Source organism: Schistocerca cancellata, chromosome 4 (assembly GCF_023864275.1).
Source record: "Schistocerca cancellata isolate TAMUIC-IGC-003103 chromosome 4, iqSchCanc2.1, whole genome shotgun sequence".
NCBI lineage: Eukaryota > Metazoa > Arthropoda > Insecta > Orthoptera > Acrididae > Schistocerca > Schistocerca cancellata.
In genome coordinates, this window is record NC_064629.1 from 710000407 (window position 1) to 710288764 (window position 288358).

A 288358-nucleotide genomic window follows, 5' to 3' on the forward strand; every position below is an offset into this window, starting at 1 on the left:
TCATCATGGGCACATCCAAACTTAGTAACATTTGTGTGCAGACTGCATATTTCATGATGTGACTTAGTACAACCTTCCTCTGAGGTGGACTGCACTGGGTGCACCCGACTGCAAATTGTTGCTCATGTCGGCACCAATGACTCCTGCCGTCTGGGTTCAGAGGTCATCCTCAGTTCGTACAGGCGGTTGGCGGAATTGGTGAAGGCGGAAAGCCTCGCTCGCGGGGTGGAATCAGAGCTAACTATTTGTAGTATCGTTCCCAGAACCGATCGCGGTCCTCTGGTTTGGAGCCGAGTGGAAGGCTTAAACCAGAGGCTCAGACGATTCTGCGGAGATCTGGGGTGCAAATTTCTCGACCTCCGCTATCGGGTGGAGAAATGTAGGGTCCCCCTGAATAGGTCAGGCGTGCACTACACGCCGGAAGCAGCTACAAGGGTAGCGGAGTACGTGTGGAGTGCACATGGGGGTTTTTTAGGTTAGAGAATCCCCTCCCTAGGTCCGACAAGACGCCTCCTGAGACGCGGCAAGATAGGAGTAGGCAAAATGCAACAGGGAATAACAATATTAATGTGCTAATAGTAAACTGCAGGAGCGTCTATAGAAAGGTCCCAGAACTGCTCTCATTAATAAACGATCACAACGCCCATATAGTACTAGGGACAGAAAGTTGGCTGAAACCAGACGTAAACAGTAACGAAATCCTAAACTCAGATTGGAATGTATACCGCAGAGACAGGCTGAACAGTGAAGGGGGAGGCGTGTTTATAGCGATAAGAAGTGCAATAGTATCGAAGGAAATTGACGGAGATCCGAAATGTGAAATGATTTGGGTGAAGGTCGCGGTTAAAGCAGGCTCAGACATGGTAATTGGATGTCTCTATAGGCCCCCTGGCTCAGCAGCTGTTGTGGCTGAGCACCTGAAGGATAATTTGGAAAATATTTCGAGTAGATTTCCCCACCATGTTATAGTTCTGGGTGGAGATTTTAATTTGCCCGATATAGACTGGGAGACTCAAACGTTCATAACGGGTGGCAGGGACAAAGAATCCAGTGAAATTTTTTTAAGTGCTTTATCTGAAAACTACCTTGAGCAGTTAAACAGAGAACCGACTCGTGGCGATAACATATTAGACCTTCTGGTGACAAACAAACCCGAACTATTTGAAAAAGTTAACGCAGAACAGGGAATCAGTGATCATAAAGCGGTTACGGCATCGATGATTTCAGCCATAAATAGGAATATTAAAAAGGGTAGGAAGATTTTTCTGTTTAGAAAAAGTGACAAAAAGCAGATTTCAGAGTACCTGTTGGCTCAACACAAAAGTTTTGTCTCAAGTACTGATAGTGTTGAGGATCAGTGGACAAAGTTCAAAACCATCGTACAATATGCGTTAGATGAGTATGTGCCAAGCAAGATCGTAAGAGATGGAAAAGAGCCACCGTGGTTCAACAACCGAGTTAGAAAACTGCTGCGGAAGCAAAGGGAACTTCACAGCAAACATAAACATAGCCAAAGCCTTGCAGACAAACAAAAATTACGCGAAGCGAAATGTAGTGTGAAGAGAGCTATGCGAGAGGCGTTCAATGAATTCAAAAGTAAAATTCTATGTACTGACTTGGCAGAAAATCCTAAGAAATTTTGGTCTTATGTCAAAGTGGTAGGTGGATCAAAACAAAATGTCCAGACACTCTGTGACCAAAATGGTACTGAAACAGAGGATGACAGACTAAAGGCCGAGATACTAAATGTCTTTTTCCAAAGTTGTTTCACAGAGGAAGATTGCACTGTAGTTCCTTCTCTAGATTGTCGCACAGATGACAAAATGGTAGATATCGAAATAGACGACAGAGGGATAGAGAAACAATTAAAATCGCTCAAAAGAGGAAAGGCCTCTGGACCTGATGGGATACCAGTTCAATTTTACACAGAGTACGCGAAGGAACTTGCCCCCCTTCTTGCAGCGGTGTACCGTAGGTCTCTAGAAGAGCGTAGCGTTCCAAAGGATTGGAAAAGGGCACAGGTCATCCCCGTTTTCAAGAAGGGACGTCGAACAGATGTGCAGAACTATAGACCTATATCTCTAACGTCGATCAGTTGTAGAATTTTGGAACACGTATTGTGTTCGAGTATAATGACTTTTCTGGAGACTAGAAATCTACTCTGTAGGAATCAGCATGGGTTTCGAAAAAGACGGTCATGTGAAACCCAGCTCGCGCTATTCGTCCACGAGACTCAGAGGGCCATAGACACGGGTTCACAGGTAGATGCCGTGTTTCTTGACTTCCGCAAGGCGTTCGATACAGTTCCCCACAGTCGTTTATTGAACAAAGTAAGAGCATATGGACTATCAGACCAATTGTGTGATTGGATTGAGGAGTTCCTAGATAACAGGACGCAGCATGTTATTCTCAATGGAGAGAAGTCTTCCGAAGTAAGAGTAATTTCAGGTGTGCCGCAGGGGAGTGTCATAGGACCGTTGCTGTTCGCAATATACATAAATGACCTGGTGGATGACATCGGAAGTTCACTAAGGCTTTTTGCAGATGATGCTGTGGTGTATCGAGAGGTTGTAACAATGGAAAATTGTACTGAAATGCAGGAGGATCTGCAGCGAATTGACGCATGGTGCAGGGAATGGCAACTGAATCTCAATGTAGACAAGTGTAATGTGCTGCGAATACACAGAAAGATAGATCCTTTATCATTTAGCTACAAAATAGCAGGTCAGCAACTGGAAGCAGTTAATACCATAAATTATCTGGGAGTACGCATTAGGAGTGATTTAAAATGGAATGATCATATAATGTTGATTGTCAGTAAAGCAGATGCCAGACTGAGATTCATTGGAAGAATCCTAAGGAAATGCAATCCGAAAACAAAGGAAGTAGGTTACAGTACGCTTGTTCGCCCACTGCTTGAATACTGCTCAGCAGTGTGGGATCCGTACCAGATAGGGTTGATACAAGACATAGAGAAGATCCAACGGAGAGCAGCGCGCTTCGTTACAGGATCATTTAGTAATCGCGAAAGCGTTACAGAGATGATAGATAAACTCCAGTGGAAGACTCTGCAGGAGAGACGCTCAGTAGCTCGGTACGGGCTTTTGTCAAAGTTTCGAGAACATACCTTCACCGAAGAGTCAAGCAGTATATTGCTCCCTCCTACGTATATCTCGCGAAGAGACCATGAGGATAAAATCAGAGAGATTAGAGCCCACACAGAGGCATACCGACAATCCTTCTTTCCACGAACAATACGAGACTGGAACAGAAGGGAGAACCGATAGAGGTACTGAATGTACCCTCCGCCACACACCGTCAGGTGGCTTGCGGAGTATGGATGTAGATGTAGATGTAGATGTAGAATCCAGATCCTAACGACATCTCTGCATTTATGTACCCAACCAGATGTCCAGGCACAGCTTTGATGTTACATTTTGAATGAAAATTCTTGTTCACTTGCCATGTAACATTCTGTTTCAAGTTGCCTACTTGTTATCCACACCACAGTTCATGAGGAAGTTTGTTTTCAATACAGGACTTCCCAGTGCAATTCAAAAGGCATGTAACAGTATTGAATGCTTCTGGCCACACTTCTTTTGGCAATTTACTAGGATTCCACACAGAATGAGCACACTCCACACTAGTGCAGTTTTCTCTTCCTGCAACACCATTTTGCTGTGGTATGCAGGGTGGGGTAATGTAAGGCTCTATGCCCCTGTTTACCAGCAATTCGGAGACTTTATTGTTATGAAACTCTGTTTCCTCTTTGACACCTGAACTGTTTGATAACACAACCATTTGTCTTAGCTTTATTCGAGAACTGTTATGGGATGGTGCCAACTTTACTGTCCTACTTCAGGAAGACAATTTTACAAAACTTGCTAAATCTGTCTTTAAAACATTATGGAACATGTTGTATGTTCAAGAATTATAATTTTTTGGAGAATGAAAATCTCCTCTCTAAAAATCAAGATGGTTTCCTCAAACAGAGATCTTGCGAAACTCAGTTTGCTCTATTCCTCCATGATATCTGTAGTGCTGTAGACAATGGTATCAATGTTGATGCCATGTTCCTTCACTCCAGGAAGGCATTTGACAACATCCCGCACTGCTATCGAAAATAAAAAAAGAGAGCTTACCAAGTGCCAAACCACATTTACGATTGGAGGTGGAGGCTTTGGCAGCTGACCTTGGACTTAATAACTGTAAGATATTATGCATACCTAGGAAAAGAAACCCATTGTTGTACAACTACACTATTGATGACAGATTTCTGGAAAAAGTATTTATAGTAAAATACCTACAAGTAACTATCCACAGCGACCTTAAGTGGTGGAGGGGGGAGGGGGGGAGGGGCGGAAGTAGTAGTAGTAGTAGTAGTAGTAGTAGTAGTAGTAGTGATAAAAGCAGGTGCCACACTGAAATTCATAGGAAGCTCATTTATGAAGGAAGTGACTTACAAGGTGCTTGTTCAACTGACTCTTGAGTACTGTTTATCGACATGGGATCCTTACCAGGTACAGCTGATAGAAGAGAGAGAGAGAGAGAGAGAGAGAGAGAGAGAGAGAGAGAGACAAGATCCAAGGAAAAGTGGGATGTTTCATCATGTGATCGTTTAGTCACCGCAAGAGCATTGCAGAGATTCTCAACGAACTCCAGTGGCAGATGTTACAAGAGAAGTGTTGTGCATCAACTATAGATTTACCATTGAAATTTCAAGAGAGCATTTTCCAGGAAGAGTTGGACAAAATATTACTTCTTCCCACATACATTTTGTGAAATGACCATGACCAGAAAATTCGAGACATTAGAGATAACACAGAGGATTGTCTACAATCATTCTTTCCATGGGCCATTCATGAGTGGAACATGGAAGAAGGGATCTGTTAGTGGTACCAGAAGTACCCTCCACCACACACTGTGAGGTGGCTTGTAGAGTAAGATGTAGATACGGATAAATGGTAGAGATCTTTTCCGAGAGACTCTATGGACATAGGTCCATTTACATCAACATGGATTTGTTCATCGGCAACCATCCATCATTCATTCATTCCCAAATGGCAGTCAATGCATTTTTACCACTGCACATCCATTTCAGAATTATTCTTTGTACCCATCCACACTGATGTTCATCTATTTCAAGAAACTTTCCATGTCTTGATGACCAAATGTCAAGAACATGAACTATGGCTGACATGATTGTTATCATTGTTTCCCCTGTCACTTTGTCTTCAATTTTGACACTTTCGTTATCAAGGCTCATGCAAAACCCTTTTCATGCAGCTGCTTTTATGGAGAACAAGTGAGCACTTGTTTCAGGAAAATAAAACACATCTATGAATTCAGCATTTTTTTTCTGGCAATACTCAACTGCATTTGAATTTTCAGTGTAATGACCGAATCATGAAGGTTTGCCAGAAAAATAAGAAAATTTCAAAATTAACAGTAACTTAGATGGAGATATACAGTGCTAGTTGCTTTCTCCAATTGGTATGAGGTCATACACATTAAGAAACCAATGATTTCACACTTGCTGATTGTGAATTGAATGCGAAAGGCAATGCAGTCACATACTGTCTACAAGCAAACAGCCTCAAATGCAGTCTATAGAGGCCTCCAAATGACAAGCAGAGTTCCAGCCAGCACCTACTTGTCCCTAGAAATCTAGGATAAATCCAATTGCTTGATGTAATTTTCAGAATAGATATTCAGAAGGGTCTCTCATGAATTACTGTCCCTCGCACCTGTTTTAATTGCATGACTAGCTGGCATCATATATCCCCTTTACTGTGGCTATCAGCAGTTATTTTGCAGCCCAAATAGCAAAAACCATCTTCTACTTTTAGTGCACCATTTACTAACCTCATTTCCTCAGCATCACATGATTTAATCTGAATATATTCCATTACTGTAGTTTTAGTTTTGTTAGTCTTTAGTTTTGTTGGTGTTCATCTAATAATCTGTTTTCCTGACACTATACTATTCAGCTGCTCTTCCAGGTCCTTTGCCATCTCTGACGAAATTACAATGTCATCAGCAAACCTCAAATTTTTAATTCATTCTCCTTGAATTTTAATTCCCTTTCCTAATTTCTCCTTGGTTTCCTTTACTGCTTGCTCAATGTACAGATTGAATAACATGAAAGATAGGCTATCATCCTGTCTCACTGCCTTCTCAAGGACTGTTTCCCTTTCATATCCTTCAACTCTTAAAACTGCAGCCTGGTTTCTGTTCAAGTTGTAAAGAACTTCTCTCTCCCTTTATTTTATCCCACCTACCTTCAGAATTGTGAAGTGTATATTCCAGTCAACACTGTCTAAAGCTACAAATCTCATAAATGGAAGCTTGTCTTTCTTTAACCTATCTCCTCAACACTGTGTACACAATTTACTAGAGCTGGAGGCAGTTCTAGTGTGGGCTGCTGAAACAGCCAGTGGTAGTGGCCTGCACATAGAATGTCTGTGACTGAGTAACAACAAGTGGGAAAGAAGAAAATGCAGCACGAGTACCAATTAAAATACTAAGAGGGAGGGAAACCTCATCTCACTTAAAACATCTTTATGGAAAACAGCTTCAGATTTAAACAAGATAATGCCAAATTGTCTGTCCAAAAGTTTCACATAAATCCTTCAGTGTATCTGCCCAATATCCTAATAATCTACAGAAATTGCTTGGATACTTATGTCATCTACTTATATTACCATGCCATGGACTTATAGAATCGATGCCATGACAAGTCGCAAATCTGTGACACGCCATAGTAGTACCAACACACTCCTAAGAAACTATTCATAATTTTGTGACCAATGTGTAGAGAAATGGTTACGGAAGTATTGGCCCCCCATACAGCTTGTATACTACAAATAAATACTTGCACTAACTAGCCTACACTTAACATAAAAACTGCCTGCACAGATACTAATACCTAAAATAACTGCACACTGGACATTTACGAAAATCACTAGAGAAGTACTATTACAGGTATGGACAACCATGCGCTAAACGAGAGTATCTATCATACTGCACTTTACGGGTGCCTATGCATGACTACATGGTTCACCATGTCAATAAAATGACTTCTTATGATTACAAATAATTATGTATTGATTTCAAAAATTTCTGAAGCAAGCAGAAGTCATGAAAACCCTAACAAGCAAAGATGTATGAATTAAGTATCAGTTTGAAGAAAACCATAACATGCAATGGATATTTACTAGTAGCAAGTGTACCCAGAGTCATTTTTGTGAAATTAATAAACTATTTCATCATTCACTGAGAAAATAACGTGAGTTAACCTTGCTCTCCCATAGCTCAGAGCCTGTGCGTGCTCTTGCATTTTAATTACTTATTTTATTTTATTGTTCTCCAATTAACCAGCAACAATTACTCAGATATAGTCATCACTAAAGCCTTTTCTACCAAACTTGACACTTATGCCACGAATACAGTATGTGATCTCGTGAACTGAAATATTATGTAGTAGTGTAGAAATGTAGTTAATTTTGTGCTATTTCATCATTGTATCTATGCCTATTCTTGGAAGTTTTTCTAACTGTAAGAACTGACTGAAAGGTCTGACACACATCTTTATACAACTGGAATTTTTTTCATGGCTCAATGGGATCTCAAAAGAACCACAGTGAATATTCCTTTTGAGGACATTGAACTCAAAAGCAGATGGTTCAGTACTTGTTCCAGTATTTTTCTTTGCAAGAGCAAGAGCTATAATTTTGTTGCGCTTATTAGCTCTCAAAATTACATTGTTGGTTGCTGTGCTGGTTATCCTTTCCATAATCAAAGTGACTGCTACAATTGCTGCTATGAATTTCTTGCAACTGGACAACATTACCTGGTGCAGTATGCCAATATTCCTGTAGAAAACAATAACAGTGCCGCTATCATTTTGTCATGTATTTCTTGATTAAAAGTGATATGATGGGGGGAAGGTGGATGGAAAAACATTCATTTCACAGTATTAATGTGAAAAATGAAGTACCATAATACATTCATACAGGAAATTATATGGCTAAAAAATAAAAGGTCAATGCAGTACTGTATGAATAAATATATTTAAACATTAGGATAACACAAAACATAACAGCAATAACTTCTTAACAATCACATTTCATAACAGAGTGCCAATTACTTTGAATTAATCCTTGCTGTGCTCATACATTTCATGTAAGTCATGCTTTTGTCATTTTGATTACAACACAATAAATTACACACATAGAAACACAAAGAGCAACACTTCATTTCCTAAACTATTTAACTTTTATATTATTGCACAATACACACTGTATTTTTTTTATAAAAGCTTTGTCTATTACTAAGTACTTGATTAGTAAAAAAGAAATGCACAAATATTTTTTTGTTTGAAGAAATACCTATAATTACACATAAAATGCTGCTTCTGCAAGTTTGTGTTTGCACAGCATAACTTGAAAAAACTTTAAAGACTCCATTTGAGAATTACAGATCCATTTTCTTTCACTTTTTCATGGCTTATGGCAGATTACACCTTCATTGACATAATTTTCCTAGAATCTGACAGTGGTTATCTCTGCGATATTAAGTGTTTAAGTGAAAGGCCATAGATGAAAAGGGAATTTATGCTTCCCTGGAAGTTTCTGGACACAAGTCAAGCCACATTGTCTTTGCCTCATTTAGATCCATATTCTTCAGATCCAGCACAACCTGTAACAGTTCATTTTTGTTTAATAATATGGACTGTGTACTGAAGAATACAAAATGTGAACATACAGTGCTTCTCCTTTTTCAAAAACTGCTTAGATAATATTGTACACAAATTTTAAATAATTCCTGCAATTGAAATAAATGATACTCTCAAGATGTATCTGGGAATTAACTCTGATATGAGTAGCATGTTGCCTGTCTAGCTTGTAACACAACTGTTGCTAAATTATGATGGCCACTAGAGGTAACCAGTAATAGTGCTTTTTACAGCTCATGTGGCCTGGTACATAGCCAATGTCTTCACAAAATTTTTAAAAGCTGTGTGAATTTTCTTAAGGTCTTATTCCTATTATTGTCACAAAGATATTCAGATATCTGGAAAGAAACCTACAAAATTTAAATAACACCAATGATATGTTACTGGGGATGACTCACACTGAAATATCTATACTGCTTGAGTGTCAGTACATAGCTATTGAGAAATAAACTGTGGGATGACAGCCAACCTCAAATCTTAACCTTTCCTGTAATTCTTTCCACAGTGTGGTCCAATATGCCTGGCACTAATAAGTTCTTGCAATTATAATGTAGTAGGTAGCAATCAAAATAAACACAAGCTGTTTCAGAATGAAGTGTTTTCCTACTGGTAAGTGCCAAGAAGTCTGCATTGGTTTTAGGATGCAATATTATTTTAATTACTCTGAGTTAGAGACACAATATACTGGCTTGTACTCTCAGATGCAAAACATGTTAACATTAAAGTTATGGGGAAAAAACCCAGAAAATTCAGCTTTAGATAAGCTATCAGCACTGAACCAAGATTATGGTGTGAGTGCACTAAAGAAATCCATAGCACACCACTGAATTTCTCAGTTTAAGGACAGATGAAAGATGCTGGGAGATGAACTGCATTTTGGGGATCTTTTGATATGTGAAAATGACTGAAGAAGTCCTAAATTTTAAAACGTGCATAACAGTCACCTTACGAGCAGCTAAAATGAGAAGGGAAAGGGGAGGGAGGTAGGGAGGGAGGGAGGGAGGGAGGGGGGAGGACTGGGCTCATCTTTCAAATGGGAGTTCTTATCCTTTACTAGACACTAATACTGTGTTTTATTTCAGGAAGTTTGGCACAGTGGCCAGTTTTTCCATGAGATAATTGCCACAGTCTGGCATTTCAACCATTCAGCTTTCAACATTATTATACACATATATGTTTGAATAGTCACAGTACTCTGTCATTTGATTATGTTGTAATGAGTTTGTAGGTTTTATACATTGCCTAATGCACCATTTGTTTGTTTTCACATATTAACATAATCTTTCAAAACTACTTCTCTTAACCTGCAATAATAACTGTAATTAAATACCAGAATTTCTGTGATGGTATTTCCTCCAAGTTTCCTGAAAGACCGTCAACATAAAGAGAAAATTTTCATGCTACTAGTGAGAGGTTTTATTTTAAAGTCAATACAATTTCTCCATAGTCTTTCAGCAAGTTCAATCCATCTCTGAAATGTAATTTTAAAAGGTCTGAAAAAATGTGTGTCTATGACTCCCATAACATTTCACTGAATTCAAAATATTTTCAAGTCACAACTTTCTATACATGTGGGAATATGTGAAAGTTATGAAGTTAAATCTTGTGAACAGAGTATAATTTATGCTTCAAATCCTTCAATTCCTCCATCATCAAAGTACCATTCTTGGCAGCTGCATTGTTTTGCATTCTAGGCCTTTCCTCACTTTCTTGTTTTCATCCAGGCCTTTTCTCACTTTCTTGTTTACCTCCAGTTGGTCCAAAAGACTTGCATTTTATTTCCCAGTTATTGTTTTATCCCTGTTCAAAGCACTAAATATGAACAACTTCATTTTCATTGTTGAAAACAATGGTCATACACCTTCTGGTAGGTGAGGTTAGTTTTTTTAAAGAAAGAAGTACCGTATGGACATGTTTGGGTGCAGCTAAAACTGGAAGAGCAGACAGCTTATAAATCTTCATCAAATTTGTATGAAAGAAGAGAAGACTGTGTCAAGTTAGTTTCATGTATCATTTCGAAGATAAATCATATGATGTGGAATGAGTGATTTTATATCCATACCACCTTTTACACATTAAAATAATACAAATTCTTCTACAGAACAGATGGAGTTGTCAAGGAGAAACTTTTTCAGTTTATTTTCAAATATTGCTTTGCTGTCTGTCTGATACTTTACATCACTGGTTGGCGATCAAAACTCTTGGTTGCAGCATTGTGTACCACTTTTTGTGCTAAAGACAGTCTTAATGTGCGTAATGAATGTTAGTTTTTTCTTCTGGTATTGTAGTAATGTACATCATTCTTCCTTAAAAACTGCAGATGATTAATTACAACAAACTTCATGAGGGAATAATTATATTGTTAAGAAGTAGTCAGGATGGCCAACTTCTTAAAAATATGTCTACAAGATGATTGTGGGTGAGCACCACATACCATTCTTACAGCACATTTTTGAGCGATGAAGACCGACTTTCCTTCTTAAAGGTGAGTTACCCCAGAACATTATTCTATTTGACATTACCGAATGAAACTATGCAAAATATGTCAGCTTACTGATTTGTCTGTCCCCAAGATTTGCAATGAATTTAAGTACGACTGCGGGTGAACTAAGTTGTTTCAGGATTATCAAAACATGCCTTTACCAGTTCAAATTCTCATCAATATGGAAACCTAACAATTTTCAAGTTTCCATCCCATTTATTACTTAATCACTATGCATTACACTTATCATTGGTGTAGTACCCCTACAGGTGCAGAACTGAATATGTTGTGTATTTTTAAAACTGAGGGTGAGATCATTTGAAAAAAAAAAAAACAGTCGTACTTTTAAGAACATTGTTTACCATTTCTTCTGAATGAGCCTTGTAGAAGTCCATATGTTATACCCCCCCCCCCCCCCCTCCCCCAAATCAGAATAGTGTCCCCGAACTACACACTTTCAAATACTAAGTAGAACTTTCTGCTTTCTGCCTTCTTTTGGTTACATTTGACACTATCCATTGTTGGATATACCATCCACTCCACAAAACTTCAATTTATCTAGGCGAACCCTGTGATTCGTGCAATCAAATGCCTTAGTTAGGTTGCAGAAAATACCAACTGTTGCTATTTTGTTACAGGAGAATACAGACTAGGTAATAAGAAAGAGACAGGTGAGAGAGAGTCTGTGCTCTGTAATAAATTTTGGATAGTTAATAGCAATATACTGTTCAAGAATTACAGGAGGAGGAAGTATACTTGGGGAAAGCATGGAGATATGGGAAGATACCAGCTGGATTACATCACAATGAGACAGAGATTTCAAAATCATACACAGGATTGTAATGTGTACCCGACAGCAGATATAGATTCAGATCACAATTTATTAAAGATAAAGAGTAGACTGGAATTGAAGAGAATCACCATGGAGAACAAAAGTCTAAAGAAGCAAGACACTGAATTATTGAGATTGAAAATGCATGTCTGAAGTTATCTGTGGTTGTAAATACTGTGATAATGAGTGCCGCAGCAGGCAGTTCAGTTGAAGAGGAGTGGACATCTCTATCAAGGGCAATCACATAAATTGGACAGACAAATGTAAGTACAAGGAAGTTAATTGTGAAGAAACCTTGCATAACAGAAGAAATACTTCAATTTTTGATAGAAGAAAGAAATTAAAAACTGTTCAGGAAAATATACGAAAGTAACAATGTAAGTTACTTGAGAATGAAATCAATAGGTAAGTGCAGCAAAAATGTGAGGAGATCAACACAGAAATGGTCAATGGAAAAGATAGATTCAGCATATACAAAAGTCAAAACGATCTTCGGTGAAATTAAAGGCAATAAGCATAAGATTCCAAAAAGAACTCCACTGTTAAATACAAAGGAGAATGCAGAGGGATGAAAAATAATATGCTGAAGGCCTCTACAAGTGGGACAAACTATCTGCTGACGATGTAGAAAAAGAAATGGGTGGCAGTTATTTGGGGATTCATTAGGAATACAGCATTAGAGTCAGAGTCTTGGAAAATGTGCAATCAAATAATGTGGAAGGGATGGGAAACATTTCTTTGGAATTTTTAAAATTGTTGGAGGGAAGTAGTAACCAAATGATTATTCAAGCTGCTGTGTATAATCTATGAGACTGGGGACATACCATCAGACAGTTGAAAAAGTAATAATTCTGTAAACAGCAAAGGCAGATAAACATGAGAACGTTCACAACAGTTCTGCCAAGAACAGTATACAAAATAATCAAAAAGAAAATTGAGCATATATTAGACAATGGTCAGTGTAGCTTTAGGAAAGGTAAAGATAGGCAATGCTGATACTAAACTTGATAATGATGGCAAGACTTAAGGAAAATCAAGAAATATTCCTAGGAGATGTGGATCTAGAAAAAGCAGTGAAAAAAGTAAAATTGTGCAATATGTTTGAAATCTCAGAAAGATTGCTATAATCTATAGGGAAGTTGGATTATATACAAAATGTACAACAACCAAGAGGGTGCAGTAAGCATGGACAACTATGAGCAAAGTTCTTGGATCACAAAAGGTGTAAGACAGGGACACATGCTTTTTATCCTGCTGTTCAATCTGTAGATTTAAGAAGTGATGACAGAAAGAAAAGTAAGTTTCAGGACTGGATACAGAGTGAAAGCATGTCAGTGATAAGAATGACACTACTACCCTCAGTGGAAATGATGAAGAATTACAAGACCAGTTGAATGGACTGAGCAGTCTAATGAGCACAGAATATGAACTGAGAGCAGACCAAAGCAAGATAAGTGTATGGAGGAGTAGCAGAAATGAGATTAGCAATAAACTTGATATAAAAATTGGGGACCACGGAATAGACAAAGTGAAGGAGTCTGCTACAGTGGAAGCAAAATTGTACACGATAGACAAAGCAAGCAGACTAGCTGAGGCAGAGAGGACATTCATTTCTTTACGTCTACTAGTGTCAAACACAGGTCTCAACTTTGGGAAGAAATTTCTGAGACTGTATGTTTGGTGCACAGCGTTATGTGGAAGTGACTCACTGCCATGGGAAATCTGGAAAAGAAGAGAACTGAAGCATTTGAGATGTGATGCTATAGAAGGCTGTGGGTGGACTGATAGTAAATAAGGTGGTGCTCTGCAAAATCATTGAGGAAAGGAATATGTGGACATTAACTCTATGCCGTCCGGCGACACCACAGTGGTGTCATGCGCGAAATAGTGGTCAACGTCTGGCGACACCGCAGTGGTGTCGTGTGCATAGATCACTCAGTATCTTTTGCATTCTGTTGGTGTTTTGTTTAGGTAACAATAAGTTACACACGTCAACATGTTGTTTTGTTTATATAAGTACTTGTGCCCCTTCATCGTAGCAGACAATACGATTATTTACGATGAATATGCGGACTTTTGTCTGACATTCTGGATGACTTGCTCAATTGAGAATAAGACACTGGATATACAAAAAAATTAAAGTGAAGCAGAATCATTGGAAGATAGTGAAACACACCCAAGAAGAATCGGTGAATGCTACGGTTGCCAATGATTCGGATGAATCAGACGAAGAAGACAGTGCACAGTGGTCAGACTTTGATTGACTGAGGACCAATAATAAATTTGAATGATCTCCGGATCCAAACATATTTCCCAAAGACACACAGAGTGTCGAGCATATTGTAGAATTATATATTGGGAATGATCTATTTGTATATATTAGCAATGAAACCAATGAGTACTACAGTCCAAATTGCAATAGAAGGAAACTGGATAAAAATAATGCCAAATTTGTCAATGTCACAGGACCCAAACTTAGAAAATGGTTTCAGATTGCTATCCTTATGGGAATTATAAAAAAGCAAGGATCGATGATTATTGGTCAAAGAATCCATTGATAGACACACCAATATTTCGCAAAATGGTGTCCCGCAACCAATTCAGACAAATATTATCATTTTCACATATTTCCAACAACAACAATAAACTGGATAATGCCGACTGGCTTTACAAAATGCAATTCATAATTGATTACTTTCCAAAAAGTTTAAAGAAACTTTTAATCTAAGTCAAAACATCTCAACTGATGAAGGAATGATACCGCGGCATGGACAGTTAAATTTTAAAGTTTGCAATCCATTGAAAATTACGAAATGTGGCATAATCTTTTGGATGCTATGTGATTTGAGTAAGGGATACATTTCCTCATTCAAGATATATTCCGGCGCTGGAGAGCCTTTAGCAAAAACAGTGATGGAACTATTGACACCTTCTTATGGAAAGTGGCATAACCTCTACATGGATAATTATTATTGCAGTGCAGAACTTGCACGAAGTTACTTGAAAATAAAATTCGAGTTTGTGAAACGATATGGCAAAACAGAGGATTTCCGGAAGAATTAAAGTGCGCAAGAGTCAATGTGTTTCAAGCTTGTCATTAACGGAAAGGTGACATATTCGCACAGATATGGAGAGCTTCGAAAATTCAAATGATATGAATGATCTCTACAATACATAATCCCACTTTGACTGGCACTCACGGAAAATGTAGAAAAACCAATTACACAATAAAAAAACCTGAAAGTGAATTAGACTACAACAAATACATGAATGGATTGGATTGGGCAGACCAATATTTGAGTTATTACCCTATATACAGAAAAACGATAAAATGGTCAAAAAAAAATTGCATATAACTTTGTTATTGCACATTATTTAATGCATTCCGTACATGTCAATATTTCAATACAGAACACAAGAGCCTCTAATTTCACGATTTTTTATTGAAAGTATCTGCTTCGTGGATAAAAGACCATGTACCTGCTTCTGAGAAAAACTTGGAGGTTGCCACTACATCACGTATGTCTCATCACGTTCTGGTTGACAGACTTCCCGGTCACATAAACCAACACCAACTAATACTTATTTCCGAAAAGAATAAACAAAAACGGAGAAACTGCCTTGTATGTTCCAAAAACAAAAAAGAACAACAACAAACTTAATGTGTAAGTCTTGTGGAGTTGTGTAACATCTTGGAGACTGTTTTTCTGCATATTATATGAAAGAGAAATACTAAGTACCAAAGACAATGCAAATAAACAAACATATGAAACAAACAAATTTTGTATTTATTTAAATATGTATATCTTTTACATTTCATGGAAGTAGGGGGAAGGGGGTTGAGAACTTAATCTCCTGATAATGTCAGGAACGGCCGACGACAAGCCAAGTAATCCGAATTAGTGCTGCCGGCGCCAAGCAAATACAAGACGTGCAGAGGGTAAAAACTATGGGGGGGGAAACAAATTGGAATATACCTACTAATACCTGGGGATGTAGGGCGCAAGTGCTACTACAAGAAGAAGAGGTTGGCACAGGAGAGGAAATCATGGTGGGCTATATCATCAATGAGGTGCAACACTGAAAAACACATACTAGCAATGGTACAGAAAAGTGTGTATCCCATACTGAAAAGATACAATAGATTCATCCAATGTTTTTCACATCTGTTTCTTGGCAGCTGTTGGTACGAAGTGAATCTGATCACAAAGATACTTCCCTTCACACTTATAAGTAATCTAATACCAAGGAACAAATAATAATGCCAACTGTAGGAGCACAACTGTGTTTTTGAAAAGTGTAAAAATACTGCAGAATGTATTTACCTGGCCCATGGTAGGACTCTGTTGCAAGAATCCTTTTCGAGTAACAACAGAAACCTCTAGTTGCCTATTTCGCATGTCAGCCTGAGAGATAAGGTATTCAAATGTTTCATCATAAACAGGGTTGCAGTTGTCCTTCAGCGTCTGAAATGCAAAAATTTTAAAGTAGAATAACCATTAAATATTACCATATATTAGCAACACTATAAATTTTTGTTACTAGTATTATAAAAGTTTGTAATCTAAATAATGCAATGACACACAATAATATGTTACAATTACAATGTTTATATAATTACTTGAGTAGTATACTTGGTGTAAGGCTTGATAGTTGATACCATTTATGCGGCGTGTGGGTAACGTAACTTAAATTTAAATATTTCATGCATGTGCTCGTGCCAAGTACTTGTCTTGTGTAGTGTAGTATGCTGTGCTGTACTGTACTGAACTGAAATGTAGTGTGTCATGTTTGTTGCTTCCAATGATGACGATGCGAAAATGGAGATGGTAAAATGTGGTGCCACCACATATCCTAATCATCTCAACAAGCACCCAGCAGACCATCCAGTTTACTGTCCCCAATGGATGGATGAATTACTGTCAACACTGTCACATGTTCACACTCTATGGGAAACTGCAGAGATGTAACAGGAATTTTACTATCACTTCTTCTCATTTTGCTGGCCAAGCTCTACAGGGCATTTTTTCATTGTCAGGATTTGAACCTGCTACCTCGATATCCAACACTTCTGCACAAACATGCATTAGCAATCTCTACTAAAGAGGCAGGTATCAAGGTGACAGTGCTAAGCTGTTTTTTTTCCACGAGACTGGATGATGTAACAGGAAAAAGTATGTAGAATTATATTTAAAAATCAACTGCCCCATTTCAAGAATCTGGGATGCAATTAAAGATTAAACAAGGCAAGAAAATTATTTTTACTGAAGCTGTATCTTGCAATTTATTGGCTAGTTTCCACCATATGGTAAATTACCATATTTTTTCTGCTATATATTTCATTGTTTACAGAAAATTATGGATATACGACAACTTAGCAAGAATTCTAAAGCGGTACACAGGTGTAAACAATATACAGCCATCATCATATTTCATGGAAATTAGTTACAGTACTTGATATTGACTGTCAGTGTTACACCCACAGACATGAATGTACAGCAAATTGAATGTAGTGCTCACATACATACTTGCACAGAGAATATATCACTTTCAATTTAGTAACACTTCATTAAATACAAAAAGTCTGTGATTATCCAATTAACTTGTCACAAAAATACTACATTAAGCCACTGACTGGCCTAGGCATTATAAAGCACTGATGAAGATAAAAAAAGAGAGGGATGCCCAACATCTTCACTGACTGTTTTGCGAATTCAGAATTTCTTTCCCAATAACATAATTTGAATCTTATTCATGTAGTACTCTATTCTACCTAGTGAATTGTTAAGGTGTCCCTAGGAAGATAGCTCCTGTGAATGATAGCATGAATGGTTTTACCAGTACTGCTTCAACATTAAGACTAATTTATCTCTAAAACTGATTTCAAGTAGGCATGGCTGTGTGGGACAATAGTTAATGCATTACTAATAATGGGTATGAGACTATACTTGATTACACTGGAGAGAATCAAACCATTCCATTCCAAAATTAATACAGAATTATTTAGTGACTGGTAACTGCTTGAGCTTCTAAGAAGTATCTTTTAGGCATTCAGCTGTATTAAGTTTATTCCATTCAGCAGTCTTCATTCGCGATATTTATATCTGCATTAGGTGTTTGATTTTTGAAATTATGTACTTCCATCCTCAGAAATCCTTATGGCCATCTGAAGATGGGGTTATATAACCCAAAAAATCAATGATATAGTGCGTAAGTGTGTCCATCATAAATAAAAGACCTGAAGTGAATATTTAAGACGTACTAAAAATACTGCTGCTTTAATATGAATCATATTTACAATTAACAGAATAGACTAAATAGTTCTGTTAGATGATTCTGAATCAAGCAAGTGCTGTGCAACTATGCAGCTCCAAATAATAAAGAGGATAAGAAGAAAATGATAGTATGGATGATCGTGTTATGGGACAACTAGGAGTACAAAGATGTAGCATAAATCTAGGAAACAGTGAACAATTAGTTACATATTAGGTGAATGGGTTGATTGTCTGGCAATGACTAAGATTAGTTTGGCGAGGTGTAAAACTTGAGTACTGATGCTACCTAAGTGCCCACGCTCTGACCTAATAGGTCAGAGAACAGGTATGCAGGGTATGTAAGAGGAGCTGACTGACAGAAAAGCAGGAAGGTGTGTGTGTGTGTGTGTGTGTGTGTGTGTGTGAGAGAGAGAGAGAGAGAGAGAGAGAGAGAGAGAGAGAGAATGGGGGATTACTTGTGTCCAAAGGACACTGTACTAAAGCTCTGTAAAGTTATCAACCTGATAATGTGCCTCTTTAGTCTCAGGGAAATTCACCCTCTAAAATCTTCATTAGCTAATTAACATGTCTGTTCAAAATAAATAATGATTTATTATCACAACACAGTCAAATACAATTGTTGCATTTATTGCTTTAAGCTGACTATGATCAGCTTATATTTAGTAATTTCAACACTTAATATACCACAGGTCATCACTTCACACAGTTAAAAAGTGGTTTAACACAGTTTTTCATGTGGCTACTCAGATAATTGACTTTGTATGTTTAAATTACGCTGGCTAAACACAGATTGAATGACACAATAACTGTACTGTTTGATTAGTGGACACGAACTAAGATCACAGTATTTGAACTGATTGAATGTTTGCCCACCACTGACTGACTAATAACATTGTGCCTTTATTGACAGAGTATCATCTGCAGACTTAATACTGACTACATGAAGTTTATGTAACTAATGCTAGCCTCCGATTGCTTGTAGCATTGAGTGCCACAACTATTTATAGACAAGAATATTACAGAAAATTACAAATTAGTAAAACGCGAAGTTATTCCAATTGAGATGTTAACATAAAATTCAAGAAAATTTAAACGAACAAACATACAATAGGTGATGAAGTAAGTTTGTTTAACTACTAGATGTATAATTACAAAATAGCAAAATTATCGGTACAGTTTTATGGGAGAGCAATTTAATGTGCACAGGGATTTTTAAAGGTCACTGAAAAGTTTACAGAACGTTAAATTTTCTAGTTGGAATAATTAACAGATTAACATGTTATTTAAGTGAAAGTATACATTTTCAGAAATGGAAAAATCTGTGCTACAAAACAGTATTACTGGATTTTGGAAAGAAGCACATTTTAAGATTTGAACATTCTGGAACATGAGCCTTTAGAATATAAATAACTTTATGATATAAATCTTTTGGAAAGAGTAAAACATATGTTGAAAAGTGGAGAAACAGGGCTTTCAGATGAAACAAACAAGTTTTAGCATCATTGAAATTTTACATTCACAAGGTTTGCAGGTATGGTAAATCATGAATATTTTTTTAAATGAAATGTTTTCATATGAACTATATGTACTACTGTCATTAGCAATCGTTAAATTATACAGTGAGTAACAAAGTTTAATAAAAGAATGTTTCAATAACGGTTTAGTAATTCTATGTACTTATCATGTATATACTGCTAATGAAAATATGTCAGAAAAATATAGCATCAGGAGTGGTATAAGAGCAAGTAGGATAATCCCACGTTGCTCTACTACAGTTCAGCTAGATTTTCAATCTAGAAGGCGAGACAGTACAAGATGGTTTTGAGTATCAGAGAAATGTTTAACACCCGAAGTTCCAAGAGCCCACATTCTAGTGAGAATCAAGAAACATATTACTTCCTCCAGAATATGTTTAGTGTTTAGTGTAAATACCAAGGGAAAAAATTATGGGTTTGTACAGAGGAATGCAGATTATTAATTTTTCCTGTATATCACCTACAAACAAAACAGGGTGAGGGGAAATGATTCCGTACACTTTGTACACAATGCCACAGATGTACAAAGGCCTGCAGCATACGGGTGTAGTACTATGTTGTTTATCTGTACATTTTACCTGTTCCACACATTAATTCTGTGATTTCAGAATAAAGAAAATCACTGACTGAATATGGGCATTCTTAGTGTTTTTTCTGAACTTTTCTAGTGGCACAAATTTTACTTCTGTGAACAACTGATGTGGATGTGAAAGGGTGTGTAGAACACTGTAACAAGATACTTTGGTTTTGTTATTACTTTGTTCAGTTTTCATAACAGATGTAACAAGTGACAGTTTCTGACACACATGAGCTGTATGGTCCCACCAGGTGAACTTGCTATGAATTAAAAAACCATGAAGTTTCACCGCACCCACATTATTAAAGAATTCACTGTCACCAGGAGAACATAATATTTGTTGCATACTGTTTTCATTTTGTTTATAGTGAAGCATCCCTAAGTTATAGTGAATAATACATCTGCTTCATAAACTGCCTGAGTAGGTTGTTACCACACTGGATAATAAGGTTGTCATCTGCCAACAGTAAAAACTGTAGCCCACGCCTGAGAACAATATCATAAGTAACACTAATTCGTATTTGTACCTTGAAAACACACACACACACACACACACACACACACACACACACACACACACACACACACACACACACTCTAGTTCACAGTCAGGGTAATGATGGTGAGAGCTATGGCAGCAGCTGAACAATAATTTGTGAGCAGTTCTACATAAGCAGATTAAGATTTACGGCAGAGAACCTTCCATTTTGCTTACGAAAACCTCAGCTTAAATTGAGTCATTAAACTTGAAAAAAATATGTATGATAAATGCTCACCAACTAGTAGGTGCAGAATCATCAGTTATAAAACCAAGAATTTCTATATGCCATTCCTGAATTATTGGTCTGTCTCATTGTTATACTGTTCTTAGTTTATTTTGCTGTTCATATGGATCAACTCATTAAAATATTGGGCAATATAACTTTCTTCTCTACACTTTCTTATATAAAAGAGTTTACATTGTCCAAATTACACATGTTAGTAATTTTAAATTATAACAGGAACTTACATCAGTTTTTCGTTTGGAATCCTTGGAACGTTCTGGAAGCAGATACAGCTTCACATATGGATCAGGGATACTGTTGGGATCCTTCAGTGGCAGATTACTGAAAGAAGTGAGGAATAAACTCTTGAATGTTGTCATGACAATGTGTCACAAAGTTAACAGTCTTTAACCATGTACAATAACCTAAAATTTATATGTATATAAAAATATACAGCAACATTTTCTTTCAATGTTGGATAAAACTGGAGATTTCATTAAAAATATTTTCATAACAAAGAAACAATTAATATAGTTCCTGTGATAAAAGTTAATCATGACCAAACCACTCTCTACAACAATGTACACACTGACATCATGGGAACTAATCACATTCTTTTCTGCTGGCATAATGTGCTCTTACTGAAACATCTGTTCTTAATTCAGGATCCATCTTATGCACTAGCGCAGATAAGCCAAAGCGAAGAAATAAAACGTTACAAGCTTAGAAAGTACTGCTAATCAGATTGAGGCATGCTACAAATGCTAGATGTTACAAGTTTTCAGTTTAATAGAATCTAGAAGTGTAAGTTGAAAACAAGTGCACCCGACACATATACCAGATGACAAATTCCAAATTGGTATCTAAATCACTTATGCAGTATTAGGTAAAGAGGGTTATATCAAGGCATCTTTACACTACATGTATCCTTCACTGCAGTTCACTATCTTATGTAACCTTCTACTGGGATTAGATGTACGAGAGCACAGTTATTTTATTGAAGATGGGAAACTCAGAGGCTTGTCAAATTTAGTGTTACATATAGCCAGTTCTTTAACATTTGATACGGAACATTTATTGCCAAATTCTTTTGTATTTGCTACTTATTTATTAGGTGATTCTCAGCAAAAAACAGAATTATATGTATGTAAAAAATAGTTCTCAGCATACATTACAGCCTCTTTACATACTGCTTGCCCCTCAAGAACCATATTAAATAATATAAAACTGAAGTATGAACTGGAAAATTGTGATAAATGTGCATAGCATGTGAGAACTTGTTACCCTAAAATGCTAATTTTCCACATTTCCAACAGAAAAATTCCATCTCAGGCTGCTGTTTACGTAATTTTCAACTTCATATGTCCAGTTGACTGCTGTGCACGACATAAGTCACATCATTCTATGGGGGATTATGTATCAGTGCATTAACTGTTTTTAAGCAATATCTTTGCTGCTGTTCTTGGACTGAAGACCACCACCACCACCACACCACCACCACCACCACCACCACCACCATTACTTACAGTTGCCAGTCATCTGTATTCAGAATTGAGTTCAATACTGTGAATGATACTTTTTCTTCCACTTTATCTCAACTGTACCATTTCAAACGAAGTACATGACAGGGCCAGGGCTTAAGGCTGATACAGATGTCAGCAATTTGCAGTTAATGGACATCATTCATCTGTCATTCTTTCAGCTAATGTCCCACAATGTATTCATATTTCATTACTACTTTGAGCACATTGTGTTATTAGGTTCATATGAAACTACTAATCTGACATCACATTGCTCTCTGATGTCTTGAAAACATACAATGTTCACTGTATACCTATCTATCTACGTGTGCATTACAGCAAATGAATAAAGCAAACTTTCTAGCAAAACACAGTAAATGGAATGGAGATCAGTTCTGCTACCCACTCATTATTATTGAACTTTGCTGTGATCACAAGTCTACCATTAAATTGATATAATTTACACAAAGAGGTTTACGATAAAGTGTCAAGAAAAATACTATGGAAATATTTGGCCAGTTATGAAACACAAGGAGTTGAGAAAGTAAGAACAGTTATCACTTTCACACTGTATGCTACACATTTACAAGCAGTACACAGTAAAATATATAGTAAGTACTAAAACTAGTTATAGTAGAACCACTAAATACTTACACAACCCTGTGGACAACAACAATTAATCTCTGACGCTGCTGGCTGTAGCGAAGTGTCAACTGTATTCGGCCCAAGTTATATTCTCCAGCAGATCTGCAAACATTTATATTTATTGATATACATTTGTTAAGTAATGCTGTTAATGGAACAGAGTTCAAAGGCTTAGTGCCCAAACATCATATCTAGAAAACTGCCAGTTTTTCAGCTGAGGTAACTTTCAATGTGCCAAAGATTGCATATCCAATTTCAATACTTATCAAAATAATGAAATCATAATTTTTTCTTAGGTTGCATAGCATATAAACACACACATTATGTGAATTGATGAAACTTTGTTTTGCTTGCATAGCAACAGCCAATGAGTGTCAAACAATTGTGGACTAGAATAAGATTCTTGTTTCTAAAGGAATACACTGGCTTATTGCTAGAAGACTGGCCTGTTATTTTTATTGCCAGTAGCAAATGATATTCACAGCTGACTGTTAAATTATTTAGAAAGTCTACCTCTATTTCTGAGTCAAAGTTCCCTGTTAATCTTGGAGATCATGTTATATAGCAGAATATTACATGTTACATGACCTATAAATCATGTATTATCTGCTTTTTTATCTTCCATGGAGAATTTTAGTGACAGGAAGATCAGGCTTAACATCTTGATAAAATTAGCTTGACTGACTCTTCAAACAGAATGCATATTGTGAGAAATAGAACGTAATACAAAAAATAAGCAGATCATTTAAGTTTTTGGAGTAATCATCTTAGATTGCCTGTTAGAAAGGACATAATTATTACCAAAATCTTGATGAATAAAATAATTTTGGGCATTAGGCCATGTCATTGCAAAGCAATGCAGCGGCTAAACTGTTGATGTTTCGATCGACTTGCTGCAATCCTCTTCAGAGCCAGAAGAAGACCACAGCAAGTTGGATGAAACGTTAATAATTTTGTTGCTTTAGTGCTTTTACAGTGACACAGCCCAATATCCAAAATTATTTTATTCAAACTGACAGTGGCCATGGAAGCCTACAAACTTATATGACCAAAATCATTAACATTTAGTATGAATAATTTTTTTTTTCATTCAAATTTGATCCAAGAGTAGCACACAACCTGTGACATACAGTATTTAAATGGCATTTAAGGTATATTGAAGTATGTTTAAATTTTTTTAGGTTCCTCCAGGAGCGAAGAGCGGAGGAGAATCTTGAAGTGCAGAAGTAATGACAAGACACACCATGCTCATCTGTCTTTCTACCGAAAAGTGAAGCCAACTGTGAACCAACAACAGCATTGCCATGGTTCTCTAGTTGTTCATCAATTAGGAGTGTGACTTAACAATCAAGTTACTGATAAAAAGAGTAAAAATATAGGAAAAAATCTATAGAAACTATAGCAAATAATAATGAGATGAAAAGAGTAATTACGGTTAATGACAGACAAAATGGTGCACAAGAATATCTACCTAAAATAATGGAGAGGAAGAAGTAACAGAGCAAGGAAGCTAAATCAGATGAGAAGAAAAAAATGAATGAAATCACCCTGGAAATGAACATGTACATAGAAATGCAAACATAATGACCCCAATAAATCTATTAAAAGCACAAGGCTACACAATGTGTTTCAGAAAATGTTGTCAAAATGTCACTGAGCAAGACAAAACAAACAAATGAAAACCACTAGGGCGTGCATGATGTAAGTGAACAAAGATGATTTGTTAAAGAACCTGGGAAAGAACTGAAAAGATCAAAGCTGATTTGTGTAGAAAACAGGGCTAGCGCTGTGTGGTTTGTCAGAAATTTTTCTTGACCCCATAATGAAGAAAGTGACAAAGAACCAAAATTAACACAGTGCAGTAGATGATGACAAAAGGTGTAAGCATACCCTTGCTATGAAGGTGCCAGAATGCCAGAAAGAATTCATAACTGAACACACAAATTCATTTCCTCGTGTAATATTTTGTGATACTCTTAAGGAGATACTGCAGAAAAGTACTTTGCAGCAGATTTTAATGCATCCAAAAATGTATTAACCCTTTTCAGATACATTAAGAGGCCAAAGCATTTCTCCAGAAAAATAGTTTATATGAATATCTTCTTAACAACTTCAATCTTCCATGATACATGAAATGAATAGCATGACAAATGGTATGTGTTTGAGAAAATGGATAACAAGGAAATGATGGAAAAGCAGGAGAAACATGTGAAACAGAAAGTGAAAAATTAGGGTATGTTCAACGAAAAGGCATATCTTGATAAGTCATGTTTATAAAAACTGACTTCAAAGCTGCAAATACTGTTGCTTTTTCTGACAAATCCCATGTTTAATAAAACAAGAATTTCCATTTACACTCTTACAATCACTGCAAGTACTATGAAAGTTAGGCGGGAGGTGAGAAAACTTGGATTTCATGGTCGAGCGGCTGTTCGTAAGCCATACATCATGCTGGTAAATGCCAAACGCCCCTCGCTTTGTGTAAGGAGCATAAACATTGGACAATTGACCAGTGGAAAAATGTTGCGTGGAGTGAGGAATCATGGCATACGATGTGGCGATCCGATGGCAGTGTGTAGGTATGGCGAATGCCTGGTGAACATCTGCCAGTGTGTGTAGTGCCAACAGTTAAATTTGGAGGCGGTTGTGTTATGTTGTGGTGGTGTTTTTCATGGAGGGGGCTTGCACCCCTTGTTGTTTTGTGGAGCATTATCACAGCACAGTGATGTTTTAAATGCCTTCTTGCTTCTCACTGTTGAAGAGCAATTCGGGGGTGACAATTGCATCTTTCAACACGATCAAGCACCTGTTCACAATGCACGGCCTGTGGTGGAGTAGTTACATGACCATAACATCCTTCTAAAGGACCAGCCTGCACAGTCCTGACCTGAATCCTACAGAACACCTTTCGGATGTTTTGCAATGCTGACTTCATGACAGGCCTCACCGACCGACAGTGATACCTCTCCTCAGTGTAGCACTCCATGAAGAATGGGCTGCCATTCACCAAGAAACCTTCCAGCACCTAACTGAAAGCATTCCTGAGAGAGTGGAAGCTGTCTTCAAGGCTAAGGGTGGGCCAACACCATACTGAATTCCAGCATTACCAATGGAGGGTGCCATGAACTTTTAAGTCATTTTCAGCCAGGTGTTCAGATACTTTTGATCACATAGTGTATGTGTAGTGAACAACATCAGAACTCATTTAAAAATGATTATAATGAGAACAGTTTATGGAAGAGACGGTAGTGAATATCTGCTTTAAGAGCCATGGGCTGGAACAGTGCTACAGTGGTTCCATGAGAAATAAATAAATACATACATGAAATTTAGCAGATTAGATTTCATAAAGCAATATTATTCCTGATTTTATAAAACTATAGAGTCATCTGAAATCATAGCTACAGGTAAATGACTACAGTAAAGAAGATACCCCTTATATGAAACAGCATGTGGAAGACAACTGAGAGTTACTGTACAAGGTTAATGAACCTTCATTATTGCAAAAATTAATAGAAATATTCAGAGTCTCAGCTGTAATCTGGTGGAGTGTGTAACCTCTTTAGACTCAAACAACCTAATATCACTAACTTTTTTTTCACAATTCTTTAATTTACTCAAGTGTTGCCAGGAACAAATGAAATAATTTCATGCAATAGTGTAAAGTCAGATGAAGTCGATAAAAAATAACTAACTATTAATTTGTTGACACAGTTAACTGCACTTCATTACTCCTCATCAAAATTACAGGTTTTGCAGATATAGTTTTCAAGTTGGAGCTTCACAGCTGCAATATGTTTAATGAAAGACATTTTTATACACCATCAGCTACTTATAAACTGTACTGAAATGTGCTACTAGTTTTGCTCTTTGAGTAACATCATCTGGCACTCAACAAAAAATAGTTCTGATGTATTACACAGTTGTCTTAATATAAATGTTGTGTACATAGTTCCGCGTAGTCAGCGCGTACACAACTTTCCCACTAAAGCGCGCCCCGCTAAGCACAACAGCGCAGGCGCAGCGCTCGTCCGTCTCCGCACTACGAGATGGCGCTGTCTTAGAGACAGACCAAATTCTGCTTCTGCCGATCCATGTATTAATATGTAACGCAGCCAATGAGATTGCTGCTAACGTAGAACCTTTTCTCCTCACGGATCACACTCGCGCAGTGATACCTGAACGCGCGAGGTATTATAACGAGTGTACAGACCTCCGATTAGTCAGTCTGCATTAGTCTGTAGTCAAGTTTCAGTCTGCGCCTAATAAGATTATCATATTCCTGTACATAGCCATGAAGAGAAATGTATAGACACTTTGTCAAGCATCAGAAATATGTGAGAATAAGATTAACGTACCAAGACCAAAGGAACTTCAGATTGTCAATTGTAAATAGCATCCAGAACCAAGTTAAGTAATTTTTAGGCTTGTTATTATTTTAATAAAAGTGTGTGAAAATTAATGAAGTTCTGTTTAAAGTTGGTCACCGTCAATCTGCTACTCTAAGCGTGCAAGTGGCATTTCTATCGTCTGACCTAACGGCAGAAGATAAACATGCCACGATAAGACCACGAGACATATTGCTGACACTCGCCTACTTCGTTAGAGCGACAAGTCAAATAATCTGATGGTGTGTGTACTGAAGGTCTTACAGTATGCACACCACAATAAACATAAATAAGACAAACAACAATATTTAGATTATATGTCACTAACACACTTTGGTAACTGGACACATCTGTACTCCACTGCAAAGGCAGCATATACATTTTTTGCAAGACCTATCCTAGAACTGCAGTTCTCACATTGCTGGTGGTCACTGAGCTCACTCCAATCAAAGAGACACAGAAAACCTGCAACACAATACCACACAGACAAGTAAAACCAAAAGTGTGTTACTGATGTGTAACATAAATACTGATGTCTGCCTATTTATGTCAATCTTATGGCAACTATGTTTAATATATCAGAAAGTGAGTGACTGTAACAACTTTTTGTCCAGTGCCAGAAGATAGCCCACAGATTGAAACTAGTAGCACATTTCAATAAAGTTTATACAGCAGGTATGGTCTCAACATGAAGCCCTGAAATGCCAACAAGAACAAATGTAACACAAAACTGTTTTATATTACAATAAAATAAGGACTGAGGAATATTCAACAAAAGTCTATTTGCAAAAACTGGATTACATTGAAGGTGTAAGAGATCAATACATGAAAGCAATATTTCAGACCTGACAGGTTATTCAGGAATTGGTAAGCCCAGAAAAAAAAATATTACCTGAATATCTTTTTAAAGAGGACCTGAGTGATACTTAGCAACATATCAGTCTGTAATATTATCTCATCATATAGGGCAATCCCAAAAGTAAGTTCTCCAGTGCATTGGGGATGCAGAGAGACTGTTTATGTGGTTGTTGGCCACATGGCCGTGATTGGTGCTTCTCCCACTCCCAAATAAGGATGTGCAAGCTTTGCTTTGATGCTCAGTCTTGGCTTGGCAGTCTCTCAAAATGGAGCTCACATTAAACACTACAATCATGTGCCAAGTTCATGCAGTTATTCGATTTCTCACTGCAAAAGGCATTAAACTAGTTGAAATTCATTGCCAATTGATGAAGGTGTATGCACAGTTATGCATGACTGTCAAAAACGTTTGCAAGTGGTGTAGAGAGTTTACAGCAGGTTGTACTGAAATTCATCACAAAGAAAGGAGTGGCAGGCCATTAGTTTCTGATGAGAAGTTGTGAAGGTTGAGGAAATCATGAGTTAAGATCGGAGGATCATTCTTGATGCTCTCTGCATTCTGGTTCTTGAGATTTCCCAAAGTACCATCCATAGGATTTTAACAGAAAATTTGTAATACTGGAAAGTGTGTGCAAGATGGGGACCACATATGCTGAGATATGATCACAAACAGCAACAAGTTGATTTTTCCTGTGAATTTCATCACCACTATGCAGACAAAAGGACAACTCTTTGGACCTGATTGTGACAGGTGACGAAACCTGGGCATTCCACTTCACACCTGAGAGAAAACAACAGTCACGCAAGTGGTAGCATCTCTCTTCACTTAAGCTGTGAAAATTCAAACATACAGTCTGCTGGTAAACTCATGGGAACTGTGTTTTGAGAATGGAAGGGGGTACTGTTGGTTGACATTCAGTCTGCTGAGACAACAATAATTCTGGCAGGTACTGTGAAACATGGAACAAATTCAGAAGGGCAACTCAGAACCAGAGACAAGGAATGATGATCAAGAGCATAAGCATTCTCCATGGCAATATTTGCCCACACATTGGCCATCAAACCGCCTATCTCCAACAAAACTTTGGGTGGAACTTCATCACCCTCCTGGAATACAAGGAGGTCTTGGCATCAAGCGACTATCACCTGTTTGCTAAGTTAATGGGGCATTCTGTATGGTGGTTCTGCTCTGATGATGACATGAAAGATGAGATTCAGTGCTTACTAAAGGATAAGTTGGCAAGCAAGTATGAAATGGATATTGTAAAACTGCCACAGCGTCTACAAAAGTGCATCAACCAAAATGGTATTTATGTAGAAAAATATAGGATTCTTCAAACATTAAAATGGTGTAACTGTTATAGAAAATAAACAAAACTACCAACAAACTGTCAGATCCCTGATACACAGAATCAGTGATGTATTTTGTTCCAAAGATGGACAAATGAGCTACGAAGCAGATGGTCATAATGTTTTGGCTCATCAATGTCATCTTTGGGTGTGCTACAAGGTCACCATGTGAAATTCCCACAATATTTCCTTAAAATAACAGCCTAAACTTTTTCAGGTGACCGTAGCAGTTGTCCACAGAAAATATCCAGCAGCTGTCTCAAGAAAATATTGCCAGAACTTCACCAAGATAATCTTGTAACAGACTAAAGAACTATATATTACATTCTTTTCACAACAGTACTATCTTATGAGCTGAAAAAAACATGATATATTGCAATAATGGATTTGATGAGTCAAGCAGCCGTATATAAATCATCATGAGGCTGAAGCAGCACAGGATTCAAACTGAAACGAACTATCATCACAATTACAATAATTTTAGTCAAACATGTCTGATGCATTAGCATTTTCTGTAGATTGTTCAAACTGGAATTTTTATTACAGGTAGTGACACACATTTTAGTTAATCTGGAAATACCTACACCTGAATGACATAGCAAAAACAGCTATGTTTTCCCTTTGGACAACATCAACATGACCATTATAACTACTAACTGTGATTTTATAATTGTTTGCAAAATTAAAAAAAAAGACACAGCTGGTACTGGACTCCAGTGCTTGAGGAAGTATACAGGACAATATTCTGTAACCTACTATCACACCATCAAACCTCACGATGTTCAAAAAATTATCTTCACTGAGTTTATAAATTAATGGCTGGCTGTGTGTTTCAATTGTACCTGTCCAGAATATGAACCTCATGCTTACCATTGCTAATGTAATAGCTGACAGAGACATTATTAACAGAAACATGAACACAATAAAGCTTATGATGTAGCACTGGGACTGCGTTGGTGCAAGTCTGGAGAACCCTGAACACCAATCTGTATTTAGTGTACCTACACCCACTGACTAACACATCAAATGGACTATATCAAGTTGCTGTTGACTAAGAATAAAGAAGAATTTTACTGGTGCACCTTCTTTAGAATACTGTAAGCACTATGTGACCCCAAAAAATTTTGTGCTTCAGAATCATGGCTTATTCATGGCATTACTTTTTGGGTGCACATACCGTATATTTGAGAACAATTGTAGTCAAAGACACACACAGTTGAACGGAAAGAAAATCTTTTGATGAACACTTGCTACTTTACAACACACACTAACACATCAATCTCACAAAAGCAATAGCACTTATCATACTGCTTTTATTTTATTTTTTCAATGAAGGTGCCTGATAGTGAATTTTTTACTTGTCAGTCACAAAAACAATATCAGCCATATTTTACAGAGTTTATTTGTGTGTTTATAATTTCATCTTTCTAACATAAGATATAAACACACAATAAGTCCATATGTTCTTTTTACTGACATTTATGCTGTATCTTCATGAAATCAGCATGTTAATTTGTGAATTCTGCAATGTTAGTGGTACATGATGGTTGGATGTCCTTCCTGTCACTAGCTGCCAGCCCCCAGTTGCCATCTCCCCCCCCCCCCCCCCCCCCACACACAGGGATGGAATTTGTATACCTCATTTGTCCAGGTGAAAGTGTGCCAATGCTTTCTAAATGTTTGCAAATCATCTAACTGAGGCAGGATGTGGGTAGAGGCCCAGTATCCATCTAGTCAGATGTCAGAAGCCACCTCAAAACCACATTTAGGCTGGCCTGCACACTGGTTCTAGTCATTTATCCACCACCAGATGGATTCGATCCAGGGCTGGTGTGTCTCTCTGAACCCCAGAAGCACTGAGCTAACATGCAAAACTCTCTGGGCAGGTCTATTATAAGCTCCATATTGATCAACAATCGCTCCCTGTCATGCGGTGGAGACCTGAAAAGCCCTAAATGATATCAGTTGTCAATAGAGACTCTTCTTGCATCATATAGAAAGAGGTATGGGAGGCAGAGGCAGAGGGAAGAATGTACTATATCCCTTGAAACTGTAAAATACTATAAATACTATGGGTGTGGGAAGGGGGGGGGGGGAGGGCCAGAGGGGAGAGGGAGGGGGAGGCAGGGGGGAAGAAGGGAGGTAGGGAGGAAGGAGGAAGGAGGGAGGGAGGAAGGTAGGTATTACATCCCTTGAAATTGTAAAATACTATTCCTATACTAAGACAGAGACATTACTAACAGAAAAACAAACACAATAAATCTTACGAGGTAGCACTGGGACTTCGCTGGCGCAAGTCTGGAGAAGCCTGCACACCAGGGGATGCTGCTGCTGGTATTATAATTTCTTCTGTAGCTGATTTCATTGACTCAGTACGATCAAGTTCAGTTTTCACAGCAGGCTCCTTTGCTGGACTTGCTTCCACTGTGAACAAATTGATAGTGTGTCTATACAGTGTTGTAAACTGCACAATATTGTTGGAATAAAAAGCAGTTTTTGCTCAAATGAAGAATGCAAGCACAGCTCCTATTCCCTTTCCTAAAACAATATAATGCTGATGCATGTTACACGCACAATGTGGGATTACTAATCATATCCCACCTAAATTCAGATGGCAATATATCAGGTGAATTTGGTGGCACATGCAACCAGGCATTTTCATGCTGAAATATAACGTGAGGAATTGCCTAAAGGAGAAGCAGTACCTTGGGTTCAAATGGCTCTGAGCACTATGTAACTTAACTTCTGAGGTCATCAGTCGCCTAGAACTTAGAACTAATTAAACTTAACTAACCTAAGGACATCACACACATCCATGCCCGAGGCAGGATTTGAACCTGTGACCGTAGCGGTAGCTTGGTTCCAGACTGTAGCACCTAGAACCACATGGCCACTCTGGCCGGCAGTACCTTGGGTCCAAATACTTCTTGATATAGTGGGAACTCATGTCATCAGTACATTTATCACTCCGCATGTAACAGACAATGCTTATGTGCCCATTTCAGTATGAGACTGTTGTTTTTGGATAGAGGAAGCTGACACAATGTAACACGTCCAGCCACAGTAGACTATGCCAAACTGTAAACACAGGCAGTTATAACAACCCAATGACAATATTATTCACTTGGCTTCCCGTAGCCATAATTGGAAACACATGGTGACATTACAGTAAACAAAAAAAACTGTATCAGTTTTTTGTGTCTGTATACACACTATCTCTCTCTCTCTCTCTCTCTCTCTCTCTCTCTAATATATGGAAATCCGAATAGTGTTACGAGCAAGTCATTTGGTCATTAGAACAATAGAGCACATTCTGATGGTCTTAAAGTGCATGGGTAAACACATGAGCCAATTGAAACGACCTCACTTCCAGGTGTAATAATACTGTGGACACAGTGGACAAAACTGTGCAATCAACACAGACAGAAAAAAAATCACAACACCAAAAATTATTAATGTAGAGCAACTGAATTTCAGGAACATACTTGTCCAGGTAACATATTTAAGTATTAACATAGCAAGATCACAGGTTAATTCAAGTGCAATATAAGCCACTCCAAATGTGAAATGCTGGGACTTTAATAACCAGTGTAGCCACCAGAATATTGAATGCAAGAAAACAAATGTGCACGCATTACTGTGTTTTACAGATATTAGACATTAGTTTGTGGGATGGAGATTCATGCCTGTTGCACTAGGTCGGTCAATGCAGGACTGTTAGTACAGGCTGTGGATGACGTTGGCATTGTTGTCTGACGATGGTTAATATGTGCTTGATGGGAGACTGATCTGCTACTTGAGCAGGCCATGGTAACACATCTGCACACTGTAGAGCATGCTGGGTTACAGCACCAGTATGTGGGTGAGTGTTATCTATTGGAAAACCCCCCTGGAATGCTGTTCATGAATGGCAGTAGAACAGGTGTAATCACCAGACTGACATGCAAATTTGCAGTCTGAGTGCATGGGATAACTACGAGTGCTCCTGCTGTCATATAAAATTGCACTCCAGACCATAACTCCCAGTGTAGGTCTAGTGTGTCTAGCACGGAAACAGGTTAGTTGCAGGTCCTCAACTGGCCTCTGCCGGACTAAAAGAGGTCTATCATTCACACAGAGTCAGAACCAGCATTCATCAGCAAACACACCAGCCCTCCATCCTCTCTCACTTGACACCACTGAAGTCACACAGTGGAATGCACACTACAGGGTGTCTGGCTAAAAGCTGTCCTTGAGGTAACCAACCAATTTGCAACAGTTGATTGTGTTACTGTGGTGCCAACTGCACCTGAAATTGCTGCTGCAGATGCAGTAAAATGTGCCAGAGCCATATGCTGAACACAAAGATCTTCCCTATCGGTAATGCCACAATGCCACGCTGAGCCCGGACATCTTGCGACCACTGCAACAGTTATCATGTACAATGGCTACATTCCTGTGAAGACTTCCTGCAATATCACAGAAGGAGCATCCAGCTCCTCATAGCTCTATTATACGATCTTGTTCAAACTCAATGAGGTGTTGATAGTGGTGTCTTTGTCACATTAAAGGCTTTCTTGACCAACATCATCTCACCACGTCTAATCATGAAAGAAACTAATGCTTATGACCATTATAATGTGTATTTAAAGTAAACCTGATTTGCACCCTCATAGTGGCACTAGTAGTGCCACTCTTACCTGACTGGTCCAAAACTTGAATAGACACCACCTTTCAGATGAAGGAACATGCGGACCCCTGAAAACGTACATGCTAATGTTGTAAACTTTGATACCGATGTTGTCTTCCAGCACTTCCCTTCATGTTACTAGCTTGTCTAATGGTACTACACAATCTGAACTCGGTGTAACACCTCGCTTTCACATCACACAACAGTGGGATATCCTGGTTCCATGTTTCCACCATCTCTCTACAATTGTAATTGCATGCAGCTGGTAGAATGTTCTAAACATTGTCTTAGTTCATGTATAAAAAAATATTATATACATAGATAGTCTAGAATCCACATAGACAGGTGCTTGTCGTCAACAATGCTATGTTTGTAATGGAAGTTACCAAACAAAATCTGCGTCAGGAAAAATAATGAATTTTCTGGCCAAAAAGTTGGCACCCCGACACTAACACAGACACTTTTGTATACAGTCACTTTTGAGAGTTTCTTTGCTTCAGTCATGTTCAAGCAGGTTCCTGGATTGTTCACAGCTTTCATGTGACAAACAAGAAACTGGACATCCCTTTGAGTGTGCCTAATAGCACATAGTAAATGTGTTTCAGTTCATAGGTGGTTCACTGTCCAATGTGTGTGAAGGACTGATTTAAAAGGAGATTTGGTTTTCAAAAATATGTATCAACTGTACAGCTAATATATTTGTGGATGATATATTTGTGTCAGCAAACAAGAACAGTTTACCACTGCATATCTTCTCTGATTTGATTCAAGTCTTTTAATTGAATGGATTACCGACTACTATTAGGGTTTAAGAGAAAGCCTAGCAGCGTGGCATCAGGGGGCCATTAGGTAACCTGCTGAAATCCTGTCTCACCACAGGAAGGATGAAGTAATTTTAGAAGCTGTGCATTGCAAATCAGGAGTAGCTGTTACAATGAATAAGGTGTTATTCATTACAGAGTCCAAAAGCATTCTGTACTGCGTCCTTTTAGTGTTTCTGATTTTTGCTAATGATCTGCCTGTAGATAGAAATGGTACTGAGTGGAAATTAACTATGTTTGCAGACAACACCAGAATTGTAACAGATAATCTGTCAACCACAAACACAACATTTTACCAAAAGTCTTTAAACTCCCTTTCTGTTAATCTGAGCAAGAAAAATTGTATGCATTTTCGATCAAGTCACAACAGCACAGAGGAATACACAGAGAGACTCAATAGGAAACAATTACAGACAGTAATAAAATTAATAGTTAACATATATGTGAGTCACCTGATGATTCAGATCCCTCAGATAATTGAGTGGGACTGCGTTTATCCAACAAAGGTGCTGTAGCAGTGTCAGTTTCAGTGTCTCCTCCTTCTGTGGGTTCCTCTTCATCTTCTTCATTTGTGTCTTTTTCCTCATATTTCAGTATCTAGGCAAGTAGTTGTAAGTTGGATACACAATTTAATTCTTATATATGGTAGTCAATGAGCCAGAGATAATTTTAAAACAAGTACAAACATTTCACAATACTATTGCTAGCATATTATACAACTGGTTATAACTCAAGCAGTGAGTAAAACAGTTTTACAGGTTAAGGATGCCTTTGCAAAGAACAGACATTTTACCCAGAAATCTATTTCATGTTTTCTGTTGGCACACACAATAATGTACAACCTCTTCAAATCTGTTATCCATATATAACCTAGTCATTATTTTTACTTTCAATATCAAAAGTCTGGATGAAATACATGAATATATTTTTCTTTTCACATTTACTGCAATTCATGCCAGAAATCTCAAACACAGGGCTATAATAGTGTCAACAAGCCCCAGAGCTGATACTACGTAATAAATTACAGGTTTTTTTTAAGGAAACCCTAATGTACATCAAATGTGGGCATTATATTGACGAGTCTTTATTATATTTTTAAGGACAAGAATTTGTCATTTTTCGAAAATTGTAGTGGCAGAAAGTGAGTGAGTGAGTGAGAGAGAGAGAGAGAGAGAGAGAGAGAGAGAGAATGGCAGTACACTACTAACCCGTAAATGCATAGCCAGGTAAATTGTGCTTTCAGGACCAGATTTACTGAGTGAAAATGGCTGTTTCTCCACTTCCATATCCATCTTCTGAAGAAGTGTAGACACATTGTACACAAACACTCCAAGTTCTTGTGTTGTTTTACTGTCGATAGCCTAAAACAAAATCATGCATAATACATAAGGAATTTACACTAAAACTTATATGTAATATTTTCAAGCTTTTGGATATTATTACCTAGTACTACTATCACGGATTAATGAGAGATTATAGAGAACAAATAGACATTTAATGAACAATTCCTATTACATAACAAACTCAGATGTTATGCACAATTTTTGTGAAAAAATTCAACTCTGAGTGGTTTTGTACACATTTCACTCAACCTTTAAAAAGATTTTCTGTGTCATTTGCTTACACAACTAATTTTTATTGTTGAGCTGAAATACAGCATAACTGGTTACATTTACTTGTACAGAAATTTTAGGCTATACACCATCTGAATGCGACACTGAAAATCATTGTAAAAGGTATGGAGTACATAGAACTTTTCACCGAGTGCTCTTCCAATTCCATTCACAAGTGGTGATGAGATTTGAATTGAATGAAAACATGGTTTGTGTGTAGAACAACTGTCACAGTTACACATCTGAGCCTGAGGGTAGTGGTAGGTATCCAGTTGGATGGTGAAAATGCCTGCAGATAAGCACAGAATCCTCTGATCAGTAGGCATGCTTTCCTAGAGAAGGCAGTTAATGTTGCGTGTGTCCATCATCTGTGCCCTGAACATTTGGATGAGTTGTTCAGCTGTGTTTCTAAACGATGTATGGGAAAGAGCTGAGGGAACGTGGAAAATGTGATTCAGACTACATAAAATCAATATCTGAACCAAGAAGATGTGCCCACTTGTCTCAGACTGATAATGAATGATAATTCATGATAATGAGTCTACCGTAAAAATAAGTGACTAGGTCCTCCCTGTGCTTCTGCTGACAGATGACACCATCACAAGGTAAGGGAAATGCTACAGGGCATCCATGACAATTAGAAATATGAAATATAGGCATGGATCAAAGAAATTTACACTGACAATCCCATACCTCTGAAAAGTTGTGTATGACATGAATTGTGAATGTGATACCAGCTGAAATCAAGTAGATATCTAGGACTGACTGATCATCATTTTTATTTCCTTTTTCATCTGTGTTTATTGTATGTAACTCCTTGCAAGTTGTTACAGATTGATTCTTACAGTAAGGCAAGAGAGAAAAAAAAAAAAAAAAAAAACTTTCTAGTACTTGGTGTATCATTGAGAAACTGTGGGATCAGACATCTTGTACAAAGGTATAAACATATTGCAGAGTATGGATCTCCACTGTTAGGTCTATGATTCACTGTTCACTTAATAGAAGAACTATGGAGGCCATGAGAAGCAGATCTTTTAGCTGACTACAGACTTCCATCAAAGTTTCCAAATTAATACTGGGCCATACAAAAAGGCAGGGAAAGGTATCTTCAGTGGCATAGTAAAGTGTCAGTTGAAAAGCAATGCTATAATTTTAATTGTTAAACAAACACATTTAATGTTGCAGCAGCTGTTCTAAGCACTGAGGAATATAGTGCTGACACCCAACAATTGCTAGAAATCATTAGTGATATGTAACTAGTTAGAATATGACTCTGTAGAGGTAATTATTGTATTTAAATGAATATGTCATAAGAACTGAAAATTTGGATGCAACCTGAAATCACAGACAGATCTCCTGTTTTTTGTCAGATGTGTCTTCACCAGTTTGGCTATCTGGGGATGTTTCAATTTGTGATCCATTCATTTAATTTCATACCAATGCATTTCATTTATTTCAAACATAAAATTTAAATGCAGAAACAATGTACTTGAGAAAAATTTAGGCTCAAACTGGGATGCTAGATCACAACTGGTCAATACTGGGAGTTTCCTACTCCAGTGTCAAACTTGCCTCCCCTGTCATGCACAAATCCACCTATGCTAAGCGTGTTGATGTAGCAATCAGTGAAGCAAGCAGACTGATTACCATCTGTCTGAAACCTACTCCTTGTGATAAGCTCTAGCAGCTGGCTGGAAATGATCACCAAAAATTTAATGGGAGGCAAGTGGTTACAAGGAGAGAACTAAGTCCTCCACAGCCATATAAAACATACTATATGAATCTGACCAGTTACCCAGAGGGTTAAATCAAGAAATAGCTTCCTCAGAGCAATTGTGGATTATGAACAACAAACACACCCTAAAAGGAATGGGTCAACTTTTAACTGTCTGAAACATGATGATGTGTTTAAAGAACACAAAAAGGTTAGTTTCATTGTAATCAAAACATGCAATAATCATTCATAAATAAGCTGTCCTGCACTGTGTTTCACTTGGCCAGCATCCTTCTCTTTAAAAATCACAGAAATAGAGTTATGAAATGAGGAAGGGGTAGCCCTATGAGTGAGATTATCAAAGAAAAAGAGTATAAGATTTACTATTTTTATTTTCTTTTTGAGAAGTCATATTTATGAGACATACCTTGATATAAAGTGTGTCATTTTCAGGATTGCTGACAAGGAAAGTAAAGCCCTGTTCCCAAACAGGGTGAACTGTACGGAACTGACTTGCAGTCTGCTCTGTAGTGTTTCCCACTGTCAATGTAACATACGGATCTGGCAGACTAGTAGTGCGTGCTTTCTGCAACAGTTTAAACAATCCAAATGTAAGTTGCCACATATATCATGTTAGCACTGTGATTCACAGTATAACAAACTAGACATGCTATTCACCAAAACTGAGAACGATAATACAAGCAACATAAAAATTATGATCACTCTTATTCTTATACAGCCATACCTCTTAATCCAGTTTATGTAATATATTTCCTTTGTATGTCTTCCAATATGTATTGTGATTTGAAAAAAAATCTGTTGAGGTATTATTTCAAGTAAGGAGAAAAGGGATAGAGTTAGATGCTTACCCTACCTTTTCTTCAGCATATGACAAACTCTATTTACAACACGATAAATGAGATATTGTGGATAAATCACTTAAAATATCAGGACAGAAATGAAAGTGTCTATTTTTGCACAGCCATTGGCAGCATGGCTAATTTATCATTGTGGTGCTGAATGCAATTTCTGGATTGATTACTAATTTGCTCTTTCCATTTCACAATCAGATTTGGCCACATTTCCAAATTAGTCTCTTTCCCTATGTATACTTTACTCGTTTGTTCTCCAAAGCACAAATGTCCCCATGTTATTTCAAGAAACATTAGATGCCAGTGCAGCCTTTTTATTGATTCATCAAAGTACAGAATCAGTGTCTATCAGTCTACTGATACTAGGACAATGCATAGGATTTTGAATTCACTTCTCACCCCACATAGGCAAGAGTAAATTTCTTATTCACATTGTTACACAAGTAGTAAACAAAGAAATAAATTGTGGCATCAACTTGGAACATACAATAAAAGTTTTTTTCCTGTCCTCCTCGTATTCAATTCAAAATTTGAAGATTTAATACTCACCTGCTGTTCAACTGTTTTAATGCTGTTCTTTGTTTTTCCCACTTGGATTAATCTTTTCATCTCTGCATGCTACATTTCCTCAATCTGTTTCACATATTTTGATATTTGTCTGCCCCTGGAAATTTTTCCCTCTATTGTTGCTTCTTGTACTAAGCACCACCATAATACATGTTCCTTAACCTCTCCCTCTCCTTTCCTTCTAACCTCCCTCCCCCTTTAGGGGTTTGTCACACACTCATTCCTCCTATGCTCTCCCTAGCAGTTCTTCATTTCATATTTTTTCTGTTCTCTTTTTTTACAGCATCCTTATGTAGCAACAAATTTCAAGTCCTCATATTCAAGTAATTGTTTACTACTCCACAAGGCTTTGTACTAAACATAGTGTTTCAGAATACTCTTCCTCAGTTTTGACATTGGCAAAGCTCTTTTGTTGGAGAGAGCTGCCTGCATATCCCTGTGTCACTTTGCTTCTAGCATCTTCCTTGCTTTAACCATCTTACGCAACAGAAAAATGAGGTAGTTAAGTTGCATATGGAGCAAATACATTGTTTTAAGAGTCTCAGAAATTTTGAGCATAGATACTATGTGCTACTGCAAAGTGTAATATACATTAACTATATAATTTCATTTTATGTGTGAAAATGTCTACCCAAATGCAGTTATTGCACAAAATACAACAAAGAATTATGAACAACAATATTACAAAAAGAACTATAGTGATGAAATTATTATGGAGATATTGGGACAGCAATATGCTGGAAAATATATATCTTACAAACTCAACCAGTAAATCAATCATTTTAAAAATAATAGTGAGTTGTAGCTATATGATACAGTTATTAATTACAAAGGTTCTGCAGGCTGCATTTGTAAACTGTGCAGTAAAACCAATAAAAGCAATGTTATGGGCACTGCATACCAAACAAAATTTGAGTTTTGATGGAAGGTGGGGCACTTGAAAATAAGAAATCTATGATGACATGCAAATGCGATAAAATGGTGAAGCTGAAACATTCTCTTAAACAGGTATTAACTGCTTAACAACGCCAGTGACAATACAGAGTCTTAATGAAAAAAAACAAAGGAAACACATGCTACTGCTGTTCCAAAATATACACAAACAGCAATAATATGTAAAAATTCTGATATTTGCAAATGCTTGAGATTTCTTTCAGGAGTTAAATAACTTTCAAGTATCACAAATCTATGTCAATGAAACATAGTGTTCTATATAAGATAATTAGCATTTTTTAACAAAAAGTAAAGACTTCCATCATCATCAACCTATCATTCCAGTGTTTTTCTCTTTGGTCTGGTTTGATTCAGCTCTTCACACTAGTCATTCCGTGAACACTCCCTATCTCTGAATAATTACAACAGCAACCTAGAGGCATTTAAATCTGCTAACTGTACTCAACCCTTGGTTTCCCTTTTACCCCCCCCCCCCCCAACCCCACCCCCTCACACACACACACACACACACACACACACACACACACACACACACACACACACACTTACTTACTTACTTATTTGCACTGACAGAGTCTCAGGATATGTCCTCCCAACCCATCCCTTCTTTTGGTCAAGTTGTGTCATAAATTTGTTTTTCCCTGAATTTGATACAGTACCTCTTCATTAGTTATTCAATCCATCTATCAATTTTCAGCATTATTCTGTAGCCTCACATTTCGAAAGCTACTATTCTCTACCCCTCTTAGCTGTTTATCATCTGTGCTTCAGTTCCATGCAAATGCTACACTCCATACAAATATCTTCACAAAAGGCTTCCTAATTCTTACATTTATATTCTATGTTAATAAATTTCCTTTCTTCAGAAACACTTTTCTTGCTACAACCAGTTTTTCTTTTAAATTCTCTCTATTTCAGTCATCACCACTTATTTTGCTGCCCAACTAGCAAAACTCATCTACTACTTTTAGTGTATTATTTCATAAACTAACTCTACCAGTATCAGCTGATTTAATTCAAATATATTACATTACCCTTGTTTTACTTTCAAGGATGTTGACCACATAATCTCTTTTTCAGTACACTATCCATTCTGTCCAACTGCCCTTCCAAGTCTTTTCCTGTCTCAGAAAAAATTACAATGTCACTGACAAAACCTCAAAGTTTTAATTTCTTTTCCATGAACTTTAATTCCCTTTCCAAATAACATCTTGGTTTCCTTTACCGTTTTTTTAATGTATATATGGAATAACTTCAAGGATAGAATACAACACAGTCTTACCTATCTCTCAACCATTCATACCCTTCCATGTCCTTAGACTTGTATAACTGCAGTCTGGTTTCAGTACATATTATAGATAATTTTTTGCTCTCTGTATTTTATCTTCACTACCTTCAGAATTTCAAAATGAGTGTTTCAGTTAACACTGTTGAAAGCTCTCTCTAAATCTACAAATGGTATAAACGTAGGTTTTCTTCAGGTTATCTCCTAAGACAAGTTGTAGGGTCAGTATTGCCCTGCACATTCATACATTTCTCTGGAATCCAAACTGATTTTCCTCGAGGTCATTTATACAAGTTTTTTCCATTCTTTTGCAAATAATTCTTAGCAGCATTTTGCAACAATGACATGGTTCAGTGATATTCACACTTGCCAGCAATGCCTTCTTTGGAATATGAATTACTCCACTTTTCTTGAATGTCTGAGGGTATTTAGTCTCTCTCTCATATTTTTTATACCTGGTGGAATAGTTCCAAGGATCTCCATAAGTTTGAGGGAATGTTCTCTGCTCCAGGACCTTGCTTCAATTTAGTGCTGTACCACCAGGATACTGCCTACGACAGGGCAAACAGCCAGACAGTCATACACCACAGGTTGAAACAACACTAGTCCACAAACACCACCTCCAGATGGCAGTCCGAAATGCTTGTTGTCAATTAGAAATATTGTAATAAGGTCCCATGATTGTATAACACTAGAATTAACAAAGCTAATTTAACATAAAACCTAGTATGCACCAAGTAATCACCACGGTAAAATTACACACACTGTATGTAACAAGAGAGTGTGCTGTAAAGTGTCATAGATGGTGGCCCATGATATGGGAATAATTCATTGGGATTTATTTATTTTGATGTAATGATGAAGTAATACACTGAGTAGACAAAAGTCATGGGATAGTGATATTCACATATACAGATGATGGTATTATCGTGGATCCAAAGCGCAGTGCATTGTTGGAGCTGTCATTTATAATCAGATGATTCATGTGGAAAGGTTTCTGATCTTATTATGGACACATGATGGGAATTAAGACTTTGATCAAGGAATGGTAATTGGAGCTAGATACATGGGACAATCCACTACGGAAATCACTGGGGAAGTCAATATTTCCAAGACTCACAGGTTCAAGAGTGTGCTGCAAGTATCAAATGTCAGACATTACCTCCCACCAACGGCATTCACTTAATGTCTGAGAGCAGTGGTGTTTGCATATGAGTTGTCAGAGCTAACAGATGAGCAACACAGTGTGAAATAACCACAGAAATCAATGTGGGACGTACAATGAACATATCTGTTATGGCAGTGTGGCAGAATTTGGTGTTAATGAGCTATGACAGCAGATGACACATGCGAGTACCTTTGCTAACGGCACGGCATTGCCTGCTGTGCCTCTCCTGTGCTCGTGACAATATCAGTTGGAAACTGGAAAACTGTGGCCTGGTCAGATGAATCCTGATTTCAGCTGGTAAGAGCTGATTGTACAGTTCAAGTGTGGTGCAGTCCACCTGAAGCAATGGAGCCAAGTTGCCAACAAGGCACCGTGCAAGCTGGTGGTGGCTTCATAATGATGTGGGCTGCTTTTACATGTTATGGAAAGGGTACACTCATCCAACTGAATCAATCATTGACTGAAAATGGCTATGTTCAGCTAATTAGAGACCATCTGCAGCCATTCGTGGACTCCATTTCCCAAACAACAATGGAATTTTTATGGATGACAATGTGCCATGTCACCTGGCCACAGGTATTCTGGGCAATTCGAGTGAATGATCTTGCCCTGAAGATCACCCAACAAGAATCCCATTGAACATTCATGGGATGTAATTGAGAGGTCAGTTCATGCACAAAATCCAACACCAGTAACACTTTAGTAATTATGGATGGCTATAGAGACAGCATGGCTCAACATTTCAACAGGGGACTTCCAACGACTTCTTGTGTTCATGCCATGTTGAGCTGCTATACTACACCAGGCAAAAGGAGGTCCAACACAATATTAGGAGGTATCCCATGACTTTTGTCACCTCAGTGTATAGTACATGCAAAATTAATAGGTTACTTCATACAAAATACACTCCTGGAAATTGAAATAAGAACACCGTGAATTCATTGTCCCAGGAAGGGGAAACTTTATTGACACATTCCTGGGGTCAGATACATCACATGATCACACTGACAGAACCACAGGCACATAGACACAGGCAACAGAGCATGCACAATGTCGGCACTAGTACAGTGTATATCCACCTTTCGCAGCAATGCAGGCTGCTTTTCTCCCATGGAGACGATCGTAGAGATGCTGGATGTAGTCCTGTGGAACGGCTTGCCATGCCATTTCCACCTGGCGCCTCAGTTGGACCAGCGTTCGTGCTGGACGTGCAGACCGCGTGAGACGACGCTTCATCCAGTCCCAAACATGCTCAATGGGGGACAGATCCGGAGATCTTGCTGGCCAGGGTAGTTGACTTACACCTTCTAGAGCATGTTGGGTGGCACGGGATACATGCGGACGTGCATTGTCCTGTTGGAACAGCAAGTTCCCTTGCCGGTCTAGGAATGGTAGAACGATGGGTTCGATGACGGTTTGGATGTACCGTGCACTATTCAGTGTCCCCTCGACGATCACCAGTGGTGTACGGCCAGTGTAGGAGATCGCTCCCCACACCATGATGCCGGGTGTTGGCCCTGTGTGCCTCGGTCGTATGCAGTCCTGATTGTGGCGCTCACCTGCACGGCGCCAAACACGCACACGACCATCATTGGCACCAAGGCAGAAGCGACTCTCATCGCTGAAGACAACACGTCTCCATTCGTCCCTCCATTCACGCCTGTCGCGACACCACTGGAGGCGGGCTGCACGATGTTGGGGCGTGAGCAGAAGACGGCCTAACGGTGTGCGGGACCATAGCCCAGCTTCATGGAGACGGTTGCGAATGGTCCTCGCCGATACCCCAGGAGCAACAGTGTCCCTAATTTGCTGGGAAGTGGCGGTGTGGTCCCCTACGGCACTGCGTAGGATCCTACGGTCTTGGCGTGCATCCGTGCGTCGCTGCGGTCCGGTCCCAGGTCGACGGGCACGTGCACCTTCCGCCGACCACTGGCGACAACATCGATGTACTGTGGAGACCTCACGCCCCACGTGTTGAGCAATTCGGCGGTACGTCCACCCGGCCTCCCGCATGCCCACTATACGCCCTCGCTCAAAGTCCGTCAACTACACATACGGTTCACGTCCACGCTGTCGCGGCATGCTACCAGTGTTAAAGACTGCGATGGAGCTCCATATGCCACGGCAAACTGGCTGACACTGACGGCGGCGGTGCACAAATGCTGCGCAGCTAGCGCCATTCGACGGCCAACACCGTGGTTCCTGGTGTGTCCGCTGTGCTGTGCGTGTGATCATTGCTTGTACAGCCCTCTCGCAGTGTCCGGAGCAAGTATGGTGGGTCTGACACACCGGTGTCAATGTGTTCTGTTTTCCATTTCCAGGAGTGTATATAATAGAACTGCCTTTTAGAGGATAACTACACAGTCGAGATTTGCAGAGAAAACAAGGAGGAATTGACCTTACTGGTCAGTTTTGTTGCAAGCAAAGGATGACAATAGTTAACAATTGTATGATAGGAAACTGCAAAACAAGCCACCACACAATGTAGGATAGCAATATGAAAAACACTTCACATATGAAAATGTTTAGGAAAACATGCCTCAGTCACAGGATATATATAATTTAACTGTCTCTATTAAATTTACATCTTTACATCAATGTGTCATCATTGTATGAGTAAAACTATAGTTCATTAACAACCATTAGAGAGAATTTCTGAAAATACATAGTGTGCTATATGAGGGAAGTTATCACAAGTTACACTTATTGGCTGACTGTGATGTGCAAATGAAGTGGTATTTTACTTTCACATCCTGAATAAGTAGGAATGAAAAGCAAAACATTATTTTATTTAGTAATCAAGGCATTATCTGCCATATACTATTACTGGGTTTGCTAGTAAGACATACCGGGTCCCTGTCCTTAGATTGTCAGGCACATTTTCTGTGGTGTTTCAAAAGATATTTGCAATTTTGTGTTTTCAAACTGTAGCAAGAATTGGCCCAAACAAATACTGCTCATGATGCTTCATACGATAACCAGCGTGAAAAGAAAGCATCAGTTTCTTCCCATCACAAACAAAAACATTTTTGAAGTGGAATTTGACACACCCATTCGATTGAGTGGTCCTAAATAGTGAGATATCTATTTTAGCGATATGTATTAACAGCAACAGTAAAACATAAAAAGTAACCAGAGCCCCATCAGTGACTCACGTGTCAAACTGGCCACTCTGACTGCTAACACCATAGAGCAGTGCTACTCAGTCACAACTGGAGTATTGGTTATTCTTTCTGTTTTACTGCCCCGTTAATACATATTGCTAAAAAGGTTATCACATTAGAATAATCTGAGACTGCTCTACTGAGGGGCATGTGAAATTCCACTTTGAAAATCAGTTTGTTTGTGATGGGAAACAGACACTTTTTGCTGACAGTGGTCATCACATGAAAATTGTGATGAGCAGTATTTGTTTGGACCAACTCCATCTACACATTACAAAAATGAAATAGCAAATATCTACTGAAACTCTAGAGAAAATGTGCCTGACAACTCTTAGGAGAGACAGCCTGTATTTCAGTACCATGTACGATAAGGATTGCATTAGTACTATTCTTATAAGACCTGTGACATATGCAAATTGAGAGTCTTTTAGTACTAAGGCACAAGCTACAATTTCATAAGAGTAACATCCTGTAGTATGCTAATGATTTGACAAAATCAGAGTGATGCTCTTCAGCTTGAGATCTAGGTCCTAAATCAAATCCCAAAATGTACAAATGGTAAAGGTGAAAATCCACAAAAAAATTGAGAACACAGATTTCATAGTTGAAGAAGCAATAGCATATTTTTACCATACATAAAATAGTGTACACTTAAGCTAAGTGACAAGGAAATAAATACCGAAGTACACAACACTCTGATTGCAGTCTATGGTACCATCAACTTGGCTTATAATCTACTGGTTAATGAAAATAAACTGTATTTGTTGTGATAAGAGTGGTAGTGGAAATTTGATTACACGAAACCTTGTCACAATGTACTGTTACAATTTACCTCAATGTCTAGGTCAAAACATTCAAGCTACGTGGACTGTTAACCATTAAGTGGCAATATAAGACCAAACACCTTCCACAAACATCAAAAAGGTAAGGCAAATAAAACCATATCAAGATAGGCTTCGTCAAGAAAAGTGCAGCAGTATGGGGTGCATAGTCCGAGATATAAGTAAGATCAACCCTAAGCCAAGGTCGAAAATTGAGTCCCAAAAGAGTACTAAGGGTGAAGCTGAAACATCTAGGAAGAAATGGAGAACATTGATTTCATACCTGAAGTAGCAACTGTATGTGACTACCATATGTACATAACATTTATAAACACAGCAGGCCAATAAATTAAATTCTGGCAACTTTCCTCATATAGCTAGCCACACCACCCATTTTCAGAAATGGTGTCCAATGGTTGTAAACCAACTACAGTTTTACTCAGTGATAGAATGTTGATGTACAGATGTAAATTTAATAAATAAAATTGTATTACATGTACATTATGAGACTGGTGCACACTTTAAAAAAATTTACACATGAAATGTTTTTTATACTGTTATCCTACATTGCATATTGGCTTGTTTTGCAGTTTTCTACTATATAATTTTTAAGTTCTGTCATCCTTCGCTTGCAAGGAAACTGACCAATAAGGTCAAATCCTACTTCGTTTATCTGTAAATGTTGACTGTGTAGTTTTCCTCTAAAGGCAATTCTGTTATATACCTTGTATGATGTAATCTGTTAATATTTCATCTACCGCATTCTGTCACCATTCCATCAAAAACATAACAACAATTAATTATTCCAATGTTGTAGATCACCATTTATGATACTTTACATCACACAGTGTCTCTTATGTATAATTTGTATAATTTTGTCATCACAGTTACTTGGCACATACTACCTTTGAAAAATGGTTCAAATGGCTCTGAGCACTATGGGACTTAACTTCTGAGGTCATCAGTCCCCTCGAACTTAGAACTACTTAAACCTAACTAACCTAAGGACATCACACACATCCATTCCCGAGGCAGGATTCGAACCTGCGACCGTAGCGGTCATGCAGTTACAGACTGTAGCGCTTAGAACCGCTCGGCCACCCCAGCCGGCACTACCTTTGAAGTTAAATTACCTACGTTAATTCTAATGTTATATACACGCGGGATTCTATGACATTATGTCTAACTGACGTCATGCACCGGAGATCACCATCTGGTGGTACCTCTCATGACTTAGCATTACCGTTTTACTCAAGGTCTAGTCGTTAGTTACCCTGTCATAGCCAACATGGCATTAAAACATGAAATGATATTATGCAGCACACATACTGCCACCACAACTTGTTTTAAATAAATTCTTGAATTTCTTTAGGTATGTGGGCAGTGTTAAATTAAGAGACTGTAACCTACAAAGGAGCAACTAATCACCACGTCCCCTTCTTTAGTGCCTCATTTGACTGTAGCCCTCACCACTTTCACATGCATTGGCCAAAAGTTGCACCTTTAATGGTACTGACAGTCAGCTTGTGACCTGTGTTTTATTATAATAAAAATCATCCAAATGTGAACTGCAGTGCAACATTTCTATGAAAAAAATGTTTGGAGTCATTAAATTGTTCAACTTGAATAGGTTTATTACACACAGTTTATTCACATTATACTAACAACATTGTTTTACTGTCAGGCAGATGCAATGTAAAGAAGTAATATTATGGAATTAATACAGTTTGAACTTATTACAAAGAGAACTAGTGAAAAACACACACACACACACACACACACACACACACACACACACACACACACACGAGAGAGAGAGAGAGAGAGAGAGAGAGAGAGAGAGAGAGAGAGAGAGAGAGAATTTTTTCACGTGGGTCACTCACAGGCAAGTTTTTAACTGAATCCACAAAAACAACCAGGACAGCAGTGCTCATGGAAGTAACTCTCAGCATTTGTGTTTCTTGCAATGCCTGTAACAAAGAAAATTACTGTTACAGAAACAATTGTCACAAACTGAAAAAGCAGTATCAAGTCAATAAGCATCCACAGTTCTGGTAACGCACAACAATGACAAAAAGTGCACCATTTTCCTGTTGGCAATTACAGCAAGTGAACAGCATACATGTGGTTGTCAACAGCCTTGGTGCCATAAAATCTTTTAGAGTTCTTTCAACTAAAGGGAATCACAAATGGTCCTTAACTGCTGTTTGAAACAATGTCTTGACACAGTTTAATGATGTCTTGTTCATAAATCTGAACTTCAAGAACGTTTCCTCTTGGCTGATACCAATAATGACATGAAGTGAACACATGTGCCAGAACCTTGTCATTTCAGGAGGTACATGATGAACTGCCAAATCACCCGTAACGTGGAAAGAGACAGATGTTTGCCATGATTCTTGAATCAAACAAGCACTTGCTTGGAAAGCTCTCTGTACGAGGCAGGGCTAGAAACAAGTACACCATCTCTATTAATACGGTTAATGTCTTTTGGGTTAGATAGCACTTCTCTGAAGGACTTTATGCAGAAACAAGTAAAAGAAAGAAAGCAGAATTTTATGAAACCTTTAAAAAACATTGTGGCTCTAACCAAAAGGGATGCTATGGACTCCTGTCCGCTGGCATTGGTTTTGAAAATCTGGTTGGCAGTACTGACATGAAGTCCCATATGGTCCTCATCTTATTTCATGGAGTACTACATGTTTCCCCAGTTACAAAAAGATTCCTAGGCAATAAGTACTTTCAAACAGAGGACAAAGTGGGAAAAACAGTTCAGAAACTGCTATAATCAGATTTGATGCAAAATTTTGTCAAAGTCTGTAGAAATTATCACACACTACACAAACATTTGAAAAGAAAGTACGAAGAGCTTAACACTCAAGGAAGAAAGAAACTGCTGAAGAATTCTCATCAATTCATTTTCTGGTTGCCTGACACAGCCAGCAGCAGAGCAATCTCCGGATCATAAAAATGTAATCTTTGTACCAGAGAAGTTTTGTTTGCCCAGACTGCAATAAATACACTATGTGATCAAAAGTATCCGGATACCTGGCTGAAAATGACTTACAAGTTTGTGGTGCCCTCCATTGGTAATGCTGAAATTCAATATGGTGTTGGCCCACCCTTAGCCTTTATGACACCTTTCACTCTCACAGGCATACATTTGATCAGGTGCTGAAAGATTTCTTGGGGAATAGCAGCCCATTCTTCATGGACTGCTGCATTGAGGAGAGGTATCAATGTTGGTTGGCGAGTCCTGGCATGAAGTTGGTGTTCCAAAACATTCCAAATGTGTTCTATAGGATTCAGATCAGGACTCTGTGCAGGCCAAGCCATTACAGGGATGTTATTGTTATGTAAACACTCTGCCACAGGCCGTGCACTCTGAACAGGTGCTCCATCGTGTTGAAAGATGTGATTGCCATCCCCAAATTGCTCTTCAACAGTGGGAAGCAAGAAGGTGCTTAAAACATCAATGTAGGCCTGTGCTGTGATAGTGTCATGCAAAACAACAACGAGTGCAAGCCCCCTCCATGGAAAACATGGCCACACCATAACACCAGTGCCTCCGTATTTTACTACACATGCTGGCAGATGACGTTCACCGGACATTCGCCATACCCACACCCTACCATTGGATCGCCACACTGTGTACTGTGATTCGTCACTCCACAAAACATTTTTCCACTGTTCAATTGTCCAATGTTTACACTCCTTACACCAAGCGAGGCGTCGTTTGGCATTTACTGGCGTGATTTGTGGCTCATAAGCCACACATCACACCAGTAAATGCTGCTCGACCACGAAATCCAAGTTTTCTCACCTCCCACCTAACTGTCATAGTACTTGCAGTGGCTCCTGATGCAGTTTGGAATTCCTGTGTGATGGTCTGGATAGATGTCTGCCTATTACACATTATGACCATCTTCAACTGCTGGCAGTCTCTGTCAGTCAACAGATGAAGTCGTCCCATATGCTTTTGTGCTGTACATGTCCCTTCACATTTCTACTTCACTATCACATCAGAAACAGTGGACCTAGGGATGGTTAGGAGTGTGAAAGTCTTGGTACAGACGTACGGCAAGTGGCACCCTATCAGCTGACCACATTCAGATCAGATTAGATTAGATTAGTACTTGTTCCATAGATCATGAATACGACACTTCGTAATGATGTGGAATGTGTCAGGTTAATAAAAGGTGTCTATACAAGATATTACATTACACAAAATATTACACGACACTTTTTTTGTGGAGGTTGGGAAATTACCCACTTACTATATCCAAAAATTCATCTAATGAGTAGGAGGCGTTGCCATTAAGAAATTCTTTTAATTTCCTTTCAAATGCTATATGGCTATCTGTCAGACTTTTGATGCTATTAGGTAAGTGACCAAAGACGTTTGTGGCAGCATAATTTTATTATTTATTTATTTATTTATTGTTCCGTGGGACCAAATTAAGGAGAAGTCTCCATGGTCATGGAACGAGTCAATACATGAAATTATAACACGCTATTAGAAACAGATAAAATGAAATATAAAAAAAAAAAAAAAAACATATTCCGGTGACAAGTCGTAAGTTTAAATGAAGACAATCAACAATGTAACACTGGAATTTGCTTAATTTTTTAGCTCTTCCAGGAGTTCCTCGACAGAATAGAAGGAGTGAGCCATGAGGAAACTCTTCAGTTTAGACTTAAAAGAGTTTGGGCTACTGCTAAGATTTTTGAGTTCTTGTGGTAGCTTATTGAAAATGGATGCAGCAGAATACTGCACTCCTTTCTGCACAAGAGTCAAGGAAGTGCATTCTACATGCAGATTTGATTTCTGCCTAGTATTAACTGAGTGAAAGCTGCTAACTCTTGGGAATAGGCTAATATTGCTAACAACAAACGACATTAAAGAAAATATATACTGTGAGGGCAATGTCAGAATTCCCAGATTTCGAATAGGGGTCGACAAGAGGTTCTTGAACTTACACCACATATAGCTCGAACAGCCCATTTTTGAGCCAAAAATACCCTTTCTGAATCAGAAGAATTACCCCAAAAAATAATACCATACGATGTAAGTGTATGAAAATATGCGAAGTAGACTACTTTTCGTGTTGAAGTGTCACTTATTTCAGATACTGTTCTAATGGTAAATAAAGCAGATTTAGCTTCTGAACAAGATCCTGGACATGGGCTTTCCACAACAGCTTACTATCTATCCGAACGCCTAGGAATTTGAACTGTACAAAATTGTTAAGGCTTTCGTGGCCACTTGTTGACAAACTGCCTATTGGCTTCTGTCTCGGGTTCTTCGGCCGACGTTCCTCTAATGATTTTTCTGACGTTTCGCCAGCACAAGTGGCTGGCATTGTCAAAGCTTCACCCTCCATTGCCGGTGGTGAACTGGAGGCGAGCTTGCGGCCGCAGGCTATATGTACCTGGCGCGCCGACGTCCGAGGGCTTCTCCGCGGTCATTTCCGGAGCGTTTCTCCTCTTGCTACCTGCGACGGTCGTTCGCTGCAGTACGGGAAGCCAGGATCCGTTTACCTTAAGGCTTTCCTCTTTCTTGTTGAAGCTGTTCGCGTGTTTTTGGATTTCTACAGCTTCTCTGAACAGGCGCGTGTGATAGTGCTTCTCTACAGACAGAACTTCTGTGTCGGCGAATTTTATTACGTGGTCGGTCTCATTCAGTGCGTGCTCTGCCACGGCCGATTTCTCCACCTGCCCCAACCTGCAATGTCGCTTATGCTCTTTGATCCTGGTGTTAATGGATCGTCCAGTCATTCCGACATAAACTTTTCCGCATGTGCAAGGTATACGGTATATTCCCGACATTGCAAGTGGGTCTCTTTTCTCCTTCGCCGATCTAAGACACTCTTTGATCTTCCTTGTCGGTTTGAAAATCGTTTTTACGCCGTGTTTGCGCAATATACGGCCGATTCTGTCCGTCACTCTGGGAATGTATGGCAGAAAGGCCGTACCCGACATTTCTTTTTCTGGTTCCTTACTTCGCCGAGTGTTTGGCTCTGTTACACTTCTAATGTAATTTGTGGAGTACCCATTGCTCCTCAGAACAGTTTCCAGGTGTTGCATTTCTCGTTTGAGGTGTTGAGGCTCACATATTCGTCCTGCTCTCGTTACGAGCGTACTAATCATGCCTCTTTTCTGGCTCGGGTGGTGGTTTGACAGTTTGTGCAGGTATCGGTCCGTGTGTGTCGGTTTTCGATACACGCTGTGTCCCAGGTTTTCGCCGTCCCTTGTGACCAGCACATCTAGAAATGGCAGTTTCTTGTTCTTTTCTACTTCCATGGTAAATGTTATGTTGGCATGGAGGCTGTTTAAGTGTCTCAGGAATTCACCAAGCTGTTCTTCACCATGGCTCCACACCACGAAAGTATCATCGACGTACCTGTACCACACCTTAGGTTTGCAAGTCGCCGAGTCCAGTGCCTGTGCTTCAAATTGTTCCATGAAGAAGTTGGCCACCACTGGACTGAGAGGACTACCCATGGCGACGCCTTCCAGCTGTTCGTAGAAATCGCCATTCCACGAGAAATAGCTCATGGTGAGACATGCATGGAAGAGCTTTTTGATGTCTTGCGGGAACATGGAACCGATGTGCTCCAGAGCGTCGCTGAGTGGCACTTTCGTAAATAACGAAACAACATCAAAACTGACCAGGATGTTGTTTGGCGCAAGTTTCAGTTTCTCCAGCTTCTCAATGAAATGTCCTGAGTCCTTAATGTATGTGTCGGTCTTTCCCACGTGTGGCTGGAGCAGAGAGGCCAAGTGTTTCGCCAGTTTATATGTTGGTGAGCCAGGAGCGCTAACGATCGGTCTCAGTGGAACGCTGTTCTTATGGATCTTGGGTAATCCATACAGCCGAGGTGGTAGGGCTTCTCTGTTGCGCAGGTTTCTCTGTATGTCCGCCGGCAGAGAAGATGCCTTGATTAATCGATTCGTATTCCGAGTGATACGCTGCGTCGGATCTGCGCTTAGTTTTCGGTACGTCGTCGGATCTAATAGGTCTCTGATCTTTTGCTCATAATCTTCAGTCTTCATTATGACGGTTGCATTCCCCTTATCGGCAGGCAGTACCAATATACTCTTGTCGGCGTTGAGATTCTTAACGGCTTGTACCTCTTCTTTCTTCAGGTTGCAAGCTGGTGGTTTTGCTCGGCGCAGTATCCTGGCTGTTTCAGTGCGTATTTCCTCTGCCCTTTCACAAGGAAGGGTCCGAATGGCTGCTTTGGTGTTGGCAATGATGTCCTCCATAAGTATAGTTCTCGGGATGATAGCGAAATTCCCTCCTTTTTGAAGAACAGACACTTCCTCTTCGGTCAATTGTCGTTCCGAGAGGTTGACCACTGTGTGTGACATGTCGGGAATCGCCTTGTCGGTCTGCTTCCGGCATCTTTCAAACTTTTTCTTTTGCCGCTCGGTGCAGCGCTCGAGTTCGTTCTGCATGCTCCCAACACCTCAAACGAGAAATGCAACACCTGGAAACTGTTCTGAGGAACAATGGGTACTCCACAAATTACATTAGAAGTGTAACAGAGCCAAACACTCGGCGAAGTAAGGAACCAGAAAAAGAAATGTCGGGTACGGCCTTTCTGCCATACATTCCCAGAGTGACGGACAGAATCGGCCGTATATTGCGCAAACATGGCGTAAAGACGATTTTCAAACCGAGAAGGAAGATCAAAAGAGTGTCTTAGATCAGCGAAGGAGAAAAGAGACCCACTTTCAATGTCAGGAATATACCGTATACCTTGCACATGCGGAAAAGTTTATGTCGGAATGACTGGACGATCCATTAACACCAGGATCAAAGAGCATAAGCGCTGAAACAGTTCCGCGAAATGCACATTCGTGTTGCCAGTCTGAATGGCTATCTTTTCCAGGTCACCATCTATGTTATACTCCCCATCCCTATCAATACTATTACCAGCCCCACCCACAATCACTACCTGATCCTCTTTAGTAAAATCCCTACATAACCCTCCTATGTTCACAGTCACCTGAGCCAACCCTGCATTAGGCTTCACAATGCTGGTGACCTGGTACTCACTCCCCAGCACTTCCTGCAACTGCTGGCCTACACCTCTGCCATGAGAACTACCTAACAGCAGAACCTCCTTCTTCCTCTTCGACTTTGCAACTGTTCTAGCCACCGTAACTACTGAGGTCTGCTGCATACTTCCTACATCTACAGCTACTACAGATACCTCTCCACTAAACTCTGACAGTTGGTCATATCTATTGTAAACACCAATAGTAAAACTATCTGAAAATCTTCTTCTCCTAGCAGATCTCTTGCCAACAGCCAGCTCCCATTCCCCAACCCCCTTCTCCCTCCTCATCCTATCTAGCTCCTCCTTCTAAGCCAAAGTTAGATTTAACCTTGGGTAGTGAAGATCATCCTTTCTCCTAGTGTTGTAGCCATGTACACTGCTATTACTTTTGAATTCGTTCGGATTGTTAATAACAAATTTCATAAGTGAATATATATATTGTGAGGCTACAGTGAAGATTTCTAGCTCTTTAAATAAATGTCTACAGGATGATCTTGGATGAGCTCCAGCAATTATTCTGATTACATGCTTTTGTGGAATGAACACTCTTTTACTCAATGATGAGTTACTCCAGAATATGATGCCATATGAAAGCAGAGAATGAAAACAGGTGTGGTAGGCTAATTTACTCAGATGTATATCGCCAAAATTTGCAATGACCCTAATAGCATAAGTAGCTGAACTCAAACGTTTCAGCAGATCCTCAGTGTGTTTTTTCCAGTTCAACCCCTCATCAATGCATACAGCTAGAAATTTTGAATATTCTATCTTAACTACCAATTTCTGATTGAAGTCTATATTTATTCATGGTGTCATTCCATTTACTGTGTGGAACTGTATATACTGTGTTTTGTCAAAGTTTAATGAGAGCCCATTTGCAGAGAACCACTTAATGATTTTCTGAAAAACATCGTTTACTATTTCACCAGTTAATTCTTGTCTGTTGGGTGTGATAGCTATACTTGTATCATAGGCAAAAAGTACCAGCTTTGCGTCTTCGTGAATATAGAATGGCAAGTCATTAACATATATTAAGAATAGCAGAGGACCCAAGACCGAACCTTGCGGCACCCCATTCTTGATTGTTCCCCAGTTTGAGAAATCACCAGTTTTTTGCATATTATGTGAACTGTTTATTTCAACTTTCTGCTCTCTTCCAGTTAGGTATGATTTAAACCATTTGAGCACTGTCCCATTCATACCACAGTACTTGAGCTTATCTAGAAGTATTCCATGATTTACACAATCAAAAGCCTTTGATAGATCACAAAAAATCCCAATGGGTGACTTCCGGTTACTCAGAGCATTTAATATTTCATTTGTTGTTGTTGTGGTCTTCAGTCCTGAGACTGGTTTGATGCAGCTCTCCATGCTACTCTATCCTGTGCAAGCTTCTTCATCTCCCAGTACCTACTGCAACCTACATCCTTCTGAATCTGCTTAGTGTATTCATCTCTAGGTCTCCCCCTACGATTTTTACCCTCCACGCTGCCCTCCAATACTTGATGCCTCAGAACATGTCCTACCAACCGATCCCTTCTTCTGGTCAAGTTGTGCCACAAACTTCTCTTTTCCCCAATCCTATTCAATACTTCCTCATTAGTTATGTGATCTACCCATCTAATCTTCAGCATTCTTCTGTAGCACCACATTTCGAAAGCTTCTATTCTCTTCTTGTCCAAACTATTTACTGTCCATGTTTCACTTCCATACATGGCTACACTCCATACAAATACTTTCAGAAATGACTTCCTGACGCTTAAATCTATACTCGATGTTAACAAATTTCTCTTCTTTAGAAACGCTTTCCTTGCCATTGCCAGTCTACATTTTATATCCTCTCTACTTCGACCATCATCAGTTATTTTGCTCCCCAAATAGCAAACCTCCTTTACTACTTTAAGTGTCTCATTTCCTAATCTAATACTCTCAACATCACCCGACTTAATTCGACTACATTCCATTATCCTCGTTTTGTTTTTGTTGATGTTCATCTTATATCCTCCCTTCAAGACACCATCCATTCCGTTCAACTGCTCTTCCAAGTCCATTGCTGTCTCCGACAGAATTACAATGTCATCGGCGAACCTCAACGTTTTTATTTCTTCTCCATGGATTTTAATACCTACTCCGAATTTTTCTTTTGTTTCCTTTACTGCTTGCTCAATATACAGATTGAATAACATCGGGGAGAGGCTACAACCCTGTCTTACTCCCTTCCCAACCACTGCTTCCCTATCATGTCCCTCGACTCTTATAACTGCCATCTGGTTTCTGTACAAATTGTAAATAGCCTTTCGCTCCCTGTATTTTACCCCTGCCACCTTCAGAATTTGAAAGAGAGTATTCCAGTCAACATTGTCAAAAGCTTTCTCTAAGTCTACAAATGCTAGAAACGTAGGTTTGTCTTTCCTTAATCTTTCTTCTAAGATAAGTCGTAAGGTCAGTATTGCCTCACGTGTTCCAGTATTTCTACGGAATACAAACTGATCTTCCCCAAGATCGACTTCTACTAGTTTTTCCATTTGTCTGTAAAGAATTTGTGTTAGTATTTTGCAACTGTGGCTTATTAAACTGATTGTTCGGTAATTTTCACATCTGTCAACACCTGCTTTCTTTGGGATTGGAATTATTATATTCTTCTTGAAGTCTGAGGGTATTTCGCCTGTTTCATACATCTTGCTCACCAGATGGTAGAGTTTTGTCAGGACTGGCTCTCCCAAGGCCGTCAGTAGTTCCAATGGAATGTTGTCTACTCCGGGGGCCTTGTTTCGACTCAGGTCTTTCAGTGCTCTGTCAAACTCTTAATGCAGTATGGTATCTCCCATTTCATCTTCATCTACTTCCTCTTCCATTTCCATAATATTGTCCTCAAGTGCATCGCCCTTGTATAGACCCTCTATATACTCCTTCCACCTTTCTGCTTTCCCTTCTTTGCTTAGAACTGGGTTTCCATCTGAGCCCTTGATGTTCATACAAGTGGTTCTCTTATCTCCAAAGGTCTCTTTAATTTTTCTGTAGGCAGTATCTATATTACCTCTCGTGAGATAAGCCTCTACATCCTTACATTTGTCCTCTAGCCATGTCTGCTTAGAAATTTTGCACTTCCTGTCAATCTCATTTTTGAGACGTTTGTATTCCTTTTTGCCTGCTTCATTTACTGCATTTTTATATTTTCTCCTTTCATCAATTAAATTCAGTATTTCTTCTGTTACCCAAGGATTTCTACTAGCCCTAGTCTTTTTACCTACATGATTCTCTGCTGCCTTCACTACTTCATCCCTCAAAGCTACCCATTCTTCTTCTACTGTATTTCTTTCCCCCATTCCTGTCAATTGTTCCCTTATGCTCTCCCTGAAACTCTGTACAACCTCTGGGTCTTTCAGTTTATCCAGGTCCCATCTCCTGAAATTCCCACCTTTTTGCAGTTTCTTCAGTTTTAATCTACAGGTCATCACCAATAGATTGTGGTCAGAGTCCACATCTGCCCCTGGAAATGTCTTACAATTTAAAACCTGGTTCCTAAATCTCTGTCTTACCATTATATAATCTATCTGATACCTTTTAGTATCTCCAGGGTTCTTCCATGTATACAACCTTCTATCATGATTCTTAAACCAAGTGTTAGCTATGATTAAGTTGTGCTCTGTGCAAAATTCTACCAGGCGGCTTCCTCTTTCATTTCTTAGCCCCAGTCCATATTCACCTACTACGTTTCCTTCTCTCCCTTTTCCTACACTCGAATTCCAGTCACCCATGACTATTAAATTTTCATCTCCCTTCACTATCTGAATAATTTCTTTTATTTCATCATACATTTCTTCAATTTCTTCGTCATCTGCAGAGCTAGTTGGCATATAAACTTGTACTACTGTAGTAGGTGTGGGCTTCGTATCTATCTTGGCCACAATAATACGTTCACTATGCTGTTTGTAGTAGCTTACCCGCATTCCTATTTTCCTATTCATTATTAAGCCTACTCCTGCATTACCCCTATTTGACTTTGTGTTTATAACCCTGTAGTCACCTGACCAAAAGTCTTGTTCCTCCTGCCACCGAACTTCACTAATTCACTAATTTCATTAGTGAAAGTATATATAGCATTTTCCATTGAAAAACCCTTCTGGAAACCAAACTGAAATTTTGTTAAAAGATTATTTTTACAAAGGTGTGAAGCTACTCTACAATACATTACTTTTTCAAGAATTTTGGATAAGGCAGTCAGAAGAGAGATTGGACGGTAGTTGTTGACATCAGACGTATCCCCTTTTTTATGCAGTAGTTTAACAATGGCATACTTCAGTCTATCTGGGAAAATACCCTGCTTCAGAGAGCTATTACATATGTGGCTAAGAATCCCACTTATTTCTTGGGAACAAGCTTTTATTATCCTGCTGGAAATGCCATCAATTCCATGTGAGCTTTTATTCTTGAGAGAGTGTATTATCTTCCTAATTTCAGAAGGAGAGGTGGGTGGAATTTCAATTGTATTAAATGGTGTGGGTAAGGCCTCTTAAAATTAACTGCCTTGCTTATTCTAATGAACATTTAAATCCTATTTTCTCTATAACTTTTAAAAAATGATTATTCAAAATGTTTTCGACTTCCAGCTTGTTGTTTATCAAGTTTCCATTCGCTTTGATGGTGATGCCGTGAGTTCCCCAGAGTGCCCCATTCTGCTCTCTCATGATGTCTAATGACTACTGAGGTCGCTGATATGGAGTATCTGGCAGTAAGTGGCAGCACAATGCACCTAATATGAAAAACGTATGTTTTTGGGGGTATCCGGATACTTTTGATCACATAGTGTACAGATGGAGACAACCTGTTTCAGCAATGTAAATTGCCCTCTTCAGATCATGTACATACAACGGCCACTGTGTTACTCGATGAATATATTTGGGAGCAACTTTTTGCTCAAGATGCACCAGTGTAACATCATGTATTGTATAAGAAAACCATACTTGTGGTAAACACTCACAAAAATTTCAGATAAAATGCATTTGGTACACAAGGTATTGCTTGCTGTGTTTGTATTAACAGCTGGTGTGCTGTCAGCTGTCAATAAGACACAGCAAACAATTCCCAGTAAAGCAAATGTATTTTATCAGAAACTTTTGTGCACGATACCATAAATATGGTTTTATTATATGATATATTATGTTACACTTGTGTGCCTTCTTCAGCGAGATGCTTCCAAAATGTTTCTGAGTAGATGACAGTGCATTACATTGAGTAGCATAGTGGTTGATGTATGTAGATGATCTGAAGATGGCAATTTAAATTGCTGAAACTCAATGTCTTTGTAAATATTTATTGCGATTTGGGCAAATAAAACTTGTCTAGTATTAAGACGATTAAATTTTTCAAACTCATTTTCTGTTGAAATCTGTTATCATTTAAAAAAAAATTATCTTTTAAACTGAAAGAATGGTTAGGCCAGTGTAGCAATATTCTGAATGGACACAGAGCTACACATTTTCCCTCCATTGCTATGACACTGACATCAATTGAGATATGAGAGAGAGAGAGAGAGAGAGAGAGAGAGAGAGAGAGAGAGAGAGAGAGAGAGAGAGAGAGAAGGGGAGGGGGGTAGAGGTTGGGAGGGGGATAGACAGGTTACTACAACTGTGTGGGTGCCATTATTATGTGGACATAGCCAATTTTCACCAGAGGCATTTAAAAGGACCTTTCTGAGAAATTAAGAAGGTGTCATATATTAGCCTAGAAATCAATAAAGGTGAATAGATGGCAGCAATATCAAAATTTATGACAACAGAAAATAATTTCCTCCAATTATCATCGGAAGTGCAATGTACAGTATACTCTAAAATTATGACATACATATGACCCATCAGACACTAATGATAAGTAGAATATTGCTTCGTGGTGGTTAGCATGAGGATGATAAATGTCAGACTGATAAAAAGCTTGGTTTCCTTTAGTATACTCTACAATTAGTTGATTTGACGATGGTTATCGTCACTGCAACTAATTGTTAAATTTCAGGCTACACAATCTGCAGCTGCCTTTGAGCAACTAAGTTCAAAACTTGCATGTAACAGAATGAGAAATGTCAAAGTTCATACCTACTCTTCTTGTAAAAACCACAGGATGACAAATTAATTTTAACATTTTACTCAAAATATTTATCTGCCACTAAATTTCAAAGCTTTTTTCATGCCAGAGCTAGACTCTCCAGTATTTAGTCTCAAATTGTACACACATTAAGTTATCAAACAAAAGGAGAATTTTTCAGTGTTCAAATTTATTCTAGAGATTTTCCAAATTCACCTCACCGTTATTATGAATAAAACTAAGAAACAGTTCCATCAATCTGGTGTTACAAAATTTTAATTACTATACAATACAAACATACTTACTGCTGCAAGGTCATTCTTGTCCTTACTCAGAGTTAACCAGGTCATACGAACATGTACCATACCACGCTTTGCTCCTTCTAAAGTCAGCCACTGAAAATATTTTGAATACTTTAATAACAAAGGAAACTCATAGCTAATCTGCTACTAATTTTGCTGCATCAATCGTAACAGTTATTTTATGCCATACAATGTAAACAAATGTAACAACTAGTCTGCATTTTGATAATCTGCAATGATTAGTCAATGTATTATGAAGGTACAGAAGTGCCATATTGTCAAGAAGCAGTTAGGCAGTATAGGTATTCTGAAATAAGAGACACAGCAATAATACATGGTAAAAAATTACTATTGACATCTACATTGATACTCCACAATGCACTTTATGGCACATGGCAGAGAGTACTCTGTACCACTGCTAGTCATTCCCTTTACTCTTCCACTCACAAATAGAAAAGGGAAAAAATATTATCTATATGTCTCCCTATTACCCCTAATTTCTTGTATCTCATCATCATTATCCTTACACGCAGTGTATGTTGGAGTCAACAGAATCGTTCTGAGGTCAGCTTTAAACGACAATTCTCTAAATTTTCTCAAAAGTGTTCCTCGAAAAGAATGTAGCCTTTCCTCCAGGGATTCCCATTTAAATTCCTGAAACATCTCTATTAACACCTGTGTGTTGTTGGAATCTACCAGTATTAAATCTAGCAGGCCTGTCTCTGAATTGCTTCAATGTCTTCCCTTAATCCGACCTTGTACAGATCTCAAACACTATCAATTCTCAAGAATAGTTCACACTAGCATCGTACAAGTGGTCTCCTGTACAGGTGAATTACACTTTCCTAGAATTCTCCCAATAAACGAAGTCAACCATTCACCTTTATTACTACAATCCTCACATGATCATTCCATTTCATATCGCTTTGCTATGTTATGCCCAGATATATTTCTCAAACTACAAGTTTCTGTTAAGATGTAACATGAGATCTTTCTCATTTAATTAGCTTACAGTCAGTTCAGCAATGAAAGTCCAGTGTTACAACATAAAAACAACCACCAGCACCTACTAACCACCAGCAATGCCACCAGTTCGGCAGCTGCCACCCATTCATTACCAAGAAGCCACTTCCCCTAGTCTGGCCACCCATGGCTGCTGTATCTGTAGTGATGAGCAGTCCCTTTTGAAATACACCAAGGGTCTCACCGAGGCCTTCATACCCCGTAATTACACTCCCAACCTTGTACAAAAACAGATCTGCGCCTCCTCTCTCCAGTCACCTTCCTACCAACATCAGCTTTTCTGAATTGTGCGGATGGGAAGTCTCCCTTCAATATATCATATGTTCCTGTAACCCTCTTGTCCTCAACTTTCGTTAGTCATTGTCCTTACCCACCTATCCTCTTTCCTGTTCCCATTCCAGCAGTACACAGCTCTATTGCACAAATGAAATGCATCCCAGTCATTTTACTTTTCTCCTTTTCCACCCCCCCCCCCCCCTCTCCATCTAAGAACCTGACAGCACCTAGCTGCCGTACCCTCTCCCCATCACATCCCTGTGTGCTTCCACAAGCAGCACTTTACTGTCCCCCATCCCTATGCTGCTTTCCCTCCCTCTCCCCTCCCCAGCCTCCTCCTTATCTCCACCACCCAGTTGCTCCTTCCCATCTTGCACTGCTGCTCGCAGTCTGGCCTCAGTCACCAGAGGCTGTGTTCGTGTGTGTGTGTGTGTGTGTGTGTGTGTGTGTGTGTGTGTGTGTGTGTTTTACCTACTCTGATGAAGGCCGGTTTTGGTGAAAGCTTTGTTTGACAGTCTTTTTGTTTGTGCCCATCTGTGACTCAGCATCCCCGCTATATGGTGAGCAGCAGCTATCCTTTTCATAGTATTATCATTATCCCATGCTGGATTTTTCATTGTTTGGTTTTGCCTGACGGCTTTTCTTCCATCCCATAACCTACTTCTGTTTTCCTTTGTTACTATTTTCTAACGCATTACTATACTCAGTGTCCGTCCGTCCTCCTCTTCTTCTTCCCTGTGTTTCATTTGTCACCTTCCAAACCACTATGCATGCTCTACTTACCAGCCACACTGTATCAACTGTCTCTGCCATGCACTACAGACGGCTACAGGAACTATGCCGATTGTTGAAGCAGCATCTCATGTCCCACATTACTCCTGCCGATGTCATTAATCTTAGACCTTCAAACTGATCGCTCTTCCTGCGTCATCCTCGCAGATTTTCACGTGTTATTTTCCGTATCTTCCTGGGCGACATAAACTTGTATATCACCCTACCAACCCTTCCCCACTCCTCGTCCTCTTATTCTAGCTCGCAAGTACTAACTTCACCTAATCTTGTCTTATTCAGCCCCCTTCTTCACAGATCTAAAACCCACATTACAATCTTTTTATTTATTTTCTCTTTGATCTTTCAGGGTTTTCATGTTGATTTCAGTTGGTTTTTGCCTTTCACCATTGGCCAACTCCCTGAGATTTTATCTTGTTTCCACATACTTCATCTGTTTCATCCTTTTCACAAATTTTCCCATGTTTGGTGTATTTTTTTCAGATGTATTTCTACATTATTTAAGTTTTTTTGCACATTTTTATCCTCCACTATGAATCCTTGGCTCCATCCATCTGCTCCACACAGAGAAGTTTCCTTATACCTAACCAGGACCCAGTCCCACATACCCAAATGACGTTACCATCACATTATCCATCTCCGGATGCAACCTCCCCTTCCACAATGACCTCCATCTGTTCAGATTTTGCCAGTCTTTAACTGTCCGTCAACACAGTCCTCCAAAACCATGTCAATCAGGTCCAAACCACCCTGCAATACCTCCTCTCCACCTGTAAAATTCTCTTGGTATGCAATCCCAGATTCCTGGATTCCATATCACATGATGAAACTCTTGCCCTCCAGGAACTAGAGCAGCATGCAAACTGCCAACTCAAAACTCTCCACTTTGTTCACTTCCTACTCCTGCTTTGGACTACCTCTCTATAACAGCATCCAAACCTCCTCCAAATCCCCTCACAGCTGGCAAACCCTGCCTTGCAGACCTATTACATTTACCCCACCCTCAAAAACTCCCTTCCACCACCATACAGAATCAAGAACCCGAAGAGACCCAAAACACAGTCACGAACAATTCCTCCAAAAGCCTAAGGTCCACAAAAGTATCAGTCCTTCCCAAAGGCCTCACCTTTTGTCCCACTCCTAAATTCAATCATGCAGGATTTGTTAGACCTTCTCTCCTTCCCCCAGTCCCTACAGTGGAAACATAATATATCCTACGTTCCTGTAACCCTCTTGCCCTCAACCTTCATTAGTAATTTTCCTTACCCACCTATACCCTTCCCTGATCCCATTCCAGCACTACACAGCCCTCTATTCCACCAACCCACCCACAGTCCTTTTACTTCTCTCCTTTTCCGCGGCTGCCCCACCCGCCCATCCCTCCTGCTCCCTCCATCTAACATCTCATCTGCATCTAGCTGCCCTAATTTCTTCCCACTTTATCCCTATATGCTCCCCCAAGCGGCACTTTACCGTCCCCTACCCCTACCCTACTATACCTTCCCCTGCCTGCCACAGCCTACTCCTTATCCACACCACTCAGTTGCTTCTCCCATCATGCGCTGCTGGTCACAGTCTGGCCTTGGCAGCCAGTGTGTGTGTGTGTGTGTGTGTGTGTGTGTGTGTGTGTGTGTGTGTGTCATTTATTCTGATGAAGGCCTGTTTGGCCAAAAGCTTTGTTTTGTTGTGCCTATCTGAGACTCAGCTCTCTGCTATAGGGTGAGTAGCAACTATTCTTTTCATTATATTATCAAATACAAATACAGTATACGACACAAAAATTAAATAACATTATTTAACACCCCAATGCACACATATTAGCACAAAAAGGCACTAACAATGGGAACTTCTACTATAAGGAAATTTGGGATTTGGGGGCGGGGATAGGGACTCAAAAGCACAATTCAGTCATCATGAAGTTCTGTAGAGGCTGCACACCACTAAATAGCTCTCTGTATACAGTTATGAAGCAAATCATTTTAAACTTTATTCTGACACCCCAACTAATATAATAATAACTGATACTTTTATCTCCTATTTACACATTAGAAAATCCTAATTTTCCTTAAATGCACTTGTTACTACCATAGTAAATAACATAATGGATAAGATAACATAGCAGTCATTCAAGCTGAGATCAAGGTTCTTTTAGAGAGGTATATTATTATTTGAAATTTATGCTATACGTACCATTCCAACTTTTCCTTTTTTGGTCACCTGACTTAGTTCAACAGTGGCTCTGGAAAACATGTAAATTGCTCCATTAATTATATGTGAACACAGATCATAAATTATTCTTAATATTGATGAAAACTTCAAATTTAGCTAAAAATAACACCTAAATTGCAGAATGCATGATTACCACAAATAATGTGTAAATGTGAGTACGATCATTGCTTTGGATTTATCTGGCAACCTGCTACCAATCTCATGCACAGTCTGCATGCAAGGATGCATGAAAACTACGACATTAAAATCTACAACTAGTAGTTCCCACTACTTTTAATCACCTAAATGTAAAAACAGCTTACACATGAATACTATGCATACAGCAGTGCATAACAAATATAAGAAACTTGCTATGAACTTAATTTCTTGTAACAGTAAACTCATTAAGTACAAATAAAATTACATATAAAGTACATGTATAACCTTCAAATTATCAGCGATACGTATTTCTTCCTGATTAGTTACAGGGTTAGGCCCAGAAAATTACTGGTGACAGATCCATAAACTGAAATATCTTAATATTACAATTACTTTGACAAGTTACATACTTGTAAACTATGTCTTCTTTATTATGGACTACACCCTTTTTTTCCTTCTACACTAGAAGATATAACCCTCTGATAACCCACATTTGTTTTCAATACAGTGTGTTTCTTATAATGACACTAAATTAAAAAAAATAAAATACGCAGAGAAAATCTAACTAAACAGTAAAATACAATTCGATGAAAAAAATGAAGTTGAAAAATTAGCTATGACATTGGATCACACCAATAAAAACTGATATTTCTACACTATCCGAATCAAAATTTCTTCTTCTTCCCATTAACAAAATCATTTATGGTACATGAAAGTTACTTGATCAGTAGGAACTAATAACTAAACTAAAGGATATAAAAATGGTAGTTATTCGAATAACAGTACTCATATATTTAAAGAAAGAAAATAAAGGTAATTTGTGCACTGAGAGCAATGTGTCTGAAGAATGTTTAACAAATTACACTGAGTGACAATCAAAGCATTCTTATTTGTTGTCACTGTTTCAACATAAAACATGCAGAAAGCACATAGTGAGAAACATTACACACACAAAAAAAGCTGCTAATAATATGATTAAGTAAAACACACAAAAATATGTAGTGTATTTACAAAATTTCCATAAATATACAATAATGTAATTACTGGGAAATAAATAAAGACTAAATTCCATTACTTTTGCATTTTAAAGCTCAAGAAATTTTCCTTGATTAGCTTATAAAATGCAGAACATTCCTTATTTGTTACAAGCTAAAGTATGCTTAGTCATTATGTCCATGGCTTCCTCAACAAATAATTTAACAGAACAAATTAACACTACAAATATCACATAAAAAAGAAAAGCCATCAACAGCAAAAAGTGATTATGGTGGTGTATGATCTGCCAAGAATATAATTAGAATATATGAGAAATATCCCAAAGACCTACATAATTTGGAACATAAAGAAATAGTTCATTTTATTCTACACAGCTTTTCAATCTCTGGGTACAAAGACATAATGTGTTATTTCAAGGAACAACTGAGTTGATCTAATGCAAACTAGCAGAAAAGGAAGAAACGGTACACATGGAAAGGTGACTTCAAATATGATCTAATGAAAAATCTGATGATGGCATATGCCACCTGAAGGCGAGTTGATGTACTGAAAATGTTTTAAATGTCATCCACCACAGACAGTGTAGTGGCACAGCTACTAGAGTGCCATCTGCGTATATCCTCTAACAGGAAATTCTCACAGCCAGAAGGCTCAATTTGGTGAAAACATGAGAAGCACACAGGTAACCATACCACTGAGACACTCTCGTGCTTTCTACAGGCAACTGAGTGAGTTTGAAAGGGGTCAAACTGTAGCCTACTGAGTGGCCGGATGGTTCTTTTGGAGAATTGCCACTGACATTGAACATGCTGCATCAGATGTGCAACAATACTGGTCAGTGGTCACATGAACATTGTCTCACATGCAGACGTGGTTCTGGATGTCCACACAGCACAGATGCCCAGAAGAATCATCGTACTGTAAGGACAGCAGTGGCAGATAGCTATCACAGAAGACATAAGAGGGTTTGTGAGCCGAGACATGTCAACATGAACTTTTGTGAACTGGTTATTAGAAGTAGGAATATGGGAATGCACATCTCTAACCCGTCTCCCCTCCCACCACAGCATCAACGTGCATGACTCGACTGGTGCCTTCAGAGGATCAGTTGGAAGAGGGAATGGCAGGCCCTGGTCTTCAGCGACGAAAGCAGATTCTGCCTGCATGCAGGTGATGGTCGTTTGTGCATATGACGTAGACTTGGTGAACGCTGTCTCACAGAGTGCATTCATCCAAGACACACTGGCCCCACCCCAGCAGTCTTAATGTCTGGGGTGTGATAAGCTACAACTCTTGTTCACCTTTGGTGTTTCTGGAGGGGATGCTAACCAGTGCTTGGCACATGCAGAATCTTGTTAGACCTATTGTTTTCCTGTTCTTGCAGCAGGAAGGTGATGTGTTGTTCCAACAGGATAATGCTAGCCCATACTGCCTGTGAAACTCAATGTGCTCTGCAAAATGTGTCCAACTATTTCCTACGATATAAAGTCCATATTTCTCTCAAAACATTTTCTATTACCAGTTATGCTGCTAGTGTTTGTAAACTAATTTTCAGAGAGTTGTTTTTATTTACACTGTACAAAGAAAATGAAATTTTCTTCTTTAAATACTGTTCATTCCTTAAATTCTAAACTTCAGAAAGAATTATGTAATTATATGAAGAACACATATGGCTGAACGTTTGTTCACTGTTAAATTTCTGAAACTATGATACCTAAGTCCTGTATCTTGTACACTATCTACCTAGTGGTTTAAATTCCATTCCAACACGCTTAGTATCATATTACTGACTTTTGTCTTCCAGTTGAATTTTGGTGCTGGTGTTCACTCACATGCTGGTCTGTCATTGTATCTACTCAAACCATTTATTTGTCAGGTAATATTCTGCTTTTGAACAGAATACTATTTCAGTTGCAACAAGATTCTCAATTCCTGTATCATTATCTCTTTCTAAACGTAAATCCATTGCACTACAAGTAATTCATGTATCTGTTCTATTATGATACAATTGTCTGCGTTTAGATGACTGTATTAAACATTTAACTGTTTGTTGACTCACCAAGCACAGTTAGATTTGAAATAATCTCCCAGTTCAAATGTTGCTACATATTGCCAACAGGATCATACTAATTGTGATGTTTATGTCACTACCAGCGATGTGGGACAACCTCACAAACAACTGCATGTGAGGCTATGAAGTATTACTTCTAGAGATCTCTGAAGAGGTTACAAGGTGACTGGGGTAGCTTTAGTTTGCTCCAATCGATTGGAAATAACTCATACTGTATGCTCATATGAGGTTTATCATGTTGTATCTATGTAATGGCTAATGGTGAGGAATAATGCACATCTGGTTAGTCACATGTACATTGATGGGAACTGTATGATTACACAAGTCCATGATTTGAAAACAAAGACGATTGTCTGAAACTAGCCACGACAAAGAAATGACTGTTATCATAACTGTGACGGATAATGACTGAAGAAATGGACTATTATCAAAGAAAAAGCATACAACAATCCCACATGGCCAGCATACTTCGAAGACATTCTGGCAGTGAGCTTAAAGCAAAGAAAAAGAGAAAACAAATGCTATTTTAATTTTTGCAACCATTTCCCATAAGTACTGCTTATACTGAAGCCTCAAAAGAAAATATCTACAAGTAATAGATTCTATTTTCATGTTTATTCTACCAGGACATGATCTACTTCTATTATTTGAAAGTTTCATTAACTGTGTACCAATTATTGCAACAAATTTGCAATGAATTTCAATCATTAGCCTAATTACAAAATTAGTTTGACTGCACATGCAATACACATCTATTCTCATTACACAGTTACAGTTTTTCACTGTCTTCCAACACAAAAATCAAGATCACATTCCCCATTATAAGGAAATGGAAAAAATAAAACATGTTTCAGTATGACACAGGTTGAATTGGTTTTCATGATTACGTTAGAAAATATTTTGGCTAACATAACACACTGCTCTTTTCTTGCTCTGTCAGTATCAACAACAGCAAAATATAAGGGGTGATCATCAAAACATTTCTGTTTGAGGACGCTGTTGCAGCGTATATGCAACATAGCATAACTCTGATGTGGGTATATAAGCACTGACGTGTAGGCATGAGATTAGTGTGGCATTCGTATCTTTCTGATGTGCATGCAGTAAATGTGGAAACATGAACTATGGCAATGGTATTAGCAAATATGCTGTTATTCTTTCCTTGGCTCAGAGTCCACCCTGATAGCTGAGTGGTCAGTGGACTGTCATACCAAGGGGCCCAGGTTAGATTCCCGGCTGGGTCGGAGATTTTCTCCTTTAGGGACTGGGTGTTGTATTTTCCTCTTCATCTTCATCTCATTCCCATCAACACACAAGTCACCAAAGTGGCATCAACTCAAAAGACTTGGACCAGGGACTGGTCTACCCGTTGGGAGGCCCTAGTCACATGACATTTCATTTCATTTTCTTGGCTCTGAATGACAAACACCAGTAGAAATCCATCAGAGCCTAAAGAATGTGTATGGGGCAGCATGTCTATCAAAAACCACCACTGTGAATGGTGCACAGAGGTGCTGCCAATTCATAACAACGCACATCCCCATATCAAAAAAGTCGTAATGCAGAAGTTATGCTCATTCAAATGCAAGACACTCAGCCACTTGCCATATAGTCCTGATCTTTTCCCATGTGATTATCATGCCTTCGGTCCCTTAAAAAAAGCCTTGAAGGGTTGATGATTTCTGCCAGATGAATGATATGCAGCAGGCAGTTACAGACTTCTTCACACAGCAGGACAGGGTGTTTTACAAACAGGTATCTTCAATCCAGTGCATTGGTGGGATGATTGGCTAAATGGTCACAGTGATTTTGCCTGATTAGCATACTGTATCTGAACTGTGCACCCTATGAACAGAAACTTCTTGATCACCTCGATATTAAGGAAAATTTGAAGACCCTCCATATCTCTCTCTCTCTCTCGTAAAGTGTTTATAGAAAAACAAAAATCTGAGTACAGAAAATAAATTTTACCAAACTGCACTGGAAAGAAGGCCAATGTACTGTACTGGAAAGTTGCTAAGAAAAGATTATCAGTTTCAATTATCTGGCATTTACTTTACATAAAAATTCTGCAGTAGTTACACAGAGATGAAGAGAGACAGAATAGACTAGCATGAAGAGCTGCATCAAATCAATCTTCAGTTTGAAGACAACAGCACAAGTTATTACACCAATAATTAACAGCTTTTCCGAACAGCACTTTCATCTTGCATGCACCTAGCAGGACACATTACCTTAAAGATCACCTTGAGTGTGTCAAAGGGGCAAGTGAAATCAATGTTGATGTTAGAGCTATTCAACATTAGCTATCAGAGCACAAACATATACACCACAGATGAGGAGTCTGCTTAAAAAAGGACACAAGATACAGACTTATAACAAAACAGATTACTCTTCATAATAGTAAGAAAATTCATGCCAAGCTGACTAAAGCAAGCATGAATTTTCCATGCCAATATAAAGGTCAATAACAATAATCAGATGCAATAATGTCACCATAACACTGGGCAACAGTACCCTGAAAGCATCTAAAAAATGATGTTCAAAAGTATGGCTATGTAGCTGTCTATATTTCCAACAGAAGAGAAGTGTTTACATATTAGTTGCTGCAATGGCTGAAGCTGATGTAACAGCCACAAAGATTTTGAAACACAGCTGAATCTTCAGCTTTCCAGATTAAAAAAAAAAAAAAGCAATTGTTTTACTTAGGAGGAAAAAAATACATAAAAACACACTCAATCAAAGATACAGATGTGCAGACACTGAATGGAAGACTAAGTCATTCTAGCCACTATATAAAGAATCAATGGACTAAAGTTCAGACTTAGCTCAGGGTAATACCAAAAATGAGCTACTGGCAACTGACAGGTGCAATTGGAATGAACATGCACATAACCCCCCCCCCCAACATAGAGATGGCAGAGGGGGAGGAGGGGAGGGGGGAGAGGGAAGGGGTGAGATGGGGGGGAGGGAGGAGGGGGGAGAGAGAGGGGGAAGGGGGAGAGGGAGAGAGAGAGAGAGAGAGAGAGAGAGAGAGAGAGAGAGAGAGGGGGGGGGGGAGAGGGAGAGAGGGGGAGAGAGAGGGAGAGAGGGGGGGGAGAGAGGGAGAGAGGGGGGGGAGAGAGAGAGAGAGAGAGAGAGAGAGAGAGAGAGAGAGAGAGAGAGAGAGCGCAGGGAGGAGATATTAAGGGTATTGGAGAACCTGTATTCATTGCTGAAATTTGAAAGCACCAGTGTGAAGAAAGGGAAAACAAAATTATCTGAACATTGGAACCAGTATCAGTTCTCCAATTAAGAACCACTGGAATGTCAGAAAAATGATTTCCTTAACTAATATGAAAAGTTCCTGTGATGGGTCGAAAAGCTGTTTTCACAAGTGATGAACACACACAGTTTTTCAACTGAAATAATGAACACATACAGTTTCTCAACTGAAATAATAAGAAAATGGAATTTGGGGTACTATGTACACATTCATGAGTAATTTGCAAGAAAGTGTATAAAGATGTAGTTCATAGCCCAATTTTGTGAGGGATGACTTTCTACCTAACTTTTGCAACACTATATATAATTTTTTTTAAAAATGTCATGCAATGGGATTGGGCAATTCGAAGCCCTCACACTGTAAATAGGTTTCAAAATTTTAAAGATCATTATCAAATTTTATCTGGCTCCTATTTGAAACTAACTAGCATACTGCTGAAACAATCTGCAATCAATTTGCGGATTATGGATTTGAAATTAACAACAAAGATGTTTCAAAATGTGGATTTTCTGGCACTGGCAGGTGGTTCTCTACTTAAGAACCTCAAAGCTTAAATATTTATGATGAGAAAAGAATGCAAATAATCACAACTTGAGAGAAAGAATGACTTTTTCCGTCATCGCTTGTTTTTGTCACAAGACAATCTTCAGGTAGTGAGATATATTTCTTATGCAAATTAGATGTCATTTTTCATGGAGACTGCATTATATTCCTAAAATAATACAGATTATATAATGTTTCCAGTGCTCCATGTTGACTTGCAGGAAAAATACTTTCCCTGCATGACAACAATATGCAATTTGCACAAGATAAATTCTTTCCAGTGAAAATGGAACATAGTGGGTATTTTATATCTGCCCTGTTTTAGAAAATGAGGGCTTTCTCTACATGAGGGACAACATGTAATTTGTATATGAAATGCTTGATGTCTTCTAAATATGAGGTTAGGCCCAAAAATAGTTAGTTCAATAAACCTATTTTGCTGTCAAAATTCTACAAATTTGTGGAGTTCTCCCATCATTACGGATAAAGTAATGCAGATAATTACATTTCAGTCCACTACCGCAATGGAAAACTTATTCAGTCTGAAAAGAGACACTAGAGATGAGGAAAAACTACTAATTAAAAATACACTTATATCCATAACTTACAAGAACTTCAAAATTCATGAAATAACATGGGAGAAAGGTAATAACAGTATGAGCACTGTTGCCAGGGCTGCTTTGCTATTCACCAGGTCAGCTACAGGGGAAGGGGGAGGGGGGTGGGTGGGCGGTGGCTCTAGTCTCTTTCACGCTGCCAGCAGATAGGCTATAACTTGGCAAATATCCAGTGACATGTAACGTCCTATGTATGTGTGTACTATGTCATTTTCATTCCACCAAATGCAATAACATGCAGTCAGAATCACTACATTTACTACTACTGATATGCCATGCATGACATTTCTTTGCTGTCCTCCAAAGGTCATTCCATATACGGCCACCATGACACAATGTTTTTCATAACTCTCAAAGATCCCGCCACTGCTCGAGATGCGTGTAAATGAGTTTTAGGGCTTAGTATTATCACCCTTAATATAAAATATCCTTAATGTAAATGGAATACATACTGCCAAAGGACTGCAGCCATGCCACAACATATTATATCTGTGTGCAATATAGTGCTTGTTCGTCTATGGAAGGCATTACTACAAGCCATGTCAGACAGCCTGATACACAACGCCGGGAACCTTTGTGCTATGGCAGAAGGCACTAAGCTGGTAGTCCACAGATTACCATCAAGGAAAGACCACACACAGGAAGTATTCTAATTCTTGATTAAAAAAAGAAATAAAATAAAAAACAGTTACTCAAACACATATATTATCAAATATGAAGACCACCACAATATCATGATGCAAAATCTAAGTCCTCAAGTTATCACACTATGAGGCCCCAGATGGAACAATAAATACTGATCCTGCCACAACTCTTGGGCAACATCTCCAGCTATGATTTGCAAATACAGAGCTCAGCTCTACCACCTATATACAGCCAGTACAGCATTTGTCATGAATACAATAATTACACTATGTGATCCAAAGTATCCGGACACCCCCAAAAACATACGTTTTTCATATTAGGTGCATTGTGCTCCCATCTACTGCAAGGTACTCCATATCAGCAACCACAGTAGTCATTAGACATCTTGAGAGAGCGGAATCGGGCATTCTGCGGAACTCATGGACTTCGAATGTGGTCAGTTGATATGGTGTCATACGTCTGTACTGAGATTTTCACACTCCTAAACATCCCTAGGTCAACTGTTTCTGACGTGATAGTGAAGTGGAAACGTGAAGGGACATGTACAGCACAAAAGCATATGGGCCGACCTCATCTGCTGACTGACAAGAGACTGCCAACAGTTGAAGATGGTCATAATGTGTAATAGGCAGACATCTATCCAGACCATCACATAGGAATTCCAAACTACATCAGGAGCCACTGCAAGTACTATGACAGTTAGGCGGGAGGTGAGAAAACTTGGATTTCATGGTCAAACAGCTGCTCATAAGCCACATATCACGCTGCTTAATGCCAAGTGACACCTTGCTTGGAGTAAGGGGCGTAAACCTTGGATGATTGAAAAGTGGAAAAACGCTGTGTGGAGTGACGAATCATGGTACACAGTGTGTACCACAGGTACAAGGATACCACAGGTATCACTTGTTTCATTCTTAAATCCTTTGCACATTTGTATATTTAAAAGGAGTAGTCCTGCATTTTAATCAATTGTGTAGGGTAGATTCATGCACTCTCTAGAGCAGTTGTCATTTGTTTTCGGCAACTTGTGACTGTTGCAAACAGCCCTGTTAGGCTCCAGTGGCTGCTTGTGACACATTGGGAGAGCAGCAAGTTATATATTTAGCTTTTTCTGTGGGCTTTTCCAGTTTAATTCTCAAATTAGTAGTAGCAGAATGGACAGGGTGTGCATGTGCTGTGTACAGACAAAGGAGGAGCTGGCAGCAGTTTGTGAACAGATGAATACGGTGCAGGCCAGGGTCAACCATCTGCAGGCTGCTGCCTCAGGGTGTAGCAGTGGCAGAGAGACTGCTGCATCACATGGGACACCCCAGGTATCACTTGTTTCACTCAGAGGTTCTGTTACCATTGCACCTTACAGTGTGCGTGAAGTTGAGGATCTGCCTTCACTGCAGGATGAGCGACAGGTTGTAACAAGTTCAAATTGTTTGAAGGTCAAAGTCAATGTGGGGTCTGGAAGTCTGGTTTTATCCATTCACAGTGTGGGTGGGCAGCGTCAGCTCCTCCATCAGGGCGCAAACAGGCACACGGGGTGAGGGGTTTACTGGTTATCAAAAGCTCCAATGTTAGGTGCATAGGAAAATAGTGTCCAGGGGCTGGAAAGAAACTGAATATGTGCTTGGTACATCTGTTGGGGAATCTCATCTAAGATGTGGAGGAGGCCCTGCCTACGGCTATTGGGGGTGCAAGGTATAGTCATCTGCAGGTTGTGGCCCGTGTCACCCTAGCCTTGTTGATGGATGCAAGCAGGGTGGTATTATACCCAGAGCTGATCAGGGTCCTTTGGTTTGGAAGTGAGTGGATGGCCTCAACAAGAGGATCCTTCAATTCTATGATGGTACTGGCTGCAGATTTCTGGATCTGTGTTGTGAGGTTGAGAACTGTAGGATTCTCCTTGGCTATACACAGGAAGCATTTACTCAGATAGCAGAGGGTTTGTGGAGTGCAGAAATGTTTTTTTTAAGGCTAAGTGATAGTTTGAGTTTCTCTGATAAACACTCATTAGTTGACATGAAGAGAGCAAAATCATCCTGCAACCAAAGTAATGGGACTGCAGCTGTCAAATTTTTAACTGTAAATTGCTGAACCATTCGTAACAGAGTTCCTGAATTTACTACCATCCGGGGAAGTTGTCACACTAAAATTACTCTCGGAATTAAGAGCTGGATGAAAGCCGAAGTAGAGGGCTCCGACATATTTAATGAAGCATGGAATGTACATCTGAGACAGGTTAGACATCATAGGAGGGGAAATGTTAACTGCAGTCAACAAGAAAAAATGTCTCTATTGATTTGAAATTGAGGCCAACTGTGAAATTATTTGGACACGAGTAATCGGCCTAGGTGAACTCAAGTTAATCACTGGATGTTTATACTGGTCATCCGATTCCACCATAACCGTTGTAGAATCATCAAAGAAAGTGCTCAATAGTGCAGAAACGCTTTGATTATGTAATACTAGTTGGAGGCAATTTTACTCTGTTGAGTATAGACTGGGACATCTATTGATTCATTGCAGGTGGTAGAGACAGTCAGTTTTGTGAACACATTTTCCGAAAAGTGTCTTGAGCAGCTGGTTCAACAACCAACATTAAATGTGGGCTGCAAATAGGCCTGACTTGATGACAAGTGTCAGTATCAAGACAGCAATTAGTGATCATGATGTCATTATAGTGACAATGGTTACTAAAGCCAATAAATAAATCATTCAAGAAGGGTAGGAGAGCACTTATGCTGGAAATAGCAGATAAGCAGTTGTTAGCATCCAATTTAGACAGTGAATGGACATCATTTGGCTTCACTATGATGGCTGTAAAGGAATTATGAACAAAGTTTACAATCTGATGGTAAATCACTTTCTGGAGAAATATGTAACAGGACTAAGGATGCTTAAGATTCACAGTGTAACATGCTGAGGAAGCAGAGACTGTTGACTTTCAGGTCAAAAAAGAACACAGAAATGTTGACAGACAGAAGTTGTGGAAATTTGTGAATGTATAAAAAGATCAATGTGTGAAACATAAAACAACTTCCGCTGTCATTTGTGTTGTTTGTTTGTTGTCCAAAAGCTAGCAACGATTTCAATCTTGTTTATGTGCCTAATCACCCACTCAGTGCCTAAACTACGTGGAGAATAGTTTCATTTACTACTTCCATCGCTTGTATCCCTCCAGTGTTTTCCGAATTTCATTAATAATTAATTAGCCAGACACATGTTATTTGCATAATATTGACACAAATTTATGAATGGCTTTGAACATATTATTTGTATAATGGTGACGCAAACTTATGAGAAGTATGTTTTAACATATCAATAACATGATTTTTTTTTCAATTGAATATTCAATTATATGCATTGCTCAAGATTAATAAATTTCTAACTTGTTTAAATGTGGCAGAGCAACAGAAAAAAGGAATTATGACCTTTTTTACAATACAAAATTAAATGAAGTGATTTTTTTAAGTTTGTGGACATCAATTAATTGATGAATTTGAAACTGACAGAGCAAAACTGAGTACTGGGCTGAGATTCAATCTGAAACCTTGCCCTTCACAGTGCTCATATTTTATTTCCCTGTGGCAACCTCAATGTTGCCTCTGTCTTCGATGAACACTCACCATCTAAGACAATGTATTAAGCTATACTACTCAAAAAGTCTTTGACTCTCCATCGTACTCTATTAACAAAGATCCAAGTATAAGGAATAGTTTATCAAATATGACTGGCTCAAACACTTTTTCAGAAGTATAGGAATGTAGAATCCACCTATTTTCCTGCATCCATTGTTAGCATGATTTTTTGTTTGAAAAGGGCAATCTGTGTTTCATGTGAACAATGCTTTCTAAGTCTGTGCTGCTTTATGGACAGATACAAGACAAAATTAAGTTAAAATTATACATGTAACAGTGGCTCAGTTTCTTTAGGGAGTGATAGTGATGGCTGTAAAATCTGTGCAAAAAAGGTTAAAAAGAGGGTTTACTATATGTCAACTTCAAATGCTGGCACCATGACAAATGTGTAAGAGTAAATCTGAAATACGTAAAAGATGAACATGAGAGGACATGCCATCAGTGCTTAGTAAGTGCATTGAAAAATGAAATAATGAACATGCCAAAGCAAAGGAAAAATAGCAGGTGTGCTAACAGAGTATATAGTGACAATTCAAAATATCAAGAGCTTGTGAGGGAATACAAAGAGTTCAAAATTAAATATAAAGCATTTGATTGGAAACATCACCTAGCCAAAGACAACATTGTTGTTAACAGTCATTCCATGCAGAAGATACAACATGTACTCAACAAAAGACGTAAACATGCACTACATATGAGTACAGCCTCAGTGATACCACGATCAAACAAATTGTCAGCACTAGACACCAACTGTGGCAATACAACAAACACACATGAAGGAAAAAGCAAAAGCAATGACAAAACTTCTAATAAAGAATAAAAAAGACCCCTGAACACAAAGATGCAGCAAGGAATTCCTGCTGTAAGCTAACAGTCAAGGGAAAGATGTCCTCACTCTCATTCCTAAAAATATACATTCCAAGCATTCCATTTTCATAAAAGTTAAGCCTGGTGTCACATTAAATGCAGTGGCAAAGAATATTACAGCAGAGACAAGTCAACTACAAAAGACAAACATGTTGTGATTATAGGTGGCAGCAATGAAGTGTATAAAAGTGAAAGCAAGACATCCCTCCAATGTTTTTGAAACTTATTGCCTGAACTATTCAATATGAACACTGTTATCACAAATGTTTGAGTGCGACATGATCTGCCACAATGGTCATTTGTAAATAAAGAGGGGCTACAGATCTGACAAGGAGATCACACGGCAACCCATATTATAGATGCACAACTTGAGACACCATGTCACCTCAGTGTACCAAGTTTGAATTTATGGAAGTGAATAAGCAGGAAGTATGGAAGATAATATGCATGGCAATGAAAAATTTTTCAATGGAGTGGAATGGTATAACCAGTGCAATTACTAAGGTATGCTTAAAAGGACTCTCAAAAACCTCTCACCCATCTAATTGATTACAACATTATAGAAAACATCTATCCGACTGTTCTAAAAATGAGTGTCATAAAATTATTTTATAAAAATGGAAGTATGGATGATATCTTCGACTATAGACCAATATTATTAATTTCTTCTTTTAGTAAGATATTTGAAAGTATTATCCTTTGTCAGTTTAGTGCCTTTTTCACAACACGAAAACTGGTAGCAGATTATTGGCATGACTTTAGAAAAGAGCTAAGCACAACCACAGCAGTTACAAAGTTCTTCTCTGAATTGTACTGCCTGTTGGACCAGAGGATGCAGACTTTAGCTATATTTTTTGACATGGCAACAGCTTTTGACACTGTAAACTGTAGGTTACTTCTAAAACACCTGAGGTCATACTGTATTGTGGGGATCCATCTTTGAATCTACTAGCCACATACCTGCTGAATCAAAAGCAATGCACTAAACCGACAGATAAATTACACAATAAAATTATAAACTGTCAAGTCACTGATGAGACAGGAATACAAGGTGTATCTCGGCACTCAATCCTTGGCCCCTTTCCCCTTCCTCATACATGTTAATGACACTGCTAAATCCACTAACTCCTATATAATAAGCTATGCAGAAGACACCTGAATCTCAGCCTATGTTAGAGAATACAAGGAACTAGAAACTTTTGCTACTAGTGGTGCAATAGAATTAACGAACTTCTTCAATGATCGTGGCATCAAGGTAAATGTCAATGGATATCAATTACTGGCATTTAAAATGGGCAGTTTGTGAGAACAGCAATGTAAATTATGTATGTAACATCTCGGCAACAGAAAGTGGCAGCTGTAGATTATTAGGTGCTTATGCTGATGACAATTATAGTGAACAAATCACATTAATTTTATATTTGGAAAGGTCAGTAGTGGCAGGTACCTCCTTAGCCAGTTCACAAAGATGGTTTCTCACCATCAATTAAAGCAGTACACTGTGGAATGATTTACTGCTTCCTTAACTACGGGATTGAATTATGGGGCTGTGAAGCTGATGTCCACTTACAAAGAATATTGCTGTTACAGAAAAGAGCAATAAAACTTATACACAGGTTAGGGCCCGAGAGAATAATGTTGTATATTCTTTACACATATTCAAATTAGTTGCATTTTTTATGAATCAACCAATGGAAGTTATCAAAGTGAAGTGATATACATGACCACAACACCAGAACAAAATTCAACTATTTCCACAAGAGAACAAAATTAAAAATGGCAGTTCGAAGTCTATACATCAATGTTTTGACTTTGCCTCAACAAACTACCGAACTTTCTTAGAACATGCAAGGTGAATGATTTCAACAGAAAATTAATTGATCTGTCTTTTCTGATAGCAAAATGTTTATATTCATTCAATGAATTTCATGACACTTCTTATGACATGAACCAGTGTATCAGCTGTAAAAAAAAAACTATCGTGTAACATGTAAAAAATTTTGTAAGAGGAATTATTGTCGCACAGTTATTTATGATGTGTGCAAAAGCCATCATTTGGATGGCACCATGCAAAGAAAATGTAAATAAATGAATAAAAAGAAGGATTTTAGTGAGAGCATAGAACATGCTCCAGGATTCTGCAGATCACCATTAAGGAAATCAGTCAATAATTTTGCTCACCCGTTCTTTTACTTTCCTTATACATGGGAGCAATCAGTACTTTTTCCCAGTTGGTTGGGAGTGTTTATTATATAAGAGCTTTGTGGTAAATGCAAGCTGAGAAAGGAACCAATGTCAGAAAGTACTTTCTGTAGAACTGAATAGTAATTAAATCAGAAACTGACGCATTACTTGTTTTCAACTGTTTTTGTTGCTTGTGAAGAACAGCATGACCACAGCCAAGAAGTTGTTTCCAAAATGATTTTTTTTTTTTTTTTTTACTAGAGTGAGTGTTGACTCAAAATTCCCTGACATATGTAGACAGTCTACAAAAGACAAGGGTACAGGTTTGAGTTCACCCCTGGCTCACAATTTTCGTCTGTCACGAACATATAAAACAAAAGATTTTTCACATATATCAAAACCACCTGAGGACTTTATGAAGTAATACCCTTTGTCATTTCTTCCCATGCAGAATTTATGGCTAATTCCTTTGAATAAGTAACTACGTGGCATCACTTTCAATAAGGTATCTTGGTCACAGAAAAACTCAACTGGTCATACTTTATTGTTTATAGTTTTCACTGTGTGTCAAGTTAAAGCAAAAAAGCTATGTTTATAAAGCTACAACCAAAGCGATGACTGTTTTTGAATTCTATTGTTCCACATATGAGCAGCAATCTTTGAGCCATTACAATACCCAAATATTTGAAATCAATATAATCCGAGAAAGTTTTAGGCAGCTGTTGACAAATTTATATTGCCCTTCTTACATGGTGGCCTGACAATGCATATTTCAGTCTTTAGCTCAAACTGTTTTCAAATACATATGTATTCATAGCCTCATTCAGGCACTATCTACAAAATGGTCAAGACTTCTACCAAATTATTTATACCTGTTCTAGAGTTCTGGTTGTTTTATTAAACACCTTATATTTACAAGCTTTAAAGAGGATGAATGTCTTCATTTTTATGTAGAGCTACATGATCATATTTACTTATATTATAGGTCTCATAAAGTTCTATCAACTCACTAAGAATTTCAAGTGTATACACTGGACAGTATCATAGTATTCAGACTCTAACTACTGGAAGTGTACAAAAGAAACTAAGTGATCTATGAATGTAGACACAAAAATCTGAGCTGCAAAGATATGTATTGTGCGGCAAACAAAACATTTAATATTAGGTGAATTCCAAATAATAAACTAAGTGTGCAAAAGTTCTGAGATACCGGTAGTTGAATAAATGGAAGATAGAATTTTTGCACTTCACTGAAGGACAATGCATAAATTTCTTAATACTAGGGTCCAACTTTTTATATAAAATCTGAACTGCACTGTCAGTGAGTGAAATATTAAACCACGTCAGCTGTTAGTGAAGGCTCAGAAGCATTTTTCCCACAACAATATCATCCAGACAGATTTCTATGAGGACACATGTTCTGTTATAGTTGAAACAAGCAAGAGTATCAGAAAGAAAGAAAGAAAAAAATGAGAAATCAATTTGTAAAGCTATGAGGGATATTTCTGAAGGTGCTAACATTATTTACATCAATTTGGTGGAAATATCTATTCATCTGAGATGTTCTACAAAACAAATGGTGACTTACGAGTGTTGTAAATGACTCTTTAGCAGTAAGTTGTTATCCTAGTGATTGGCAGTGTGATGAAGAATGGTGAAGATAGTACATTTCATACCGAAAGAGAAAGACCTTGGCAGTTTTACAAATTTCTTGCTTCAGAAGACATAGCAAGCAGGTACTAAATTGATGAAGTTCTGTCATTACTGTTTAAGGTTCTACAACTGAAACAGTCCAGTAAAATATGAGAAGCAAACTTACTGAGTGAGGGATCAGTCATGGTTATTTTCTGTAGGAAAACAAGGAAACTTAAAACTTCTCCAAAGGCTACTTTTTGTGCTGGTGAGTGATAAAATAGCAGCTTAGTTATTAGGTTAATCAAACATTCTAGCCCTCTCCAAGTATACTTTGTGGAACCTTCAGCTCAATTTATTTGCAAGTCTGTTCCCTCTCAACATGCAGTTGTTCAGATGATATTGGACTCTCATTCAGGAGTGGAATTCAGATTCCTCTTCCTTCAACAAAAGCCACAATCAATATGGAAGGTTCTGAGTTTAACTTATTTCCAAAATATTCTAATCTGCTAGAATGCTTTATGTACCTGCATGTATAAATAGGAGCTCATTCAGATGAAGGAGGCAGCTCAGCTCCAGTCACACTTTATTGTGTGATCAATAAGCATTCCTTGCAGTTGAGTGACCTGTTCTTTGAACTAGTACTTGATTCCAATTCTATGCAGTTGTGTATGTTGTTGATAAGTTTTGAGATGAAAAATTTTGGGATTATATGAAATTCGTACAAAGAATCACTAAAATGGACAAAATTTGTTAGAAAATGTAATGTTACATTGGTACTGCTAGCCAGATTGGTGAAAAGATATTTTCTGAGGTTGGGAAGTAAGCTGCGCAAAGGGATGGACTCTCATAAGACATGCTAGGTAAGCAGTGTAAAGAAAGCAAATGCCTGTTGCCATAATATGAAACTGCTCTTAAAATACTACACAGTAAGGGAGAATCAAGATCTCAAAGATGAAAGTTTTTCAATCACATAACCAACTCTTTGTGCTAGCACAGCTTCAAGGATAATGCAATAAATACTTGTTCTAGCAATGACATTGCTTGCAGTCATTCATTTTTAACACTCATGCTTTCAGTATAAAATACATATTTAAAAAAAAAAACTGTTCCATAGGAAATATTTAATACCTTCCAAGAAAATCATCTTGAGTTCTATCTTTGTCAAAGAGCTTGTATAGCACGTACTGGCTATTCACCTCCTCTACCACACACTGGGAAGTGTAAGAAGCAAAAGCACATTAAGAGCCAGTCACAGAACTTAATTATAGTTAACACAATGTTACTTGCAAATTATGCAGAATAAAATAGTATAGGAAAATTAAGTTAACTGTAAACACATAAACCAAATTATATTGAATGAGGAAGTGAAGGCAAACATGCTAGCTACGAAATCTGTAAAGAGGGGTAAGAAACAAACAGACTGCAGTTCATGAGTTAACACTGATACCAGCAGAAAAAGATAAGTGAAGGCCCTTGGAAACTATTTTTAAAATTTTGCAAATGGCTGGTAACGGAGAGCAAGAGGTGCTTGTATTGCTCAAGAGCTGCAATCTATTATGAAGTATTTTTTTTCAGTATTAGAAGACATAAGCAGAGCCACACATATATTCTAGTTAATAGTTTGAAATTAAATAACCTAACTGGAAAACATACAAATAAGAAAAAATCAGTAGGTGGATATCCAAAGAGGAATTAAAAACAGCAAGCTCATTATTTTATAATCAAACATAAAATTTAAGTGGCACTAAACCACACTCATGTTCAGAAAAGACAGAACACCTTGAATGGCCAGAGATAGGACGTTCATATTCACAGGACATGTACATTAGTACGTTCTGAAGAAGTAGCATTTGAACCATGTCGGCCCGTGTGTTCAGGGTCAATACTGATATTGTGGCACAATACAACCTACCTGTAAAATGTGCCTGTGGCTCTCATTGTTGCTATAAACTGAAGGTAATGGATCAGTGTGACTTGAGCAGACATGCAAGACGCCTCACAGATGTATGCACAAATTGTACTGTCAAATCAGTGAGTCTGGAAGAGGGTGCATTAATGGCATGAGAGAATGTGATGCATCCATCTGGAAAATTGCTGCTCATGTGGAACGAAGTGTTTTGGCAGTGCAATGGGTGTGTGCAGAATGGTTGATGGAAGCCTGTAGAACATGACGAGGTGGGTCAGGTCGCACCACCCAGACTGTCCCCTGAGAAAAGCCACACCTCATATGAATGGCATTGCAGGACAGATCTGCATACTCTTCGCCTCTGGCACAAAAGTGGAACACTTTAACACATCGTATACTACCTGGGATGACAGTCCGTAGCCGTTTATTATGTCAGGGGTTACGAGCACATCGTCCACTTCTCTGCCCACCTCTGAAGAATGTGCAGGAACATCCTAGACAGCAATGATGTATGGAATGATGTCACTGGGGACAGGAATGGCATCAGATAGATTTTTCAGATGAATCCAGGTTCTGTTTGTTTGAAAATGATGGCTGCATTTTGGATTACCACAGACAGGGGGAGTAGCATCACAGTGACTGCATTTTCACATGACAAAGCACCAGCTCAAGGCTTTATGGTGTGGGGTACCATAGGATACAATCAAAAATCACAGTTGGTGTGTGTCTGGGGCACTGTGACCAGTGTGACGTATGTGAGAAACATCTAGGAACCTGTAACTGTACCCTTTTTGCACAACACCCCAGATGCCATTTTGCAGCAAGGAAATGCATGACCACATGTTGCTGCATGAACATGTGTTTTCTTGGTATCACAGGATGTTAACCTTTTGACCTGGCCCACCAGATTACCTGATTTGTTACCTATCGAAAATGTGTGGGATATGGTGAAACAATAGGTGCAGCACTGTGACCCAATGCCAACCACCACAGATGAACTTCGGAACCAAGTGAATGCAACATGGATGGCTATACCACAGAACTCCATTTGTGCCTTATCTACGTTGATACCATCATGCGTGGAACAAGTTATCAGGGCCCATGGTGGTCCCTGTGCCTACTAGGCAATAGGACACATGCTGAACAGAGGTGACTGAAATGCTAATAAATACATAACATACTGATGTATATGTCCTGTGAATATGAACATCCTCTAGTCATTCAAGGTGTTCTCTTTTCTTATTTTTTAAACACAAGTGTGTTTTTCAAGCAATGATAAATGTCAGACTTAGCAAAGTGGCAAATTAGAAACCCACACCCTACATCATACAAACCAACGGATGTGAAGGCCAAGCAGGAAAATTAATCTAACAAAACAATCACAGCACACTGCATGTAAAGATGAAATTGCTTTTATAAAACATTGAGTAAATAACATAACTTGATTCAATAACTTATAACAAATGAGATTTGAAAATATGTACATCAGAGATTTGAAAATATGTACACACCTGAAACAGAAAGTCAACTATTAACAAAGAGACACACAATAAACAGCACAATATTAGCAAAAAAGCTGACACAGGAAAAATTTTGAAGACATAAAGCTGATATGTTAGCAGCAAACATTTTGATTAAAAGCAATTATAAAATAGACTTGCAACTACAGAGTACTTTTAAAATGGACGTAACTACTTAGGCAGCACTATTAAGCAGCCAAGTTTATCTTCACATGGCCATACAATGTAACTACTTACCATAATGTGTAATTCTCTAAAAGACCACAATGAAAAAACTGACTGCTGTTTATAGATCATGGGCTTACATTAAGTATGTACTCTCTGAGTATATTCTAGTTTCTGATATAAAAAATGTGAGACACTTCTACTAGAGGCCACCTTCAAACGAAGTCAGAAAAAGGCAACCCTAGCATTTGTTGGAGGAGGAAGAGAAACAAGAATTTAACAAAATTGTTGAGTCTCTGCTCAACTGAGGGACAACAAAGTTAAATGTGCAACAAATAATTCAGTGAGATGAGAACAAAATTTAAACAGCAAAAACATATATAAACAGAAATATTAGTTGTAGGGTCTGCAGGATGCTCATATTTTCTGGTTATGAAATAATGAATAAAAATCAACTCAATTAGTTGTGAATGATCACAATTCATAATCTAAAAATAACTGACTAATTAAAAGCATGAATATGCAAGAGATTAACAATAACCACGAATTTTTATTTTATGGAAGCTAAAAAAAAAAATAATAAAAAATAAAATAAAAATAAAAAATAAATCTATAAATGTCTGTACCAGTTGCAAAGGAATGGAGCAAGACATTAAGCAATTTTTTTGTATTATTGGAGACAAATAAATAGTACATACAATAGCAATACATGTAAGCTTTGTTTACAAAACCTTTTTCCTATCTTAAAATGAGCTCCTTGCCATGCCATGAAAGCCCAAGGGGATATATACTTGGGGATAAGTATGCTTATCTGCATTAATGCTTCAAAACTATGCTCATGACGACACATATGCCACATTCTAGTCTCCTGCTGTCAGTGATGTGATGGAACACGAACGCGCGCACACACACACACACACACACACACACACACACACTGAGAAACAATAATATTGAAGGCTAAATAGAATAACATTTAAAAAAATAACACACAAAAACAGAAGCAAACTAAAGATAACTCTACATAAAATCAAACAGATGAAACTTGAAGCAATTGATGTTACATCACATGGCTTTGACAGTTGCACACCAAACCATGCTGCAATATGCAAACTGGGTCTAGCATATGTAAAAGTAAGTGACAATCAAAAAGTTTCCATCTGAGGGTGTTGCAGCAGACTCCAATGTGAACATATAGGCAAGGGGTTAGTAGGGCATTTGTGTCTTCCTTAGGTGTGCATGCTAAATATGCACTATATGAACCATGGTAATATTATTACCAAATGCATCCAAACTGGACCAATGTGCTGTTATTCTCTTCTTGGCTCCCAAAGGGCAAACACCAGTAGATACCAATAGGAAAATGAAGGATGTATAGGAAAATGAAGGATGTATATGGTGCAGCATGTCTGTTGAAATCCACCATTGCAGAACAGTGCAACAAGGGGTGCTGCTGCTTCATCCTCCCTGCCCTGTAGTCCTGACCTCTCCCCATGTGATTATTATGCCTTCGGTCCCTTAAAAAAATACCTCAAAAGGTCGATATTTCTTGCTGGATGATGATCCGATGCAGGCAGTTACAGACTTCTTCACACAGAAGGATATGGTGTTTTACAAAATGGGCATTTTCAACATGATGTGTTGGTGGATGATTGCCTCACTGCTCAAGGTGTTTTTGCCTGATTGGCATACTAATGCAGAATGTATGGCCTTTGAATGGAAACTTTTTGTTCACCCCTTACATACATTTTTCAACATGAAAACCAAAGCATACCTCCCATAAAAAAAGTCACAAAACATAATTGGCGGAAAATGGAAAGGGAATTTCTGGTATATACATCAACTCATGACTGGCAGGATCACACATATTAGGATATTAAAAATTCCAAATGAAATTAATCAATTCCCAGGAGCATTAGCAAGCAGTTGTAATGGGATATAATATATGGTGTTAAATCTGGGAGATGGATAAACAAAAACAGAAAATCACCAAGGGTTTAAACACCACAATACCTTTACTATGACCAAAGCTTCCATACAAACTTACTAAATAAAATACACCTTTAAAGTCTGAACTTTTATGACTGAAAAAACTGATTTATTTCTTACAGATTTGTCAGGCACAATCTTACAGAACACTAACTCAGCAGGTTTCACACTTCAAAGCTTTGTCTGCTCCACCACCAAACTGTCCTGTGTAAGTATATGAACACACAGTTTCAAACACCAACTCATAAAGACTACCTGTATTTATTTGCACCAAAAATTAAAAATATTCATTTTGGATCTACAGGCCGCAGCATACAATACATGAGGGAAATTCAAGAAGCATTCAGACATTGGGAAGCACAAACATTAGGGAATTAAATTTGTAAGTTCCTATTCAGATTATATTCGCTGTAGCTTCACTTCCTTAGTTAAGCAGTTCCTCCACCAGATGAAACTGTTGCAGAAGTTACCTACGAGAATTCCTGGACAACAGTCATGTTATTTGTTCATACTGCTAATACATAATCAGTAGCATTTTCATTTCTGGAAATGATTAGAAATCAAGTGGATCAGAGGTGGAAATAATGGAACTTACAAATGAATGCAGTGACTTACGAAACAACTTACAGTCATACTGAGCTGACAGTTGGATGATTTAACAATCTGAGTCCCTTGCCTGAAGTTACACCAGCAACAGGAGTAGAGTCATGTAAGTGCACAGTGTGCACTTTAGGGTATTAAAACAAGGTATTAAAAAAGTAAAAAAAAATCATACTGATTTTTCATCACACTTGTTAAATTTTCTCCAGGTCTTGGAGATGTCCAATGTGGTAACTGCACCTCAGTTTCTTGGCCACAGGTATAGATTCTTTTTCTTGGTATCTTGTTACAGTCATGGAGAGATCCAATACCCTAAAACAGTACATGCAGGCCCCTCACAAGTAGCTTCTCGGTCAAAACAACAATGTTGCACCTCACTATTTATGCAACTTTTTAACTTGCCTTGTAAAGTTCTTGTTATGTATAGTTGAAATGCAGTAATATTTACCACATTTCAACAATTATTCAATTTACATGACCTTCACAACATTCTCTAGTTCTTTGGCCTGTCCCCAAGATTGGGTATCTGATTCAGCAATGCACTTTTGATATTTGATCAGGAAAGAAAATGTTACATGCCTATAGGATACCAATTCATTAGCAAGTTTCCAAAAAATTCCTGCTGTATGCAGAAATTCTGTCAGTATTCGAATATCACTGGTGTGTCATTAATATCATTTCACTCTTCATATAAAATAGTTATAGAAAGAGTCCTGTACTGCAGAAATATGAAAGTTTCTTATTTTTTTATTTGTTTATTTATTTTTACTAAGTATGTGTATTGAAAGATAATGGGGAAATCTTCAATTCTTTTTCAGAGGCCACCACATTACTTTTCAATAGTATATCACAACACTAAATTTAGAGATCTTAAACTGCCAAATACTACTTTACACACTATGTGGTGTGTGTGGCCATACACTACAATGAAATATGGGCTAGAAACTAACTTTTATAAAGAGAATATATAGTTACGGAAACCTATACCACGTAAGAAACTTGCATGAGCAACTGATATTACTGTACAGAAAGTTTGTAAGTTTGTATGGAAGCAGGCATTCTGGTACATTTCTGAAACAAAAATAAGCACACAAAAAAATTCTAACCTCAAGTAGTAGAAATCATTTTAAACTACCTGCCAAGAAAATCGTCATTTTCAATGCCTGGGAAACCGGGGTCCCAATCCCACAGCTCGAATGACAACATCTGTGCTTTTTGGGATGTAATCTTCGCCTTCGACATAAACATAAACATCATTTAAATGAAATGCTTCTTTGTGAGAATATTACAACTGCTTGCTACGCAACTTTGCTGAAATAATGAGCAAATAAAGACAAATAAAGACTGCATTACCAGTCGCAGAATAACATACATCAAAGAACTATGGCATGAAAAAGTATATCTACTTATGTGGAATTACTTAAGAATGTTACAGACTTCTGATCCATTTTTTCTTTTGTGAAACATAAACATACAAAGCATTGTCATGTAACTAATACATTTTCTTTACCATGGAGGACTATGCATAGGTACAGAATACGATGTTCTAATGGACTGTTCTTACTATACTACAGTCTTAACATGCATGTGCAAGATCCAGTTTCTTGGTTTTCAAGTACTGTAACAACATTATTGTGTGCGCCTGATGCTATAAACATGCCGAGTGTTATTAGCCTGCATACACAAGTGCTGCTAAATGTACAGTCATGTCAATGATGGTAATGATTATGAAGAAATTTACCAGTATCTGTAAAGAAGGGTGACTCATTTATAAAATGACAGGCCACACAGGGCTGTTAGTTACAAGTCATTGAGAAATGAGGCATCAAAGTGAATGGCAGATGGATGGGACGTAACATATTTTATGTTGTACATAGATTCCACAAGCCTCAATCCATGCAACAGTCATGTATTGAGAAAACTGCTTGGGAGACATTACAGATGCTGCTGTCTTCTTCCCTGCTTACATCACTGCCAATGGGAACAAATAGCTAGAATTATTCAAAACAATCAGCATGACAAAGCAAACCTTAATCACACTATGACAGAGGTATATAACAGAAGACAGAAAAGTATTTATCAGCTTCTATGAGATTGGCACATCAACTTAACAATTTCAGTCAATCACTGGAAAGTGGAGGACTGAAGATATGTTTGTTTGTCAAACTAATCACTGTACATGCTTGTTTGAGCTGATAGATTTGTATATTTTGCAGAATACTTTAGGCCATCAATTGTACTGCTTTCCTGAGGACTGGACAAATTGTGTCAATCGACTTTTTAGCTTTGATAAGCTGATGAAGACAATACAGAAAGATAGTGTAGAGTCTATCAACAACAGCCTGTGCAGTTCATATACACTCAAACTATAAAACATTCTAAAAGGACAACACATATGCTTACATGGTAAGTAACATTAAAACTAGGTTTGATGATTATTTTGGGGAGCTTCAAACAACAGCCTGCTCATTGTATGTAACAAATGTGAGTCCCACCAAGCACAACTGGTATGTAGTTTAGAAACCATGTTTAAGAACTTAAAAGTAACAATCATTAGGGATGCATGTAAGGTGATAAAATTGAAAGATTCTAAATTTTGCAAAGGTCACCTGTCACTTGTTGAGTGAGTGTCATATCGGGTTGCCACACCTTGTGAAGTTGTATAGGAGGGACCTACCTGGTATCAAGTACTTGTATCACAAATATCATTCTGCCATTGTCTAGCACTGAATATGACATAGCAGCCCTGTTAATAATACAGACACTTATACTAACTCATCAATAACTGAACTTGTTAGAATGAATAATAAATGTAAGTTCTGCATATTTTGTTGAAATTACACAACTTATGGGTATTAACAGAAGAAAACACAACGTACTTTACTTCTGGTGTTCAATGCAACTTTTCACTTAAGCATTAGAGATTACGTCTTTCTCTGGAAACAGATTTTCAATGCAGAATGAAATATGGTTATTTCCTACTGAAAATATGCACAATACTAAATGAACTTCTTTAAAGTGGCAACCATTATATTTGTAATATTACAAAAGAAAGTACCAGAATTTGAAACTGTATCTTGCTAACTTGTATTGTATGTGCATATAACATTCGACTCACTCCATAAACGAAAAATATACCACACTACAGTCAAATAATATCTTGGCAAGTCTGAACATGTTACCTATATGCTTACATAAAAATTTTCAGTTTTTGTAATAAAAGGGTATATAGTTTTCAAAGCAATCAACGCTCATTTTCTCCTGTTAGGTATCAATTTTACTTTGACAGTGCAATAATGGCAGCATTTTTACAAAGAATTAGAAACTATGACTAGTGAATTTTTGGGTTCTAAGAGCTAAAATAAAATCACTGTGTCCAGAAAAATCAAGATTTATAAAATTTAAGAAACTGTGAGTATGTACACCTAACTCTCTTTTATCATGAATAAATTTTTGGAAAGGATGCAAGCCTTAAACAGTACAGTTTTCTTACGATGTGGAAAATTCACTTTAAAATTCCATGCCAGAAACTGCACAAATTACATTTTCACAAATTCTCTTATTACTGAAAACTATATATCTCAACAGCAGAGGATTGTTACTTGTGGAAGGGACTTAACTCCAGATAAATATAATAAATAACTGAAAAATTCAACTCTGGATGATACTTTATGTGAAATACAATAAAACAGGTGATGTGATGCTTTTGTTAGGGCTACCGTTATTCTATTAGGCAGAATCTTTCACCTTAGATTCACCAGTTGTCTCTGAAGAGATTGACCACAACGATTTAAATGCACTTTTCAATCACAGTAAATTACAAACAAGTCTCCAAGACCATTCTGTGTTCATAAGATAGTACTTTTTGAAATCTGGCAACACCATACACCTTCTACACTAAGACAGCGAGCAGCTTTGCTCATAATAATTCCTGTCTCTGAATAGAGACAAAACTGCTTTGACACCAGTTACTGCATTTACATCTTATGATATTTCATACTATCTTCAGCAAGAAACTTTAATTTTCTTGTTTCAACAGAGCAAAACATTTTAATAGTTGAGATCACAAATGTGTGTAAATCCAAGATAACCTGCTATACATGGTTTAATAAAGGAATGGTTCCAAACCAAATGTCTGCAAGGAGGTTCTATTGTTTATCTATTTGTTTGTTTCTCTTCTCAGGCATTCATAACCTTTTATTACTCTTTTCTAAGTTTTATTGTTCGTCATATTGCTCCTCACCGACTTGCCTCTGGTAAGTTAGTTTGGTTAGCATCAGGCCTTGTTTCAGTTGCTCTTCATGTTAACAATGTTGCCTACTTCCCTACTTATTACTTCTGGTGTGTTTAGATCAGTCAAGAAGCTGCTAATATGGATGGAGTTGTGACGAATGACATTCTGTGCAGATGGATGGTCAAACTTAATCCTCACTACAGTCTGTCTGTGGCAGTTTATATTTGTTGGCTGGTGATTGATGGCCATTCCCACAAAAAATTAATAATAATGTGCAGTAGTTGAGCCAAATTTGGTATGTGAAACATCTGCTTCCACAAATGGCTTTAATATACAGAATCATTTTTCATCAGCTTCGAAAACACACACAAGCGCGTGACACCCCCCCCCCCCCTCTCTCTCTCTCTCTCTCTCTCTCTCTCTCTCTCTCTCTCTCTCTCCCCCCCCTCACTCTCTCGTCATGTCTACCCAGAAACATAATCTCTAGCAGTCTTTTTCACTGTGCCTGTCTGCCACTCTACATCTCCTCAGTTATCTTTTTTGTATTGTTCTTATTCCATCCTGGATTTTCCACAGCTTCAAACATATTTTGCTGCAACATCAATATTTCCAAAAACCTTTAGATGTGAGCAAACTCCAGAGGAACACCATCTGAATTCAAAGCAATATTTTACAAGGTGAGGAATAAATGCAATGGGGGTGGGGGTATGTCTCTAACTCTGTTGGAGGGAACCTAAACTAAATGATGGAAGCAAGCCCAACCTTTTTGGGACTCGCAAAAATCTCCAAAAACTGTCCAAGGTGATTACAAATGCAGAGAATGTTTTAACTCACTGTTCTACAATTTAGTAGAATCTTTTTCTGACTTCAAGAACACAAAATTCAGTTTTCAGTTTTGATTAAACTAACATTAATTTAAAAGTACATACAGCGTCAGTCACACGAAAATGAAACAGATGTAAAAAAAGTAAGTAAATTGTTTATTATTTCAAAAATAATCACTGTAATTATCAATAAAGTTATCCCACTGTGAGGCAAGACGGTCAACAGCACCATGCAAAAATTTTTGTGGTTGTCTACAGAACAATGATTGAACCCAGACAGGCACCTCTCCAGATGAAGGAAATTGACAACCACGAATGTCTTCATTCAGCATACCAAAAATATGAAAATGACACTGGAAGAGGTTGACATTTTAGGGAGGATGTATAAGGGCTTCCCAGCAAAACTTCTGCTGCATAGTCAGAATAATGATTTTGGCAACATGTGCGTGGTCTTCCCATACAATTTTCATTTTGGTGCCCTGAAGAAAAATATTCATGGCCATGTATTTGCTTTGGCTGAAGAAGTGCACAACTGGGTACAATGATGGTTCCATAGCAACTGTAAACATTTTCCCATGAAGGCATTCACCATCTTGTTTCACAGTGGGATAAATGTATTAACAGTTATGGTGATTACTTCTGAAATAATACACAGTTTACTTTACTCCATCTGCCTTGTTTTCCATTTGACTGCTCCTTATAAAAGACACATTTTCCCCCTTCCCTTTAACGACATGATTCCATAGAGGTAATCACATACACTCCCCTCTCAGTTACAAAATAGTCTTTTCACCCACATATTCCTCACAACCTCTTGCACCATGGGTCATACCTCTTGAAAGACGCAGGTACATACCTATCTCATGCATGTATACCATAACTACTTATTTTAGTACTGTCACCAGTATATTCTGTCTTGAGTACATAGGAAATATATATCCAAATTGTCCATTAGTTATAGGTGGAGACTTTAATCCGGCACCCATTGACTGGGAAAATTACACGTTTATCATAGGGGGCAGAAGCAAAGGCTCGTGTGAAGTTATTCTAGGAGCGCTCTCAACATACAACTTTGAGCAATTGGTTAGAAAACCAACTCGAGATGGGAACGTATTAGATATCTTGGAGACAAACAGACCTGATCTTTTTGAGGAAGTTAATCTAGAAGAAGGTATTAGCGACCATAATGTCGTTGTGGCTTCTATGTCAGTGGAATTTTTTAAAAAAAACAGCACAGAGTTTTCTTGTTTGGGAAAGCAAATAAAAGTGTCATGAATGAATATCTTCATAGTCAGCTCCAAGCATTCACCGTGGGACACAAAGATATTGAGTATCTCTGGTCGGAATTTATAGGTATTGTCCACCATGTGCTAGAGAAGTATGTGCCCAGCAAAAATAGAGGGGAGGGAAAGGATCCACCTTGGTACAACAAACATATTAGGAAGTTGCTGAGAAAGCAGAGAATTTTGCACAGTCGTTTTTAACATAGTCACTGCCCCGCTGACAAACAGAAATTATGCGAAATGAAAGCAGCTGTCAAAAGGTCAATGAGAGATTCTATTAACAAATCTGAAAGCAATATGTCATCTACAGATTCTAAAAATAACCCACCAAAAAATTTTGGTCGTATGTAAAATCTATGAACGCTACACATAATTCAATACCTTCTCTTGCTGACAGTACAGGTAATGTGACTGATGATGATAAACAGAGGGCCGAAATTCTAAACCCAGCTTTCGAAAACTTGTTTACGGTAGAGGACTGCAGCACCATTCCCACTTTCAATTATCGAACAAATGCAAGGATGGCTGACATAGTGTTGAGTGTATCTGGGATTGTAAAACAGTTAAGATCCTTAGATGCCAGGAAGGCATCTGGCCCAGGCAGTATCCCTGCAAGATTTTATGTTGACTGTGATACAAATATAGCACCATTCTTATCCATCACCTATCAGACATAATTGGAACAGCGGAAAATTCCATGGGACTGGAAGAAGGCCCAGGTCATAGCAATCTATAAAAAGGGTAGGAAATTGGATACACATAATTATCGCCCAATTTCACCTTCATCAATTTGTTGTAGAAACATGGAACATATTTTGTGTTCAGACATAATGACCTTCTAGACTCTGAGAAGCTCATCTGCAGAACCCAGCACAGTTTTAGGAAACAACGGTCAAGCGAGACACAACTGGCCCTTTTTGTGTGTGATATACAACAGGCTCTAGAAACCGGCTCCCAGGTTGATGCCATATTTCTCGACTTTCGAAAGGTGCTCGACTCAGTTCTGCACAGTCGCTTGCTCAAAAAAGTGCACACTTATGGCCTTTCCGATGACATATGCCGTTGGATACATAGTTTTCTAACAGACAGGGAGCAGTATGTCGCCCTGAACGGGGTGGCTTCAACAGAAACAAGCGTAACTTCAGGTGTGCCCCTGGGCAGTGTAATAGGTCCGCTGCTTTTTATGATTTACATAAATGATCTGGTTGATGGTACTGACAGTGGCATTAGACTTTTTGCCGATGATGCTGTAATCTACAGGAAAGTAGTATCACATGAAAGTTGTGAACAAATCAATGAGGATTTGCAGAAAATAAATGTGTGATGTAATGACTGGCAGTTATCTCTCAATATTAGTAAGTGTAATCTACTGCGTATAACAAGGCGAAAATCCCCATTAATGTATGAGTACAAAATAAATACCCAGTCTTTGGAAGCCGTAATGTCCGTCAAGTATCTAGGTGTGACTATTCAAAATGATCTCGAATGGAATGATCAGATTACACAAGTAAAGGGCAAGGCAAACTCTAGATTGCGATTTACTGGTAGAATCCTGAAGTGATGCAGAGGGAGGAGGGGGGGGGGGGGGGGGGGGTGCGCGCAATGATAGTTTAGACAAATGTGGGTGATAATGGCTGTGTCCCTTATGCCTCTGGAACATAACTGTTGCTATAGTAGAGCTACTTATTTCTTACTACACATTTTGAGAAGTCTGATTCATATATATTGAAAAAGTGATACCTTACAGTTAAAACAACAGCAAATTCAATTACATACTAGGGGAGGTCGAAAAATTTCTAGCCTAACAAATAAAGAATGACAGAAATTTCGTAAGACAAATTTATTTTTCAATGTAATACCTGTGTGCACTAATACACTTGCGGGCATGCTCTGATAATTCCTGCAGGTCTTTGATTTCAAGTCCAACCAAGTGTTCACAGCATCAATCACTGCATCATCATTGTCAAATCGTCATCCTTTGAGATCTTTTTTTCTTTTAGGTTTGGGAAAAGAAAAAAGTCGGATGGAGCCAAATCTGGAGAATACAGCAGATCATGTAGCAATTCAAACCTGCAGTCATGTGGTTTCCAGTATTGCGAGGGCTTTGTGCAGCAGTGCACTGTCCTGATGCGAAAGAACTCCATGTGCCAATTTTCTGCACCTTTCTTCTATCTCTCTTCTCTCAAACGGTGCAAGAGGGTGCAATAGTATGATGCACTGATAGTTACCATTTCTGCATCCCAGAAGACCAATGCCATCACCTTACAAGATGATGTTTGCACCTGGAAATTTTTTTGGGGGTAGGGGATGAAAGATATTTCCATTGTTGTGATGTTGTTTTGTCTCAGGATCGAAGTGGTGAACCCACATTTTGTCCAGTCTCACATAACTTTCAAGAAAACCATCTTCATCCACTTCAAATTGACGGACAATTTCTTCACAACACTGTACACAATCTTGTCTCTGATCTTCATTCAAGTCTTTTGGGACCCACCGAGATGAAACTTTCCACATTCCCAAAATATCCACAACAATGTCAAGAGGACACCCATGGGAGATTCCAAATGTGCTTTCAATGTGCTGCAACATTGTTTGATGATCCTGCACACTCGTACTGTGGATTACAGTCACTGTTTCATCAGTGGCAACAATGACAGGCCTTCCACTCCTTAGCACATCTTCCACACTCGTTCGTCCACGTTTGAAGTCAGACACCCAGTTTTTCCCTGTTGCACGAGATGGAGCACTGTCCTTAAGTGCATTCCGCATGTTCTCTGCAATTTCCTTCAACATCATACCCTTCAAATGAAGGCATTCAATCGCAGCACGGTTCTCGATTCCCTTGATATTCGGCATTTTGCTTACACTATGGTGTACAACACATCCTAGCAGTAAAACTAACAAAGCTGGAGCCATGAAATTTGACTCGCATACCCACAAAGGGGCACCATAAAAGTAGGTGGTGCTGTTTGTAAGAGACATTATGGTAACTGAAACCCTGGCAGATTAAAACTGTGTGCCCGACCGAGACTTGAACTCGGGACCTTCGCCTTTTGTGGGCAAGTGCTCTACCATCTGAGCTACTGAAGCACGACTCACACCCGGTCCTCACAGCTTTACTTCTGCCAGTATTTCGTCTCCTACCTTCCAAACTTTACAGAAGCTCTCCTGCGAACTTTGCAGAACTAGCACTCCAGAAAGAAAGGATACTGCGGAGACATGACTTAGCCACAGCTTCGGTAGCTCAGATGGTAGAGCACTTGCCCGCGAAAGGCAAAGGTCCCGAGTTTGAGTCTCGGTCGGGCACACAGTTTTAATCTGCCAGGAAGTTTCATATCAGCGCACACTCCGCTGCAGAGTGAAAATCTCATTATGGTAACTATCTTAGGCTAGAAACTTTTTGACCACCCCTCGTATAATGTTCCCTCCCTCCCTTTCTTTCTTTCAGGAATAATGACAAAAGATTATCTGTGCTTGTTTTCCTAACAGTTAGTATCCCACTAAAACAAAAATTGTATTCTTCACTCACCTGATACTTAACATAGCCTCAACATAGAAAAAGAGAAAATTTTGACTATTGTTCCAGATCTTATAGTGAAGGAAAACTTCTCTTAATTTTCTTCTACATTTAGATCAAGTTACTAATCCTAGCACCACACTGAATGTTTGTCACGATATTACTGTATGTTCGTACAGTTAGGTTTAGGTTAACCTTTTGTAAAATACATAATATGTGATTATATGTTACAAGTTAAAACTGGTTTAACTTGTCATTCGTAATGTATGCTGTATATACACTACACAGATTTAAGAGAAGTTGTTCTCAAATATATATGCCTCCCAGTTCAAACATGGTTGTAACAAATCATTGTAAAGTTAAGATATTACACCTGCAATATTCTTCTCGTGCAGTTTACTACTTCACCTGCACCAAGCAAATTCAAACGAATAAAGCCCATGTTATAAAAAAATATAGGTGCCATGGGCAACATGATATTTTGCATAATGATGCCATATAACAATTAAAATCCAAGCAGTGTTTTGGAAGCAGCAGAAAATTTGGAGTTTGGATACTGATTTTACTGACCCAATACAGATATGACATTATTAACAACTGCAAGTATAATTTTGGAAATATTAATTTGCATATAAAGTAGTGACGGTGATGGGATGATTACATTTTTCGTCTTCTTGATTATAATAACCCTTATTTCTTTACAAAACAAAATAAAAAAAAGGTATCAAATATGATAATACCAAGTTGGCTAAATACTAAAACTACAGGTCTGGTTATTTCTATGAGTTAACAGAGCAACACAAGTGCATGAAAAATATGGTATAAATCCTTTAAATAGTTTTGGTTGCATCAATTTATTTTGGAGGCTATGCATAGCATTGGGTGATATCTCAAACATAGTGAGAGTGTCCTAATCAAAATTTTTGAAGTCCGAGTCAAACATTTTTCGGCCTATTAAACTGATTTTCAAGTCGCATGTTCAAAAGCAAAGTTGTTTGTACTTCACATTAAACTGTCTGTCATATCCCCTCACAACTGACACAGTAAGTTGTCTTTTAGTTCAGAGGAATGCAAGGACATATTTCCACCTGAAAGAGGACCTTTCCTAGTGGAGCTATGTTTCACTTTTTTTTTTTTTAAACATCACACAGTATCAATAGTAAATTTAGCATCTTTTAGTAATTATGAATGAGCCTAGTACACTCTAGTCATATTAACAACACATGCATATGCGTGTGTGCGCTCCCCCCCCCCCCCCCCCCCCCCCCTTTCCCCCAACGCACACCCACGCCCACGCCCACACAGGGAGAGGGAGAGGAAGATTTAAGTTCACCTTGCATGCTTTAGCGTACAGTAAACAGAAAAAGCCCTTTTTGAATGTTACTACATATTTACTAAAGGAGAGATGACAGTACAATATATGCAAAATATACTTTTATAAATCTGAAAATGGTTGAAGTGTTAAATAGATAACACCCAACACATTTCAAAAGTCAGTGGACTATATCTATTGTCAACTGAAATGGCAACAATTATAAAAATATGAATAAAAATTAAAGAATAAATATATGAAGCAACTGTAATAATGCATAAAATCAATAATTATTGTGCAGTCAAATAATTTATGATTTCATTTTTTCCTTATTAACAATAGCTTTTTACATAATCAATACAAATCACAGCTATATGCAGTAACGCAATCTAACTTTTACAGATCTGCATAAATATCACTCACTATCTACAATGCATATACCATAACATTCCATTCAGTAACACCATTACAAAAAGAACAAAGTCCAAGAATTCAAAACTTACACTTCTAAAATTGGACAAGAATTACATTTATTTAATGGTTATTTTTATACGTCATAATGAAAGACATTCATGTAAAGACAACATCAATTTTAAGCTGTTACATCTTCTGAGAGCAGCTTTATGCAACACAGTCATATGTGTGTCCCCAACTATGTTAGTGAATAGAACAAAGATATTAGTAGAATTTGCTGGAAAGTGCCAAAGATATAAAAGGCACTACAGTTAAAACAAAAGAAAATTCCACTGCAGACTGTGAAAAGAACTGGACCACCTGAACAACAAGAAGCACCATTCTCTGGTTGAAATAGCACACAAAGTAGAAAAACAGACTGTTGTAAGATACACAATCACATGCAATAATGGAGAGAAAGTAGTTAGAAAGATGAATGACAAAAGAAAATTAGTGGGAAATAAAAACCACTGAAGCTGATCATGCTCTAATGCTAACTTGTAACAAACCAGTTTGCACATCGTATATCACAGAAGTTAATTTCTTAGCAATACTGTCACACAGCACCTTTTTCATTTATAGAGCTACTTCATGGAAAATTTAGCTTTTAATTTCTTTTTATGCTTTAAAATCACACTGAAGTTGCCAATTAAACCCATTTCATTATCTTCTTCTACTATAGTATTTTACTCTTAAAATTTCCTTTGCTTTCTCTTGCTTTCCACTACACTCAAGACACTATCTATCCCATTTCTAACCAATATAACTTTATGAGCATATAAGAAATATTACGCTGCAGGAAAAGAACACACACAGCGCCCAGTTTATTTAGTGCATGCTGCTTCTGTAAACAGTTGTCAGACGCTACAAGAGTACAAGATAAATAAATACTGAAGGCATTCTTTAGTTTTGCTGCACCACAGTTGTAATAATAGTTTAATTCTATATGGTACCCTCCCCATTTACAATAATTTAATTTCAGAACTTACCTGTAATTTTTACATGTGTTCAAATAGCTGATATTGATATTAGGTTTCTATACCATGTTGTTTTACAATGTTTTAATCAATATAAATTTACAAAATTTCCACATTTTGTATAAGCTGCAAAAATAACATTTTGAGGTGTACACATCATCTACAAATGAAACTGGAACTAACAATATATAAGGTATATGTTAGAAGTATTGACCCTGGCTATTGAGACACTTGTCCCACTGTGACACAAGGCTGTCAAAGGTTGTCTCATAAAATTCTCGGGGCTGCGATGTTAACCAGTTCCACAAGTAGAGCTGGACATTGTCATCCGAGGTGAATCATTTGCTGCTCAGAGCCTTTTTAAGGGGTCCAATAATGACGTAATCACAGGGAGAGAGGTCCGGACTGAATGGAGGGTGGCTGAGAACCTCCCATTTGAATTTCTGCAGGAGTGCTGCCACTGTGTTGGCTGTATGAGGCTTTGCATTGTTGTGGAGCAGAATGACCCCACGAGTGAGATTGCCTGGTAGTTTCAATTAGTTCACTTGGCGAAGGGTGGTCAAGGTTAGCAAGTAATGCTGGGCATTCACTGTTGACCTGTGCTGCAGGAAGTGAATCAGAAGGGGGCCATCTTGGTCCACTTAAAAAGGCTCTGAGGGGCAAACGATTCACGTCAGATGATGCGTTTCACGTCGGACGACGATGTCCAGCTGTACATGCGGAACTGGTTAACATTGCACCCCCAGGAATTTTATGAGACAGCCATTCAAATGGCTCTGAGCACTATGAGACTTAACTTCTGAGGTCATCAGTCGCCTAGAACTTAGAACTAATTAAACCTAACTAACCTAAGGACATCACGCACATCCATGCCGGAGGCAGGATTCGAACCCGCGACCGTAGCGGTTGCTCGGTTCCAGACTGTAGCGCCTAGAACCGCACAGCCACTCCGGCCGGCAGACAGCCATTCACTGCCTTGTGTCACAGTGGGACAAGTGTCTCGACAGCCAGGGTCAATAGTACTAACATACAGGTACCGGTTTCTGTAATTATGCCTCTGGCTCATTTCTTTTTGAATACACCTTATAAAACTAGGTAATAACTGTCAATCTGTTATCAAAGGGTATGTATGATGTCACATAGAAGAACTGCAGCTGTAGGCTTCTTAGGTGTTATCTGTGAAACTGTACTTACTAAATATCTGATAGGTTACCACCTGTGATAACAGTGTTGTGGTAATCAAATTTAACAAAAAGAAAGGAATGTAGTTTAGGGTGTAATGTCCCACTGCTGTTGAGGTCATTAGAAACAGGGCACAAGCTCACATTGGACAAGGATGGAGCAGGAAATTGACCATGACTTCACAGAAGGAACCATCCCCTTAAAATTTAACACTTGAACCAAAGGCTCATATGTGCAATTTAGTGTGGACTGTACGATTCTGTAGAGACAAGATGCAGTGAAAGATAAGCTCCTGAGTCTATGAATTTTCACCTGTCACTTCACTTCAGGTTTCTTAACATAGAGCACATTACAACAATCCGACAAATTCTAGACATAGAAATAATTGAGATATGAAAAATTGGATGTTGTACAACTAGATTACCACAAATACAAAACTAGCCACAAGCACTGACATTCACAAAGTGCTAAGAAAAATCATCAGATGCACCAGTTAGACATGTGAAAACCTGGATCCACCTCACTAAAAAGGAGGAGATCTATGGTTACTACACATAGTCACTTCCACTTACTAGCTACTATCAGATGTGCAGACACTAATCTATATGTGGTAACATCGTTGTTTTCTTTTTTAGTTAAATACTTCGTTTTATGATTTAATAAACTGAAGCTATATATGGCAAAAACATCTTAATGAACAACACCTACAAACATGCACTAAGCATTATTTAACACTGTCTGTTAGAAGTTAGGAATGTTACAGACTGCTGCCAGCATTGAAGGCAAGAGAAAAAATACTAGCTCGTTTAGACAAAGATGGAAGAGCAAATCATCCATAGCCTTTTTGAAGGAACATCTTGCCATTTAAATCATGGTACTCAAATGACAATATGGAACTGTTTCTGCTGAATATGTATCCAGTGTTGTGATCACTGTACTTTACTCAGTTCATATTGTTTGATATGTCACTGTGTGCATTTAAAACTAAATAGCAGCAGGAGAAAGTAGTGGTTCTCCAACTGAAAGCGAGTGCGATAATTCGCTTTGTTGGCGATGTAGTAGGCACCCCAACAATGAACTGTGAAATAAATACAGAACGAACTTGCAGTTCCTTATAAGGATGTTATCCAGAACATCCGACATTCACAGCCAAAGAACTATATGAACACATTTAATATGCAGTACAGCTCTGACTTCACCAGTAACTGATTTTTGAAGGGTATAACATTGCTGTGTGCCTCTGAAACCCAGCAAATTAATTTTTTTCTGAATAGATGTTCAGATGAGTACATTTCATGATCCTAATTTATACATTTCAAAAGGCTCATTTCCATGAATAACAATGTACAAAATACTGTCTGATAGACAATCTGAAATGCACTTTTAGTTATCTTCATAAATATAACTTCATAAGCAGGCTTATTTATGTGCAGCTTTCACTCATTAAATGATAGTACTTGTATTATGACCAATAAACATTGCTATGTCTAAAGCCTTTCTGAAGCGCTACTTTGAGTGGAAATGTATGAAAATAACAACTGGAGGATCTTTTTAAAGACAAACTTTTCCTCAGATACCACATTTCTCAATAAATAAGTCATAATTAGTACAACTGCATTATCACACTTAACTTATAATAATGTGACCTATTGTGATAATTAGATGGTTAAAAAGTATGGAATGCTAATTCTACATTATTTCTAGTAATCTTATTAAAACATACTGTGTTGTGGAACTGGGGAGAGAAAGAGAGAGAGAGAGAGAGAGAGAGAGAGAGAGAGAGAGAGAGAGAGAGAGAGAGAGACCCCTACAGCTGCAGCAAACAACTTACCATAAAGGAGCATTGAAGAAGTGTATACATAATTGGGAGCAAGGGACACAAGGGTCTCAGACGACAAAAAGAAAAGAAAAAAAAAATGAGGACCATTATTCTTTTTAATTTAGTAACAGCTATTGTGAGCAGAAAATTTTTACTTTAGTGGGACTGGAAGCCCGTCCTATGATCATGAGATGGTACACAGGACAACCTGTTACTGTAAGTAATAAAAGGCGGCAGAATAGCTGTTCCCGAGACAATATCTAATGTGCAGCAGATAGATTGTCTGGGAACATACAGATCAATTGTAATCAAAGTGACCTTGTTATCTGTGGCAAATTCTTTGGGAACTATAAGTAGTAACAGCCCACAATGAGGATGATGGAGGAATTTCTGGTTATATTAACTTCAATTGATATGTTGTCAACAACTATTATCTCAATGTTTGCAAAATATGTGAGTAATAATAATTCACATAATAGTAGCCAAACAGAGTGGTACTGTACACAATCACAGTGATCTGATTGCTGAAACTTGCGTATCCAGTAGCCATTTATTAGTTTGGACCATGTTGGGAGCAAAATTTGTTTTGTAAACCGGAATACGCATTACATTTCTTTGTCAGTTTTATGGACTATGTGGAACTGGATGCTGATTAATTTCTCTGAGCAAAACCATAGTTACAGTACATAAGTTTATGGCACTTGAGTATTTGAGATTTTGCATCTGCCACTGTCCATTTAATAAGCGAAAAACCACAATTTATTAATGACTTCAGCAACCTGCTACCAATTTGAAGGTAACAAATGAGTCATGAATGTGACTAAGGAGGATATACTGAGTGAAATGTTGATTTACATGGGCTCTTGGAGGAAATTACAGATGCCACGAGCATGTACCTGCGTTACGGGGCCACATGGGAACAGCCATTGGTTGCAAGATTGGTCTTGGAAAAGTAAGTAAGAGATGAGGTACTGTTGCAGGGTCTGAACAAAAGAAATAAGAAAAATAATATCACATTTACATGATTAAAAATAGTACACTGAAATAATCTCAGTGCATATTGTTAGTAACACACAAAACTGGGTGTCAGTGGGAACCTCACGCAGCTACATGGAAGTGTTCTGAAATAATGTAGGAAGAACTTCAGTTAAAAAGATATGAATTTGTCTAGCCATCTCCAATGAAATCACACACAAAAGAACTAATTTTGTTTTATTTTCAGGAATGGTTAAAATTCTGACTTAGCAAACACATGCAGGTAGTACGATCCTATAGCAATGTATCTGGATCCTAGTGGTAAACATTTTAATGACAATTACTGCCAGCATCTGCAACCTGTGAATTTAGTTATGTGCCCATTTAAGCATGTTCAGCACATTACTTGAGATTCAAAAGTCCATTTCATTTCCTTAGTCTCAAGTGATGGCTCACAAATACATCTGATTCACAACTGCAACTTATCTGGGAACTTTTCATAAGCAAATATACAGTCACCATTAGTAACAGATTGCGCTACAAGTGTGTACTTTATAAAAGAAATCAATCTGCAATATGTTACATTACAGGATCTTGCACTTTTTATATTTTCACCCATGAATGATGGTGCTGAGATATCATTATTATTTTAAGGTATCATTAAGCTTTTTTTAAAAAATAATCAACAGCAGCTTAATTTGAAACGGAAACTTTTTCACATAATATTCTTAATATACTGACTAACTTTTCATTCAGATTGTTCAGTGTGCTTACAGTCAACTGTGATGGGCACAAAATATTCTTTCTATCTTCCATACATTCATCATTTTAGAATGTTGCACATGTGTTATCAAGAACAGATTACAATCAGACTGTACATTATCCTCTAATTGCAAATAAAATTTTATTTTGGGCTTATTTAATGTACAAATAAGATAATATAGTTAACACACACATTTCTGAAACAATGAATGCCTGTCATCAAAATTCATTAGCTACTGACAGATCCTAATCTCCATCATGAAAAAAATGAGCATAATAAGCACCAACCTGGTTAACTATTCAGATAAAAATTGTATACAGGAATCTCACGTGTCACAATGCTGATCCTGCATCCTGGACAAGTTCTACATTCAATTCTTTAATTCCATGTGTGGAATGAGGCCTTTCTCTAAAAACATTAAGTTCATTCATCTTTCATGTATGACCATGGAGATGCTCCTGTCTTTACTTTGTTACTATAACCCAGTCCCAAATTTACAGCAAATATGAGAACGAAGATTTGGTTAACACAGATCAACGTGTTTGAAAACACCCAGTTTTATGTCATACATTACATATTTATTTGCCTCATTAAAGATCATGCTGAAATGTGGGTAGGTGAAATATGCTGGATTCTCACCTGCCAAGACTTTCATCCGCTGAAGAGTCATCATAATCCATCAGATGCAACAGAAGCTCTTGGCTGCGTGAGTCAAACACGATGCTCTGGGGGTGCAAGCAGGCTCACAAACATCAAAGCAGTAATGCCACACACAGTAAATACGCAGTATACTCATAAAGCAAAAATAAAAAGTATTCATTAACCTCATATGCTAAAAACCACCTAATCTTTGGGATGACGACATACTTTAAATACAATGAAGAGTTTTAGAACAGTTCATGCATGTTTCAGGAAATTAAATGTGAAATTGCAGTTTCGGGGACATGACAGCTGTGTTTATACAAAATTTGGGATATTAGAGGATTATTTGTAACAACTATTTAAACTGAATCTAAGGGCAGTTAAAATAGATTTAGATGCCTCTTCAAAACATCTATAAAGAATATAGACTGTGTCACCTTGTACTCTTAATCATAGTATAGTGAGCACATGAATAGTAATATTATCTGCTGTGATTTACAACCAAGTTAATCCCATTCTAACTGACAAATCTTAGTGCATTAAACTCTTACTTCAGACAATAAAGCATTCCTAATCTACTAAATTGCATAATTTGCACAATAAAGGGCAGCTATCAAACAAAATGGAGTAAAATATATGCATATAAAATCTAAACTATGAAAATTTACATCAGCTCTGAAAATGTGGTTTTTTAGTTTCAGTATTAATGGCAGTCTTCACTGAGGGGAGCATGTACTACAAAATATGAATCACTTACTACAAAAAAAATCTTCAATTTGACTGTAAAATCACTGTAGGTCCTTATACAATTAACTTTGCCACACTTCAAAGCACTTAACAAGGACCACCAACATTAAACCTATTTTTAAATTAATTTGATAACAACAAAGCTAAAATAGCTCACTGTAGGTTATTAACTGCATGACACCCATTACAGATAAAGACTGAAGTAGTTTGGTCTGCATGCAATTATATCTAGTTTTCAAACAAGCAAAGTGAGTAACACACAAAAAGATATCAAATTAAATTTTGGCTTCAAACTACAACTGGAAATAAATGTGTGTGGCTGTCTTCCCTTCAGTGAATTGTTTTGGGAAAGTATTGCTGAGTTTACTTCAGAGATTATGAAATAAATTACTATTTCAATTTTGAAAGTCCTTACTCTTAAGAGAGTACCCAAGAAACTGCTGCCCACAACACCCTAGCCATAAATCATAAAATAATTTAATTATCTAACAAATGGGGTCCTGGGGAACTGAGAGAGAGTGAGAGAGAGAGAGAGAGAGAGAGAGAGAGAGAGAGAGCGGGTGGGGGGGGGGGGAGGGGGAGGGATAGGGGATGCTGACAGACAGTCAAGGGCAGCAGGGCAAGCAGGGAATGAGAGTGAAGATACTGTATGTGAGAAAATGAAGGGGGTGAAAGTTTCTTAAGGTAACCCCGAACTATCTGTTAGCAATTCAACTCAAACAACTCAATCCATTGCTTTGTTACATATTTCTATTTGTCTTACCTTTCTTTTAGCTCCTGACAAAGAAATCACCGAATACAAAAGCTTGAAATTATAATCATCAACTACTGTACATTTAAGCTTGGCCGATACCAACAGTTCCTGTTTACCTGATTCACAAGTACCTGGTATATTTCTCCCTATTTATGTTTTCTAACACAGTGATAGTCAAAATGATGGCCAATACTTGCAGCATGCAGTGAGTATTTTTCTTTTTTTTAGTACATGCAGCATTCTGTTTCGTTTAGTTTTATACTTGCATATTTTTAACTAAAAGCAGAAGTACGAAACAAATATCTTGGTGGTATTTGTGGAAAGCACATGAAGAATCAAGATTTACTACAGATCAATCATAACAGTACTGAATAATTTTAATGTATTAGGCTTTTCATTTAATTATCCCTCTTCTTCATGAAGATCAAACTTGGACCATAAATGCCTAGATATACAGAATTCCAGGTTTAGAAATGGACTCTAGCACTGAATTTGAGTTATGTTCTCTAGAGGTATAATAAGCCCATGAAACAGACTCTCAGTGGGCTACTGTTTGAATTTCTCAGGACTGTTGTTGATTGGTTTGGTCTCTATCGAAACTGACAGGATCATTGTGCCCATAACTTGGTGGACAAAGAATCATAGTTACAGAGCAAATGAAAATGTGAGAAAGTAGCAAAATGAAGGCAGGCAAGGGTTTAATGTCCTTTAGATCACTAGGTCACCAGAGACAGGAACAACTAGTATGTTATAAGCACAAATAAAACAGTAATGCTTTCCCAATTTCAAGCTTAGGCTTAACAATTCCATTTAACATTTAATATTAAGGTACCAGAAAGTAACTTATCTCCTGCTATTAGTAGTAAGTGCACTTAGCTAACACCATGAAAGAGTTGCAAATCTTGTAATCATCGTTTAGCTAAAACCAATTTTGTTGAAAGCACTTGTCTTTAAGCTTAATATTTAGGCTTTTCCTTCACATCATTAGTGCTAAATACAGTAATGAATTACAACCTCTTGTCCATTTTTCAAAGCAATGTAGATTAAAACAGATATTGTATCACTAAGGACAATTTATTTGTTTTATTTTATGGCCAAAACAGTTTCTCAGTGTCTATATTCGAAAATGGGAGGTAAACTACCTTCAACACAACAGCAGGTCTTTGACAATGTAAATATTTTTCAGTTGGCAAGGAAAGTAGTACTTCTATTACATTCTGAAGGGATTGTACCCCTTCAGAGTATCTACACTACAGAGAACTGCCACTATGTATACATAACAGACTCTCTGCCATGTCTCATTAACAGAGATCATCATTATCACCCTAGGGTTGAAACAAGAACCAAGGGTTGTGGACACAGACTTGCATTGATCTGTGACCATGAGAGTTGGCAGCCTAGTCTGATGCTGTAGCCTAGAGTGCACACAGTGAGAATCTAGTAAGGGCAGTTGACCCCCACCCTCTAGGAAAAAAAATTCACAAACTGAACTTGGATCCAGTAAAGCCAGACAGACAAGACACAATAATTCAGTAGCAGTCTGAAGAAAGCAGAACATGTAATGGACATTGACTAATAGCAAGTGTTCTCAGAGAGCTATTTGTGGTGAAATTTCCTCCTCCACTTGTAGGCCAGACCTCCGGTATGGGTACGCTGTTAAGAGCAGCTCAGTTAATTTACAGCCCAGTACATTCCAATGTTTCCCTAATCTCTGTCTGAAGCTTTTTTTATGTTTTTCCAAAGCTTCACAGTTTCATCACCAAAAATTACTTTTCTCACAATAATAAATCCATCGCTGAATTATTTCAACTTGCAACAGAGGTACAAGTTTTATCCACCAATGTTACAATTCCCAACCTTTTAGCACACCAAATCATACAAAAAACAATACATTTTGGAGATATTTATGATGCAGTGCAGATCAATAATTTTAGCTACCTGGGATCTACTTTAGAGAAAAAAAAGAGATACAATTAAATGTTGAATTTAATAAAGGAATTATTAATCATCTGAACAACATGGCAGAAACACCTGTCCCCATCAGAGCAAAATCCTTTCTGTCCCAGTCCACTCAGTTCTTCTCAGTAGCAGGAACCAAATTTTGGAACAACCTCCCACATTATATTACAGAACTAAGTAACACCTCCAGTTTCAGAAGACAGGTTATGACATATCTACTAAAACAACAATAATATTACCATTGTCCCTGTACGCACTCATTACCCTTGTACATGCCTCTTCCCAACCTGATCTCCTCATTTTCCGATCTTCTTAGCTGATGTAGTCGCCTTGAATTTCCTTTTTCCAGAACTTGCTATACAAGAAACATCTATTCTGTACACCTATAAATTCTTCTTATATCTGCCACTATCATCATCATCATTATCATTATTATTATTATTTCTTTACTTTCTCAGATGTTAAGTCTGGTTAAAAATGGAAAATGACGCGGACCTTGATCAAGCGTCACTTCCTTTTAACTGTACAGTATATGTTATACTGCATTTAGGAACTTTCGGGTAATTGAACATGTATCAATAATTACAGATTTCTGTAATTGTATATATAAGTTTGGATGTAGCTGTATTGCATTGATGTACTGGTGGATATTGTGTGGTATGACTCCTGTAGTTGATAGTATAATTGGTATAATGTCAACTTTATCCTGATGCCACATGTCCTTGACTTCCTCAGCCAGTTGGATGTATTTTTCAATTTTTTCTCCTGTTTTCTTTTATATATTTGTTGTATTGGGTATGGATATTTCGATTAGTTGTGTTACTTTCTTCTTTTTATTGGTGAGTATGATGTCAGGTTTGTTATGTGGTGTTGTTTTATCTGTTATAATGGTTATGTTCCAGTATATTTGTATTCATCATTTTCCAGTACATTTTGTGGTGCATACTTGTATGTGGGAACGTGTTGTTTTATAAGTTTATGTTGTAAGGCAAGCTGTTGATGTATTATTTTTGCTACATTGTCATGTCTTCTGGGGTATTCTGTATTTGCTAGTATTGTACATCCACTTGTGATGTGATCTACTGTTTCTATTTGTTGTTTGCAAAGTCTGCATTTATCTGTTGTGGTGTTGGGATCTTTAATAATATGCTTGCTGTAATATCTGGTGTTTATTGTTTGATCCTGTATTGCAATCATGAATCCTTCCGTCTCACTGTATATATTGCCTTTTCTTAGCCATGTGTTGGATGTGTCTTGATCGATGTGTGGCTGCGTTAGATGATACGGGCGCTTGCCATGTACTGTTTTCTTTTTCCAATTTACTTTCTTCGTATCTGTTGATGTTATGTGATCTAAAGGGTTGTAGAAGTGGTTATGAAATTGCAGTGGTGTAGCCGATGTATTTATATGAGTGATTGCTTGTTTCTGCTCATGCTAGAAAGAATTTTCTTAAATTGTCTACCTGTCCATAATGTAGACACACAAAATTCAAGCTTTCGCAACAAACTGTTGCCTCATCAGGAAAGAGGGAAGGAGAGGGAAAGACGAAAGGATGTGGGTTTTAAGGGAGAGGGTAAGGGGTCATTCCAGACCCGGGAGCGGAAAGACTTACCTTAGGGGGAAAAAAGGACGGGTATACACTCGCACACACACACATATCCATCCACACATATACCAGTGGATGGATATGTGTGTGTGTGTGTGTGTGCGCGCGAGTGTATACCCGTCCTTTTTCCCCCCTAAGGTAAGTCTTTTCGCTTCCGGGACTGGAATGACTCCTTACCCTCTCCCTTAAAACCCACATTCTTTCGTCTTTCCCTCTCCTTCCCTCTTTCCTGATGAGGCAACAGTTTGTTGCGAAAGCTTGAATTTTGTGTGTATGTTTGTGTTCGTTTGTGTGTCTGTCGACCTGCCAGCACTTTCATTTGGTAAGTCACATCATCTTTGTTTTTGGGTATATTTTTCCTTTGTGGAATGTTTCCTTCTATTATGTCCATAATGTAGGTTTTTTTATGTCGATGAATCGCCTTCCTCCTTCCTTTCTGCTTAATGTGAATCTTTCTGTTGGTGAATGTATGTGATGTATTCTATATTTGTGGCATTGTGAACGTGTAAGTGTATTGAGTGCTTCTAGGTCTGTGTTACTGCATTTCACTACTCCAAATGAGTAGGTCAATATTGGTATAGCATAAGTATTTATAGCTTTTGTCTTGTTTCTTGCTGTCAATTCTGTTTTCAGTATTTTTGTTAGTCTTTGTCTATATTTTTCTTTTAGTTCTTCTTTAATATTTGTATTATCTATTCCTATTTTTTGTCTGTATCCTAGATATTTATAGGCATCTGTTTTTTCCATTGCTTCTATGGAGTCACTGTGGTTATTCAATATGTAATCTTCTTGTTTAGTGTGTTTTCCCTTGACTATGCTATTTTTCTTACATTTGTCTGTTCCAAAAGCCATATTTATATCATTGCTGAATACTTCTGTTATCTTTAGTAATTGGTTGAGTTGTTGATTGGTTGCTGCCAGTAGTTTTAGATCATCCATGTATAGCAAATGTGTGATTTTGTGTGGGTATGTTCCAGTAATATTATATCCGTAATTTGTATTATTTAGCATGTTGAATAGTGGGTTCAGAGCAAGACAGAACCAGAAAGGACTTAATGAGTCTCCTTGGTATATTCCACGCTTAATCTGTATTGGTTGTGATGTGATATTATTAGAGTTTGTTTGGATATTAAGTGTGGTTTTCCAGTTTTTCATAACTATGTTTAGGAACTGTATCAATTTAGGATCTACTTTGTATATTTCCAATATCTGTAGTAACCATGAGTGGGGTACACTATCAAAAGCTTTTTGGTAATCAATGTATGCGTAGTATAGTGACCTTTGTTTAGTTTTAGCTTGATATGTCACCTCTGTATCTATTATCAGTTGCTCTTTACATCCTCATGCTCCTTTGCAGCAGCCTTTTTGTTCTTCATTTATAATTTTGTTCTGTGTTGTATGTGTCATTAATTTCTGTGTAATGACTGAAGTTAATATTTTGTAGATTGTTGGTAGGCATGTTATGGGGCGATATTTAGCTGGGTTTGCTGTGTCTGCTTGATCTTTAGGTTTCAGATAGGTTATTCCATGTGTAAGTGTATCAGGGAATGTGTATGGGTCTGCAATGTAACTGTTAAATAATTTAGTTAGATGTGAATGTGTTGAGGTGAACTTCTTTAGCCAGAAATTTGCTATTTTATCATTTCCAGGGGCTTTCCAATTGTGCGTAGAATTAATTGCTTGTGTGACTTCATGTTGCAAAATCATCACTTCAGGCATTTGTGGTATCATCTTGTATGAGTCTGTTTCTACTTGTATCCACCGTGCATGCCTGTTATGTTGTACTGGGTTTGACCATATGTTGCTCCAGAAGTGATCCATGTCTGTTATGTTTGGTGGATTGTCTATTTTAATGTGTGTGTTATCTATTGTTTGGTAAAATCTCTTTTGGTTTATGTTGAATGTTTGGTTTTGTTTCCTTCTATTTTCACTTTTTTTGTATCTTCTAAGTCGTTTGGCCAATGCTTGTAATTTCTGCTCCTTTTCATATAATTGCTCTATTGCTTCTTGTTGTGAGATTTTACCTAACCTTTTTCGTTTTTTGTCTGATATCTCATTTCTTATAAATTGTGTTAGCTGTCCGATGTCTTTTCTCAGTTTTTCTATTCTGATCTGTAGCCTGTGTTGCCATGCTGGTTTTGTGGGTTTCTTCTGTGTGTTGGTTGGTTCTGATCTCTGCCTAGTGTGTATATTTAGTGTAGTGAGTGCTCCTACATAAACCAGTAGTTGTAACTCTTCCATAGTTGTGTTTTCATTTATTTTGTTGTGTATGATTGTGTTGATAGTTGTCATTGTTGTTTCGACTTGTGGGTTATTTGGTGGTCTATGCAAGAATGGTCTTATGTCTGTATTTGTGTCTTTGTATTCTATATATGTCAGCTGAAATTTTTCTTCTATATCTAACATTATTATTATTATCTAACATTATTATTATTATTATTATTATTATTATTATTATTACTGTTGTTATTAGTCGCTGCAGTGTAGTAGTACTAGTGTGGTCAGTATTAACTTTGTTAGTTCATAGACAGTATAATTTACTCACACCACCATTTCAGACACTCAGATCATTTTAATACTAGTTGTCATATTGAAATTTATTTTCTTACATAACTGTGATGTAATAGACACTGTATACGTGAAACCGTGGTCTGATGTGAGAGAGGGCCTGATGGTCCTAATCAGATGAGTTTAAATAAATAAACGTAGCTCTTAGCACATTGGGCCGATGCAACCTACAATTTGAAAATGTACACATTAACTGTTGGAACTTTACCATCATCTGAAGGACAAACTTATTCTCTAACCACCATCTGTCACTGCAGTCTGTGAGCATCTCTGCTAAAATATAATAATGTATTTCTATATTATTAAAGACAAATTTTATTACATATGGTGTAGTGAACACACCCTCTGGCAGCTGCAGGATGTGACATCATACGATGGGTGCAGTAAGGGGATGCAAGAGAGAGGAGTGATTATTTTGTGTTTGGTGGCAATGAGGGCCACATCTGTTGGATAAGATCATACCTATGAGTTGAATAAATGTGTTCAGTGTGCATTGCACTTTTATTTCAACCAATTACAACTATTCTACAATTATTTAACAGTTCTATATTTTTTAAAACTGTGCCGTTAGCACTAGTAACAAAGAGGGTGGGGGGTGGGGCGGCTAGAGGGCAGGAGATGAAGAGTTATAAAGTCTATTTTATGAGTCGCAAGTCAGTGTGTATCTCTGGATGAACTTTACTCTTACAGAGCATTAGGTTGTTATGTTCCATGGTTAGCACAACATTGTTCATGGTCTCATGAGTGTCTTATTAACATTGAAAAATAAATTATTTATTCTAAAACATTACACAATATTCACTCCAGATCTGTTTTATATTTTGCAAAATGAAGTTTGTGGTGGTGACCTGATCAGTAGCGTAGCCCAAGGTAGGACTGGATGAAAGAAACAAACCAGGTAGATGCCATACTGATTTACGTGTTTGTCAGTACTAAACATTGATACATTGCATAGAATACCTCTCCAAAGTACGTCATTTTTTTACAATTTTTTAATGTAAGAGTTTGGGAAACATGAAGTCCACAGATTTTACTACAAAGAAGTTAACAGGAAATAGGGTATTTTGGTTTGACATAACATCTAGGGCATCAGTTCCTTGAGAGGTAAACGGCCATTCTAAATTTATACATAAACATCAGACTTATGAAAGAAGTCAATATTCAATTTAAACATTAGATAACTGTTAGGTACTAATATTAGCAAACTACTGTTTTACGAATCTTGCATTACCTGTCACATTATCATTTACGCAATATTTCCTCATACCTAACCATCTCATTTATCAATAAAATTACTGGTAATGTAACATTTTCCTTTTGAGCCTCATTATGTTTTTATACTGAATTTCATTTGATTAATCTTTTGGGGAGCCATGTTAACTAAATCATGAGATTAAACCTTGTCTAGTCAAAAAACTCAAGTAGGTGTTCAAGGATTAAAAAAATGATACTGCATTTTCAAGTTCTGCGCGCGTGTGTGTGTGTGTGTGTGTGTGTGTGTGTGTGTGTGAGACAGAGAGAAAGAGAGAGAGAGAGAGAGAGAGAGAGAGAGAGAGAGAGAGAGAGAGAATAAGAAGAAGACTCTCATTAGCACTGTGAACTACTTGTCTTTGAACTTCAGTTAAAAATATGGACTCTGTTTCTACTGACAAAGTACGACACATAGCTGAAGAGAAGTTTCTCAGGATTTTTGTGATGCACTCCCGTTAGTCATACAAACCTTTGACCACTCCTCACACATACCAAAATAATTGACAGCAAGACTCCTTTAGTTATAAACAGTAACATCTTTAATACGAATAATATATTAAAATGGTATACAGTATGCTGGATTTTGAATAAATGTCATTCTTAATTTTCCAGCCTGATTTAATCTTGTTTGTTAGTTTCTGTTGATGGAGATCTGATTTTTAAGTGGCACTGTGAAAAGAAGGGAGTCAATAAAGCCATTTGTGCCAAGTAGTCTACAAAAAAATTATGAAACATTACGATGTAGCCAAACCATTAATGCCAGTAAGACAGATGATTAAGATTTGCAGAATATCCAGATCAGAGATGGGTATGAGAGTTGCCCACCTGGTGGCTTATGGGCACTATAGGCAGATAGGATGCCATGAGAGCACAATGTACATGTAGCTTGTCAACAGGAGAAAATTTCCAGTGATTGCAGCTGTCCTGCTTGTTGCAGGTGAGAAACACTTACCCATTTAGGCAAGTAGTTTGAGTCTACTCAGTTTCAAAATGTTTTAACACATTTTTAATTTCATAGTCTCAAATATAATACATACACAACATAGTAAGCAAAGAACACAAGCTGTTTGCTAAATGTCTATTAACATATTTCTAATTTTATGCAGAAGTGTGAAGTTCACTGTAAGGCTAATACTTGTGACTTCTTCCTTTTTTTTCTCTTTTTTTTTTGTAACTTTTTGTAACATCTCTATGTTTGAAGTGAAACTACTGGTCACTGAAGGGACTGCTCCAATACGATGAACATCAGTCAGACCATTCCTAACTATTATTTAGTTATAGTAAGTATTGACTTAGTTAATTATTGAAAAAAAAAAGGTTTGAAGCAAATCAGTGATTCCAATCATACAGCAGACTTGAGATGCTATTTTAAACAATGGATGGAACTACTGATAAGGAAAATCTTTGTACAAGATTCACAAATTTTCTACAATGAGAAACTTCTCTCTCATATACAATCAGACTAAGTCTATGAGCTCAAAGAGAAATCAGGAGGCATCTTCTCAATTTTCATTGCAAAAGGAGTTGTAAGGATTTTAAAATCAAATTCAAAACAATTTAAATCAGTAGATGTATTGTCAATAAGCTCTCTCAGAACCTTAAGCAAACATTTTGAAGGATTTGTTACTGTGCTGATTTTCTCCTTGACCTGATGATAAAGATGATGATGGTAGGGGTAGGGGTGGTGACACACAAACTTTTTCAAAGTTGCTTTACTCGCATCAGTAATTTTCTCTAGAACCATGAAACAATTTCAAATACTTTGGTTAATTAGTTTATGTTTGACTGCTGTGCTCAAAACATTCAGATGCTTGGTCAGATAAATTGTAAAGGTAGGTAAGATCTAATAACTACTGTGAGTCATTGAACTATTGTACTAGCTTTCCATTTAATACCCTTGAATTCCTCTGCATCTTTACGTACATGGAAAAAAAACATGTGTACTTTATCCACACTATTTACAAAAATAAGGCACATTGCCATATTCATAGCGGAGCTCTGCCAGAAAAGATGTGAACTGTGGTTGCCCCAAATCATGCAGCGTGAGTATATCAACTGCATTTTTCAACTACGTCCATGATACCATTAATTTTGGACATTTTGCCAGCAGATTAATGCGATACAGAACACAGTGGATTGCTGGTATTTCCTGTTGGATACTAACTTGTTAAAAATTTTCAGCAAAGCGACGACAGCAGACTTGTGACCAATGACTGCAGGAGCTTGATCCATTGCAATTGATGAAAGTTTTTTAACAGGAGTCATGTTTGATGATCATGTTTTCTAATTATGAAAATCTGTCATCAGTTGTGATTATGCCATGCACTGGGACCAAATCAAAGAATTGTCCCATCTTGTTCAACTCAGTGTCATCACCAATCAGAAATAAGGCAAGTTGGCTTAGGACAAAAGAACTGAAGGAAAGATTTGTTTTCCTCACATTTTAGCTGTGCTTCCACATCGTTTGCCATTTCTTTACTGTATCTGCAAATCAATCTCCTTGAAAGAGGAAGTATTTTGAATTGTTGCGGCAGTCACAAAGCATTTTTTCATAGATTCTCCATCAATGAAAGGATATACTGCTTTTGCAATTTTAAGAGCTACATGATAAGTTCAGCTTCACTGCAACATCATTATGCATTGCACGATATTCTTCATATAAATACATGACAAGGTGAAACTAAAATTGAGGGCAAAAGCATAACACATTATCAACAACAGTAATAATTTCAAAACATGACATACCTACTTGGATAAAGAGTGTAAATTTCTATCTGCCATTTTCCAACTGAAAATGCCTCTTCACATTATATTTCTTTGACACTGAGAACATTGAAGGCTACTCTATGTTGCAGTTTTGTTTTTGCCACTGTGTGTTGAAGAGTAAAGGATTAATTAGATTTTTGCTTTGAGGAACTCAACTTCTTTTCGGCAATTTTTTCCTCAGTAGTTCTGTCTTATTATCACAAACTAGCCACGACCACACACAATACTAACAAGAAGATTAAAGTTAAAGCAATTACAGCACTTGTTCACATTTTTTTAAAGTCTTCTGACCAGGTTTCGACAATTCTACAAGTGCCTTAATCAGAAATTAAATATTCAAATTGGCATGTCACGTATACCATAAATATCAAGCGATAAAGGCTTCAGTCACAAGTTGGACGCCAAAGTGGTGTACCGTGTCCAGCACTCACAATGCTGAAGGTGATGCTGAGGCATATGTTTGACTCGTGCAATTGCTTTAAATTTAATTTGTAAATGGTGGCTGACTATGCAGCCATGTTTAAAACTAACAACAACAGGTCAAACGCCACATTTCTGAGGTATCTCTGAAAGGCAAATACTTCAGGGATACAGGGAGAGGGAAAAGGATTATTAGTCTCGGGGGACTGTTAATTTTACACCACTCAACAGTGCAGCTCTTGACATGTTAAAGATGATGTCCCTACAGGTGTTGCAAACTGTGTGGTCGTTTCACATTGTTTTCATTCTTAGTTCAATTATTGACATAGCACTGTCAAAGTACTGGTTTACACAGCTTTGGCCTTCAAAAAACACAGCACAAAATAGCTACAAATAATGATTTTCCCATATATCTCAGAGCTACTGCTTTGGCATATTACACTTTTCTTAACCCTCTCTCCGTATTTTGTAGTTTTCCATATCTGTGGTTTACTTGGCAAATCATAAGTAGAATTTTTGCCACTAGAAATCTCAAAATTAAATATGGCAGCTTGAACTAGATTTGTGACTTGAACTAGATTGCAGCTTGAACTTGATTTGTGTCAAATTGAAATAAATATAATAACTGCAACACTGGAGAGTTCGAACTATAATGATCATAAATAGAATATATTAGCTAGAATATGAAAAATGTGTTGGTACAAACTGCTTTGTTGTTGGGTTGGATTAATAGGGTTAAAGGGACCAAACTACCAATGTCATCAGTCCCTCCATTCAAGCCAGAAGGAGTCCTCAGAGAGTAAGGCCATACAAGATAAATCCTGATGAACCTGATTGTAACAGGGAATGAATAAAACCACGAGATAGATGTGAGTACAAGTGAGAGGTGGGTAAGAAAATAAAGATAGTTGAGTTCCTCCACTCAGAGAGCAGCTTGAGGCCCCTCGGACATGTCATGTAACGGAAGATGCACCCTCTTCCTCTTATGGGTGTTTCCTCACGCTCCATAACCACAAGAAAAGATAGCAATGCAGACAACTTGATAAAATCTCAGGTAAGATAGCAACAAAGAAGCAGTAGACTAATGACAGGTGAAAAAGAATAAAAAGGTGTGAGGGGCAAGAGCCAGGCTGGACCACCAAGCAAGGGCAGCCATGGGAACCCCTGGGATTGAGCAGGCACTTATGCACTCCTTCAGTCTCTCTAGTAGTTAATGAGGCTAATGTGCCCTGCCTCACAAAAAGGAGTAGAAATGAGTAGAAACTATCTTTAAGAGTAAAATGTAAAACCCGATCAGCTGCTCTGTCATTGTCATAGCACCAGAGGCAACATGTTAGCAAATTTAAGGTTTCATCATAACGTGGCCAAATTGGGGCAGTCCAGTGGACCTGTGGGCCACTGTCAGACAGGCACCACATGGACAGTAGGATGGTTCCTCACACCATAGTATGTGGTCACGGGTCAGCCAAGTGTGGCTAATGTAAAGTCGACAGAAGACGGTTGATTTCCAGAGAGAAACACAATAGGAAGACTGCCACTTGGTCATGGTCCCATTTACTGCTTGCATTTCGTTTGGAGAAACTATAGCACACCATGTTCCAAGCCTCTAACAACTGATGTAATAGAGCTGACCGAAGATCCAGTTTTGGTATTCCTATCTCCAAAGTCAGCATGGGCCAGCATGCTCATTCCCTGGGATCCCAACGTGACCTGGGGTTCAGAAAAAGATGACCACTTGATAGAGGCCAAAAAGAGATTCCAGATAGTCACAACTAGTGACCGTCAAGGGTAGCACTCATCGACAGCTTGAAGACTACTCAGGGCATGGCTCAAGCAGTGGTCACTGATTGACTGAATCCATTCGGTAGATATGTAGTTCACTGCACTTTGCATGTGGGTAGGCAAAACCACTTCATCCATCAACAGAGCCATCAGTGTATACAACTTCCGAAACTAGAATTGCATCAAGCAGGCCAGAAACAGGAAGTGAGAAACAACAGGGTCAACAGTCTTTTGGTCTGAAGGTTAGTGTACACACCATGGGAGTGTATGTGACTGCTCCCTGACATGAGGCAACTGTGGGAGAATTTGGAGTTCAGAGGAGACATGTTGCATGAGAAAACTGTAATCATGACTCCAGTCCTGGGCTGCTGTTGCGGAAGGTGTATCTCTCTACCATGAAAAGGACACAGTAGTTCAGATACTCAGGCGAGCAGCGAATGTGTGTTGAAAAGTTGAGCAGCAGTTGTTGGTGCCTTATTTGTAGTGGAGGGACCCCAGCCTCCACGGGTAGGGCCTTAACAGTGCTGGCCCAAAAGGTAACTGTCGCAAGTTGGACGCCACAATGGTGTACCATGTCCAGCAACTGCAATGCTGAAGGTGATGCTGAGGCATATGCTTGACTCATATAATCAAGGTGGGATAGGATCAGAGCTCTGTACAGCTGCAAAACTGTAGAGCGGTCTGCACCCAAGTTTGTGTTGCTGCGGCAGCAAAGGGTATTAAGGTGTAACCAGCATCTTTGCTTAAATTGGCAAAGATGGGGAAACCATATCAACTGGGCACTGAAGACCAGTCCCAGAAATCAACAAGACTTCAGCACATTGAGCAATTGGTCACTGAGGTAGAGTTCTGGTTATGGATGAACAGTACGATGGCAACAGAACTGCATAACATGTCTTGGCGGCTGACAATAGGAAACCATGGGTGAGGCCCTGGATTATGCCTTTCATACGGCACCCTGAGGTTGGTGTTCAGCAGCATGCACAGGGGAGGAGCAACAGTAAATGCAAAAATCATTGGGAGGGAGACACAATACACCACACACCTGCAACTAAAACCATTGACAGCCACTAGAAAAAGGAGTACACTCAATACATAGCTCTGCAGGACCCCATTATGTTGCATATGGGGTGTATTGTGGGAAGTACAAACTTAAATACGGAAAGTACAGTGGTACAGTGTGACAAGGAGTTCCAGAAAAAATTCAGGAGTGGGCCCTGGAGACTCCACTCATGTAGGCTAATCAGGATGTGAAGACAGCAGATGGTGTCATAAGCCTTTTGCAAGTCAAAGGAGACAGTAATAAGGTGTTGACATCAGGCCAAAGCTGTCCAGGTGCAGACTCCAGGAAGACCAAATTGTCAGCAGTAGGACAGCCTTGGTGAAAACTGCCTTGGGATGGAGCCAAAGGACACTGATATTAATGGTACCAGCACAACTGCCAGCTCACCATATGTTCGAGAAACTTGTAGAGAACATTAGTAAGACTAATTGGGTGATAGCTGTCCATCTCAAGGGGGCGTTTATCCAGTTCCAGTACCGGGACGATCATGCATTCTCGTCATTGGGATGGGAACTGACCCTTGCTACAGATACAGCTGAAAATGGCGAGGATGAGAAAATGGCAAGGATGTGAAACTGACAAGCAACTGATGTGTTCGAGCATTTGGCTGTGGATGTGGTCTGTCCCTGTAGCCATGTCAGGGCAAAAGGCTAGGGCACTGAGAATTTCCACTCGCCGAATGGAGCACTGTATGGCTCTAGGTGGCATGTAAAAGTAATTAAATTTGATCCACCTGCTGTTTGAGGACACAAAATGCACACTGATTATTCTCAGACAGTGAGGCTCGAGCAAAATGTTCGGTGGCAGCATCTGTGTCAGTGTAGACCAGGGGAGACCAGTTACATCTGTTGGAGAGTTTTGCCCACAGAGGCGTCTAACCTTTGCCCAAACCTTCATAGGAGGGGTAGGTGGTCCAACGATAGCAACATACCGTTCCCAGCATTCTTGTTTGTCATTTTACTGGGTAGCAGGCCTGAACACAGCGCTATTTAAACACGAGGTTCTCCACTGATGGACGTCAATTATAGCATTGGAGAGCCCATCTGTGATTTCTGGTGACCATAGAAATTTGAATTCCACCAAGGTACTGTCTTCCAACAGGGTTATCCCACGGAATAAGGGACTGCTAAGACTGCTGCTGATAAAATGGTTGTGGTTGTACTCTGGACAGACACATCAGTACCTCCATATGGCAGGGTGCTGAGGGCTGTGGCAGAGGCAAATGCATCCCAGTCAGCATTGCTGTGAGCCCATTTGGGTGGACACTCGGGTGAGCAATGTTGAGGGAAGGACAGGTAGATAGGAAAATGATCACTGTCACACAGGCCATCATGGACTCTTCAACAGATAGAGGGGATAAGACCACGGCTTCAAGTGGAAAGATCAACGGCACAGTAAGGTCGATACGCCACAGTAAGGTCGATATGTCACACTTAAGTGTGTGAGGGGACCAGTAATCAAGAGACAAATATTGAGCTCTGTGACGAGTGGTTGTAGTTTCACCCACAAAGGGCTGTGGACCCTAAGTCAACCAAAATTGAATGGGTTGGGGGGAGCCGAGAAATCAGAGCAGACAATGCAGTCAGACACTTCATTATCAAGAGTGAGATACATGTTACAGACGGCAAAATCCAGACATGTCCTCACACTAACAGTCACAGCCTCTTACGTTTTATCACCTGGCATGTGTTCACTGTAGACAGTGTGTGAAAATTTTGTCCAATGCTCTGACACAGTCAGCTTGATTCTTGAAATAGCCCCGAGAGCTGCTAAGGGTATGGGAAATATATGAGAGATGACATATGGCAGCCAGGTATTAGGGAAAACCACTACAGTTCTACTGGAGGATCATGCTATCAGTAACCTGTTGGGGCGGGAAGGGACCTAGGAGGTGCGTTACACTCTAGGGTTGCTTACTGCCACCAGTTGCAAGGATATACCATCAATACACAATGGCTATGAATCAGCTCTCATGAGGGCACCTGGTGATACAGATGCCGCCTCGAGTACAGAGGTGAAATATGGGGGTCCAGCAGCATGGAGATCATCTTTTTGTCCCTCTTCTACATGGATGATTTTGATGTCTGCGAGGGCTTGTCTGTCCAGTCATGGACAGAGGGGGAACACAAAGCTCTAAGACCACCAACCTGTGGTTCCTTCAGGCACTGGCTGGTACTTGCTTGCACATCAGCAGAATCCTAAGAGGGGAGAGCCCCAAGTTATTCCTTCCTGGTGAGAGATGCTGCAAATGGTGTTGCTTTCTGGGGTTGGGGATTGACATACCCAGTGGGTTCGGAGTCAGTGCTCCTGTAGTGTGGTGAAACTGTAGGAGGAGGGCCCCCAACCACTGGGAGAGTGGGTGTAGTCATGTGGCGCTGAGGACCCATTGTAGAAAGCAGAAAGGGTGAGGGTACTGCCACTAGAGGGGATGATAATGTCGTAGCCATAGCAAACATCACCAACATATATACAGAACGCTGACAATCATATTTCTTCTTGGCCTCTTTATACATTAGTTAAGAGTCTTGTATTCCCCCTGTTCAACAGCACAAGCTGACGTCGACGATTGCTACATACAGCGCTGGTGTTACAACCCACATTCGTGTGCACAAATCTCGTGCATTTGAAGCACTGCATGGGCGGGGGAACATACGGTTTCACACTGCATCCGTGCACCATCACCTTGACCTTTTCAGTCAATGCGTTGCTTCTAAGACCAAGATGAAGACCCCAGTATCAACCCTATTGTTCTTTAGCCCCCACTGAACATGGACAAAATGCACACCCTGTCACTCCAAATTGGCATGTAACTCATCATCGGTATGTAAAAGGAAGCTGTGGTGGAAGATGATACTTTGTACCTTACTGGAACTATTATGGGGGGTGGTAGTTACAGGAATGTCATACAGTTCGTAACAGGTGAGCAGTGCCCATGACTGAATGGGGGTTGCTGTTTTAATCAGACATGAACCACTTTTCATTTTCAAAATCACTGCTACTTCCCCAAACCTGCCCCATGGTGTTCAACAAAGAATACTGACTTAGTTGTCACAGTTGTCATAAGGAACACACTGTTGGTCCTAGAACAAGCTAAGTATTGTGGGGATTATTTCTCCCCTTGTCTCTTAGCCCTACATTCCTCCCACAGAGTAGCCAGGGAAGGAAATGTTGTGGGATCATATCTCTGAATTGTAGTAGTTCTTTCCTCCAGAACAGACTGATGTGGCCATGCATCCACCAATGGAAGAAAGTTCGATCTGCTCCATTTGCGAGTTATCTGCCTTGGTACTACCCACTCCAACTGGGGGTGGGGGCATGTGCATCAGCTAGCCGCAGCAACAGCAACCTGAGCATTAACCACTGACTGGAGCCCCTGTGCACATACTCCTTGGCATAAGCAGGGAGTTTCCAGCTCAGGCACCAATACTGTCAGGGGCTACCACCGTACAGGTACTTCACACATCTGTAAAGAAATGGCTACCATGTTGGGTTTCGGTTGTAGAGCTTTTGTTAGAAAGGAAGGGTGCAAACACAGAAAAGCACAAAAGGTAGAATGTACAACCGTGTGGGTAATATTCCCTGCATGATCCGCACTTCTGTAAAATTTAGAAGAGGAATGGTATGTCAAACCCAACAATGGGGACAATATAGTGAATGATGGGAAGTAGTAGAACATGGCAGGAGAGAGAAAAACTTGTGTCCAAGATCTTAAACCAAATCGAAATATGATCGGCACCATAAAGACCAGTCAATGAAAAGGTAGAGGGGGGAAAAAAGAATAGTTTAAGGAAAGACTTTCAGCATGGAAAGGGAAGTGGCAATGCGAGGGCTGGGCCCCATGGTGGCGAAGCATGTATGCACAAAATGGATGTGAGCCCCTCTGGGGAGGCTGCTTAGTTTTGTTACTTATGTTTTCACCCATAGTGTATAAGTACATTTAGCAATGCTTCTATGGGAAGCACATTACAGTTTATGCACGGTGCATGAGATTTCAGGTTGCACCTCACAAGTATGCCTTTTGAAACGTGCCGATTTAGCACACAAATTTAATAACTGTCGGGTAGTACAGGGAAATAAAATGAATATACTGATTACAAATGGCAATAAGTATTTGGCGCACAGTGGTACATCAATAAAAACTGAGGAGAATGTAAGAAAGTTAAAAATTTCAATTGTTGCACAAGGACAGTGCATCAGAAGCTGGAGCAAGCACAATGAGGCACAAGTGAAAAATACTGCATCTTAAAAGAAAATGGTGGATACCGTACAGAAGGCAGCCTATATATTAGCATTTAATAGTTTTCATTCTGTGCAGAGAAGATTTTATAAGCAATGCAATCAAGCAGCTCAAATATCAACAATATTTGCAGATGGCATCAGACCGTTTCAAGGATGAGGAAGGAAATCGGTCACGTCCTTTTAAAGAAACCATCCCAGTATTTTCCTAGAGCGATTGAGAGAAATTATGGAAAACTTAAATCTGGACGATTGTATGTGGATTTGAACAGTCATCTTCACGAATGCAGAATGCAGCTGGGACGTCGTCTGTATGACTAAGGGGTGTCATACAGAAAACCTATATGCAATAAAGCTTCATCTTTCTTTTAAATTCTCTGAAATTCTTGTTGATCTATCTCCAATCATTAAATAGTTACGACAGTTTGTAACTGCTATATTTGTTTTTAGTTCCCCCAAATTTCCGCAAACTAACATTAGGCATGTGAAGCAGTAGCTGTGTTCTGGTTAATGCTACATTACATGTTTTGATAATGAGCAATTTTAGCTGTTATCTTTATTTTTTGGGATACATCACAATATACACGTTTCAGAATGCTCCAGCCATGTAAGTGCAGTTAAATTTAGCACTTTTACAATAACTGACAGCTGATTGTGTCTTGCTGCAGTTTGAGAGTTATATTTAAGCAAAATATTTTCTTGGTAGCCATGCAACTTCTGCACTGAAAACCATGTATACTTACAGTTCATAACAAACCCAAGGCACACAAATGACAATGCTTCACTGTGCGCAACACTTTCAGATTTCAACATATGAAAATAAAGTTATGCAATGCTGTGTTAGACCCCATCTAAAAACAAAATTCTAATTTATTCTATTAAAAAGGGGAGAAGAGGAAAACCACTTGGATTGCATTTTGGTATCTTGGTAAAAAATTCAGTTGTGCTAAAATATCACACACGTATCAACCAATGTATACATTTCATTTTGTAGTACCTCTCAACAGTTATAACTTCCAGGCAAATAAAGCTGTATGCAAGACAGAAAACTGAACCTATAATCTACATCTACATCTACATCTACATCTACATCCATACTCCGCAAGCCACCTGACGGTGTGTGGCGGAGGGTACCTTCAGTACCTCTATCGGTTCTCCCTTCTATTCCAGTCTCGTATCGTTCGTGGAAAGAAGGATTGTCGGTATGCCTCTGTGTGGGCCCTAATCTCTCTGATTTTATCCTCATGGTCTCTTCGCGAGATATACGTAGGAGGGAGCAATATACTGCTTGACTCTTCGGTGAAGGTATGTTCTCGAAACTTTGACAAAAGCCCGTACCGAGCTACTGAGCGTCTCTCCTGCAGAGTCTTCCACTGGAGTTTATCTATCATCTCCGTAACGCTTTCGCGATTACTAAATGATCCTGTAACGAAGCGCGCTGCTCTCCGTTGGATCTTCTCTATGTCTTGTATCAACCCTATCTGGTACGGATCGCACACTGCTGAGCAGTATTCAAGCAGTGGGCGAACAAGCGTACTGTAACCTACTTCCTTTGTTTTCGGGTTGCATTTCCTTAGGATTCTTCCAATGAATCTCAGTCTGGCATCTGCTTTACCGACAATCAACATTATATGATCATTCCATTTTAAATCACTCCTAATGCGTACTCCCAGATAATTTATGGAATTAACTGCTTCCAGTTGCTGACCTGCTATTTTGTAGCTAAATGATAAAGGATCTATCTTTCTGTGTATTCGCAGCACATTACACTTGTCTACATTGAGATTCAGTTGCCATTCCCTGCACCATGCGTCAATTCGCTGCAGATCCTCCTGCATTTCAGTACAATTTTCCATTGTTACAACCTCTCGATACACCACAGCATCATCTGCAAAAAGCCTCAGTGAACTTCCGATGTCATCCACCAGGTCATTTATGTATATTGTGAATAGCAACGGTCCTATGACACTCCCCTGCGGCACACCTGAAATTACTCTTACTTCGGAAGACTTCTCTCCATTGAGAATAACATGCTGCGTCCTGTTATCTAGGAACTCCTCAATCCAATCACACAATTGGTCTGATAGTCCATCAAGTCAAGAAACACGGCATCTACCTGTGAACCCGTGTCTATGGCCCTCTGAGTCTCGTGGACGAATAGCGCGAGCTGGGTTTCACATGACCGTCTTTTTCGAAACCCATGCTGATTCCTACAGAGTAGATTTCTAGTCTCCAGAAAAGTCATTATATTCGAACACAATACGTGTTCCAAAATTCTACAACTGATCGACGTTAGAGATATAGGTCTATAGTTCTGCACATCTGTTCGACGTCCCTTCTTGAAAACGGGGATGACCTGTGCCCTTTTCCAATCCTTTGGAACGCTACGCTCTTCTAGAGACCTACGGTACACCGCTGCAAGAAGGGGGGCAAGTTCCTTCGCGTACTCTGTGTAAAATTGAACTGGTATCCCATCAGGTCCAGAGGCCTTTCCTCTTTTGAGCGATTTTAATTGTTTCTCTATCCCTCTGTCGTCTATTTCGATATCTACCATTTTGTCATCTGTGCGACAATCTAGAGAAGGAACTACAGTGCAATCTTCCTCTGTGAAACAACTTTGGAAAAAGACATTTAGTATTTCGGCCTTTAGTCTGTCATCCTCTGTTTCAGTACCATTTTGGTCACAGAGTGTCTGGACATTTTGTTTTGATCCACCTACCGCTTTGACATAAGACCAAAATTTCTTAGGATTTTCTGCCAAGTCAGTACATAGAACTTTACTTTCGAATTCATTGAACGCCTCTCGCATAGCTCTCTTCACACTACATTTCGCTTCGCGTAATTTTTATTTGTCTGCAAGGCTTTGGCTATGTTTATGTTTGCTGTGAAGTTCCCTTTGCTTCCGCAGCAGTTTTCTAACTCTGTTGTTGAACCACGGTGGCTCTTTTCCATCTCTTACGATCTTGCTTGGCACATACTCATCTAACGCATATTGTACGATGGTTTTGAACTTTGTCCACTGATCCTCAACACTATCAGTACTTGAGACGAAACTTTTGTGTTGAGCCAACAGGTACTCTGAAATCTGCTTTTTGTCACTTTTTCTAAACAGAAAAATCTTCCTACCCTTTTTAATATTCCTATTTACGGCTGAAATCATCGATGCCGTAACCGCTTTATGATCACTGATTCCCTGTTCTGCGTTAACTTTTTCAAATAGTTCGGGTCTGTTTGTCACCAGAAGGTCTAATATGTTATCGCCACGAGTCGGTTCTCTGTTTAACTGCTCAAGGTAGTTTTCAGATAAAGCACTTAAAAAAATTTCACTGGATTCTTTGTCCCTGCCACCCGTTATGAACGTCTGAGTCTCCCAGTCTATATCCGGCAAATTAAAATCTCCACCCAGAACTATAACATGGTGGGGAAATCTACTCGAAATATTTTCCAAATTATCCTTCAGGTGCTCAGCCACAACAGCTGCTGAGCCAGGGGGCCTATAGAGACATCCAATTACCATGTCTGAGCCTGCTTTAACCGCGACCTTCACCCAAATCATTTCACATTTCGGATCTCCGTCAATTTCCTTCGATACTATTGCACTTCTTACCGCTATAAACATGCCTCCCCCTTCACTGTTCAGCCTGTCTCTGCGGTATACATTCCAATCTGAGTTTAGGATTTCGTTACTGTTTACGTCTGGTTTCAGCCAACTTTCTGTCCCTAGTACTATATGGGCGTTGTGATCGTTTATTAATGAGAGCAGTTCTGGGACCTTTCTATAGACGCTCCTGCAGTTTACTATTAGCACATTAATATTGTTATTCCCTGTTGCATTTTGCCTACTCCTATCTTGCCGCGTCTCAGGAGGCGTCTTGTCGGGCCTAGGGAGGGGATTCTCTAACCTAAAAAACCCCCATGTGCACTCCACACGTACTCCGCTACCCTTGTAGCTGCTTCCGGCGTGTAGTGCACGCCTGACCTATTCAGTGGGACCCTACATTTCTCCACCCGATAGCGGAGGTCGAGAAATTTGCACCCCAGATCTCCGCAGAATCGTCTGAGCCTCTGGTTTAAGCCTTCCACTCGGCTCCAAACCAGAGGACCGCGATCGGTTCTGGGAACGATACTACAAATAGTTAGCTCTGATTCCACCCCGCGAGCGAGGCTTTCCGCCTTCACCAATTCCGCCAACCGCCTGTACGAACTGAGGATGACCTCTGAACCCAGACGGCAGGAGTCATTGGTGCCGACATGAGCAACAATTTGCAGTCGGGTGCACCCAGTGCTCTCTATCGCCGCCGGTAGGGCCTCCTCCACATCTCGGATGAGACCCCCTGGCAAGCAGACAGAGTGAACACTGGCCTTCTTCCACGACCTTCTCGCTATTTCCCTAAGGGGCTCCATCACCCGCCTAACGTTGGAGCTCCCAATAACTAATAAACCCCTCCCCCCGTGTGCCTGCTCGGACCTTGCTGAAGGAGCAGCCACATGTCCCCTCACAGGCAGAGCGGGCGATGCCACACGGCCAGCCTCCACATTGACCTTCCGCCTCGTGCGCCGCGAACGCCGCTGAACCCGCCACTCCCCTTGGGGAGAGGGTGGCCCAACCGCGCCCGGTACCCGCGAAGGTGTCTCGACAGCAGGGACAGTGGGTGAAGCATGTAACACCTGGGGTGTACCTTGCGACGCACCAGACTCCCCACTGCCGCTACACTCCGAGGCAGCAGCCTGAAGACGGCTGACCGCGGCCATCAACACGCTCAGCTGTTCGCGAACAGTGGCCAGCTGCTCCTGCGTCCGTACACAGCAGTCACACATCCTATCCATCCTAAGGAAACAATTTACTGAAGAGAGTTAATCAACCTTTAACTAGACTGCTAATTCACTAAAGGCGGCTGCTTATTCACTAAACTGTGGTTGCTAGCCACTTCTTGTAGAAAACAAGGAAAATAGCACTACCTGTCTCTGGACTGTATTGAAAACAAACTCTAGCACTACTGGCACTATGGTTGACTACAGGGACTCTCTCTGACTGTATTCAAAACAAACACGAAATCTATGGAACACTATTAAGAGCACTCGAAAATTAAAGCTTCCTTTGCTTGCCTTTTGCGTGCAAAGTTGTTGACAACTCAACTATTCAGACAAACCCCACAATTCACAGCTCCAGTTCTATTACAGACACTCTCCTACCATTCTTTGTTGGACTAGTATTCTTAGGACAAAGGGTACTGAGGAGAAATGGTTTAGCCTAGCCTACAAACGAATGAATCTATCACTCTGCAGCAGGAAAAAATCCTATAAAAAGTGCCTGAAAGATTCTATAAACTCAAAGAATGGCATCAGAAAACCATCAAAAGCTGCTGTAATGTGTATTTATTTAATGACAATCAGTTTCAGTAAAGTGATTACGTCATGAATATATCTACCAGGTAAAGAAAGGTTCCATGTTGTCAAGTACATCATTATCATCAGTTGGAGCATGTCACAATGGACACACATGTAAGTGACAGATGCTTTATATCACACCTTACAAAACTCCTTCCTCTGATCTTGCCCTGAACACCAGTTTTACTGGACGTGATTTCTTTTGAAGGTAAGCAAGCACACATCACATTCCTCTGTTTCTGTACGCCAGTGTGTCCCTTCCACACTGGCTTTCTACTGAATGCATGTGTTTAGTTACACTACACACACAATAAGAAACAGCTTAGCTAAGAAACTTCATTTTCTATTGTCTGCTGTAGGGACATTCGCATCAACCAATGCCAGTTAATTTACTATATTAACCTCACGAGAGACAGTAAAGTAAAATGATCGATTACAAGATCTCCAATGGGTTAAATCAATTACTATACAATACATATAAATTCATGGTGTTTATTTGGGTTATCATAAAATAGAGGTTAATGAAGTATCATGGTAAAGATTTAAGATCATATTCTGATGCACTAATTATATTTACATGACTTTTAAACAGGCAGAGAGCATTCTTACAGCAACCACAGAACAAGGAACTTAAATTAATTTACACTCAATTCTATGAGGCTGTTTTATTTTTACCTAAATTGTCACAACACTCTTTAATTAACTTGAAGATAGGAAAAAGAAATGTTCCTGTGGTAGGGAGGTAGAAACACGAAATATAGATGGTTGCGGACAGTCAAGGACTTCTACAGATATTTCCTCATGGTAAGTGTTAAAAGTGATTAATGAGTCACCAACTCCTATACAAAGCCTATTCTGTAAGTCACTCAAGCAAATAGAAGCCTGTAATAGTGGACAACTTCTAATACCATGCAATAACAATATTACATTGAGATACACAGATGAATGAGGATATGCAGTGTCCTCGTGTATTTTTTTTTTTAATTGTCATATTGATAGACTGGTGGTAAGAACTGTTGACAGCTTGGTGGTAAGTGACACTGTTTAAACTCTTCCATAATTATTAAAAATGAAGTGGCATCACAGCAGCATAATTCTGTAGTAAGAACATCAGAATGGCTGAACGAGGACTTGTTGCCTGTTCCTCTTGAACATGCATACAGGGCCTTAAACCATGGACACTCACACTTCATAATGTTGAGGATGTTTTACAGTATTCTTTCACACCTCTTCTTTTAGGTAACACTGACACGTCAGTTACACAAGTCACAGAGTATTAAATACAAATACAGAAAACTGCATCCAGTCACTTTTTTTGAAATAGTTATTTATTTAATGAACCAGTTTTTGAACCTTTTCAGGCTCATCTTTAGATGGTGTACAGGAGGTTACAGAGATATTTCAGAGCATTTGCTGGTTACAGATTCCTGTACTTATATTGAATAAACATCATGGCTTTTTAAATGTCAGTAATAGATAAGCTTAATCAAAGAGTATTTATTTCTGATGGTAAGTTTTACTCACCTTCCCTAACGATTTCCACGAGGTCTGTTCAAAAAATTCTGGAACTTTGTCCACGAAATTTTCCTATGCTTATCTTTTACTTCTTGTGTATCGTGTCCTTTGAAATATTCTCCTTCACAATTGATAAACTGCTTCAAACGCTCTTTACTCTTCTGTAAGCAGGCCTGGTATGCCTCTTGCTGGATAGCACGAAGTGACATCTGCGACTTTTCTTTTATTTCATCTGTCGTTGCAAATCTTTGTCCTTTCAATGGGGTATTGAACTTTGGATATAAAAAGAAGCCCGCAGGGATCAGGTTTGGAAAATACGGACAATGAGGCAGGACAGTGATTTCATGTTTTGTGCAATAGTAATGCACCAACAGTGATGAATATGCAGATGCATTATCATGGTTTAAGAGTCATGAATTGTTTTGCCACATTTAATGCTGTTTCCTTCTCACAGGCATCACAACACATCTCAATAGTACCATTGATTAACAGTTTGTCCCTGTGGCACAAATTCATGATGAACTAATCCTTCAAAGTCAAAGAAAACTATCAGCATGGCTTTGACATTTGACCTGACCTGACGAGCTTTTTGTGGTCTTGGAGAACATTTCCCGACCCATTGTGAAGATTGAACCTTCGTCTCAACAACATAACTGTAGAATTATATCTAATCACCAGTTACGGTTCTCTCAAAGAACATCTCATTCTCATTTATGCGATCCAAAAGCTCTTCACAGATTGTGAGGTGAAGGTCTTTCAGGTCTTGACTCTTGAACTGTGGGATGAACTTGATGGCAACATGGTGCATTTCAAGATGCTGTGTCAGGATTTCATGATATGATCCAACTGAAATGTAACATTCTTCTGAAATCTCTCTGAGAGTCAGTCTTTGAATGGCGTGCACACTTTCGTTGATATTCCTGACATGCATCGTCAGTAGATGTCTAAGGGTGTCCTGAATGAGAGTCATCTGTAACTTCCATCTGGTCATTTTTAAATTGAGTGAACCATTTGTAACACCAAGTATAGCTTAAGCACTAATAACCACAGGCCTCCTGCATCATTTGGTGTGTCTCAGTACAGGTTTTCTTGAATTTCATGCAAAATTTAATGCAGCCACATTGCTCCTCTAACTCTGCCATTTCAAAACGTTCTACTCAATACATCACTGAGCAATAACTAACAGACATACAACAATCAAACTTCTGGCAGTTACAAATTAAACACAGGTGCATGCAGAAATGCCAATTGCATTTTTGTCCAACATACCAGTGGTGCAATATTATGAATGTTCTGGAGTTTTTTTGGATAGACCTCGTATGGATAAATGTAAATAGTGATAGTCTACTCTGATTAATAATGACATGCATAATCAAACCAGAGTGGAAACACATTGCTAGCTCACATATATTAATGCTGTGTTTATTTTCAGACTAATGTTCCATAACTGTCGTGAAGAAATGATATGGAAACCATTCATTTCTCTTAACAAGGCACACCAACAGTAACTTTTATCAAGACAAAATCTGTTAATAACATCATAGCTGGAGACCTTCTTGAGCAATTTGCAAGAAAGCATCAATAATTGTATTATTATTGGTATTTGTTTAATGGGCCATGTACAACACACAATTCTCTGACTAATGTTTCATCTTCCAACGCTGGAGACATCACGCACACCTCTAATGACTGAGAAAGCAGTTACAAGCCCCAAACAAGCTCAGGAACCCAAACTGTTTATATGTATCCATGCAACAGCCTTAGACCATGGAGTCACGCTGACATAAGTTATGGAGCTTTCTGAGTCATTAAAGTCTCTGATGATGTATCAACCATTGGAAGAGGAAATGTTAGGCAAAGAATTATGCCTTGGACCATGGCCTAATGTCGATAAAACAAAAATCAGGAGTAACACAAATATAGGCCATGAAAGCCTGCATTCTATGATTAATAATAATTGTCTCATTTGCTACCACACTGAAGCATACTTTCTACAGTTATTAATTACATCCTCTTTCTTTATGTGCAGCATACACCTTATGTGAATGCAGGATGTGTTACATCTGTCTCAGTTGTGGTTCATAGTGAAAGGCTCTGAAGCAGAGCAACCCCAAAAGATACATTAAAATATATTTTTCCACTAATGTATTACAAAATTTTAATTACCAGGAAGTATTCTGAATATTTTCTACACTGATTTGGGTAATACGTCAAATTACTTATAACTGTTTATTTTAAGTGATCTTTTTCAAACAGACGGTAGCTACTCTTAAGGCTATGCCTTGAAATGATGGTCAGCTCGAAGGAATAGAGGACTGGGGGCTACTTTCTACACAGTGCAGCCCTGATGGTCTTCTCATAGGCTCAGTTAGCTGAGCCTAAGAGAGTTGCACCAATCTCCATGATTTTCACATTTCACTGATAACAATGAAAGGAATTAATAGAGTGGCTGAACTTTCACTTTCGAATCTCGGACTCTGTATTTCTCTATTATGAGTTGATGCATTATTAATCAATGTTTAATATTAAAGACACTTTTTCCATTAGCAATTTTCTCCACTGTGCTACAGGCATGCTAAGTTTGTAAATGTTTTATTACAGCATACTAGAATATGGTAACAAGTGTCACAACTTAGAGAGAATTTCATGATTGATCGAAATAAGGGCACAAAATGTTTTGTTACTTTCAGTTGCCACTAAGTTACATACAGTACAACCCTGCTTTTACGTTCCGGGAATTAACGTTTTCCCACCGTTTACTACGTTTTTTTATCAGTCCCGTCAAATTTCCTATGCCCACAATGCTAATTTGCACCTGATTTTGCGTCAACATATTTATAATTTTCCCATGATTCACGCATTACGAAAAAAAGTTTGTGGAGAAAATATGATGCTGGCATAATGTTGATCATCGAGTAGTGTTTAGAAATATTAAGTGGTTAAGTTTCTTGACACCAGGGAACTCTATTCAGCAGATTTGAATGGGTAAACGAGTAAAAGTTGTCACAATTTGTGCCTATCTCCCGCCACTGGCTAGCTCTACGTGGCCTAGTGGCTGATGGAAGTAAATAGGTTCATTAGAATGAAGATATCATGACCAATCACAACCATTTTCAAACTAATAGATAATGTATTTGTACAGAAAGAGGATGTAAAACAAAAACATGCTTTCCCTGTGGTAAATGGATTGTCAGACCATGATGCACAACTGATAAACTTACAAAACCTAACAGGGTGTACAGTTCGGAAACCATTAAGTAAAAGTGTACATCGCTCAACCCGGTATCATAAATGTTCTGTTGGAGTAGATGACATCTCCAATAAGATATGAAAACAATGTGGAGCAATTACAGCTGATGTTTTGAGTCACATATGTAATGCATCATTAACTCAAGGTATTTTCTCAGACAGGTTAAAATATGCCATTGTCAGGCCGCTCTACAAAAAGGGGGACACCACAGATGTCAATAATTATCGGCCAGTATCCTTGCTTACAGCATTTTCAAAAATCTTCGAGAAAGTAATGTACTCAAGAGTAGTTAGCCAACAGTAATGGGATACTTAGTAAATCACAGTTCGGATTTCAAAAATGCTGTTCCACTGAGACAGCAATATACAATTTCACTGTCCACATAATAGAGTCTTTAAATTATAAAATGTCACCAATAGGAATTCTCTGTGATTTGTCCAGAGCATTTGATTGTGTGAACCATGACATTATGTTACAGAAATTACAGTTCTATGGTATAAATGGAATAGCATATGAGTGGTTTAAGTCGTACCTACAGAACAGGAAGCAAAAAGTTTCCTTATACGGGTCAAGTGATTTAAATAAGTTTGCCACTTCAGCTAACCGGTGTGAAATTACATTAGGTGTTCCACAGGGTTCAATCATGGGTCCCCTTCTGTTCTTGATATATGTGAACAACCTCCCTTCCTATGTGAAACAGGAAGCTGAACTGACACTGTTTGCTGATGATACAAGCATCATTATTAATCTGGTAAAAGAAACTCCAATTGAAAATGATACAAATAAGGTCTTCGGAAAAGTTATTAATTGGTTTTCTGCAAATGGGCTTGCTCTAAACTTTGAAAAAACATAGTACATCCAATTTTCTGCTGCAAAAAGTACAGTTCCTTCAATAAATATAACACATCAACAGAAGTCAGTAGACAGGGTAGAGCATACTAAGTTTTTGGGTGTACACATAGATGAGAATCTTAATTGGAAAATTCATATTTTGGATCTTCTAAAGCAACTAGGTTCAACAACTTTTGCAATCAGAATAATTGCCAATTTTGAGGAGATAGAAATTGGTAAGCTAACATACTTTGCATACTTTCACTCTCTGAAGTCATACAGAATAATATTTTGGGGTAACTCAACATTTAGACAAAAAGTATTCCTGCTCAAAAGAAAGTGGTTAAAATAATGTGTGGGGGTTCATAGTCACACATCTTGTAGGCATCTTTTTAAAAGATTGGGAATTCTTACAACAGCCTCACAGTACATTTACTCACTAATGAAATTTGTTCTCAACAACATGACCAGTTTAAAAACAACAGTGACATTCAAGATTATAATACCAGAAAAAAGAAAGACTTACACTATCCTTTACTCGACCTATCTTTGGCACAGAAAGGGGTAAAATATGCTGCTATGAAAATTTACGACAAATTATCAGATGAAATAAAATGTCTGACAGACAGCAGTAATAGTTTCAAAAATAAACTGAAATCATATCTCCTTGACAACTCCTGCTATACCATAGATGAATTCTTGAATAGGAATAAATAAATCTATAAATACAGGATATGCATTTTGTGCCACTTAAGGTAATGGGGTACATAATAGAAATATTAATCCTTAACTCTGTATTGTAACAGATACATATTAAAAAATCTTGTTTCTTATGTGCATTTCTTGTGCACTTGACACATTCCACATCATAACGGCTACCATACCGTGCGATTGATCAATGGAACATGCAACCAACTAACTAACTGTCTCTACAGCGCAAACACAGTTTCGTGATTGTTGTGATCATCGTGACACCTTTGTCGAACCGAATTTAGCGTGTTTTGGCTTATGACCACATGGAACGCTAGTTGACACCGTCATTCACTTTGTGTTGCTCAAATGTTTTTACTGTAAACACAGTGCCGGTTACGTACTGTATTCATGCTGAGCAAAACATAGTTCGAGAATTTATTCTCGTTGTCAAGTGCAGTATTTACGTATGTATTTTTTGTGATGTTACATAAACAAACAATGTGAGTGATAAATTTTGTGTGTGTGTGTGTGTGTGTGTGTGTGTGTGTGTGTGTGTGTGTGTGTGGTTTTATAAGTAACTGATGAGGTGGAGTACCTGATAACCTCAAAAAGACGAGCACAGTGCAACAGATGCAGAATAACACATATTCAAACACTATACAAAATACTTAATTACATATTTGCACTTGACAATGAGAAAAAATTCTCTAAGCACGTCACGCTAAGCATGAAAAAATATGTAACTAATACAGTATTTCGTTATTTAAATAATAAATGACAGCTGCAGGCTTTCCAAAAACATCGATCATGACATCTGAAATTAAGTCAAATGTTTCCACTTCCCGCACAGTTATCAATTCCAGTTACACCAGCGGTTTTTATTAGATGATAAACCTTTATTAGATAATAAAAATGTCCCTGACAAGTTTTTTATGCCTGTTATGTACATACATCATACATAAAGTGCAAGGGGGTATCCTATACATAACTTTTACAGCTTGAAACATTATTTCCCACCTTTTACATTTTCCCGCATTTTACACCATTTTTTTTTGAAGTCTCTTGAAAAGTGTAAAAGTGGGGTTTCACTGTATTTACTTACTTGCTAATGTAATTTGCTTAATGAAGTCATTATTTTCACATTTCTTTTTGTTACTTGAGGACCATTTTGATGGATTTCACAATGTGTGCATTAGATAGAACTATTATAAACATGTATTTTGTGAAATAATTGAAGGGGGGAGGGGGAAGTCAGAAGAACTCTCGGGCATCAGAGAATTTGACCACATTGGAAACATATTCACATTCTCCCAAGTACAGAAACCATGTGAACCCCGGTATATACTACAAACCAAGAACACAGACTTAAAGGTGGCCTAGCCCAAGTCAACCTTATTTACTGTAAAAGGCCATGTAAAATACAGAGAATGCTATACATGCATCAGAATCTCAAAGAACATGCTGACAGATTTTTTTTGCTATTATATAGTTTCTTTTCCCAGCTAAGCTACTCCTATTACATGCTTTACCTAAACAATAATTCAGTCTTTGTACAATAAATGGGGGATGAAGAAATAGTATTCTTCTTTTTAAGTTCTTGGAGCCTTCACTTTATTATGAGGCTGGTTATAGAGGTCTTACTGCTGTATTTGGAACAGGAAGGTGAACGAACATCTAGAACCATGGGACTGTAGGTACTGTTTGGGACAATATACATCAAAAGGCAATAACATGTTAAAATTAAGGAAACTGTTAGTATTTCCAGCACCATTAATCCCTTTGTGAGATGGATGACAGCATCCAATTTTGATATTAGCTTTCCACCTATAAATGTTTGTTAGAATATTTATTCATTTATTTGAAAAACACAATACAAGAATGATAATGTATATAGACCTTTTGAAAAAATTGAGGTTTCATCCCCGGTATATATTAAAACATATCCAAAACATGTGCAAAAGGATGAATATTAACCATGTGTTCATCTGGAAAATAGAATAAATATCTACACAAATATGAATAAGTTTTAAAAATTATCTCTCTCATTTACTTAACACGCATTATTTGACAAGTAATAAAATACTGAAACACTGCTAATGTAAAGGTCTTGTGTAGAATTATTTGGTTTACACACAGGATTTTGTGGTATGGTAGTATATCTGAATGACCCACTGCTCATTTCAGTTATCTGTTGCTATATCACTAACTAACGTGCACTAATGTGAAGTAAATGTTAAGAAAGTAGACTTCACTATTTGCATACGATGAACAAACTACAGTCACAATCTATTCTCTAAAATTCTAATTTCCTACTTTACACGTTAAGAAGAAAATCTACAGAGATTTACTTGGTGAATACAATTAATTTAATAACAGCAATGAATGGAAAGTAAAATCATGTAATTGAAGTGACATAAATAAAATAGCTAATCAGTAAGAAGAGAGCACAGAAAAATGTTTAAGTGTAAACTTTATAAGAGACTATGTATATGCAAAGCACGAGGGGAGGGGGGATGGAGGCAGACAGAGGATGATGAGATGGAGATGATCACTGTGATGACGAAAGTTTTAATGTGAAATTCAATATGGCTTTAAGCTAAATGAATCCGAATGGCAAGTCTATGACTTTTATTCAAAGTGAAATTTATCCCAACAAACAGTAATGGTAAAATGGAAGATAATAATGAACACATTATTGTAAACAGAAGACAATGATTTAGGAAAAATGGTTCATTACGAAACATCATATTTACACCAGCAGACAAAGACTATTTGAAAATTTCTGTAGTGACATTACTGCTTTGAACAACCTGTTAAAGACTGAATAAACATATCTAAATTTATGGATCAGTAACAGCAGGAATTTGATAACCTGTAGTACTGTGAAGAAACACACACACTACTTTAACACTAACAGGTAATACAGACATCAAGAGCATGAAGGCACTAAACAAGTATAAGCACTACAAACAGAGACGTAGCAAAGATAGAATAAAAGTGAAGCTCTTTTGAAACTGTACTTCAGTTTCAAAACATTGAAATAGGAATTACACAAGAAATCACACAAGAATGCAAACACGATACGCAAATGTAATGTACAGTGTATTAAGAGTAGTATTAACCTGGTCAACATGAGAAAAACATGGAAATACACAAAATACAAGCGAGCTGGAACCAACATCTGAAAAGGTATACTGAACATATGCAGGCTCTTTCAACAACAATGAACATTCCCAATTATGCTTACCTCACACCAGAAGTCCCATTTTGGATTCAGGGTGTTATCAATTGTCTGAGTACGAAATGTTTTACCTCCAATTGACACTATACAATATGGATCAGACTTTCCCATTCCAAGCATCTTCATATCCTTTTTCATCAAATTCTTGGCTTCAACTACATGTATACGAACCACACCCTACAAAAAGTAAAATCCAAAGTAGTAAGATCAACATCAGAAATTTTAATACTCTGATACTCTGCAAAAATATATGTATTTTTAAAAATGAATGACAACACATAGCCCGTGACGACCCACTCCATTCAAAATATTGCTAATTTACAACTATTTTTAAACCAAAATGTAATTTTTTTGGGGGGAGGGGGTGGACATTTGATGTCCTAATAAATGAGCAGTCATTAGAGACAACTGTAATGTTATGATTCCATGGTTTTTCCTGGTGTATAATAGGAATGAAAATTTATCAGGTAAATGAGCAGACCATCATGGCAAACTTGCGCAGTACATCATTCTGTTCTGTACCCTCAGTATTTTTAAGTCTATTCTGCTGTGTAATCTTTGATTTTCAATTATCCGATTCTGATCTACATTTCTGCTATTTAAGCAAACAGATAAGAAGATCCAAACTTTACAGAGATGATACTCCGACTCGTGGATAATAAGGTTTCACATAATTTTAATTACAAATTATTTCTTTTCCTAAAATAATGGAATCCTAGAAGTTAGAAGCCTACATCACCAACTTTGTTCTGTCAAATGTCACAGAGTTACTACAGGATCACTGTTTTACGTCTGTTAAGACCCCTTTTTCTCAGAAACAGAGAGAGGTATTAAGATGAAGTATACATAAAATACTAAGGTCTATGGTCCCTTGATGGAGTACAACATTTATGCTTCTAAGTCACTGTAATCAAAAGATAAGGCCATTTATGCCACATATTTTGATGTTCACAAACTCGCTCGTTGAAAACTATAGGGTACTTCTAGTTGACCTAAAATCGTGAAATTTTGGTAAGAAATAAGGTTTGATGGTAGAAGTAAAGAAAAAATCCAAAAATTAATTTGTGATTATATCACATATAAAAATATTTTTTTTTTTTTTTTTTTTTTTTTTTTTTTTTTTTTTTTTTTTTTTTGCCATTTGCTGTCCATCTGTCTGTCAAGACCTCTTTTTCTCAGCAACAAGTAGAGGTATTCAGTTGAAATTTATGTCAAATACTAAGGTCTATGGTTCCTTGGTGGCGTAAAAAATTTAAGTTTTTAAGTCAGTGCACTCAAAAGATACAGCTATTTGTGTCACATATTCGATACCCACAAACCACTCATTAATGCCTATAGATGACGTATCCATATACATAATTCAATTTGTACAGAAGCCTCAGAGCACAAGTCCTGCTCACACTCCTGCGGTTTTTTCTAAAAATGTTTTCCGCTGCGATTCATTACAGCATTCTTCCAAGGCTCTGACCATTAGGCCTATTTGTGATGGACCATATTGGAAAATGATCTGGTGAACTCTCAACTTGTGGAACCCCAAAAAAATCTTCTATGCTGCCCAGGAATGATACTACTTGACATTGCAGCTGATCCCGTATGACAGAGTGCCACCATATGGCTGTCATCCTCAGCTTCTCTGCCTCTTCCTAGGATGGGCCCAAGGTCTGTTGGTAAGTAAATTGTTGTAGGAAACAAATAAGCTGGTTTCTATGTGGAAGAGTTTTTAAGAATGATCAGCATAAAATTTGATGACAGACCCTCACGAATCATTACAAACTGGTGTGTAAAGCAATTTGAAGAGGAAGCACTAAAATCAGCCACATGGAAGCATCCTTGCCTTTTTTTTACCACACAGTCAACTCTGTTGCACAACAAAATGATGTACTTGGTATGCCTGGGGAAAAATTAAATTATCTCCCTCAGCTAATGAAGCGGGCCACATAAGCGGCTTGGACCAGAGCTGACCAAACATTACTGCATCATAAGCTACTTTCATGTACAACAAAACCATTGTTAGGATGCAGCACGAAGGCAGAGTTACTGCAGTGTCGATGGCCTGGTTACTTCACATCCGAGCCGCAGACTTTTTGTGGCTTGCGTGCTCAAAACCAATGGGATAGCAAAGCAAGGTCAGGACAAATTCATATAAACAGACATTTTTAGTCAAAGATATTGCAGTCTGCTGGCCTCCAGTCCTGAAAAGGCACCTATGTTTGTCCACAAGTCTACATGGCTTCACCAATCACTCTCTTTGGGTTCTGCTGCTGCTAGCTGTGCTGCTGCTGCTGCTGCTGCTCGTGTCAAGTCTGATGCTGTGGCCCTAGTGCTCTCCAACCAGTAGGCCAAACCTGGCAAATTCAGCTGCTGCAGCAGCTGCTGCTTACCACCCTGGAGGTCTCTGGTTCCCATCCAGGGATGTGCAGCCACTTGTCTCCCATTGCCTTTGTGGGCAAACTACTTCTTGCCTGCTTCTGCTCTGGACAGACTCTGCTGTTGTGAGCTGTCCCTTTGGTGTGTGGCCTCCAGCATGGTCATGCATGCCTCAGCCATTCTCAGGGCTGTTAGCGGCCCTAGTTGGCACCACTGATACAGTGCTCCTGTATGGCTGCTGGCTCAGTGGTCTCATGCTGTCACTTGTGTCACCATCTCATTACCTGCCTGTGGCCATGTGCCGCATACTGACTGCGGTGCCTTCTTTGACTGGGCACGCAGCGTTTGTGTGCTAAGAGCGCTGTCATGCTGGGGTAATGACACAATGGCTGTACTTTGAGCAATAAATGTATGGTTTTCCAATGCTGCTTCTCTTATTTCTCAGTGGACATCTAATAGGCACCTACTCACAGCTCCACTGCAGCCCTTGCCTTAGTGGTCGTATTCTGGCACCTTGACCACAATTTAACCAGTTCCACCATCCAACATTGTGGTTGGTCAACGCAGCCACTGTTAACACACTTGCAACTTGGCCAACTGTGAAAGAGAAACTAGATTTCTTACAACATCTAAGGTTAACATATCTCCATATAGCTCTCATGATGGAAGGAAACTCATTTTCTGATGTGTCAACCAGAAGGAAAAAAAGGGATGGCAAATTAGGATACACAGTTTACTGTAAACCACCTCATAAGAACCTGTATCTTCAAGCTGACAATTACCACTATATAGTTTTGAGAAGAGATGTTCTGTCAGGCACAGGACACTTAACAGCTGGACCAGAATACCTCAAAATTATACTCAGCAGCAATGGTTATACCAAACAGCAAATATGTTGTGCTCTTCGACCAATACCAATGGGCAGTGGGGACATGAACTAGGAAAAGACAGAAAATCCATGAGTAACCACCTTTATTTCATATGCTGGCAATTTTTTGAGTACAGTTAGTACCATTATGAAGTAGAATAAGGTATGATGCATGTTCTGTATGTACAGCAGAATTAGATAACTCCTGGGCAGCATGAAACATGATTTGTAACTCCATGAGACAAGAGTTTACCAGATAATTTGTCAATATGGTTTGTAATAAATAGATCAAATGGTAAAGACCATGGGAGACTGTTGCTATGAACATCAACGTTATGCACAACTGGGACAAAACGGTCAGTGGTCACAGAACAATGTCTGGCTATGGGACACTCCATGAATTTCAACAAAATGAAGATGTCGCAGGCCTTTAAATTCCAGAATTCCATCATAAAAGAATGAATTGAGATTAAAATTAGAGAACACCTTATTAATCCCAACACAGGAAAAGCCTGAGATCCTGTCCTCGATCTGGTTAAGGGGCGAGTGATTCCTGCATGAATAAAAGGCCACTTTTCCCAGCTCCAGGCATCAATTCATCAGTGGGCCTGCTTATGACACCTTGGTTTGTTATTGAAATTTCATGCATATCAGACACAAAGCGCCAACAGTTTGCTCAAGAACTTTCATTCAAATGTAATATTGCTTCAAGACAGAAGTTATAGAGGTAAGTTTTGTCTAAAAGTAAATTTTACATTTATGTGCATTGAAGTAGTAACTGGAATTATCTGTAAAAGGTCCAAAGTCAGTCAACATTATTGAATTTTAAATGCTAATTATGAGAAGAATGGGTGGCTTTCTATGAACATGTCACACCTTTCAAACAAATAAAGAAGGCTAATATCATGAAGTACATCTCTATGACTATTCCACAGACAGATTCTCCATACTCATTCAGGTTATCACAAGCCAATCCTAAGTTTATGTAGCAGAACTAACATATACAAGCATTACCTCAGGGTCTGGCATCTTCAAACTCAATGCTGGGACTGCATCACTTAGCGTAATTGCTATTTTGTTTGGAAGTACCATAATGTTTCCAACAGCTTCTACAACAATGCGTCGCAGGAGATCGCTACAAAGATAACACCACTGTAAATTAATTCTGTATGAAAGGGTAAAGTTGTCACTAGATTACAAAAGATGATATAAAAAGATAACCGATATGCTAATAAAAAAAAAAAAAAAATCTACCATGTGTTGCACTGCAAAAATACACTTAAAACAGGGAACACATGATGTCAGAATAGTAAATGATCTCATTAGTAGACGAAACTAAAAATTAAAATACTGGTTTCTAATTTACCTATCAACCTACCACTTAGTAAGTATATTTTCTTCATACTTATTTGGCTGAATATATGATACATAAATTTTATGTCTGCCTTGCATATACATCTCACTTAAGTATCAATACAGGTAAGTTATCAGTAGATATTAACATTAAACAACATCTCACAGACAGATGGTCTCATTCTTTAGTGTCCAAATGCCTGTATAACGTAACAACTACACTGGGACACAGGCTACACAGCAGCTCTTTCTGTGTCTGGAGGAGTTAAGTTAATGGCATTTATTTGTAGAAATAGATAAAGATGTCATGTACACAAAGACATGTAAAAATCACACATAGAAACCATTTAATTACCAACATATCACTGTACCTAGATTTTGAGGAATTTCTCCATCATCATGGAGATTTTTTTTTTTTACTTCTGTAGTGTAAATAATGCTGACCTAAACAAAACATAATCAAATGAATAAATACAGTGAGAATGGTTTACGTTAACCAGATAAGTGTCCATGGAGAAGGTCTGGTGGTCCCAATGCCAACTAGAACCAACAAACACACCCTTTGCTCATTCCATTACTCATTCAATCTACTAGCTATCAAACTTCAGCACATCAAAACAAAAGATCTTCAGTCTGCCATACTACCATTTACTATGATTACACCCACATACAAGATTAAGAAGTTTTGGAAAATGGCATGGCTTCTGTTAGCACAGAATGGATTATTTTTGAGTCCTATGAAATATTGGCAAATGCAATCATTCAGCTGGTAAATAACGAAGCCACAGATGAACCAGAACATTCAGGCTAGTAAAACAAAATCCTCTCAAAGGAGGAGTCAATTCATCTTAGCACCTTACCAAGAATTAAAAAAATTAAATGAGCACATACCTAAGGCCAGGCATATCCAGGACATCAGCCACACCAACTAAATTGAAGTCTATTGTTGGGTGACGCAAGAAAAATACCTGAAGTCCTCCAATCAGTGGCACTGTGGATATGAGGGGTCTCATCACTGTCCTCACATTTCCTTGTATCTTAAAATGAAGAAGTGTTTATGTAAATGGATGAACATATTTTTTTATCAGCAAGATAATCTACTGATACATTAAGTTTTTGGATAATACGGATAATAATGAGACATTAGGAAGGTTGTTTTCTCACCCAGGAATGTTCTAGAATTTGAAGATATTTGCTGATCCCATATTATAAAAAGAAGGGAAAACAAACAATCTATTTATTTTAAGGTGTGTACTGTAAATCAACTACTATTCTCCAACTCTTTTTTGGTAAAATCTTCAAACAATCCCAAAAATTATTTTTACTCATGACAAATTACAAGAAATAACCTGAAATATGTACAATCCCCTTCATGCATAAATCCAGTATCAACAATCCATTATACTTGAGGAAAAGGCTCTTAATTCACTACTGGACCATATAAATCAAATGGAATGTTTCTGGGAAATGTATGTATCACTAGGAAATAATGGTTTTTTTATATAATACAATGATAGTCTACATACTACATCACTGACTGTTTACAATAATGGAATTATAATAACAAATAAAAGCAGACGGGAGAAAATTGATGGAAGTTCACACATCAAGTCGCAACAATTATACATTTCATGCAAATGTAAACCCTTGGCAATATTCTATCCATCGCTGCACTAAGTATAAACAGTACTGCCTCAGCAATGACACATAAAATGAACATTTATCACATAATTAATTTGTCATGAATTAGAATGAACACTGCCCCTTGTATGGGATGTCTGTTTTGATGCACATATCGTAAGAGAGACAAGAAATTATTTTCTTATTCCATGGTTATAATAACTATAAACTATTGCAATATCACATCAGTGAACTGGCATCAAGAGTGATTCCACAATGACCTTATAGCCACTCAATTATACTCCTAAGAGGTTGAGTGAGCAGATGGATGGCTGAATGGATGGAAATAGTGTTGAATAAACTTTGCCATGTTGCATTTATGGTTGCTATTAACCACCTATCATTTACTAGTTTTAATAGTATGAGGGAGACGTTATTCCACTTTGGCTGAAATATTTACCGAGTCGCCATCTTACGTGCACAACTAGTTTTGACTAATAACAATATCAAGAATTTACATATTCTAGTGTAAATATGGACACCAAATATCATGATTAGCAGTTATGCTTAGCTGATATAGTACACTGGTTCTTAAGTATGAAAATAACTTTTCCTACTAAGAGTCATAGTTCAACGAAACTTTGACAATGCATAGAGAGAACTGCTACTGTATAGTACAGAAGGGAACTGAAAGAAATATGCAATGGGATGAACAGGAGTGATATTTTTATTCAAGGATAGTAATGACACCAAAATAGCTGTGACATATGATAGTAACCTGGACACTACAAAAGTTGGGACATGGTATGCAATAGGGTCTGCGATCATCATCATGGACAGCAATGCAAGCTCTCTAACATGCTCCCATGCTGGCCACAAGGTTGGTAAGGAGTTCTTGTGGTTCATCCACCAGCGCTGTTGACAAATGCTAGATGGGTGTCAATGCAGTTGGACATGCTACAATATATCTCCCCAATGCATCCCACATGTACTGTATGAGGTTTAATGGGGTGAACAGGCAAGCCAGCCCATTTGTCGAATATCCTCTTGTTCCAAGAAGTCCTCCACCTTCACTGTTTGATGAAGTCACACATTTTTATGCCTAAAAATGATGTCAGGGTCAAATGCACCCCTAAAAAGGCACCCACAGGGAAGGAGCACGTTCACATGCACCAATGACCATCCAGCACTTGACCGCACTGTCGGCGGACTGGAATGTCCTGTTACAAGAACTCCTCATTAATCATGTGGCCAGAACAGGAGCATGTTGCAGAGCATGCATTGCTGTTCATTGTAATCACACTATTTACTAAGAAAAATGATGCACCTTTTGTAGTGTCTTAGGGAGCATCATAAATCATAGTGACTTCAGTGTTATAATAGTGTTTGAATAAAAGTGTCATTTCTATTCGTTCCATTGTGTATTTATTCAAGTTACTTTCTGTATTATAAGTTAGCAGTTCTTTCGACGTAGGGTCCAAGTTTCATAGAGCTATCTAAGTTACATGGCAGTGACACATCATCCGAAAGTTGCTTTTATCCATAAGTTTTGCACATGAGTGTGTATATTATGAAACAGACAATAACAACACACCCAAGGAAGGAGCTGCAAAGACAAAAATACGTGTTATTTTCACATGTGTAGCACCTTGTTTTGAGTAAGCTCTTACGTGCAGTTTTATAATATGTACAACAGTAGCTTTGCCAAATTGTCACTCATGATTTTTTTATGTCTATATTGACACTAGCAGATATACAAAAATGAAACCCGTTATACATGGTGAAACTATTTGTGCGGCTATGAGCTGAAAAATGTCACATCAATTTGATAAATTTAATGCTGTGATGTACACTGTGAAGATGATGTTTATATTAATAGCTTTTGTGACCAGCTTTTGGAGACCAGTCAAGAAGAGGAGAACTAGAAATTTTTTATTTCATTTTCATTCAAGTTCATAAAACAGTTTTCAAACAATATAGCTCAGCACTATTTCTGGGTATTTACTGGGGTGATTTACAAGAACAGGCGATCACTGTCAAATTCCGTTTTCCCGGCCATCATAATTTGAAATTAACATTTTATACAGTGACAGGATTACTTTTATCACCACTCAACATTATTGCGGTATCAGCTGTGGACAAGATTTCACAACAAGCCTCTTACTGACGAAATCCTCCAGCCAAATGCTAAAATAATGCTGGTGTAGCATTTCCATTGCAGCTGTCTACTGTAGCAGAGGGCTGGGTTACTTCATGCTGTGGCATAATGCTGCATTTCTGCAGCTGTCTGTGTAATAGGAAGTGGACTGCTGTCAGGACCTATTCTGGCCCGGTGGATGCAGATGGGCCGCTCAGCCATTAGTGGCACTCATTCTCTAACTTCTGTTTCTGTTAGCATCACAACAGTCTCCACATGAGTTGTTGGTCTGGTGTGTGGCTGAACCACTACAATCTCTCAAAAATAGTGCTGTCAGCAAGACAAAGCTACTAGTCTGCGAGCTGCCAGCTAGACCTGACTATTCCAGATCTCACATTGGTACAGCCAAGAGGCTTCTCGGTGAGTATCATCATCCGACACACTGGCTGGCTGCAGAGGTCCCAGGTTCAATGCAGGGCATTTGCTTATTCTCGCCAGCTGACTGCAGTTCACACGAAGGCCACTGAGCTGACTCTGGCCTTGCATCAGCAGAGCCACACATGCTGCGAGCTGTGTACTGCCGAGGTGGCATGCCACTGCATCAGTGTCCACATCTGCCACCCGGTTCCTGGATGCAGACATTGACCTCTTCTACAGTCGTTGTGATTAAAAAAAAAAGGTTGTAATTGAGTGAGTATTCTCGACTCCGTGCTTGCCGCTGCATTGGAATATACCCATCCACAGGTCCCGCATTTGCCATTATGGAGTAGATGTGGCCATCCTGGCTAGTACTGGTGTTGGTGTTGCTTGCCACTCAGTGGTGCAATTACAGTTTGGTGTCATTAGAGGCAGCCCCAATGAGTGACATAGTTGAGCAACGACCTGCAGCGTCATTTCAACACGGTGAGTGGGGAAAAACTATTTTTCATGCAATACATTTGGGCATGCAATTTCTAACTGCCAAGACTGGAGAACTGAATGAAAAGTTCAAGTGTTGAAAGGGGACTCAGTTAGTAAAGCAAGTGGTTTTAAAGGGCACAACAAGGAAACAGTGTCTGTTTAGGTATCTGCAGTATAGCTTGTTGAGGCACAAGTTCTCCATGGGCCCAGAATCCCCTGTGATTTTTTTTTTTTTTTGGAGTGTTGGAGGCCTGAACATTATGCCATAGAATGTAGGGAATGCTCATGCACTCACATATAAGAATCAGGTGTAGTCAGTGCCAGGAAAGAAACTGTGATATTGGTTTCGCTCCTTTCCTATTGTATTTTTCTTTTTATTGTGGGCATAAGCTTCACAATGGACTAACCACAGGTAGAGATGTTTACCACTGTATTGATTGTTCAGATCTTATTAATTCAGATGGTACAAATGCTGGCAGACAATACATAGTTGCACAATCTGTTATAAGTGTCTGAGAAGATAGGCCCAATGACGCACAGTACTCTCATCAACATAATCACTATAAACTGCTCTCATTCTCTGATGAATCTCCTTTGGGGTGACACCTTCTGCCATCAAGAAGTCAATGACTGCACATTGCTTAGATCGCATTGATCAACCGTCTGCACAGGGTTCCATTCTTAATACTGTAACAACACAACCGTTCAATGCTAAGGCTTCCCGCCAACTGGAGTTGTAGAGAAGATGCTACAGAACAAGCCAGTACCTGCCCCATACCAATGCTGCCAACTGTTGAAGAGTTACAAAGGTGGAGGCATTACTTTTCAGTCAACCCTTGTATATAGTGTATGTTGAAGAACTGAGGAGTGCACAGATATTTGAAATTCTGAAGGAAAATATGGTACAGTGAGATAGAAGTAAAAACAGCTGTAGACGTTATAGGGAACAGTTGAGCAGTGTCACAGGAACAGGGGAAGTCCATTGAAATCTTTGTGAACAGGATTAGGAGGAAAATGACAAATACGAGTTGACACAAAGCAATGATACTAATAGCATTCTCCTGAAGAGGCAGAACAGAGGACACTGGATACATTCTGCAGAGGTTGCTGCCTTATGTCAAGAAAGTACAGGCAGTGTTTCTTAATAATTCAGCTGAAGCCACAGCGATGGCATTGCAAGGTATGGATGCAGTAATCTGAGTTTGGGATAGAAAAAGACTTTTTATTGCAGCTGCTAAGTGTAACAGATGTGGGACAAATGGGTCACATATGGCAGGAATGCCATAAGCCACAAAGTAAGAAACTCAGGCAAATAGGGTATGTGGAATGGGATTGCAAGTGAAAGCCCATGAAAGGACATGATAGGATGACATGAGGTGCGAATAGTAACTCACCATTAAATGGCACAGGGTGCTCCCAGAGAGTATAAACACAGCAAAAATGTGTGTAGTGGTGGAAAGTTTCAGATGTGTCCATGTAAGTTTGAATCTCATGTGGAAAAGCAGGTTGACCCCATCACAATGTAGGTTAATTGTAGTGGGTGGAAATGTCATGCATTCACTAGGTTCAACGGTATTGTGTTTCTGTGTTGCGGTGAAAAATTTCATGGTTTGCATTGAAGTTTTCCCTCAGATGGGCGATCGTTTCCACGCAATCTTAGTATAGATTTCTTGTTTAAACAACATGCCCCAATCGAGGCAATACATTTATCTGTTTAGGTACTATGGCTGGAATAGTACCAGACATGGTCTAAGCCACTTAAGCTGCATGCACAGTCCTCTAGAATTGACTCCCACAAGGTACGGGAAACCTCTTTTGGATGAGTGTAGGAACCAATTTGCCGGTGGATACACTGTCTGTCATAGAGTCTATAAAGGAAAGTAGGGAGTGACATTAAGCTTAGCATCTCTCTGCAGGAGTGATGATCACTTAAATGAAGTAGACGATGAGCAGGTAGTGATTGTCGGGATAGATAATTTTGGGACTGTGGACATGAGGTTATCCAAAGAGTTCACCATCACAAGTTTTGGAGATTTTACAGGAAGACTATCTGGACAGAACAAATTTGGACCATTTAGCTGCATTACAAGACATGGTAGTTTACTTGGGAGGAGCAGAGAGTATAGGAACGTAACAGTTATTGTAAGAGAACCAAGATCCTCATGGGTCTTTGGCAGTGACCCCAGTTACAAAGCACAGAATCCCAACTGGGAATGAACTGTCTGTGTACCATAAGCTGTATGGAATATATCACATACAGCTGATGATGGAAGAATTTATTAACCAGCAGTTATGAGATTGTGTTATTTAAGAATGAACCAGTTATTGGGCAGCATCAGTGGTGATTGTTCCAAAGAAGAGTACAGATTCTTGGTACCTTAGTAAGTGCACAGCTGTGGGCTTATACAGTTCCAAATATAATGGAAACTTCGGGTAACATGAGGCAAGCATATATTGTACCACCATGGCTCTGTGGAGTGGTTATAATCAGAAGTAGCACTAGAGAATCAGCTGAAGACAGGATTTTATGGTCTCTTCAGGACACTATCAGTATCAACATATGTCACTCAGGTTAAAGTACCCACCACCTACATTTCACTACCTTTTAGAAATAGTTTTGTAGTGATTGAACATAGACCCAATTAACACCCTAATGAGTGATATGAAAAAAAAAAATTATATCTGGAAAGTGTGAGCCTTCATGAAAATCACATATAATTTTGTGTGATAACGAACTGTGTCAAATATGAAGATAAAAAACCTAACATCTAGAAAGTGTTGCTAACCGTTAACACTATGAAAATTGTGTACATTTACGGACAATAGTCAAACTCTTCCGAATAAGAGGAATGCAATTATTACTGAAGCAAGCGTTAGTGACAAACATGAAAGTGTGAAGCGTGATGGCATCAAAGTTCATAAACAACACAGCAGTGGAGCGAACCAAACAAAAGGAAGAGAGAGTGACAACAGAACCAAGAATCAGTCACCAAAAAGGTACGGCATTCTTTTTTTAACAGACAACCACGGCAGAATCCTGGCGAGTATTTTACAAGACAATAACAAAGACTTCCAAGCAATGGGAATAGTAAACCTGGTTGCAAGAATGAAAAATGTTACTGATGTCGACCCGCAGGAAGAAATGAAAGATGACACTGAAAATGTTGTATGCATAGCAAGTGCCAGCAATGTCACACAAAAAAGAGGCACAAAATTGCTTAGCAAGCCTGGAAAAGTTCTTAGAAGCTAACAAATCTTGAAACACTATAGTTACAATGCTACCTCAAATGCATGACCTAATATAATGCATGTATCAAAAAGAATCATCCAATTTGGCATGTCTACATTTCTGAAACTAATAAACATATATGATGAATTTTGTTTTTTGATGAACAGGAAACTTGAAACTTTTTTCATACCTTTCATAGGTGTTCAATATGACCCCCCTTGAGATGCACAGCCTATGTCAATGTGGTATTCAAATTGTTCCCACATTGCAGTGAGCATGTCTTGAGATACAGCTTCCATTCAACAGCTGCTGTTATACGATGTCTCAGTTCATGCATTGTTGTTGGTAATGGAGGCACATAAACAGAGTCTTTTATAAACCCCCACAAGAAATAATCACATACAATCAGGTCCGGTGACCTTGGAGGCCAGTAATGCAAAGCTGAATCACCTGGTCCAGTGCAACTGACCCATCTTTCAGTAATCCTTTGATTTAAAAATTTACGCAATTCCACATGCTAGTGTGGTGGTGCCCCACCCTGTTGGTAAATGAAATCATTCAAATTAGTCGACAACTGTGGGAAAATAATGTTCTCAAGCATATTGAGATATGTGCTCCAAGGAACATGGGTGGACACGTTCAACATCTGTGTCAGACAGTCGGGGACGGCCTGGCGATTTGCCTTTACACAAACAACCTATTTCTTGGAATTGTTCATGCCATTGTCTAATGCCCTGTGCTGCAGAAGGATCCACACCATACCTAGTACGAAAGTCACACTGACCAGTTACTACTGATCCGCACTGCGCAAAATGTAGAACACAAAATGCTTTCTGTTGTCCCGGCACCATTTTTACTAGAACTGAGGTGGGCAGTCACTGTTGCTACCTAGTGGGAACCATGTAAAACTCAAGAGTTTGCTCTTTCCAACAGTACGTTGTTCATGCACATATCTCAAACAACACAACAGTTATGACTTCTTTTTAAATCTGACGATTTTTTTCTGATGAACCCTGTACAATTTGTGTGTCAATAAGAAGGTATGAAAAATGAACATCAAAATCAAACAGCTGTGTGCTTTGTTTGGAAAATGTAGAAAAGTGGATTAGATAAAATGAACAAATACCAAATCTAAATTTCAAAGGCAAGACACTTTTATGTGAGAAAGTAAGCAATATTATCAATCACAAAGATAATAGGGATGCTCTTTTTTTTTTTGAGTATAACATAGCAATTTATTCCTTACATACCAGAATGTTCAGTATATAATGAATAAAACAGAGCACTTGGAAATATACCTAAATGAATCAAAACCAAATTTCTTCATAGCAAGTGAAAAAGTCGATTGGATTGATGATCTGAGTAATGAAATGGTATCTGAGGTTGCAACAATAAATTTGAAACTAGGAAACAGCAGTCTGATTTTAGCAGCTCTGCATAGGTCACTTGGAAGCAGTTATGAAGAATTTTTCAATTGTCTGCTGGAGAAGACACAAGCATATATAAAAAAAGGACTGTTTGTTGGAGATATCAACACACACTCTTTAAATAATAACAATAATTATTTTTACATTATGTTGACTTACTTCAGTGTTATAACTATTATCACATAAAATCAGAACCTATACAAGAATTACTGTAGAAAGACAGACATGCATTGACCATATTCTCATAAACATAATAAAAGGAGAACTTAAACATACCACCACAGAAAATGACATATCTGGCTACATGTAAATTGATGTATGGAATGTAGATATAACTAAAAGTGATATGTTTATGCATAAAAGAAAAAGTAATTGTAATCAACTTAAGAGGGCATTAGGCAATGAAAAATGGGAACCTGTTTGCAATGCAACAAATGTGAATGATAAATGGGGAAAAATCTATAAACAATTCAATAAGACATTAAATGTAACATGTTCTTTAGTAAAACAAATTCACAACGCTATCAATCACAAATCTGAGAATTTCCCTCCAGAAACCACTGAAAGAGAGAGAACATGAAAGACTGTTACATACTCTTTAGGGATACTAAATTACAATACTATTTCACAAAACAGAACTGCTCAGAAAAAAATACAGAGATTCCTTGAATAACCTTAAAGGTCATAAATATACCTATCAAAGAAGCAACTCAAACTGTGTCAGTAAGACAGCCTGAAAAATAATATATAAAGAATGTGGAAAACAGTAGGCTCATGGACATACCAGCATAACATTAAAAGAAAATGATGACATAACAGATGACCCAAAAGCAGTGTGTGAGAAATTCATTCATACAATGTTAAATACAATTAGCACAAATGAAACACATGACTGAGCACCCAGTGTAAATGGTGGACCTCTTAGCAATCATTTAAAAACTTAAAGCTAAAATGTCTTGTGGCTGGGATGACATTTCACATAAGCTGCTAAAGGAATTCAGCGCAGAATTAGTGAAGTCTCTGACACATCTAATAAATATTTCCCTCTGCCATGGAGAATTCTCTGATCTTTTGAAAATGATTTGTAATCCTACTGGTGTAAAAGAAGGGAATAAAAATTGACATGAGCTTGCGAAATTATTAGAGAAAGTAATATTAAATCAATTTGAGGCATATTTCATCAAACATAATCTCTTAAACAATCTACAACATGGTTTTAGAACAGGAAGCTCTACTGTAACAGCAGCAATTTTTATACGTGAAATATTAAACAAGCCAGATGAAGGAGACAAGGTAACAGACATCTGCCTGGATACGAGTAAAGCTTTTGACACTGTGAATCACACAGTTCTATTGCATAAATTAGAAGCATATGGGATGAGAGGGATAGCCTTACAACTACTTACCTCCTATCTAACATACTGGAAACATCACATCAAGCTAACTTATAAAAGGAATGAACAGTTGGTAACAACCAAATCAACTCACTAGATACTTTAATGTGGTGTGTCCCAAGGAAGTATATTGGGGCCTTTTCTGTTTCTCATGTATGTTAATGATTTAATTTAACCCCAAACCTCCAAGGTTGTGAGCTATGCTGATGAAACATTTTTTTGTCAGATGGGGCCATGATACACAAACTACTACACACAGTAGTGAAATCAATTATAATTTTATGTAAAGTTATCTTACTGCAAATAAGCTGCTTATAAACAAAGAGAAGACAGTTAACACTGAAATTTATGCTTAGCCATAATCAGAACATAAGTAGAACAGTGTTTACACCTCCATTGGCCCTAAGCTACATAAACACAAATTTTTGGGTATAACTGTTGACAAAGACCTGTCGTGGAAAGAACATAGAGACCACATTTGTAAGAAAATCAGTACAAATGTGTATCTACTGAAAAGCATCTCAGTCTTCCTTGATCATGATAGCTCGAGACATACTTCAGAGTGATACAATCACACCTTCAGTATGGTACCGAGATATGGGGTGGGGCACCAGCTGTCTATACAGGCAGGCTCTTCAGACTACAAAAAATGGCAGTAAGAGCAGTAGCTAAGGTAAACAGGAGGGAGCCTTGTACAGAAATCTTCAGAAAACATAAAATACTAACTATCTACTCTACGTACACCTTGTAGGCAATAAAGTTTGTAAAACAAAATCCAGAATATAATGTAATAAACAGTAATGTACACAGGTACAATACACGAGGAAGGGAAAACTTTCACAGAATTGTTAGTAAAAAAGGTTGCAGACCATCGTCCACATACAATAGGAACCATGTTTAATAACAGACTTCCATCTGACCTCCTGGGCTGGATCAGACCCACAGTCAGATGATTAAACATCTCATGCCTGACTACAAAAGACATCTCCTCGTCATCTTCAACCGGATCTGGTGTAATGGTATCTTTCCATCGCAGTGACGGTAGAGCATCATTCCGGTGCTCAAGCCCAGTAAAAACCCACTTGATGTGGATAGCTACTAGCCTATCAGCTTCACCAACTTTCTTTGTAAGCTGCTGGAACGCATGGTGTGTCGGAGGTTGGGTTGGGTTCTGGAGTCACGTGGCCTACTGACTCCATGTCAGGGCAGCTTCTGCCAGGGTCGCTCTGCCACTGATAATTTTGTCCCCCTAGAGTCTGCCATCCGAACAGCCTTTTCCATATGCCAACATCTGGTTTCCATCCTTTTTGACTTGTGTAAAGCATACAACACGACCTGGCGACATCATATCCTTACCACATGGTATGAGTGGGGTCTCCGTGGCCTGCTCCCAATTTAGATCCAAAGCTTCCTGTCGCTCCGTACTTTCTGTGTCCAAGTTGGTGCCTCCTATAGTTCCCTCTGTATTTAGGAGAATGGAGTTCTGTAGGGCTCCGTATTGAGTGTCTCTCTATTTTTAGTGGCTACTAATGGTCTCACCCCTTCTGTGTATGCGGATGACTCATGCATTTCGTACTGCTCCTAAGCATTTCCTGAGCGGCAACTGCAGGGAGCCATTCACAAAGCACAGTCATGGGCTCTAGCCCACAGCTTCCAGTTTCCAGCCACGAAGTTGGGTGTCATGCATTTCTGTCGGCGTCGCACCGTTCATCCAGAACCACATCTTTACCTTAATGACGATCCACTCACTGTAGTGGAGGCATATCAATTCTTAGGACTGATTTTTGACACCTGATTGACTTGGCTACCTCACCTTCGTCAGCTCAAGCGGAAGTGCTGGCAGCACCTCAATGCCCTCTGCTGCCTGAGCAACACCAACTGGGGTGCAGATCGCCCTTGTTCAATTCCGCCGTGACTATGGAAGTCTGGTTTACGATTTGGCGGCGCCCTCGGTGCTGCATTTACTTGACCCAGTGCACCACTGTGGCTTTCGCCTAGTGATGGGAGCTTTTAGAATGAGTCCAAAGACCAGTGTCCTGGTGGAGGCCGGAGTCCCTCCATTGAAGGTTAGGTGTGCACAACTGCTCGCCAGTTATGTTGCACAAATTCGTAGTTCTCCTTTTCTCAACCACGGCGGTTCATCTCCCGCATCGGCGGCCCAGGTCAGGGCTTACAATTTTGGTTCATGTCTGGTCCCTTCTGTCTGAACTGGAGTCCTTTCTGTTACCACCTCTCCTCAAGGTCCATTCACGTACACCTCCATGGTGTACACCTAGGCCGCAGATTCTTCTGGACCTTTCACATGGCCCTAAGGACTCCGTTAAGCCTGTGGCTCTCTGCTATCACTTCCTCTCGATTCTCAACATGTACCGGGGCCATGAAGTGGTTTACACTGATGGCTCGATGGCTGATGGTCACGTAGGCTTTGTGTATGTTCGTGTAGGCCATATTGAACAGAATTCCTTGCCAGATGGCTGCAGTGTTCTCACTGCAGAGCTGGCGGCCATATCCTGTGCTCTTTAGCACATTCGCACATGCCCTGGCAGTCATTTCTCCTGTGTACTGACTCCTTGAGCAGCCTACAAGCTATTGACCAATGCTACCCTTGCCATCCTTTGGTAGCATCCATTCAGGAGTCCATCTATGCCTTGGAATGGACCCGTTGTTCAGTGGTGTTTGTGTGGACCCCAGGACATGTGGGAATCCCAGGCAATGAACTTGCCGATAGGCTGGTCAAACAGGCTACGCAGAAACCGCTTCTGGAGATGGACATCTCTGAAACTGACCTGTGTTCTCTCTTATGCCGCAGGGTTTTTTTGGCTTTGGGAGACGGAATGGCACACTCTCAGTATGCACAACAAACTGTGTGTCATTAAGGAGACTACGAATGTGTGGAAGTCCTCCATGAGATCCTCTCGTAGGCAATCAGTTTTCCTCTGCCGGCTCTGCACCGGCCATACATGGCTAATGCATGGTTACCTGTTGCGAGGACCCACTTCGGTGTCACTGTGGCTCACAAATGATGGTCGTCCACCACTTGCTGGACTGTGCACTTTTAGCCACTCTGCGGTGGGCTTTTAACTTTCCTAGCATCCTACCTTTGGTGTTGGGTGACTGACAATGCCTCAACAGCTGCTTTAGTTTTACGCTTTATTCATAAGGGTGGGTTTTATCAATTGACCTGAGTTTCAGTGCATGTCCTTTGTCCCTTTGTGTCCTCCACCCTAGTGCTTTTAGGGTGCACATTTTAATGTGTTGCAGAGTGGCTGGCTTCTCTTTTTTATTCTCATGGTCAGCCAACCATGGTAATCTGCTCTCTTGCTTTGATCCCTTCTACATGTTTCTTGCATCTCTCTGTGGTTTTCTTGTCTGATTTTGTCCATTTTAGTGTTTGTTGCCCTACTGTCATTCTTGTGCTTTCTTCCTTTCTTCCAGCTGTGTTTTGTATGTCTTGATTATTTTAATCGGAACGAGGGACCGATGACCTAGCAGTTTGGTCCCTCCCCCCTCTTTTAAACCAACCAACCAACCAACCAACCAACGCAGGACGACGTGTGTATAGAAGTGTCCTCCCTTGGGGATCAGAAGTAACTGTGTGAACATTCACCTCTGTACCATTTGTCTATTAGACATGCTCAATGTGAGATCAGTTTATTTATTTATTGTTCCGTGGGATCACATTAAGGAGAAGTTTCCACGGTCACGGAACGAGTCAATACATGAAATTATAACACGCTATTAGAAACAGATAAAATGAAATATTAAAAAAAAAAAAAAAAAATATTCAGCTGACAAGTCGTAAGTTTAAATGAAGACAATCAACACTGCAACACTGGAATTTGCTTAATTTTTTAGCTTTTCCAGGAGCTCCTCGACAGAATAGAAGGAGTGAGCCATGAGGAAACTCTTCAGTTGAGACTTAAAAGAGTTTGGGATACTGCTAAGATTTTTGAGTTCTTGTGGTAGCTTATTGAAAATGGATGCAGCAGAATACTGCACTCCTTTCTGCACAAGAGTAAAGGAAGTGCATTGCACATGCAGATTTGATTTCTGCCTAGTATTAACTGAGTGAAAGCTGCTAACTCTTGGGAATAAGCTAATATTGCTAACAACAAATGACATTAAAGAAAATATATACTGCGAGGGCACGGTCAAAATTCCCAGACTATTGAATAGGGGTCAACAAGAGGTTTTCGAACTTACACCACACATAGCTCGAACAGCCCGTTTTCGAGCCAAAAATACCCTTTTTGAATCAGAAGAATTACCCCAAAAAATAATACCATATGACATAAGCGTATGAAAATACGTGAAGTAGACTACTTTTCGTGTTGAAATGTCACTTATTTCAGATACTGTTCTAATGGTAAATAAAGCAGCATTTAGTTTCTGAACAAGATCCTGAACATGGGCTTTCCACTACAGCTTACTATCTATCCGAACGCCTAGGAACTTTAACTGTTCCATCTCGCTTATAATATGCCCATTCTGTCTGATCAAAATATCAGTTCTTGTTGAATTGTGAGTTAGAAACTGTAAAAACTGAGTCTTACTGTGATTTAGCATCAAATTATTTTTCACAAGCCACGAACTTCTAGATATGACTGACAGGTGACACATATGTAAGCATCCTGTCTGATCACCTGCATCCATTCATGTCCACTGTGCATTCCAATGGACGTGGGTAATTCCAGCAGGACAGTGCGACACCCCACATGCCCAGAATTGTTACAGAGTGGCTCCAGGAACAGTCTTCTGAGTTTAAACACTTCCACTGGCCACTAAACTCTCCAGACACAAACATCATCGAGCATATCTGGGATGCCTTGCAACGTGCTGTACAGGAGAGACCTCTGCCGCCTCATACTCTTATGGATTTATGGGCAGCCCTGCAGGATTCATGTTGTCTATTCCCTCCAGCACTACTTCAGACACTAGTCAAGTCCATGCCACGTCATGTTGCAGCGCTTCTGTGTTCTGCGGGGGCCCTACACAATATTGGGCAGGTGTACCAGTTTCTTTGGCTCTTCAGTGTAGATATCACAGACTCATTAGTTAAATTAGAAGGCAGTTGCAGATCCAAGGAAGGATCTGCTTCATCAAGTATCAAACATTAATAACCAATTACTGACCACGGCTTGCCCCACTGTGTCAGTTTGTTGATTTGGATAGCTGTCACTTCTTTGTAGCATGAAAGGTGATCTGCTATTGTTAATAAGTAAAAATTTTCTGCCATTTTTGCCCAAGAGAACCTGGGATGTCAAAACTGATCATCCCAAACAGCTTACTTGCCTCCAGTAATCTCTACAGTGCAATGCACTAATGACGTGACTCATTGGATGCTTGGTAAATAGTTTTTTTACATACTGTTCTATGTTGTGCTTATGTATTCAACACCAATATTGTTCTGCTAAACATCATTCCATTTTTCTATAACCCCCATGTCCTGCTAACACATTATCATGCACCCACCTTATTTTCGAAATGTAGCTGGTACCACAATATGGAGTCTGAGCTTTGTTTTCTTTCATAACACACTGTTGCCCACAATGATTTGGGATTGCATTTCAAATAATTTGGTTTTCATAAGCTGTTTGCGCCTTCTACCATTCTGCAGTGGTGGAACCTATGTATGGCAATGTATTAACTTTCTGACGCAGCCCATCTGCATTTCCAAGTATCTTGCCTTGTGGATTAGTTACCTCAAAACCAAATTCACTGAGTTTTACTGCCCCGTGTGTTAACCTGCTCAAGAGATGTTTTAAATGTAACAGCCACTTAAAGGCTGTATGATATGTATAACTTAAATTTCCTTAGATATAAATAACACTGAATGTATGTTAGACCTTACTTAAGACTCATCATCTCTTCCTCCATAGTAGAGTAGTTCTTTTCTGCACTATGACATGAGACATAGGCAACTAACTAGGTTTTCTGTTTGTCCACTTCGTAAATCAATATACAGTCAAGCGCACGATTGCTTGTATCGCATTACAACAAAAATTACTTTTCATAATTCTAGAAAATCAATATCAGTCCAGTTGTTAACAATTCCCTCAACCAAGCGAAAACATTTTCACACTACAATGACCAGTGAAAGTACACTCTTTTCTTCAGCAGCTGAGTGAGTGGCCACGCTATCTCTGCAAATTTCGGTACAAATTTCCGATGATCACTCTCTAGACTCCTTTTATGTATGCGGTGCCAGAAAATCCTGTACAGCTTTTTGTTTTGATTATTTGTTTTATTTTGTTTATTTATTTGTTTGTTGTTTGCTGTCCATATAACAATCAGTTTTTGGACATGGTCATAGATTTTAGTTCACATATACAAAGGTTTAGTTAACGTACATAAGTGCACTGAAGAGCCAAGGAAACTGGTACGCCTGCCTAATATCGTGTAGGGCCCCCACGAGCACGCAGAAGTGCTGCAACATGACGTGGCATGGACTCAACTAATGTCTGACGTAGTGGTGGAGGGAACTGACACCATGAATCCTGCAGGGCTGTCTATAAATTTGTAAGAGTAAGAGGGGGTTGAGATCTCTTCTGAACAGCACATTGCAAGGCATCCCAGATACGCTCGATAATGTTCCTGTCTGGGGAGTTTGGTGGCCAGTGGAAGTGTTTAAACTTAGAAGAGTGTTCCTGGAGTCACTCTGTAACAATTCTGGATGTGTGGAGTGTCGCAATTTCCTGCTGGAATTGCCCACGTCCATCGGAATGTCAAGTGGACATGAATGGATAGAGGTGATCAGACATGGTGCTTACATATGTGTTACCTGTCAGTTGTATCTAGACATATCAGGCATCCCATATCACTCCAACTTCACACACCGCACACCACTGCACAGCCTCCACCACCTTGAACAGCCCCCTGCTAACATGTAGGGTGCACGGATTCTTAAGGTTGTCTCCATACCCATACACATCCATGTGCTCAATACAATTTGAAACGAGATTGGTCTGACCGGGCAACATGTTTCCAGTCATCAACAGTCCAATGTCAGTGTTGGCGGGCCCGGGCAAGGTGTAAATCTTTGTGTCGTGCAGTCATGAAGTGTACACGAGCAGACCTTCAGCTCCAAAATCCCGTATCAATGACGTTTTGTTGAATGGTTTGCATGCTGACACTTGTTGATGGCGCAGCATTTAAATCTGCACCAATTTGCAGAAGGGCTGCACTTCTGTCATGTTCAATGTGTCTCTTTAGTCATCGTTGGTGCCGTTTTAGCAGGGTCTTTTACGGCCACAGTAATGTCGGAGATTTGATGTTTTACTAGAGTCTTGATATTCACAGTACACTCATGAAATGGTTGTATGGGAAAAATCCCCACCTCATCACTACCTTGGAGATGCTGTGTCCCATCAGTCGGGTGCCGACTATAACACCACACTCAAACTCACTTAAATCTTGATAACCTGCCATTGTAGCAGCAGTAACCGATCTAACAACAGCACCAAACACTTGTTGTCCTATATACGCATTGCTGACTGCAGTGGCATCTTCTGCCTGTTTGCATATCTCTGTATTTGAATAAGCATGCCTATACCGGTTTCTTTGGCGCTTCAGTGTAAATAGTGAAGGTCAGAAATTATCATTTTTTTGTTGCAAAAACAAACTTGTATGCTATGTACACTGTTTTACAAAGTGATATTAGAACTTTAAAGCTTCTACTGAATAACAGATTTTCTCTATTAATAAATGCTAAAGTTAATTCTTTAAAGTGTTTAAATTAGCAATGTGCAAGGGCGCGAGGAGCTCCCACCCTGTAAATGGGGCATTATAGGGTTCACTGTGGCATGTAGTGAACAAGAGGACTTTCTGTTCTGCCTGCTGTTAGAGGGTGCGAAAGGCTGGGGGGAAGGTTCTCCGAGTCAGAGACTCGAGCACAGTGCTCAGAAAAGTGTTCAGCAATTGCGCTTGTGTCGGTAGATAACACGCTGTTGACATTAATGCCAGGGACACCTGTTGGGGTCTGGTTCCCAAAAATACGTCTGATCTTCGTCCAGACTTGGGAAGGTGACGTACGGCACCCAATGATTGACACATACCTCTCCCAATGTTCCCGTTTCCATCATTTTATAAGCTGGCGAACACGGTCACGCAGCTACTTAAAGGCTATTAGGTGCTCTACAGAAGGGTGCCGCTTATGTCGCTGTAGAGCTCGCCGACGCTCTTTAACTGCCTCAGTGACTTCCGGCAATCACCAAGGGATTGTCGTTTGCCGGGGCCACCCTAAAGAATGAGGGATTGCATTTTCCACCGCAGAAAAGATTGCTGTAGTGACCTGCTCAACGACAACATCGGTGGCACCATGTGGGGGAGATTCGGTGGTGACAGCAGAGGTGAAGCCTTCCCAGTCTGCCTTGCTTAAAGCCCATCTGGATAGGCGTCTGTGGGCACGATGCCAGGGGAGTGACAGGAAGTTGGGGAAGTGGTCACTACCACACAGGTCATCATGTGCTCTCCAGTGGATGGATGGGAGAAGGCCAGGACTGCAAACCGAGAGATCAATGGCCGAATATGTGCCAAACTGAAATGTACAGGTTCACCTGTATTTAAGAGGCAGAGGTCGAGTTGTGACGGTATATTTTCGACCTCCCTATCTCTGCCAGTAAGCATGGCGCCACCCCACAAAGGGTTATACGCATTAAAGTCTCCCAAAAGTAGGAAAGGTTTAGGGAGTTGATCAATCAGTGCAGCCAATACGTACAGGGGTACTGCAACATCTGGAGGAAGCTACACATTGCAGACAGTTATTTCCTATGTCATCCATATCCTGACAGCCACAGCTTCAAGAGGGGTTTGAAGGGGCACACGTTCACTAGATACTGAGTTCAGGACAAAGACACAAACCCTACCTGACACTCTATTATGGTCACTACAGTTCCTGTAATATCCCTTATAGCTGTGGAGGGCAGGGGTCTGCATTGCTGGGAACCATATTTCCTGTAGGGCAATGCAGAAAGCAGGTGTAAATCTTAACAGTTGTCATAGCTCAGCCAGGTGGTGGTAAACACTGCTGCAATTCCACTGGAGGATTACATGATCATGCGACTGGGAAGACATGAAACACTCAATGAGGTAGTCTACACCTCAGGGTCACCAGCTGCCACCAGATGAGTGCCTGTGTAATCGACATCCATTGTGTCCGAGGGCCCAGAGAGATCTAGATCCTCAGCAGACACCAGAATCTCCCCCTCATCCTCAGACACAGAGCTTGTAGGTAGTGGCGGTGTGGGTGCCATCGCAGTGCCTTGGTTCTTGGGGGTCTTTTTCTTTTGAGGTTTCTCTCGCTGCTCCGTAGGTTTGTGCAGCTGGGAATACTTTACTGATTCAGTCTCAGGGACTGAGGAGGATCATGACCAGCTACCTGTGGTTGCTTCAGCCACTAGCTGGTGTCAGCTTTGGCACTGGTAGGAAGCTGGGAAGGGAGTGACCCAAGGGATCCCTTCTTGGCAAGAGGAGCCGAAGAAGACTTACGCTTCTCTGGCTGAGAAGTGGGGACTGACATCCTCAGAGAGCAACTGGGAAGGAAGTGCCTCCCACCACCAAGGGGGCAGGTGTAGTCTGACGGCCGAGAGCCAACTGTACACGGCAGAACGGAAGATGGTAGAATCATTGTCGTAGTGGCGGTGTAGGTTGACGTCATATGCACAGGATGTAGCTACTCATATTTTCTCTTAGCCTCAGTGTAGGTCAGTTGATCCAGGGTCTTTTATTCCATTATTTTTCTTTTCTTTCTGGAGAATCCTGTAGTCTGGCAAGCAAGCCGAATGGTGCTCTCCGCAGTTGACACAGATGGGAGGCAGGGCACATGGAGTATTGGGATATGAAGGATGTCCACAATCCCAACAGGTGATGCTGGTAGTACAGCAGGAAGACATATGGCCAAACTTCCAGCACTTAAAGCATCGCATCGGGGGAGGGATATACGGCCTTACGTCACAGCGGTAGACCATCACCTTGGCCTTCTCAAGTAATGTGTCACCCTCGAAGGCCAAGATGAAGGCACCGGTGGCAGTCTGTTTATCCCTCAGACCCCGGTGGACACCTCGCCACTCTAAATACTCGCGCAGCTTGTCGTCAGACAGCATAAGAAGATCCCTGTGAAATATGATACCCTGGACCATATTTAAGCTCTTATAGGACGTGATGGAAACAGAAACATCCCCAGCTTGTCACAGGTGAGTAGTGCCCATGACTGGGCAGACGATGCTGTTTTGATCAAGACCTACCCTGACCGCATTTTGGAGAAGCCCTCCACCACCCCAAACTTGTCCTCTAAATGCTCCACAAAAAACTGAGGCTTCTTTGATAAGGAAGATTCCCCATCGACTCTCATACATATGACGTACTGGGGAGAATAAGCTTTGCTGCCATCCTTAGCCTGGTGTTCCTCGCATGGAGTGGCCAGGGAGGGATACGATTTGGGGTTGTATTTCTTAGCACTGAGGTCAGACTTAGACCTCTTAGAGACTGCTAGTGTTTGACCACCAGCAAGAGATGACGTACAATGCTTCATGGTGTGTCATCCGCCCTGATGCCATCCACTCTGACTAGGAGCCCTCCCCAAAGGCGCCACCCAGCTGCAGCAAAGGCCAACTGACTGAATGGCCATTGCTGAGAGCCCCAATGCCCCGGGGTGACTGGCATCTACTCCTTGGCATACGTGGGGAGTTAATGGCACAGGCATCAGCAGAGCAATCCCTGTGTTGTCAGGGGGCTACAACCAACAGGGTACATGGCAGCCCCACCACAATGGACTGGCTACCATGCTGGATATAAGGCGCAAACGAGCTAAGGAGACCATAATCGTCGGCAGTGCAGAAAGCGATACTGCCCAGAGGATGGAGGAAAACACACTCAGGAGGGTGACCTTGCCCAACAGCTGGAGAGTAAGAAGAAGTGCAAATCCACGTTGACGAAGGCTGCAAGAGGTCTCAGCGCATGATGGACACTATGCATTATGTAAGGCACCCTTCCCCAATTGGCTCGCTCTTTGGGAAAATTTTGAGAAATGGAGGTCAAACCGTATAGAGGACCATCACATAAAGGCCGAAACATGTGAGACTCCTTTTCGTCGACTCTTACGACAGGTAGGAATACCTCGGGCCTATTCTAATTCCCGGACCTGCAGGGGGAGGCAGGGAGGGGGGGGGGGGGGGGGGACCTGCCTGCATTACCAACATACACATCATGCACATTATATAGCCTGTCTTGTTTCCATTTGACTGCCACCTTGTATATATGTAACACCTATCAAGAATACATAAGGGTAAATTCCAATTTCGTTAGTGCGGTGGCTGCATTGACAGCATGTAGTCTGTGGTAAAGAGCTCAAAAATGCCTATGTGTGAGTGAGAGAGAGAGAGAATATGCCGAGTACCAATTTACAGGAGGTATAAAGAGAACTGCACCCAGCACTAAATTGGCAATGCAGATACATTAGAACCAGCAGGATGAAATTCGTAGAATGAGGAACTGATGAGGAGTAGCGGAGACCCCCCTCCCCTTTTTTTAAGAAAGGGGTGGGGCAGGGAAACGAGAAGATACAAGCATTAAGTTCACAAAACCTTACTAGTGGTTGTCATGTAGTATGCTTGCAGAAGTAATGATAATGGTTTATATGATGATCATGATGATAAACCTAAGCTCAATGACACACATGTAATTGGCATGGCAGAAAATATGCTAGATATTAAATACAACACACCTGTAAATCTTTAATGCCTCCTTTGATTCCACCAATACTAAAAGATATATCACAGTCACCAGCGTACCTAGAACATAAGAAATGTAAACTTGAAAACTCATCACACACAACGGAAATTCTAAAAAGAAAAGTGTCAGAATCACTCTGGAAATGAAGTAAAATTATTTTTTAAATTCTTTTAGTCTGAAACTTATTATGTTAACAATGCACATTTTTGTATCTTAAGAACAATAATCAACTTAGATTCTTATGTTAATGTGAGATATCCAAATAATTTCATCAGATCTGTATCTGGGATGATTTACTCAAAGCTAATCTTATTTGGACAAGACAAAGTATTGCCGCACAAGTTCTACAGGTTGGCGAGACTGTCTCTAACACACACGCACAAATTCCCTACAAACTTTCAAAATTCATCTTTCAAACAGCATTAATCCTTACACAGTAACAGGCCAAAAAGGTGTTTTTCTGTTATGTTACAGGTCAAAAATATGACTTAGCATGGTAATTCGTATTTAAGCTAAGCCTGCTAAATGACTGCAGGAATCCTGTTAATGTTTTGTACTTACAATGTCTGTTATATGGTCAGATTCGAGCAGAAAGAAATAATAGGAATGCAGCTCAGAATGGTGTGGGAAAAACTGCAGAAAATCTCAAACAGATGTTAACAAGGGAGCAAATGCACACCTTCTCTGGCAGAATTTAAGAGCAGCACGTAGAACATCATTTTACATTCTACTATGTTCATTTAGACAACTCTATTTCAAACTTCACAGGCAAGTTACTTCAATGATTTCTGGTTCTTGTGGCAGATATGTGAACTGCTGAGCAAAGGTGGTAAGCATGCTGTTATCATTCTTTGGTGGAGAACAGAACTGTATTTTTAAATTTCTGAGTGCACCATAACAAATCCAAATTCAAATTCACAGGAAAATGTTGAACAAGCATGGAGGCGATTATGTGAACATGTCTGAAGGTGGTGCAGTTTTTTTTAAGATGTCCATTTGAAGACTGAACATTTTTTTGTGTTCTGGGTGACCAATAGCAGTTGTTTACTTACATGGATATGGTGTCTATACAATTCTAGCAATACCGGCCATGACCTCCTCCTCCTGTGCAGATGCACACATATTACCCGAACTCTTACGGGACTTGGTAAGAATGTCTTCCACGAGTAATGAGTGTGCTGGGTTGGGACACTACGGATGTAGTGTGTGGACATATAAGGTGAGAATGTGGGTCTCGCAGAAGGTGTGCGTGAGATAGTACCTGCAGTTGCACTATCCTCTGTGCCCTCGGTGGCTCAGATGGATAGAGCATCTGCCATGTAAGCAGATCACGGGTTCGTGTCCCAGTCGGGGCACACATTTTCACCTGTCCCCATTGGTAAATACCAACGCCCGTCAGCAGTTGAAGGTATTAATATATAATTCTAATAGCAGTTGTATCTTCACTTAATGTCAATACTTTTCGGAACTACCAACAGATCTAGCTGTGAAACTTGGCACACCAGTTAAATAGTTTTTACAGTGTAGTGTATAATATAATGCAAGATAAATGGAAAAACTAAATACCAAGGGATCTAATAAATCGTTTAGGCGGCCACTGAATGATGACATCTAGAACACAAAGCATTTTTGCTGACAGCATGTTATTACCTCCCTCATGGAAGGAATTATTCTCTATAGAATGGAAACATACTGGAATTCCCCTGGATCTCATAAATTCAGATAGATGCAATTTACAAAAAAAAGTGGTAGAGAGAGTGCTTTGTAGCATTCATGATGTCCTGATAGTGGTCTTTGTTTACGGCGACTTCTGTACGAGGGAAAGTATTACCAGCATGGAAAGAGATTTGTTGAGAGATGACAATAGTGCTACAAGTTAGAGATGAACATTTACACGTATATTACATATATATTAATGCTGCAAGTGTCTGACAGTCCCATGACAAGGTTACCCACAAAGTTACATTTCCTCTGCATGAGCGGGTACTTATTTATCAACCTTAATATAAACTTGCAAACGTAGGTTAATGTGCACCATACTGACATTAATAATACAAAATGAGAATGTGCACTACTACAAATCAACATGCCGTATAGAGATCAGAAATGAAAACAGTGTGTTCCAGGTGAAACTAACAAACTACACAAATCACATTAACACTATATGCAAAATTATAATCCAATTTTATATTCCATTAATTTAGCAGCTGAAATTTAAAATACTGGAATAAGTGCCTTAACAACACTCACAACAGAGGTTAGAGCCTGTACACATGGTGTTTCAAATAGATTCATGTAATTTCACAAGATTACATCTTCTACAAGAACGAAAAAAGAAATTTGGGGTGAATTTTAATTTACGCACTGAAACTAAAAGTTCACCTTCGCACCAGTTTTAAGTAGTTGATTTAAGTGGTTGCTGATAAAGGCCTCCTTGCTGTAGTTAGCTTGCTCTCTCACTCATTCATTACCCAGTTCATCGAGTCAAGATGACAATAACAGAGACACAAAAGATGTTTCCCATTCGCCATTTCAACATGTGCAGTTCAGTTACAACTGTGTGGTTTGATTTTCATTGTGAGTAAGCACTGAATCGTTCTACAGCTCAAGATATTTGAAAATGACTCAGTAGTTTCAAGACATGGGTTGTTTATGAGAAATTTCTAGGTCTCGCCTGAGCACTTGTTCAAAGTGTGCAACACATTCAACAGAATTTTGCGCGCGTGCGTGTGCGTGTGTGTGAGATTTTGTGGCAACGTTTATTTTTCAAATCATACAGAATTCAACTGCTTGAAGTCCTCAATGGTAATGATAAACCACTTGCTCTAAATGAAGGAATGTGAAGTTGAACACTTCAGAAAATGAAAGAACACTGTATCCTATGATTACAATATCAGTAAGTCACAACTGGAATCAGTCAGTTCAGACAAATAACTGTATGTAACACTTTGTAAGGATATGAAATGGAACTGTTACATAGGCTCACTTTTTGGCAAAATGGGCAGTAAAATTGAGTTCATTTGCAGGATATTAGGAAATTCAAGATTGCTTACAAAGAACTCATGCGACCCATCCTAGAACAATGCTCTAAGTGTGTGAGAACCATACAGAAAATAACTAAGAGGGGATGTTGAACGTATACAAAGAAGTGTAGCATGAATGATCACAGGTTGTCTGACTCATGGGAGAGTGTCACAGAGTTTCTAAAAAATCTGAAGTTGCAGAAGCTTGTAAATAGATGCAAGCTATACTATGAACGCCTATTTACAAAGTATCAAGAACCAGCATTAAAAGAGGACTGTCGGATTATACTAAAAACCACTGTGCATTCTCTCGCAGGGACCATGAAGACAAGATTAGACTAATTACAGTACACACTGAGGCATTTACGCAAGCAATCTTTGTGCACTCCATACATGAATAGAACGGGAAGATTGGTTGGTTGGTTTGGGGGGGATTAAAGGGACCAGACTGCGACGGTCATTGGTCCCTTTTTCCAAAAAAAGTAAAACCACCCAAAGAGAATAAAAAACGAACAACAGGAAAGACGTCAGACGACACAGGACAAGAAATACTCCTACAGAGATCAGACGAAACAAATTAAAATCACACAGAGTGTGACAGTGGTTGGCCGACCATAGAGATAAAAAGGAAAAGCCAACCACCGAGAACACATTAAAAACTCAGCGTAAAATCGTAGGCCAATGGCCAGAATCAACACAAAAGAACAGAACAAACACTCAGAGTAAATAATAAAAACCCCCTGCCCGAATAAAACGGAAAACTAAGTCAGCCATACCAGGGTCATCACATAAGAGGGCAGGGAGCGTATCAGGCAGCGCAAATGTCTGCCTGACCACAGCTAAAAGGGGGCAGGCCAACAAAATGTGGGCCACTGTCAAAGCCGCCCCGCAGCGACATGCAGGAGGGTCCTCCCGGCGCAGTAAATAACTGTGTGTCAGGTGGGAGTGGCCAATGCGGAGCCGACAAAGGACGACAGAGTCCCTGCGGTTGGCTCACAGGGATGACCGCCACACAGTCGTCGTCTCCTTGATGGCACGGAGTTTATTGGGCATGATCCGATTGCGCCATTCAGCGTCCCAAAGCGCAAAAACTTTTCGGCGGAGGACTGCCCGCAAATCAGTCTCTGGGAGGCCAATGTCCAGAGACTGTTTACTCGTGGCCTCTTTCGCCAGGCGGTCAACATGTTCATTGCCCGGGATACCGACATGACCGGGGGTCCACACAAAGACCACAGAGCGGCCGCAACGCGCAAGAGTATGCAGGGACTCATGGACAGCCATCACCAGACGAGAACGAGGAAAACACTGGTCGAGAGCTCGTAAACCGCTCAGGGAATCGCTACAGATAACGAAGGACTCACCTGAGCAGGAGCGGATATACTCTAGGGCACGAAAGATGGCGACTAGCTCAGCAGTGTAAACGCTGCAGCCAGCCGCCAAGGACCGTTGTTCGGAATGGTCCCCTAGAGTTAGCGCATACCCGACACGACCAGCAACCATCGAACCGTCGGTGTAAACAATTCCAGAGCCCTGATACGTGGCCAGGATGGAATAAAAGCGGCGGCGGAAGGCCTCTGGAGGGACCGAGTCCTTCGAGCCCTGTGCCAAGTCGAGCCGAAGGCAAGGGCGAGGAACACACCACGGGGGTGTACGCAGAGGCGCCCGGAAAGGAGGTGGAACTGGGAAAAACCCAAGCCCGCAGAGAAGCTCCTTGATGCGTACGGCGATCGGACAACCCGACCGGGGCCGACGGTCTGGCAGATGGACGACTGACTGCGGGAACAGGACACGATAATTTGGATGCCCGGGCAAGCTAAAAACATGGGCAGCATAAGCGGCCAGCAAACGGCGTCGGAACCGCAGTGGAGGTACACCTGCCTCCACTAGGACGCTGTCCACAGGGCTGGTGCGGAAAGCACCAGTGGCAAGGCGTATCCCGCTGTGGAGAATTGGGTCCAGCACCCGCAACGCAGATGGGGATGCTGAGCCATAAGCTAGGCACCCATAATCCAGGCGAGACTGGATTAACGCCTGGTAGAGCCGCAACAGGGTAGATCGGTCGGCGCCCCAGCGGGTGTGGCTCAAACAACGCAGGGCGTTGAGATGCCGCCAACACGCTTGTTTAAGCTGCCGGATATGAGGCAGCCAAGTCAACTGGGCATCAAAAAGGACACCCAAAAACCTGTGGGTCTCCACCACAGCAAGAAGTTCATCGGCAAGATAAAGCCGCGGCTCAGGATGGACCGTTCGGCGCCAGCAGAAATGCATAACGCGGGTCTTGGCAGCCGAAAACTGAAAACCACGCGCTACAGCCCAAGACTGCGCCTTGCGGATTGCGCCCTGTAGCTGACGTTCAGCTGCTGCAATGCTAATAGAACTATAGTAAAGACAGAAGTCGTCAGCATACAGGGAAGCGGAGACAGAATTTCCTACTGCCGCAGCGAGACCGTTTATTGCAATTAAAAACAGGCAGACACTGAGGACAGAGCCCTGGGGTACCCCGTTCTCCTGGACGAGGGAGGAACTATACGAGGCCGCGACTTGCACGCGGAAGGTACGATACGACAGAAAATTTCTGATAAAGATCGGCAGAGGGCCCCGAAGACCCCATCCATGAAGCGTAGAAAGGATGTGATGACGCCATGTCGTATCGTACGCCTTCCGCATGTCGAAAAAGACAGCGACCAGGTGCTGACGGCGGGCAAAGGCTGTACGGATGGCCGACTCAAGGCTCACCAGATTGTCGGTGGCGGAGCGGCCTTTACGGAACCCACCCTGAGACGGAGCCAGAAGGCCCCGAGACTCCAGCACCCAATTTAAGCGCCGGCTCACCATCCGTTCAAGCAACTTGCAAAGAACGTTGGTGAGACTAATGGGACGATAGCTGTCCACCTCCAGAGGGTTCTTTCCAGGTTTCAAAATGGGGATGACAATACTTTCCCGCCATTGCGACGGAAACTCACACTCGACCCAGAGACGGTTGTAAAGGTCGAGGAGGCGTCGCTTGCAGTCCACTGAAAGGTGTTTCAGCATCTGACAGTGGATGCGATCTGGCCCGGGAGCGGTATCAGGGCAAGCGGCAAGGGCACTCTGAAATTCCCACTCACTGAATGGAGCGTTGTAGGGTTCAGAAGCGTTGGTGCGAAAAGAAAGGCTCCGACGTTCCATCCGCTCTTTAATGGAGCGGAAGGCCTGGGGGTAATTCGCAGAAGTGGAACTCATAGCAAAATGCTCTGCTAAGCGGTTTGCAATGACGTTGGAGTCAGTACAAACTGCTCCATTCAGTGAGAGCGCAGGGACGCTGGCAGGGGTCCGATAGCCGAAGACCCGTCGAATCTTGGCCCAGACCTGCGATGGAGTGACATGGAGTCCAATGGTGGACACATACCGCTCCCAGCACTCCTTCTTGCCTTGGCGGATAAGGAGGCGGGCCCGCGCACGCAGCCGTTTGAAGGCGATTAGGTGGTCCATGGAGGGATGTCGCTTGTGACGCTGGAGCGCCCGCCGGCGATCTTTAATCGCTTCAGCGATCTCAGGCGACCACCAAGGCACAGCCCTCCGCCGAGGGGACCCAGAAGAACGGGGAATGGCAGACTCGGCGGCAGTGACGATGCCGGCGGTGACCGATGTAACCACCGCATCAATGGCATCAGTTGAGAGAGGCTCAATAGCGGCAGTGGAGGAGAACAAGTCCCAGTCAGCCTTATTCATAGCCCATCTGCTAGGGCGCCCAGAAGAGTGACGCTGTGGTAGTGACAGAAAAATCGGAAAGTGGTCACTACCACACAGGTCGTCATGCACACTCCAGTGGACAGATGGTAAGAGGCTAGGGCTACAGATTGAAAGGTCAATGGCGGAGTAGGTGCCATGCGCCACACTGAAGTGTGTGGAGGCACCATCATTCAAAATCGAGCTGCGACAATAAATGCTCAACGGTGGCGCCTCGACCTGTTGCCACTGACCCACCCCACAGAGGGTTATGGGCGTTAAAGTCGCCCAGTAATAAGAAAGGTGGCGGCAATTGGGTTATCAGCGCAGCCAGGACATGCTGCGCGACATCACCCTACGGTGGAAGGTAAAGACTGCAGACGGTAAGAGCCTGCGGTGTCCACACCCTAACAGCGACAGCCTCTAAAGCTGTTTGTAGAGGGACAGACTCGCTGTGAAGAGAGTTAAGGACATAGATGCAGACGCCACCAGACACCCTTTCATAAGCTGCTCGGTTCTTATAATAACCCCGATAGCCACGGAGGGCGGGGGTGCGCATTGCTGGAAACCAAGTTTCCTGCAGAGCAATGCAGAGGAAAGGGTGAAGGCTGATAAGTTGGCGGAGCTCAGCTAGATGGTGGAAGAAACCGCTGCAGTTCCACTGGAGGATGGTTTTGTCCATGGCTGAGAAAGGCGTGCCGGGACTGGGACGGCAGATTACGCCGCTGGGTCACCTGCTGCCTCCGATTGAGCACCCGTGCTAGTGCTATTGCTATTCACGGCGTCTGAGGGACCGGCGAGATCGAGGTCCTCAGCGGACGCCAGAATCTCCACCTCGTCCTCAGACGCAAAGCTAGAAGGTAGCGATGGGGTGGCTACCACCGCGCGTTCCTTGGGCTTAGAGCTGCTCTTCTTTGATTTCTCACGCTGATCCTTGGGTTTAACTGGCTGGGAGGGCTTCACCGATTCAGTCTCCGGGACTGAGGAGGATCGGGAAGCCCTTCGACCTGCAGATTGTGGGCACTTACGCCACTGTCGATCGTCAGCCTTGCCGCCGGTGGAAACCTGGGAAGGGAAGGACCCAAGGGACCCCTTGCGAGCGTGAGAAGCCGAAGAAGTTGGACACTTCTCCGGCTTAAAAGCGGGGACCGACGTCCCCGATGGGGGGGATGGTGTTGCTCCTGAGGTAGGTGGCACAGAAGCAACCCGGTGGGTAGAGCCCCCCACTGGCAAGGGGGTAGGAGGAGTTGTACCACTCGTCGATCCGGCCGGAAGGCGCGAAAGTGATGGGGCTAGCACAGGTGTTGTAGCAGCGGCGTAGGAAGTTGTCATTCGCACTGGATGTAATCGGTCGTATTTCCGTTTGGCCTCAGTATAAGTCAGTCGGTCCAGGGTCTTATATTCCATGATTTTGCGCTCTTTCTGGAATATTCTGCAGTCTGGCGAGCAAGGTGAATGGTGCTCCCCGCAGTTGACGCAGATGGGAGGCGGGGCACATGGAGTATCGGGATGAGATGGGCGTCCGCAATCTCGACATGTGAGGCTGGAAGTGCAGCGGGAAGACATATGGCCGAACTTCCAGCACTTGAAGCACCGCATCGGGGGAGGGATATAGGGCTTGACGTCACATCGGTAGACCATCACCTTGACCTTTTCCGGTAATGTATTACCCTCGAAGGCCAAGATGAGGGCACCGGTAGCAACCCGATTGTCCCTCGGACCCCGATGAACGCGCCGGACGAAATGAACACCTCTACGTTCTAAGTTGGCGCGCAGCTCGTCATCAGACTGCAAAAGGAGGTCCCTATGGAAAATAACACCCTGGACCATATTTAAACTCTTATGTGGAGTAATAGTAACGTTAACATCCCCCAACTGGTCACAAGCAAGTAACCTGCGTGACTGGGCGGAGGATGCCGTTTGTATCAGTACTGAGCCAGAGCGCATTTTAGACAAGCCCTCCACCTCCCCAAACTTGTCCTCTAAATGCTCGACGAAGAACTGAGGCTTTGTGGAGAGAAAAGACTCCCAATCAGCTCTCATGCAAACTAAGAATCGGGGCGAATAACTGTTACCTCCATCCTGGGACTTACGCTCTTGCCACGGCGTGGCCAGGGAGGGGAACGTTTTCGGATCGTACTTCTGAGCATTAAATTGAGCCCGAGAACGCTTAGAGACTGCTGGCGGCTGGCCGCCAGCGAGAGATGATGTACCACGCTTCATTGCGGGTCATCCGCCCTGATGCCACCTACTCCGACCAAGGGCCCTCCCCACGGGCGCCACCCAGCCACAGCAAAGGCCACCTGGCAGGATGGCCGTTGCCGGGAGTCCTGATACCCCAGGAGGATAGGCATCTACTCCTTGGCATACGTGGGGAGTTAACGGCGCAGGCATCAGTAGAGCGATCCCTGCGTTGTCAGGGGGCTACAACCAAGAGGGTACATGGCGGCCCCACCACAACGGACTGGCTACCGTGCTGGATCTTAGGTGCAAAACTGTCCAAGGTCGTCGTCGCAGTTAAAAGAAACACTGCAGAGGGCAGCGTGGTAATCGCACCCAGGGACGTATCCCCGCCCTAAAGATCGAAAACGAGCGGGACACCATTGCAACGACGTGAAAGCCGGCTAAAGGTCTAATTGCACGACAGATACAGTGCACCATGTAAGGCGCCCTTCCCCAATTGGCTCGCTCTTCGGAATAATTTAGAAAGATGGAGGTCAAACCCGAGAGGGGACCATCACATACGGCCAAAACATGTGAGACTCCTTTTAGTCGCCTCTTACGACAGGCAGGAATACCGCGGGCCTATTCTAACCCCCGAACCCGCAGGGGGGAGAACGGGAAGAAGCCTTAATAAGTGCTACAACAGGAAGTACCCTGTAACATGCAACTAATAGCAATTTGTAGAATATACATGTAAAAGTAAATGAAGTTAAGATTTACTCCATGCTTCTACCTTCACTCATGTAGAATATAGTCCTTGAAACTGGATGAACCTTTTTGAAACATTCTGCATACCATTCCCCCCTGTAATGTACGAAGCACCGGCTGATGCAGTACTGGGCACAAAGGTTGAATAACTCTGCTTCCTTCTCCAACAGATAAAGAAAATACTCTGATTGTATAAAATTACAATTGCAACCCAAAACATAAGATTGCTCTGCTATCTTGCTTTTTTCATACAACACCATAAAAATACAGTTGTTAGTAACAACAACAACAACAACAACAACAATAATAATAATACAGCAAATAGCACTTACGAAACATCCATATCCAAAATAATTTGGTCCCGTGGAACATTCTGGTCATATACCTTCACACCACCAATCCTCAGGGGCTATAAAATGAAATGTTCAATATATTTTACAATTAGCATGTACTAGACTTTTTAACTGGATTGCAGACATTTCTGTTTCTCTGTACATATTCTGCAGACCATACTCACTAAATAATGATTTAAGAAAATATTCAAGGGTATTAAATAAGAAATTAGTTATAAAATATGGTTTGTGATATACTTACAATACTACCCAATACCATTTTCTCAAAATGGAAGCCATTTAAGTGGTACGCAACCAAGCTTTCTCTGATGCTTGGTTCAATAGTGTTTTTAAGGATATCTTTAGCATAGTGATTTACATTTGGCCAAACTTGACGAAGGATCTGCAATAAAAGTATTTCATCATGATTGTAAATTTTCTATTTGAGTGAAAAAGTACATTGTGATCTCCACAGCATAAAATAATTCATTTCTTTTTTCTATGTGACCAATAATTCACCACTAATTCAGTCTACAAAAGGGACATCTCAATTGTGATGTGTACAAAAAAAAATTGTTTCTATCATTTTAAGTACTATTAAAAACTAAAGGCAAGTTTTGGAAAAGTTATCCTTGCAAAATAACATTATTATTTTATATTGTAGGTCTCCCATTACCTGAAAAACAGAAATGTTTAAAAATTTGGTAATTAAAGGAATCAAACTGGACTATTTGCATTACTAAAAAAAAACCAAGTATCAGAACAGCAAGTGAGGACCAATAGGCTCGCCACAAAACTACTTGAGTAACAACTCTGAACAGTACTGATAGCATCAATGGTTGGTTGATTCGGGGAGGGTACTAAACAGCAAGGTCATCAGTCCCATCTGATTAGGGAAGGATGGAGAAGAAAGTCGGCCATGCCCTTTTAGAGGAATCCTCAGAAACCCAAAACTAAAGGCGTGCTCCATTTTATATTCTCTCACACTGTCTTGGATATGGATGTGGACACAGAGCTCTACTACTGGTCTTACCTTTCAATTAAGAATACTGATAACTGAAACTGAAAGTTGTATAAGGTAAGATTGGTTGGTTGGTTGGTTGGTTGTGGGGGAGGGAAAGGGGGGATGGGGCTGAGGGTTTGAGAGGGGACTAAATGTGTATATAGTAAGAAGATAGTACTGCAACATTTCTGCAGTGAAAAACGTTCACCCTGTTGTATAATAGATAAACCAATAATAACTAAAAATGAGACCCCACCAGAAAAGCAAAACAAGTCTGTAACAGCTGCCTGAAGATTGATTTGCAATAATTCTGAAATCAGTAATGGTTTGGTTTAAACTGTGTAGTTATCTTAATCTGGAATAAAGTTTCAAAAGATCAGATCTTCAAATCACAAGTGTTTCTGTGCGACTAACCATTAGCAATATGTGATACTGCAGTAACTGTGTTATTGTGCGACTAACCATTAGCAATATGTGATACTGCAGTAACTGTGTTATTCTGAATTATGATGCAGGTTCCTTGGGAACTGTGATGACTACAGAAATTATGAAATACGTGAAATGTATTAAGAACTGCAAATATGGACTACTATCAGCTGTATAATGGAATGACGACAATAAAAATTTGTGCCAGACCGGGACTCCAATTCATATTTCCCGCTTATTGCGAGTGGTCGCCTTACCATTTCACTATCTGAGCATGACTCACAGACAGACTCAAACTTTCACAGGTTGACAACCAAGTGTCATTAACCTGCACTTGTACATACGTAATGTACACTACCGACCATTAAAATTGCTACACCACGAAGATGATGTGCTACAGACGCGAAATTTAACTGACGGGAAGAAGATGCTGTGATATGCAAATGATTAGCTTCTCAGAGCATTCACACAAGGTTGGCATCGGTGGCGACACCTACAACGTGCTGACATGAGGAAAGTTTCCAACCGATTTCTCATACACAAACAGCAGTTGACTGGTTTTGCCTGGTTAAACGTTGTTGTGATGCCTCGTGTAAGGAGGATAAATGCGTACCATCATGTTTCCGACTTTGATAAAGGTCGGATTGTAGCCTATCACGATTGCGGTTTATCGTATCGCGACATTGCTGCTCGTGTTGGTCAAGATCCAATGACTGTTAGCAGAATATGGAATCGGTGGGTTCAGGAGGGTAATGCAGAACGCCGTGCTGGATCCCAACGGCCTCGTATAACTAGCAGCTGAGATGACAGGCATCTTACCCGCGTGGCTGTAACGGATCGTGCAACCATGTCTCGATTCCCGGGTCAACAGATGGGGATGTTTGTAAGACAACAACCATCTGCACGAACAGTTCAATGACGGTTGCAGCAGCATGGACTATCAGCTCAGAGACTTTGGCTGTGGTTACCCTTGATGCTGCATCACAGACAGGAGCGCCTGCAATGGTGTACACAACGACGAACCTGGGTGCACGAATGGCAAAACATCATTTTTTCGGATGAATCCAGGTTCTGTTTACAGCTTCATGATGATTGCATCCATTTTTGGCAACATCGTGGTGAACGCACATTGGAAGCGTGTTTTCATCATCGCCATACTGGCGTATCACCCGGCGTGATGGTATGGGGTGCCATTGGTTACACGTCATGGTCACCTCTTGTTTTCATTGACGGCACTTTGAACAGTGGACGTTACATTTCAGATGTGTTACGACCCGTGGCTCTACCCTTCATTCGATCCCTGCGAAATCCTACATTTCAGCAGGATAATGCACGACTGCATGTTGCAGGTCCTGTACGGGCCTTTCTGGATACCGAAAATGTTCGACTGCTGCCTGGCTAGCACTTTCACCAACTGAAAATGTCCGGTCAATGGTGGCCGAGCAACTGACTCATCACAATACGCCAGTCACTACTCTTGATGAACTGTGGTATCGTGTTGAAGTTGCATGGGCAGCTGTACCTGTCATGTGCAGCTGTACCTGTACACGCTATCCAAGCTCTGTTTGACTCAATGCCCAGGCATATCAAGGTCGTTATTAGGCCAGAGGTGGTTGTTCTGGGTACTGATTTCTCAGGATCTATGCACCCAAATTGCATGAAAATGTAATCACATGCCAGTTCTAGTATAATATATATGTCCGATGGAGACCCGTTTATCATCTGCATTTCTTCTTTGTGTAGCAGTTTTAATGGCCAGTAGTGTATAATCACATACAGGGGAGACATTTTACTCAAAAATCACTTTCCCCGTATCGGCAGATAAATACAATATGGCAGTGCCTGTGTTAGTCCGAATTACAATGCACAGTTCCTTTGGACATGCATGTGTGCTACAAATTTGAGGTAGGTTTTATGATTTTTTCGTGTAGTTTCCACTTTACTTGAAGCTACTGCTGAAGTTAGCTTTTTTCTTCCAGCGTAACTAAACAAAGTATGCAGATCTATGTGACCAGACAAATGTTGATGAGACAAGAGCCAAAACAGAAAACAGGCAACGTCAATACAAAAACTGAAATACTGAATTTGAGGTCTCATCATTATTTAGCAAATGGGGAAAAGCATTGAACCATCCACTGTCACACTACTGCAGAGAGATAAGTTACACATACACCACTACCAGTGATGCTGAATAGCAACTGAGATTTCTGAAACTCAGTATTGTTATAATGTCCAGATAGAATCCCAATATGGTCCTATAGAGTATTCGACAAATGACCTGCCAAAGCAGGAATACTTCAGGAAGAAGAAAGTATTCTAAATTTAACTGGCCCCACTCTTATCCATAATTCACTTCAGATCCCTTGATCAAAAACCATTAAAGAAAATGAAAAACAGCACAAAAAAGGCAGCAGAATTAAACCACGTAACAGCTATCCTGCATCATTCTCCTTCATTTGGTGCAGAATTCTACAGAACATTCATATAGTGACCCTCATGGGGAAAGAAAAGAGCTTCCTCAATAGCAACTAGAATACACTCCAAACATTAGCAATGCAAACCCAAACTTGTTCTCTTCATGCACGAGATCCTAAAAGTCAAGGCCAGGAGTAATTAGCTGAATTCAGTATTTTTACAGTTTAGCAAAACCTAACTCAGTTATCATAGTGACTTAAACTAAACACACACATACAAGGGGAAAATGCAACAATCTTGGCCTGGCACATAAATGGCATTGGCATCGACAGAATTTTGTTTTGTTGGTATACAGTGTGTACAATATCATACAAGCATGAACTTTATCTGTGGAATAGTTCTGATCATACAACTATTCAGAGTAATAGTGTTGTGTGTGTCATTCAAACCGAAACTGGAATACTGTGCCAGTACAACATTCTTTTTAATTGGATAGTTTATCACCAACAAAAATTCATTGAAGTTGATGAAGACTCATAATGAAGCTAATAGCTAAACTGAAAAAGGCTGTGCAACAGGGGAGAACAACCTCTGCACACATTTGTACAAGCATCAATTACTTTAATTTTGACACTGTATTCATTACATATGAGGTTCGTTTGGTATATCTGATAAATTTCCATAAAATGTCAGGGAATTTTGTTAGATTGCATCAGTGTTGACAAGTACTAAATGCACTGCACTGAAATGAATGCATTGATGGGGATGAAATTAATGATGGTGCAACTATTCTGTTAAGTAAGTATACTTTATATGTGCTGTGGCGCCCTAGACATCAGGCACCAACAGTGTCATGTGGGTTGCAGCAAGCTCAACCTCTACAGTGTATACGATATGGAATTTCACAATACTGTAACTCCACAGCCAGACCAGCAGAGAGCATTAACAGCACTCCAGCCAGATCACCAGGTCACATACACAATGACAGAGGTCACTGACAAACTGCACATCTTCACGCATCTGCCATGTCATATGCCAAAAATAGGCCTGCAAGTATCCATCTGTGAGGTGACTACTTAGGTTGGCACTCGACACCAGAGTGGATTCTTAAGTGATCAGTGATGTGGTTGTTGAGGCTTTGCAAACTGCACTGCTGTTCTTCGAGACAACAAGATAGTGTCAGACAGAAAGTTTTTATTCCTGTCAGACTTAGATCTCTCAATACTTCTTCAGCAAAGTACACCATATCTCCTTCACTGAAACTTGGGTTTGGACTTTGGTTCTAAACCTGAAATGAGAGATCCATTTTTTCTGTTTTAATCTAAATTTATTAGGACTTCAAGACGCTGCTCACCAAAGAGCATGCGACTACAGAAACCTAGTTCACTATTTTTAACATAAAGCTCGTATGACATCAAGATTGTGTTAACTGAAGAGTGTGTACCATAGCTCTTTCATGATCATGGAAATTATTATTTACTTTGTGATTCTAGGAGTCTAAGTGGTTCCGTTATTTACACGTGTTTTTTTTTAAGTTTCACTTACTGAAAGACTAATATTCATTCTGTTTCACTTATTGAAGAACCATCCTTTCTTTTGGTTCGCTGTGGAGAATATTTTTGTGGAAATTGTGTTCGACAAACTTTTGCTTGTTCCCTACACCTGGGCTGTTTACTTGTGCCTGCCAGCAGTGGACACATCAATTTGAAATCGTGATCATTCATGCACCTCAACTTTAAGCACAATTGCTCTACATTCCCACACCTGAGTTAGATGATTTCAGTTCCTCTGTGAGATGCGACATGATCACTTGCTTGAGCAGTTTATTCATGATGTCTTTACTTAAATGTGCTTTGTAGCTCTTGGTACCTGGTTAACAATTTTTACCAAGCACTGCCCAGTTTCTATGAGAATCCCTCAATGAGGATTGCCCTATTTCCCGATGACAAATATACAGGTAACTCTCAGAATATGCATACATGTGTTTCACAATGATACAGTCAACAAAAAAACTTTGTGAAACTGAAATACTGTTACACAAAAACATACTGGGTTAAATTAGATCTCCTCTCTCTTTCCCCCTCTCTCTCTCTTTTTGATGGAGGGGTGATCACTATCAACTGTAGATCTTTCTTCACCATCCCTTCACTATCGTGCTTCTTTACATATGTAGATAATTGTCTACAAATATTTCCATTGAAGAATATCTACCAAAATCTTTGTTGTCAGCTTCATCGCACAGTGTACTACTTTGATTTATTCCTTCCTACATACATAAATACTTGTTCTATAGACCATGAATATGACATTTTGTAATGATGTGGAAAACGTCACTTTAACATAAGTTTTCTTTATATAAAATAATTAATTCTTTTTTTACTACTTTATATCTAAAAATTCATCTATTGAGCAATAGGAGCTGTTATTCAGACATTCTTTTAATTTGTTTTTAACTGTTGGATGGCTATTTGGAAAATGACCAAAGATTTTTGTGGCAGCATTTTCTGTGCCAAAGTCGGATTTAACCCAGAATAGTGAAGACTATCCTTTCTTGTAGTGTTGTAGCTATGCACTTTGCCATCATTTTTGAATTGGGATGGGTTATCAATAACAAATTTCATAAGTGAATATATGTATTGCGAAGGTACTGTGAATATACTTAGTTCCTGCAAGGTGATCTTGGGTGGGCTCCAGCTATTATTGTGATTACACATTTCTGTGCTATGAATACTTCTCTTAAAAGACGAATTACCCTAAAATTGGTGCCTTATGAAAACAGTGAATGAAAAATTGGCATAGCAGGGTAATTTACTGATATGTTTATCACCAAAATTTGCAATAACCCTAATAGCATAAGAAGAGGAACATAACTGTTTCAGCAAATCATTGATGTGTTTTTACAATTAAATTTCTCATCAGTGCATACACCCAGAAATTTTGAATATTCTGCCTTAGCAACAGACTTCTGATCAATGTCTGTATTTATCAACTGTGCTATGCCATTTACTGTAGAGGATTGTATGTACTGTGTATTCTCAAAATTTAGTGAAAGCCCATTTGCAGAGAACCACTTAATAATTTTATGAAAGACATTATTTATAATTTCCTTGGCTGATTCTTGTTTGTTGGGTGTGATTACTATACTTGTATCATCAGCAAAAAGAACTAGCTTCGCATCTTTATGAATATAGAGTGGCAAGTCATTAATATATATTAAGAACAATAAGGGAACCAAGAGCAAAACCCTGTGGGACATCATTCTTGATACCTCCCAGTTAGAGGACTCTGCTGATTTTTATAGACCATCTGTACCATAAATTTCAACCTTCTGCAGTCTTCCAGTGAAATATGAATTAAACCATTTGTGTACTGCCCAACTCATACCACAATACTTGAGCTTATCTAGAAGATTTTCATGACTCACACAATCAAAAGCTTTTGGGAGATCACAAAATATCCCAATGGGTGATGTTTGGTTATTCAATGCATTTAACATTTGATCAGTGAAAGGATATATAACATGCTTTCTGAAAATCAAATTGACATTTTGTTAGTACTTCATTTTTACAAATATGTGATGCTACTCTTGAATACATCACCTTTTTAAGACTTTTGGATAAAGCTGTCAGAAGTGAGATTGGGTGGTAGCTGTTAGCATCAGACCTATCCTCTTCTTTATGCAATGGTTTAACAATAGCATATTTCAGTCGATCTGGAAAAATACCCTGTTTCAGTGAGCTACTACATACATAGCTGAGAATCCTACTTATCTGTTGGGAACACCCTTTTAGTACTCTGTTCGAAATTTCATCAATTCCATGTGAGCTTTTACTTTTGAATGAAAGTATTATGTTCCTAACTTCCGTAGAAGAGGTGGGTTGAATTTCAATTTTATCAAATTGCATAGGTATTGCCTCTTCAATATACTGCCTTGCATTTTCTAATGAATAGCTGGATCCTGTTTTCTCTACAACACTTAAAAATGATTATTAAAGACGTTCTCTAGTTCTGACTTCTTTACAACAAACTTCTTATCGAGCCTGACAGAAATACAGTCTTCCTGTGCTCTCGGTTGCCATGTTTCCATTTTAAAAATATTCCAAATGGTTTCAATTTTATTGTCAGATGTGCTAATTTCAGACATAATGCACATACTTCTGGACTTTTTAATAACTTTTCTTAATACAGTTTAGTAGTTTTTAAAAGGTTTCACTGTTTCTCGATCATTAATTCTCCTAGCTGTAAGATACATTTTCATTTTCTGTTTACAAGATATTTTTTATCCTTTTAGTAAGCCATGGCTTTGTAGATGGTTTCTGACAATTATATTTGACCATTTTCTTGGGGAAACAGTTTTCAAATTCACTCACAAAGGTATCATGAAATAGGTTAGATTTTAAATTAGCATCAGGTTCCCTATACACTTTACCCCAGTCTAGCTGATGCAGGCTTTACCTAAAATTTTCAACTGCTAAATCACTAACCGAATGCACTATTTTGGAAGACTGTTTTACATTACTGTATGGAGGTGTGTCATATACTGTAACTAGCTGTGCATCATGATCAGACAGATCATTCTTAATGGGAAAAGCTTTTATTTGATTAAATTTGGTCTATAAAAACATTATCTATCAGTGTGCTGCTTTCCTGTACCACCTGCGTAGAAAAATCAACAACTGACGTCAAATTGAAAGAACCAAGTATAACTTCAAGGTCAAGCTTTCTATCAGACAATCTACATTGAAATACCTACAAACAATAATTTGCTTCCTTCTGTCTAACAGACGGCACAACAAAGAATTCAAATTTTTCAAAAATAGCTGAAAATTTCCCTATGGGGACCTATACATGGCTAAAATTATAAAAGTACCATTATTTAGCTTAAACTGACATGCGAATGCTCCTCTACACAAACTTTTTTCAGTGCCTAAAGTTTTCACAGTACGACAAATTTGAACATATATGTCAACTCCTCTCTCCATAGTGTCTCTACTTACATGTACTGAAAGCTTATATCCACCTACATTTACCATTTCCATACCTGTGATTATATGACGTTCACAGAGGCACAGTACATCTATTCCACGCTCAATTTCTAAATCTTCTAAACAAACAAGAAGCTCATCTTCTTTGTTTTTCGATCCCCTGATATTCTGATGCAATATGCTAACATTTTCCACTGTGTTTTTATGAGAATCTTGTGATATTTTAACATCTCTAGTACCTGCCTGTCTGAGCTTCTAATTAAACTTAATTTCAATCAATGTTTGATGATTGGAACTAATCTTAGCACAAAAAAGAGGTACTCCCATCAGTTTCAGTGGCCCCCTTAAAGATTTTGCTATCATATCAGCCAATTTACCCTTCCCTTTCCTACTGAGATGCAGACCATATCTTGCAAAGTCCCACGTACCAATACCATTAACAGGAACCAAACCTATGCTTGAGAAAGTAGCTATGCCAGGCAGCTGATATAGCTCCATATTGACCCTCCTGACACACCTGTTGAACTGGGGCTATCAATGCCACATGAAAGCAGGAACCAAGCCAACATTTGTATGGTTCATTGCAGATGCTGTTTTTACCAAATCACACTCAGTATTGTAGCCCTGCTCCCTATCAATACTGTTTCCCTCTCCACCCACTACCACAACATGACCTTGCTTTGTAATACACCTGCACAATGATACTATTTAAGGATCTTGGGATCCTCACAGTGTATACATTCACTTATGGAATTTGTTGTTGTTAATCCAACTCAGTTGGAAAGTAATAGCAGTATGCATAGCTATAACACCAGGAGAAAGGATGATCTTCATTATGCAGGGTTAAATCTGACTTTGGCACAGAAAGGGGTAAATTATGCTGCCACAAAAGTCTTTGGTCACCTACAAAACGGCATCAAAAGCCTGACAGATAGCCAAATAACATTTAAAAATAAATTTAAAGAATTTCTAGATGACAACTCCCTCTACTCATTGGCTGAATTTTTAGATATAAATTAAGGAAAAAAAAAACAACAACTTAAACATTAGTGCCATGCAATATTTTGTGTAATGTAATATCTTGTACAGACATCTTTTATTAACCTGACACATTCCACATCATTACGAAAGTGTCGTATTCATGAGCTATGGAACAAGTATTAATCTAATCTAATCTGTCACCTGGCTAAGACAGCACTGGGCTTGAAAATAGGACCTGCTACCTGTCACCTAATTTTTCCTTCAATATCTGGCCTACACCTCTTCCATGGATACTACCTAACAACAGAACTTTCCTCCTACTTTATATTTCTTTTTCTTCTTTTTGAAACAACTGGTTTCCTTTTGAAAGTCTATTGGGTGCTAACTACAATTACAACTACTTGAGCCTCTTCCTTAGTTAAATGAGGTAGCAAGACAAATCTATTGTATGTGCCACTGATGAAACTGTCAGATACTGCTCTATTTCTGTGGCCCCTGCTCCTTGCCACCACTTCCCACCTGTCGTTACCCTTCTACTCCCTTAACCTCATCAGTTCCTCCCTAGTACTATCCAGTTCAGCCTTAAGGGCTTTAACGTTCCCTATTTATGAAATTCAATGACATCAATGTTTTGTGCCATGCTAACTATCCTTTCAGTTGGAGTAGTAATGTCAATATCCATTTTCTGGAACTGACAGTGTAAGGCAGCAGTTTGCTACAAACAGCATTAAAATATTTCAGACTGATATTTTTCCATGCATATCTATTTGCCTCAATCACCATGTTAATGTTGAACTGTCATGATAATCTCTTGATGGGAATGTTGTCATTTGAGTTCCATTTGGGTAAAGTTTTGAAAACGTGTAACATATAGATCATCTTTATTGTTACAACAAACATTTGATCAGTGCACTTTGAAACAAAAATAGTGCTGATATTTCCATTTCAAATAGTAATGGTAGATGGTGCCCTTAGACTTGGTTAATGGTAATTATAAAATTTTATTTGTCTCCTCCTGAAAGATCTTCTCTATAAATGAGAGTTTTATTTTTTTAAATTTTTATTTTAGCAGTCTTTAATGTGGCAACAATTCCAGAATAGACAAAAAAGATTGTATGGTTACACAATTGTTTTCAAAATAAACTCATTTTGTTCAGGTTAAAAAGACTCTTTTAGTGCAAAACAGGTCAATTGCAATTTTCTTGAATATTGCTTTAAATTCTTTTATTTCAAGTTAATCTTTTAGATTTGGATTCACTATAAGGTTTATTTTACAAAAACCAAATATAAGATCTGTAAATGAACTCTTAGCTTTAACTCAACAAAGACACATCCCATAGCATGTTGAATGTCAACGATATGCGCAACTTCTCACTGTGATACAAAACTAACTTCTTTTCTGATGGACATTGCTGTTTTATGCACCTTTTCACCTTGACAGACACACCTCCTTATCCTTCTCCTCCTTTGAATACAGAGTATCACACATACACTGGTGCATCTCTAGTACAGTGATATGGCAATAAAACAGACGTGTGAACATAATATGTTAAGGTTGTCATTTTGCAGCTGCTGTTGCACTCCAAATGCTACTTAAGCAAGACTCGTGTTTAAGTGAAAATGCAGGTTCATATGTACTTCCATTATGGATTTTTTCTGAACTATCCATTGTGGAGGCTAATTTTTTGCTCAACTACTGTCTGTGAAAATTGTAATTTTAGCAATCGTTTCCATTTCCCTGCAGCCTTTACTTCTGATAAAACTTTTACATCTATCCCAAATATCTTACTGCATATATCATGTTTAGAACTGTATAAAATGTGCTAAAGTATAAGAAAAATATTGCTATGACCATATGAAGCATAGCATATGCCTACTTCAGCATACTACTGAATGTCACATTTTTTTTCAAGGTATCGGAATGATGCTATTTGAGTTTCCAGAGCAAACAAAACAGTCAACAAGAAGTAAAACTTCCATTGTTATACTCTTTGGACAAGCAACACATAACAGTAGGCTAAACAAAACTTAACCCCATACAGCATTTTAATAACTGCAATACTTCCAAGCACTTGCTGTACTTTGCTTAGTTAAAACGACAAATACAGATTGCCATCTTACCATTAAACACAAATAGTAACTGACAGTGCAGCAGTATTTGCATTGTAGCCCACAATCTGGAAATATCTTTTGGAAGGACAAACAAATAAAAATTAGAAAGACCACATGGAAAATTGCCTTACCTTATTAACCCATTCAACTCTTTCCACATCGGGGAAGAAGACCTGGAAGGAAAAAATAATAAATAAATAAATAAATTGAACAATTTAATTTAACATACACATGGCAAACATTGCACATTACCACAATAAGTCAGATTATTATTTATTTTTTGCTATATTTAAGTAAAATTGCCCCCCCCCCCGCCATGAACCTTTCTGTTGGTGGGGAGGCTTCCGTGCCTCAGCAATACAGAGAGCCGTACCGTAGGTGCCATCACAACGGAGGGGTATCTGTTAAGAGGTCAGACAAACGTATGGTTCCTGAAGAGGGGCAGCAGTTGCAGGGGCAACAGTCTGGATGATTGACTGTTATGGCCTTGTAACGTTCACCAAAACAGCCTTGCTGTGCTGGTACTGCGAACGGCTGAAAGCAAATGGAGCCTACATCGGTCATTTTTCCCAAGGGCATGCAACTCTACTGTATGGTTACATGATGATGGCGTCCTTTTGGGTAAAATATTCTGGAGGTAAAATAGTCCCCCCATTTGGATCTCCGGGTGGGGACTACTGAGGAGGTGGTTGTTATCAGGAGAAAGAAAACTAGCGTTCTACAGATCCAAGTGAGGAATGTCAGATCACTTAATTGGACAGCTAGGTTAGAAAATTTAAAAAGGGAAATTGATAGGTTAAAGCTAGATATAGTGGGAATTAGTGAAGTTCGGTGGCTGGAGGAACAAGACTTCTGGTCAGGTGAATACAGGGTTATAAATACAAAATCAAATAGGAGTAATGCAGGAGTAGGTTTAATGATGGATAAAAAAAGTAGGAGTCTGGGTAAGCTACTACAAACTGAATAGTGAATGCATTATTGTGGCCAAGATAGACGCGAAGCCCACGCCTACCACAGTAGTAAAAGTTTATATGCCAACTAGCTCCACAGATGACGAACAGATTGATGAAATGTATGATGAGATAAAAGAAATTATTCAGATAGTGAAATGAGAGGAAAATTTAATTATCATTGGTGACTGGAATTCGACAGTAGAAAAAGGAAGAGAAGGAAACATAGTATGTGAATATGGAATGGGGCCAAGGAATGAAAGAGAAAGCCACCTGGTAGAATTTTGCACAGAGCATAACTGAATCATAGCTAACACTTGGTTCAAGAATCATGAAAGAAGGTTGTACACATGGAAGAGGCCTGGAGATACTGGAAGGTTTCAGATAGATTATATAATGGTAAGACAGAGATTTAGGAACCAAGTTTTAAATTGTAAGACATTTCTAGGGGTAGATGTGGACTCTGATCACAATGTATTGGATATGAACTGTAGAGTAAAACTGAAGAAACTGCAAAAAGGTAGGAATTTAAGGAGATGGGACCTGGATAAACTGACAGAACCAGAGGTCGTGGACAGTTTCAGGGAGAGCATTGGGGAAAGATTGACAAGAATGGGGGAAAGAAATACAGTAGATGAAGAATGGGTAGCTTTGAGAGATGAAATAGTGAAGGCAGCAGAGGATCCAGTAGGCAAAAAGATGAGGGCTAGTAGAAATCCTTGGGTAACTGAAGAAATACTGAATTTAACTGATGAAAGGAGAAAATATAAAACTCAGTAAATGAAGCAGGCAAAAAGGAATACAAACGTCTCAAAAATGAGATCGACAGGAAGTGCAAAATGGCTAAGCAGGGATGACTAGAGGACAAATGTAAGGATGTAGAGGCTTATCTCACAAGGGGTAAGATAGATACTGCCTACAGGAAAATTAAGGAGGCCTTTGGAGAAGAGAGAACCACTTGTATGAATATCAAGAGCTCAGATGGAAACCAAGTTCTAAGCAAAGAAGGGAAAGCAGAAAGGTAGAAGGAGTACATAGAGGGTCTATACAAGGGTGATGTAATTGAGGACAATATTATGGAAATGGATAAGCATGTAGATGAAGATGAAATGGGAGATATGATACTGCGCGAAGAGTTTGACACAGCACTGAAAGACTAAAGTCGAAACAAGGCCCTGGGAGTAGACAACATTCCATTAGAACTACTGATAGCCTTGGGAGAGCCAGCCCTGACAAAACTCGTACCATCTGGTGAGCAAGATCTATAAGACAGGCGAAATACCCTCACACTTCAAGAAGAATATAATAATTCCAATCCCAAGGAAAGCAGGCGTTGACAGATGTGAAAATTACCAAACTATCAGTTTAATAAGTCACGGCTGCAAAATACTAACACAAATTCTTTGCAGATGAATGGAAAAACGTAGAAGCCAACCTCGGGGAAGATCAGTTTGGATTCTGTAGAAATGTTGGAACATGTGAGGCAATAGTGACCCAACGACTTATCTTAGAAGATAGATTAAGGAATGGCAAACCTATGTTTCTAGCATTTGTAGACTTAGAGAATGTTGACTAGAATACTCTCAAATTCTGAAGTTGGCAGGGGTAAAACATAGGGAACGAAAGGCTATCTACAATTTGTACAGAAACCAAATAGCAGTTATAAGAGTCGAGGGGCATGAAGGAAAGCAGTGGTTGGGAAGGGAGTGAGACTGGGTTGTAGCCTCTCCCTGATGTTATTCAATCTGTATATTGAGCTAGCAGTAAAGGAAATAAAAGAAAAATTCGGAGTAGGAATTAAAATCCATGGAGAAGAAATAAAAACTTTCAGGTTCGCCGATGGCATTATAATTCTGTCAGAGACAGCACAGGACTTGGAAGAGCAGTTGAACGGAATGGACAGAGTATTCAGAAGCAAAACGAGGATAATGGAATGTAGTCTAATTAAATCAGGTGATGCTGAGGGAATTAGATTGACAGGCGATGGCAAGGAAAGCATATCTGAAGAAGAGAATTCTGTTAACATCAAGTATCGATTTAAGTGTCAGGAAGCCGTTTCTGTAAGTATTTGTCTGGAGTGTAGCCATGTATGGAAGTGAAATGTGGACGATAAATAGTTTAGACAAGAAGAGAATAGAACCTTTCGAAATGTGTTGCTACAGAAGAATGCTGAAGATTAGATGGGTAGACCACATAACTAATGAGGAGGTACTGAATAGAATCAGGGAGAAGAGGAGTTTGTGGCACAACTTGACTAGAAGAAGGGATCGGTTGGTAGGACGTGTTCCGAGGCATCAAGTGATCACCAATTAAGTATTGGAGGGCAGTGTGGAGGGTAAAAATCGTAGAGGCAGACCAAGAGATGAATACACTAAGCAGATTCAGAACGATGTAGGTTGCAGTAGGTACTGGAAGCTGAAGAAGCTTGCACAGGATAGAGTAGCATGGCGAGCTGAATCAAACCAGTCTCTGGACTGAAGACCAAAACACAAGTAAAATTGTCTTCCAAGATTAAATGTCATTGTGTGTGAAACCTGACAGAAGTACAATCCAGAATCTCACACTTTTGGAACCAAGAAACCTCCACCAAGACCTGGAGAGATTATCATGTAATATCCTGTTGATGATTAAGTCATTGCAGATGGGGCCACAAGCTTGGGATGCAAAGGACATCAAACCTAGTCCAAAGTTCAATAAACATTATAAACACAGTTTAAACAAAAACAAACAATGTGAATGCAAATAATACACTAAAAAGGTGTTTTTTTTAATAATTTCAATTGAGAAACTCTATAATGAGGGAATAAATATTCTAATACTGCATCTGCATATAATGCAAATAATGTACAACTTTCTTCATCAAAGTCAGAACTGTAGCAAGCTGCACACAAAGTAAGCACCATACACATACTTCATTATCATAGATGTGGAAGATTTTTTTGAATAACAAGAGTAATTGTCTGTTTACTCATTAGAAGTCAATGCAGATACTATTTTCACAGTGCTTAACGAAAATGATTTTTGGAATTTCACAACCATCAGCAAGTGCAAAGTGGGATTTTGATATGTTATTGACAGCAGTCAGGAGAGGGGGGTATAATAGTGTCACAAAGAAATTTTGACCAGCATTTACAAGCGTATTTGCAAATGGCTATGTGCAACTGTAACTTGGGTTCTATATACTAATTCTCGAACTGTACCGCAGAGAACAGTGTTTAACAACAATTTCGTGGCATGTTGTACAACTATGATATAGAGGGAATAATTTTTCCTTTTTAATACATGTGTTTTTGGATAGGATTCGCTTTTAGCAAAACACAATTGTGTTCTTTAACACAAACATGTTTCACTACAGTTACAGCATCTTCAGTGGGCTTTTATTTTGTGGTTTTCCTGATGTATTGCGTTTCCACAGCGACTTTTTTTTTCCTTCACAGTTTGTATCTGCAACCACATACAAACTGTGAAACAAAAGAGTCCCTGTAGAAACATTATACATCAGGAAAACCACGCCATGTGGTAAAAAGCCACAAAATAAAAACCCACTGAAGATGCTGCAACTGCAGTGAAACATGTTTGGATTAAAACACAAAGTTATGTTTTGTAAAAGGCGGATCCTATCCAAAAACATATTTATTGTTAAAGCAAACGCGGGAAAGATAGAGCTTCAACCCCAATATGATTATTTCCGTTCTTCGAAAATGCAACGATTAGTTCTAATAGATGTGGCATAAATATCGTCCATATTTTTGAGTTTAAGCAACATTAATTTATAAGGCTTCCAGCTGTGTGTAGTTCGAAACACAGAAGAAAATATTTGGATATTTGTACTTACACTATTCTCTCAATCATGTTGATTCCACGGATATATTTAGTTTAAGAATGACAATGCAACGATTGCGCTAACATCCCGGTTTCATGCCAGTGACGGAACACACTGAATACAAACTATATCCGACACAAACAGTTACATCAAAAATAATTTACGGAATGTCTGGGATTAACACTTAATAAACTTACCCAGCTTGGTAGTTCGTCGACTCTTGCCAGAATTACTTCTTTTTCCTGGCACAATGCTGATGCTTTGGCAATGTTTCGTTGGAGCTCTTTCTCTTTTTTCCACTCATCTCTTATGACAGATAATACGATTGGTCCTATCAGCCACGCTATACTGAATTCCATGTACCCAAGCGCATACACCAACGCAACTGTCCCTAACTTTTTTACAAAACTATACATAACATGCATTATGTTCACTCCCCCTATTCGTTTTGGGGCATCTGCGGGCTGCTCTTTACTTGGTGCAACCATTCTGCCCGCTGACGGAAGAACTGTCAAAAAGCAATTAAATGCAACTCCGTCAGATCAACAAATGCAAGTGGAAACTGAAGAACACAATGCACCTGTCACTGCTTAAATAACCACACCCACTCCATAAACCGGGTGTCACAAATCCTCGTTGTCTGACGTAATATTTATTATTAAACACTTTGGCGGCAAAGTAGTTAACTGACGACACCGCAAACGCGCAAACTACTTGCCACATAATCGATACGCATCGATACAGTCGAAAGTTTTAAGGTCGATTCCTACTTAACGAACGGAACGTCAAAATATTCTTTCTAAATTTTGTACATTCTTTGCATGTAGCCGTCAAGCTAATGACTTTTGCACACGTGATTTAGAGATTGAATAATAAATAATACTTACATATAGCAATGGTACATACAATAGTCTTAATATTCATAATATACTACGTTTTGCAGCAGAACCCACGCACCTTAGAGGCCACGGAGTGAATACAAACAATTATTTACTAGGAATGCTGTGAACCCTCCATGGAACAGTTTTCCTTCAGAAGTTTTTCAAAGTACTTGGCAGCTTGTTGAACCCTATCTGTTGTCAGTTATTTTTAATTTTGTCATTGCTTTAAGAAGTTACCCTTGCTTCTCGTCTCATACTATGTGTATTACTTCACTTGCTTACTTTGTTCGTGTTGCTCACAAACTATACTAAGTTTATACAAATATAAGGAATATATTATTAAAAATTTTTATGTACTCTGGATTCATGACTGGACTCCCTGAGACTCAGTCCATGTGTTAATGTAATTACTCTACTCTGTAACCTCAACGTTCTATTCAAGTGTAGATTTGCTGCATAGCTCCACAGTTTAGTCCCATTATTAAGAAAAGGATAAATTGTGCTGTAGCATGGAATTTTTAAGATTTGGGTTTGGAACTATTTTTGCCAGCTGGGTTGTCAGATACTAGGTACTGCTGACTTTCTCGCACACGGAATCAATGTGATCCGCTCATCGAAGATTTTTGATCAGGTGGACACCAGAAAACTTAATGTTGTTTGCAACTATTGACGTAATACCACAAATATTATTTCCACTTCATAAGAGATGGTTGTTTTAAATGTTAGTTGCTTTATTTTCCTGATGTTAGTGTTTAAACCTTGGTGTCGAAAATACGTTTTCATTTACGTCTTTCCCTCAGTTGCAACAGATTATGATGGCTCGATGTCTTTGTCATTAAATAAGAGGGAGGTGTCATCAGCTAGCTTACTAGATGTGAGTATTTGCAGTATTTGAACAGCCATCTTTCCTAATGTCATTCTGTTTTTCTGTTAGCGATTTGTTTTTTTTTGTAAAGTGAGCAGAGAGCTGCAAAGGATAACCACTACAAAAACGTTTCTAAAAGGGGGGATCCATGGTACTGGATGGTTGTTTGAAGCCTCTCTTGCACTTACCCTGCTTATACACTGGATTATCAATGCTTATTTTTGCACTCCTAGGACAAGTGTTTTCTCTACCACTACAGTTTATGAGGTAAGGTAGTGGTTTAACTCTTTCTTTTATGTATTTTTTAACTATGGGATTTACCACAACATTCGATACATCTGTAAATTGGTCTTTAATGTGAGGATTCTCTTGCTTATTTCATTTTCATTAACCTTCTGAAATTCAGATTCCACTGTTTGAGTGAAGTGATTCGATAATTCCACAATGCATTCCAAATGGCGGTATTCACGCAGGCCATCAACAGAACGGAATAGGATGGCAAAGAATGGCATATCAAAGCCAAGGTATCTCGGGAAGGAAGTTTTGACATTCACTTTGGTGGGGGGAACTAGGTCGTCATCTTTTAATATCAGAAGTTAACTTTCTTTTATGCACTTACTCGCGTTTTAGTAGTATATATCGTGCTTGTCCATCTTCTTAGTCTTTGTTTGATAATTTTGTTTTGTTTTCGGCACGTACTGAAAATGCTCCATTACGAGTAACATATTGCTTCCACTGAACGCTCTTCCACAAGAGAGGTTAGATAACTGGAAGTGAAAATGATTTGTGTTTTACAATAAGTGGACAGAGAAAAAGTCTGTACTGTGTATGAATAAGAAAATTAATTGAGAAAATAGTTGTCATTAAATAACATTTTGTTAGGACTGAAAATGTAGATCTACTGAAGCAGAAAAAAGAGCAGTTGTGGACATTATTCAGTACTTAGAGAAGAAAACGCGATGGATGAGGTAAACAGACTCTGTGTATCACCTCAGATATATTGCTGATTTGTTCGTGTGCATATAATTTCGCTGGAAAACAAAGGTCTGTGTTTTAAAATGTTTTGAAGAGACTTTCCTGTTGTCTCACTTCTCAATAGTTTATCACAAAAACGTTATCAACGGTATCTGTTATGAACTTTGCTGTAATCACTGACAAATTTTATTATTGCTAGTTTTAATTCTGATGCTATATTCCCACTGTTTGTGCCATGAATGGTATCTCATGATGTCACTTTCACCATTTGGTACTCAAGGGCATAACCAAAGAGGGGGTCCAATGAGTCCTGATACCCCCCCCCCCTCCTCCCATCATCCAAATGAAGTTATGTACAGCTTAGTTGCCACGTAGTGGAATTAAAAGACATTTTTATTTTCAATCATAACACGAAAAAGGGATATGTGCTATTAATAATCAGCAAGGTCAAAGACAGATTTGAACTATCTATGCATCCATAGCACTCTCAGCTATCACCCATCCCTATTTTCGCCAAGGCTTTACTTCAGCTCACCTATTGTATTGTTAATCAGTTCAATACTTTTAATTGCAGTTAAATTTAATGTAAGTGCTATGGTCTATTGTTTTTGTGTTGTGTTTCTAAGTATGGATAAGTTTGTGACAAGAGAGATGAGGAAACGCGTTTCTGATTCGTCCACTCACTTTATGTTAAGTTAAAAATATGTATGTACTACTATGTTAGCCTAATTACCTATCCTAATTACCTATCTATATGCACAATTATATGAAAATTTTGCATCTTTTGTTATGGTACATTCTATTTTGTTTTAAAAATTTGTACAATAACCACTTTTTTCAAATTCTTTATTGACTTGAGGTAGCTCCGCATGTTGAGCTGCTGAGCTAGCAATCCATGAAGTCGAGAGGTGAGATGATATGAATCCGTCTGCCAGCAGACTAGAAAATGGTTTTCTGTTGTTACCATATTTAGTTTAGGCAAATACTAGGATTTAGGCCACAGCCAGTTGCTTCTGAATACCTTTCTTTCCTCACAGATTCCAATATCCTGAAAAATTCCAATATCCTGAAAGATCTAGCTCCTCTGCTCAATGGAAAGAGCTACATCAAAGGCAAACCAAACATCTCTTCAGAGACTCATGGCACTAAAGCAGTATGATAACCAATAATCCAAATTCCCCTCAATTAGGCTCATGCATTTGCTCCCAGGACATTCTTTAACGCAGACAATGATCTTTCTTAGCTTCTAAGAAATGACAGATGCATTCTTAAAGTGTAAGGCTGAATAATTCCAGATCCTTTGTATTTTCACCACCAAAAGTTATTCTAGCTCCTCTGTCGAACGGAGATCTCTTTATTCCAAAAGCGCTGTCGGTAATAATCACAATTTTCCAAAAAATTAGCGCTTGTGCGTTTCTGATCACTTCCGCAACTCAAATCTAGACTGGAAGAAGAAAAGTTTAAAATGACGTTTGAGGGTGAAGTGAGACTGGAACATGACTGCTTCTTAGTGGTTTACCAAAATATGGCACCCTAAATAAAAAGATTATATCTCTGTTTGATGAAAACTCTAAGATCATTTTCGAATAAAATTTTTATCATTCTTTACGAAAATTTTCAGAATAAACCAAAAGCATGAGTCTTTTTATTGCCCTCGATAAGACATTGGACCCTCATTTGACACAAACCTGGGTACATCCTTGTGGTACTGGAATAAGTGAAATGATGGAGAGTTGACGTTCTGCCTAGTGTGAACACTCTTCAATGTTATTGTATGTGGTATTTTTGATTCAGCAGCCAGATATATACATGTTGTAAGAGAGGTTCAGACCTCAGCCACAATCTGGCATTGCAATAAAACCAATGGAGACAAGTGAAAACCTGAGCCAGACTGAAACTCAGTCCCAGATTTCCTGCTTTACATGAGCAGTCGCCTTAACGATTTTGGCTCTCTGAGCAAGCACTGCCTCCACCCCACCCTAATTCTCCACTTGTTGCACACTATACATGCAGTGCCCACTGTCTGTTACCCTTGTTGCTTGCAGCTTCATTTGGTTTCTGCAAGAGTTCAAGTGTAGTGTGCATCTACAATGAAGGTATCATTATTTGCCATCATACAGGTATGTATTATTATATGCATGGTGCTTGTTCTTTTAGCGAAAATACGTTAATTTGCAAAGTTGATAGATGACATCAGTTACACCTCCAGTGTTAATCTCAAAATCTTCTGCCCAAGAAACTTTGGCCTAGATATCCTGTTCTGTTCTGATGAAGGCCTATGCGAATGCCATCATTTTAAATGCATTGTGGAATGTGTTGGCTTTCCATCCCATCTCATTCCATTCTATCAAGTGTGAATCGATCCTAATGAAGACAATATAAAAGGTAAAAGCTTCAGACTCTACAACCTTGTAAAAATATTTCAACACCAATGTTTTGAAGCCATATACATACATCAAAACAAGTTTTGCATCACCTCAGTTCAGAGAGTTCTGGAACCTGTACAGAAAACCGGAATAGGGATGAACATAAACATCATTTCCGCCCTTTTTATTTCTTATGAAAACCACACATTGCATGTTGTACCACCATAACGCGAGACCTTCAGTGGTGATGGTCCAGATTGCTATACACACTAGTATCTCTAATACCCAGTAGCACATTGTCTTGAATTGATTCTTGCCTGTATTCATTGTGGCATACTATCCACAAGTTCATCAAGGTGCTGTTGGTCCAGATTGTCCTACTCCTCAACAGTGAGTCACATCATCCATAAACAGCCCTTTTCAATCTATCCCAGGCATGTTCGATAGGGTTCATGTCTGGAGAGCATGTTGACCACTGCTGGCCGGTGTGGCCGAGCGGTTCTAGGCCCTTCAGTCTGGAACTGCGCGACCGCTACGGTCGCAGGTTCGAATCCTGCTTTGGGCATGGATGTGTGTGATGTCTTTAGGTTAGTTAGGTTTAAATGGTTCTAAGTTCTAGGGGACGGATGACCTCAGATGTTTAGTCCCATAGTGCTCAGAGCCCTTTGAACCATTTGTTGGCCACTGTAGTCGAGCAATGTTGTTATCCGCCGGCCGGGGTGGCCGAGCGGTGCTAGGTGCTACAGTCTGGAACCGCGCGACCGCTACGGTCGAAGGTTCGAATCCTGCCTCGGGCAAGGATGTGTGTGATGTCCTTAGGTTAGCTAGGTTTAAGTAGTTCTAAGTTCTAGGGGACTGATGACCTAAGAAGTTAAGTCCCATAGTGCTCAGAGCCATTTTGTTGTTATCGAGAAGGAAGTCATTCACAAGATGTGCGCAATGGGGGTGTGAATTGTAGTCCATGAAGACGAATGCCTCATCAATATGCTGCTGATGTGGTTGCACTATCTGTCAGAGGATGGCATTCACGTATCGTACAGCCATTTTTGCGCCTTCTATAACCACCAGAGGTATGTATACGTCAGTCCCACATAATGCCACCCCAAAACAGCAGGGAACTTCCACCTTGCTGCACTCGCTGGACGGTGTGTCTAAGGGATACAGCTTGACTGGGTTGCCTCCAAACATGTCTCCGGCGATTGTCTTGTTGTGTGACACTCATCAGTGTGATGCCAATCCTGAGCAGCCCATTCAGCATGTTGTTGGGCCCATCTGTACTGCATTTCGTGGCGTCGTGGTTGCCAAGATGGACCTCACCATGGACATCAGGAGTGATGTTGCGTCTCATGTATCCTATTGCAAACAGTTTGAGTCATAACACGACATCCTGCGGCTGCACGAAAAGCATTGTTAAACATGGTAGCACTGCTGTCAGGGTTCCTCCGAGCCATAATCCGTAGGTAGCAGTAATTCACTGCAGTAGTAGCCCTTGGGCCGCTTGAGCGAGGCATGTCATCGACAGTTCCTGTCTCTCTGTATCTCCTCCATCGGTTTGGTTCACTCCAAGATTCCTGGACATTTCCCTTGTTGAGAGCTCTTCCTGGAACAAAGTAACAATGCGGACACTGTCAAACCGCGGTATTGGCCTTCTAGGCATGGTTGAACTACAGACAATATGAGCCCTGTACCTCCTTCCTGGTGGAATGACTGGAACTAGTCAGCTGTCTGACCCCCTTTGTCTAACAGGCACAGCTCATGCATGGTTGTTTACATCTTTGGGTGGGTTAAGTGACATCTCTGAACAGTCAAAGGGACTATGCCTGTGATACAATACCCACAGTCAATGTCTATATTCAGGAGTTCTGGAAACCAGGGTGATGCAAAACTTTTTTTGATGTGTGTAGTATGTCTTCCCTTTCAGACAAATTAAAATTATAATTTTTCTCCATATTACAATAAAACTTAGCTACCCATCACTTGCAGCTGATATTTCTTTAAAAGTGTTCTCTAACCACCATAGAATACAACTACAATATTAGAGTCCTATGACAGGCCTCTTGTCACTAGAATGGAACAATATGTAAAGAGAAGAAGTATGTATGATGGTAACATCAATAGCATGAACTGTATGTTAGAACCTATACTATTGTTTGACGTGATAGCTTTTCCTATGACAGTTTTGATGTTGACTTATGCTACTGTTCTGATATTGCATGCCCAGTTGTAGATACAAGAGCTAACCTCAAAAAAATACGAACAAAAGTATCTGGATAAATATTAATGTCATTAAAATTATTCTATTGAGCAATGTTAAATGACAATAAAAATGACAACCTTCAAAACTTATCATGTGTTTTATAAACATTTGTTAACACAGACGAGTACCAACTACTCTCCAAACAAGGTTAAGCCTTTACAAAACGTTACTGCTGGTGTCTGGATAGTGATTAACAGTTTTAGAACAATTTGGGACAAATCCTATATGGACTTTGTTATTAACCACAATGGGATGTACATAAAACACCTACTTCAAATTGGTAAGACATTCAATGAAAGCTTTTCTTCACTAGGAAAAGTCTTTAGAGACAAATATAAAAACCTTCAATATAATTTTAAAGGCAATTCATATGAGCACAGCATATACTCAGCCCCCAAGGGTGCAGAGGAATAATTGATATTGTAACATTATCAGTTACTTTGAATCTGTCAGTTGTGCAGGACATGACAACCTCAATTTAATGTACTAAAAGTGTGCAGACAAAAGTATCATTATCTTTGTCTGCAACAGTAAATCATATAATAGAATCAGGCATCTTCCCAGACAGACTAAAACTTATCCAGATGACACTGATCTTTAAAAATTATGTCATATACAAAACAAAAAAAAAATTTAAAATCAATTTCAGTACTGCTTGCCATTTCCAAATTAGTTGAAAATGTTTTCTATAGCAGAAATACAAATTTTCTGAGTATACACAATCTAATTCTAAAAACAAAATGGGTTCCTAAAATGCAAATCAACTAAGACAGTAGCTCCTCAGTTAAGGTGAGGACATGTGGTGAAATTGGTCAAAAAGTGAAATTTTCCGATTATTATCTCTTAATAATGTCTGATCTCTCCTGAATAATTTGAGGCATCATTTGTCGATTAATTCCAATTGGAAGTGTAGCTTTTATTGTTCCAAAGTAAATATTGCAAGTGTAAAAAAGTCCAGTCATTCTGCACTGACTTTCTTAAGTATCTCTGTTTTTGGAACTATTCAGTGTAGAAGGCTGTGGTTTTCAGATATTTGTTCCTTGAATTCATGTCATACGAGGGCATGCTGAAAAGTAATTTCTCCGAAGTTATTATTTGAAAACTCTTAAACCTTTTAAAAAAATAAATGTTACTAACATTCTACATCTTTATTCTACATATTTTCAGCCCCCTATCACCAGAGGGCTCCAAATTGTAGGGTGTAACGTGGCGGTATGTAACGTAACTATGCAGGTGCGTGAGAAACAGCGTGCTGTAATCGAGTTTCGAATTCGAAGAGTTCGTCCATACATGGAGCACCCCTTCCTTCAGCATGACAATTCAAGACCAAACACAGGCACTGTGATAACTGCCACAATCCGAAGCCTTGGGTTCACTGTCACTGATAATCCTCCATACAGACCCGACTTGGCCGCACCGGATTTTCATCTATTTTCGAAAGGGTGAAAACAGAGGTGATATTGTGGATCCATTAACAAAGTCAAACATTCTACAACGACGGTATCAAAAAACTGGTTTCTTCTTGGGAGAAATGTGTTTGTCGCCAGGGAATCTATACTCGTATTAAGAAATAAATATGTAGACTTGAAGAATAAAGATGTAATATGTTTATAACGTTTTTTTTTAAAAAAGCCTTAAGAGTTTTCATGCAAAAAATTCGGAAGCATTGATTTTCAGCACACCCTCGTATGCCGCTTGTGCGAAAAAATGTTCTAGAATCGGCCCTGGATGTATCACTCACCTATTGACCATTTCTTGACTTCATATTCAGCTGCCGTATGTATTTCAGAACACAGCTCGGTATATGGTTCACTTAGAGGATACAGTGACTCAGTCTGTCCCTAGAAACATACACTGCTGCCCATTAAAAATGAAGGCTACATGTCAGAAACGTCAAACTGGTATGAAACGTATTACATTCTTGGATATGCAAACGATTAGCATTTCAGCGCAAGCGCACGAAGTAGGTAAGGGTAACGGAATCTGTATGCTGTGTTTAAGGAAAGATTACGCGGAAGGTTTCAATTCAGAAATCGCGATTGATTGTTGGTTGTTTGTGAGAGTGTGTTATGCCTCGTGCAAGAAGCGGAAACGTCTATCAACATGTGCTGGAATTCGACAGTGGCAGTATCACGGCCTTTGGGACTGTGGTTTATCGTGTGATTGGATTGAAGAGTTCCTAGATAACAGAACGCAACATGTCATTCTCAATGGAAAGAAGTCTTCTGAAGTAAGAGTGATTCCAGGTGTGCCGCAGGGGAGTGTCGTAGGACCGTTGCTATTCACAATATATATACACTACTGGCCATTAAAATTGCTACACCAAGAAGAAATGCAGATTATAAACGGGTATTAATTGGACAAATATATTATACTAGAACTGACATGTGATAACATTTTCATGCAATTTGGGTGCCTAGATCCTGAGCAAACAGTACCCAGAACAACCACCTCTGGCCGTAATAACGGCCTTGATACGCCTGCGCATTGAGTCAAACTGAGCTTGGATGGCGTGTACAGGTACAGCTGCCCATGCAGCTTCAACACGATACCAAAGTTCATCAAGAGTAGTGACTGGCGTATTGTGATGAGCCAGTTGCTCGGCCACCATTGACCGGACGTTTTCAATTGGTGAGAGATCTGGAGAATATGCTGGCCAGGGCAGCAGTGGAACATTTTCCGTATCCAGAAAGGCCTGTACAGGACCTGCAACATGCGGTCGTGCATTATCCTGCTCAAATGCAGGGTTTCGTAGGGATCGAGTGAAGGGTAGAGTCACGGGTCGTAACACATCTGAAATGTAAAGTCCACTGTTCAAAGTGCCGTCAATGCGAACAAGAGGTGACCAAGACGTGCAACCAATGGCACACCATACCATCACGCCGGGTGATACGCCAGTATGGCAATGACGAATACACGCTTCCAATGTGCGTCCACATCGATGTCGCCAAACAACAGATGCGACCATCATGATGCTGTTAACAGAACCTGGATTCATCCGAGAAAATGACGTTTCTCCATTCGTGCACCCAAGTTCGTCGTTAAGTACACCATCGCAGACGCTCCTTTTTGTGATGCAGCGCCAAAGTTAACCGCAGCCATGGTCTCCGAGCTGATAGTCCATGCTGCTGCAAACGTAGTCGAACTGTTCGTGCAGATGGTTGTTGTCTTGCAAACGTCCCCATCTGTTGACTCAGGGATCGAGACGTGGCTGCACGATCCGTTACAGGCAATCGGATAAGATGCCTGTCATCTCGACTGCTAGTGATACGAGGCCGTTGGGATCTAGCACGGCGTTCCGTATTACCCTCCTGAACCAACCGATTCCATATTCAGCTAACAGTCATTGAATCTCGACCAACGCGAGCAGCAGTGTCGCGATATGATAAACCGCAATCGCGATAGGCTACAATCCGACCTTTATCAAAGTCGGAAACGTGATGGTACGCATTTCTCCCCCTTACACGAGGCATCACAACAACGTTTCACCAGGCAATGCCGGTCAACTGCTGTTTGAGTATGAGAAATCGGTTGGAAACTTTCCTCATGTCAGCACGTTGTAGGTGTCGCCATTGGCGCCAACCTTGTGTGAATGCTCTGAAAAGCTAATCGTTTGCATATCACAGCGTCTTCTTCCTGTCGGTTAAATTTCGCGTCTGTAGTACGTCATCTTCGTGGTTTAGAAATTTTAATGGCCAGTAGTGTAAATGACCTTGTGGATAACATCAGAAGTTCACTGAGGCTTTTATGCGGATGATGCTGTAGTATACTGAGTGGTTGTAACAATGGAAAATTGTAATGAAATGCAGGAGGATCTGCAACGAATGACGCATGGCGCAGGGAATGGCAATTGAATCTCAATGTAGGCAAGTGTAATGTGCTGCAAATACTTGGATAGAAAGATCCTTTATCATTTAGCTACAATATAGCAAGTCAGCAACTGGAAGCAGTTAATTCCATAAATTATCTGGGATTAGGCATTGGGAGTGACTTAAAATGGAATGACCATATAAAATTAATCTTTAGTGAAGCAGATGCCAGACTGAGATTCATTGGAAGAATCCTAACGAAATGCAGTCCAAAAACCAAGGAAGTAGGTTACAGTGTGGCATCCGAACCAGATAGGGTTGATAGAAGAGATAGAGAAGATCCAACAGAGCGCAGAGCGCTTCGTTACAGGATCATTTAGTAATCGCGAAAGCGTTACAGAGATGATAGATAAACTCCAGTGGAAGACTCTGCAAAAGAGACGCTCAGCAGCTCGATACGGGCTTTAGTTGAAGTTTCGAGAACATACCTTCACCGAGGAGTGCAAATGCAAATGGCTCTGAGCACTATGGGACATACCTGCTGAGGTCATCAGTCCCCTAGAACTTAGAACTACTTAAACCTAACTAACCTAAGGACATCACACACATCCATGCCCGAGGCAGGATTCGAACCTGCGACCGTAGCGGTCGCGCGGTTCCAGACTGTAGCGCCTAGAACCGCTCGGCCACTCTGGCCGGCCCACCGAGGAGTCAAGCAGTATATTGCTCCCTCCTACATATATCTCGCGAAGAGACCATGAGGATAAAATCAGAGAGATTAGAGCCCACACAGAGGCATACCGTCAATCTTTCTTTCCACGAACAGTACGAGACTGGAATAGAAGGGAGAACTGATAGAGGTACTCAGGGTACCCTCCGCCACACACTGTCAGGCGGCTTGCGGAGTATGGATGTAGATGTAGATACTGCTGCTGTCGCTGGTCGGGATCCATGGTTGTAATGTGAACATGGACTGTATGGGTTCAGAAGGGCCATAATCAATGCCAAGTAGAATCTCAACGAATTTTATCTTGAAATAATACTAAGGGGTCAGACACATCGTTCGTTTGGTGATGCAGGGTCATACAACCATGTTACATTCCGTGAGTCAGAACTGAGCTCGTTTACAGCAATACTGCTATCAACACGGACAGTACAGTGACGTATTGAGCACTACGCAATATCAACGTGCCGACCATTGTTGCGGATTCACTTGACGCAACAGCCAAGAGAGGGACGCCGACAACTGTACACCAGGTGACAACAGGAGGGGCGCCAAGGCACCATCACGAAGGACGTATCTGTGTATGGAGGTTTCGAAGACAAGTAAAGCTGTCATACTGTATTCTTTGTCTTCCATACAGGCCCAGTACCTGACACGATAGTGTAGGGGTTGGACTAAAATGTGGAAACACCACGAGAAATGCATGCTTGAACATAAATAAAAATGCTAGCCACACCTGCAGGTTGCGCAGCTGTATTTGACCACGAATGTTGCAAGTTTCAGTCGCGGTAAGAACAGTATTCTCAGTTGTGTGTGTATTACGTCGGATCTAAGCGAATTCGAATGTGGACAAATTGTTGGTGCTCGTATTGTGAGTGCTTCCATAACGAAGGGATCCGAAGTGTTTGGTGATTCAAGAGGTACCGTGTCGATGATTTGTACTGCACATAGGGAAAGCCCAAAAAGCATCATCCGCTAAGTCACAACGCGGACGAAAGTGTGTGTTGAATGACCGTGACAAGCGGTCGTTGTAGAGTGTTTTGACGAGAAATAGGAGGCCGACAGCTGTAAAATTTACTGCACAACTGAATGTCACCAAAACACCAAAAAGGCACTCCAGACGCAGGGAACTGCAGGGCGAGCTGGAAATCCAGAGCCATTCGTCAGTGAAGCAAATGCCCTTAACAGGTAAACATGTTGCCCTGGCCATGAAATCTGGACAACGAAGCAATGGAAGAAAGTCATCTGGTCGGATCAATCTTGATTCACAGTTACCGACTTCGGGACGAGTTTACATCCCAAGGGTGAAACAACATGGCATGGTCAAGGTGGAGGAGGGATTCGGTGATGATTTGAGCAGCCCTATGGTTACTCTGCAAGGTCGCATTTCTGCGAAAAATTATGTGAGCATTTTGGCTGGTTCGAATACTGCCTCGGGCATGGATGTGTGTGATGTCCTTAGGTTAGTTAGGTTTAAGTAGTTCTAAGTTCTAGGGGACTGATACCTCAGATGTTAAGTCCCATAGTGCTGAGAGCTATTTGAACCATTTTGGCTGATCAGGTCTATCGTATGGTACAATGTTTGTTATCTAATCGAGATGCTGTGTTCCAAGACGACTGGGCCCCTGTTCACATAGCTTGCATCGTCCATGACTGGTTTTGTGAACACGAGTATGAACTGTCGCATCTTCTATGGCAACAGTAGTCACCAGATCTCAATACTACTGAGTCTCTGTGATCTACTTTTGGGTGCCTGATCGCTATCTACTTCCATCATCGTTACCTGAACTTGCCACTGCTTTACTGGAAGAATGGTATAAGATTCCCTCGAAATATAGAATCTGTGAAACCTGAATTTCTCCGAACGTCTAAAATGTTCACATAATGTGGAAGAATGCAACTGGGTGACGTCCTCGACTGCCACGCTTTGTTTTGACTGGTGCACATCCTGTCATTTTCAGGGCACGAATGCCCTGCTTGTGAATTTAAAAATCCCGGTTTGCATAGCGCATTCCAGTGATAACATACACACACACACACCATAAACATTAGCGCCACCACTCAACCAAAGATGACCGACTTAAGAAATAATCTATATTGGTTGGTTATTAATATTCACTATCCATACCATCTGACATCGGTCGTCTTTGGTTGTGTGGTGGAGCTAGTGTTAACAGTACGTGTTACCTTTCCCGATTTAGTATGCAAACGCAGGTTTAAAATTCCCTGGCATAGTGCTTTCTTGTTGCATTTATGCAACGTAAATGTCGGAGTGTGCACCTGTCAAAATATCGCCGATTGTCGAAGACGTCATCCGGTTGCATTCCCGTAATTTATTTGCACGTAAATGTCCCGTATTTATCCATTCCGAGACGGCCGGACGGTGTTATGAATGCTAACGGGTTTCCTACACCGTATTAGGCATAATACTGTGTTATGCTACCTCGATACAGAGGGTTTAGACTGTTGCCCTGGACAACTCGTTCTTCATCAAAGCTCTGCGGCAGCTCTGTACACTAAATTTTTTTGCACTGTATATGACAGTTAAGGAAACGATTAGCAGTGGTACAAGGGACACTCTGCCATGCACCGTACGGTGGCCTCCGGAATATATATATATATATATATATATATATATATATATATATATATGTGTGTTGTTGTTGTTGTGGTCTTCAGTCTTGAGACTGGTTTGATGCAGTTCTCCATGCTACTCTATCCCGTGCAAGCTTCTTCATCTCCCAGTACCTACTGCAACCTACATCTTTCTGAATCTGCTTAGTGTATTCATCTCTTGGTCTCCCCCTACGATTTTTACCCTCCACGCTGCCCTCCAATACTAAATTGGTGATCCCTTGATGCCTCAGAACATGTCCTACCAACCGATCCCTTCTTCTGGTCAAGTTGTGCCACAAACTTCTCTTCTCCCCAATCCTATTCAATACTTCCTCATTAGTTATGTGATCTACCCATCTAATCTTCAGCATTCTTCTGTAGCACCACATTTCGAAAGCTTCTATTCTCTTCTTGTCCAAACTATTTACCGTCCATGTTTCACTTCCATACATGGCTATACTCCATACAAATACTTTCAGAAATGACTTCCTGACACTTAAATCTATACTCGATGTTAACAAATTTCTCTTCTTCAGAAGCGCTTTCCTTGCCATTGCCAGTCTACATTTTATATCCTCTCTACTTCGACCATCATCAGTTATTTTGCTCCCCAAATAGCAAAACTCGTTTACTACTTTAAGTATCTCATTTCTTAATCTAATTCCCTCAGCATCACCCGACTTAATTCGACTACATTCCATTATCCTCGTTTTGCTTTTGTTGATGTTCATCTTATATCCTCCCTTCAAGACACTATCCATTCCGTTCAAGTGCTCTTCCGAGTCCTTTGCTGTCTCTGACAGAATTACAATGTCATCGGCGAACCTCAAAGTTTTTATTTCTTCTCCATGGATTTTAATACCTACTCCGAATTTTTCTTTTGTTTCCTTTACTGCTTGCTCAATATACAGATTGAATAGCATCGGGGAGAGGCTACAACCCTGTCTTACTCCCTTCCCAACCACTGCTTCTCTTTCATGCCCCTCGACTCTTATAACTGCCATCTGGTTTCTATACAAATTGTAAATAGCCTTTCGGTCCCTGTATTTTACCCCTGCCACCTTTAGAATTTGAAAGAGAGTATTCCAGTCAACATTGTCAAAAGCTTTCTCTAAGTCTACAAATGCTAGGAACGTAGGTTTGCCTTTCCTTAATCTTTCTTCTAAGATAAGTCGTAAGGTCAGTATTGCCTCACGTGTTCCAGTATTTCTACGGAATCCAAGCTGATCTTCCCCGAGGTCGGCTTCTACTAGTTTTTCCATTCGTCTGTAAAGAATTCATGTTAGTATTTTGCAGCTGTGGCTTATTAAACTGATAGTTCGGTAATTTTCACATCTGTCCACACCTGCTTTCTTTGGGATTGGAATTATTATATTCTTCTTGAAGTCTGAGGGTATTTCGCCTGTTTCATACATCTTGCTCACCAGATGGTAGAGTTTTGTCAGGACTGGCTCTCCCAAGACCGTCAGTAGTTCCAATGGAATGGTGTCTACTCCGGGGGCCTTGTTTCGACTTAGGTCTTTCAGTGCTCTGTCAAACTCTTCACGCAGTATCGTATCTCCCATTTCATCTTCATCTACATCCTCTTCCATTTCCATAATATTGTCCTCAAGTGCATCGCCCTTGTACTGACCCTCTATATACTCCTTCCACCTTTCTGCTTTCCCTTCTTTGCTTAGAACTGGGTTTCCATCTGAGCTCTTGATGTTCATACAAGTGGTTCTCTTATCTTCAAAGGTCTCTTTAACTTTCCTGTAGGCAGTATCTATCTTACCCCTAGTGAGATAAGCCTCCACATCCTTACATTTGTCCTCTAGCCATGCCTGCTTAGCCATTTTGCACTTCCTGTCGATCTCATTTTTGAGACGTTTGTATTCCTTTTTGCCTGCTTCACTTACTGCATTTTTATATTTTCTCCTTTCATCAATTAAATTCAATATTTCTTCTGTTACCCAAGGATTTCTACTAGCCCTCTTCTTTTTACCTACTTGATCCTCTGCTGCCTTCACTACTTCATCCCTCAAAGCTACCCATTCTTCTTCTACTGTATTTCTTTCCCCCATTCCTGTCAATTGTTCCCTTATGCTCTCCCTGAAACTCTCTACAACCTCTGGTTCTTTCAGTTTATCCAGGTCCCATCTCCGTAAATTCCCACCTTTTTGCAGTTTCTTCAGTTTTAATCTACAGGTCATAACCAATAAATTGTGGTCAGAATCCACATCTGCCCCTGGAAAAGTCTTAGAATTTAAAACCTGGTTCCTAAATCTCTGTCTTACCATTATATAATCTATCTGATACCTTTTAGTATCTCCAGGGTTCTTCCATGTATACAACCTTCTATCATGATTCTTAAACCAAGTGTTAGCTATGATTAAGTTGTGCTCTGTGCAAAATTCTACCAGGCGGCTTCCTCTTTCATTTCTTACCCCCAATCCATATTCACCTACTACGTTTCCTTCTCTCCCTTTTCCTACACTCGAATTCCAGTCACCCATGACTATTAAATTTTCGTCTCCCTTCACTGTCTGAATAATTTCTTTTATTTCATCATACATTTCTTCAATTTCTTCGTCATCTGCAGAGCTAGTTGGCATATAAACTTGTACTACTGTAGTAGGTGTGGGCTTCGTATCTATCTTGGCCACAATAATGCGTTCACTATGCTGTTTGTAGTAGCTTACCCGCATTCCTATTTTTCTATTCATTATTAAACTTACTCCTGCATTACCCCTATTTGACTTTGTGTTTATAACCCTGTAGTCACCTGACCAGAAGTCTCGTTCCTCCTGCCACCGAACTTCACTAATTCCCACTATATCTAACTTTAACCTATCCATTTCCCTTTTTAAATTTTCTAACCTACCTGCCCGATTAAGGGATCTGTCATTCCACGCTCCGATCCGTAGAGCGCCAGTTTTCTTTCTCCTGATAACGACATCCTCTTGAGTAGTCCCCGCCCGGAGATCCGAATGGGGGACTATTTTACCTCCGGAATATTTTACCCAAGAGGACGCCATCATCATTTAATCATACAGCAAAGCTGCATGCCCTCGGGAAAAATTACGGCCGTAGTTTCCCCTTGCTTTCAGCCGTTCGCAGTAGCAGCACAGCAAGGCCGTTTTGGTTATTGTTACAAGGCCAGATCAGTCAATCATCCAGACTGTTGCCCTTGCAACTACTGAAAAGGCTGCTGCCCCTCTTCAGGAACCACACGTTTGTCTGGCCTCTCAACAGATATCCCTCCGTTGTGGTTGTACCTACGGTACGGCTATCTGTATCGCTCAGGCACACAAGCCTCCCCACCAACGGCAAGGTCCATGGTTCATGGGGGGTAGTATATATATATATATATATATATATATATATATATATATATATACCACGAAGATGACGTACTACAGACGCGAAATTTAACCGACGGGAAGAAGATGCTGTGATAAGTAAATGATTAGCTTTTCAGAGCATTCACACAAGGCTGGCGCCGGTGGCAACACCTACAACGTTCTGACATGAAAGTTTCCAAGCGATTTCTCATACACAAACAGCAGTTGACCGACGTTGCCTGGTGAAACGATGTTGTGATGCCTCGTGTAAGGAGAAGAAATGCGTACCATCACGTTTCCGACTTTGATAAATGTCGGATTGTAGCCTATCGCGATTGCGGTTTATCGTATCGCGACACTGCTGCTCGCGTTGGTCGAGATTCAATGACTGTTAGCTGAATATGGAATCGGTGGGTTCAGGAGGGTAATACGGAACGCCGTGCTAGATCCCAACGGCCTCGTATCACTAGCAGTCGAGATGACAGGCATCTTATCCGCATGGCTGTAACGGATCGTGCAGCCACGTCTCGATCCCTGAGTCAACAGATGGGGACGTTTGCATGACGACAACCATCTGCACGAACAGTTCGACTACGTTTGCAGCAGCATGGACTATCAGCTCGGAGACCCTGGCTGCGGTTACTCTTGACGCTGCATCACAAACAGGAGCGCCTGCGATGGTGTACTCAACGACGAACCTGGGTGCACGAATGGAGAAACGTCATTTTTCTGGACGAATCCAGGTTCTGTTTACAGCATCATGATGGTCGCGTCCGTGTTTGGCGACATCGCGGTGAACGCACATTGGAAGCGTGTATCCGTCATCGCCATACTGGCGTATCACCCGGCGTGATGGTATGGTGTGCCATTGGTTACACGTCTCGGTCACCTCTTGTTCGCATTGACGGCACTTTGAACAGTGGACTTTACATTTCAGATGTGTTACGACCCGTGGCTCTACCCTTCATTCGATCCCTACGAAACCCTACATTTGAGCAGGATAATGCACGACCGCACGTCGCAGGTCCTGTACGGGCCTTTCTGGATACAGAAAATGTTCGCCTGCTGTCCTGGCCAGGACATTCTCCAGATCTCTCACCAATTGAAAACGTCTGGTCAATGGTGGCCGAGCAACTGGCTCGTCACAATACGCCAGTCACTAGTCCTGATGAACTGTGGTATCATGTTGAAGCTGCATGGGCAGCTGTACCTGTACACGCCATCCAAGCTCAGTTTGACTCAATGCCCAGGCGTATCAAGGCCGTTATAACGGCCAGAGGTGGTTGTTCTGGGTACTGATTTCTCAGGAGCTATGTACGCAAATTGCGTGAAAATGTTATCACATGTCAGTTCTAGTGTAATGTATTTGTCCAATGAATACCCGTTCATCATCTGCATTTCTTCTTGGTTTAGCGACTTTAATGGCCAGTAGTGTATATATACGTGTGCGTGTATGTGTGTAGATGTAGACGAAACATCTTACAGATTTAATCGTGTATTCTTCCTACTATACAGTAGACGCACAGTAAGTAAAATTTGATTGTTTGCTATCCTTCAATGAAATGCCCGCATCTCGTGGTCGTGCGGTAGCGATCTCGCTTCCCACGCCCGGGTTCCCGGGTTCGATTCCCGGCGGGGTCAGGGATTTTCTCTGCCTCGTGATGGCTGGGTGTTGTGTGCTGTCCTTAGGTTAGTTAGGTTTAAGTAGTTCTAAGTTCTAGGGGACTGATGACCATAGATGTTAAGTCCCATAGTGTTCAGAGCCATTTGAACCATTTTTTGCTATCCTTCCTGATGTCTGAAACTTTAATGGGCAACAGTGTTGCCTATATTGCATGTTAAAAACCACTCAAGTTGTTCTCGCAAGAACACTGGAGATTTAAAACAAAACTGTTTTGGAAGCTATTATCAGAATTTTTTTCTTAAACAAAGACATCATAGTCGCCATTGACTGTAAAAGTTACTTATTTGCACTGTTGGAGTTTCGGCCTTATGGTCATTATCAAACGGTATACTACTACAAAATCTAAAATTCTTTTGCGGTATACAACTTGGCAATGGCCGTAAGACCGAAAGTCTAGTAGTGCAGATAAGTTACTCCTACAGTCACTGGTGACACTTACGTCATTTAAACAATTTTAAGCGACTGTGAACTCATATCACGAACAGTATATCGTCAGAGTCCTTGTCCCCTGCACGTCTGTCATAATATGTGATTTTAGATGTCAATGGCAGAAAACGGGTATTCAACATTCGACACAAACACAACATACTCCACCATGTTATAAAGGTCCCACAAAACCATTTCATCTCTGCATCTAGTCGACAGTTCTCTACGTAAATCGCTGCATCACATTATCTGTAGACGCTAGCTGTCACAGTTTTTGAGCCACTGAGGGTCAACTTTTACATAGAAACGTACAGCTCTAGTGGACAACTCTCGAAAGCAGGAACTCGAATTTATAAAGAGGAGATGCTAAGGGAGGGAGTTACAAAATGTACTGTGCAAGTAAGAACCTGAACTGTCACTGCTTGCTTACACAAAGTAGCTTTGTCGCAAGATTCACTAAAATATATTAAGTAGTGATGAGGGGGACATATGTTCATGTGCTGCTCAGTCAAGGATGAGCCAATCTGGGAAAATAGAAGAATAATGAAAACTGAACTTTAATATATTCACAGAAAGTTATTATCATTTATGAAGAATAAGACTGTGATGGTGAAACATGCATATCGTCCACCAATCAGTTATCGAGCATCACACTGCATGTCATCTGCGATGGAGAGAACGTTCAATGATTATTAAAATCAGATCGAACATATGTCAAGACTCTACTCACTGGTTGGCTGGAGGAGGCAGGGAGGCGGACGCGACAAGAAAGGGTAAGTGTCAGCCTCCAAACATATGCTAAACAGCTACAACGTACCACCCCCGCTCCCCCATCGATATATCCCCATAACACAAATTATACACAGGGTAAGACCAACTGAAAGATAAAGCATGAACCCAAAAGTGGGACCTTATGGTCAGTTCTACCACCAACTGATCTTCCATGTCAAAGTACTTCAATAATTGACAACTTGTGCTTCCACATCTTCCATGTCAAAGTACTTCAATAAATGACAACTTGTGCTTCGCTGCTCTTTTTCACAAGAAAAATTACCAACAATATACATTGGTGATATCTTCTGTATAGACAATATTCCATTCCATTATCCTATGCGTATGTGATCCGAAAGAATTCTTATAAATGTTTTTGTCCTCTATGAAATCAAACTCAATACACTGCCTGACAAAAAAAAGTGAAGCAGCCAGAAGGGGAGAAGGAAACGAAATGAAACTTTACAGCTCGAATTGGTATGTGACATCCATTTCTTGTAGAATCTTAGAACATATTCTGAGCTCAAACGCCGGTCGGAATGGCCGTGCGTTTCTGGGCGCTACAGTCTGGAGCCGAGCGCCCGCTCCGGTCGCAGGTTCGAATCCTGCCTCGGGCATGGATGTGTGTGATGTCCTTAGGTTAGTTAGGTTTAATTAGTTCTAAGTTCTAGGCGACTGATGACCTCAGAAGTAAAGTCGCATAGTGCTCAGAGCCATTTGAACCATTTTTTGAGCTCAAACATAATGATTTATCTCGAGCGCGACGATCTCCTCCATGCCAACCACCATGGATTTCGAAAACATAGATCATGTGAAATCCAACTCACACTTCTATCACATGACATCCTGAAAGCCATGAATCGAAGCAGTCAGGTAGAGGCAGTTGTTTTTGATTTACGGAAAGCATTTGACCCAGTAACACACCTACACTTATTTGAAAAGTGCGATGGTGTGAGATATCAGACGAAATTTGTGAGTGGACTGAGGATTTCTTGGTAGAGAGGACGTAGCATATTATCTTGGATGGAGAGTCACCGACAGATGTAGAAGTAACTTCGGGTGTACCCCATGGTCCCCTGCCGTTCTTGTTGTACAGGGTGATTACAATTAAAGTTAAACTTTCAAAGCGCTGTAGAAATAACACCACTGGTCAGAATGACATCAAATTGCAACGGAATATTATCGGAGAAGGGGGAAAACGTATGGCAGAAGAAAAACATCATAATTTAATAGTGATCGACCACAAATGACAAATGAATCATACAACTATGCCTAACATGTATGCTTGACATTAAACAAACTGTACTACTCAGTGTGTATGGGTGTACAGGTGTGATACTGTTAGTTACGTTAAGCCCATCCACCACGGCAAGGTAATATCACATCGAATGGGAAAAATCGGTTTTTAACTGTCCTGAGGCCAAAAACCGCATAAAAAAGCATCAATCACATCGGTTTCTAATTGTCCTGAGACCAAAATCCGCATAAAAAGCATGAATCAGAATCAAATCGGATTATTAATCACTGTGTGACTGGCGCAAAACATTTTCAGTATTCTGTCCACCGTTTTCTGCAACAAGTTGAAATCGAGAAACAGCATGTTCCACAACTGATCGAAGTGTTTCTGGGGTCACGTTCAGAATGTGTTGCGCAATGCATGCCTCCAATGCAGCTAAGTTTGCAGTCGGAACACTGAACACAACATCTTTCAGATAGCCCTAGAGCCAGAAGTCACAAGGATTAAGATCTGGTGATCGGTACGGCCAGGCTGTAGGGAATTGGCAGCTGATAATTCTAGCATTTCCGAAATGGCGCTTCAGCAGCTGCTTAACAGGATTTGCAATGTGCGGAGGTGCGCCATCTTGCATAAAAATGATCCCATCCACGCTGTTGGAGAGCTGGAATGACGTGGTTGCGCAAAAGACACTCATAGCGCTTTGCAGTGACGGTACAGGTAACAGGACTGGAAGCACCTGCCTCTTCGAAAAAATATGGCGCTATGATAAATGACGCCGCAAACCCGCACCACACAGTGACGTTTCAGGATGAAGTGGTACTGGTTGACTTGCGTGTGGATTTTCCGTTGCCCATATTCGACAATTCTGTGTATTGACATATCCTATCAGATGGAAGTGGGCTTCGTCTGTTCACAAAATTTTCCACGGCAAATCATTGAATCATTGTCCACTTCCATACGAGCAAGAAATTCTAAAGCAAAGGTCTCTCTTGCTGGCAGGTCAACAGGAAGCAATTCGTCCACATGGTTAATTTTGAAAGGATAGCAAAGAAGGACGTTTTGTAGGATTTTACGCACCCTGCTCACGAGTATGTGGAATGTTCGGCCAATTCTGCGTGCACTACACGTTTGCACACCACCACTCGTCTCCTCCTGCATTGCTGTGGCCACTACTTCCACTGACGTCGAATCAATTCGTTTCCTCCCTCTACCAGGTTGCACACCAAAAGAACCAGTCTTTTCGAATTTCCGAATCATTTTCTCCAGACCCACGGCAGTCACTGGCCCAATGCCTTTTCTCAAACCTTCAGTGTCCGGAACTTCTGCAGAGCGACGTGTGCACAGTCATCATTTTTGTAATACAGCTTTACGAGCAGAGCGCGATCCTGCATTGAGACAGTTATGGCGAACGTCACAGACGGGAAGGAGGAAAAGCCGTGCCCCCGGCGTGTTTATACCAATTCAATGGGTCGTGCGCATGACAGGTGTTTCATTTACGTACTCTGACACATACAGCGCTATCTATTGATCAATTTTCACACTACTTTTTTGTTCTGCCACACGTTCTCCTCCTTGACGTCATTCTGACCAGTGGTGTTATTTCTACAGCGTTTTGAAAGTTTAACTTTAATTATAATCACCCTGTATATTAATGATCTTGCAGACAATGTTGGTAGTAAACATACTTTTCGTAGATGATGCAATTATGTACAATGAAGTACAGTCTGAACGAAGTCGTATAAATATTCAGTGTATCCTTGATAAGATTTCATAGAGGTGCAAAGATTGGCAACTTGCTTCAAATGTTCGAAAATGTAAAACTATGCACTTCACAAAATGAAAAAAAAAACATGTATAGAATATCACTGAATCACTCCTGGAATCTGTAAGCTCATACAAGTACCTGGGTGTATCAATAAGGACATGAAATGGAACGATCACATCACCCCTACCCTCAAATACCTCGACCTCACCCTCGACCGCCACCTCACCTGGACCCCCCATCTTCTTACAGTCCAACACAAAGCCCACAACAGATTCTGCCTTCTGAAACTCCTGTCTGGCCCGACATGGGAACTGCATCCTTCCACCATCCTTCACACCAACAAATCCTTGACCTGCCCCATCCTTTGTTATGCCAGCATTGCCTGGATTTCCGCCCCTCCATGGTTCTATAACGTCCTCCAAATCCTCGAGCGCCATGCTCTCCACCTCGCCTTCCGTATCTGCCTTCCGTCCCCCATGCGCATCCTCTATGACCTTATCCGCTTTCCCCACCTTCTCCTTAACCTTGAACACATCTGCACCCTCTATATTGCGCACCCACCCGATCCCCCCGTCTCCTCGTGTCCTCCTTCCTCTCCACCCCCAGGCCTTTGCCGTTCCTTTACCTTTGTGTCCCGCCCTCTCTCCATCTCCACACCCTCCATCTCCTTTCCCAACGCAACTTCCAGCGCCTACCCCTCCCGGATGATGAACTTCGCCCCAACATCTACCTCTCCTACCAACTCTAACCCCACTTTCCTCCTGCCTCCTCCTCAGGGATCCCTCTCCTCCCCCTCCCTTCTCCTGAGCGGCTTTCCCTCTCCTACACCCCTTTCCTCACTGGTGCTTCCCTTCAGTGTCTCTACACTCCCTCCTGTCTTGTGTTCCCTCTTCATCTCCCACCCTGCCCGTCTCCTGCCCCTTGGTGCGCCTCCTGCCCCCTTTTTTCCCCTCTTCCTCCCACCCCCCTCCCAGTCCAACCACCGCCACTTCATCCCCTCTTTTTCCCTCCTCTCCAGCCTCCAGTCCCTCCACAGGTCCCTACAAGCGGTTTTTTTATTTTTCATGAGTGCTCCATCTTTTCCAGTGTTCTTTTAAGTGTCATTCTGTGTGTGATTTTTATCCTGTGGCCGACCTTTAACTTTTGTTTGCCTCCAGTGTTTTTTTAAGTGCACTTTGTTTTGACAGCTGTGTTCTTTTAACTTTATGTCGACTTTTTAACTGTCCCCCAGTGCATGGCCCCATCGTAGTGTATATTTTAACACCCATCATCTCCATTTACTGTGTTTTTTATGTCCCCCTTTTTATCTCCCCTTTTTATGTAATCAGCTTTTTGTAAAGCCAGTTGGCTGAAGAGCTGTGGACTGTGCCACTGCCAGCCTTCCACTGCCCATATGGGACAGGGGAATGAAATTACAATAAAGAAAGAAAAACCGATCACATAGACCCAGTCGTGCGTAAGGCAGGTAGCAGGCTTCCATTTATTGGTGGAATAGTAAGGAAACACAATCAATTTACAAAGGCGATTTCTTACAAATCACTCTTATGACCCATCCTAGACAATTTCTGAAGTGTATGGGACCTGTAACGAATAGGACTAACAGGGGATATTGAACGTAAACCGAGATGGGGAGCACAAATGACTACAGGTTTGTTTGACCTGTGAGAGAGTGTCGCAGAGATAATGAAAGAACTCAACTGGCGGACTCTTGACGAAAACTATCTTAAGGAACTCTACTAATTAAGTTTCAAGAACTTGGTTCAAATGGCTCTGAGCACTATGGGACTTAACATCTGAGGTCGTCAGTTCCCTACAAGTTAGAACTACATAGACCTAACTAACCTAAGGACATGTCACACGTCCATGCCCGAGGCAGGATTCGAACCTGCGATCGTAGCGGTCGTGCGGTTCCGGACTGACGCGCCTAGAACCGCTCGGCCACAGAGGCCGGCACTTAAAGAATAATTTTTCCCGTTCACCATAAGTGAGTGGAACGGGAAAAAGCCTTAATAACTGGTACAGTGGGATGTACCCTCTGTCATGCACTTCACAGTGGTTTGCAGAGTGTAGATGAAGATATTTCAGTGATTACAGCATCGAGTCAAATTTAGAAGGAACTTGGCAACATGAGTGTACATACCATATGACATTTATGCATGCATTGTTTCGGTTGAGAAAGGTGACATGAAACCGTTGTATTCTCTCCTGAAGCAAGCTAGCCTACAAATGTTGTAACTGGCCCTTGACATGCTAGATACTGGCTCTGGGACGCAATTAACGTCCAAGTTGATAACACACGTGTTCTACTTGGGAGTGGTCTGCGGAGCTTGCTGGCAACGAGAGTACCTCAACATCACCCAGACGGTTCATAGAGAAACTGACCTGTCCACACGAGCATTGTCCTGTTAAAAATGGTACCACTACACTGTCGCATGACACTGAACACAAACAATCCTAATGCACACTCGTGGCCGTCCTACCTGTCACAGAGAATATTAACATTAATCATTTACTTACTAACCGGCCGTGGTGGCCGTGCGGTTCTAGGCGCTGCAGTCCGGAACCGCGGGACTGCTACGGTCGCAGGTTCGAATCCTGCCTCGGGCATGGACGTGTGTGGTGTCCTTACTTTAGTTAGGTTTAAGTAGTTCTAAGTTCTAGGGGACTGATGACCTAAGATGTTAAGTCCCATAGTGCTCAGAGCCATTTGAATCTTTTTTTTTTACTTACTTGTACGAACTTACATCGACATCCGACCATGTTTTCGGGGCGCTTCACTTCTTTTGTCAATCAGTGTAATTTCGGACAGTGAGCTGCAATCATTGTTCACTAAAAAAATGTAATTTACTTTTAAATATGATTTTGCGGCTGTTTTTATGCTAGTTTCTGCTATTATTTTTGTCGAATATTCCTCCAGACTGAGTCACCTGAATTCTATTCATCTGAATAACATGTTTATCATGTAAGTAAAATAGTCACAATTCAAGTTGGTGGAATGTACAGTTCTCGAGAATCATAAATGGTGAACGTTACAGAGAGACAGTGAGGAGCGATCGCATTTGGCGGCGCAGAAAAATCTGCGAAACTGACACCGCTCGCGAAGTATGACGAACACTTCCGGTGGCAGCAACCTCTGTTTGTAGAAACCTGTCGGTTGAGAAAGTCATGCATTCGCAGAACGCAGCTGTGTACGTGGTGTAGCGTAGATGAGAGTGGCTCTGATGTCATCGCAAAGCCGAACGCCTTAGCCATGAAACGGCAGCAGTCTGCGTGCCAAATCGTTGAGCTGCCGCTCGCAGCTTGCACAGTGAAATCACACGGCATTCCACGCGGCCTAAATACGTCACCTGCAGGACAATTTAAAAGTGACTCGTGTCCCACACCTCACAATAAACGTGTTTCGAAGACTGACAGAGTGGATACATATCTAAAATTACCGCTTGACGAGGAATCGCAGCAGCTCATTGTTTGCAAAACATGTTTGAGGCTCTTCAAATACAAACACCGGCAATTTTTGTTGCGAGTGCCATGATTATTTTCCAGTGATGCGTGCAAAAAAGAGATAAGCCATTTCTGTGCAAATTGTGATGATCATATGATGAAATTTTTACTCTGCAGCGTAGTGTGCGTTGATATGAAACTTGCTGGCAAATTAAATCTATATATCCGACCGAGTCTCTAATTCGGGATCTTTGCCTTTCGCAAGCAAGTACTCTACCAACTGAGCTGGTAATCATAATCACTGGTTCAAATGGCTCTGAACACTATGCGACTTAACTTCTGAGGTCATCAGTCGCCTAGAACTTAGAACTACTTAAACCTAACTAACCTAAGGACATCACACACATCCAAGCCCGACGCAGGATTCGAACCTGCGACCGGAGCGGTCGCTCTGTTCCAGACTGTAGCGCCTAGAACCGCACGGCCATTCCGGCCGGCCATAATCACTGGGGCAACTGCAATATACCTGAGTTCTCCAACACCTTTCCTTGGTCAAAAATGTCAAAAGTTTACCCACTGTTTCTTGACAATTTATTATAAAATCATGTACAGCACTAGTTAAAGATTTATTTTCTGGAAGACATTTGTGGTCTCAATGACGATTTAATTTTTGTCTAAAATATAATTAACCTCTTAAACATTGTTTTTTCCGTGATTTTTCCAAAGCGTGATGTTAAGGAGACTGGTCTTTAGTTTTCTACATCCAGTGTTGTCTTCTTTCATTTGAACAGCGACCGCTTTGGCAATTTTTAGACCGTCAGGAAACGGTCCTGTCAGAAAAGTTTAGTTTACTGTATGTGCAGTAGTTACTGAATTGTTTGTAATGCATTGTTTACCCGCTCGGTTAGCCGTGCGGTCTAACGCACGGCTTTCCGGATTGGGAAGGGGCGCCCGGTCCCTGGCACGAATCCGCCCGGCGGACTTGTGTCGAGGACCGGTGAGCCGGCCAGTCTGTGGATGGTTTTTAGGCGGTTTTCCATCTGCCTCGGCGAATGCGGACTGGTTCTCCTTATTCCGTCTCAGTTACATTATGTCGGCGATTGCTGCGCAAACAAGTTCTCCACGTACGCGTACACCATCATTACTCTAACACGCAAACATAGGGATTACACTCGTCTGATGTGAGACGTTCCCTGGGGGGTCCATCGGGGCCGAACCGCACAATAACCCTGACAGAGTGGTTTGTGTGGGGCGGCGGAGGGGTGAGGTGGACTGCGGTAGTCGTCGTGGGGTTGCGGACCACTGCGGCTGCGGCGGGGATGGAGCCTCTCCATCGTTTCTGGGGCCCCGGTTAACATACAATACAATAATACAATGCATTGTTTTATGACGAAATCTGGAATACCATGAACCCCTTATGACATTTTCTTATAGTTGTTGCAACGTGAATGATTTTATGGGGAATTATTTAACAAATGTAGAACGAAGACAAGAATGTACTTTGTTTTGCTGTTTGTTTGTATTACGTCTTTTATCACTGACTATTAAATTATTTCAGACATATGCGTAGTACTACCTGGAAAGATTTAGGGACTCATATTGCCAAAGATTCAGTGCGATACTAGCATTTTAAGAGACAATTTATTATTATAGAAATGGTTCTCGGACGAGTCGTCGAATGTTGCTGTGAAAATCCCTCAGGATCTGATATGTGGCGTCTCACACGAAAACCATTCCTACAACAACTCTGTCACAAAGTCTCAAACGACAATTTATTTGCTTCCTACTTTAGTCCTTCCCGGATTGATTGGCTTTAATTTGCTGACTTTGAAATGAACTTCTCACAGCCCAATTTTTCTCTGAAGTTCGACCCCTCTGTATATCCAAATTTATTTATGAATGTAATTCTTTAGAGAAGGAGGCATGGTTTATCTGTATTTGTGTAATTCCATTTTCTTTACACTTGAGATTTGATGCTTGTTGATGACCATGTATTTGATTTTGGATAATTTCTCAAACTTTCGATTGATGTCTGAGGAGTATTGTTCAAACCATTCTCCTGATAATAGAGAACTGAATGTTTTTATGTTATGTGTATTGAACCCTCATACTGTTATGTTTTTTTGAATAGTTCTCTCTCTCGGTCTCTCTCTCTCTCTCTCTCTCTCTCTCTCTCTCTCTCTCTCTCTCTCTGTGTGTGTGTGTGTGTGTGTGTGTGTGAAATGGGACAGAGGAACAGTAAGTAGCCGAAATGGGTAAATCTTGGGTTTCGTGGATACTGGGGCTCGTATTTACACATTTTGCACTACAAATTGTATTTACATATATGTGGTCCAGGTTAGAAGCAGTAGTTACTGTCATTACTGTTGTGGTTTTTACTGTCTGTATTAAGTTGAAAGTATCTGTAAGGTTCAGCAATAGCTCTTTCCTTTTGCCGATTCCAGGGAAATCAGTTTTAAAGTCTCTACACAGAATTACGGATTCTTTGCCCAGATGAAGCCATTTAGCACATTTTGAAGCTTATTTAGGAAGGAGTCAGAGTTTCCATTTGAGGAGCAATAGAGGCCTGCCAAAATTGTATGTGCACCACTGAGTTCAATTAGTATTAGCTGATTAGCTAAAAGTTTCTTTCTGCATTGAGAGGCTAAAAGTTATTAATAGTTTTATGATTCAATTAAGATCGCTTGAAATTAGAGTATATCCCTTTTTGTAACTACTTCTACAAAAATTATTTGCTAGTACATAACCTGGCACAGAAAATGAGAGAAGCTGATCTGCGAGGCATAAAGTACTGTTAGAATGTAGTTCAGTACGTTCAAAATCTCAGCAGCTAAAACTCTGTAGGTGACTGATTGAATATTATGGTGGTATACAGAAACATTTTGGGTACTGAGTTTTACATTAACTTTTAAATTTCCTTAGGACTTTTTGTAACATCACTTACCTAAGATTTATTTTCTAAGAATCTGTCCATACAGAGACATTTTTGTGGGTGTTTTTTTGTCTTGCTGATATCTGAGCTTTTCGGCCATTTGGCTGTCCAACACTTCTGCATAAGAGAGAAATGAAGGCCTTGTTAATGAGTAGAGAAGAAATGGTTATGGTTCTGTCTGGCACATAGATAGCTAACACATACCTATGAAAAAAGTCGTGGCCATTCTAGTGATCTCGATACGTTATTCTGTCTGGCATTTGTTCGAGAAAAGTCACGAGTATTCTACTGTTTTCTTGTACAGAGAACATTCGATACGTAGCGTTATAAATACGGACTATTCGCCGAATAGGATGCTAGGTTACATTCAGAAGCAGAAATATTAACACTAAAGAATGAAAAAGTAAAAAGTCCTAGGTGTAGCAGGCGCACGTGTGAAGATTAGCTCTGTTGAACACTCACCCTGAAATTGATTGTCCTATTGAAGATGTAATTACCCAATTTGCCAGGAAGAATAGGCGCACAGAATTCATCATTTAAGGAAGAGAACCACAATTGTAACTGTTTTATATTATAAGATGGCATTGTCTTGTATATATGTATAATTAGTTTAAATAAAACTTTCTTAAACTTTGCATGTGACTTGATTATTTTTTATTACGGTAAAAGTAAAGGTAGCTCAAGATACCTTTTGCGCCCCCTCCTTGAGGTTTTTCTGTATCCGCCACTGCACAGGACCACGGTGGAAAGCTCATTAATAGAACATTTGTATTAGTGAAGTGTCCCAAACACTTCTTTAATTCTAAGTGGTTTTTAAAGTCTCATTCCTGAAAACCTCATTTGCTCCTGCAAACAGCACAACAAAATTACTGATTTCTGACGACTAGACAAGTTCCTTGTTCCAGACATACACTCCTGGAAATTGAAATAAGAACACCGTGAATTCATTGTCCCAGGAAGGGGAAACTTTATTGACACATTCCTGGGGTCAGATACATCACATGATCACACTGACAGAACCGCAGGCACATAGACACAGGCAACAGAGCATGCACAATGTCGGCACTAGTACAGTGTATATCCACCTTTCGCAGCAATGCAGGCTGCTATTCTCCCATGGAGACGATGGTAGAGATGCTGGATGTAGTCCTGTGGAACGGCTTGCCATGCCATTTCCACCTGGCGCCTCAGTTGGACCAGCGTTCGTGCTGGACGTGCAGACCGCGTGAGACGACGCTTCATCCAGTCCCAAACATGCTCAATGGGGGACAGATCCGGAGATCTTGCTGGCCAGGGTAGTTGACTTACACCTTCTAGAGCACGTTGGGTGGCACGGGATACATGCGGACGTGCATTGTCCTGTTGGAACAGCAAGTTCCCTTGCCGGTCTAGGAATGGTAGAACGATGGGTTCGATGACGGTTTGGATGTACCGTGCACTATTCAGTGTCCCCTCGATGATCACCAGTGGTGTACGGCCAGTGTAGGAGATCGCTCCCCACACCATGATGCCGGGTGTTGGCCCTGTGTGCCTCGGTCGTATGCAGTCCTGATTGTGGCGCTCACCTGCACGGCGCCAAACACGCATACGACCATCATTGGCACCAAGGCAGAAGCGACTCTCATCGCTGAAGACGACACGTCTCCATTCGTCACTCCATTCACGCCTGTCGCGACACCACTGGAGGCGGGCTGCACGATGTTGGGGTGTGAGCGGAAGACGGCCTAAGGGTGATCGGGACCGTAGCCCAGCTTCATGGAGACGGCTGCGAATGGTCCTCGCCGATACCCCAGGAGCAACAGTGTCCCTAATTTGCTGGGAAGTGGCGGTGCGGTCCCCTACGGCACTGCGTAGGATCCTACGGTCTTGGCGTGCATCCGTGCGTCGCTGCGGTCCGGTCCCAGGTCGACGGGCACGTGCACCTTCCGCCGACCACTGGCGACAACATCGATGTACTGTGGAGACCTCACGCCCCACGTGTTGAGCAATTCGGCGGTACGTCCACCCGGCCTCCCGCATGCCCACTATACGCCCTCGCTCAAAGTCCGTCAACTGCACATACGGTTCACGTCCACGCTGTCGCGGCATGCTACCAGTGTTAAAGACTGCGATGGAGCTCCGTATGCCACGGCAAACTGGCTGACACTGACGGCGGCGGTGCACAAATGCTGCGCAGCTAGCGCCATTCGACGGCCAACACCGCGGTTCCTGGTGTGTCCGCTGTGCCGTGCGTGTGATCATTGCTTGTACAGCCCTCTCGCAGTGTCCGGAGCAAGTATGGTGGGTCTGACACCCCAGTGTCAATGTGTTCTTTTTTCCATTTCCAGGAGTGTAGAAGCACCAAGCTGAACACATTCGGTTACTTTTCCAGCTATTGCTTTAGTCTCCCGAGTAGCAGTCTGACGATCATGACTGTCATCAAGCACAATTAACTGTCCGTTATTTTGTCGTGTTTTGTAGTATTAGGATAGTGCACGACTTTCAGAAACAATAAAAGATCCCTACGAATATTAACTGGAAAATCCTATTTTCCCATGTCCTCCTTTTTGTTTCGATTATGAAACTCAGTATCTACATCTACATCTACATTTACATTCATAATATGCGAACCACTGTGAACTGAGTGGCAGAGGGCAAGTCTCCGAACGTACCCTTTATTAGGACTTTTTCCGTTTCCATTCACGTATAGAGCGCGGGAAGAATTTCTATTTACATGCCTAAGTGCGTGCTGATATGAAGCTAACATTGTCCTCACAGTCCCTATGGGAACGATATGTTTGGGACTGTATTATATTCCTAGAGTTATCATTTAAAGCTGTTTCCTGACATTTGTGGGCTTCAGAAGTCTTTCTCGGGATAGTTTACGTCTATCTTCAGGAGTCTACTACTTTCAGTTCTTTCAACATCTTTGTGACGCTCTCCCGTGGGTGAAACAAATCTGTGACCATTCTTGCTGCAGTTCTCCGTATCCGTTCAATATCCTCTGTTAGTCACATTCGGTATGGGTTCGACTCTTCTGAGCAATATTCTAGTGTGGATTATGCGAGTGTTTGCAGGCAAGCTCTTTTGTAGACTGATTGCATTTCCCCAGTATTCTACCAATAAACTGAAATCTGCCACCTGCTTTAACAACGACTGGGCGTGTGTTGGTCAGTCCATTTCATGTCATTGAGTTTAGTGGACGCCAAAGTGCCAGTAACACGGTCACATGATCTAATGGTAGCCATTACTGGACTTGTCTTATAGGTACTGGCCGCCAGTAGAGCGCTAGATGCTGTTGAAACAGGAACTACTGTTGAGCGTATTACACTGAAGGGCCAAAGAAACTGGTACACCTGACTAAGATCGTGTAAGGCCACCACGAGCACGCAGAAGTGCTGCAACACGACGTGGCAATGACTCGACTAATGTCTGAAGTAGTGCTGGAGAGAATTGACACCATGAATCCTGCAGGGGTGTTCACAAATTCCTAAGAGTACAAGGGGGTGGATATTTCTACTGAACAGCACGTTGCAAGGCATCCCAGATATGCTATATATTGCTCATGTCTGCGGTGTTTGATGGCCAACGGAAGTGTTTAAACTCAGAAATGTGTTCCTCGAGTCACTCTGTAGCAATTCTGGACGTTTGGGGTGTCGCATTGTCCTGCTGGAACTTCCCAAGTTCGTCGGAATGCACAATGGACATGAATGGATGTAGGTGATCAGACAGGATGCTTACGTACGTCTCACCTATCAGAGTCGTAGCTAAACGTATCGCGGGTCCCATATCACTCCAACTGCACACGCCCCACACCACCACAGAGTCTCCACGAGTTGGAACAGTCCCGTGCTGATGTGCAGCGTCCATGGATTCATGAGGTTGTCTCCAAACACGTATCGATGATGTTTCGTCGAATGATTCGCACGCTGACACTTGTTGATGGTCCAGCATTGAAATCTGCACCAATATGCGGAAGGATTGCCTTCTGTCACGTTGAACGATTCTCTTCAGTCGTCGTTGGTCCCGTTCTTGGAGGATCTTTTTCCGGCCGCAGCGATGATCGGAGATATAATGTTTTACCAGATTCCTGATATTCACGGTACACCCGTGAAATGGTCGTACGCGAAAATCCCTACTTCATCGCTGCCTCGGAGTTTCTGTGTCCCATTGCTCGTGCACCGACTATAAAATCACCTTCAAACTCACTTAAATCTTGATAACCTGCTATTGTAGCACACCTGTGCCAGACACTTGTCGTCTTATATAGGTGTTGCCGACCGCAGTGCCGTATCCTGCCTGTATACACATCTCTGCATTTGAATACGCATGCCTTTAACAGTTTCTTTGGAGCTTCAGAGCATACTTTTGTTACGAAGTGTCTTCATTATCTGAAGAAGCGCAGTCAAAACCAACTGCTAGTGTAAAATGGAGTGTGAACAATACAGGCATATTTTTAGAAACTGTTGTAAACTATGAGCTATTATGGAACATACATCATTGTGATTATACGAGTAAGTTGAAGAGGGAGAGGTCTATGATGAAGTTAAAGAGTGACTTAGTGCGACTAGGGGTCGCAGTTCCCGACATGTGTTTTTTAAGAGCTCGTATGAAAGCTAACAAGGCCAGATACAGAGGTGAACTTTTGAACCTGGGTTCATCAAAGACAAGCGGAGCGGGTACTGACGACGTCTACTTATCGAAACTACCACAGTTCATTGCAGTCGACAGTTTCTTTAGAGATGAAGTTATCACGAGGAGGTAAACATTGAATTCGGTAAGTTTTGTTTACATAACTTTGTATGTCAAATGAATACCGTGAGCCCAGGTAAGCCAATAAATACACTATCCAGTCATATTAAAGTGACCAACTGTAAAAAGTCTAAATAACCATCTTCTACAGCGCTGCGAAACATGCAAGAAGAAAGTCAGTGAGGTTCTGGAAGGTACCAATAGCGATGTGCAGCCATGCCGACTTCGGTTCCTTCGCCATCTGCATTATACACTAAGTGATAAGAAGTATCCGGACACCCCCAAAAACATACGTTTTTCATATCAGGTGTACTGTGCTGCCACCTACAGCCAGGTACTCCATATCAGCGACCTCAGTAGTCATTACACGTCGTGAGAGAACAGAATGGGGCGCTCCGTGGAACTCAACGGACTTCGAACGTGGTAGGGTTATTGGGTGTCACTTGTGTCATATGTCTGTACGCGAGATTTCCACACTCCTAAACATCCCTAGGTCCATTGTTTCCTATGTGATAGTGAAGTGGAAACGTGAAGGGACACGTACAGCACAAAAGCGTACAGGCCGACCTCGTTTGTTGACTGACAGAAACCACCGACGGTTGAAGATGTTCGTAATGTGTAATAGGCAGACATCTATCCAGACCATCACACAGGAATTCCAAACTGCATCAGAATCCACTGCAAGTACTATTACAGTTAGGCGGGAGGTAAGGGAACTCGGATTTCATGGTCGAACGGCTGCTCAAAAGCTGCGTATCACACCGGTAAATGGCAAACGACGCCTCGCTTGGTGTAAGGAGCGTAAGCATTGGTCGATTGAACAGTGGAAAAACGTTGTGTGGAGTGACGAATCACGGTACGAAATATGGAGATCCGATGGCAGGGTGTGATTATGGCGAATACTCGATGAATGTCATCTTCCAGTGTGGGTAGTGCCAAGAGTAAAATTCCGAGGCGGTGGTGTTATGGCGTGGTCGTGTTTTTCATGGAGGGGGCTTGCACCCCTTGTTGTTTTGCGTGGCACTATCTCAGCACAGGCCTACACTGATGTTTTAAGCACCTTCTTACTTCCCACTGTTGAAGAGCAATTCGGGGATGTCGATTGCATCTTTCAAAACATCGAGCCTCTATTCACAACGCATGGCATGTGGCCGAGTGGTTACACAACAATAACATCCCTGTAATGGACTGGCCTGCACATAGTTCTGACCTGAATCCTATAGAACATCTTTGGAATGTTTTGGAACGCCGATTTCGTGCCAGGCCTCACCGACCGACGTCGATACCTCTCCTGAGTGCTGCACTCCGTGAAGTAGGGGCTGCCATTCCCAAAGAAACCTTCCAGCACCTGACTGAACGTATGCCTGCGAGATTGGAAGCTGTCATCGAGGCTAAGGGTGGGCAAACACCATATTGAATTCGAGTATTACGATGGTGGGCGCCTAGAAATTGTAAGTAATTTTCATCCAGGTGTCCGGATACTGTAGATCGGGCTGTATCACACATCGCATTGTGCTGCTGGTTGATCCCATAGTGCTGAGACAAAACAGACTGCATACAGGTTTGGATATGGTCCCCGAGGACAGATACGTACTTGTTTCGATCCATTGAGTCTTCCAGAATGAGACCTCTCAGAGAAAGTCACGAAAGGATTCCACAGACCATAATGCTCTGCCGGCCCGATCGCTTCCAAATATTGTTGCAAGGTGTTTGCTTTCACCCCAGTGGAGGATAAAACGAGATACATCTGAAAGGATACGTGTCGCCTCTCAGTGGACGTCCAGTTACGGCACTGGCGTGCAAATTCCAGCCTTTGTCGCCGATGAGCAGCAGTGAGCCAGGGTGCATGAATCAGGCGCCTACTGCGGAACCCTGTAAAATCTACATCTACATATGTACTCCGCTAGCCACCAAGCGGTTTGTGGCGGAGGGCACAATTCGCGCCAAAGTCATATTCCCCTCCACCCCCACCCCCCTTTCCCTCTGTTCCCCTCGCGGATCGCCCGAGGGAAAACCGATTACCTGAACGCCTCAGTACGAGCTCTAATTTCCCTTATCCTTGAATGGTGATCGTTGCACGATTTGAAAGTTGTGGTAATAATATGTATATGCTCTACATCCTCGGCGAAGATCGGATTTCGGAATTTAGTGAGCAGCCCCTTCTGTTTAGCGCGTTGTCTACCTGCAAGTGTGTCCCACTTCAGACTTTCAATGAGATTTGTAACGCTCACGCGATGGCGAAATGTCCCAGTCACGAATCTTGCCGCTCTTCTTTGGACCTTCTCAATCTCTTGAATCGCCGGCCGTAGTAGTCGAGCGGTTCTAGGCGCTTCAGTCTGGAACAGCGCGACCGCTACGGTAGCAGGTTCGAATCCTGCTTCGGGCATGGATGTGTGTGATGTCCTTATGTTAGTTAGGTTTAAGTAGTTCTAGGTTCTAGGGGACCGATGACATAAGATGTTAAGTCCCATAGTGCTCAGAGCAATTTGAACCAATCTCTTGAATCAGACCCAACTGGTAAGGGTCCCATACAGACGAACAATACTCGGAGACTGAACGAACTAACGTTTTCTATACCGTCCGCACTGGCGGAATGTTAGGTGATACCACGTACTTATACGTTTGTGACTGTTACAGCGCCATCTATCTCAAAGCGAAAAAAGTGGTCCAACTAAAACATTTATACTTCTTTACGTTTTAAAGAAACGCAGTAGATATCCGTTTGACCCATGGCAGCGCCATGTAGGGGGCCGACCATAGCGCCATCTGGTTTCCCCCTTCAAGCTAGACAAGTTTCGTTCTTTGTAGTTTTTTCGTTTGACGCTTATTTCGTGAGATATTTGGCCCGGTCACGATCAATGCACCACCCTGCGTATGTACATTTCTGTATTTATTTATTTTTAACACACCAGTATTGCTAAGAATGTGCTCCTCTCGGTTCAGAAACGTTTGTTTCATGATACAAGAGACAAGCCCACTGCTGATTTTTCTTCTACCATGTACGATAGCTTAACTAGTTAGCAAGCAATAACTTGTGAGATCTTACATTCATATATTCTTGTAATGCTGTAGTTATTGCTGTATGTACTTCTGGCATAAAACTTGAAATGGTCGATATTCGAAAAACGATGACTAGAGTTTGGTAACAGTCACCACTAACTAAAATTCGTAGGGCAGCCTCTAGTTTTGGACGAGCAGGAATTGAGTTTCTCATCCACGTAACTGACATTTTGCTTTCAGTTAAATTATACAGTTCGTAAAACTGTCCCACACTCATTCTCATAATTCTCTTGTATTCTAGAGGACCCTCCTCGGCAAGTTCGCCGAAGTATTGTAGACGAAGGAGGAGAAGAAGGAGGTGAAATACTTGTAAGGCTAAAGATCGAGCCGGCGAGACTGAATCTTTTCAGAAATGTATGCCTGGGGATAAGGGTAAATTTGACGATACTTGCAATATTATAGTAAATGTTGTTAAGAGAAAACGACATATAATTGCTCTTAAAAGCACAGTCAAATTCGGAGAGACACTGTTTCAGTCGAAGGAGACAGACGTTAGTGTTACATAGTCGCAAGGATCTGTTATCATGAAAGTAGAACCACGTGGACTGTGTAAGTCATCACTAGGAGTCAATGCGCATGGCTAAGTGCCGAAAAGCTCAAGGAAGTTGGTTTTAAAAAGGAAAGGTATAAGGAAGCATGGGATTGCAAGGCGTAGTCAATCAGTAATCAACTGTAAAATAAGAAAGGTTATTGGAGCTACAGTATGATGTGAGAGGTATTACTGCAAATAGTTGTGTAAGCATAGTTTTAAGGACGTTAGTGCTGAAGAAACTCAAGGGAAATTTTTGTGTCAAAGACAATGTTCCAAATGAAATAAGAAAATAGTGGGTTAAAGAACCACTTGATAAAATGAGGAAAATTGTAAATTTGTGAAAGCTTGTAAGGACAGAAATAAGAATAATGTAGCATAACTTTAAAAGGGGTTCAGTAAACCAAAACTTAAGAAAAACGGTGTGGAAATTAGGGGACAAAGGGAAAAACCATGCAAGTCAGCTCCCATGAGCAAAAATGTTGCTACAACGGGCACAGTGTACAATTATTCAGGGTGTAACGGGTATAAATGCAGATATTTCTATTTGTGACTGAGTTCAGAGAACACAAGATCATTAACTCAGTATTTACGTCATTTGTAGACTAGTAATAATAGCTATTATAAGTCATATATATTTTAGGATGGGTTAGTACCTCCAAGTAAATGTGCCAAGAGCAAGCCACTAGCGCTTAATTTCCTCTGGTAGGAGGTCAGGTGTTGGACTGTGGATGCGTAGACCCAAAATGGTTAGTCTATACTGACAGTGGTAGTCTACTTAGTGGTGCAGTTATGACTGTGTAGAAAACATCAGGTCGTAAAGTTTATGATATGTTTGTAGGAAGACTGTGTGACACAGAGAAAAAAACAACCAACCCACTGATGTGTCTACGTATTAAGGTACCACATGAAAAACATCTGCACTTATATCCATTATATTTTGCATACGTAAATGTACGAGATTGTTGAAGAGGATAATCAGTGGCAAAATTTGGGACGAATTTTTTGGAAAAAATGAATTACTTCGTTGTACATGCTTGTATTTATAAACGTTCTGCGAAGCGAACTCAGAGGCGAAGAGGCTAGCTCAGAACATGTGTGCCAGTCGGAATGTCAACAAGGTGTACCGCCGATGTTGCGGAACACAGGACACAAGGCAAGCATCGCTACACAACCTCCGAGCGAGGGAGGCAGTAGCTCAAACGCCGCAGTACTACATGGCAGGGTAGTACGAAGTAACTTCAGCGCCAGTCAAACGTTGCAGAAAGACCCACTCTCGGCGACCCAAAATGATTATCGTATTACAACAGCGAGACAAGAAGCGCTGACAAGACCAATAAATGAGGCAAATTTGATCATGCACCCAGACGCACCATAACAAGGCTTTTGGAGCTCAAAGACACATCCAGTCATACTGCCATTCTGTCTGTGTCGTTAAAAACACAGAGAATGACGTCTGTTGAGTTTCATTGAAACCATAACAAGCTGATACATGATGGTCTGCCTGCTATGTGCTCGTTGACTACAATACCGAGATGCAGCCAACCTGATGCAAATCACAGTTGTGGACTGCAGCTGGTCCCTACTGGGATACTGAAGACGAGGAGAAGACTGGTGTACAACCAGCCCTGATCCAGTGAGTGTCAGTTGCAGATTATCTGCAACCTGTCATTTCCACACTGACCACGCTTGGCGCTTTTGTGCAGCCCTCTGGCCGACTTGTGAACATCTGCTGAACTCCTGGTCCATCCGTGGTGGATTACCATGGCCTGGTCTTCACGACTATTGACTTCCTGGACCACACAGTCGGCTGTCCTCACCTGAGCACAGAACGGGTTGTCTACGAGAGAGCTAAGGTGTTACGCGTACTATACTGCTGAATATCTGGATGGGCGACGCCTGTCGGTCTCCATGCTGCCGCCAGCACAATGCACGGCGCAGCTACACTATGTGATCAAAAGTATCCGGACACCTGGCTGAAAATGACTTAAAAGTTCGTGGGGCCCTCTATCGGTAATGTTGGGATTCAATATGGTGTTGGCCCACCGTCAGCCATGATGACAGCTTCCAGTCTTCTTCTTGTTTGAAGCACTTAAACAGTGAGCATTTGCAGATACTGCCTATCTCATAAGACATTGCCCTGAGGTCCCTACAAACATTACTCATGCTGTCATAACGTATGTCTTTTTAGCTGATTGTTCAACGGACTGCCGGCTGCGGTGGTCTAGTGGTTCTAGGCGCGCAGTCCGGAACCGCGGGACTGCTACGGTCGCAGGTTCGAATCCGGCCTCGGGCATGGATGTGTGTGCTGTCCTTAGGTTAGTTAGGTTTAAGTAGTTCTAAGTTCTAGGGGACTGATGACCACAGAAGTCAAGTCCCATAGTGCTCAGAGCCATTTGAACCATTTTTTCAACGGACTGTTTATCAACCTTTTTGCGATGATACACACGTTTCCAAAACCCTAAGAGGACTACATTACTATAGCACCTCAAACTAAACACTTTTCCTATAGGGGAGCAACACAGAGCAAGAAACTCATTCGATCACTTTTGCAATCGCAAGCCAACTGACCTAACAGGTGGACTGTGAACAGTGGAAGCAAACCTTGGACTTCCCACATTCTTTCCGTTGAAAGACCGATTTAGAACGTTCTTTCCGTTACCACTAAAAGTGAAATCCTTTTTATATCGGTGACTTGCCACTTTATTTCAAAGTCATTTTAACTGCCTCGTAGTACCGACGACGAAGCATCAGAATGTGCCATAAACTCATTTCTTGATTAAATGGAATTAACCCGGCTTTTTTGTGGGGTCTTCAAATGTTATTACAGATATCGGTGTGTAATTAACACCTGCGGGCATAAACTGGACCAGTCGCCCACACTCCGTGCCCAGCATGAAATGCGACCCCAGCTCCTCGGGTCGCAGCAGCACGGTCTATCTCAGAAGACAGACTGAAGAAAGCCAAACTTACATTTGTGGGTTCGGAGAAAACAGTTAATATTGCCTACAATACACTACTTGGAATTCTGATGTTATCAGGTATAAATTTCAGAGAGTGAAACGTTATCCACAGCTTTTGTAGTGACTGGAAAAAGGAGACAGTAATGGAGAAGGGAGTGAGACGGGGTTGTAATCTGTCCCACAGGTTATTAAATCTGTATATAGATCGCACAATAATGGAAACTTAGCAGAAATTTCGAAAGGGAATTGTTATTCACTGAAAATAAATGAAAGCTTTGGGGTTCGCCGATGACACTGTATTTCTGTCAGAAATGGCGAATGTTTGCGACACCAGTCGGACAGAATAGATTTTGTCTTGAAAAGAGATCACGAAATGAATATCAACAAAATCAAAACAAGGATAGTGGAATGTAGTCGAATTAAGACAGGTGATGCTGAGGGAATTAGATTTGGAAATTACACAATAAAAGTAGTAGAAGAATTTTGCTGTTTGGATAGAAAAATAACTGACTGCGGCAGAAGTAAAGAGGACGTAAAATGCAGACTGGTAATAGTAAGACAAGCGTTTCTGAAAGAGTAAATATTTTAACATCGAATATAAATTTAAGTGCTAGGAAATCTTTTGCTGAAAGTATTTGTGTGGAGTGTAGTCTAATATGGAAGTGAAACACGGGCTTTGTTCAGCATTGAAAAGAAAGGGATGGGTAGATCGGACAACCAATGAAGAGCTACTGAATAGAATCGGGGAAATGAGATTTTTTATGATATTGGTTGACTAACAGAAGAGACAGGTAGGTAGGACACATCCTAGGCGTCAAGGAAAAGTTAATTTAGTAATGCAGAGAAGTGTGTGGATAAACGTCAAATTCTGGAAGGAGACCAACGGCGACTGCAATAAGCAGATTCCGATGGCCGTAGTTGTAATAGCCATGCGGAAATGAAAAATCCCGCACAGGATAAACTAGCATGGAGAACTGCATCAAATCAGTCTTCTTGTCCGCAGCTCGTGGTCGTGCGGTAGCGTTCTCGCTTCCCACGCCCGGGTTCCCGGGTCCGATTCCCAGCGGGGTCAGGGATTTTCTCTGCCTCGTGATGACTGGGTGTTGTGTGATGTCCTTAGGTTAGTTAGGTTTAGGTAGTTCTAAGTTCTAGGGGACTGATGCCCATAGATGTTAAGTCCCATAGTGCTCAGAGCCATTTTTTTGAATCAGTCTTCTTACTGAAGATCGCAACAACAAATATACGAGGACGTGCTGAAAAGTAATGCCTCCGAAACTCTTAGAGCTTTTTAAATAAAACAAACGTTATTAACGTTCTGCATCTTTACTCATCATGTCTACATATTTGCAACCCTCTGCCAACAGAGTGCTCCGAAACGCAGCGTGTAACATGGCGGTGTATAACGTAACTATGTCGGTGCGTGAGGAACGGCGTGGTGTAATCGAGTTTCGCTCACATGGAGCACCCTTTCCTGCTGCATGTCAATGCCAGACCACACACGAACGCAACAGCATGGGGAGGAATCCGACTCCTTTAGTTCACTATCAACTGTCATTCTCCATACAGTCCCGATTTGGCGCCCTCAGCATTTCGTCTGTTTCCAAAACTTAAAGAACACCTTTGAGTACGTCACTTTGATAATGATGAAGCGCTATAAGCAGAGGTGAGGTTGTGATGTTCTACATTAACGGTATCAACAAACTGATATCTCTTTGGGACATGTGTGTTTGTCGCCAAGGCAACTACAGGGTGTTTCAAAAATGACCGGTATATTTGAAACGGCAATGAAAACTAAACGAGCAGCGAAAGAAATACACCGTTTGTTGCAATATGCTTGGGACAACAGTACATTTTCAGGCGGAGAAACTTTCGAAATTACAGTAGTTACAATTTTCAACAACAGATGGCGCTGCAAGTGATGTGAAAGATATAGAAGACAACGCAGTCTGTGGGTGCGCCATTCTGTACGTCGTCTTTCTGCTGTAAGCGTGTGCTGTTCACAACGTGCAAGTGTGCTGTAGACAACATGGTTTATTCCTTAGAACAGAGGATTTTTCTGGTGTTGGAATTCCATCGCCTAGAACACAGTGTTGTTGCAACAAGACGAAGTTTTCACCGGAGGTTTAATGTAACCAAAGGACCCAAAAGCAATACAATAAAAGATCTGTTTGAAAAATTTCAACGGACTGGGAACGTGACGGATGAACGTGCTGGAAAGGTAGGGCGACCGCGTACGGCAACCACAGAGGGCAACGCGCAGCTAGTGCAGCAGGTGATCCAACAGCGGCCTTGGGTTTCCGTTCGCCGTGTTGCAGCTGCGGTCCAAATGACGCCAACGTCCACGTATCGTCTCATCCGCCAGAGTTTACACCTCTATCCATACAAAATTCAAACGCGGCAACCCCTCAGCGCCGCTACCATTGCTGCACGAGAGACATTCGCTAACGATATAGTGCACAGGATTGATGACGGCGATATGCATGTGGGCAGCATTTGGTTTACCGACGAAGCTTATTTTTACCTGGACGGCTTCGTCAATAAACAGAACTGGCGCATATGGGGAACCGAAAAGCCCCATGTTGCAGTCCCATCGTCCCTGCATCCTCAAAAAGTACTGGTCTGGGCCGCCATTTCTTCCAAAGGAATCATTGGCCCATTTTTCAGATCCGAAACGATTACTGCATCTCGCTATCTGGACATTCTTCGTGAATTTGTGGCGGTACAAACTGCCTTAGACGACACTGCGAACACCTCGTGGTTTATGCAAGATGGTGCCCGGCCACATCGCACGGCCGACGTCTTTAATTTCCTGAATGAATATTTCGATGATCGTGTGATTGCTTTGGGCTATCCGAAACATACAGGAGGCGGCGTGGATTGGCCTCCCTATTCGCCAAACATGAACCCCTGTGACTTCTTTCTGTGGGGACACTTGAAAGACCAGGTGTACCGCCAGAATCCAGAAACAATTGAACAGCTGAAGCAGTACATCTCATCTGCATGTGAAGCCATTCCGCCAGACACGTTGTCAAAGGTTTCGGGTAATTTCATTCAGAGACTACGCCATATTATTGCTACGCATGGTGGATATGTGGAAAATATCGTACTATAGAGTTTCCCAGACCGCAGCGCCATCTGTTGTTGAAAATTGTAACTACTGTAATTTCGAAAGTTTGTCTGCCTGAAAATGTACTGTTGTCCCAAGCATATTGCAACAAACGGTGTATTTCTATCGCTGCTCGTTTAGTTTTTATTGCCGTTTCAAATATACCGGTCATTTTTGAAACACCCTGTATGTTGAGAAGTAAATATGTAGACATGAAGAATAACGCTATATAATGTTAATAACATCTGTATTAACTGAAAAGCTTTAAGAGTTTTCACACAAAAAATTCGGAAGTATTACTTTTTAGTACGCCCTTGTATGATGACGTTCTCCTATCGTCTTCATAGCGTCAGTTTCCATTTGTGACGTTATGTAGAATGGTGTTGACATTAGTGTATATATCCAGTGTGACTGAGAAACTTACAGCGCCTACTGATGATTCGTGATAATCGAAAGTGGTAGCTGTAAAAAACGTTTTTAAGGCAATTGATGGTGGTAAAAATTTGTTTTAAGTATGTTAGTTATCTCTGAGAGAAGTAAATTTGAGTTTCACCTTCTTTATGGAAAAAGTCGTGCAAAAATACATACAGTACCAACAGAAACCATTGGAACAGCAATGATCGCAGCTTCAATAGCTACTTTGCTGTGTACACCAAAGGTAGGTGCGCAACATAGAGGTAGCAGGAAGCGAACCCCTGCCACAGATATCTGTAGCTATATGGAAGTGGCCTCCCTGCACGCTAGCTACCAACTCTTCACAAAAAAAAAAAATCACTAGGCAACATATGGGAAACAATAATAATCATCTGTTGAAATAAGGTGCGTCAAACATCAAACCTTTGGCTTGCAGAGAAGTTTTACACCTACTCTAACCTAACACAGTAGGTGATTACTAACTAATCCAATCGAAGTTCAGTGTAGATTGCTGTTTAGAGAGTTTAAGTTGAGTCTCTCAGTAGGTAAACAATTCTACTATCACTTCGATGACTGTTCGACACTCGGCGTAAACTATCCGACGACTAGACTGGTCGGCATTGTAGATAACTTGTAAGCAATTGTGGAATTGGTGGACGTGGGAGGTAACTGGGCCACAACTGGCCGAGAGGCGGCTTGCGGTCTCTTAAATCATGCGCTTGGCGTATGAATGTCATCCTATGAACTACGAGGAGCATTCAATAAGTAATGCCCCCCTTTTTCCTGAAAGCAGCTTGGTTTTTATTTAGGATTCCAGTGCACCACTTTATTCAGCGCTCTTTTGGATATAAAACCTTATTTTTCAACATAATTTCAGTTCAGTGTGACGACCTTACTCTATCTTACTGGAAGGCCCTGTTTGTCCGCATGGTACCACTCTGTTAGTTGAATCGGAGCCAACGCCTTGCTGCATCTATAACCTCGCCACCATCCACGTACTGCTTTCCGAGGAATGCATACTTTATTGGGTCAGACAGATGGAAGTTGGAAGGCATGAGATTCGGTCTGTAGGGTGGATGAGGAAGAACAATCCAATGAAGTTCGTGAGCTCCTCTCGGTTGCGCAGCAGACTTGTGTGAGGCCTTGTGTTGTCATGGAGAAGGAGAAGATCGTTTGCATTTTTGTGGCGACGAACACGCTGAAGTCGTTTCTTCAGTTTCCTGAGGGTAGCACAGTGCACTTCAGAGTTGGTCGTTGCAGCATGAGGAAGGACATAAAACGGAATAATCCTTTCAGAGTCCCAGAAGACCGTAGCCATGATTTTACCGGCTGAGGGTGCGGCTTTGAACACCTCAAATGAGAGTGTCCGCACGTTCCAACACTGCAGGACTCACAGCCGTGTGCTACTGGCCAGCACGCGGGAGATCGGACAGGTTTGCTTGACCTTGTTGCGTTGACGACTGACGCCTCGCCCAACGACTCACCCATTTTTTTTTTTCAATGCCGGGTCTCTGTAAACATTCTGCAAGCATCTATGAATATCTGCGATGCTCTGATTTTCCACCAAAAGAAACTCAATGACAGCTCTGTGCTTGGAACGCACTTCCGTTACAGACGCCACTTTGAAAGCTACGTAGAGCCCCACAACCTATCAGATCCTCGGGAAACTATAGGGGCTGAACCGGGAGTACTCCACGATGTCCCACAAGAAATTTCACATTTTCCAACCGTTACTGGCGGTCGACAAACTTGTGTTGTATCATTTATTGAACGTCCCTCGTATTTAGCAGATACATGAAATAGTTCGGGGTTTCAGCGCTCTCTGTGGTATACACGTAACTACTGGCGGACGACTATCCTATTTGAATGTGTTGTGCTGAAGCATAAAGTAGATCTTGGTATGAACACCATCTAGAGGGCGACTGACCATACTGTTTGTGTCACCTTGCTGACAAGGGGACCGCGCCCAGTCGTCATCACCGATGTCGTCAGGTTTGTGATATACACAGGGCTTAGCCAGAAATGAAAGTGACGGAAGCGGAACCTCGAGATTGCCAAGCGTTTTTGACGACGATCGGGTGAGACTTGCGTCATTTACGTAAGCGTAGCTACCAGGCGCAGAGGGAAGAGGTCGTGGGATCGAGTTTCTGTTCAGAGATTTTTTTATCTTCAATTTTTACGTTATTTACACCGTCCATAAACAGAAATAATACTCAATGTATTGCATTTATTGATATACTCATAAAAAGCAAGGAAAGGAAAGACAAAGGAAAAGTTTGAATTGTAAAGAAATGTCCAAGAAAGGATTATACTTACAGCGTCCACGAAGACTCTGCAAATAATTGTCCAAGAATGGATTGTGATTAAAGAGTACAAGACTTCGTAGTCTGTTAGTTTCATTTCGGACTTCGAGCAGCCCTCGGCTGTCTCCAGTTGCGGGTAAAATCGACCTATCGACAGAGAAAAAGGAATCACAATCCTAGAAGACTGCATCAAAATGCGTTCCACTGTACATCACAAACTATCCCCACCAATATTTGGCGAAATGATGCGTTATACGTAATTTGCTGCCAAACAGTGCGATGAAAGATAATCTTTTATGAATGTAAATTGTATTTTTTCTGTAGAAACTTTAAAACAAACATGTAATTGTAAAAATATCTATACCGTGCGCAAGATGTCAAGACAATTACTGCTTCCCCCGTTTTTACGGTGTTACCCCAGCATGTGAGATCATCAACTGTGAAATGATAAAAGCATCTAATTTTGCATACAAAATTCTCGTGTATGCCTTACAATCCCTTTCTGGAAATTTATTTACAATCCCAAATTTTCCTTTATGGTTCCTTTTCATGCTTCTTAAGAAAATATTAATATATTGAGCATTCTTTCGGTTTATTTACATTGTAACTAACGTAAAAACTGGAAACAAAAAGAAACGATTCTGAGTAGGGACGACACCAGACGCTTTGTTTGTCTTCTGCGCTCTTTACATTGGGCCAACCGTTCCCTCAATACTACGCTAACATAAAATATAGTCAGTTCATGCCTCGCCCGACTCGCGTCAAAAATGCTATTTTTTTCTAAACGTTTGGCTATCTGGAGCTCCCACTTCTTTCACTTTCGTTTCTGGCCAAGCTACGCATATACAATAAATTTAGGCGAAATCGATGATGATGAGTGGGCGCAGCCCCTTGTGAGATCCTCTGTTATGTAGCACCTCTGATGCTACGGCTGTGTACCGTGGCTGGCGGAGACACGTATTACTCCAATACCAACGTTGCCATCATCACTACTAAAACCAACAACGGCTAATACAACGCTAGCCATGTCTCACGACTTTGCCCTAGACACCATTTAGTACCACGAGTGTTCGCTCTATTCTCTGCATCTGATAGCGACGATGAGGAACGGAATGACAAGTAGACAATGATTACGTCATAGACTCTTGGTGACTCAAGATAGTTGCCGACTAGCGTCACAATTTCCCCTTGGCTCTGTGTGGCGCAGAAGCAGAGATCATCACTTACGGAATGTGTTGGACCAGCCAATATACGCAACTGCCCCTAAATCAGAAATACCTTGCATAATGAAATTCTCGAACTTGAGAGATGTGGTACAAATAACGAAGGGTGCTGACAATGATATGCCACAGGGCACAGAATTCACATCATATGTCTGTTGCACCATGATTCGTCTTCCCAGAGTCCCGTACAGTTCATTAGGCGCTCACTTAAAGAATTTTGACTACCTGGTAGAACTCGGCAATTTAGGTACATAGGGGGGGGGGGGGGGGGGGGTTAGCCGAGCGGTCTAGTGCGCTTCAGTCATGGACTGTGCGGCTGGTCCCGGCGGAGGTTCGAGTCCTCCCTCGGGCATGGATGCGTGTGTTTGTCTTTAGGATAATTTAGGTTAAGTAGTGTGTAAGCTTATTGACTGATGACCTTAGCAGTTAAGTCCCATAAGATATCACACACATTTGAACATTTTTTTTTAGCTACATAGAGGTTCAAGAATTCGGATTTCAGCCTTTGAAGACGGTCAATATACAGGGTGATTCAATGAAACAGTTCACCCCCAAATATTCCTAGGACAGTTTAAAATATTGTAATTCTGTCTTCACCAAGATGAATTGTAACGAAATCCTCACTGAACGACGTATATTATCTTGTCATAGATACACTCTAACAAAAAAAAAAAAAAAAAAAAAAAAAAGATGCATCACGATGGAGATATACGAATGAGACGGAAATTGGTAAATGTGACGTACATGTACAGACAAACAAATGACAACAGCCGGCCGGTGTGGCCGAGCGGTTCTAGGCGCTTCAGTTTAGAACCGCGCGACCGCTACGGTCGCAGGTTCGAATCCCGCCTCGGGCATGGATGTGTGTAGTGTCCTTAGGTTAGTTAGGTTTAAGTAGTTCTAAGTTCTAGGAGACTGATGACCTCAGATGTTGAGTCCCATAATGCTCAGAGCCAATTGACAACAATTTCAGAATCTGGAGGATTTATTCAAGAGAAAGAGGTTCACAAATTGAGCAAGTCAGTAAGACATTGGTCCACATCCGGCTCTAACGCAAGCAGTTATTCGGACTGGCATTGATTGACAGAGTTGTTGGATGTCCTCCTGAGGGACATCGTGCCAAATTCTGTCCTATTGGCGCGTTAGACCGTCAAAATCCATAGTTGGTTGTTGGTCGGTGCACATAATGCTCCACATGTTCTCAATTGGGGAGAGGTCCAGCGACCTTGCTGTCCAAGGAAGGATTGGGCAAGCACGAAGACGATCAGTTTGTGAGTGATTATCTTGCTGAAATGCAAGCCTAGGATGGTTTACCAAGAAGGGCAACAAAACGAGGCGTAGAATATCGCTGACATGATCATGTGCTGTAAGGGTGCCACGGATGACAACCAAAGGTTGCTCTCAACTTAAATGGCACGCCAGACCATCACTCCTAGTTGCCTGGCCGTATGGTGGGCGACAGTTAGCTTGGTATGCCACTGCTGTCCGGGGCGTCTCCAGACACGTTTTCGGCGTGGAATCTCATTGATTGGAGTAGAATTGTCTTCGGTAATGAATCCCGCATCGAACTCTGCCCCGATGACCAGCGAAGACGTCTTCAGGTTTCCATTCTATTCGGATAATTCCTTCGAGGTGCGTTCTTTTTTTGTCTAGAATGTATATTAATTACGCTGTGCAACAATGAAAATGTAAATCGAATGAAAATAGCCAATTCCTATCAACTCTAATGTGCTGATCGCGAATATCACAAAGACAATTCAAAATTAGCTGTAGTTTTCATTTTACACTGTTCTATTACGGTGAGATAATTATATACGGATTTTTATGTGAAGTTTAAAATCAAATATTACAGTGGTTTGTCAAAGTCATAATAACTAGTAACAATCGATTATATTATTGTCCTTGGTCTTACCTGTGTGCAATATTTTGGATATAAAGATTTTGATACCAATTTTAGTGATCTTTTTGTCTCACTCCTCATCAACTTCAATGACTTTATTAATGCATGTAATACGTTTTGAACATTTGTTTCCAGATCTACCGCCAGTTGTTCAAGTTGACTGCTATTGAAGTGAACAAAAATGCCACGAGCTTGTGTTAACAGTGCTGACACATTTTGCTATGTGTGTGGAGAAGTTACATTTGCTTCACCAAAACAGCAAATAACTCCACTGATTAAATAAGCTTACAGCTGTTATTTTGGGTGAAAAATAGGTGATCAAGATAAAGCCTGGTCTCCACATTTCTAAACTGAAGGAAACACTTCACGGCATTCGCTTCAGGAATGCCACAAATTCGTCGGGCAATAGACCGCGCCGATCGAACTGTCAACACAACTGGCACTGCCAAGGGTATTCTACGACTTCCACATCGCTAGCAACAAGTTATACACAATGCTGGTGACTACTTTAAAGGTCAGTAAGACTTTGAAACAGGTATCTATTTTGTACGAGCTGTAAATAAATAGTTGCACTATTAAAGTTCCAACTCTCGTAGAAGCCATCAAGTATAATGACTCTCAGTGGCAGATTTGTGGTGACTTGAAAGTGGCTGCACTACTATTAGGTATGCAGTTAGGTTATACAAAATATTGCTGCTTTCTCTATGAATGGGATAGCCGAGCTGGTGCATCTCATTACAGTAAACATGAATGGCCCACCAGAAAACCTCTTCAACCAGGTATAAAGAACATTAAGAGTGAACCTCTAGTAGACCCTAAAAAGATTCTACTGCCGCCCTTGCACATCAAGTTGGGTCTCATGAAAAACTTCGTTAAGGGTATGAACAAAGATGGTGCCGCATTTAAGTACTTAAGGCAAAAAATTGGAAACTTGTGGCAAGGTCTTATGGGACCAAACTACTTAGGTCATCGGTCCCTAAGCCTACATACTACTTAATATAACTTAAACTAACTTACGCTATGGACAACAACACACGCCCATGCCCGAGGGAGGACTCGAACCTGTGACGAGGGAAGCCGCACGGACCGTGACAAGACGTCATAGACCACGCGGCTACCCCACGCGGCACTTACGGCAAAAATTCCCTTACTTAAGTGATGCCAAAGTAAAGGGGGGCATCTTTGTAGGCTTACACATTCGAGAGCTTTTTGGAGACCATACTTTGGATGGAATCAAAGAAGGTGATGAGAAGCATGCAAGGGAATGCTTTAAGACAGTCTGCTTACAGTTCTTCGGGAACAAACGAGCAATAACTTACAAGGAGATTGTAGAAAACATGTTATATCTTATGAAAAACTTGGTTGCAACATGTCATTGAAAATGCATTTCTTACATAGTAATATTGACTTCTTCCCCAAAGATTGTGGTGCAGTAACATGGAAAGCGACTTCACCAAGATATTGCCACATTTGAGAAGAGGTATGCCGGAAAGTGGAACCCTACTATTTTAGCAGATTACTGCTGGACTGTCCTAAGAGATGTTCCTGAGTATGTGTATAAACGTCAAGCCAAGCGAAAACGGCCATCTTCTGAATTTACCTCTGAACAAAATATATAATTGTATATACAGTACATATGGACACTTAACATATACATTTGTGACCGGTTAATTTATATATTTTCTTTTGTGCTTTAGATAGTTTTGGTACAAAGTAGACTTACAAAGTATTTTCATTTATGTAATGTTGTCTGCATTTTTTCTTAATATTATACTTTTGTACTTCCAGGATGGCACTGAAATTTGTCAATGCATAACACATAACATAATTCAAGTAATTATTCACTTCGAATTTGTTATTCTGAATCTTGGAACATGAATGCATATTTAGTTAGTGAGTTATTTATAGAAAAATGTAGATTACTTTAAAAAAAAACTAGAGCCAAATATTTATGAAGATGACGATTTTGTAGCATTTTATACTGAAATAAACATAACTAACTCAAAATCATGCAATTTACAGACTTTCACTTCAAATTTGTTGTTCACTGTTACAGAGAGATCAACTACAACTACGAATTTGAAGACAGAACTATAATATTAAAAGTCACATTCTGTCTAGATCATAAAATAAATTGATGACTGTTCATTCGATACATGTTTCGGCTCATGTCAATTTGAGATACTGAGGGAAATAGAAAAACTCAAAATATAATTAGGAGTCAAATGAAAACGAGACAGAGGGAAAAAAGTAAGTAAACTGTTTATTATTTCAAAAGTAATCGCCATAGCTGTTAACACATTTATCCCACTGCGAGACAAGACGGTCAATGCCTTCATGGAAAAAGGTTCCCGTTGCCTACGGAACCGTGATTGTAGCAAGGCTTGCACCTCTTCGTCCGAAGCAAACAGACGGCGAGGAGTGTCTTTCTTCAGGGCTCCAAAAATATGGAAATTGGATAGGGAGACCATATGGAATACGTGTAAAGTAAACTTCTGCAGTGTAGTCGAAAGAAGTTTGGCAACATGTGGGCCTCACAATGGAGCGCGGCGAGACTGCGTGCCTTGCAGTCCTGTTAAATGTAGTTGCAATGTTATACAACCTTCTTGTCTGTTGCACAATGCAGGGTCATCTGTAGCTGTAGTGATCGTCATCGACGACTTCGTTTCCTTCGGGCAGCAGTACCTGTGGTTGGCTTCCCACGCACGTGGAACAATGCTGTGAGCAATACGAAATTCCAGGACTACACTCGTCACACTTGTCCTTCTTCGAGTTTCTGGGTGAGACTTGCCCGTGTCAAGTCATCCAAGTGTTATAAAGAGGAATACCACCACAGTGCGCTGTAACTACTCGCTAATTGACACATACTTTCTTTTCCCGCTCATTTAACTGCCTCGTGTTGTGGCACCAACCCTATTTGGCACCACAATCATGCTGACCTCATGTCATGTGACGTATAGCTCTTTTTGCACGTCCGGGAGACCTCAGGCAACATGCTCCCGCACTTTTATTAATTTCCACCGAGTTTTTAATATGTTATGTTACTTTATCTATCTCGTCCTTAAGATTTGCAGAGCAGTGTAGGAAAATCATTCCCATGCGTTTTGGCCACTCAGTTTATTACAAAGGCTGAAATACGAATGCGATGTATTAACATAAGTAGCGCTAATGCACACTCTGTATTTAGATGATTTAGTGATACCGTTTTACTTACATGGTAACGCCAAAGCTCTGACATACGTTCATACATAATCGCAAATTTTTTTATGATTTGTCAGTTATAATGACACGCACCAGTTGACACCGGTGATGGTTTCTATCCTCTCCTGTATTTTAGGATCCTGGTACCTTGACTGTATATTCCTTTCGTTGATTGGTATAAATAACTTACATCATAGTTAATATATAATATTTATTTTTTTCATTGTTATACTTTTAGAATCTAACATGATTTTGTTCGACTGAAAATGATTTTTACAATAAAAAAACCCTTATCTGGAGTATGCTTTGCTCGTAAACTTATAAAACAAGATCATTGTCATCTCGTGGCATCACAATGATGCATTTTCGTGAACTTCCTCATTTTTACATCACCTACCTCTGACGAAATTCGTATGGGTAGTATAGACTGGTTTAGTCGTTCCAGTAATTCTGTGGTTCACTCATCCCAACTGAATTTGTTATCAAGTCGTAGTACCGTAACAAGAATTTAGCTCTGCCTACCTTTCCTATCTTCATGTCCTCATAGTTTATGCATAAGCTGGGTGCAAAATTGCTGCAGTTTCTGAACTGCACATTGTGAGTGGGTTTCCTAACTTAATGGCAATTGTTTAGTCAGGTACCAAACTGTAATCCTGATAAAAATTTCATAAATAACTATTTCTAAAGCTATACTTGATTTTCCATTTATCAGAAATTCTGTATCAACTGAAAATGTACTCAGCATCTGTCAATATTACGGGCTAAAATCATTTATATACAAAATGAAAAGTAAACACCTTAAGATGGAATCTAAGAGGGGAGCACTACGCGTAACTAGGTCCCTGTTGAACGAAGACAGGTAGCTTAATACAGAAGTATTTCCTTTTTATACCCTTTGTTTCTTGTTAAAGATATATCATTTGAACAATTTTGAAGAATTTCGTGTGTCACAATAACACTGCAATTCGCTTAAAGTGATGTGATTTACGGAGATCACAGAATATGTTGATAATTTGTAATTAATTATGCAATGAATTAAGTACATTCACCCTTTTCGTGTAAATAGCCTTCTTTATTTCGGAAACAATTGGAAGCCCAAACTGTAACTGTGACAGTATATTATCTGTAGTCAGACGGTTAACATGCGGCAAGTATATCACATTTTATAAAGTTTTTGATAATTCTGGCAAAAGTCAAACATGGACAGAAGTTTGGCGGTATTTCGTTATGTAACTAGTCAGGAAATGTTCCTGTGATCAACGAGAAACAATTTAAAATGTTCCTAAACTCAGAACAACGTTATTTAAATAACTCCGCTTACATTTTATCTTTACTGCTAGAATATTATAGTTTTAAAGATTTTACGGTAGTGGTTACTACTTCTTGTGTAGTGAGGGTCATGTAATCCTCATCTCTCGTTCTCTTAGTTTCCTCATTCACTATATTCCGTACTGTCTTTATTTTGTGGCCTCGTGTAAGTATCCCCTTTATAATGGATTTACTGCGATATCTGGATGTTTTCATCAGTATTTTTCTGTACGTAATTTTTTAATAAGCAACAATATTAACTTCAGAGCTGCTCCTGGTTGATTAGATTTGTGCAACACAAAAAAGTTGTTGGCTGGCTGTCGGACAAAGAAAGGTACGAGCCAGCCAGTCTGTAAAACACAAACATCCAGCATAAATGTTCACGCTGGAGACCTGACAATATTCAAAATTTGAAGGGTCTAACTACATTCGTCTCGTCGTCAGTTACAACAGAGCGCTGCCCGCTCGTCAAAATATAGAATGTATCCTGTTACAATGTAGCTCACAGTAATTAATGCGCCACAAGCATCACACACTGGTAACTCAATACTCCGGTGCATGTAATCATCCAGGACTCGTCAGGGTAGAATCGCCCCACCTTAGTGACCTCTATGATGTACGCCATCCACCATCTGTATATTGTATAAAAATAACTTATATCGAAAGTACATTCGTTTTTAATGAAGTCGAAACTAAAATAATTTGAGGCCTATTTAAAAAGCAAAGATATATAGTTACTTAAATCTCGGCTTAAAACATCAATGTTCCCTTCACTCATAATACTAACAGCAACTATAACAATATTTATTCACCCTTTGACCATTTGGTGCAATGTTATAGACAAGTCACTTAGACAAATATGTATAGAATGTATTAATGTAACACGAAAACGAACTTTCGTCTTAATTTTGTAGAAATACAATGAGAACCTTACGTTCTAATTCGTATCTCATCATTTCTAGAGTCAGTACGCGCAGACACACACACACACACACACACACACACACACACACACACACACACACACGCCGCTGACACCATTCCACTCACACTACTTCACACACTTACTTTACTCACGCAATTACTCTTGTTCTTCACCACTCTTACTTCATCAGCTATCTGGATGGAAAACAGCCTAAAATAAGCAAAACACAGAAGCAGCAGCAGAAAAGCACTTAATTGAAAAGACATAGTAAAACACACAACCTTTATTCTTGGATAAATGACAATCTGGTTTCAAGTTGAATGACTTATGTATTCTACAATGCATTAAAAAGTGATGAATATTGGCATCTTTTACAATTATATCCTAAATATGCCCAATATTTTTATGTTCTATATTTGCTAAGTACCTGGCACTATGTATTTATTTCGATCTTCTATTAGCTCATCTCCTGTTTCTCCTCTCTCTGACCATCTCCTCATTCCCGCCCCCTCTCTCTCCATCTCCTGCACCCAGTCTCTCTGTCCACTTCCACCCCCCCCCCCCCATTCCCTGTTCATCTGCTCCTCCTCCCTGTGTCCATCTGCTCCTCTCCCCTATGTCCATCTGCTCCTTCCTTTTTGTCCATCTCTTCTTCCCCCCTCTAAGTCCATCTCCTCCTCTTCTCTCTTTTTGTCCATCTTCTTCTGCCTCTCTTTCACCCATCTTCCTCTGCCCCCTCTCTGTACAACTGCTCTTCCCTCCTCGGAACATCTGCTCCTTCCCCCTCTGTCCATCTCCCCTCCCCCCTTTTATTCCATCTCCTCCAACCCCTCTCTCTTTATTCATCTCTGTTTTCCCATCGCTTTCTCCATCTCCTCCTCACCCTCTCTCAGTCCACATACACGTCTATCCTTTCTCTGTTCACTCCTCCCCTTCCACCCTATATCCATCACATCCTCCCCCCCATCTATTTCCAAGTTATCACACCCTCCTCAATTGGAATTTGCGGGTTCTTAACCCAACAGTATTTCTTTCCAGATAGCAAGTAATACACTAATGGTCATCAAAATTGCTACACCAAGAAGAAATGCAGATGATAAACGGGTATTCATTGGACAAATATATTATACTAGAACTGACATTTGATTACATTTTCACGCAATTTGGGTGCATAGACCCAGAGAAATCAGTACCCAGAACAACCACTTCTGGCCGTAATAACGGCCTTGATACGCCTGGGCATTGAGTCAAACAGAACTTGGATGGCGTGTACAGGTACAGTTGCCCATGCAGCTTCAACACGATACCACAGTTCATCAAGAGTAGTGACTGGCGTATTGTGACGAGCCAGTCGCTCGGCCACCATTGACCAGACGTTTTCACTTGGTGAGATATCTGGAGAATGTGCTGACCAGGGCAGCAGTGGAACATTTTCTGTATCCAGAAAGGCCCGTACAGGACCTGCAACATGCGGTCGTGCATTATCCTGCTGAAATGTAGGGTTTCGCAGGGATCGAATGAAGAGTAGAGCCACGGGTCGTAACACAACTGAAATGTAACGTCCACTGTTCAAAGTGCCGTCAATGCGAACAAGAGGTGACCGAGACGTGTAGCCAATGGCACCACATACCATCACGCCGGGTGATACGCCAGTATGACGATGACGAATACAAACTTCCAATGTGCGTTCACCGCGATGTCACCAAACACGGATGCGACCATCATGATGCTGTAAACATAACCTGGATTCATCCGAAAAAATGACGTTTTGCCATTCGCGCCCCCAGGTTCGTCGTTGAGTACACCATCGCAGGCGCTCCTGTGTGTGATGCAGCGTCAAGGGTAACCGCAGCCATGGTTGACTCAGGGATCGAGACGTGGCTGTACGATCCGTTACAGCCATGCGGATAAGATGCCTGTCATCTCGACTGCTAGTGATACGAGGCCGTTGGGATTTAGCACGGCGTTCCGCGTTACCCTCCTGAACCCACCAATTCCATATTCTGCTAACAGTCGTTGGATCTCGACCAACGCGAGCAGCAATGTTGCGATACGATAAACCGCAATCGCGATAGGCTACAACCCGACCTTTATCAAAGACGGAAACTTGATGGTACGCATTTCTCCTCCTTACACGAGGCATCACATCAACGTTTCACCAGGCAACGCCGGTCAACTGCTGTTTGTGAATGAGAAATCGGTTGGAAAATTTCCTCATGTCAGCATGTTGTAGGTGTCGCCTCCGGCGCCAACCTTGTGTGAATGCCCTGAAAAGCTAATCATTTGCATATCAAAGCATCTTCTTCCTGTCGGTTAAATTCCGCGTCTGTAGCACGTCATCTTCGTGGTGTAGCAATTTTAATGACCAGTAGTGTATACTAAATTTGATTGAAATCGATCCAGGGGCTTAGCAGGAACTTGTTATCGATGACTTTGCCTGAATACACACACGTCACATATTTTTAACATATTTAATATATAACTGTACATATGTTTCACATGTATTAGTATCGAAATGCGCCCTTTAGTTTCGTTACCGTGTAGCTCTATGTTTATGACGTCACATCTCCTGAACTATGTGTCCTACAATGGTATATTTTTGTAGTTACATTCAGTGGCATATTTTAATACCGTCTGCGAAAAGTGTTGCGAATAGAGTTAGTAGAAAGGAAGTAATAAATTGAAACGTTTTGCATAATGCGGTAGTTTTTCACGCATTCAGTGTTTATGACATCATAACTCTTGAGCTAAGTTTCGAACAATGATGCAATGTTTCTGGCTCATTCAGTAACATATGTGAGAAACTGTTTGCAAAATTTGTCACGTATCCAGTTAGTAGTAAAGAAGTAATAAATTAAAACGTTATGCTTCATGTAGCAATTTTACTGCATTAATAGCGAAAATGTAGTAAGAGATAATTTTTTTTCCTTTTATCATTTTGTGGGGGTTTTCAGCGAGAAAAAGTTTCTTAAAGGTTTTAATTCATGTGTAAAGTTTGCTGAAAATCTCTAAGTGCTCTCATTCTCAAATACTGGATGACTAAACTATTCTCGCGTTGGGGACTACACTGCTTTTCCATAGCCACTCCTTTGATAGGTGAGTGGTTCTTACCCTCACAGTGATTTTTTTTCCAGACAGTAAATGATATGTGTACCAAGTTCGATTGAAATCGGTCTAGTGGTTCAGGAGGAGATACGGAACATACATACATACGTACTTTTTTATAATTTGTATGGATTTCAGAAGACATTCCAACGAAGATTATTTTAGGTTTATACAGCATACTTTTTTTGATGTAGGATCTTGATATGTACCTCTCTATGAAAATCATTCCTACTTCTAGTTGCGATATTGGCTGTTTAGTGCTGAAAATTCTCTGTATAATTTAAGCTAAAACGCGCTTTCTTGGGAAGGATGTCCTATTTATCTAGCCGCTCCAGATGACTTTTTGTTACGAAGATTTGAAAGGCAGTACCTTTTTTTCGTAAATAGAATGCTATGGTCTTTCTCTTGCTCTCCTCAAGAACTGTTCAAGAACGAATCACAGTGTACCATTCACGTAAGTATGACGATATTAAAAGCGTAACGCAAAATTGGCTTAAACTCTCCTGTACTAGCACACAGTCTAAGTACCCGGAGTAATGTAACTCATCCACTTACTGGAAATAACAGTGAGTAAATGGCAACAAAAGGAAAATGCACAAAGGTCGTTCGATCAGCCTTCTTCAATTGAAGGTTTGTGTGAGTAAAGTGTACGCCAACGAAGAGACTGCAGAAAGGCTGTTTATTTGGGGTGGTAAAGATAAATGGTACATGTGTGCCTGCCATCCGAGGAGAAGTAATGGACTCACTACAAAATTAAAGTCATGACACACTGCTGATCGAACGGCAGCAACCGCATTACGGAATTACTGTGGCATGCGTAATTTGCCTTAGGTTGTCATCCATACCATTAACTGCTTTTCTTAAAGCCTATGGGAAACATGGGCACATCCTGAGCAAATTCAAATTTCTTTTCACGTAGAACTCATAAAGTGAAAATATTAATCAATGTTGATCTATTTCTTTTAAAACCATCTTGTGCATCATCAATGTCTTCCAGATATGGTTGTACTCTCGATAAAATTATATACTGCAAGTTTGTGTGCAGATTTGGGTATTGACATGCTCCTGCAGTTGTTGCAGATATACATATCTCCTTTTTTATATAATGGGTGAATTAAAACATCTTTCCAATATTCTAGAATTTGTTCTTCTTTCCGATATTGACAAACAGATTATGTGGTTTTTACCAGTGTAGGTAAGTTACACACTTTCCAGAGTCACTGTCATTTGCTTCATAAGTAGTTCTAAGTTCTAGGGGACTTATGACCTAAGATGTTGAGTCCCATAGTGCTCAGAGCCATTTCAACCATTTCTTTTTAATTTCTATACACTTTTTTCATTTTTAGTAGAGAGGGTTCCTCAACCAGTATTTCAGTGATTTGAAACTTTACGTTACTGATCTTTGAGTTAATGTGATTATTATAACTAAGTAGTACTTCAGTTCAGTATTTCCATCTGTCTTTAATGGTTGTTTCTTCTGTTATCATATTCTCATTTACATCCTTCATGTATGCTATTTCTTTTATCGAGGTTTATATGCTTGGAGAAACCTCTGATTAATTGTAATATCTAGTTGTCCAGTTATAGGGGACTTATATTACTTTTATTGCTACGAACTTCCCACAAATTCTGATATCTGTGAGTTTAGAAGTATCAGATTTGCAGGTGGGAGTACTTTTTGGCCATTTATTTTTGTATTTTTGGATCATGTTCGACAGCTCTATATGTCTGTTATGGATGATTGATGATTCCTCTGAAGTAGTGCGAGGTCAACTTTATTTCGTGTGATTCCTTTCGGGAAGACCCGTATAAGTTTATGAATATTTTTTATGGGGAAAATAAGTAGTCTTAACTATTAAATTACTTGATGCAGCAAAGTCTGTTACTTTGAGATCATTGTTACTTGTATCTATGTGTGCACTGTGTTTGCCAATTGTTAGCATATAGTGGGATTCCTGTCCTACTTGTGGATTAAAATCTCCAGTGAGCATAATAATACTGTTCTTTAGAGTTGTTGCAGCTTTTCGTGAGAGAAAACAGATGCTTTACTCCTTGCGGGATGACTTTTCTAATGTTTCTCGTAGTGTTTTGTATGGCATTATGACCGAGAACTTGAATTACCGAAAATTGTGTTCACGTTGGGTACCGAAAATGTTAACGGATGTGCACAAAACCAAACGTCTAGACAGTGCATTGACTTTCCTTGAGCGGTACCACAACGACGGTGATGATTTCTGAAGACAAAATGGCTTTGAGCACTATGGGACTTAACTTCCATGGTCACCAGCCATCACGAGGCAGAGAAAATCCCTGACCCCGCCGGGAATCGAACCCGGGAACCCGGGCGTGGGAAGCGAGAACGCTACCGCACGACCACGAGATGCGGGCATTCTGAAGACAAACATGGGTGGCCTACGTCACACCAGAATCAAAGCAACAATCCATGGAAGTTGAGCAAGGGCATCATTTTGCTGCAAGACAATGCCCGTCCGCATGTGGCGAATCAGACCAAAGATCTCATCACATCTTTTCGATGGAAAACTCTAGATCATCCTCCGTACAGCCCCGATCTTGCGCCCAGTGACTACCATCTGTTCCTGCTCTTGAAGAAACACCTGGGCGGTCAGCGTCTTCAGTAAGATGACGCAGTCAAAACAGTGGTGATGCAGTGGTTAACAAGTCAGGCGGCAGACTTCTACGAGGAAGGTATTCAAAAACTGGTACAACGTTATGACAAGTGCCTCAATATTGACGGAAATTATGTAGAAAAGTAGATTAAGGTATAGGCTTTCATGCAAAAATAAAATTATTGAGATATCTTAGCAGCTCTTTTTTAAATTTCAAAACGGTACTTACTTAAAAACCACGCATCGTACATTGAAGATGATCCATTATAGATATTTACTTTCAGTTACGAGTCAGCTAATTCTCTCATTTGCCACATGAAGTTATTTAACAGTGTGAAAAACGTTAAGACTCACTATGAAACCAGTTCCAAGCTTACGTTTTCCAGAAGTATTTCCACCATTAAATATTGTGTAATTATTCCTTGAACGAGCACCGTTATTCAGCCATCGTGTTTCTTGCACCGCAACAATGTTCATTTTGCACTGAGAGACTTCTTCAATTATACAGGGGATTATATTGCGCCTGCTTCTTACAGACTGCATACATTACAAGGCCCAAAATCATTCCTTAAAACGCTTGGTCTTCAGTCGCGTTTTTCATCCATCCGATTGCATTGTATGCCCGGTTCACAACTACTGAGTTTCTCCTTAAATCGACCTCGTAATAGGATTGTTATCCCTATGCACAATCCCCAACCTGGAGGACCAGGAAATTTTTCTTCCAGATTTTCTTCCTACAGCTTGTGAAAAGCCAGTTTCATCCTGATGGTTTTGGTACACCACGATATTTCATTTCTTCAGTGTCCACCATATTTAGTGAGCGTCAAATGCGAGACCAGCAACTCCAAAAGCGATGTAAAATAATGTGCTCCGCCTGTCAGTGAAAGAAGAAGGTTGTGGTGCAACTGAAACATGGTGCACGTGCTACTGAAAGAACACTAATTCAGATATTCGTGATTTGGTCTCGATCTATTCCCAGGCTCTTTTTTCTCAAGCAAATGTGTCATTCATCCCTGCAATAGTTCGTGTATTTGAAAAACGTTGAAGTTGTTTAGAGTTGCATTGCATGTGAGAGACTAGGTCTTCTCTACCATCTTACTACACTCCTGGAAATGGAAAAAAGAACACATTGACACCGGTGTATCAGACCCACCATACTTGCTCCGGACACTGCGAGAGGGCTGTACAAGCAATGATCACACGCACGGCACAGCGGACACATCAGGAACCGCGGTGTTGGCCGTCGAATGGCGCTAGCTGCGCAGCATTTGTGCACCGCCGCCGTCAGTGTCAGCCAGTTTGCCGTGGCATACGGAGCTCCATCGCAGTCTTTAACACTGGTAGCATGCCGCGACAGCGTGGACGTGAACCGTATGTGCAGTTGACGGACTTTGAGCGAGGGCGTATAGTGGGCATGCGGGAGGCCGGGTGGACGTACCGCCGAATTGCTCAACACGTGGGGCGTGAGGTCTCCACAGTACATCGATGTTGTCGCCAGTGGTCGGCGGAAGGTGCACGTGCCCGTCGACCTGGGACCGGACCGCAGCGACGCACGGATGCACGCCAAGACCGTAGGATCCTACGCAGTGCCGTAGGGGCCCGCACCGCCACTTCCCAGCAAATTAGGGACACTGTTGCTCCTGGGGTATCGGCGAGGACCATTCGCAACCGTCTCCATGAAGCTGGGCTACGGTCCCGCACACCGTTAGGCCGTCTTCCGCTCACGCCCCAACATCGTGCAGCCCGCCTCCAGTGGTGTCGCGACAGGCGTGAATGGAGGGACGAATGGAGACGTGTCGTCTTCAGCGATGAGAGTCGCTTCTGCCTTGGTGCCAATGCAATGATGGTCGTATGCGTGTTTGGCGCCGTGCAGGTGAGCGCCACAATCAGGACTGCATACGACCGAGGCACACAGGGTGTGGTGTGGGGAGCGATCTCCTACACTGGCCGTACACCACTGGTGATCGTCGAGGGGATACTGAATAGTGCACGGTACATCCAAACCGTCATCGAACCCATCGTTCTACCATTCCTAGACCGGCAAGGTAACTTGCTGTTCCAACAGGACAATGCACGTCCGCATGTATCCCGTGCCACCCAACGTGCTCTAGAAGGTGTAAGTCAACTACCCTGGCCAGCAAGATCTCCGGATCTGTCCCCCATTGAGCATGTTTGGGACTGGATGAAGCGTCGTCTCACGCGGTCTGCACGTCCAGCACGAACGCTGGTCCATCTGAGGCGCCAGGTGGAAATGGCATGGCAAGCCGTTCCACAGGACTACATCCAGCATCTCTACGATCGTCTCCATGGGAGAATAGCAGCCTGCATTGCTGCGAAAGGTGGATATACACTGTACTAGTGCCGACATTGTGCATGCTCTGTTGCCTGTGTCTATGTGCCTGTGGTTCTGTCAGTGTGATCATGTGATGTATCTGACCCCAGGAATGTGTCAATAAAGTTTCCCCTTCCTGGGACAATGAATTCACGGTGTTCTTATTTCAATTTCCAGGAGTGTATTAACTCCATGGTCCATTGTAGCTTCCTAACCCTACGTGGTTGAAAACAAGAAAGGGTGCAATCCTAAATTTTCCTAGCGACCTAAATGTTAACATTAGTTTTCCATCATGTGGGTGAACCTTCATTAAATACTGTACTGATCTTTCAACTGAAAACTGGATGTGTATTTTGACAATGGCTTGGTGGGTTTCAGGCCTAATGTCTCTAGTAGATTATCAGTGCCAGTTCTGGCGGAGATGACAATCTTATTTCAACGTCACTGATAAAGGATTCTGTGCTCGTCATATTCAGAGTCACTCCCACTCACCTCCCCTCAAGGAATCACTGATAGTTGATCAAGATCACCCAGAGTAGCCCCCACCCACTTCCCTCCCCAGTGGAGTTACTGGAATGTGTATGTGGTGTATTCAGAGTCATCCAGGGGAACCCTTGTCCTACCGATGCACCTTAGGCAGTGGACTAGGTCATAATGTAACTCAATGTTGGTCATATATGATATAACATTGGTGGGGAGCCCCTGGGCCAAAGCGAGTACATTCTCGACAGGAAACATCTCTCTTCCACTGGAAGTTATCAAGCTTCCCAAATACGGGAATGATTGACCCTGTCCTAACACTATTCCATTTAGTGATATCTTCATCATGTCATCACTTTAGTGTTGTAAATGTTCAGTTTCATCCCACACTCATTACTTACACTTAGAAGAATCTCTATCATTACATGGAGGTCTTCCTCCATTTCTGCTAGCACAGTCCTATCATCAGTTACTTGTTAGTTTTTGTTCTTTGCACTTCCACTAAGGGGTTCTTTTGATTTTCCAAGGCCTTCTTGGTTCGGTTTTCAGCGTATATATTGAAAAGAGACATACACCAACTCTACTTCATATCTATTCCAATACCCACCTCTTCAGTTTCATATTCTTCTACTCAAACTACCATTTTCTGCCCCATACAGAGTTAATTTATCAACCATCCTTCAAATCTATACCAGTATGTTTCAGAATCATCAGCAGCATACGCCAGTCAGTTCCGTCAAATGATTTTTCCCAGACGACAAAACAAACGTTTCTCTATTCGCTTCCAAAAATCTTTCTGCCTTCATCCTCAGACACCCAGTTACATCTTTGGTCTCTAATCCTTTTCTAAATCCGAACTGATCTTCTCCTGTATTCTCCTCCGTTTTACTTCTGATTCTTCTCAGCACTACTCTGATCACAACCTTGGCAACATGACATTTTTTGAGTCATCAGTTTTCTGACTCGTTTGATGTAGCCCACCACGAATTCCTCTCCTGTGCCAACCTTTTCATCTGAGAATAGCACTTGCAACTAACTGTCTTGATGTATCCCACCACGACATCCTCTTCTGTTCCAACCTTTTCATCTCAGAGTAGCGCTTGCAACCTATGTATTCAGTTATTTGATGGATGTATTCTCTCCACAGTTTTTACCCTCTAAAGCTCCTTCTACTACCATGGAAATTATTCCCTCATGTCTTAATATGTGGGTGTCCTATCATATATATCTTCTTATTGTCAATGTTTTCCGTATATTTCTTTCATAGATGATTCTGCAGATAACCTCCTACTTCTTACTTTATGAGTTCACCTAATTTTCAACATTCTTCTGTAACACCACAAATTATATGCTTCAGTTCTCTTCTTTTCCAGTTTATACACAACCCATGTCTCACAATCATACATTGCTGTGCTCCACATATATATTCTGAGAAATTTGTTCCTCATGGCATATAAAATAGTTTTCTCATAATCTTTACAGTTAATGGCAATGCATTTCTTTGTTAAGGGAGCCATTATGGCCTTAAGAAGATGTTCAGATACCTGTGTCATATGTTCTACTGATCACATTTGTAATTCTAATTCTGGCATCATTCTCTAAGGCCTTTTTTATTAATAATTATCTCTTTTGCAGGTTTATTTACAAAGCTATTTGTTTCTTATATACAACAATTTGCAAAGCTATTTTTTATGACATAAATCACTGGTTTATTTACAAAGCTATTTTTTCTGAAGTCTTACACACTTGTACATCACTAATGCTGTCAGATACATTACAAACTTCAATAATGCGTGTTGTTTTTTTCTATTTTATATGTAATATATACGTTTTTAATTCATTTCTTTTTGGTCATACTACACTGAGGTGACAAAAGTCATGGGACAGTGAATGCACATATGAAGATGGCAGTAGTATCGCGTACACAAGGTATAAGAGAGTAGTGCATTGTTGGAGCCGTCATTTGTACTCAGGTGATTCATATGAAGAGGTGTCCAAGGTGGCTATGGCTGCATGATGAAATTAGCAGACTCTGACTGCGGTGCTGAACACATGGGACATTTCGTTTCAGAAATCGTTAGGGAATTCAATATTCCGAGATCCACAGTGTCAAGAATGTGCTGAAAATACCAAATTTCGGGAATTACCTTTCACCACGGAAAATGCAGTGGCCAACGGCCTTCACTTAACGATCGAGAGCAGTGGCATTTGCGTAGAGTTGTCAGTGTTAACAGACAAGCAACAATCAGTTGGACCATAGACGACTGGAAATCCATGGTCTTGTCAGATGAGTCCCGACTTGAGATGGTAAGAGCTGACGGTAGGTTTCGAGTATGGCACCGACCCAACAAAGCCATGGACCCAAGTTGTCAACGACGTACTGTGCAAGCTGGTTGCGGCTCCATAATGGTGTGCACTTTATTTACATGGAATGAACTGGATCCTCAGGTACAACTGAACGATCGTTCACTATAAATGTTTACATTCAGTTAATTGGAGACCATTTGCAGCCATTCATGAACCTCATGTTCAAAAACATGGAAGTTTTGTGGATGACGATGCGGCGTGTCACCGGGCCACAGCTGTTCGCTGTCTGAAGAACATTCTGGACAATTCGAGTGAATGATTTGTCCACGCAGATTGCCGGACATGGATCTCATCAAACATTTATGGGACATAATCATGAAATTGGTTGTGTGGAGGAAGAGACCAAACATCGAGGTCATCGGTCTCATCGGATTAGGGAAGGACGGGAAGTAAGTCGGCCGTGCCCTTTTAGAGGAACCATCCCGGCATTTGCCTGGAGCGATTTAGGGAAATCACGGAAAACTTAAATCAGGATGGCCGGACGCGGGAATGAACCGTCGTCCTCCCGAATGCGAGTCCAGTGTGCTACCCACTGCGCCACATCGCTCGGTAATCGTGAAGTCGGTTTGTGCACAAAACCCAGTGCTGCCTGGATGGCTGGGGTAAAATACCGGAAGTGAGAGGCTATTTACAATTTATTTGGAAACCAGATGGCAGTTATAAGAGTCGAGGGGCACGAAAGAGAAGCAGTAGTTGAGAAGGGAGTGAGACATGTTTATAGACTATCCCCAATGTTATTCAATGTGTGTATTGAGTAAGTAGAAAGGAAACAAAAGGATGGTTGATAAATTAACTCTGTATGGGGCAGAAAATGGTAGTTTGAGTAGAAGAATATGAAACTGAAGAGGTGGGTATTGGAATAGATATGAAGTAGAGTTGGTGTATGTCTCTTTTCAATATATACGCTGAAAACCGAACCAAGAAGGCCTTGGAAAATCAAAAGAACCCCTTAGTGGAAGTGCAAAGAACAAAAACTAACAAGTAACTGATGATAGGACTGTGCTAGCAGAAATGGAGGAAGACCTCCATGTAATGATAGAGATTCTTCTAAGTGTAAGTAATGAGTGTGGGATGAAACTGAACATTTACAACACTAAAGTGATGACATGATGAAGATATCACTAAATGGAATAGTGTTAGGACAGGGTCAATCATTCCCGTATTTGGGAAGCTTGATAACTTCCAGTGGAAGAGAGATGTTTCCTGTCGAGAATGTACTCGCTTTGGCCCAGGGGCTCCCCACCAATGTTATATCATATATGACCAACATTGAGTTACATTATGACCTAGTCCACTGCCTAAGGTGCATCGGTAGGACAAGGGTTCCCCTGGATGACTCTGAATACACCACATACACATTCCAGTAACTCCACTGGGGAGGGAAGTGGGTGGGGGCTACTCTGGGTGATCTTGATCAACTATCAGTGATTCCTTGAGGGGAGGTGAGTGGGAGTGACTCTGAATATGACGAGCACAGAATCCTTTATCAGTGACGTTGAAATAAGATTGTCATCTCCGCCAGAACTGGCACTGATAATCTACTAGAGACATTAGGCCTGAAACCCACCAAGCCATTGTCAAAATACACATCCAGTTTTCAGTTGAAAGATCAGTACAGTATTTAATGAAGGTTCACCCACATGATGGAAAACTAATGTTAACATTTAGGTCGCTAGGAAAATTTAGGATTGCACCCTTTCTTGTTTTCAACCACGTAGGGTTAGGAAGCTACAATGGACCATGGAGTTAATACACTCCTGGAAATTGAAATAAGAACACCGTGAATTCATTGTCCCAGGAAGGGGAAACTTTATTGACACATTCCTGGGGTCAGATACATCACATGATCACACTGACAGAACCACAGGCACATAGACACAGGCAACAGAGCATGCACAATGTCGGCACTAGTACAGTGTATATCCACCTTTCGCAGCAATGCAGGCTGCTATTCTCCCATGGAGACGATCGTAGAGATGCTGGGTGTAGTCCTGTGGAACGGCTTGCCATGCCATTTCCACCTGGCGCCTCAGTTGGACCAGCGTTCGTGCTGGACGTGCAGACCGCGTGAGACGACGCTTCATCCAGTCCCAAACATGCTCAATGGGGGACAGATCCGGAGATCTTGCTGGCCAGGGTAGTTGACTTACACCTTCTAGAGCACGTTGGGTGGCACGGGATACATGCGGACGTGCATTGTCCTGTTGGAACAGCAAGTTCCCTTGCCGGTCTAGGAATGGTAGAACGATGGGTTCGATGACGGTTTGGATGTACCGCGCACTATTCAGTGTCCCCTCGACGATCACCAGTGGTGTACGGCCAGTGTAGGAGATCGCTCCCCACACCATGATGCTGGGTGTTGGCCCTGTGTGCCTCGGTCGTATGCAGTCCTGATTGTGGCGCTCACCTGCACGGCTCCAAACACGCATACGACCATCATTGGCACCAAGGCAGAAGCGACTCTCATCGCTGAAGACGACACGTCTCCATTCGTCCCTCCATTCACGCCTGTCGCGACACCACTGGAGGCAGGCTGCACGATGTTGGGGCGTGAGCGGAAGACGGCCTAACGGTGTGCGGGACCGTAGCCCAGCTTAATGGAGACGGTTGCGAATGGTCCTCGCCGATACCCCAGGAGCAACAGTGTCCCTAATTTGCTGGGAAGTGGCGGTGCGGTCCTCTACGGCACTGCGTAGGATCCTACGGTCTTGGCGTGCATCCGTGCGTCGCTGCGGTCCGGTCCCAGGTCGACGGGCACGTGCACCTTCCGCCGACCACTGGCGACAACATCGATGTACTGTGGAGACCTCACGCCCCACGTGTTGAGCAATTCGGCGGTACGTCCACCCGGCCTCCCGCATGCCCACTATACGCCCTCGCTCAAAGTCCGTCAACTGCACATACGGTTCACGTCCACGCTGTCGTGGCATGCTACCAGTGTTAAAGACTGCGATGGAGCTCCGTATGCCACGGCAAACTGGCTGACACTGACGGCGGCGGTGCACAAATGCTGCGCAGCTAGCGCCATTCGACGGCCAACACCGTGGTTCCTGGTGTGTCCGCTGTGCCGTGCGTGTGATCATTGCTTGTACAGCCCTCTCGCAGTGTCCGGAGCAAGTATGGTGGGTCTGACACACCGGTGTCAATGTGTTCTTTTTTCCATTTCCAGGAGTGTATTTAGCCTGCCTCTGCGTGGCACCTGCATCTATGCGATATGCATACATTTTCGACCTGAGGCCCGCAAAATCCACTATCTGGGAACCATTCGTCACGTCGTTCATCAGATGGACAAAATTCTTATGTTGTGGCAGCATTCCATAAGAATTATCTGGTGCCTATGCAGTCGTGTCGAATTCTTCGTGATTCTACCTTTTTACTTCATATGGATCGCGACCTTTCACCCAGTAGATGAAACTGGTTGTATTTATATAAAGTAACTTGGGAACAGCTAAATTTGGCTTTGCAAACTCATAGTGCAATGGGCCCAAGTGGAGTTTTGAGAGATCCATAACCCATATTCCAATACACACAGGGTTCATAAATTGCACTCAAATCTAAGCCATCTCCACAGTCAAAGGTCGTCTATTGAAGGTGGTGACCAGCTTGAAATTTGGTCTGACAATGTCATCTCTTGCGCCAAAACAATTCCTCCCCTCCAGTGGTAAACTAGATAAATTTTTCGGTATTCTCTGACTTTTCCACTGTTTTCCAGAAACTGAATTGTTCATTAATTCATAAAAAAAATTTTCTGAGGCACACATGACGAGGGCACTCTGTTCGGTGTTTACATCAACGTATTTTTTCACCCAGCAAAACTGCTTGAAGGAAATGCCACGGGTGATTCTAACAAGTTCCATCCCCAACCTGAGGCGCTGCTGGAGGTTTCTGTAGTAAAGAATGTATCGTTGCCTATTCACCAGCGTTTCCAATTGCTCTAATAGGGAACCATTTCGCGGGACTAGGCGGTCTGGACGTAATGGCAAGTCACTGCGTGCGTCGTGCAAATGGGCAGAATATGCCAGTTCAGCCTCCAGAACACATCCTTCACCAGAATCAGAAGCCACATCGTGAATCTTTTCCTTCAATCTGGCGATTTACACACTGGACATCCATTGGAAATCTCTGAACAGCAGACGTCGTTGTATGGCTTGTCTGTGGAGATCATTTACATCCAACTAAAGGATGTAACTTAAATCGGCAGATGGCCTGTACTACACATCTCTCATTCATTGGTTACTTGCCTTTACATGCCTGTGCATGCACTGGTAAAGTCTCACACAAATCCCACGTTCGAAGAAGAACAACAAGTCAACATTGGTTTAGAGTTAGACGCTCAAACATATTCTCCATAACACTGCATCCCATAAAAGCCCTGATGTGGTATAATAGAAGGCAGGATCCAGTATGTGCCCAGGCATACAGTCTGGCACTTCGCAAAGACGTTTGCGAGCAGACATACATCTATGTCCAAACAATTTAGCATATTCCCATAATAAGAGATGCCGAATTCCTTCCAGACGTTCACCGTGTGCACATAAGCTACATCCATTATGACGGTGTCTTTGGATTTACTGGAGAATGCAGTTATGTAAGCGATGTGGTTTCGTTGAATCTTTCTATCGAATCCAGGTATTCGTATGGTAAAATCACCTTCTTTGTCACAAGCTAAAACTTTGCATCTTCAGGATATGCAGAACTGGTGATGTGCATATCCTCCTGACACACTGCATCAGCAACTTTCTGAAGAGACACTTGCATGAAATGTAGTGAAGCCAGAATGTGGAGAGTCCTTTTTTTTTGTGATTCGTTTGGAAAATGAGATGTACTTTTCAATGGCGTCTGGAATGACATTGAACTTGTCGTCTTTCAACTCAAATCACCCAAGTGCTCAACAAGGAAGTGAGCATCATATCCACTCAAATTACGGAAGAAGATGGGTATGTGCTGCGGACTTTGGTACTTCAAGTTGCATGCATTGTGAGCTGCGCCATGGATCTTCCCCTTAGATCACAGTGGTCTATACGTAGAGTTCCCGCTTTTCTATCCAACGGCAGCCCGCAAAGGTGACATTTAACTGCCGGCTCACATAAGGCATCATTCCCTTTAACTACCTGCTCATATAAGGCATCATTCTCTCCAATTGCCTGCTCATGTAAGGCATCATTTTCCTGCAAGTTGGTCTTTGTAATGTTGGTGTGATAAATGCGATAAACTTCACATGCAAGTTTTTTGAGTTCAGAGAGCAGCCATCTCGCAGGATTATCCCCGACGTATGACTCGAATTTTCTGCGAGTAGAATCATACGAGCATAGAGCTTGAGATGATGTAGCATACGGTATATATCGTTCTGTGGAGTTAGTATGAGAGGCTCTGGGGTCACCTTCACAATGTGCAACAGGTGCTAGGAGGCACTTGTTGTCAGTGAATACAACGAGGGGACATAGTTCCTATTGGTGATCATTCTTAAATTTTAAGAAATTTTTATCCTGACTAGGGATTTCCACATGCATCCGTTCCTGGCTCAAGCAGTCCAGGAGATGCCTTTCAAGATTTGTAAAAGAGTTGAGGCACCTATGGCAAAAATACCTTACACATTTTGGAATGAAAGTAGGTGGTACATGATTCTCAACCTCAGACAACAGCAGCAAATCGACATGTCTGGGGCGCTCATCGACTAATTTTGAAAAGTAGAGGAGTCCAACCACTTTATGTTTGACTTCTTTGTTTTGTGCACTTTGTTCATTGTCATCTTCTGGCTTGCTATCATAAACATCCAGGTAGTACTTGTGAACTGAATAGTGTGAATTCTTCCTCTTGGATTCTGATACGTCTTGGAGTTTTATGGGGAATGACATGCATTTGAAATTATAATGCTCATAGACATAACGTGTTTTGTATCCACTCATATGCTGTGCGTGATATGAGTCATTTCTACTGCGAGCCAGGAACGACCATGTTAAGCAATATTCATCCCTGACATGTACATTCTGGACACAACACAAGCATGTTTAGCGGCAATATATTCTGGAAGAGAGATGGAACTGGACCCTTCATTAGGTGGATCATAGACATGAGAGTATACATCGACGTGATGAACACACCTGAGTGCCTTTCCTGACACTCTTTCCTCCATTTTGGAGAAACTCTCGACGAAAATTCGAAGCCACTCTGTGATTGACTTGCCCTACGCTACCATAACGGTTCTCCCCCAAATTGGACAGTACTCACTTCCTCGCCAGCATCATTACCCTCTGTTGGGAGTATGTGAGCTCACAGTATAGAGCTGTAGAGCTGTGTTGTACTTAATGGCGGGACACTGCGGGTTGCTGACGGTTTTGGGGAGTACGCTCTCGAAACTGCTTGGCAGCAATCAAGTAAAGTTACAGGATTCGATAGTTCTCATTCGTGTTGTCAATACGGACGTGTGGGATCTCGTCACCAAAAGCGCAAGAAACCACAAAGTTGCTCAATATTGGTGCAGGACTTACTTCGTGATTCGCAAAAAAGAGTGCAGGGATAATATGGGTGTAGACAGTGTGGCTGCATCGGCAAACAATCTGATGTCATCAAACCAAGCAAGTTGATGATGACGGACCCCGCTGAGGTGGTGTTAGCAGGCATGACGTATACATCGTCGACGAACTGGGCTGGGGCGATGAATAAAACATCGTCGCATCAGGTGATGGAGTAGCTGCAGGTGCAGGTCCATTTCGGAATACAGCATCCATCTCATCTGCAAAGAAAGGCAAAAAATCGACAAGTATCGTGTTGTTGTTGTTGTGGTCTTCAATCCAGAGACTGGTTTGATGCTGATCTCCATGCTACTCTATCCTGTGCAAGGTGGTTCATCTCCCAGTATCTACTGCAACCTACATCCTTTTGAATCTGTTTAGTGTATTCATCTCTTGGTCTCCCTCTGTGATTTTTGCCCTCCACGCTGCACTCCAATACTAAATTGGTGATCCCTTGATGCCTCAGAATATGCCCTACCAACCGATCCCTTCTTCTAGTCAAGTTGTGCCACAAATTTCTCTTCTCTCCAGTTCTATTCAATACCTCCTCATTAGTTATGTGATCTACCCATCTAATCTTCAGCATTCTTCTGTAGCACCACATTTCGAAAGCTTCTACTCTCTTCTTGTCTAAACTATTTATCGTCCATGTTTCACTTCCATACGTGGCTACACTCCATACAATACAAATACTTTCAGAAGCGTCTGAAGTATCATGCATCATGTGTAAAATAAGATGTATATGGACGTATATATAATACTATGTTCTTTTTTTTTTACTTGTGTTCAAAATTAGCGGCGTCTGAATAAGCCCGTGAGGCTCTCGTCACATCGTTATTTGCTGCGATATCTTGTAATATTTTATCCTGCTGATCTATTGCAATATTATCATGGAATATGGCTAGGACCGAATGTCCATAACGATTGAGAGATGATCCAGGCCGTGGAAAGCGTTGCTGGATCAGCGAACGAGGTGGTGTCAACAGCCCATACCATGGTGATGATGATGGAATGGGCTGTGATGGTGCTTGCAGGCACAGTGAATATATCGTCGACGAACCGGTCTGGGGAGACGAATACGTAATTGTCAGGTAGTGGAGCAGTTGCAGCCGCAAATCTAAGACCGCACACATCCATCACATCTACAACAGAAGAAGAAGGAGAAGAAGAAGAAGAAGAAGAAGAAGAAGAAGAAGAAAAAAAATTGATAATCAGATTTCAGCTATAACGAAAGCACATGCAGACATGGGAAAATATCACTTAAATACATACCTGTAGGACTACTACAGTCAAATCAGAGTTGCTTACTAGCCTCTGATGAACCATCGTCATGACTATTACTATTATGACGTTCTGTCTCTGCTGAAATAGCATCTTAAATACATAACTGTTGGATCAATAGAATCATATCTGAGACGCTTATTAGTCCCTGATGAACCATCGTCATAAATATTACTCTTTACGGCGTTTTATATCTGCCGAATCTATCTATCATTGTTGCTGAAATTACTGCTCGCGGGTCTCAGACGAAACGACTATTGTCACAAGCTGCGACATGGTCGTAAATAGAATAGCGATCCAGAAAGTGTAGAATGATTTCACAAGCTGCGGCATGGTTGCGGATGCAGCAGTGATCCGAAAATGTAGAATAAATTTCTTTATTTCACGTCTGTGTTCACAAATATTGTAGGTCTTCAGACTACCGGTTTCGGTCAGCAATGGCCACCTTCAGATCTGTTTTATAAAAACATGTCCTAATATACCGGAGTCATAGTGGCATCGTCAAATGCTAAACACAAAATCAACGCCAGCATCGTCACACATATATAAATTATGTTATATACGAGAGTTATCTTGTTAACAGTGCTACTGTTGGAAACAACAGTTGTGGCGCTAGTATATACCATAATTTATAAAACAGTGGCGGTACTGGCACTGATTTTGTGCTTAGAATTTGACGATGTCACTATGGCTCCAGTATATTAGGACATGTTTTCGTAAAACAGATCTGAAGACGGTCATTGCTGACCGAGACCGGTAGTCTGTGGACTTACAATATTTGTGATCATACACTCCTGGAAATTGAAATAAGAACACCGTGAATTCATTGTCCCAGGAAGGGGAAACTTTATTGACACATTCCTGGGGTCAGATACATCACATGATCACACTGACAGAACCACAGGCACATAGACACAGGCAACAGAGCATGCACAATGTCGGCACTAGTACAGTGTATATCCACCTTTCGCAGCAATGCAGGCTGCTATTCTCCCATGGAGACGATCGTAGAGATGCTGGATGTAGTCCTGTGGAACGGCTTGCCATGCCATTTCCACCTGGCGCCTCAGTTGGACCAGCGTTCGTGCTGGACGTGCAGACCGCGTGAGACGACGCTTCATCCAGTCCCAAACATGCTCAATGGGGGACAGATCCGGAGATCTTGCTGGCCAGGGTAGTTGACTTACACCTTCTAGAGCACGTTGGGTGGCACGGGATACATGCGGACGTGCATTGTCCTGTTGGAACAGCAAGTTCCCTTGCCGGTCTAGGAATGGTAGAACGATGGGTTCGATGACGGTTTGGATGTACCGTGCACTATTCAGTGTCCCCTCGACGATCACCAGTGGTGTACGGCCAGTGTAGGAGATCGCTCCCCACACCATGATGCCGGGTGTTGGCCCTGTGTGCCTCGGTCGTATGCAGTCCTGATTGTGGCGCTCACCTGCACGGCGCCAAACACGCATACGACCATCATTGGCACCAAAGCAGAAGCGACTCTCATCGCTGAAGACAACACGTCTCCATTCGTCCCTCCATTCACGCCTGTCGCGACACCACTGGAGGCGGGCTGCACGATGTTGGGGCGTGAGCGGAAGACGGCCTAACGGTGTGCGGGACAGTAGCCCAGCTTAATGGAGACGGTTGCGAATGGTCCTCGCCGATACCCCAGGAGCAACAGTGTCCCTAATTTGCTGGGAAGTGGCGGTGCGGTCCCCTACGGCACTGCGTAGGATCCTACGGTCTTGGCGTGCATCCGTGCGTCGCTGCGGTCCGGTCCCAGGTCGACGGGCACGTGCACCTTCCGCCGACCACTGGCGACAACATCGATGTACTGTGGAGACCTCACGCCCCACGTGTTGAGCAATTCGGCGGTACGTCCACCCGGCCTCCCGCATGCCCACTATACGCCCTCGCTCAAAGTCCGTCAACTGCACATACGGTTCACGTCCACGCTGTTGCGGCATGCTACCAGTGTTAAAGACTGCGATGGAGCTCCGTATGCCACGGCAAACTGGCTGACACTGACGGCGGCGGTGCACAAATGCTGCGCAGCTAGCGCCATTCGACGGCCAACACCGCGGTTCCTGATGTGTCCGCTGTGCCGTGCGTGTGATCATTGCTTGTACAGCCCTCTCGCAGTGTCCGGAGCAAGTATGGTGGGTCTGACACACCGGTGTCAATGTGTTCTTTTTTCCATTTCCAGGAGTGTAGAAGTGAAATAAAGAAATTTTTTCTAGTGTAGAATGAATTTCTTTATTTCCGTCTATGATCACCAATTTGTTAGGTCCTAAGAGTTCCGGTATCGGTCTGCAATTACCATCTTCAGATCTGTTTTAAAAACGTGTCCTAATACAATGGAGCCATAGTGACACCACCACAAGATAAACAAAAAATAATGTGCCACGATGCTAAGCTGATTTTGTGTTTATCTTTTGACGATGCCACAATGGCTTCATTGTATTAGGACATGTTTCTAAAACAGATCTGAAGATGCTCATTGCTAGCCGAAACTGGTAGTCTGACGACCTAACAAATTTGTGATCATAGACAGAAATAAAGAAATTCATTCGAAACGATTAGTACTTGTAGCTGAAAACCTTATTCCTTTACTTATTTCAACAAATAGGAATTTAGTATGATTATCTCTAGTCATGTGGAAAGCACCGGCTGAGGGCTGTGAATAGGCAACACTTTACATTGCTTCTGCTTCTGCCGGTGTTCTTAAATATAGGATTACGTTTCAGTGCAGAGGCACGCGCTGGCCCATCATGTGGACGGTGGCGGAATGCAGTATCCGGTGATGAAAGAGAAGAATAATTTTTCGACGCTTTGTGACTTGCAGCGCGCCACGGCCGGGATATTCAGAGTACTACCCATGCTTCAGATGCCACTGACGGCTACGTTCAAGGAATACGATACATGATTTAGCAATGCGCCTTTGCAGGTTGTCGCTAGTGTGTAAGTTCAAATGGCTCTGAGCACTATGGGACTCAACTGCTGAGGTCATTAGTCCCCTAGAACTTAGAACTAGTTAAACCTAACTAACCTAAGGACATCACAAACATCCATGCTCGAGGCAGGATTCGAACCTGCGACCGTAGCGGTCTTGCGGTTCCAGACTGCAGCGCCTTTAACCGCACGGCCACTTCGGCCGGCTAGTGTGTAAGTCATAGATGTCATACGTAAACATCAGGCGTCACGCAGAGTCCGGCAGCTATCATGGTACGCACCGCTTCAGCAATAACAGTAACGGAAAGTAGTGAGAATAATTTGTACCCCGTCGGCGAGGGGAAACGAGAGCGTTGCAGAACGTCAAGTAGAAGCGGGCAGTCACTTTCGCGCACAGTCCGCCCATACCTCTGCGGTCTTTATCTGGAGAGACAGCTGTACATCTGTATCAAGACGTTCGTGGCCTCAGATGTATGTTAGACAAATATATGTGTATAAATAAATGAATGTGTATAAATCACTCTATGTTATTTTATACGAATACATCACCAGCACGAGTTTGCGTAATCGACTTCCACGTTAAATAATTAAAATCATAGACTGACAGATGATATTCTGCATTAGACCATCTGTCAAACCGTTTAGTCGATTACTCATATCGGTAACAAAAACTTTTGAGTAAAGATCCAAGACGGCAGCACTTTCGATCATAGCCTCTAAGTCTAGATGTCATTGCAAACCAAGTACACTATTCCGTTTGTATGCTGCGACATGGATATCCCAAGGGCCATGGGTGGGATGGATGTGATTTTTTTGTATGCATAGTGTTACTCAACACACCGAAATGCATACTAATGGAGGAAATTCTTTTCAATGTCACCCTGGGCCACTTTATAACAAGGGTGTATTTGTTTATTTTAAACATAATTATGCATGACGGTAAAATGTTAAACGCTGAAACCATAAGCCTATGAGAAGGGCTCATGGGCTGACAGGTAGTGATAAGTGGCGGCCCTGAAGAATCAGTAGTGACTGGCTAAACCTTTCACACTGTTGCAATGAGATATGAATAGCATTCAGTCTGACAGCATCTCCAAACTTCTCTTTCTCCATCAAGTGTTAACTCTCCTCCAACACAATCAATTGTATATGTGTCGAAAGTAGTATAATTCCCACAACTGATTCTGAGGAAGAGAACAATCGAAAAACTGGTTAAAATGAAGATAAATGGTTAAAAAATTAGACAAACACCGAGAAATAGTATTAGAAGCTAATCCAAGTCATGTAGATAAAATATATGATACCCATATCGAGCACAGACCGTTTTATCCTCTGTCAGCAAAGTTCTCGTGATTTCATCTGCAGTAACGGTTATATGTGGTCTATGTGTATCGCTTTTCTTTCGTTGAATCATACCACATTACATTGCATCCAAATGTTTTACGGTTTCAAATACATATGACTTGCAACTCGCATGTATTGCGACAGAATACCACAGCAAAAATGATTCAAATGGCTCTGACCACTATGGGACTTAACATCTGAGGTCATCAGTCCCCTAGAACTTAGAACTACTTAAACCTAACTAACCTAAGGACAACACATACATCCATGCCCGAGGCAGGATTCGAACCTGCGACCGTAGCGGTCGCGCGGTTCCAGACTGAAGCGCCTAGAACCGGTCGGCCACACCGGCCGGCATACCACAGCAATCAGAATCCAAATAAAAAATATTATTGTTTCCTCACGCACGCATAAATAGTGGGAGTAAGACAATTTCGTCTTGTCACCATGTCTCTCTAAAACGCACCGCCTTTTCACTGTTAAAGCATATACGTGTCCGTTCCCCCGTTAAATCTAGTTGTTACATCAAGGACCTACAGCCTATTCCAATTATTCTATTTGTACAACGCTTTTTTTTATTTCTAAGAGTGGTGAGCACCAACCAGAAGTAAGTGAAACTAAAGTAGTGAGTTACTAAAAGAGAAGGAAATCGGCGACTTCCAGTCGAGAGTACTGAACTAAAGGAGTAAATTACCACAGGAATAAATTATTAATTTACTTCCGAAGTAAATTTATTTACTTCATAACTGGTGGAGAGCGCCATCAAAGAGTATGCTACTACGTTAGCGACTTAATGAGGAAATAAGTCCAACATTTACTCCTAAGCAGAGGTAGGTGTAAAACGCCGTGGTAGGAGTTAAGTTAGAGAGTAAGGCGTGTTCTTTGGTTTCTGTGTGTAATGCCGAATTCTATGGATCACCTGGACTGTGAAGAATATCTGGAAATAGAGGAAGAAGTGGACATCCCAAGAAGGAAGGTTTCTGTGGAGAGGAGAGACTCACTTGCGATGTAAAACGACAATAATTTCAAAAAGGGGTTTGGGTTTCCTAAGGAATCTGTTGTGTCGCTGCTTGTGTGCTGGAGCCGTTACTGCAGTATAATTCTGACAGGAACCGTGCTTCGTCTCCAAGACTGCAACTTCTCTGTGGACTCTGAATCTTTCCTACAGTTACTTATCTAATCTTAGCAGGGGGATCTCGGTAACATCCATCGTACTACTGCCGGAAGAGCTATTAATAATGTGATAAACAGTTTAATTGTGTCCATGTCACGGAACCAAGAAAATATATCAAGGAATAAAAGGGAATTCTAAAGAAGTGGTGGATTCCCGAATGTCATAGGTGCCATAAATTATGTACATATACCCATACTTTGGCCTTCTGGAGTACAAGCAGAACAGAAATAGCAAGAATTTCTCTCCTATCAATACACAAATCATGTGTGATGTCAATATAAAGATTTTGAACGTGGTAAGCCGTTGTCGGGGTTCCACGCATGATGCAAGCATCAGGGACAATAGCAGAGCGGCTACAGACGCTGAAAATGGAAAATATGATGTATTGCATGTTGGAAATGGATGATGTGCTCTCTCCAAACATCTTATGACTCCCGTGTTTTGACCCCACGCAAGAGTCTAAGGACGCTACAACAGAGCCCATATTGCTACCAGACATGTAACGGAGCGTTCATTCGGTGTTTGGACAAAAAACATTTCAAAATTCTCACTAAAACAATGAGATATAAGCAAAACAAGTTTGGGAATGTTACTGTGGCTGCTGCAGTTCTCCACAGCTTTCGAATAGAAGTTGGAGATGTGTTTCACCCTGATGCTGTGTATGTGCATTTCAGCCAGAAGCAGACGCTGCAGGCCAAGCTGTAAGAAGGTCTGTCATAAGCAGTTATGTTAATGATAACTGTACCTAACTTTTTAGTAAAATGACACATTAGTCTAAAGACATTTCCTTCTTAAAGAATAAACAAAGCTCTGGTTCGTCACAAACGCAGTGAAATGTGACATATTTTGTAGTTATGTTCCTCTATCTCTTTTTTTTCTTTTTTAGCAATTAGGGAATTAACATTTTCACTTTATTTCTTATCTCAGTACGCAGAGCTACACAATAAAGACGTTTCGATTATTTCTAAGAAAATCAAGATGTCTGCTTTTACAATACTGGTAATACAAGTAAGTATTAGAATGTGGTGATTAGGAAATTTTAATCTACTGATAGTGTACTGATAATTTGTGGAAAGCCCATGTTCAGGATCTTGTTCAGAAACTAAATGCTGCTTTATTTACCATTAGAACAGTATCTGAAATAAGTGACAGTTCAACACGAAAAGTAGTCTACTTCGCATATTTTCATACGCTTATGTCATATGGTATTATTTTTTGGGGTAATTCTTCTGGTTCAAAAAGGGTATTTTTGGCTCAAAAACGGGCTGTTCGAGCTATATATATGTGGTGTAAGTTCGAGAACCTCTTGTCGACCCCTATTCAATAGTCTGGGAATTCTGACATTGCCCTCACAGTATATATTTTCTTTAATGTCGTTTGTTGTTAGCAATATTAGCTTATTCCCAAGAGTTAGCAGCTTTCACTCAGTTAATACTAGGCAGAAATCAAATCTGCATGTGGAATGCACTCCCTTGACTCTTGTGCAGAAAAGAGTGCACTATTCTGCTGCATCCATTTTCAATAAGCTACCACAAGAACTTAAAAATCTTAGCAGTAGCCCAAACGCTTTTAAGTCTAAACTGAAGAGTTTCCTCATGGCTCACTCCTTCTATTCTGTCGAGGAGCTCCTGGAAGTGCTGAAAAATTAATCAACTTCCAGTGTTACACTGTTGATTTTCTTTATTTAAAGTTACGAATTGTCGCCTGAATACGTTTCTTGTATTTCATTTTATCTGTTTCTACTATCGTGTTATAATTCCATGTATTGACTCGTTCCATGACCATGGAGACTTCTCCTTAATTAGGTCCCACGGAACAATAAATAAATAAATAAATAAAGTGAATGATAGTGAAATAATAAACAGAAATATTACGTCACGCGAAAAATGAGAACATATTAACCATTGGAGGAAATATCAAGCAAATAACATGTTGTACACATATAAAATGTGTTCACATTCATTTACAGAAACCTAAATTTCTCAAGCATACTGGCTGAAGGCTCGGAATATGAAGTCTGCTCCGTTTCGTTTTTGAACTTATTCATGACTTTCATTTTAAGGTTATGTTCTTTTTCCATGATTTCTCTTTGTCTTACAATAAACATCGTTTTTGTGTCCTATTTCTCTCGCATTTAACTCATTTTCAACGAATGAAGCTCGTTTGCTTTTTCCAGAAACTCCCTGTTCTTCATTGCAACCGCATGTTGTCTGCCTTTTTGTTTGGGCGCCTCTTCTGAACAGGCTCATGACTATGACATAAAGTTTCACTTTCAGCAGTTTTATTGCCGTCTTCAGAGTAGTTATCATCATCGATGTTGCTTGAAAGGACCACATTATCTTCAGCTGTGTCATTGCGTTCCCCTCAAAAACTAGTGGCATCACATCAACAACCATCTACATCTACATCTACATTTATACTCCGCAAGCCACCCAACGGTGCGTGGCGGGGGGCACTTTACGTGCCACTGTCATTACCTCCCTTTTCTGTTCTAGTCGCGTATGGTTCGCGGGAAGAACGACTGTCTGAAAGCCTCCGTACGCGCTCGAATCTCTCTAATTTTACATTCGTGATCATTTGGCTTATATCTTGTATCTTCGTCTCAGCTACTCCGCTCCCAGTTTGGAATTGTTCTTGATTACATTTCACTTTTATTTGCTCCGCTTTTGCTTACATGTCCTTCCAAATTACTTTACGCTGCTCTTGTGATTTTTATGTAAGAACTTCTGTGTTTTTTGTCAAGCATCTTGTTTCCTTTTTAGTATGTTCACATCGTGCTTTTTAGATTCAATAGTAGTTATGTACAGCAAACAGCTCTTTTTGAATTTCTGGTATGTTTTTTGAACGTTTCTTAACACTTAAATGGTTCTCAGCCACCTCCATGTGGCTGTTAGCTCTTATCTCAAACTGCAGGTGCCACTTAACACGTGTCACCCAACAGTAATAGACGGTGGTAGCTGTAAATTACGCCAACACGATATTATTGTAAAAAAGTGATGCTATAATGTCTGTCGACAGTAAATATTTTTCTGGCTGAAATGAAATGTACTTGTCAGCAGTACGCTGAAATGGCTTACGTCTTTAGTAAAAAGGCGTAAAGTAACGAATTAAACAGAAACTGAGCTCTGCAATAGTTACTAAAAGAGTATATTGCTATGGAAGTAATTTACGAAAGTAATTCAGACTGAAGAAGTAAGAGTTAGAGTAATTTATACTAGTTTGGTGCTCGTCACCCTAAGTATGAGTGGCATTATGCTTTATAAATAACAAACTATTTTTTACAAGCGATCTGCACGCCCTCTCAACACTGACCACTGGTCTCTCAGGCATTTCCGGAGCAGATGGTGCTGTGATTCTAACAGTCTTCTTCCCTGTTACAAACTTGTACCTTTATAGGAGAATGTCCAAGAAATCTCCAGGAACTTTGATCTTGCACTTGTGACAACAATTTCGACTGTTTCTAATGTATAGATACAAATACCCTGTATAACCATACCGTATCCGAATTTTACCGTAGTTTTGTAATTTTTTAGCGTTTGTTCCATATTTTTCCACATTTTATGAATTTTTCAGTTTTTTCCACATCTTTCAAAATTTTCCAATTTTTTTCTACAGTTCCCATATTCTATATAGGAAACTCTACCTCCCCAACAATCCATGCACGTGCGTGTGCTTTGCCGGCCGGTGTGGCCGAGCGGTTCTAGGCGCTTCAGTCTGGAACCGCGCGACCGCTACGGTCTCGGGTTCGAATCCTGCCTCGGGCATCGATGCGTGTGATGTCCTTAGGTTAGTTAGGTTTAAGTAGTTCTAAGTTCTAGGGGACTGATGACCTCAGATGTTAAGTCCCATACTGCTCAGAGCCATTTGAACCATTTTGCGTGTGCTTTACCGCTGGCTTTGGCAGTAGTTGTGTGGGATGACATTTTAAAGAAGTTTAATTTGTAGTATGGCTGGGTTGGGACATCGTATCACAGGTGGGTGGTAAAAATAGCACCCCGCACCTTGTAATGTAAGCAGTAAGAGCATATACACATTTTTACATTTATACATACATTCATGAAGTTTTAAACATAGCTGCGTTGTCAGTGACCGTTACAAAGTAAAATTGAAGTAATAACAGCCATCGGTCGCAAAAATGAAGTCTTTTTGACGTAGGTTTCGGCCACTACTAAGAGTCCCTTCATCAGAAATAAAACATTTAAACTGGCCTCTATCATAAGCACAAAGTTTAAGGAAATTTTTAAAAAAATGTAAGTACTGACTAGCAGCATAAAAAGAAAAGGCATAGTACTTACATGTCACGTATAAAATAAATATCAAGCGATAAAGCTTTAGTCACAAAATTTTAAAATAGAAAACGTGGAAGGCAAGCCACTATGGGCTGCTTATACATATCGAGCTGTGGTAGTATCAGACTGAGGCACCCGCGTTAGCAACTGCGGACAGGTAAACATTACACCAAAAGTGCTATCTAGTAGCCGCAAATACAAACAGACTGCTTAACATTTAAATATAGGCAGACGAGGACGGTGATGAACATTATTTAATACAGGAAGTAAGAGGCAATATTTTACCTGACAGCAGCAGACATGGTAACAATTTGCTTATATGAATATGGTGTCTGTTCTTTCGGACATGTCCGAAAGAACAGACACCACATCCATACAAGTATATAGTTCTGGCAATACCGGCCATGACCTCCTTCTTCTGTGCGGATGCACACATATTACCCGAAATCTTACGGGACTTGGTAAAAATGTCTTCCACGAGTAATGAGTGTGTTGGGTAGGGACACTTCGAATGTAGTGTGTGGGCATATAAGGTGAAAATGTGGGTCTCGAGGGAAGCGTGCGTGAGATCGCCGGTACGGTAGCTCAACGTGTTCGGTCAGAGGGTTAGCTGCCCTGTGTAATAAAAAAAAAACTGAGTAAACCGATCAACGACGAACTTAAAACTGGTGTCTTACGACATCTGCCTAAAGAACGAACGAAAGCGAACAAAATGATATATATAAATATAGCAGGAGATCCCGGGTTCGAGTCCCGGTCGGGGCACACATTTTCATCTGTCCCCGTTGATATATATCAACGCCCGACAGCAGATGAAGGTATTAATATATAATTCTAATATGGTAACGATTTGTCTACATAAGAGCTTAAAAGTACAGGTTAAAGGCTGAAAACGCCATTACAGAATTACAAAGGGAGTTGAATAAAAACAGAAAAACGGTATAACATGAAATGTAGTTAATGTAAACAATTTAATGAACAAAACATTATGAATCGTCTTAGATAGAAAAAATATTTCGATAACTGCACGAGGGACCACAAAATCAAATATCAAGTAACGGCTTTATACGTTGAAGAAGCTTTTACTACGTAATTGTAGCTGCTCATTAAGAATGAGGCCATCATTTCGAGAAAGATGTTTAAAAATTTCTAATTATTCGAGAACATGTAATCTACGCGCTTTCCTCTCAGTGTTGAAAATGTTGATATCGTAAACAGCTTTAGACGCGTGACCTGTAATCGGGAGGTGGTCGGCAAAAGACGATGTTTGGGTGCTAGTACCATGTTTTCTTACAAGATGTTCTTTGTATCTGACTGTAAAGGCACGTCCTGTTTGTCCTATGTGTCGCAATCTTATAGACACCAGAGTTTTTCAAAGAGGAAAGGGTCGATTTTAAATTATGAATAAATTGTTTTTCAAACTATTATTGGTTAAAAAGGCAACATTGCAGTTGTATTTATTACGAAGAAGGCTTTGAATCTGATATGAGGTGGGCCCCAAGAAAAGAATAGTAAAAAACTTCTTTTTTAGGCTGGACTCAATGATAGAGGTGCCAAGTGTAGTAACTCTTTTAACAGTTTTCTTTTTAAGGATGTTATCCACTACGGCAGGTTCGTATTCGTTATTAACTGCTATCGTTTTGATTAAATTAATTTCTTCCTCGAATTTTCTTTCGAGAGTGGAATTGAAGAAGCTCTGTTAATAACAGAGTGAAAGAAAGCGTTCTTATGAGATTGTGGGTGCGTGGAAGACACAGATACGATCTGTTTCTTTACGAAAACCATTAAATGAGATTTTATTTCCTCCTACCGACGTTTTTAAAATTTTGTGATTAAAGCTTTATCGCTTTATATTTATTTTATACGTGTCATGTAAGTAATGCCTTTTATTTTTATACTGCTAGCCAGAACTTATATTAAAAAAAAAATTTCCTAAAACTTTGTACTTATGTTATAGGCCAGTTTAAATGTTTCATTTCTGATGAAGGCACTCTTATTAGTGGCCGAAACCTAGGTCAAAAAGACTTCATTTTTGCGACAGAGGGCTGTTGTTGCTTTAATTTTACATACATTCATGTTCAGAAAAAATCAGAACACTCTGAACGACTAGAGACAGGATGTTCGTATCCACAGCACATGTACCTTTGTATGTTCTGAAGATATGATTAGCATTTTAACAGTGTCGGCCACCGGGTTCAAGGTCAACATCGATATCGCGGCGCAACACCACACACCGATAAAATGTGCTTGCCTCTCTCGTTGTTGCTATAACCCGAAGGTATTGGATCAGTGTGACTTGAGCAGGCGTGCAGGATGCCTCGCAGAGGTATTCGAGAGCCGTACCGATAAATCAGTGAGTCTGAAAGAGGGCGCATTATTGGCATGAGAGAGTGTGATGCATCCATTCGGGAAACTGCTGCTCATGTGGGACGAAGTGTTTCGGCAGTGTAAAGGATGTGTGCCGAATGGTTCATGGAAGGCCGCAGAACACGAAGAGATGAGTCAGGTAGCACCACCCGGACACCCTCGCTCTACCATCCCCGCCCCACACTCCGAGAGGAGAAGATCGACACTTTGTTAGAACGGCATTGCAGGACAGATCTGCGTCCTCCTTGGCTCTAGGGCAACAGTGGAACAGTGTAGCACATAATACAATACCAGAGATGACCGTCTGTCGCCTTTTATTACGACATGGGCTACTCTCGCGTTGTAAAGCAGGGGTAATTATGGAAAAAGCGGAAAAGAATTGAAAAATGCGGAAAAAAGGAAATAATGGAAAAAGTGTGCAGAATTATCAAAAATTGTGGAACTAACGGTAAAAAAATATCAAGAATATGCTAAAATCCTGTTACGACATAGTCAAAAAGGATATTTGTGTTTATAAACAGGAAGTAGTTGAAATTCGTGTCTTAAACTCAAGATCAAAGTATCTGCAGATCTCTTAGATACTTTCCTAGAAAACCACAAATTTGACCCGAGGAAGTGAACTACTAGAATCACAGCAAAATCTGCTTTCAAAATGACCGACATATCTGCAGTAAATGTTGAGAAAAACTCGAAGGCCGCTTGAAAAAGATATATGGAGTTTGTTATTGGCTGTGAGTCCTTGACGTAACGACTACATCTACATCTACATTTATACTGCGCAAGCCACCTAACGGTATGTGGCGGAGGGCACTTTACGTGCCACTGTCATTACCTCCCTTTCCTGTTCCAGTCGCGTATGGTTCGCGGGAAGAACGACTGCCGGAAAGCCTCCGTGCGCGCTCGAATCTCTCTAATTTTACATTCGTGATCTCTTTGGGAGGTATAAGTAGGGGGAAGCAATATATTCGATACCTCATCCAGAAACGCACCCTCTCGAAACCTGGACAGCAAGCTACACCGCGATGCAGAGCGCCTCTCTTGCAGAGTCTGCCACTTGAGTTTGCCAAACGTCTCCGTAACGCTATCACGCTTACTAAATAACCGTGTGACGAAACGCGCCGCTCTTCTTTGCATCTTCTCTATCTCCTCTGTCAATCCGACCAGGTACGGATTCCACACTGGTGAGCAATACTCAAGTATAGGTCGAACGAGTGTTTTGTAAGCTACCTCCTTTGTTGATGGACTACATTTTCTAAGGACTCTCCCAATGAATCTCAACCTGGTACCCGCCTTACCAACAACTAATTTTATATGATCATTCCACCTCAAATCGTTCCGTACGCATACTCCCAGATATTTTACAGAAGTAACTGCTACCACTGTTTGTTCCGCTATCGTATAATCATACAATAAAGGATCCTTCTTTCTATGTATTCTCATTACATTACATTTGTCTATGTTAAGGGTCTGTTGCCACTCCCTGCACCAAGTGCCTATCCGCTGCAGATCTTCCTGCATTTCGCTGCAATTTTCTAATGTTGCAACTTCTCTGTATACTACAGCATCATCCGCGAAAAGCCGCATGGAACTTCCGACACTATCTACTTGGTCATTTACATATACACTCCTGGAAATGGAAAAAAGAACACATTGACACCGGTGTGTCAGACCCACCATACTTGCTCCGGACACTGCGAGAGGGCTGTACAAGCAATGATCACACGCACGGCACAGCGGACACACCAGGAACCGCGGTGTTGGCCGTCGAATGGCGCTAGCTGCGCAGCATTTGTGCACCGCCGCCGTCAGTGTCAGCCAGTTTGCCGTGGCATACGGAGCTCCATCGCAGTCTTTAACACTGGTAGCATGCCGCGACAGCGTGGACGTGAACCGTATGTGCAGTTGACGGACTTTGAGCGAGGGCGTATAGTGGGCATGCGGGAGGCCGGGTGGACGTACCGCCGAATTGCTCAACACGTGGGGCGTGAGGTCTCCACAGTACATCGATGTTGTCGCCAGTGGTCGGCGGAAGGTGCACGTGCCCGTCGACCTGGGACCGGACCGCAGCGACGCACGGATGCACGCCAAGACCGTAGGATCCTACGCAGTGCCGTAGGGGACCGCACCGCCACTTCCCAGCAAATTAGGGACACTGTTGCTCCTGGGGTATCGACGAGGACCATTCGCAACCGTCTCCATGAAGCTGGGCTACGGTCCCGCACACCGTTAGGCCGTCTTCCGCTTACGCCCCAACATCGTGCAGCCCGCCTCCAGTGGTGTCGCGACAGGCGTGAATGGAGGGACGAATGGAGACGTGTCGTCTTCAGCGATGAGAGTCGCTTCTGCCTTGGTGCCAATGATGGTCGTATGCGTGTTTGGCGCCGTGCAGGTGAGCGCCACAATCAGGACTGCATACGACCGAGGCACACAGGGCCAACACCCAGCATCATGGTGTGGGGAGCGATCTCCTACACTGGCCGTACACCACTGGTGATCGTCGAGGGGACACTGAATAGTGCACGGTACATCCAAACCGTCATCGAACCCATCGTTCTACCATTCCTAGACCGGCAAGGGAACTTGCTGTTCCAACAGGACAATGCACGTCCGCATGTATCCCGTGCCACCCAACGTGCTCTAGAAGGTGTAAGTCAACTACCCTGGCCAGCAAGATCTCCGGATCTGTCCCCCATTGAGCATGTTTGGGACTGGATGAAGCGTCGTCTCACGCGGTCTGCACGTCCAGCACGAACGCTGGTCCAACTGAGGCGCCAGGTGGAAATGGCATGGCAAGCCGTTCCACAGGACTACATCCAGCATCTCTACGATCGTCTCCATGGGAGAATAGCAGCCTGCATTGCTGCGAAAGGTGGATATACACTGTACTAGTGCCGACATTGTGCATGCTCTGTTGCCTGTGTCTATGTGCCTGTGGTTCTGTCAGTGTGATCATGTGATGTATCTGACCCCAGGAATGTGTCAATAAAGTTTCCCCTTCCTGGGACAATGAATTCACGGTGTTCTTATTTCAATTTCCAGGAGTGTATTGCGAAAAGCAATGGTCCCATAAGACTCCCCTGTGGCACGCCCGAGGTTACTTTAACGTCTGTAGACGTCTGTCCATTTAGAACAACATGCTGTGTTCTGTTTGCTACAGTGCGCAACTGTATCGAACGCCTTCCGGAAGTCAAGGAAAATGGCATCTACCTGGGAGCCTGTATGTAATATTTTCTGGGTCTCAGCTCGACGACCCTTCTTGAAGACTGGGACTACCTGTGCTCTTTTCCAATCATTTGGAACCTTCCGTTCCTCTAGAGACTTGCGGTACACGGCTGTTAGAAGGGGGCAAGTTCTAGATGTAAGAGAGGGATTGACACCGTATTAGTATTCATTTCGGTGTGTTGAGTAACATTATACATACAAAAAATTCAAGTCCATCGTACCCCTGGCATTAGGGTATCCTCGTCGCAGCACACAAAGGAAATAGTGTTTCTGGTTTGCAATGAGATCCACACTTAGGTAAAATGATCGGAAGTGCTGCAGTCTTGTATCTTTACTCAGAAGTTTTTGCTGTCGATATGAGTAATCGAATAAACCATGTTTGACAGGTGGTGTAATGCAAAATATTGTCTGTCAGTCTATAATTTTAATTATTTAATGTGGAAGTCGATTACGCAAACTCGTGCTGTTGATGTATGCACATAAAGTAGAACAAAACCAAACTGGTGCTTTTCATTTATTATTAACACAGGGTGATTCATAAACATTCTTTGCTATTGGTAAAAATATTTGGGTTTTGATAGTATTTTTAACACACGCCAGGGTTTATTAACGTCTTGATACAGATGTGCAGCTGTCTATCCACATAGAAAATGCAGGGGCATGGACGGAATGTGCACGCCGCCACTTGACGTTGTGTTGTGTTTTCGTGTGCCCTCACTGGCGAGGTACAATTTATTCTCATTGCCTTCGACTGCATACCGTGCATACCGCGGCAGCTACCTGACTCTGAGTGACGCCTAGTGCTTATAAATAACATCGTTGGCTTCCGTGCTAGCGAACACCTGCAAAGGCGTGTTGCTGAAATATGTATCGAATTCCTTGAACAGAGCGGACAATGGCAGTGGCGTCTGAAGTACGGGTAGTACTCCCCAGATACCAACCACAGTGAGCTGTAAGTCTCAAAGTCTCAAAAAGTTATTCTTCTCTTTCATTATCGGATGTTTCTCTCCACTAGCATCCACAGGATGGATCAGGTTACGAGCATCTGTGCTGCAACATAATCCCATATTTAAGAACATCAGCGGAAGCAGTGCAAGGTAGCGTTGCCTGTGCACAGCCATTAGCCGGTACTTTCCAGCCGGACGCGGTGGTGAGCGGTTCTGGGCGCTTTAGTCCGGAATCGCGTTGCTGTTACGGTCGCAGGTTCGAATCCTGTCTCGGGCATGGATGTGTGTGATGTCCTTAGGTTAGTTAAGTTTAAGCGGTTGTAAGTGACTGATGACCTCAGATGTTAAGTCCCATAGTGCTCAGAGCCATTTCAACCGGTATTTTCCACATGACTAGAGACAATCATACTAAATTCCTGTTGGTTGAAATAAGTAAAGGAATTTGGGTTTCGGCTATGAATACGAATCGTTTCGGTGCGCAAAATCACTCTAGTCTGGGACCTGCTAGCAGCACTGTAAACAGCGCCGACAGAATCAAAAGAGACAAAACGCCCTAATCGAATTGTTTATGATGATGGTTCATCAGTGGTTAATTGGCATCTCTGATTTGACCCTAGTGTCTCTACAGGTTTGTGCTGAAGATGATATTTTTTCCATGATTGTGTGTCTTCGTTATACACCGAAGCGCCATAGAAACTGGTATATGCATGCGTTTTCAAATACAGAGATATGTAAACAGACATAATACGGAGCTGCGATTGGCAACTCCTATATAAGACAAGTGTCTGGCGTAGTTGTTAGATCGGTTACTGCTGCTACAATGGCAGGATGTCTAGATTTAAGTGAGTTTGAAGGTGGTATTATAGTCGGCGCACGAGCGATGGGACACAGTATCTCCGGGGTAGCGATGAAGTGAGGATTTTTCCGTACGACCATTTCACAAGTGTACCGCGAATATCAAGAATCCGGTAAAACATCAAATCTCCGACACCGTCGCGGCCGGAAAAAGATCCTGCAAGAACGGGACCAACGACGACTGAAGAGAACCATTCAACGTGACAGAAGTGTAATCCTTCCTCAAATTGCTGCAGATTTCAATGCTAGGCCATCAGAAAGTGTCAGCGTGCGAACCATTCAACGAAAAAACATCTATATGTGCTTCGGAGCCGAAGCCCCACTCGTGTACCCTTGATGACTGCATGACACAAAGCTTTGAGCCTCGCCTGGGCCCGTCAACACCGACGTTGGACCATTGATGACTGGAAACATGTTGACTGGTTGGACGAGTCTCGTTTCAAATTGTATCGAGCGGATGGACGAGTTTGTGTAAGGAGACAGCCTCATGAATCTATGGACCTTGCATGTCAGCAGGACACTGGTCAAGCTGGTGGAGGCTCTGCAATGGTGTGGGGCGTGTGCAGTTGGAGTGATATGGGACTCCTGATACTTCTAGATACTACTCTGACAGATGACACGTACGTAAGCATCCTGTCTGACCATCTGCATCCATTCATGTCTATTTTGGATTCTGACAGACGTGGGCAATTTCAGCGGGACAATGCGACACCCCACACGCCCAGAATTGCTACAGAGCGGCTCCAGAAACACTCTTCTGAGTTTAAACACTTCCGCTGGCTACCAAACACCCCAGGAATGGACATTATTGAGCGTATCTGGGATGCCATGCTTTGAGCTATTCAGAAGAGATCTCCACCCCTTGGTACTCTTATGGATTTATGGACAGCCTTGCAGGATTCGTGGTGTCAGTTCCGTCCAGCACTACTTCAGACATTAGTAGAGTCCATGCCACGCTGTGTTGCGGCACGTCTGCCTGATCGCGGGGGATCTACACGATATTAGTCAGGTGTACCAGTTTCTTTGACTCTTCAGTGTAGTTCCAATCTAATGATTCATTTTTTCTTCCTCTCCTTCTGTTGTAGGTGTGATGAATGTGTACAGACTAGGCGCTGCCCCTCCAACGAGGATGATGCGTACATCACCTCAGCCCGGTTCGTCACCGATGTATTCGCAGCGCCTGCAAACACAACGGTAACTCAGTCCGTCAACAGCACAGTGGTATGGGGTGATGACACCAGCTCGTTTGTCAACGCAGCCGCGGTCTCCACGCACTGAACCGTCTTGTAATGATCATAGATCTTCCTTTCGAGACACACTCGATGATAGCGTAATATTGTGATGGTACAGAAGGATAAGGTATTACAAGACATCATGACAAATAACGATATGTTGTTTGGACCCCGCTAATTTTGAACATAAATAAAAAAGTACAAAGTATTATTAAAGACATCTGCTTATTTTTTATACATGATTCTTATCAACTTTTTATTTTTCTTTGCCGGTGAGATGGGGCTGTATGATGATATGGGCTTGCACATCCAAGTTATCCGCCACCTAGTCCGACAATTATGCGTTTGTCGTCCCAGCCTGGTTCGTCCACGATGTATTCGCCAAGCCATGCAACCTCTACCAGAGACGGATCTGTGATCATGACCGTAGTATTAGCTGATGACACCAGTTCATTTGCCGATGCAGACATGCTCTCCGTGCCCTGGATCATCTCGCAGTCGTTGGTCTTGGACATCGCCTCTCCATCGCTCAGGGCCTCGAAACAGCAGTATCCCTGCCCACTTTGTTGCGAATCCCAAGAAAGTCGTACAACGGTCCCTCTGGTGACAAGATCTCGCAAGCCCGTAT

At 40.6% G+C, this 288358-nt stretch overlaps 1 protein-coding gene across 3 annotated transcripts; it reads right to left on the reverse strand.

Moving 5' to 3' along the window:
• Positions 1–8053: 8053 nt before the first annotated feature.
• LOC126183705 (extended synaptotagmin-2-B) lies at positions 8054–195588 on the reverse strand. Of its 3 annotated transcripts, none has more exons than XM_049925890.1 (20): positions 195107–195588; positions 190268–190309; positions 178477–178617; positions 178215–178291; positions 168213–168279; positions 146678–146823; positions 145448–145568; positions 141205–141375; positions 84096–84178; positions 66339–66387; positions 62064–62153; positions 49495–49581; positions 39208–39366; positions 36662–36814; positions 35906–36050; positions 32231–32387; positions 23377–23469; positions 21448–21544; positions 16377–16517; positions 8054–8700 (listed from the first exon to the last, which is right to left on the reverse strand). In XM_049925890.1, the coding sequence occupies exons 1-20, from the start codon at positions 195395–195397 to the stop codon at positions 8614–8616; spliced, it is 2397 nt and encodes a 798-aa protein (XP_049781847.1). In that variant the 5' UTR covers positions 195398–195588; the 3' UTR covers positions 8054–8613. The 3 variants fall into 3 exon arrangements, with proteins under 3 accessions (XP_049781847.1, XP_049781845.1, XP_049781846.1); XM_049925888.1 differs by lacking the exon at positions 84096–84178 and adding an exon at positions 90283–90380; XM_049925889.1 differs by lacking the exon at positions 84096–84178 and adding an exon at positions 107126–107211 and having other exon boundaries at positions 195107–195586.
• Between the last annotated feature and the right edge of the window lie 92770 nt (positions 195589–288358).

Coding starts and splice junctions, on each gene's coding strand:
- LOC126183705 (XM_049925888.1), bottom strand. CDS start 195,397: ATGGTTGCACCAAGTAAAGAGCAGCCCGCAGATGCCCCAAAACGAATA. Junction 168,280..178,214: donor ATTTTGGATATGGATGTTTC/GTAAGTGCTATT, acceptor CTTATGTTCTAG/GTACGCTGGTGACTGTGATA. Junction 145,569..146,677: donor CTGGATATGCCTGGCCTTAG/GTATGTGCTCAT, acceptor TTATCTTTGTAG/CGATCTCCTGCGACGCATTG.